This window comes from Colossoma macropomum, unplaced genomic scaffold (assembly GCF_904425465.1).
Source record: "Colossoma macropomum unplaced genomic scaffold, Colossoma_macropomum, whole genome shotgun sequence".
In the NCBI taxonomy this organism is placed as follows: Eukaryota; Metazoa; Chordata; class Actinopteri; order Characiformes; family Serrasalmidae; genus Colossoma; species Colossoma macropomum.
Window position 1 is genome coordinate 15,152,099 of NW_023494804.1, and position 255,701 is coordinate 15,407,799.

A 255,701-nucleotide genomic window follows, 5' to 3' on the forward strand; every position below is an offset into this window, starting at 1 on the left:
TATTAAAAGTTTGGTTAAGTGGACCTTGCTGGTGGTGAATAGATCTACTGTTATTCTAAAAGACAGGGGACAAACCGGAGTGTCTGTAAATGAGATCTACTGTTATTTTAACAGGCAGACAACAAATTGGAATGTCTGTAAATGGGATCTACTGTTATTCCAGCAGACATAGGACAAATTGGAATGTCTGTAAATGGGATCTACTGTTATTCCAGCAGACAGAGGACAAATTGGAGTGTCTGTAAATGGGATCTACTGTTATTCCAGCAGACAGAGGACAAATTGGAGTGTCTGTAAATGGGATCTACTGTTATTCCAACAGACAGAGGACAAATTGGAGCATCTGTTAACAGGATTTACAGTGTCTATAGTGTTTATAATTTCTAGTGTCTATAGGGTCTATAGGGTCTATAATGTGTATAGTATTTACAGTTTTTATAGTGTTCATAATTTTATAGTGTTTATAGTGTCTACAGTGTCTATAGTGTTTATAATTTTCTAGTACTTATAGTGTCTGTAGTATTTATAGTGTTTATAATGTCTGTAGTGTTTATAGGGTCTACAGTGTTTATGGTGTCTACAGTGTCTATAGTGCCTATAATGTCTATAGTGTTTACAATCTCTGTAGTATTTATAGTGTTTATAATGTCTAAAGTGTCTATAGTGTTTATAGTGTTTACAGTTTTTATAGTGTTTATAGTGTTTATAGTGTTTATGTTGGTTGAACTGCAGCTGAAACGCAGTTAGTGTGTTTGGTGATGCGACTGATGTGGTAGAGATGTGGTTTAACCGCTGTCCCATAGATTGTTTAGGGGGAGGTGGGTAGGAGTGCACATTAGGTTGCAGTGCATGCTGGGGATTGTAGTGCAGGACATTGTGAAAAACAGGCTAAAATGAATAAAAAAGTAATAATAATTTCCCGGGCTGGATAGGATTGTGTTGTGGGCCTGATGTGACCCACAGGCCTTGTGTTTGACATATGGGCTCTATTCCTTCTGGAGGTTCTAAATACATTACTGACTGTGAATATGAACTGTAGTCTAAGCAGGTTTGGTTAGTTGTTAGGAATCTAAAACAGCAGCAGCAGCTCTATGCCAGAACTCTTACATACAAGCTCAGATATATGATAATGTCTGTCACAAACTACATGGTTTACCAATAGTAATTATAATACCAAGAAATTTACTTATTGTGATTTATGATATTAGATATAATGCGTGCAATAATTCAGTTGGCATCTCTGTCTGTTTTAAATCATTTTTTCATTAAAAAAATTAAATCAGACAAATCAGGTATTTTGACATCTTCACCCTTGAATAAGTTTACTCACCGCAGTGGTCTGGTGATGGCCACGTATCGGTCCACAGCGATGGCACAGAGTGTCTGCGTGCTGGCGGTCACACAATGAACGTCCACTGAGGTCCAGAGTTTACAAGCCGTCTTATCCAGTGGCCAGTTTCCAGTCAGAAGCATGGCAAAACTCATGGGCTGGACCACACAGCCCACAATGAGGTCAGCGCAGGCCAGGGATGTGATGAAGATGCTGGTGGTGTTCTGGAGCTGGGGGGTCCGCACCACAGCCAAAATCACCAGGAGATTTCCAGCCACAGTCACAAAAATGACCACCAGCATAGGCAGGATAAGGAAAGGTGACATCGGAGCATGGTATGAGTCCCAGGTGGAGTTGTTCATTTTCTGCAAAAGCCAGGAGTGAAAAGAGTACTAAAAACTCCTACTCAGTAATGCTGCTGCTGTAGTGATAATTCACTGGATTACAAGTAAAAGTAGGCTGCTGCAACTTTTCTAGCAGAAATCTGTTATAATTCACAGCAGTGTTGTACTTTTATACCTATAACATGAACAGAACATGACACTAGCGTAGAATGCTGTGGGTGGCAGATGATTAAGAGACTCCATCAATAATATTTAAAAAAAATCCATCAGTAATATTTTAAAAAATACGTACGTTCAAATCTTTCCTGAAGAAACCACTGTAAATGTAACATGCAATATAAACACATGTTACCAGATTGCATGATATAAAGGTTAAATGTCCCTGTTTAAGCTAAATAACTGCTATAAAATGTTAATGTGCACTGCTGTTAGTTTGATACTAGCATAACTTCAAATTCAAATTCCACTGGGGCTAAAGCAAAGGCACAAAGGTAAAAGGTAAAAAAGGCCTATAAGGCCAATTCAAAGGTTTTTGCATTTGACATTGCTGTGTCACATTCATAGACTTTCAGTGTAAACAGTGTAAACTTAATATAAACTATAACTTAAATTTAAAAAATACTGTTAATGGTATGAGAAACCACTAAATTAGGTAATAACACTCTTAAAAATATGGTTCTTTAAAGGTTTCTGTAGTAAAGACAATGGTTCTATATAGAACAATTGACACTCAGTGAAACCTTTTACATGATTAAAGTAACTGTCCTTCAGACTGATGGAGAATGTGTTGTATTTTGTTGTAGGTAGAACCTTTTTTGAAAATAGTTATATATAGCACCAAAAAGGGTTCTTCTATTGTTACAATGTCAAGCTTGTTACAATAGAAGAACCATTTCTGGTGCTATATAGAACCATATACAACACATTCTCCATCATTTTGAAGAACTCTTTCACCGTGCAAAGATTCCTTTAAGCATGCAAATGGTTCTTTGAATGTTCACAGTTCTATATAGAACCATTGTCTTTACTTAAAACCCTTAAGGAACCATCTTTTTTAAGAGCTTATTGCTACTAAATGTTTTACCCTGCTAACGCTTAAGAAAGCATGGCTCTGTGTAGGCTGTAGGTTTGCTTTATTCTAGTGGTTTTATATTTACATTGCATTCGTCTGATGAAATTTGCACCCTTGGCTATTAATAAAGAAAAATACAAAAATAAAAGTAAGTACTGATAGAATTGGTGATTTTTTTTGTTTAAAATGGTTCAAACATGCATGCTAACATTGCTAAGAATAAACTGAAGCTTAAAATCATGCTAATTTGTGACTACTTGCTTTAATTTAGTGCATTAAGTAGCATTAGTATTATTGACTGAACAATTACTTTGGGCTATTTTCTATTTCTGTTTTCTGTGCCAGTGACCTGTTGTGTCTACCAGGGTTCAATTCTTAGGCTGCTCTTATTTAACCCCTTCAAATCCCAGGCTTATTACATACTAAGGCTTATTATTAAATAACTACAAGGACTTCAATACAAACTGGCTGAGCTGTTCTTAGGTTATAGAAGTGTGTTATAAAGCCTTGGGCCTGCTGGTGAACCTTGGCCTTTTAAGGGTTAATTTATACATGCTTCATCTTGCCAAATACCATAAGACTATTCAGATGATACTCAGATCTACTTGGCCCTCTTTCCAAACAACTATTGTCCCCTTGATTCACTTTGTGCCTTAACTGAATGGGACAAAACTTTCTGCAATTAAATCAAAATAAAACAGTTGGTTTTATTGGAGAGTAGACCATTCTCACACTTCTGTGTTTGTTAATGTGGAAGAGTAAATAGCAGCATAAAACGGCTTCTGGTTGTGCTGTAAACAGTGGCTGATGCCGCCCAGAATCATTGCTGTGTTCTAAATACACCAATAATTCAACCAAACAGCCTCACCTGAGTTTCCACTCAATCAAGTTTAAAAGTGATCAACATCAGCTGAAAAGTTCCACTCGTCATGTGTCACTTTTAACGAGGTAACCAATCAAAAAAGTGTAAAACTGAGAGGTTTGGTCACAGAGGTTTGATTAAAAACCCTGAGAAACAAACTTAGTTTACTGTAATGTAGAAATACGATGCTGTTTCTCTGAGCTGGTTGTGCTGTTCTTGCTAATGTTGCTAATGTTTTCCTGGGCTGAGTGGGAGGAATTAAACCTTGTGGACTTTTTCTCCTCCAAAATGAAGCACAATGAGTACAGATCTGTTTAGGGTTGTGAGATGTGGTGATGAGCATAAAGATCCGATCGCTTTGCAAAACTTCCTCACAAATCAGATGCGTGTTGGAGGAAGTACAGACACCCCAACTGCTCTCCTGTTAACTGCACTGAGGCCGAAGGAAGATTTTTGAGGGAGTCTAAAAACCGGTGACCCTTCATCGCTGCTCTGTTAAATGAGGCAGGCGGAAGTTCAATAATGCTACTGTTTACAGGCGGATGTGATGACGCAGTGACTGAGAGAAAGCGAGGCACAGACTAGCTGCCTATGAGAGCTGTAAAATCTAAAGAACTAGTATGTAACCTTGGTGTACAAATGAAATCCTTACACTGGCTACCAGTCTCTTCCAGAATAGACTTTAAGATGCTGTTACTGCTCTATAAATGTGTTAATGGTGCAGGACAGCATATTTATCCGATCTGCTGCAGCTATATGAACTGAGCAGTAGCCAGCCAACATGGGACCCCCTGAATACCAAGGGTATTTTGCACACTGATATTAGTTAAATTGGCAAACAGGCACTTGAACCCACCATGCAAAAGCCTGGGGGTCTTTACACACACTACACTACATTAGTAAAAGCATCTGCCAAATGTGTAAATGTTAACTTTTCATGTCTGGCAAACAGCCTGTGAAAAAAAAAACATTAATAATCAGTTATAACACACAAATAAAAAAGGACAACAGTAACCTGATGCTTGCCAAATAGTGAGTCCTTATTCTTCTTCACAGTTGAAGCTCAGATGTTGCCGGTTACCGATTTCATTATGTTTTCTCCATCAGTCAGCATTAAACCTGCCAGCTTCCTCATTTATTTATATTCATATTTATGTTCACTCTTTTTATTTATGTGTTATAACTGCCTAATTAATAACTGTTAATCAGCTGATTTTAAGCTTTTTCTGAGGGCAGTCTTGCTTTGAAGTCGTAGCCAAAATGAAGAATCAGATTAATTTTGTGTGATGTAATCTGGGTCACTGTGTCAGCAGAACTTCAGCTCAGTGCCGGGAGAGATATTGGGAGATATAATCTCTCAGCTGCTCAATCAGACAGCAGAGATGTTGTGGTTCCCTGGTTCTTAAAGCCTCTTTGATGTTCAGATGAGGAACTTCAGCGCTCTTCACCCGCAGCACTGCAGGCAGTCTGACCCACATTCACTGCAGACGACTGGAGCTTATCTGACCTCACAGGCGCTCCATCATCTCATCAATGGGAACAGAGCGAGTTAGACTAAAAGAGAGAGGGCAGACACCATCACTCAGCAGGAACCTACACTGTATCTCTCTCTCTCGCACACAGTTTCTCTGTCTCTATTGCTCCCCGTCTGTCTTTCTCTCTCTCTTCTCATTTGTATTGCACTCTCTCAATCTGACTCTCTCTGTTTCTGTTGCTCTCTCTCTCAATCTGACTCTCTGTTTCTATTGCTCTCTCTCAAGCTGACTCTCTGTTTATATTGCTCTCTCTCAAGCTGACTCTCTGTTTATATTGCTCTCTCTCTCTCATACTGACTCTGTTTCTTTTGCTCCTCCACCTCTCTCTCTCTCTCTCTCTCTCTCTCTCTCTCTCTCTTTCTCTCTCTCTCGCTCTCAATCTGACTCTGTTTCTGTTGCTCTCTCTCTCGGTGCGACTCTCTCTGTCTCTCTGTTTCTATTGCTCTTTCTCTCAATCTGACTCTCTCAGTCTGGCACTCTCTCTTTTACTCTCTGTTTCTATTGTTCTCTCTCTCTCTCTCAATCTGACCCCCTCCCCCTTCTTTATATAGTCTACCAGTTAAAACGTGTCTGCCCATAGAGGGTTCTTTTTACTACTTTCCTTATTTAAAATAATAGTGAAGATATCAAAACTATCAAATAACATGACAAAAAAGATTACCCCCCCCACCACCACCACACCCACTTTGCGTTGATGCAGTGTTAGACACACTCGGTCGCTTTATGAGGAGACACCAGAGTGTGAGCCATTGTGTGTTCACTCTGTGGAGATCATGTGAAATTGCGTTCACATGATCTCCACAGAGTGAACACACAATGGTGAATGCAGTTCACGATCTTCATCACCAACATCCAACGAGTGTCTGCATGTTCCAACCAAATGAGTGTATATGTCATATGTATCATGTATCATATATATGGTCAAAGGCTGTATATCATATACATCATATACAGTCAAGGAGTGTATTTATCATATATATCATATACACAGTCAATGAGTGTATAGCATGTTGCCCAATCAAACTACTCTAGAATGTTTTCCTTCCATTCACATCATTCAAAAATGTTCTCCCATACATACTGATCTAGAATGCACTCCCTATTCATACTGTTCTAGACTGTTCCCATTCACACTGTTTTAGAATGTTCTTCCTCATTTACACTCTTCTAGAATGTTTCCCATCCACGCTGTTCTAGAATATTTTCCCTTCATTCACATTGTTGAAGAATGTTTTCCACATTCACATCTGTTCTAGAATGTTCTCCTCAACACTATTCTAGAGCATCTGTCACATTCATGGTGTCCAAAAATGTTCTCTCTATTTACACTGTTCTAGACTGTTCCCATTCACACTGTTCTACAATCTTTCCCTTCCATTCACATCATTCAAAAATGTTCTCCCATTCACACTGTTCTAGAATGCTCTCCCTATTTAAGCTATTCTAGACTGTTCCCATTCACGCTGTTCTTGAATGTTTTCCTTCTATTCACATCATTCAAGAATGTTCTCCCAATCACAGGGTTTTAGAATGTTCAGCTCGACACTGTTCCAGAATGTACTCCTCATTATTGTTCTAGAGTGTTCTTCCTCATTTACATTCTTCTAGTATGTTCCCCATTCACACTGTTCTAGAATGTTTTCCCTTCATTCACATTGTTGAAGAATGTTCTCCACGTTTACATTGTTGAAGAATGTTCTCCACATTCACATCTGTTCTAGAATGTTCTCCTCATCACTCTTCTAGAGCATCTCTCACATTCACACTGTTCAAAAAAGTTCTCTCTGATAACACCGTTCTAGACTGTTTCCATTCGTGCTGCTCCAGAATGTTTCCCTTCCATTCACATTGACCAAGAATTTTCTTCTCCATTCACACTGTTCTAGAATGTTCTCCCTATTTACACTGTTCTAGACTGTTCCCATTCATGCTATTCTAGAGTGTTTTCCTTCCGTTCACATCATTCAAGAGTGTTCTCCTCCATTCACACTGTTCTAGAATGTTCTTCCTATTTACACTATGTTAGACTGTTCCCATTCATGCCGTTCTCGAATGATTTCCTTCCATTCATATTGTTTAAGAATGTTCTCTCATTCACACTGTTCTAAATGGTTCCCATTCATGCTGTTCTAGAATGTTTTCCTTCCATTCACATTGTTCAAGAATGTTCTCCCATTCACACTATTCTAGAATGTTCTCCTTCACACTGTTCTAGAAAGTTCTCCTCATTATTGTTCTAGTGTTCTATCTCATTTTCACTCTTTTGAAATGTTCCCCATTCACGCTGTTCTAGAATGTTTTCCTTCCATTCACATTGTTCTAGAATCCTCTCCCATTCACATTGTTCTAGAATCCTCTCCTCGACACTGTTCTAGAATGTTCTCCTCATTATTGTTCAAGTGTTCTCTCTCATTTACACTGGTCTAGAATGTTCCTCATTCACCCTGTTCAAAGATGTTCTCCCTATGTCCACTGTTCTCTGATGTTCCCCATTCAGACTGTTCAAGACTGTTCTTATTCCATTCAAACTGCTGTAAATGTTCTCCCTTTGCCTCCTTCACCAAAATTTTTTGAAAGTTCCCCATTTACACTATTCAAAACTGTTCTCCCTATTTACACTGTTCTAGACTGTTCTTCCTCATTTGTGCTGTTCAAGACATGTTTTCATCTCATTCAAACTGTTCTAAAATGCTATGCCTTCTTCACAAAAAAATGTAAAAATAATAATTAAATTTGTTTTATTTTTAGTTCTTCTTTCTGTACTGCAGATTTGCCTGGAAATTTGCATTTGAACACTGAACAGCTGTATGATGAGTCTCTTTGACAGTAACTTCTACTCTTTACCTTCACAGATAAACACCAGTTACAAAAATCAGCGCCACAAGACGTTCATCAGTGCTCAACCCTTCACTGCACTGGAGAACTCTAGAGTACATTAGCCTAATGCTATCATTGCACTTTAGAAATTAGCATGTTAGCATGAACCCTTACAGTGAAAACAGACTCACCGCCGCTCTGTCTCATTAGCGCTCGATCGTCACCGTGTTACTGTGTTGAGAAAACAGATGACTGAGATAGTTTCAGACCTTATCTGTCATGGTTATCCTGCAGAAGAGTGACTCCCGGGCGGTGTTGTGTGTTGCGAGACCATGACTGTGGTGTGTACGAGGTGTTCTAATTTCACATTTCTACATCCTGTGGTTTCTCTGTCAGAACAGAAGTACAGCTCAGTGAGTGGCACGAGCTGAAGTTCACAAAGTGAGAAAGGCTGTTCGTGCCAAACTGTTCAACGGAAAAAGTAAAGGGCAGGGTATACCGCAGACGCAATCACAAACACAAAACAACACAACACATACAAACAAAATCCAATAAACGCCAATGAACGCAGACACAAACAATGCACATACAAACACAAATAAACACCAAGAAATACCAGCAAACACCAGGGAACACAAACAAACAAATAGTAACAAACACAATTGAACACGAGCAAACTTAAATAAACACCAACAAACACTAAGAATACCAACAACATACAAACACAAATGCCAACAACACACATGCACAAATAAACACCAACAGATAACAACAAACACCAATGAACACAAATACATACAATGTACAAAGACAAATAAACACCAACAAACACTAATGAACACAAACGCCAACACACATGCACAAATAAACACCAACAAATAACAACACAAATGAACACAAATGCCAACAACATACAAACACAAATAAACACCAATGAAAACAAAATGCCAACATCATACAAACATAAAACCTACAAATACCAACAAACACAAATAAACAAGCCGTGTTTTGCCATATTTATGTTTGATTTTATGAGAAATGTACAATGATATCACTCTATTCACTGTTCTAGACTGTTCTCCCCATTCACACTGTTCTAGAGTATTTTCTGCCCATTCGCGCTGTTCTAGAATGTTCTCCTCTGTTCACACTATTCTTGTTTTTCTTCATTCACATTGTTCAAGAATGTTCTCCACATTTACACTGTTTTAGAAAATTTTCTGCCTATTAACACTGTTCTAGAATGTTCTCCCTATGCACACTGTTCTATATTCTAATGTTCTCCTTCATTCACATTGTTCTTGAATGTTCTCCTCCACTTACACTGTTCTAGAGTATTCTCCTTCATTCACTTTGTTCAGGAATGTTCTCATCACATTCAAACTGTTGAATGTTCTTCCTCATTTGTACTCTTCTAGATTGTTCTCACCCCATCCACGTTGTTCTAGAATGTTCACCACCATTTACACTGTTTTAGAATGTGCTCTCTTCATTCACATCGTTCAAGAATGTTCTCCCTATTCACACCGCTCTGGAAAGTTTTCCATCCATTCACATTGTTTAAGTACGTTCTCTTTATTTAACATGTTCTAGAATGTTCCTTTATACTGTGATATCAACCCATCAGGAAAACACAGAATACCATTAGTGGACACCACCAGGAACAGAAACTCTTAAGTAAGCGTTTCTATGATTTTTTCCATCAGGCTAACAAATTACCTTGTGGTTAGTGCGTTAGCCTGGAGCTAACAAATTACCTTGTGGTTAGTGCATTAGCCTGGGGCTAACAAATTACCTTGTGGTTAGTGCGTTAGCCTGGAGCTAACAAATTACCTTGTGGTCAGTGCATTAGTCTGGAGCTAACAAATTACCTTGTGGTTAGTGCGTTAGCCTGGAGCTAACAAATGACCTTGTGGTTAGTGCGTTAGCCTGGGGCTAACAAATTACCTTGTGGTTAGTGCGTTAGCCTGGAGCTAACAAATTACCTTGTGATTAGTGCGTTAGCCTGGGGCTAACAAATTACCTTGTGGTCAGTGCGTTAGCCTGGAGCTAACAAATTACCTTGTGGTTAGTGCGTTAGCCTGGGGCTAACAAATTACCTTGTGGTCAGTGCGTTAGCCTGGAGCTAACAAATTACCTTGTGGTTAGTGCGTTAGCCTGGGGCATTATTAAAGCGGAGCTCTGTTTAATATTTCTGTACTGCTAAAAAAACAGTCTGACTGAATCAGGCTAAACTCCACTGTGCCGTTCTAAAGTCTCCTGTACTGTACTTTTATAATGTGTAATAAACTGAAAATGAAAACATTAACATTAATGTAAATCACCACGGTATTGTAATGAACCAAATTAAGATTTTTGTGAAGTGCTAAGTGCTTTCTATCTAATGTAGTAACAGCATGTTTTTACTGCTGGAAGGCCTGTGCTAAGGGTGAAGTTGGGCAATATGACAATATATATATACTATTATTGCTAATCTTAGATCCTAAATTTTAAAACCTCCAGCAGCACTGCTGTGTCTGATCCACCACCCAAATATTACCTGTTCTGTGGGGGTCCTGACCATTCAAGGGGGAAACAGATGGACTACAAACTGTAATTGTAGAACTACAAAGTGCTCCTGTTTGGTCAGTGGAGCTGATAAAGTAAGTGTAGAAACAAGGAGATGGTTTAATGAAGTGGCTGGTTGGTGTGTATATATAGTTTTGCTGTATCACCCAGCTATAGCTAAGGGTGCGGTTTGAGACGCTGTCACATTATTTCCTCCAGAGCTGCAGGGGTTTCCCCTCTTCAGGCTCATACAAAGAGAACAGAAGTGCACAGTAACAAGTTTACATAAACATCAGTGCAATACTTCTCTGAGTATTTTCAAATTACACTTTTACTTTTGCTAAAGTATATTAGTGAGCACATTTACCTCAGTTTCATTTTAGTCATTAGCATTTAGTAACTAATTTTTTCTTTATCAATTTCATTCTGTTTTGTTGGTTCACAGGATGTGACAGCTGCACAATTTAATATAAGGTGGAATGGAAAATATAGGGAGCAGCAGTGGGATGAAGCAGGTGGTGAGAGACAAATGTTGAGAATTTTAGAACTTTAATTAATAAGTGAATTTTTCCTGAAACCTATTAACGGAAGAATTGCATGAAGAAAAATGCCGTCAAAGATTTTTCCCATGTGCCTCATCAATATGTATTCTGAATGTAACATACATACAAGTACACTTAGAATACATATTCTTCATATTCCTTCACAGATGTATGATAAAATATTATTTACACACCTATCAGGCATCTACGAGTGGAAAATTGGGAGAGTCAGGAGAATTTCTGGTGGGCTCTTAGCACTTTGGGGTGCTTACTGCAAGCTAATGTATTGAATGATAAACTCACATATTACGGCAACGCTCAGACAAACTATAAATGACTCATCCAAGTTTATATCTGTAGCAGGGCAACCGGAAACACAGGGGTGAGCTGGCACAAACAGCCAAACTCAGCAGCAGGACCAGTCAAACCCCCGTTTCAGCTGGGAGGCAGGACATTTCCCAAACAGTAAACCCTTCGTGTTATGTTGATACACTATGTAAATATTTCTTACTGCTAGCGTGCTAAACTAAGGGCTCTTTCACATCTACTTTGTTTGGTGTGGACTTATCAGGGCCATCAAAAGTAGCCCAGCCAGACATGCTGACAGCTTTTTTCCCAGAGCTGAAGCTCATCAACCACAGTGGACACCCCACACTTTAAACATAAACTGAACCATCAAACTTCCCTTACAGTATTACAGAAACTCCTTTGTAGCCTAATGCTATTTTCACAGCAAAAAAAAAAAAACATTTTTTTTTACAAATGTTCATATCATTCTGTAATATTCTATATATAATCGTTTTGTAGCATATTTTATAGTCTATGTCTATTTACACCTGCATATATCCAGACATTCACACATCTCTGTAGCTCCTTTCTCATGGCTCCTCTTAATTCTTAATTCTTTATTCTATTGAGTGTATTTTATTATATTTTCCCTTAGTTAAATACTTTTTAACAGTGTATGTGCTTGTCTAGTCTGTTCAGTGTGTTATGTAACGGAATATGTATTCAGAATACAGAAATTAAGTATCTGTATTCACTCCAAGTTATATTTAATAAAGGCAGTATTCAGAATACAGTTCTACATTTTTAGTAGAATATTTTCAGAATATGTACCCACTAAATTGAAAAAATATTTACCATCTTTAAAACAAATACCACAAATACTTGTTTATCAACTATTTCAAAATGAAAAAAACAGCATGTAAAGACAGACTGCAAAGAAAAACTCCAAAAAGGCTTCTTTACAAACACTGGAGTTCCTGCTAAAGACTGAGTAGACTGATAAACCAAACTGATGAGCCAGTTATTAACCCCAGTGTTAGTAAATCTTTTTAGAGATGATGGAACTGATCAGTCTCCTCAGTAATGAACATGTTCACCACTGATAAGCTTAGCGTCTGTGTTGTACTGGCGTTTTGTGGGAAGTTACCTAATTGACTGAATATCATGGATAGTCAAATTTGCAGGATTCTGTTATTCTTCTTTGCATCATAGAGCAAAATAATGTTGAGAATTTTGTAATGTCATTTAAATGACTGAATTTTTCAGGAAGAAAACTGCCAACCAGTAACATTGTGAGTCTTTTCCAGCTGCTTTATTGAGATGCATTCTAAATGTATTCTAAATATGTTGTCAATACTTTACCTTTTTATATATTATAATGGAATATATTACATACATGGTATTCAGTATTCCGCCATCACTGCTTTTTCAAAGTATTTTGCCCAGCCCTGGTTACATGTCATACATGTGTGACTCATGAAGACTAATTCCTTGTATATGCAACATACTTGGTGAAATGGAGTGATTATGATTCCATCAAACTCTTCCTTTAGTTTGGTCCGTTTTAGCGTGTAAATAATCCACTGTATTCAGGTCTGCACAAAAGAACTGTTTATGAGGAAATTCAACACTTCAGCGCTTTTCTCAGTGAACATCAGTGCCTGTTCAACATTTGACTCTTCACAGATGCTCATATCTTTCCTGCAGCTTGAGCTGCTGTTAATAACAAAAGACGAGCAATTAAATAATAGCGAAGATACTTTTGATTTGGCTCATGGATCACAGAGGGTATTTTTGGCAAAGCATCAGTGACCTGATTGGTTAGTTTTAAATTGGCAACCCAATCATAAAGAAGCAGATATCAATTAAAGTTTAAGGTTTATTACTGTTGCTATGAATGTGATACAAATACACACTTAAAAAAGTAAAAAAAAAAAGTAACTTTAATAAAGACAGTAGTTCTATATCGAACCATGAACACTCAAAGAATCCTTTGCATGATTAAAGAGTTATTCATATGGTAAAAACGTTCTTCAGACTGATGAAGAATGTGCTGCAAATGTGTGTTCTATATAGTAGGGTTTCTCCACCTATGGGCCGCGGACAACCAGCGGGCTGTGAAGCGCCCTCTACTGGTCAATGGGCCTGGGGAGGCAGTAATTCGTAGTGGGCCGGTAACATCTGTACTGTAAGTGATAGAAAACGTGGAAAAAAAATATGTAATAATTAAAAATCTAAGAATGAAACGTTTTCACAATATAACCAATGTAAATATTATTAGGCATGTGCAAATAAAAATGTCAAAAGCGGCTAAATAAACATCATCAATACAGTTGCCATACAGTCAGCATAAGGATCATGGAGAATATATCTGGCTGAGCATCAGCAACCTGAGTGGTTAAACTCAAACTGATAAACCAGTGACTTAGAAGCAGATATCAAGTAATATTTATCATTATTGTTGATTGTGACAAGGCTAATCCAAAAACCCAGTGAGTGAAGTAAGGTTTATTTCAAATGAATCACAAAAACCCTCAAAACTAGAGAGACATCTCAAGACCAAACAGTTAGTGCTTTAGGAAAACCAGTGGAGTATTTTCAGTGAAAACATGATGGACTGCAGCTCCACAGTCCACATCTACCTTGTACATTTCTATTCTTTTTTCCCTCCTTTTCAACATCACTAAAACCATGTGTGGTTTTTTACATTTTATGCTTTTTAACATACATAGAAATTTTGCGAATGTACTGTCAACTAAAATGGCCGATTTGATCTTTTTCAGGACCTAATTTTCAGGATTTAAGAAAAAAAAGTTTTTTAAAAGTATTTTAAAAAGCTGATTTTAGTTTTCCTGTGGGACGCTATGTGGCCAGCAAAGCAAGCAAATACTGTTTTTTGGCCTTGACCCTTGCATACAGAGATTTCTCCAGATTCTCTGAATCTTTTAATGTTATTGTGTACTGTAGATGATGAAAAGTAAAAGTTCTTTGCTATTTTATGGTGAGAAATGTTGTTCTTGAATTGTTGCACTATTTGCTTGTGCCGTCTTTCACAGAGTGGTGAACCCCTCCTCATCTTTACTTCTGAAAGACTCAGCCTCTCTGAGATGCTCATTTTATACCCAATCATGTTACTGACCTGTTGCCAATTAACCACCAGGTGTTTTTTTAGCATTTCACAACTTCACCAGCCTTTTGTTGCCCCTGTCCCAACTAGTTTGGAACATGTTGTTGGCATCAAATTCAAAATGGGCACATATCTATCAAAAACTATAAAAGTTCTCAGTTTCGACATGATATTTATTCGATGATATTTTGTCTTTGAAGCATTTTCAATGAAATATAGGGTTTAAATGATTTGCACATCATTGCATTTTGTTTTTATTTACATTTATCACAGCGTCCCAACTTTTTTGGAAATGGGGTTGTAGATTCAGATGCATTTTAATGCTATAGGACCTGGGTTTCTTTCTGTAATGCTGATTTTCTTGTAAAGCTGCTTTGTGACAACACCTGTTGTAAAAAGCGCAATATAAATAAACTTTACTTACTTACTATAGTGTGTGACTACCTCACTATTTAAGGAAATTCCAATAGGAAGCTACCATCAGCCTTGAAAGATTGTCAAATTAAGCAGGACAGTGTGGCACTGCTAACACAACAGACGGTTTATTAACTACAGAGTTTATTTTCTCATCATTTTCAAACGTGAATAATGTGAACATGGACAGCAGCAGCAGCAATACGTGCCATTCCCGGACAGCGGAGTGGCCACCTCTTCCTGCCAGATGCAAGTGAGGGACTTAACCCTTTACTAAAACCAAAATCTGAAAAAGCTACACTCTTAAAAAAGATGGTTATTCATGGGTTCTAGTAAGGACATGGTTCTGTATAGAACCATGAACACTCAAAGAACTCTTTGCATGCTTAAATGGTTCTTCACCTTGTGAAGTGTTTTTTTCAGATTGATAAGGAATGTGTTGTATATGGTTCTATATAGAAGCTTTTTGAAAAGGTTTCTATATAGCACCAAAATGTGTTTTTCTATTGTGGTGATGTCAAGCATGTAATGATAGCAGAACTCTTTTTGGTGCTACATAGAGCCCTTTCATAATGCAGAGGGCTTTTTATATAAAAAGCCCTCTGCATTATGAAAGGTTATATATAGTCCCATATTCTTTACTAAAGAACCGTTGAAGAACCATCGTTTTTAAGAGTGTAGTTAAGGAGGATGAGGAGATAGCCGAGCAGGTGAGCAGTGAGAAATGTTGACAGACAGTTAATTTATGTTATTCAGCTAACGTTAATATTGTTTGTAGCACATTGACTTTCAAGATTGTCACATTTAAGACAAAAAACTTTCATCAGTTTTCGTTTTGTCACTATTTAGCCACCATGTTTATCTCAGTATTGAATATAAATAATAAATAAGAGATGAGAGTAAGAAAAAAAGATGAAAATGTACAGATTTTAGAAAAAGTTGCACGAAGACAATGCTATGTGTGTGCATCTGTAGAAAAACAGTTAGAGTTTAAGGTGGGCTGGTCTGAATCATATAACCCCCACTGAAAAGAAGCCCTGTATTATGCACATATGTCTAATATTTGATACTTATATATATGTAAACAGTGTATGTGTACATGTTTTTTAAAAACATATGCCTGACCATTTATGAAAAATGTGCATATATGTCCATAAATGAGATTTCTGATTCAATCAGCCTTTTAATTCCAGTGCTGACAGAAGCTAGATGTTCTAAGAAGTTCCACTGCAGTTCATATGTCACTCAGCACCTAAATAATGCAATATGGCTTTAGGCTACTCTACACATGACCAACAGTAACTAACACATCCCTGCTGATTGCTTTGTTTACAGGGTGTCAAACTATAAAACTGAGGACTCTTAACAAATTTCTACTCACCTTGACTGGCCAGACAACCGAAACGCTCACAGAAACCTTAATGAGAGTCGTGTGTCTGAACGTCGTGTTTAGGGTAAATTTGGATACGTAAAAAAGAGCGCAGATGATTATCAGGGCTTTCATCTAAAGCTTTATTTTGCATCGCTCATCCACCACAATGACTGCTATTGATCACTGTCTCTGCTCAGTCTCTGCCTCTTATCACGCTCACCTGATCTCCAGCTGAAACTGAACATACTGTTCTACACTCTTAAAAAAGAGCCCTTGGTAAAGACTGGTTCTATACAGAACCCTGAACACTTAAAGAACCATTTGCATGCTTAAATAGTTCTTTGCATGGTGAAATCGTTCTTCAGATTGATGGAGAATGTGTTAGCAGCAAAAGGGGTTCTCCTATTGTATACAAACTTGACATCGTAACAATAGCAGAACGCTTTTGGTGCTATACAGAACCTTGAAAAAGTTTCTATCGACAACCCATTCTCCATCAATCTAAAGAACGATTTCACCATGCAAAGAACTATTTAATCATGCAAAGGGTTCTTTGAGTGTGCATGGTTCTATATGGAGTCATTTTCTTTACTAACCCTTGAAGAACCGTATGTTTTAAGAGTGATGCTTGACATCGTAACAATAGCAGAACGCTTTTTGGTGGTATGTAGAACCATGTACAACAAATCAATCTGAAGAACCATTTCACCATGCAGAAAACCCTTTAATCATGAAAATCGTTTTGTTAAGTATTTATGGTTCTATATAGAACCACTGTCATTACTAAAGAACCTTTGAAGAACCACCTTTTTTGAATATACCTAAAGGGCCCATATCAAGGAAAATGAATTTTCTTTGCTTTTTTCTTTTTAAATATGATGTAGTTTGTAAACATTGTTAAACAGTCAGATTCACTCCCCAGCACATATATGGTACTGATGCTGCTAAAACTGGTCATGGTTGTGATGTCACAATAGCCATCTCATTTACATACACGCTATATGGCCAGAAGTATGTGGACACCCGACCATCACACTGATTCATTGAAATTTGATGCATGTTTTTCAATTGGAAAGTGTCAGTTTGGTAGTGAATTTGGGGCAAAAGCACCAAATCAAGGTTTGTATGTCTTCCCAGCCATAAAATTATATGGCCAAAAATTTGTGGACATCACACCTGTATGAGCTTGTTGGACGTCCCGTTCCAAAACCATGGGCATTAATATGGAGTTGCCCCCCTTTGTGGATTGAAAGATTTTGGAGTGTGTCTGTGGGATTTTTTTGTCCATTCAGTCAAAACAGCATTTGTGAGGTCAGACACTGATGTTGGATGAGAGGGCCTGGCTCGCAATCGACGTTCCAGTTCATCCCAAAGGTGTCAGTGTGGTTGAGGTCAGGGCTCTGTACAGGCTACTGGAGTTCCTCCACACCAAACTCATCAAACCGTGTCTTTATGGAGCTCGCCCTGTGCACATCCATCCATCCTTCCACTGAGAAGACATCTCAGCTCTATGGCTCTGAAAGTATGTGTAGATGTCAAGAAGCCTCACTGAGAAAAGGAGACACACACATCAAATAAAGAAGCTGAACAATGGACTGACCACCCCAGGGTCCAGACCTCAGCATCACTGAATGTGTTTGGAATACTTCAGAAAATGATCAACCAACTTCTAAGACTGAACGTTGAAGGTGTGTCTGTAGATTTCTTTGAGGAACTGAAAGTGAGTCTGAAAAGAATGGAAGCTGTAATAAAGGTAAAGAGACACACTGAACTGCATGGATCTGGCAGTACAGAAGACTTAGACAAGGTCCCCTATGACTTCTACAACAAAACCATCCATTTCAAGGCCTAGACTGGAGATTGTGCCCTGATCTACACACTGCGTGAACTCCTTAGACATTCCAGTTCATCTCGCTCTGCAGAAATCAAAACCTCACAGAGGACTCACACAAAAGAGCCTATTATGACCTTTAGGAGGGCTCTGATAAGAAGAAGCCACCTTTCTCACTTCTCCTCACCCTGGAGACTGCACTATAGACATACAGGCTAGTGCAGTCGTGGAATATAAAGTCACTTTCAGATCAAAAGCCGTAAAAAAAGACATTTTTTTCTTTTTTTATTCCTTTCCACCATTTGAAAACATGCCCTTTATAATATGTGAACATTTCATGATAAATACTGTAATCTTGTTGCATTAACTTCCATTAAAACAATCAGAAAGATGAAGTTCCAAGTACAATCATATATACAGGAAGTTGTACAAGAAGAGATTATCCACTCTTTCTTCTCTCCTGAGTCAGGACTGAGACTTTGTAGCAGTCGAGCCCAAGTCAAGACCGAGACTCTGCAGCAGTCGAGTCCGAGTCAAGACTGAGACTTTGTAGTTGTCAAGTTTGAGTCAACTTTGTAGTAATCGAGTCCAAGCCAAGACTGAGACTTTGCAGTAAATGGGTCTGAGTCAAGACAGAGACCAGGACACATCGAATCCCAATCAAGACTAAGGCTTTGTTGTATTTGAGTCCAAGTCAAGACTGAGATCAGGACAAATAGAATCCGATTTAAAACTAAGACTTGTAGTAGTCGAGTGTGAGTCAAGACTCAGATCTGGACACATCAAATCTGATTCAAGACCAAAACTTAAAGTAGTCAAGTCCAAATTAATACCAAGACTACGTAGTAGTCGAGTCTGAGTCAAGACCAAAACTTAACGTGGTTGAGTCCGAGTTAATACTAAGTTCTATATGGGCCTTTTTGAAAAGGGTTCTTTTTAGCACCAAAAAGGGTTCTGCTATTGTTACAAGCTTGTTATCAACTGGATGTCAATCGAGAACCATTTTCTTGGGAAATATAGAAATTGTGTTGCGAATATTTGATTTTTTAGGAGAGAGTCATGGTTTTGTAGTCAGAGGTTAATTTTTCTAGCATTATGGGAGAATTTGTTAGATGAGTTAAATGTTAAGATTTCTGGGTTTCTGAACTGAAAACTGGGGACATTTCCAGTGCGGCGATCAATATATTATTAAAAAAATACTCCATGTCTCTGTACCCTGAAATCAAAGAGGGGGTCCGTTCCAGTTTTTGCATTTTAACCATGATAACTGCTGTACCGTAAAATAAACTATGGTAAAGGTCGACTGATAAAATCAGTACTTAACTGAGTAAACTGAGTCAGAAAATCATCATGATGAGTGAAGCTATGACGGACTAAACCACTAAACGGTTTAGAAATAAAGTCGCTTGGTAAAAAGGCTCACAAAAGTCAGTAAGTCTAGCGGCTCAGGCAGATTTCCACAAATGATTCAGTGGTTATATGACCCCAAAATTCATATTCATAATAAATATTTTGGCAGGAAAAAGAGACCTGTGGCCAGAGAATAAAGCCCCACGGGTCTCCAATGTCCAGACCCTGAACAACTCCCTGGGCAGCTCCAGTTCTGGACAGACAAAGATGCTGCTCTGTCTGAAAAAGTGACGCAGTTTAAAAATTGTGCACTGTTTGTAGATCCCATAGTAGCTACGTTCAAGTAGACTGTCTGCCTGTACGAATCAGAGTCACTGATCACCTGGTATAGTGATTCAGGTCCCGTAACTACACCCCTGCTTTAACCCCTGGGTCACCTTGTGTCCTGAAATGACGTTTGTGGTGATGCTGTGTTCTCGAAAACTAGGTGAGCGACTGGTAGAAGTGGTCAGTAGATAGCAGCAGCAGCGCCCTCTGCTAGACAAAACAACCACAACGAGAGACGTCCACCTGTCTGCTCTGCTGGCGGTCTTTCTTAGGACTTTAAGATGTGTTTTTAATTCACAGTTAAAAACAGGCACATTTCCAGGGGCGGGTCCAGCCAGGGACATTCCAACAAAAACGGGGAATGTCCCTAGAAAACAAAGGCGTCTGGACACCCTATTAGAGTCGCAAAAGCTAGTTCAAAGGATGTTGAAATAGAGTTTGTTCAAATAGTTAGATGTGTTTAAGCAGGTTCAAAGTTCAAAGTTCAAAGTACAGTTACATTAGAGTTATGTGCTAATGCTAGTTCAAATGGAGTTATGTGCTAATGCTAGATCAAATGGAGTTATGTGCTAATGCTATTGTGAATGGAGTTATGTGCTAATGCTAGTTCAAATGGAGTTATGTGCTAATGCTAGTGTGAGTGGAGTTATGTGCTAATGCTAGTTCAAATGGAGTTATGTGCTAATGCTAGTGTGAATGGAGTTATGTGCTAATGCTAATTTGAGTGGAGCTATGTGCTAATGCTATTGTGAGTGGAGTTATGTGCTGATGATAGTGTGAGTGGAGTTATGTGCTAATGCTAGTGTGAATGGAGTTATGTGCTAACACTAGTGTGAGTGGAGTTATGTGCTAATGCTAGTTCAAATGGAGTTATGTGCTAATGCTAGTGTGAGTGGAGTTATGTGCTAATGCTAGTTCAAATGGAGTTATGTGCTAATGCTAGTGTGAATGGAGTTATGTGCTAATGCTAGTTTGAGTGGAGCTATATGCTAATGCTAGTGTGAGTGGAGTTATGTGCTAATGATAGTGTGAGTGGAGTTATGTGCTAATGCTAGTTCAAATGGAGTTATGTGCTATTGCTAGTTCAAATGGAGTTATGTGCTAATGCTAGTGTGAGTGGAGTTATGTGCTATTGCTAGTTCAAATGGAGTTATGTGCTAATGCTAGTGTGAGTGGAGTTATGTGCTAATGCTAGTTCAAATGGAGTTATGTGCTAATGCTAGTGTGAATGGAGTTATGTGCTAATGCTAATTTGAGTGGAGCTATGTGCTAATGCTATTGTGAGTGGAGTTATGTGCTGATGATAGTGTGAGTGGAGTTATGTGCTAATGCTAGTGTGAATGGAGTTATGTGCTAATGCTAGTGTGAGTGGAGTTATGTGCTAATGCTAGTTCAAATGGAGTTATGTGCTAATGCTAGTGTGAATGGAGTTATGTGCTAATGCTAGTGTGAATGGAGTTATGTGCTAATGCTAGTTCAAATGGACTTATGTGCTAATGCTAGTGTGAATGGAGTTATGTGCTAATGCTAGTTTGAGTGGAGCTATATGCTAATGCTAGTGTGAGTGGAGTTATGTGCTAATGCTAGTGTGAGTGGAGTTATGTGCTAATGCTAGTTCAAATGGAGTTATGTGCTATTGCTAGTTCAAATGGAGTTATGTGCTAATGCTAGTGTGAGTGGAGTTATGTGCTATTGCTAGTTCAAATGGAGTTATGTGCTAATGCTAGTGTGAGTGGAGTTATGTGCTAATGCTAGATCAAATGGAGTTATGTGCTAATGCTAGTGTGAATGGAGTTATGTGCTAATGCTAGTTCAAATGGAGTTATGTGCTAATGCTAGTGCGAGTTATGTGCTAATGATAGTGTGAGTTGAGTTATGTGCTAATGCTAGTGTGAGTGGAGTTATGTGCTAATGCTAGTTCAAATGGAGTTATGTGCTAATGCTAGTGTGAATGGAGTTATGTGCTAATGCTAGTTCAAATGGAGTTATGTGCTAATGCTAGTGCGAGTTATCTGCTAATGCTATTGTGAGTGGAGTTATCTGCTAATGCTAGTGTGAGTGGAGTTATGTGCTAATGCTAGTTCAAATAGAGTTATGTGCTAATGCTAGTGTGAATGGAGTTATGTGCTAATGCTAGTGTGAGTGGAGTTATGTGCTAATGCTAGTGTGAATGGAGTTATGTGCTAATGCTATTTCAAATGGAGTTATGTGCTAATGCTAGTGTGAGTGGAGTTATGTGCTAATGCTAGTGTGAGTGGAGTTATGTGCTAATGCTAGTGTGAGTGGAGTTATGTGCTAATGCTACCTCAAATGGAGTCATGTGCTAATGCTAGTGTGAGTGGAGTTATATGATAATGCTAGTTCAAATGGAGTCATGTGCTAATGATAGTGTGAGTGGAGTTATGTGCTAATGCTAGTATGAATGGATTTATGTGCTAATGCTAGTGTGAGTGGAGTTATGTGCTGATGATAGTGTGAGTGGAGTTATGTGCTAATGCTAGTGTGAATGGAGTTATGTGCTAATGCTAGTTTGAGTGGAGTTATGTGCTAATGCTAGTGTGAGTGGAGTTATGTGCTAATGCTAGTGTGAATGGAGTTATGTGCTAATGCTAGTTCGAATGGAGTTATGTGCTAATGCTAGTGTGAATGGAGTTATGTGCTAATGGTATTGTGAGGGGAGTCATGTGCTAATGCTAGTGTGAATGGAGTTATGTGCTAATGCTAGTGTGAGTGGAGTTATGTGCTAATGCTAGATCAAATGGAGTTATGTGCTAATGCTAATTTGAGTGGAGTCATGTGCTAATGCTAGTTTGAATGGAGTTATGTGCTAATGCTAGTTCAAATGGAGTTATGTGCTAATGCTAGTTTGAATGGAGTTATGTACTAATGCTAGTTCAAATGGAGTTATGTGCTAATGCTAGTTCAAATAGAGTTATGTGCTAATGCTAGTGTAAATGGAGTTATGTGCTGATGCTAGTTCGAATGGAGTTATGTGCTAATGCTAATTTGAGTGGAGTTATGTGCTAACACTAGTGTGAGTGGAGTTATGTGCTAATGCTATTGTGAGTGGAGTTATGTGCTAATGTTAGTGTGAGTGGAGTTATGTGCTAATGCTAGTTCAAATGGAGTTATGAGCTAATGCTAGTTTGAGTGGAGTTATGTGCTAATGCTAGTGTGAGTGGAGTTATGTGCTAATGCTAGTGTGAATGGAGTTATGTGCTAATGCTAGTGTGAGTGGAGTTATGTGCTAATGCTAGTGTGAGTGGAGTTATGTGCTAATGCTATTGTGAGTTGAGTTATGTGCTAATGCTAGTTCAAATGGAGTTATGTGCTAATGCTAGTGTGAGTTGAGTTATGTGCTAATGCTAATTTGAGTGGAGTTATGTGCTAATGCTAGTGCGAGTTATGTGCTAATGCTAGTGTGAGTGGAGTTATGTGCTAATGCTAGTGTGAGTGGAGTTATGTGATAATGCTAGTATGAGTTGAGTCATGTGCTAATGCTAGTGTGAGTGGAGTTATGTGCTAATGCTAGTTCAAATGGAGTTATGTGCTAATGCTAGTGTGAGTGGAGTTATGTGCTAATGCTGTTGTGAGTGGAGTTATGTGCTAATGCTAGTTCAAATGGAGTTATGTGCTAATGCTAGTGTGAATGGAGTTATGTGCTAATGCTAGTGTGAGTGGAGTTATGTGCTAATGCTAGTTCAAATGGAGTTATGTGCTAATGCTAGTGTGAATGGAGTTATGTGCTAATGCTAGTTTGAGTGGAGCTATATGCTAATGCTAGTGTGAGTGGAGTTATGTGCTAATGATAGTGTGAGTGGAGTTATGTGCTAATGCTAGTTCAAATGGAGTTATGTGCTAATGCTAGTGTGAGTGGAGTTATGTGCTAATGCTAGTGTGAGTGGAGTTATGTGCTAATGCTATTGTGAGTGGAGTTATGTGCTAATGCTAGTGTGAGTGGAGTTATGTGCTAATGCTAGTTCAAATGGAGTTATGTGCTAACGCTAGTGTGAATGGAGTTATGTGCTAATGCTAGTTCAAATGGAGTTATGTGCTAATGCTAGTGTGAATGGAGTTATGTGCTAATGATAGTGTGAGTGGAGTTATGTGCTAATGCTAGTTCAAATGGAGTTATGTGCTAATGCTAGTGTGAGTGGAGTTATGTGCTAATGCTAGTGTGAGTGGAGTTATGTGCTAATGCTAGTTCAAATGGAGTTATGTGCTAATGCTAGTGTGAATGGAGTTATGTGCTAATGCTAGTGTGAGTGGAGTTATGTGCTAGTGCTAGTGTGAGTTATGTGCTAATGCTAGTGTGAGTGGAGTTATGTGCTAATGCTAGTGTGAGTGGAGTCATGTGATAATGCTAGTATGAGTTGAGTCATGTGCTAATGCTAGTGTGAGGAGTTATGTGCTAATGCTAGTTCAAATGGAGTTATGTGCTAATGCTATTGTGAGTGGAGTTATGTGCTAATGCTATTGTGAGTGGAGTTATGTGCTAATGCTATTGTGAGTGGAGTTATGTGCTAATGCTAGTGTGAGTGGAGTTATGTGCTAATGCTAGTTCAAATGGAGTTATGTGCTAATGCTAGTGTGAATGGAGTTATGTGCTAATGCTAGTTCAAATGGAGTTATGTGCTAATGCTAGTATGAATGGAGTTATGTGCTAATGATAGTGTGAATGGAGTTATGTGCTAATGCTAGTGTGAGTGGAGTTATGTGCTAATGCTAGTTCAAATGGAGTTATGTGCTAATGCTAGTGCGAGTTATGTGCTAATGCTAGTGTAAATGAAGTTATGTGCTAATGCTAGTGTGAGTGGAGTTATGTGCTAATGCTAGTATGAGTTGAGTCATGTGCTAATGCTAGTGTGAGTGGAGTTATGTGCTAATGCTAGTATGAGTTGGTTCATGTGCTAATGCTAGTGTGAGTGGAGTTATATGCTAATGCTAGTTCGAATGGAGTTATGTGCTAATGCTAGTGTGAATGGAGTTATGTGCTAATGCTAGTGTGAGTGGAGGTATGTACTAATGCTAGTGTGAGGAGTTATGTGCTAATGCTAGTTCAAATGGAGTTATGTGCTAATGCTAGTGTGAATGGAGTTATGTGCTAATGCTAGTTCAAATGGAGTTATGTGCTAATGCTAGTGTGAATGGAGTTATGTGCTAATGCTAGTTCAAATGGAGTTATGTGCTAATGCTAGTGTGAGTGGAGTTATGTGCTAATGCTAGTGTGAGTGGAGTTATGTGCTAATGCTATTGTTAGTGGAGTTATGTGCTAATGCTAGTGTGAATGGAGTTATGTGCTAATGCTAGTGTGAGTGGAGTTATGTGCTAATGCTAGTTCAAATGGAGTTATGAGCTAATGCTAGTGTGAGTGGAGTTATGTGCTAATGCTAGTGTGAGTGGAGTTATGTTCTAATGCTAGTGTGAATGGAGTTATGTGCTAATGCTAGTGTGAATGGAGTTATGTGCTAATGCTAGTGTGAGTGGAGTTATGTGCTAATGCTAGTGTGAGTGGAGTTATGTGCTAATGCTAGATCAAATGGAGTTATGTGCTAATGCTAGTGTGAATGGAGTTATGTGCTAATGCTAGTTCAAATGGAGTTATGTGCTAATGCTAGTGCGAGTTATGTGCTAATGATAGTGTGAGTTGAGTTATGTGCTAATGCTAGTGTGAGTGGAGTTATGTGCTAATGCTATTTCAAATGGAGTTATGTGCTAATGCTAGTGTGAATGGAGTTATGTGCTAATGCTAGTTCAAATGGAGTTATGTGCTAATGCTAGTGCGAGTTATCTGCTAATGCTACTGTGAGTGGAGTTATCTGCTAATGCTAGTGTGAGTGGAGTTATGTGCTAATGCTAGTTCAAATAGAGTTATGTGCTAATGCTAGTGTGAATGGAGTTATGTGCTAATGATAGTTTGAGTGGAGTTATGTGCTAATGCTAGTGTGAATGGAGTTATGTGCTAATGCTAGTGTGAGTGGAGTTATGTGCTAATGCTAGTGTGAATGGAGTTATGTGCTAATGCTAGTTCAAATGGAGTTATGTGCTAATGCTAGTGTGAATGGAGTTATGTGCTAATGCTAGTTCAAATGGAGTTATGTGCTAATGCTAGTGTGAATGGAGTTATGTGCTAATGATAGTTTGAGTGGAGTTATGTGCTAATGCTAGTGTGAATGGAGTTATGTGCTAATGCTATTGTGAGTGGAGTTATGTGCTAATGCTATTGTGAGTGGAGTTATGTGCTAATGCTATTGTGAGGAGTTATGTGCTAATGCTAGTGTGAGGAGTTATGTGCTAATGCTATTGTGAGTGGAGTTATGTGCTAATGCTAGTGTGAGGAGTTATGTGCTAATGCTATTGTGAGGAGTTATGTGCTAATGCTAGTGTGAGGAGTTATGTGCTAATGCTATTGTGAGTGGAGTTATGTGCTAATGCTAGTGTGAGGAGTTATGTGCTAATGCTAGTGTGAGGAGTTATGTGCTGATGCTAGTGTGAGGAGTTATGTGCTAATGCTAGTGTGAGGAGTTATGTGCTAATGCTAGTGTGAGGAGTTATGTGCTAATGCTATTGTGAGGAGTTATGTGCTGATGCCAGTTAGTTACAATTTACGATATACAGCTAAGAACTTCAAAGTGATGAAATTGCAACTGGGCATGTGATGTTATGGCTAACTAGACTGTTAAGCTGTCTGCAGAACTGTAGGCACAGTTCAGCAGCCGTCAGAAAACACTGCAGTTTAACGCTTTAATTACATGTAAACAGTTTAACCTATTCAATAACTTTATTTCTCTGCAACATTATTTACATTAGGCTATTTGTGATATGCTGCTGATAACCGATGACAGGGTAAGAATACAGTGCATGGTGTTAAAATACAGCACATAGTGTGAAGTGTAAGAGTTTAGACAGTTTAATACTGTAGTAGATAATTTATAGTGTAACAAGGATGTTTGGTGGATGTTGAAACGTTGGCGCTGAACATATCTTCCTGTAAGTGTGCGGCGTCCCCCGACACTGCAGCCTGCTGCATGAGCAAAAACAGTGATAAGCAGCTGTGCTGTGGCTTCATGTCTGTTAAATACAATCAGTTATTTTGTTTACACACAAAAGAAAATAATGGGCACAATTAAAACAAGAAAACACATTGTTAGTTGTCAGACCAAATTAAGAAATTGTAGCCACGAATAAAAGAAAACATACGTACAACTTGCAAAACATTCCCTCAAATTAATTTTTATTTTTATCCCCGTCCCCTATATACAGTATATAAGAATATAGTGTCTAGTGTAAGAATAGTGTGTAGTGTAGTGTAACAATATAGTGTGTAGTGTAACAATATAGTGTGTAGTGTGTAGTGTAAGAATATAGTGTGTAGTGTATAGTGTAACAATATAGTGTGTAGTGTATACTGTGAGAATATAGTGTGTAGTGTAGTGTAACACTATAGTGTGTAGTGTATAGTGTAACAATATAGTGTAACAATATAGTGTGTAGTGTATAGTGTAACACTATAGTGTGTAGTGTATAGTGTAACAATATAGTGTAACAATATAGTGTGTAGTGTATAGTGTAACAATATAGTGTGTAGTGTATAGTGTAACAATATAGTGTGTAGTGTAAGAATATAATGTGTAGTGTAAGAATACAGTGTAGTGCAAGAGTATAGTGTGTAGTGTAAGAATACAGTGTGTAGTGTGACAATATAGTGTGTAGTGTAACAATATAGTGTTTAGTGTATAGCGTGACAATATAGTGTGTAGTGTATAGTGTGACAATATAGTGTGTAGTATAAGAATATAGTGTGGTGTGAGAGTATAGTGTGTAGTGTGAGAGTATAGTGTGTAGTGTGTAGTGTGAGAGTATATTGTGTAGTGTGAGAGTATAGTGTGTAGTGTGAGAGTGTAGTGTGTAGTGTGAGTATAGTGTGTAGTGTGAGAGTATATTGTGTAGTGTGAGAGTATAGTGTGTAGTGTGAGAGTGTAGTGTGAGAGTATAGTGTGTAGTGTAAGAATATAGTGTGTAGTGTGAGAGTATAGTGTGTAGTTTATGAATATGTTGTAGAATGTAATGATATACTGTAGAGTGTACGGTGTAAGAATATGGTACGTAGTTGTGTGTAGTTAATGATAAAATGCTGCTTGTAATGCTGGACACTGAACAGCATCTGTATGTTAGTCCGCAGAAAAAGTCAGTTTTCGAGTTAAAACACATGGAGGAATATGTAATGCGTCTCATTCCTCCCCATCTGTGTGTCCCAAAAAATAAAAAAGCTCTGACTGGCATATTTACAGCTGAGCTCATTTATTATTGAGTGCTCAGGGGTTGACTGTACTGGGACATCCACAGTGAAACCTTCAGTCATTTACAAGAGGATGAAGATGCCACCCAGTGTCCACTCACTGCAAATACTGAAGCTGTCTTAAAGGGAAACTCCACTGCTTTTTCAAAACTCCTGCATAATTAAGTGGTTAAGATGTAAACAGAGTCGTTCAGAGTGGTTTGGTGTGAAACACTCTGTTCTAGAGTCAGAATTGTTCACAGTGGTGATGATAAGAACCAGACGTCCATCTCTAAAAGCTCCCTCACAGAAAGTTATTACAGGAAATGGTTATGAATTCATTGCCTGATGACTAAGACATTGTTTTATGATAGAATTGGAAATCCATTCATGGTGGAGGGATACATAATATGCAGGGCATAAATAAAACGTATTATTTCAGATTTTCCACTATTTTCCCATCATCAACATTCCATATAAAACTCAGAAGACGCATGTAGGTTCACTGGTGGTTTTGGATTGTAAATATAATGTCTATATTTGTGTTGTAGTCATGGTGACCCCTGGTTCCTATCAGCACCAATTGTAAAGAAATCTGAACCATTTTACACCTAACCACTCTGAATCACTCTGTTCATTTAACGAGCAGGGTTTTAAGTACACATCAATTTGTGTGTCTTCCGAAGGTCCTAAGGTTCAGTTCTATAAAGCTGAATTGGCAGCGTACGCTCATCGAACGGAGCGATGGAAAGTTTTATAGCTGGCCAGCAGGCAATTAGTATAATTAAACCGAGTCAATCAAGATGTCACAGATTAAACAGATTGTGTTCTCAGGAATTAGACAAATGCACTTCAGTCTGAGAGTGAGTCTATTATTGACCCTTACAGATCAGGCAGTAATGTAATTCTTTAACCTCAGGACATGAAAATGACTCCAGTTCGACCCCAAGGAGATAAAAATAATCACACTGTTCAAGTTTAAAGCTCCAGTTTTCTTTAATTGGCATTACAAACTGTGAAAAATAGAGACGCGTATTGAAATGTGTCCAAACGGACAAAAGGCCAGCGAGAGAAGACGTTAGCTACACACTAATAAACAGGGTAGAGTGTTAGCTACATGATAATAAAAGGTGTCTCCTCCACACAGCGGTTACTTCTCTGGTCCACACAACTCCAGCAGGATCTTACGGTAATCACCCGACGTGTCGCCCTAGAACGCCAAAAGAAAAATGTTTTACAGCAGGAGAAACTCTGGATGATACATTCACATTTTTCCTCAAATAAATCACAGAGGGCCTCATTTGCTGGAGCCTGGAAACTTCAGATTTTATCAAAGTGCATTTTTCCTCAAGGCTGCTAATGAACTAGCTGGTTTCTGTTAACCTCACAAACCCAACAAGCCCAGGCGCATGTTTAAATCTAATGTTGGCAGATGAGTCACATCACGTGTGCATCCCTGTCGGTGCAGTAAAAGCCACCAAACGTGATGCAAATTAACAAAACGAAAATGCGAAATATTCTGAAATATTAAAAAACAAATCAAACTCAGTGTGTAAAAGCCTTTAGTTTCGCCAGATAGACTGTCCAAAAGCAAAGCTTCTGTAGATGATCTATAGGGAAGTCTCCAAATAAAAAGTGACCTTTTTTGCTGCTGTATTTTTAATCATGTACCCTTTTTTACTAAACACTAAGGCTGAACAATTCTGGGGATTTTTCTGAGCAATATTGTGATAATTCATCGATATTGTGTAAATTTTGATTATTTTTCTATAAACTGAGGCCCAGGTCTATTATTTTGGCCCCAAGACCCCAAATCCACTTCTTCTGTCTGTCTTGAGGCATGAACTCTGACTATAGAGCTTCAGACTGCCGGTTAGTTATGGATGTCACAGCACTTGCTTGCTTTTGATTGGCCTAATTTATCTGCAGGTGGTTCACAGGCTTCACGCTGTTAGGTTTAATTTTCCCACTTAAAACAGAAGACAATGTCTTAATAGAATTAAAACTGCAGCGAATTTGAAAACTGCACTCTTTCAAACCACAATTTCAACATAAAATGACTGATCTGTCCTCTCACCTTTATAAAGGAGTACAGAGTTTTCCCATACATCTTCAGGAACTCATTTTTGATGTCCTCCATGTCGATCTCAGAGCGAGAGACCATCACTCTGATCAGGATGCTGTCTGTAGTCCCCAAACCCTGCAGCACAGCACAGTCAGTACAACACAAACAACCATCTAGTTCATTTAAATCGGTGATTCCTATGTTCTCTATTCCATTTATTCTATATATATTGTGATTCTTTTCAGAGTCGACTTCCAGTAGATAAACAGGCTGCAGTGATGAGATTACCTTCATAGATTTGTAAAGTCTCTCCGCAAAGAAGCCCGGCTTGCTTTTGATGCATCTCACTGCAGAACAACAGAGGTGAGACATGAAATCAACTGATACATGTTTAGTGTCCAGATTTAGCTCAATTTTGTAAGAAATGGGTTGAATTGATGCAGAAATGAAGTCACAGTCAGAGATGTCTTTGCCAGATTTATTTAAGTATTCATCAGACTAAACAGGTTTTATGAGGTTGAAGGAAAATGCTGAAAACTGGTTGATTAAATAATTAAATTTGTTAAAAATAAAAAAAAGAAACTAGATAGTCAAAGATTGCTGTTTTTTTGTACAGCTAATTACTCTTTAGGCACAGTGTGACCTGTAATTTATGACTGTAACTGCCATTTAGTCACAGAGAGAGAGAGAGAGAGAGAGAGAGAGAGAGAGAGAGAGAGAGAGAGAGAGAGAGGGGGAGAGGAAGAGAGAGAGAGAGAGAGAGAGAGAGAGAGAGAGAGAGAGGAGAGAGAGAGGAAGAGAGAGAGAGAGTGAGAGAAAGACTCTGGATCCATGAGTTCCCAGGCTATCCGTAAACACACTTAATTCTAAAATGATCAACCCTTGAGTATACACTTATTACAGTAAATCAATAGATATGTGTATATAGTATAACCTAATCTCAGCAAATCAATAGATATGTGTATACAATATAGAACCCCATTTCCAAAAAAGTTGGGACGCTGTGCAGAATGTAAATAAAAATAGAATGCAATGATATGCAAATCAGGCAAACCATATTTTTAAATGAAAACAGTACAAAGACAACAGATCTAATGTTGAAACTGAGAGATTTTATTGTTTTTTGACAAATATGTGCCCATTTTGAATTTGATGCCAACAATACGTTCCAAAAAAGTTGGGACAGGCCCATCTTTACCGCTGTGTTTAGAGTTTTAACTTGCATTTGTGGATGCAGTGATAAACTGTTTTCACAGACAGTGCTTTTCAGCAGTATTTCTGAAACCATGCAGTGATTTCCACTACAGAATCATGTCTGTTTTTAATGCAGCGCCGTTTGAGGACCCAAAGATCACGGCCAGCAAATACTGTTTTTCAGCCTTGTAACTTGCATACATCCATCATCCATCATCTAAACCGCTTATCCTTCTGGGTCGCGGTGGGGTGCTGGAGCCTATCCCAGCTGTCATTGGGCGGAAGGCAGGATACACCCTGGACAGGTCGCCAGTCCATCGCAGACAGACAGACATACACATTCACACACACACTCACACCTAGGGGCAATTTAGTGTGTCCAATCAGCCTGACTGCATGTTTTTGGACTGTGGGGGGAAACCGGAGTACCCGGAGGAAACCCACGCAGACACGGGGAGAACAGGCAAACTCCACACAGAAACGACCCTGGTCACCCAGCCGGGAATCGAACCCAGGCCCTACCGTAGATGATGAAAAGCAAAATTTCATTGCTATTTTATGCTGAGAAACGTTATTCTTGAATTGTTGCAATTTTTACCTTTGCAGTCTTTCACAGAGTGATGAACCCCTCCTCATCTTTACTTCTGAAAGACTCTGCCTCTCTGAGATGCTCTCTTTATACCCAATCATGTTACTGACCTGTTGCCAATTAACCACCAGGTGTTTTTTTTAGCATTACACAGCTTTACCAGCCTTTTGTTGCCCCTGTCCCAATTTTTTTGGAACACGTTGTTGGCATCAAATTCAAAATGGGCACATATTTTCAAAAAACAATAACATTTCTCAGTTTTAAAATTTGATATGTTGTGTTTGTACTATTTTCAATGAGATATAGGGTTTAAATGATTTGCACATTATTGCATTTTGTTTTTATTTACATTTTGCACAGTGTCCCAACTTTTTTGGAAATGATCTTGTAACCTAATCACAGCAAATCAATAGATATGTGTATACAGTATAATTTAATCAGAGTAAATCAATAGATATGTGTATAAAAGCTAGAAAAAAAGATGGTTCTTCAAGGGTTCTTTAGTAAAGAAAATGGTTCTATATAGAGCCAGATGGTACTTGGAGTGATCATGGTTCTATATAGAACCATTGTTTTCACTAAAGAATCTTTGAAGAACCACCTTTATTAAGAGTGTATGAAACATCACTTTTAATGAAGAAATCTCAAAGATAATTAAGAGCTCTGAGCCGCTGTGTTAGACTGATGTGTCTGTGTGTTGTGCTCAGTAAACAAAGTTACTCCATTTTCTTAATGAACCTTCGATCCTGAACTCCACCCACCGGATCAATCACCCATAAACCCCCCCAAAGTCCCCACCCACCTATAGCCAGGAACACGTCCTCCACACAGCCGGACATCTCCCTCTTAATGCTGTCCTCAATGTCACGGCCGGAGATCCGCTGATACTCCTCAAACACTGCCGCAGGCGGAGCAAAGAGAATACAAATCAGTTAATTAAAGTAAGACCGTGCTTACACCTTCACACCACATGCGGCAGTATACTGTACACTACTGAACACTTTCACACCACACGGGGGCAGTATACTGTGCACTACTGAACACTTTCACACCACACGGGGGCAGTATACTGTACACTACTGAGCACTTTCACACCACACGGGGGCAGTATACTGTACACTACTGAAGACTTTCACACCACACAGGGGCAGTATACTGTACACTACTGAGCACTTTCACACCACACGGGGGCAGTATACTGTACACTACTGAGCACTTTCACACCACATGGGGGCAGTATACTGTACACTACTGAACACTTTCACACCACATGGGGGCAGTATACTGTACACTACTGAACACTATCTATCTATCTATCTATCTATCTATCTATCTATCAGTTCTGTAATGAGTACCTTTCAGTAAATGGTTTCTGTTCCTCACACAGAGGACGGTGAGGAATTTGACCTCATCTGTTCCCCAGCGAGCTTCACCCGCCTCGTAAATCTCCTGTAAAACACACGTTACAGTCAACTCCACTACTCAGGTACATCAGTGAGTAAAGTATCTACTTTTTACTAACTTCCATTTTAATCATTAACTTTTAGTCCTGTTGTGTTTATTCATCTTGGAGCTTTAGCCTTTTATTTTAGACCAAAAGTTTCTGTTCCACCTTACATAGTGTAGCTGTAACACTGGTACTGTAGTGGAACGGAAAATTTGAATGAGAAGCCAGTTAATTGGGAGTAGTAAGTGGACTGTCTGCGCTCACCTTGGCATCCTGTTTGGCTAAAGCCTCGTCTACAGTAGTGCTCTCATCTCTACCTGCCTGTAAACAAACAAACAAACAAACATACATCAACACAGTTGGGCCTGATTCACTGACATGCAAAACTCACTGCCTATAAAGTTTGGGGACATCCAGTCTTCTTTTTGACTTTTTCTACTCTTATTCTCAAATAAAGTAATAACATCCCTGTAAGATTTAAAATATTATATTTTACACTAGCATTTAAAATTTTAATGAATATACATTTAGGCTGTTTTTCTCTCTGATTTACTTGGAAAGAGCTGGTATTTACTGTGCATTTTGATATTTTTATATATTCTTATTATGCATAGCACTTTTGTTTTAGATGTGCTTAATAAACAAAAATACTCACTGACTTATATTGGCACACATATTTACATGTGTGATATTGTTTTGTTCTGAATTAACATGATTTGGCTTTAATATGGACAGTAGAAGATTTGAAAATCTTTTTTTTGTTGCAGCTTAAAATTACAATGTCTTGTGGTGCCATCTACAGTCTCCTAAACATCTCTACAGCCAAACGTCAGAGAACCTGTCTGCAGTCAGAGCGTGTCGGTGAGTTCCTGTGGCATGTAAATTGTTCTACAGGTGCAATGGGGAGAGAATACACCTGTGCAGGTGTGCTGCTGTGGCTGGATTTACAATGCAAATAGACAGGAGCGCTCTGCAGACTCAGAGCAACCTACAGCTCGGCGACGGTGAAACCATGTGTTTAACCCTCTTTATTCTCCCTGATGAACAATTTGTGGCTGACCATCACAACCACATTCAAACACATGTATACAATGTATTGTTCTGTCCATTTTACACATACATACATACATCATCTTCTGTCCATTTTACACATACATACATACATCATCTAAACCACTTATCCTCCTGGGTCGCGGTGGGGTGCTGGAGCCTATCCCAGTGTATCCTGCGGAAGGCAGGATACACCCTGGACAGGTCGCCAGTCCATCGCAGACGGACATACACAGTCACACACACACTCACTCCCAGGGGCAATTCAGCATGTCTGCATGTTTTTGGACTGTGGGAGGAAACCAGAGTACCCGGAGGAAACCCACGCCGACACGGGGAGAACAGGCAAACTCCACACAAAAATGACCCTGGTCGCCCAGCCGGGAATCGAACCCAGGCCATTCTTGCTGTGAGGCATGTTACACATATTTCTTGCATGTTATTTTCTTCCCTGACATTGACTTATGACATCTATGTGGGTTTATGTGGTAAAAAACATATGTCACATTTACCCTACATGACCACTTTCCAAACTCTCTGTATCCCTCAGAATTAAACAGGGTGTTTTTGTCACTGTGTCTTTAAGACTGATATATGTAAATAAGCTCTGTTCTGATTGGCTGTGCCTCATTCAAAAGGCAATCCAGGCTAAAAACACTCCTTATAACTTCAGCATGAATGGGTGGGGCTAAACTGCTGTAGGCTGAGTAGGCAGATATATGTAAAATCTTCATTTTTGTGACATCACAAAAGCAGTGAATTCAAATTAGGCTGTTCAGAGTCCATATATGGGCTGTATTGACTAGAGAATTTGTTTTAAAACTCCTTTAAAAAGAGAAAAAATATTTTTTCATGCTAGTATGTTTTGCAAAACATTAATTTGCCAGGATACAATCCTCCTGGTTACCATAGCAACAGGTAGGCTTGTGCTAACTTAACACTAAAAACTTAAATATGACATCCTATAGGATCTCTTACAGCTCATTTAGTGGAAGACCATTTTCTTACAGAGCTCCTAATACTCTATATAAATAATACTGTTTTTAAAATCCAGATTATTTGTTTAGATTTGTATACACCAAGAGGTAGCGTGGCTCATTTCCTCCTGTTTGTGTCTTTTTTTATCTTTTTCTATTCCGGTCTAAAGTATTATGAAATTTTATAACCAAAAGTGCTATATAAATAAAAATTAATTGTTTATTACTTAAGTATGTTCTTCAAACGGGTTCACACAGCTCACTGAAGGTAACAGGATGTGTAGGGGAAAAATTAACGCCAAAATGAATTTAATTTTGTTGCTCTATAAAGAGCAGCAACATTACAGAAAGTGGTGAGCAGAAGGTGTGATGGTGTGTGTGATGGAGTGATGGAGTATTACCGTAAGCAGAGACACCAGAACCCTCTTAAACATCCCAGACGTGTCTCCACATATATCGTCCTCCAGGTTCTTCCCATACTCTGCCATTGTTATAAGAAAATAAAACCATTACAGTTTGCATACTCAAATGGTAACGCCACTATGCAAAAAAGGAACCATAACCTGAACAGACCAGCAGACAGTGAACAAATACTGCAGCAGGAGCATGCATTCATCAACCTGGGGAATCTGAATTGTTGAAACATATTTTAGTATATAATATTCGGCCACAGGCACTTCTTTGGTTCGTGTCCTCGGATTCTTTAAACTTTGCTTTCAAACTGTTCTTTGATGCAGCAGCCTCGTTCTCCTACTGCCGCATTCGGCCATTTCTTTCGAAATCTTTTCAAACACGGAGGTGTTTTGGATACGTCTCTTCTAATTTATGTACAGAAATATTATCCCAAATGTTCTTGAGGTATCAGCAGAGCGAAATTATGACGAATGAGTTGGACTGGCGTAAAAGCCACATGAATTCCAATCTGGCTGTTCAGACTGAGCCGCATTGCGGATACGTATCGGATTTCAGTACCACATATGAAAGCGTCTCAGTATGATCCACACAGTCATTCTGACAGACTGTAATACACTACAGGAAGTGTAGGGGGCGATATGGCTTCTATTGTTTCATTTAAAAAGTGCTCTATAATGTTTCATACAATCCACACAGTCATTCTGAGCCTGTAATAAAAGTAATGGCAAGGCAATGTGCTAAAATGTAAGGCTAAATGAATTGTTAGCCCTTAGTAGAAACAGTGACACCACCACTGCTAACATTACTAGCCTAGTTGCATCGTAACCTCCTTGGACCTTTTAGCTGAGTTGGATGCTTATCAGAGCTTTTCTCTGTGCTATTGCTGATCTCTGTTCTATCTGCTGCATGGTGTGGAGCTTCTCGTCCGGTGTGCGGTAGTCTTAGACGGTGAAATATTAACACAAACACATACAAACACACATCTGCAGTGTTTTTTTTGACGGTGTAAGGTGCTCTTTAGACAGCTACAGTGGTCTTTAGATGGTGTGAGGTAGTCTTTAGATGACTGAATATTAACATAAGCACATACAAACACACATCTGCAGTGGTCTTTACATGGCGTGTGGTAGCCTTTAGACGGCTGCAGTAGCCTTTAGAGGCCGAGCCGCAGCCCTTTGACGGCTGCAGTAGCCTAAAATTGTGTGCAGTAGCCTTTAGGCAGCTGTATCAGTCTTTATAAGGTGTGCGGTTGCCTTTCTGTTCCTGGACTAAACAGATTAGAACCTCTGACCAGAACGTAAGACGCAGCTCTACACTACCCTCTGGTAGAGGACAGAGTTCAGACAGCTCATGGCTCTTAAATATGAGAATGTATAACATTAGAAAGAAGCTATATTACATATTAAAAATCTAATTTACCATTTGATTTTTTATTAGAATATTCTCGAAAATTCTGACTCACGCCTACTACTTGACAAAAAAGTTTGTGCACCCCTTGTGTGAGTGTTTACCTTTACTGTAGGCTGCAGTGAGAGCTTTAATTTCCGAGTTGCTCCTGGAGGCCAGAATATCAATGAGACACGCTTCATCTGTTCCAGCACCCTGAATATTAACATACGCACATACAAACACATCTCAGTTATGGCTGTCAGTCCCGATCTGTCTAACACCTAACCACATCTAGGTGTGCTTTTAGAGGAAAAGCTATATCACTAAACTGTAAATCACGGGTTTGTGATTAAATGAACATGGCAGGTCTGCAAACATACTCAAATAATGTGTTAATTAATAACAGACTGTCTGTGTTCTCACTAAACACATCAGAGCTGTACTATAACCCTCATATAAAATCACATGAACTGATAATAAATAGAACTGAACTACTGAACTTATTAAGTTTGTCTAATTTTAAAAGCTTGTTTATGCTGCACTTTGGCCAAAATAACACATCATATCTGTGACATAGAGAGCGTAATTAGAACACATAAGAACCTGAGCGCTTTATCTGTGTTAAATAAGATAATCTATTATTTGAACACAAAATTTGTCATTCTTAACTGAAATAGATTTATAGATAAATAGATAGATAGATGGATAAACAGACAGACATATAGTTATTTTAATGGATATAGAAACGGACTGACAGATAGACAGACAGACAGACAGACAGACGTTAACAGTGACCTTAATGGCGTTTCTCAGCTCGTATGCATCATAAATTGGTGCCTGCATCAGCAGCCCGATCACCACTTTCTCAAAATTACCGGACAGCTCTGACATCAGATCATCAGCCAGTTCCTGCAGAGAAACCAGCCAGATCAGAGATTTATTTATTTATTATTAGTTATTATTAGCTTTTTATCAGTTACAATTAACTGCAGTATAAACTCACACAGTGAACAACATGAATGAGAGTGGCATATGAAAGCGAGAGTTAAAAAGGTATAAAGACATTTTAACAAAAACATTGTCATTACTTATTGTCATTATTCGTATCAAAGTGTTACAGTGGATTTTTTTGAATGTTTAAATGCTGAAACACTGATATTGACAATTTTTACAAACTGGTTTTGCCAAATGCGCAATTTTCTGCTCATGCTGCTCCAAATTATAAGTAAAGTTAAACTGTAAAATATGTATTTGCATTTAAAAAATACATATTCTGTGCATATATGGTGCAAAGTATGGTTTTTTATTTTGGTTCTTCTTTTACTTCATGTACATTTAAAAAATAAAAATATTTATAGGTCTGGAAAAAAATTTTAAATTCATTTTTTTCATATATAAATTTAGGGTAAAATTACTGTCTACTTAGATTACTTTAACAGCTGTTATGCAAATATACAGGATATTTCTGTATTTTAATGACAGTTTATTACTGTAAGTGAACAGCAGAATAACAGCTACATCGCTAATCTTGGTACAGCATAACGTTTCTATTTCACTGTTTAATATGGTTCAGTAAATTGCTGTAAAAGTAGAATAGAATAAACTTTATTGTCCATTTCTGGAAATGTGTCTTTGGCTTCACCAAGTTGCACAAAATAAAAATAATAAATAGAAAATAATGGAACCAGTGCCCAGTAATTCACGTTGGGAGTCAAACACCATGCCCATTTTATCCCCTTGTTGTGATGTCAGCACTCAAACCTCTTAACTTTGCAAAAGCGCTTCGGGAAGACCTTTTAACACCAGTTTTGAAAAGAAAATCATTGTTAAAACCTGCTCTTCGAACAGTCCTCAAACTTTTTATGGACAGAGTAAGAGAGAGAGAGAGAGAGAGAGAGAGAGAGATAGAGAGAGACAGAGGGCGAGAGAGCCCTGCACTCCATGCCGTTCCCACCCGTGTGACTCACTGTTTCTGACCAAACAGACACACACAGGGAATGCTGTTCTTTCCAGAAACTTCTGCAAACATCAGCAGAGCAGAGCAAAGACTCTCCGCTCAAACATTCAGCTTCAATCTGATCCTCAGCTTTCACACCCTGCACTCTGTCAGAGCTGGAGTTACTGTTTAACACACTGGAGCCATAGAAGCCGTCTCTAAAACAGATCAATACTGCCGTTTAACGTGTTAGCTGCTCTCTATCAGTCAATGATAAACATCTGGAGCCGCTCCCTTTGCAAAGCCATACACACGACCATAAATTCGAAAAAAGCACACATTAGTCTACCCTGATATCTCGTTACCTTGCAAACCAAATCGCTATGTAAATGCAGAAGGAATATTCCTCCATCACCTCCATCATAAACCTCGCAAAATGTGATTGATTAGCGTCTGCAGACGTTCTAATCTCTGATGACACAAACGTTAACAACCGTTCTGTTTTCTTTCTTTATAGCATCACTGATCTCCATGTACTGAAGCGCTTTCAGCCTTCACACTGTAAAAAAATCATAAATTACTTGCATTACTCTTAAAGTCATTTACTGAACCATATTAACAGTAAATAATAGTTAAATAGCAACATTATACACTGTGACATGATTGCTGTGATGTAGTTGTTATTCTGCCATACAATTAGTCTGTGTTCAGACTGCAGGTTAATTAGATTGGTTTCTCAGATCAGACCTTCTGAGCCTACTGTCCGCACTATTATTTGCAAGTGTTTTTGGAGCTCTTCTTGAATCCCAGCACTTCATCACACGGGATTTATCATTTTTGTTGTTTGTCGTGTATAATCCGATTTGAGCGTCCAGAGCGTCCAGACTGAGATGCATCTGTAAAAATCAGATTGGAGTTGCATTTCAAACCACCTGCAAATGTGATTTGGATCTGATTTGCAGGGTTTTTTTTGCTGTCCAGCCTATTAAAACATCAATCTGGATACAATCTGGATATGACTGAAATCAGATTTGGCTGGCAGTCTGAACATAGCCTTTGAGCCGGTTTACACATGGTCACTTGTGTCTTGAGTATCAGGATTATATCTGGATGAGGCCACATAAAAATGAAAGTGTAAACGCAGCCTAGATGCATTTAAAACAGATACAAATCTGATCACTCAAACCACTTCAGGAGGTGAACTGAGACGCATTTGAGCCACGTTATAGCAGCGTAAACACATCCGTCTCTCCAAGACACATTTGACACCCAAAACCCCTCCCAGCAGAACCAAAATCCCTCCCAGCACAACTGAAATTCCTCCTAGTAGAACCAAAACCCCTCCCGGACAACCAAAACTCCTCCCGCTCTTTGCATGCCATTTCACATGTGTCTCCGATGTGGACTGAATGAAGAATGAAGGGTTTCCTGTGTGATGGTCAGTCCTTAGTGAGTTCCTGAGTGTTTCACAATAAACTGATAAATACAGTGCTTTACTGTGGAAAAGTTGTGTTAAACATTGTGAAATCCTGGCAGTAATGAACAGTGTAGTGTATAGGGTGATGTTTACCTTCCCTACGGCCCGTTTGTAAGCCTCCTTTATCTGCTGTCTCTGTGCAATAGTGCGGTGAGGAAGGATGGTGATGATCGTTGCTTCATCAGTGCCTGAAAGAAAAAGCACCTCGTTAAAGAAAGAGTTTGGGGAAAAACATCATTTACATAAATGTAGTCGATCAGTCAAGACATGTTTGGTGTCTGAAGTTTGCTTCTTTAGTTTTAGCACTGGAGCTACAAGGCTAATGTAATTATTGTAAGCATGCATCTTTTGAACTATATTCAATATGGCTGCTACATACAGTTTGTGTCATACACTGTACAGCTGCAAAATCAATCAAACCTAATAGAGAATGCCAATTGGTGAGGTATTAGCTTCCATTACTTGATAGCTACATTAGCCTTATAGCTCTAGTGCTAAAACTAAAGCATACTTCAGACACCAAACACGTCACAAATGATGGACTACATTTGGAGTAAAGGGGCAAAATGTGCAAGTTTGTTTTTTTCCCACCAAACTATCGCTTTAAGGCTCTATTTGCTATTTCAGAAGAGAATAAACAATACATCCCACCGGCTGCATTGTTTAGAGTCCAGCTTAACAAAAGTGGGGGAGGAGAGGCTTTTCTCCACTGAGAACTTCTCACATACAGCGACAGCATTAGCAACATTTTCCTGTTTATCACCAGCTGACCCTGTTTTATGTAATTCACCTCACACTGCACTCAGCTGATACCAATTACACTCAATTTAACTTCATCAGTGTTTCCAGCACTGAGACACTCCTCTCCTTTACTTTTCTTCTCCTTTACTCCTCTCCTCCTCTCCTCAGAGCTCTAAAGCACTAAAGTCTTTTGCAGTCTGTCTTTTAGCTGATGCAGATTTTCCAAAACACTTTTTTGAATTTAGCCTTTCTGAACTGTAAGTTCTGCACTGAAATGCATGGATAGCTAGAGGGTGATCACAGAGGGTCAGTAGTTTGGTACAGTAAAAGGAGGGTCAGTGATTTGGTAGAGTAAAACAACGGTCATCAATTTGGCAGAGTGCAATTAAGGTCAGTAATTTGGTACAGTAAAAGGAGAGTCAGTGATTTGGTACAGTAATAGAAGGGTCAGTGATTTGGTGCAGTAAAAGGAGGGTCAGCGATTTGGTACAGTAAAAAGGGGGGTCAGTAATTTGGTAGAGTGAAAGGAGGGTCAGTAATTAGGTACAGTAAAAGTAGGGTCAGTAATTTGTATCAGTAAAAGGGAGGTCATTAATTTGTATTAGTAAACGGAGGGTCACTAAAACAGTACAGTTAAAGGAAGGTCAGTAATGTGGACAGCAAAAGGAGGGTCTGAAATTTGTATTAGTAAAACAAAGGTCAGTAATTTGGTACAGCAAAAGGAAGGTCAGTAATGTGGACAGTAAATCGAGAGTCAGTAATATGATAAAGTAAAACAAGTGTCAGTAATTTGCTTTAGTAAGAAGAAATCGTAAAATCGGGGCTCCTCACCTGCTCCTTTCATGGCTTTTCTTAGGTTTTCTATGTCCTGTTCAGGATTAAATCCTGGGGCCTCCTTCACTGTACCACGAGTGCCCAACTGCAGCACAGAAACGCGCTTCATTTTAATATTTGTGTGTTTTTATGAACCACAAACAGTCATAATTCAGTTTTACACAACCATTTTCAAACATCTCTTTATCTAGACTGTTTTTGTTACTGTACCTAAAGACTGATATTTAAATGTTTCCATATATGTTGTTCCCATATATGGACTGTAGTAGGGGCTTGTATAGTATAGTGTAGTACTAACTCATACTACAGTGTAGTGTAGAGTGGAGATTAAATGGTATGTTTGGAAACTTGTTTACAGTCTACACCAAACTCCATGATATGAGCTTTAGGATATGGGACTGTTCTATATGCTGCAAACCTTCTGTAAATGGAGCTGTATGTCTGTAATATTTCTGCAGAACATTTAAGAGGAATTAAGCTTTAGATAACATCACGTTTCACAACATACAGGCTGACTGTGCCAACAGATCTTAAATGCTAAATTTAACATCCAGTGCACCAACCAAAACTGCTCAACTGTGACTAAGCTGGTCTTAGCAACTAACGTCTGTTTGAAAACAACAATAACAGATGTTAGGTAATGACAACCGCTTAGCTTACTTGCTAAATCATGTTACCAGCATGACTACAAATAAATGAAATGGCATAATGACAAATAAAAAGAACAGTTAACGTTGAAAACAATAGCAGATGACATCAGGTACCGTTTGGATCGCGAAGACTTTGCACAGTAGACAGTGAGTGCGTTTACATGCATTTAATCCCTCAAAATCTTAGGCCTATTACATAAAGTTTATTATTCAGTAACTACAGGGACTTCAGTGCACTTTTTAGGGGGTTAATAACATGATAATTATTAAGTGGTTGTGTAAACAGCACAGAGATCAGATTAAGGTCTATACATCTGATTAAGAAATCTGATAAAGAGGCTGGATTTGAGCTCAGTAATGGTTTTTTTCAGTGCATGTGAACCTCTTACTCTGATTTCTTTCTTCTAGATGATGTATGTTCATATTTTCTGCTAAAGTGACTTGATGTTTTAAAAAAAGGCGCTCATGAAGTTTGGGTTTTACGGTACGCTTACGTCGCGTCTTATTCTGTGAGTTTATTGGCCGGTTGTAAAGCAGAAATCCAATTACTGCCTGACTCATGTAGACCCGGAGTTTCCCCAGTATCTGATTACTCAAGAGCATGAAAACACACTGAACCAGTTACTGACACAATCTGATTTTCTGCAGTTATTAGATTAAGTGTAAACACATGGAAATAGTTATTGACACAATCTGATTTTCTGCAGTTACCAGATTATTAAGTGCATGTAAATGCACTCAATGTAAGGATAATCATCTTTTCTAATTGTTACATCTTAATGTTTTAACAAACCTTGCCTACAAATCCTACTCGTGCATCCAGCCTCACTGTTATTGATATTATATACAGTTAATTACAAGTCAGAGTTGGCTTATTAGACTGGACAATGTGAAAATAACACAACATGCATTTTGTTCATTATAGATTTTTAAATGTAACTCACTGCTGCCATGGTGCTACAGGACTGAACTGGAAACACAGAGAAGATCTACAAGAGAAAATAAAACATTAATCAGATAAAGCAGTTCGACTGAGGTAAAAAGTGATTTAACTGGTTTTATTCACCTCAAACACAGTGATGGAAGCTGGATTTATGTAAATGTGTTGGTTTTCTGTGACATGACAAAAACAATCATTTCAAATCAGGCTGTTTTTGCATATCGCTGTTGTTGGAAGAAAACCTTGTATCTCCAAAATGGTAACTTTATATGAGAAGGAAAAACCTACTTTACTCTTAACATAAGCCAATGGAACCAGACTTTTTTCCAAGTTGTTTTGGGCCATTTCTTTTGGTCCACTCTTCATGAAATTTACACACAATATGAAGGACAACAGGCATTTTCAAAAATAGAGATATGAGGTTTTCTTCCGACAGCAGCAATATATGGACTATATTGACTGCAGAGTGATTAATACGTTCTGAAACTTTGACAAACAAACCAACTTATTCCAAATAAGTAAGGATAATTTGACTTTCACATTTAAAAAGTTGATATGGGCTCCTTAACTATTTATTTGAGGTGAATATAACCGCAATAATGCTTGTTACCATGTTAAATATTATTTTTAGGTTGAACTGACAAAGGATTTTTTTACAGTGAACTGTGTAAACAGTTCATAAAGTATTTATTTATTTTAATTTGATTTTTGTTAGATTTTCACAAGGTTGCAATAAAATCACTGTTCACCAAATCAATCCACACACAAGAACATGAACAGGTCCCTGAGGGAAAAATAATAAACAAACAGACAAATAAAGATATAAAGAGAGAGTGAAAAGGAGAAATGAAGGCTATGTTCACATTTCAAGTCTCATTGCTCAAATCCGATTTTTTGCTCAAATTCAATATCTCTGATACGATGGTTCACACTCATTTAGGTAAGTGATTCAAATCTGTTATTAATGTAAACGAACCAGCATCCTGAAATGACTCCATGCATACATCCTACTCAGTAACGTCACGTGAATGAATCATGTGCGTCCCGTTCATCATGAGCAAACAAACTAACGAGCTGAATGAATCTTTGCTGTGAAGATAATTAACTCTGATCAGCTCTCAGCTGTATTATTAGAGCGAGACAAAGGCGAATAAGGTGAGATGTGCTGCTTTTCCACCGTTTACAGGCTTTGACTTCTGTTCTGTGCTGCTGCCATGGTAATGCTGAATGACGGCACACACTCAGTGGAAAAAAAGCACATGAATTCAGATCTGAACGTTCACATTAAGGTCTCATGGCCACGAATTGGATACATATCCAATCTAGGACCACATACGAAAGTGGCTCAGGTCGGATTTGAAAAGATCAGATTTGTGTGTCCACACAGCTCTGAAAACATCAGATCTGAGTCACATTAGGGCAAAAAATCGGATTTGCGCTGCTTCAACCTGGTAATGTGAACGTACCCGAAGTGCATTTTTAAGGAAGACAAGTTTACTTATATACTGAACTGGAATACAGAAACTCTAAAGCTCCGCTCGCTGGTGTCACTTCACTATTTTAAAATGTTAATCTCTAACCTCCTCCACTCAGCCTGCAGCTGTTTTATTTGATGTTATTCTTATTTTTTCTATTTTGCTATTTTATTGAATAATAAAACCTTACTTCTAATATTTTTAGTTTTTCCCTATTGCTTACTATCTTAATTGCTTCTTTAACTTGTCACTCTTAAAAAAGACGGTTGTTTAGTAAAGGAAGTGTTTCTTTAAAGAACCATGAACACCTGAAGAGAACCCTTTGCATGCTTAAATTGTTCTCTGCATGGTGAAATGTTTTTTTCAGATTGGAGAATGTGTTGTAGATGGTTCTATATAGCACCAAAAAGGGTCCTGCTACTGTTATGATGTCAAGCTTGCAACAATAGAAGAACCTTTTTTGGTGCTGTATAGAACCCTTTTCACAAAGGCTCTAAATAGAACCAAATACAACACATTCTTCATCAATCTGAAAAACCATTTCATCATGCAAAGGGTTCTTTGAGTGTTCACGGTTCCATATAGACCCATTTTCTTTACTAAAGAACCCTTGAAGAACCATCTTTTTAAAGTGTGTACTTTATATTGTTTTATTACACATATTATTGCTCTAGTATGCCTATTTCTTGTTTGAGCTTTTGTTTTTATTTCTTATAAATCTTCTTGTTCTCGTGTTGCTGATTTTGATTTGTTTCAGTTAGTTTTCATTTTAATATTTTTTTCACTCCCTGTTTAACTTGCTCAGTTACACTGTTAACGAGGGTCACCATCAATGTAGTTCTGAGTGCAAATAAAGCCTAACTGACTGATTCTGTGATGCACTGAATCGTTTCCTGAAGAATCGTAACTGAATCGACGTCTCACTCTTTCTGAGGTGACCCTACTCTGTAATCTGAAAGTCTGAATGATGATGCGTGTAAAATAACCCTGATTAGCGCCGACAGTGTAAATAAATATATAGTGCTGCTCCACAAAATCATTAAGGAGGAGAAACAAACCTGTAATTATCATAGTCCTGCTCACCTTACAGACACAAAGGGGCTTCCCTGAAGGACAGAGGGGCAGCTGGTGGCCTGTTCTGGGTCACCAGCTTCTGAACGTGCATGAATAATTCATCACACGGACCTTACAGCTACTATACACTAACCGGCCAATTTATCAGAAACCCCTCCAGCTGTGTTTGAAACTGGAGCTCATCTGTTCAAGCAGCTACATTTCCATCCAGAGGATGTTTTTCACCAAAAAGCACTTTATGATATAGATACAGAAATGAAAATGATAAATAATAATTTATAAATGAAGATTTTTCTGTTGAAATATTGTTTGTTGATAGAAAAACCTACACTGTAAAGCTACAGCAAATATATGGTGAGACTTTTATGAACTCACACATTTCTGTGCATCATTTTTGTCATTTTAGGTGTAATTAAAAAGCACACATAAAAAATTAAATCAAGATCAAAGAAAACATTAAAAGCAAATATTACAGTAATCATAACTGTAATAATGACATTTAATGACAATAAGAACTGAATTTTGTAAATGAAATTTTAATGAATATTCAAATATTCAAGATCATATTCAATACGCCCTAAAAAAAAGATGGTTCTTCAAGGGTTCTTCAGTAAAGACAATGGTCCTATTTTGAACGACATACACTTAAAGAACCATTTACCTGCTTAAATGGTTCTTTGCATGGTGAAAAGGGCTCTTCTATAGTTACAAGCTTAACACTGACAACTGACAAGTTTGGTGCTATATAGAACCACTGCTTTAACTATCTTTTTCAAGAGTGTATATAGAGCCATGAACACTCACATACACAGAACGCTTTGCATGCTGAAAGGGTTCTCTGCATGGTGAAATGGTTCTTCAGATTTTTTTTTAAAAAAGGTTCTATGTAAACACCACAAAGGGTCCTGCTATTGTTACAGTGGGCCTACTAGAGGGGTGTTTCTGATAAACTATCTTTAAGTGCCATGTGTCAACTTTCAAATCCTCTTTGCTTGTTAGCTTGTCATCTTGCTCTGTTGAACTTAAAGCGCAGAGCTGAGTCAATAACAAACACAGACGTCTGTTCTGCTCTAACTTTTTAAAAAAATGGTTCTACATAGCACTAAAAAGGGTTCTTGTTATTGTAACAATGTCAAGCTTGTAACAATAGCACTGTTTTTGGTGCTATATAGAACCATTTCACCATGCAAAGAACCATTGAAGCATGAAATGGTTAATATAGAGCTCACAGTCCCAAACAGAACCACTGTCTTTACTAAAGAACCCTTGAAGAACCATCTTTTTTTAAGTGTGTGGATCACTAGTTGTACACTAATGATATACAGAGGAGAAAATATTACAGATTATTATATTATTATCACACAGCACTGTCTGTTTTGTGAGGGAACTCTCCTGCAGCCTGAAGGTGAACTTGTGGGCACATCTGCACAACACAAAGTCTAAATTTTACTATAAACAGTCTCACTAATTAAACGGTTGACAGATGTGCTCACGTGACCGAAGGGGAGTTAGCTTAGCATAACCGTTAGCTTGACATTAGCTAAGCTCTGTAACTCCTCTAACTTCGGTTTATGAGCGTTTTTATTAGTAAAACCCACTAAATTAGGTCGCTTTTTAGCAGCGAAACCCTTTAAACACAAGTATTTCATACTTTATTAATGATACTATTGCGATATTTCACTGTTTTAGTGCACAAGCAACAAGTGTTTTGAATCTCAAAATTTAGAGGAGAAACTCAGGCTGAATTCGCATAGATGAGTTCTGGACAGTCAACGGTAGCGCTTGATATCTGATATTTTTTTTTAATAATATCGTTATTTTTGTGATAAAGTTATATTTAGCTGTGGGGAATACAATGATACCCCGTCTTCTCTCTCTCTCTCTTTCTCTTTCTCTCTCTCTTAAAAAGGAACCAAAACAATCTCACTGATGGAACCATATCTAAGAGGACACTAAAAGAAGTGACATCTATGACAAATTAATTACAGAAAACTATCAACATTTTCATTTTAAGGCGTTAAGTCTGTTATTCGCTCACGTTTATGCTCAATGTGTCTAAACCAGACTTCTCAGCATAGTTATGTGAAGTTTGCAGTTGATGTCATGCAGAAAAAACACCAACTTTCTGGCAGAGGATTACAAAACTCCTCCAACTTTTTGCCCCATAAACATCTCTATTCTGTGTCATTCCACATAAACAAAGACGAAACGAGGAAGAAAGGTGTTCTTACATTAGAAGAATGACGAAATGTTGAGCTGTCGAGCTCTGCTGTGTCTTACCTTAGGAAAGTTTGTATGTTCAGGCAACCCCACCCGACAGAGAGCAGAAATGGAGCGAAGTTCTGACCGATGGCTGGATTTAATTATTTGTGGGTGGCGGCTCTGCTCCGTTGAATCCTATTTCATTTCCTCGTTGAATCTGACAGACTTTTTCCCCCCCCGTGCTCAGACAAGTCCCGCCTTCCTGCACTGTGATTGGCGCCAACTATCCTGCTGCCTGTGCTCTGATTGGTTCGCCCAATGAGTAGGCGGAGGGTGTATGAATACGGGTGGGAAAGAAAATAGATAGAATGAAACTAAATATCATAGATCATAGAGCTTTCACATGTTTTGGATTAACATTTGAGTTTTTTAATGTAGTTATTTTGTTTTACAATTTACTATCTATCTACTACTATCATTTATATGCACACTGTTGAAATTTGAAATGTGTTTAGAGTGATTTATTTTTAATACTGTAAGGTCACGAATGTCATAGATCAGTGAGGGGTGCTCAGTCCTACTCCTAGAGAGCTACCACCCTGATCCAACACACCTGATCCAGGTAATGGAGGTCTTTAGTTGCGTATGAACATTAGAGCCAGTTGCGTTGGATCTGAACTCTCCAGGGAGGTGGATCTCTAGGACCAGTGTTGAGCATAAAGTGCTTGTTTTTCTACTTATTCTCTAGTTTTATTTTTTACTTCTCAGTAAATTGTACGAATGTAACTTAAGACTAGTTATAATATGCATTTCTGCACATTTAGGACAAAATACGCGACTTTAGCATCAGCTGAACATAAAATAAGTATAATTGCTTTAGATGTTCCCTATAACTGATGCCCATTATCAAAGCCAGTCCACGTCTTTGCTGCAGCCAAGCTCCCAGCAGGTGTACCAGGTATTCAGTGTCTCCAAAGCTTGGTTCAGACGTTTTGGGGCTGGGAGAAATGGAGGGTTCCTGAGGACCGGTTTGCCCTGTAATATCTGAACCCACCCCACTGTAAAGCTGCGCTGAACATCTGGAGTGCATTAATACGTATTACACACAGCGGCTCACTTTCGCCGATCTGCAAGCGCTCCGCTGCGCAGAAAAGCGCATGAGCATGAGTTGTAGATCGGCGATGCTCCAGCGCCCCGCTGGACTCCGGCTTCACTCTCCATTCCGCAACACATCAGCCCAACAAGAAGATTCAGAAAGAAAAATCAGGGCACAAACTCTCCCTCACACCTCACTGATTTGTTCTGCATTGAAACTGCATTGACAAATGTTATCAGCAGATTGGACGTTAAATGGACGTTAGAAGTGTCTGATGTGAAGCGGGATCCGGTTTGCTGTGAAAGCCAGCTGCTGTTAGCCTCTGAGAGCGCTAACGAGCTGTCTGTGATTTCACCACTCGCTGCAGGTGGTTCCGCAGCGACGATAATCTCGAATAAGCAGCTAAAATCGTGTCTAACGGTTTAACAGAGCTACAAAGAACTCAGAGACATGCTTAAGGTCCCAAACAAACGGTAGTGTTGCCTCTCCTAGCTCCGAACAGCTGGCTGGGGACAGATGTTGGATGGCAGTGGTCAGAAATAACGTTACAGTGGCAGTCACATTTTTGCCTCTCTTATGTTTTGAGTTGTTTGCTGGACTCCAGTACAAACACAGGCCGCTGGTGATGCAGCAGTAGCTCCTGCTGATTCAGCTCAGAGGCTTTAGATCATCTGTTTACATTCACAACTCATAACAGCATCACTGGCAGGGCACAGAAACAGGGTTGTATTTTTACTTGTTTCCTGATAACACAACATTTTGCACAATGAAGAAGTTCTTTGACTCTCGGAGGGAGCTGGTCAGTTCCGGCCCGGGTTCCGGAGGGGCTGGTGGATCTGGAGGGTCCAGTGGCGCAGGAGGGAACTTCATCGGCCGCAATTTCACAGTGGGACGGCACCAGGTGACCGTGGAGGAAACGCTGGCAGAAGGTATGTAGGACATCGGGGTCAGCATGTGTCCATCTCAGGGGGTCACTGTGGCCTCCTGCCTGCAGAGCTCTTCTCCATGTGTGAGGAGGATGTTTCACAAAGCAGGAGTTCTCAGTAGGAGTATGGGGGGAGGGGCAATATTTGGTTGTATTGTGATAAATAATGCCACAAAACACTTTTCTTCAAGTATTGTGATGTATTTTTGCCATATTACCCACCCCTAATTCTCATTAAAGCCTGAAGTTGAGGATTCCAATAGGAATCCTGGAATAATGTTAAGAAAAATGGAACAATATTATTAATTGTTCTTAATAATAATAATAATAATAATAATAGTAATAATAATAATAATAATAAGGAGTAAAAGAAGAATTACAAAGAGAAGACGCTTTCACAGTGCATGATATGTCACAATATTTATTTTCTGAGACATCTGATCAGTTAGAACAGGACCAGTATTGCTACATAAAAAACTGTGAACAAAATGATTTAAATTTAATATTTGACTAATTGGACAAATTTTATAATGAAACATATAAAGCTATATATATATATATATATATAGCTAGATAGACAGATATTTTATTTTGTTATGGCAGCAGTATATATCTATCAATATATATTTATAAATAAGGACATCTGCAATCTTCCTTCATAAAAAAAACACACTGAGGCCCATATTTATCGACATCAGATCTTAGATCTCAGATATCAGATCAGCTCTCATCAGTTCATGTAACTCTATTTAGTGCTAAAATGCTAGATCAGCATTTTTACCCTGATAAATCTGATAAATACAGGTCCAGGTCTCTGGGATAGATCATTAGGATAAAGTGGAGAAGGTCTGTTCAAACTAAGCTCTGCAGAACGGCAGACACACTGTTATCTTAAATAGACAGACAGAAGTACGTAACAAAGCTAAAAGCAGCAGTGCCCATCCTGAAGGCTGGATTGTATCCGTGCTTCAGTCCATGTATATAGATCACAGTGTGTTATACAGTGACAGAATTCAGGTCATTAGTTCTGTTAGGCAGGTGTGATGATTCTGCCTGCAGTTTGCATACAGTTTGTACTATGATTAGGGCTCCTTTAACAAGTTATTATTTTTTTTATTTTTTTCACTGAGACCAACTTATAATGTTTGTGTAGTTTTACGGACCAAAAACAGTCATCATTGATTTTTACATGACTCTTTTTGTCCCTTAGAATTCAACAGGATGTTTTTGTTGCTGTACCTTTAAGACTGATGTATGTAAATGAGCTCTGTTCTGATTGACTGCCCTGTATTGCTGAAACACTCCTTATAACTTCATTGTGAGTGGGCAGGGCTAAACTGCTGTGGGCTGAGTAGTCGCAAATGTAATTGTGTGGGTTTTTGTGACACATAGGATGAATCATAAAGTGTCATGTGACGGCTCGGTGTGGTCAGAGCAGCTTTATTTCGGCAGCCTAAATCCTCTCTCTGAAATCCCTCCTCATCTGCTCCTCTGCTTAAATAGCTTGCTTTGAGGGATTGCATTAATTGTATTTCTAACAATTGTGAATGAATGTGAGCTGTGATACTGAGACAGTTTCTTTTCAGTGTATGTGCTCCATTATTCACTGTGTATTCATTTCACGTTTTTGTTAACATAACAGAAAGCAGTTTGCATTATTATCAGTTTCATGTAGGCCAAAATGTTAAAGCTGTATTAAATTCAAATAATGTAGATAAATAAATGAATAATAAGCGAGTCTCTTTTTAAAAATCCTCAGTTTAAATGTCAACTAACAAGACAATCAGCACGACACATGCATGTATTAGGCTTGTATATGTGTGTCTATTTGGTGTGAACACAGTGTATTCTGCACATATGCAGTTTATTTGCCGTATATACAGTCTTTTCTGCGTTTGTTTTTTTTTTAGCTGTATAGATAGGCTGTTCAGGCTGTATGTGGTACATAAAGTGTATATAAAAAAGCAGATAAGTTATATCTTTGGTGCTTCTTCTAAACATTTTCTAAAAAATTGTTCTTCTTTAGTAGAGACAATGGTTCTATATAGACCCATGAACACTCATTGAGCCATTAATGCTTAAAGGTATCCCCGCATGGTGAAATTGTTCTTCAGATTGGTGGAGAATGTGTTGTGAATGATTCTAGATAGAACCTTATTGAAAAGTGTTCTTCTATTGTGATTATCTCAGGCTTATTTACAATAGCACAACCGTGTTTTAGTGCTATACAGAATCATTTTCATATATCATATTCTCCATCAATCAGTTGAGCGGTTTCACCATGACGAAAACCCTTGAAGAGCTGTAGTGTTTATTAAAGAACGCTGGGAGTACCCTCTTTTCTTAAGAGTGTAGTCTTTCTGTTTTGTAATTTCATTTTTGTTCTGTGACAAAACATGCCTGTGCGTGATCAGATCTACACACAATCAAAGAGAATGCCATTGTTTCTGTGTGTGTGCGTGTGTTTGTGTGTGCGTGTGTGTGCACGTGTGTGTATGACACAGATTTTATCTCACCATCTGGTATACTCTGGTTGAACAGGTTCCCAGGTTCCACCTGCGTTACTGTTTCTTAACTTTTAATAGCAGTTTGACTGCAGCTTTACAGAACACGAGACCTCCTGCTGCAATTTAGTTTAGGTTACTTGGCATGAATGCAGTCTGTTCTGCATGTATACTGTCTACTTGACAAGCATGTGATCTAATCAGGCTTTATGTTGTCTATTTTGCTTGTATGCGATCTATGCAGCATAGATATTCAGCCTGTTCAGCGTGTATGCTGCCTGTTCAGTTTATTTGGCATGTATACAGTCTAATAGGTCTGAATGCAGTCTTTTTGGCATGTATGCATTCTATTTGGCGTGTGCGGTCTGTTCAGCATGCGTATGGTCTGTTTGCTGTATATGCAGTTTATTTGCTGTGTAAAAGGTCTGCCCGGCGTGCATACAGTCAAAAAAGCAAATAAATAACAACTGTATATGAACATCAGAAAATAATAAAAGAAGCAGAAGCATTAAAAAAGGAAGGAAATAAAAATATAAAACTGATAACAGTGATAACAGTAATAATAAAGGAATATATTTTAGCATAACAAAGTGCTGAAATACAATACTATGAACTAAATACTGAATGCAAAATGAAACAATACTGAATTCAGTAATTGAAAATAAATATGTAAAATATAATTTCAAAAACGGTCCTGTGTTTTATCTCCTGAGAAGTGAGAGGTCACTTAAGATCAACAGATTCTGCAGAGATATTCAGTGTAGAATTAAAATAAAGGCCTTTTCTTCTGAGGCAGATTACTGCAGGGGATGATGATGATGGCTCTGTGAGTTAAACTGTCTCTAACTTCACTAAGTGTCTGTCATTAATCACGTTTACATTAATCACTGTGCAGACACTCATCTTTTACCTGCGCTTCAGTGGATGTCCACCAGAGGGCAGCTTTGGGAAAGGACCCATTGTAAATAGGTTTTTTAAAGAACATTGGTCCTTATTCACCAACCATTTTAATAAGAAATTTCTTTTTCATCAGTGTTTTCTTATTTGGGATTTGTTCTTAGGTAAGAACAGAATCTACACACACTCAAGAGCACAAAGGTGAGAACAGTTCTGCGCTTTAAGAACACGTCATGAATCTGATGTAGACTTTTTCTTAGAACCTTTCTCAAGAAAGTTTAACAAAACACTGGCGAATGAGGCCCACTGTATCATAAAGGATATGTTCTTAAAAAATCCGGTATGATTGAGTGTTAGAAATGTAAAGAGAGTCATTCAGAGTGATGTGACTAAAACACAAATATAGACATTTTATTTACAATCCAAAACCCACCAGTGAACCTACACGTGTCTTCTGGGTTTTATATGGAATGTTGATGTTGGAAAAATAGTGGAAAATCTGAAATAATAAGTTTTCTTTGGGGAAAAAACTTTGCAACAGTCTGCATGTATCCCTCCTCCATGAATGCAAATTCTCAAAACTATCATAAAACAGTGTCTCAGACATCAGGTAGTGAATTCATAACCATTTCATGTAATAACTCTCTGTGAGGGAGCTTTTAGAGGTGGACGTCTGGTTTCTATCACCAACACTGTGAACAATTCTGACTCAGTTTCTCTAGAACAGAGCGTTTTACACCAAACCACTCTGAATAACTCTGTTTACACCCTGACCGTTTAGTTATGCTGGATTTTTATCTGTATATTTGAATCTCTGATGTTTGTTTGTGTCCTGCAGGTGGTTTTGCGATCGTGTTCCTGGTCCGGACTCATCAGGGTGTTCGCTGTGCGCTGAAGCGGATGTATGTTAATAATGAGCATGATCTGCAGGTGTGTCGCCGCGAGATACAGATCATGGTGAGTGTGTTTTTCCTCTTACCTGAACCTCAACTTTCACTTACTCTGAAATATAAAGCTGCCAAAAAGGTTCTCTCAGACAGTGCCATAACAGAACCACTTCTGTGTCTACCTGAAAAAAGGGAACCCTGACTGTAAGCCTCAATGTGGTGCACATGTCCAGTACTGTTAAGTATATTGTTTAAACATAGCAAAATATTTTATTTATTATTAAAAATTTACAGTATCATTAGGTAGTTTTGGGCACCTAGGTGCAATTTAGCATGTCCACTTAGCTTAACTGCATGTTTTTGGACTGTGGGGGGAAACCGGAGTACCCGGAGGAAACCCACGCAGACACGGGGAGAACAGGCAAACTCCACACAGAAAGGACCCTGGTTGCCCAGCCGGGAATCGAACCCAGGCCATTCTCACTGTGAGGCAACAGCGCTACCGACTGCGCCACCGTGCCGCCCTTTTTAAGATCATTTGAGACCTAAACATCTAGCCGGACCTTATTTTGGGTCTGAATATGACGTTAATATGTAAAGATGTATGATGTGGTGTGAAAATTTTGACGCCTCTGAGTTTTACAGATAAATGATTATTTCAGACTTTACGGGGCGACTCAGAGCAGCTCATGCTCACCATATTTTAGCCTGTTTTTATTCTCCTCACTGTGTAAAATTTTATACTGTGTAATTAAAAAACTTTTTTAAAAATGGTGCAAATAAATGTATAAAATGATTCTAAAATGATGCTGCTACATTGTTTCCTCTATATATTTTTCAATTATTGCTGCCACTACTTAAGAATTTTTTGAAAAGACACTCACGTGTGTAGGGAAGCTTTTTAATGAAATAAGTTTAAGGTACAGTCGAGTTTATGTACATCTAAAACTCTAAAAAAACGCTGCTTCTTTACTGTGTCAGTGCGAAAAGCTGTGTCTCCTATTAATGGGAGAACACGCAAGTTTGGTGAGTTCAGTTCCCTTCAGCAACAGCTTAAAAATTGGGTAGTTTGTGATCCCCAAAGTTTCAGTCGCCCCAAAAAATCCGCAAAAAACAGTTTGACAGAGCGAGACACCCAGTCTGTTATAATCTGTTCGTTATGTTGTGAATCCAAGGCTTAAGAAAGACAGAGTGAGAAGAGAGAAAGACAGATTAAACTAGCTAGCACTGTTAGATAGATTTTACACTTAAAAAGAACATTCGCAATGTGATGTTATTCTCTATTGATGCACATGGCCAACTGTTGTTATTATTGTTATTATTATAATTAATATTATTATTATTAGTGTTAATATATCATGAAACAATGATCCATTTAATCTAACATTAAAATTAGCAAAATCAGTGCATCATAGTACCAGTTACGTTACTTTAATAAACGTCAGTAAAAAAATTGTCGACAATGTTTATATTTGGGAGGTTATTTTCGAAATGTTAATTGGAGAGTGGAGTGTGTGGGCCTGAGGGGTAGAGCTGGGAAAAAAGTTTCATATCGGTCGATATTGATACATGTCGTGATTAATGTCAAATAATTATTTCTTGCAAGTTTGAAGGTTGATTTTTGCTCCTGAGTGGTCAGTTGCTGTTTTAAACTATCCATTATGGTCAGAACATGACAAACACTTGCCAAACAGTGGAACATCTCATAAATCTGTCATGGGACAGTGGGAGAAAGTTTCTGGTGAGCCGTTGTTTCTACCAGCTGGAAAAGCACGGCCACAATTTTTGTAATATTTATAATTTAAGAAAGAAAACAGATTATTTTAGCTGTCTGGTGATGAGTGCTCAGCTATCTGGTTACAAGTGCTAAACTGTTTAGTTTCTCAACAACGTCAGCTTAGTACGAACAGCAAACATTAGCTGGCTCGGTACGTGAATGATGGATCACACCGCCTTACTGCCATCACTCCTACCACATCCATGTCAGAGCACATCAGTATTCAGACACCAGCTAGCAGACGTCTGGATTTCTCTATTCTGTTATAGAAGTTGGAGAGTATGAGGGGTTAACCACAATATATCTGACGCTCGCTGTTTAAAAGCATTAACTGCAGTGTGAATCTCGCACCAGACAAACAGAGTCCTCCTTTTAGGTATGTTTAAACTGAAATCAGTGCTTTTTTTTTGTCTTGTTTGGTCTACAGTAACATCAATTCGCCGTGCTGTGTGAGTGACGGAGCGCTGCTTCAAGTTAGCCAGCTGCTAAAACAGCTAGTCTGGGAAGCTAGCGTTCTTCCACTTCCAATTCCAAACATACAACATCCTCAGTTTACTTTCGTTTAAATCAGGGCTGTAACTTGCATGAACCCACTTATTCTTTCCCCTTTTGTTGCCCGGGAATGCACTAATACTAAAATAAAACTGTCTGAATGCTGTAACAGCGCTTTAGTTGTGAGGAGCAGACATGATTTAACGCTGTTAAGATGTGAGGAAAGAGGTGAGTTCGCTCTAGGACAGTACAGTTATGCCACTTATCACATCACATGCACTTGGTCACAGGAGGACAGATCGAACTACGTTTCAGACATTGCTAAAGTATATTTGGCGACTCATTTTACTTAAATCCCCCAATTTATGGATCCTTTACTGGAGGGGTCTGGGGGCGTGCCCACCTAAGTCAAATAAAAAAAGTCCCCCAAATTCCCCCAGTCTGTTTGTCCTAAATGTTTAGAGTAGCAAACATCAAAATATGGCTATTCATCATTAAAATTAGACACAAATCCACCAAAGGTCCTGAGGTCCAGAAGGGACTGGGGGCTTGAGGCTTAGACCAGTCAGTTCACATTTTTCTTTCAAATGGAAAAACCTTCTCCCCTGTCTGACCTTGAGTGGAGTTGCCGCCTCTCATAAAGAAACCGTGCGTATGCATCTCCAGGTTGAGGAACTGGGGAACACAAAACTGCCTTATGATAAACACTGTGTGGCTTTTTACCCTGACATTTGTGTACTGAACAACAGGCAGTGAGTGCTGCTTATTTGATTGTTTCTGAATACTGAAGAGAGATAAGAAGACAAGGAATATAAAAAGCTGCCAAAAATGTTTAGCTCTTTGGCTTGTTCACACTCTCACTGTCTGTTAAAATAGCTAAAATAGCTAAAGTCAGCTTTAGCTAACAAGCAGATAAGAACAGGGTAAAAACTTGAGTTTGCTGTGCTGGCTATAATTTGGCCTCAGTTCATGTTATAAGCAGGTGTATCATCAGCCACTGCAGGCACAAACCACTGTTGCAGAAACATTTTGATATGTCTGCTCCTACACCGCTCTGCACCCTAATACCTACTTCATATTCTAACCTCTTTATTTATATGGCATTGTCTTATGGCCACAATGACTTTACTACAACCATATAAATGTTTGTTTTCCAACTGTTTTGGAAAGTGAAGTCTTTAGGTATAGAATGTTTCCTTTTTAATGATTTCATGTCTTCCTGTTGAAGTCTGTACTTTTTTTTTTGCACACACACTGCATGATGAGGTGAACATGACGGTCTTCCACACGACAACTTTTTTATATTCCAAGTTGATTTTAACAGAATACTTTGAATTACTTTTCTGTGTAGTGACAACTCTTTAATGCATGTGTTTTTATTCCATCCTGGATGGTGGAAGTGTCCAGTGGTCAGTGTATTGATTTACTTCCTCTGTGTGCACTTTTTCAATGAGAAAAATCATGAAGAGTTTGTGTGTGTAGGTAATCCAAGCACTAAAGGGTTACAGATTAGGGTTGCAATAAACCATCACTAGAAATGGTACAAGGAACGAAAACAAACAACAGAAATTAACAGTATTTTCGCTGAACGTTGTGGAACGACCTTTATTGCCAGCTTCTTATTCACATTTTTCACTCCACCTTAATTGGCACAGTAGTTACACCCTGGCATCTGCACACAAGTTAAGGTAACTACTGTACCATTTAACGTGGAGCGGAAAAGAGCCAAGAGGCCACCTTGAGCATCATAACAGGGGTAGCAAGATAACACCCAACTGACTTGGAATTAAAATTGTACTGTAGATGTGTTTAGCTGGTTAATAATGGTTCATCGATTCACTCCATCAGCAGGAGTCCAAAACACAGAGACGCTTCACAGCAGCTGAAACAGTGCTATGCAGCGAAATCAGGAGTGTTAAAATATCAGTGTTGGGGTTAAATCACTAGTGTTGGTGTTGTTTTAACATTTAAGTGCACTTTCTGTCTAATCAGACAGCAGAAACTCATTGCACTCTTCAGCCTTTGTTAATTGCTCTTTTTTAAATGTTGCTGAATATATAAGTATAAATTTTATTATACTGTATTTTTGGTTTTAAAAAATGTCTGAAGTAAAGTGAATGAAGTGTAAACTTCATTAAATAAAACTTCATTTTCTATTGTAGCAATAATTTGCAGCAAAAGCAAAAAATTCCAAGATGTCACAATACAATCTTTTTTTTTTTTAACTGTTGCAGAATAATCGTATAATGACTTAACTGATGTGATGGCATATAGCAGGGACTGCAGTTATTCCCCTGATTATTAGTCTTATGTAACAATCCATAGTATCTGTGTTACAGATTAAAAGATGGAAGCCTCCAAGGGCCAACTTTGAGCAGCCAACATGAGAATCCTCTGGAGATCTTCCGTTTAGAAATTTCATTATTAAGCTACATGAAAAGTAACTAACAAAAAACCCTTATTCCATTTTTTTTATTATTGATTCACATCTTTGCTTCACGTTGTGATACACTTTTCTGAGAAGGTAATGAATGTGCAATTAACTTGTAACTGTAATAAACTCTGCTTTTATTGTTTCATGTCTTATGTTTGTAATTTTTCCTTTACCTCTGTTAATGTTTTAAAGTACAGTTTTGTGTGTCCTCAGATGACAGAATCCTTTTCTGAAACGTCATTCTGCTCTGAGGATTCAGCTTCTTCATCAGGCTCAACTGTAGAGTCTACCAAAGCATGACAAAGGTTGTTGATGGAGCCCTGACCCTAACGCAGCAAGAGATGTGAGTTGTCATGTCAGTATTAGTCAAGGTTGGGATAGCTACTTTCCCAAAATTTGTAGCAGCTACAATTTAGCTACTTTTCCAGAAAAAGTAGTGGCTACTTCTTAAGCTACTTTCAAAGTGCAATTGTCAGAATGTTTGTGAATCTCCACCTGATACACCAAACAAGCCCAACTGATAGTGTGAACAAGACACTGCATTTAGTCATGTGCCAGAAAGAAACATACAATTCAAATGCTGCAAATATACAGAAAGATCACCAAAAAGTGAGTTTAAGTGTAACCAACAATCAAACTTACACAACGAAAGGCGTGATATCCAACAAAAATGTAGACTAAAGGCAAAGTCAATCATTCCAGGTTTTTCCTAATAAAAATCAACAAAAATAACCGGATACAAACCACACAACTTTGTGCAAAGCATTATTAACTGTTGAAATAAAACTGCTCCAATTTAAACATTTCAGCAAGATATACAGACACGGCATTCAGAGTCCTTTGTTAAACTTCAGCAACACCTCAGCCTCAGAATTCTCATCAGTGGCCCTGGCTCTGTTAGGGGTGAGAATCAGGCCTGAACAATCTCTCCACTGCTGCAGAGCTGTTGCGGCTCCACAGCAGAACTAGATTTTTAGGTAAAATAACATAATCCTCCTTTACTGTAAAATCATTATAACACACAGTTCTAACACAGTTTTCACAGTAAATGGTCTTAAACACTAGAGTTAACGCATAACTGCTAATTCACCAACCTGAAGACTGACGCACAGACTGCTCTTCACACAGTAACGCAGATAATGAAACGCAAAGAGAAAGATTTAAGACGAGCATCGATAATTTGGAGATGAATGGACCGATTTGCGTGTATAAGCACTCATTTGGTTTCCTCATATGTTTAATACGTAATATGTAATGTGCAACAAGTCACAAAGCTGAAGTCGCTTCTCATTCTCCTGCTTCTTGTTCAAATTGTCCCGTTCCACCTTAAATGGTGCAGCAGTACAATCTGGCGCCTCAGGCATCATTTAAGGTGGAACGGGAAAATTCAAACAAGAAGCTGGTGAATGAGAAGCGACTTCAGCCTTGTAAAAAGTCGAACATTGAGAGACATTTCACAAGAAACTCACAGAAAAGTTTCCCAAGATGCGAAAGAAGCGGCTATAGCTGAGCTAAAGCTTAAAGTAGAGCAAAGTAAGTCTGTGTTTTTGTTTATATTATATTTTTAGCCTGTACAAGTATATCACCACATACTGAGACATATTTACAGCCAGGATGGTAAAACAGACATAAATGCTGTGGCCTCATTGTTGAAAGGACAGAATGGCTCTTCTTCTCATTTCAGTTGCCGACCCCTAAGCTAAGCCTACTAGTAAGGGGTGATCAGCGCGTGGGACCCGCGGTTGACCGTTTGCTCGAACTGTCTGCGGCTCAGTTAGGATTGCACAATCGTCACTAGCCCAGTTAATGACCGCGTTCTGTGGTTCAGATTTTGCGTGAATTGCCTGAAGCCTGTAGCAAAATTGTAGCGACAATTATTGCTATAGCTACACAAAAATTTGTTGCCACTACAGCTATTAGCTACATTTCATAAAACTGTAGCAGTTACAGCTATTAGCTACAAAAAGCACGCTACTTAGCTACTCCCCCATCCCTGGTATTAGTACACTATCTTAAAAACTGAGCACTGTGATACAGATTTGGGCTTCTTTGGCTCATACAGTGAGGAGAAACGGCCAATCAGACACACTTGTTGTAATTTAATAGACTTCCAGCGCAGATATCCACTTAATATTCACACATAGAATGTTTTTTGACTTTGGACTTATAAATATGAACAAAAAAGTATGTATCCATAAGTATAAATAAAGAGGTTTAAAACACAAAAACTGATGGGAGGAAGTATTCAGACACCACAGTTGTGAAGATGCCATAGGCAGTAACAGCTTTTAGACATCCATTGTGAGAAGTAATTAGCTTTTGGAACAATTGTGGTTCAATTTTGGCTCATTCTTCTTGATAGACCATCTGACGTTCGCCAACGTTACAAAGGTTCCTCTGATGTACTCACAATGTCACAATTACACAATTTTTCAATGGGATTCAAGTAGAGAGGCTGGCTAGGCCGTCTTGCATCTCATCAATCAGCTGCGCTGATAGGGGGTATATAGTACAAAGTCAAAAGATGTTAGAATGTAAATTTGGATAAATGCACTGGAAGTATATTAAATAACAAAAACAAAAGTGTCAGAATCCCTTTTTCCCTGTCCTGTCCTGTCCTGTTACCCACAATGGCCCATACTTATCAAAGTTCTATGAACACTGATCTGGAATCAGTTCATGCCTTTTACTGTACTCTCTTTGGTCTAAACTAACTGATAAGACTTGACTTTAATATTTTTACTCTGACATATGGACCAATGTGTATGTTTCATTTTCTAAATGTTCCTATTTCTCTGGTTGTCTTTTTGCAGGGACATTTCTTTCTAAGCAATGTGAAGCACCATTTTTAAAGTACATGTAAATGGGATTGTTCCAAATGATCAAAGTAGCACTTCACTCAAAGCCAGATGGTGACGGCATATTTCAGGAGTATCACCAAACTAGTGGTCTTTCTGATGGCACCAGAAGAGTGATGGTGAACATCCTTGTGGCAGATACGGTGTAAAGCCATGGGTGAGTGAACAGAGAATAGTCACATTTCACCAAAGTATTTTGTATTGCTCTGCATTTAATTCTGGCCATGTTTCTTAATATTACTTTGGTTTTAATGAAGGAGGATCCTACCTTTAAATGTCCAGTGACACTTTCTCTTGCTTGAAGGATTCAGATTGGCTAGGTATTAAAGCCATGAGCTTCACAACTGATATTTGGACCTCAGGTGTGAGCCCAGTGTCTCTCATACGTCTCACTGTACACTAGGTTAACTTGGAAAGAGATGCACTACAGAGTGCAGTGTGTCAGGTGAAAAGTGCAGGGGGGTCTCACACCAGCAGTTCAGTTGCAGCCTCCATTACAGATATGCTTAGTGACTGGAAGATCAAACACCTTAAAATCATTACCAACAATAATGATGATAATGATAATATTGAAGTAAAAGGGTATCAGTATCGGCAGTTGTGAAAAAATGTGGATCGGCCCATCACTAGTAGGAAGTACTCATGTTTGTTAGATTTGGATTCCTTTTGGGGTTAAAAACAAACATTTTCTTGACAGGAGCTCTACACTGATCCTCGGAGTGGGACTAAGGACCTGCACAGAGACTGAAAACCATTCAAAAGTATGTCCAGTTATCAAGATAACCTGAAGACTTATCGTGAAACGCCTGTTTGTGGGGAGCAGTTATCTGGTGATGAATGAAAGAGAGACGATGTGCCTGATGAAGCTTTCAGCTGACGCTCACTGGACAAAATGAAAGCAGCGTTCAAACACAGGCAGAACAGAGTTCATGATCCAGGTCATCCTGGACCTCTTCCCTCAGATTCTTTATACATCTGGCTTGGTAAGAAAAACTGTAAACTGCGTCTTGAATTAAATCGTAGACTTTAAAATAGATTTTAAAAAAGATCCCGGTGGGGTTTTAGATTGATCAAGAATTCTCAGAGCTGTTTGGTTTTCTAAATGACCAACAATATTCAAACCCAAGATGTAAGATCTACTAATAAACATATTAATGACCTTCTTTTACCAGCACTGCAGGAATTAGATTATGGGAACATTCGTATTTATGTTCTCATTGTCCATAAATGTGTGTTGAACATGTGCTGTTTATAATTCTTTATTAGTCCCACAGCGGGGAAATTTACAATTATTGAAAGTCAATGTTGTGTTGTGTATTTTTAATACATTAGGATGGCATAGTGACCTGGCATCTGTCCTCTGTCCTCTTCATCTCTGACCCCCAACATCACAGGGCAGGAAAATGAGGAAGATCAGCACATCTGAAGCTGAGGCCCACCTGGTCAAGTTCCTGAGGGTGTGTTGTCGGATTAAACGTTCTGTTTGTGTTAGTGTTGCACAATGTATTGAAAGTTCAGTATTTTTTTATACTACAGTGTGAGGAGCAATCTTATACCAGAACATGATGAATGTATAACTGTAGTCATTTGTTTTTAGAGAGACGACATTTGAAAAACAGATGCTAAACTACATTGTTCTGCATTCAAGCAAAGAAGTACCAGCTTTTCAGACACATGCTGTAATTTTCCCCACAGTATCTTTTCGGTCTTGAGTATTAAAGTGAAGAATTTTCATGACCATAATTTTCATAATGGTATCATAACCCTAGCGTGCTTCTTCAACATTGCTTAGTTTTCCACTGATTAAAGTTTATTCTTCTTTTTTTCTGACTGTTAGTCTGCCTGCTTTTTCTCTTGTGCTGTCTTTCTGGTAGTCTTCCTTGAGAAAAGTAGATCAGCACAGCTCTAGCATTTTTCAAAAGAGTTAAGACAGTAAAGCTGGTTTTGCACTGTTTTAATTTGGTCCCAGTAAAAGCGTTTTATCCGTCTAGAAGGCAGTGTAATGTTAAGTGATGTACTAAATGTGTCTAATTGTCTGAAGACAATTGCAGTGCAGTGTTTTGATGACCATGTGGAGGCCTTCTGCATTCAGGACACAGCAGATGTCTTCACAGTGATCTGTGTTGATTTGAGAGACTGTTTTCATTGATGACAGAATGAATATTGTACCTACTGCAGCTTTGTCATGTGAAGAAAAAATTCACGTGATGTGAAGAGTTCAAATTGTCCTCCAGTAGAGTTGGATATCTAACACCAACAGCAGTGTAAATTCTATAGTATAGTAACACATATAATGTGTTGAATTTACTCAGGTTTAATGTTAAAAAGGTAACAGAACTATTTTAACACTGGAGAGTGAGGACACATACACACTTTTTTTAGGGTTAAATTTTAGCTCTACCAGTTCATTTAGGACCCGTGACTTTGCAGGGTAGTTTAGAGCAAATGACAACAGCGCCTCCCGCAGGTCCTAGTGCCCTGTGATCGCTGTAAATTTTGGGTTCTTAAAAGTCTTAAGTGCCGACAAGTAACGACAAGCTTTATGCACACAAACCTTAGTGTTAGTTGTTTTGTGTTTGTGCTCACATAAAACAAAAAATTGTTTAAATGGATGATTTGACCTGCAGTTGGTTTGGTCAGACTCTGAAGAAGAATGTGACTGCAGACATATTAAAGCACATTCAGTATGAAATTCAGAGCCACTCTGTCCACCCCTCCAACTTCCTTAACCCATTTAACTCTGTATGTTCTTCTTATGTTCATTAATCCTGTTTAACACTTGCATCAAAATGATCAAAAACGCTTTCCTTTATTACAGTATGTTTTGCTACTTTGGCAGGATGTTAGCTGATTATGGTACTTTTTCACTTTTAAACCATTTGGTTCAGTTTTATGCACCAGTTTTTCAGCAGCTTTTTCTCTCCTTCTGTTGGTCTAGCAGTCATGCAGATTTTGCAGCTCTGTCCATTGTAGAAAAAGAGACCTCATGAATCACGGACTACAGAACCAGGACCAACCGAGCCGAAGACGTTTAAAGACACCAAGCACACTTTAACACTGGTCATGACACCCCTGATGATTCTTTGACCCCAGAGAAGCTTCACTAGTCTAGAAACTGCTGACTGTGTTTTTAACCAGTGTGATTTAAAAAAAAACTAAAAATGTGTGTAAAATGTTTGTGGGCAAAAATAGAGAAGCACAGTTAAAAACAACTTTAAAATACTTAAAATGTCAGAGTATTACAAATACATTAAGTGTATTACATACAAGTTTAAGAAATATTATTTGTTGTTAATACAGTAATTGCATTACTGTTAATACATAAGTACAGTATTTATAGGCGTTTTGACCATCATGACCATCTTGTATGACAAATTACAAAGTCTAAAATAAATGGTCATTTATATTTAGTGGTTGTACACTTGACCTATATTGTCCAGTACACTTAAGTAGTTTGGAAGGTTACACATAAAATACAGTAAATATGGTGATTGTGTACTCCAGGTAAAACACTTGTATAGTAGAGGTTTATGGCGTCGACTGCTAAGCATGTATTTGAGTACATCTTAGTAAATAATTGAAGTACATACTTTACTGAACCAGCACTGCAAGAGAACCGTATTCTTATATATATACTAATTATATATTGGGACTGTATAACTTCATATACTAATCATGTGATTATAGAGCACAGTTAGTATTACAAACATACTTTAGCAACTCAGACCTTAAGAGTGGTGACAATAACACATGACTAGTATAGCTAGTTCAGATAAAACATGACAAACATGTATCAAGTACACATTAGTGATTAGTGATTTAGTACAAATTAGAGGTTCCAAAATATCATAACTTCAGGATAGAACTTTATTAGCATTTCAAGTCAGATCATCTTATGTGTTGTCCAGCTACACACACAACACACAGCAGCAGCAACTTAACGAAAAATATAATAATATAATGTCTCTCTAATGCCAACACTTAATAAATAAAAATCCATAAATTAACTGCTTTCACAGTATAACCAATATAAATATTAATACAGACGACAAATAAAAACGTCACAGTAGTGGCTAATTAAACGTCATCATTCTAAACAAGTTTTGCAAAGTTACTGACAGCCAGAATGGTGGATCTGATCTTCTTCAAGACCTAATTTTCAGGTTTTCAGTGTCAGCATTTAAGAAAACAAAAATAAAATAGCATTTTCATCAGTGACAGTCACTGCTTGAAAAAAAAAGATGCACGACAATCTTTCATCTGGGTAAAATTGTCAAAAACTTTGTTTTTATCTTGAACCTCTCTGGACTGAAGGGTGCAGTTTTTGTCCTTTCCAGACTGAATGATGTTGAAATCCTCTGGCTGGTGTGTCCCAAACGTTTAATCTCTAATTTCTGCTCTAATGGATGGTACCAAATTTAACATTTTTACGTTTTCGACTTGACTCATTATATTGCCTTGCTATTAGGAGTGGAAACCACAACTGATGAGGAACAATGGCTAGCTGCGTAGCAACGCCCACACCGTGAACAAAGTTACTAAACATCTGGAGGTATGTAAATTTATTATTTATTATTGGCTGCTCTCAGCATGGGGCCAATGTGATTGGGCCCCGCAGCTGGTTATTGAAAGCACGTTGAACATGCGCAGAGTGTTCTATAAATGCTCACTTGGTTGGATGAGCACTGACGGGCCCCACGCTCACCAAACGAAGACTGATAGGAGAAATAGGTCGGCTACTGGCATTTACACAACAGGTACATTAAGATATCTGGAATGTATCGGACAGACCTACCACTGTTATATGTAATAAATGCGCAACAATATTAGTTACAAAAAAAACAAAATATATATTAGTTGATATCCTGAATTATTGATCATGTCGTGATCATTTACTGCTCCACAGCAACATCTGGTGGGGCCAGGCCTCACCTGCCCCTAAGGCCCCTGTATACATGAAAAAATGTTTAAACCCTCCAGTTTTTCTTCTCAGCTGCACAATCATCACCACTAACCCCACAATCACAGCTCCAAGTACAATCACCTCCTTCATCTGTGTCCAGAGCCAATGGGTCATCTGCAAAACAAAAACATACTTCATATTCACTCTCCGCTGTAGAGGAGACGCGCTCTGATGGAGCGGAGCGGAAAGTGGCGAACTTGTTCACGGAGAACTACCTCCTTAAACTCTCGGCGAGTGGAGGCCAATTTTAGCAGAGATCAGAAATCGAAATTTTCGAAATAGAAAATGTTACAGCTCAGCTCACAGCATGAAGTAGGACGGAATTTAACACTAACTTTAGCGAACTAGCTCGCTAGCACAACTATCGCCGCGTCCCAAACCACACACTTCTGTACTTCACACACTACACTAATGAGTGCACTTCTAATGATATATGCGCAATTTTTACACACTATTTAGTGTGCTCCAGCATGGAGGATGTGCTCCTGTGCCAGGTCGGCTTTACAAATAGCACAACTGACAACCTTTTTTTCTGAGTTTAGCTCCTACACTTTGAGGATCTTGTTCTTGAGGCTGCCATCGTGCTGTTGTTAACTCTCCAGTGAGCGGTAATGTCAAAACGTTCCTAGTGAACGCGAGAAAGACGCGTAATGACGTCACCAACTAATCGACGGTCATCGATTTTAGTCAAATAATCGTTGCACCCCGTCAAACAGAAGATTTAAAATCCAGCATGTTTGAAAAAATCTAGGTCAAAGTGAAGATAAAATACTGACAATATATACTGCATATAATAATAATATAATATTACTTATAATAACCTATTTACCAAACTCAAGGTCAAACAGAGTAAAATCTTTATGCAGATGATAAAGGAGTGATAGTGCAGCACTGACCAGTAGTGAACACAATGATCAGTAAGATCAGGACACTGTGAGCACAGCTGCAGCTGTTTGTGTGGGGCTGTGTGGGCGGAGCTGTGTGTGCGGGGCTCAGTGTGGGGCTGTGTGTGGAGCTGTGTGTGTGACACTGAAACGTCGCGCCTTCCAGCGCTCTGATAGGCTAGTCCTTGGTGGGCGGGGCTTGTTTGAATGCGGGTGAAAAAATAAATAATCATGATGAGCATCATAAGCATGATAATAAATAATAGAATGGACTGAAATATAAATAGTACAGCTTTCAAATATTTTAGATCAGCTATTTGCATTTTAAAAGTGTGTGATAAAATATGTGTGAGTCTGCAGGTTCTGCGCTGTTTCCCATCTGTTTACAAAACAGCATCAGAGTTTCTCCTCTTGGGCTTCTATACTCTAGGAAGCCGATTCAGCCTCGTCTTTTTAGCGTCGTTACCTTAAGTTTGTAGTTGAAATCATGCAGAAGAACACGAACTTTTCATGGATTATAAAATCCCCTCGGACTGACGGCACTTTCGACTTGTGCCCTCAACACGTCTAATCCGTGTCAGTTCACACAAGCGAACGCGGAGTGAGGAGGAAAAGTCTTCTTTCAACAGAAAAATTACGAAACATCGAGCTCACAACGTCTTACCTGAAGGAAAGCTCGGACTGTGAAGTTAGCCCACCCGACAGAGAGCAGAAATGGACCGAACGCTGTGAGCTGGATGTTTCGTTTTTCTGTTGAAAGAAGACTTTTCCTCCTCACTCCGCGTTCGCTTGTGTGAACTGACACGGATTAGACGTGCTGAGGGCACAAATCGAAAGTGCCGTCAGTCGGAGGAGTTTTATAATCCATGAAAAGTTCGTGTTCTGCATGATTTCAACTACAAACTTAATGTAACGGCTAAAAAGACGAGGTTGAATCGGCTTCCTGTTCGCCAGCTTCTTCTCTCTCTGTCAACGTAAACATCATTAAGCCAACCAATCGATAACTTGATTTGTTGCAAATTTTTTTGTCACCATTCTTATCAGTAATGCCGATTAGTTGTTGCAGCCTTGATTAACACTGTAAAGTTTATAGAAACCCAAGAGGAGAAACTCTGGTGCTGTTTTGTAAACCGCCGCTAGATGGTGCTGCTCCCACCCCAGATGGGAAACAGCACAGAACCTTCAGACTTTCCACAACGCGGTTTCATTTGGAAGAACAGAAGACGTTTATTCTCTACAAACTGGTGCAGGGCAATATTTTATTGTTAAGTCAGCTGCTAAATGATAGTGGTCACTTCTACTCACACATTTTCTACTTAGATATAATATTGAAATTAGCACAGAACTAGTACAGTAACAGAAGCTACTCCTAAGGGTGTCCTGACTCTCTCAAGAGACACCCCAATGGAAAAAAACACTGTTAAACTGTGATGACCGTAACACGGCTTCAGTCAATGGAATTAACATAAGGAGAGAACGATTTAATAACATATTTATTAGACTTGTAGATCCCAGTATGTTTACCTGCAGTACCATCTCGACGGGCTTTGAAATTTGTTATTGACTGAACGAGGTATAGACCCTGTCTAAGAAATACGTACTAAGGAACAAGGTCAAAGAAATCATTCTTAAATTTTACCCTGAAACAATATTGTCACAAAATAAAACACAGGTGGAGGATAAACGTAACTTTCGTGGTGAAAATGATGAATGTACTGAACACATGTTCTCCAACTGTAAGGAGGCCTGCTATTTAATTAATTAAAGAATTTAATCTAATGTCATTAATTAAAGAATCCCAAATTACAACTTATTTAAAGATGATTTTTACAACTGTGTCTCCTCGGTTGAACAAATGTGCTGTTTATAAACAGCTAAACTTATGAATATATTGACAAAATTCAAATTCATTTGAAGATACTTTGTATTTACCTCATGTAAGTTGTGATGTTTGTGTTTTTATATGTGTTTTTTCATATTTGTGTACTTGAAAGGAAAATTCCTCTGGCAACACTTATGTTCTGCGCTCTAAAAGCACTGAATGAAACGAAAATGCATCAATAAGAAAAAGAACCAGTATGGTAGAGAAGAAAGAAGACAGGATGGTAGAGAAGAAAGAGAAGTGGACATAAAAAAAAACACTGTTCGGCAGTAAACTGTAAGAATGAGCAGTGAAACAGTAAAACCTGACTGTGAGTGTGACAGAGTGCAGGGGAGCGGTGTTTGACGAGAACTGCAAAACGTCACTCGTCTACATGGTCAAACTGTTTATCTGGATCAGACATCATCAGATCTTACGCAACCAAAATCGGCCAGTCTCACAGCCTTTCTAAAATAGGTCATATAAGTCATCAGTAAATTATATGAGCAGCACTAATATTTCTATGTCATTTTTTGTAAGACAATGTTAACGTTAAGGTAACGCTAGCATTGTAGCATCACTGGACTAGTAAAAGAAAGTCAACATTTGGTGTTCATCCAAACACCATCATTTTAGTTATTATAGTCATAAATTATTGTAATTGTAATTATACTTTATTCATTTATATTTCATTGTTCAACACAGGTGGTTTTGGAAGAGGCATTAAATATATGACAATAGAACAGAAAGAATTGAGTTTTACAGTTTTGTTTTGTTGTATTTCACTGTGTGGCACGATTTACTGGCGCTGAGAGTCGTCTTCATTCCAAAATGGCGGCACATAGCTAGGCTGCTGCGCGCTGTTGCAGTGGAACGACCAATAAGCTTTGTACTCAGTGCTCCACCTCAAACTCCGCCTACGAGCACAGCCATTGGCTCATGAGTCTCTGAATGCTGTCGTTTTATTGGTTCCCTACAGAAACATCTGCCTGAATTAGGGCGTGTTATATGTAAATGAGATGCTGGTAGGCCGGCGCTTGATTTCACACACCAAAGCTGATTCATTAGTTGCTCTCAAATCTCTGCTCGTTACCGTGTCGTATGAAAGTTTCAATGCGTGTCATTATTTTTGTATGTTTGTATTGTTTAAATGAGCACAGCTCTACACAGAAAAAAATCACTGGCCACTGCTGACCCCTCGGACAGCTCAGTGGCATTTCTCTTGTTTCCTTTATAGGGCACTGCATGAACTTGTGTGTTCTGTTCCTCTCTATTTGTAGTGACTGAGTACTGGTTATGTTTTTATTTCTTTATTTACGTCTCTGTAGGTCAGTCATGGAGTCCTGCAGCTGTGCTCACAGTGTCCTGATCTTACTGATCATTGTGTTCACTACTGGTCAGTGCTGCACTATTACTTCTTTATCATCTGCTTAAAGATTTTACTCTATTTTACCTTGAGTTTGGTAAATAGGTTATTATAAGTAATGTTATCATATTATTATTATATGCAGTATACACTGATCAGGCATAACATTATGACCATAATGTTATGACCATAGTGTTACAGCACTGCAGTAACACTGACGTGGTGGTGGGGTGTTAGTGTGTGTTGTGCTGGTACAAGTGGATCAGACACAGCAGTGCTGCTGGAGTTTTTAAACACCTTAGTGTCACTGCTGGACTGAGAATAGTCCACCAACCAAAAATATCCAGCCAGCAGCATCCTGTGGGCAGCGTCATGTGACCACTGATGAAGGACTAGAGGATGATTAGCTTATACTGTACAGCAAGAGATGAGCTATTGTCTCTGGCTTCACATCTACAGGGTGGACCAACAACGCATGTGTGTCTAATAGAGTGGACAGTGAGTGGACACAGTGTTTAAAAACTCCAGCAGCACTGCTGTGTCTGATCCACCCGTACCAGCACAACGTACACTAACACACCACCACCACATCAGTGTTAATGCAGTGCTGAGAATGATCCACCACCCAAATAGCACCTGCCCTGTGAGGGTCCATGGCGGCCCTGACCACTGAAGAACAGGGTGAAAGGGGGCTAACAAAGTATGCAGAGAAACAGATGGACTACAGTCTGTAATTGCAGAACTACAAAGTGCACCTATATAGTAAGTGGAGCTGATAAAAAAAACAATGAGCGTAGAAACAAGGAGGTGGTCAGAATGTGATCCCTGATCGGTGTATATTGTCAGTATTTTATCTTCACTTTGACCTAGATTTATTCAAACATGCTGGATTTTAAATCTTCTGTTTAACAGTGACATTTAAATTCTGCTCTTCCAGCAACACTTGTGTTGAAGTGGCTCAGTTATTGTTATACCTTCCTTTTCATCCCTTCGTCTGATTCTCTCTTTCAGTGTCTGCAGCAGCTTTTCCTTCAGTGAAGGTTAAGCGTCATCGTCCTGCTACTCTGCCCTGCTCTGAGAGATGTTCTGGGTTGGTCAGATGGACGGTGCACTTTAACCCCTGAGACGTTCTGGCTCAGTGTGATCAGACTTCAGTACCTGAAAGGAGATCTTTCTCTGACCATCACTGACGCTGACTTCAGTAGAAGAGCCCTGTACACGTGTGACTGCGAGGGCAAGGACGTTTGTTGCGTGCAGCTTCTGATTGAGCGCAAGTTTCTTCACTCTGGGTTACTGAGCAAACCCCAGTGATGTAGACACAGTGCTTCAGATTTGTACAGATCTGATGAAGTTCTGGTTTTCAAGCCAGACTTCTGTCCATCTCTAGAGAGTCTGGCCTGTTTGGTCCCTTAATGTGGCAAAGAGATCTGCCTACTTTAACAGGGAAGGACTGTTTGCACAACATGCAGAATAACCAACCACAGGCTGTTGTCCTGTGTGACGTGGAGATACAGGCCGTCTCTAGAAAGGTGCTACAACAAAAACACACCGACATGAAACCAACTGGTATGCATGCAGATTTCTCAGGCAGTAGCAACTACATACTTTAAAGAAAACTCTTGGATAACTTTAAAAATTGTGTTTGAGTAACTTTTTTCAATCCAGCCACTGTATCTGTAGTAAACACTTAAAGGATGTTTTGGCACCCAGAGCAGCTGCTAACAGCAGAGTGCCCCTCAGACTGACCGAAACACACACACACAGTGGTACAAATACACACACACACACACACACATAGTGGTACACACGCACACAGTGGTACACACAGTGCCCAGGACTGCGACTAATGGAATTCCTTTTTGTTTTTTCCTCAGCACTGAAGAATTCACTTGTAATACAGCAAGGTGAATTTCTGATCCTGGATTTGGACATACCAAAGTGGAGGTGCTTCATAACATTGTAGGTGCAGCTGGACCATCCAGTGGTCAGATCTGCACAGTAGCTGGATGGTCACTACAGTGTAAACCTGGATATAAACAGAGAGTGTCTGCTGTTCTTAAGCTGAGCACAGTGACTCCATCTGATAGTGGAGTTTATACTGTAATGGACAAAAGGAATAAAGAGGTCATCCACACCTACACAGTGACCGTGGGGTCAGCAGGTGGACATGATGAAGTGAAGGGTACGTTACGTGCTTCTTTAGCTCCGTCAGAGTTGCCTGAGCAGGAATCTGCTGCTGGCTTTAATGGTGGTGTTTAGTTAAAAGTATGTTTTTGTATTGCAGATGACCCATTGGCTCTGGACACAGATAAAGGAGCTGCGGGACCCGTGTGGATTTTTGTGGTGGTGGTGATTGTACTTGGAGCTGTGATTGTGGGGTTAGTGGTGCTGGTTGTGCAGCTGAGAAGATAAACTAGAGAGTCAAAAATTTTATCATGTATGACCAGACTTGTTTAGGTTTTACATCAGCAAAATACTGCAATTTCAGGCACGTAAACGTTGAGCTGTACATAAAACTATTGTTTATATCAGGGGTTCTCAACCTTTTCCACCCCAAGGCCCACCTGTGTATAACTACATAGCATAGCCTCCCACAGGAAAACTAAAATCTACTTTTTGAATTTTGTTTTTCTTTTCTTAAATCCTGAAAAAGATCAGATTGGCCATTCTGTCTGTCAGTAGGTTTGCAAAATTTGCAGGGATGTTAAAAACCATGAAACGTTAAAAAAACAACATGGTTGTGGATTTTTTAAGGGGGAAAAAGAATAGAAATGTATGAGGTAGATGAGGTGATTTGGAGCTGCAGTCTGTCGTGTTTTCACTCAAAATACTCCACTGGCTTTCCCAAAAGAGTAACTGTTTGGTCTCGAGAGTCTCCAGTTTTGAGCGTTTTTGTAATCTCACTTCACCCACTGGGCTTTTGGGTTAGCATTGTCACGGTTAACAATAATGATAAATTTTACCTGTTATCTGCTTCTTTGTCATCAGTTTATCAGTTTGAGTTTAACCACTCAGGTCGACCAAATATATGCTCCGGGATCCATGAGTTGAAATCAAATGCGTCTCTTCTCTATTATTTTATGGCTCGTCTATTGATTTTAACAGCAGCTCGTGCTGAGAGTCTAAAGAGTCAGTCATTAAAACAGTTGTTATGCATCTAAAAGAGAAGTAAAGCCGAATTCCCTTGTTTGATTCCCTTGTTTTCCATCAGCACTGAACTGGAGAGGGTTCGGTTTGAAGCGGACTGAGACCTGCTGGTTTCTGCCAGACCGGTTCAGCTGTTTGTGGCAGACCTGTATACAGGTGGAGGGTTCACACACGTCAAAACGCAGTGAACTAAAGAAAAAGGTGAAATAAGTCCTCACCAAACAAAATGCCCTGAGCAATATCATGTTGCTCTACTTCAAGATGTGTGTGTTGTGCTGTTCCGCGCTGGACTAGCTGGACAACACATAAGAAGATCTCACTTTTCTTAAAATATAATTCTTTGCAGTACAGCTGCTGCTGAGCTTTGTGTAATAAAGTATGCTAAAGAAGGGCTAATAAAGTTCTATCCTGAAGTTATGATATTTTGGAACCTCTAATTTGTACTAAATCACTAATCACTAATGTGTACTTGATACATGTTTGTCATATTTTATCTGAACTAGCTATACTAGTCGTGTGTTATTGTCACCACTCTTAAGGTCTGAGTTGCTAAAGTATGTTTGTAATACTAACTGTGCTCTATAATCACATGATTAGTATATGAGGTTATACAGTCCCAATACATAATTAGTGTATTTAAGAATACGGTTCTCTTGCAGTTCTGGTTCAGTAAAGTATGTACTTTAAGTATTTACTAAGATGTACTCAAATACATGTTTATGTATTTATGTATGTAAATTTTATACCTGTAACCTTCCAAACTACTTAAGTGTACTGGACAATATAGGTCAAGTGACAACCACTAAATATAAATGACCATTTATTTTAGACTTTGTAATTTGTAATACAAGATGGTCATGATGGTCAAAACGCCTATAAATACTGTACTTATGTATTAACAGTAATGCAATTACTGTATTAACAACAAATAATATTTCTTAAACTTGTGTGTAATACACTTAATGTATTCGCTGACATTTTAAGTATTTTAAAGTTGTTTTTAACAGTGCTTCTCTATTTTCCCTTAAAGTTAAATTTTACACACATTTTTAGTTTTTTAAATTACACTTCTTAAAAACACAGTCAGCAGTTTCTAGACCAGTGAAACACCTCTGGGGTCAGAGCATCATCAGGGGTGTCATGACAAGTGTTAAAGTGTGCTCAGTGTCTTTAAACATCTTTAGCTCGGTTGGCCCTGGTTCTGTAGTCTGTGATTCATGAGGTCCCCTTTTTTTTTTACAAAGGACAGAGCTGCAAAAACTGCATGACTGCTAGACCAACAGAAGGAGAGAGAGAAAGAACTTTTTCATCTGTATTCAGGTTCACAAACAAGTGATGAAATCAAAACCACAGAGTGGAAAAGACCTACACAGTAAGAAGTGAATACACTGCAGGATGATTGCCTCCAGTACTGCACCCAGGAGCCACGTGTTCACTTAAACTGTTTAATAACATCACCCAAACTGTCTAATCACATCAATCAAACTGTTTAATCACATCACTCAAACTGTTTAATCACATCATGCAAACACTCTACTCACATCACTCAAACTGTCTAATCACATCACTCAAACTGTCTAATCACATCACCCAAACTGTCTAATCACATCACCCAAAGTATATGAACCGCTGCCATTTATCATGTCTGAACAGCACAAAACAGTTATAACAGTCATGAAACTGCAATTCATGGTGCTGGAGTGGTGGCTAAGCACCTAGCTAATGCTAACGCTAATGACTTAACATTAGCTAGAAAGGTGCATTGAGCACAAGTCAGCTAAGCTGGATTTGGGTGTAGAGCTCAAAGCAAACTAAGTAGTTAACTTACTCGGTACCTTTTAAATATAAAGTTTGACCCATGAGGCAGGTCCCATTCCACTTGCAGTTTGCTCGTCGGAGAAAAGTCTTCAGTTTTGTAGTCTTTAGGCTCATGACACTAGTATCTCACAAATTAACGTAATCCACACATTTGACGAAATTTTACTATAAACACAACAAAAAAACTTGGAGAACAAATAGTGAAAACACTTTTAAATGCGTAAACAGTGCAACAGAGTCAGATTGCTCCAGCTCCTCCAGGGGACTGACGTTTGATCAGTTTAACTTAGAATGAAGGTCATTTTTCCATCATCAACGTTCCATCCATCCACCCATCCATCATCTAAACTGCTTATCATTCTGGGTCGCGGTGATCATCAACATTAAACAAGAAAATGCAACTGTAATTCAACACTGATTCAGTGTTCTTCCACTATCTGGGTGGAGTCTAAAGTAGGATGGCTATGTGCACTCAGAGACTAAAGCTTTTTCTCCAACGCGAGGCGACGTCTGCCTGGAAGAACACAGATGAGACTAAAATGATCAGAGCAGCACAGAGTTCATTGAAAAACAGCAGGTAATCCAGTCTGTAGTTTTCTTAGAGGAGGGGCAGAAAAACACAGACAGGGCCGATTCAGATGGAAATAAAATCACAGAGGAGCACCTGTGAAAGAAGAATATCACCCCATGACCACATGGAAATGTAATCCGTGCGGAATAGGGCTTACGTTGTGAATGGAATTCCATGGAATTTTGCTGAGTTGCCAATTGATAGTATTCTGATGATGTCACAGTTGTACTGCCGCCATTTTGGTAGGCAGCTTGCAGTGCTGTGTCTGTTTGTAATGAGATAACAAATCCATAAAGAATCCAGCAAAGGTAGTAAAACACGTTTTGTGTAACACTTTAATCTCAATTTTAAGGCGTATTAACTGATATATTTGAGTGTATTGACTTGATTTTATTTTATTTGTTGCTGTAGTGATAAAAACAAAAGCTGAAAAGTTAAACGACTGAGAGTTCCGTTATTATTTCGCGTCCCAAACTGCATACTAGCTCACTAAATAGCGTGCAAAAATGGCGCATATCCCATTAGAAGTTCACTCATTAGTGTAGTAGGTGAAGTAGAGAAGTGTGTGCTTTGGGATGCTGCGTTAGATCAGCTGGTGCGACGCGTTCAACAGCTGCTCTGTTAATCTTAAGATCTGACCGAAGGCTGGATTTAATTAAATGTGGGTTGAATCGTATTTCATGTCCTCATTGAAACGGACAGACATTTTTCTCTACCAGTAGTCAGACAAGTCCCGCCCTCCTGCGCTGTGATTAGCTTCAACCACACCGCTGCGTGCGATCTGAACTCTCCAGCAGTCCGCCCAATAAATTGGCAGGAGCTGTCTGAATACGGGTGGGGAAAAAAAATGAGAAAGACATAATGCAATAAAACAAAAATAATAGAGCTTTTATATGTTTTAGATCAACATTTGAGTTTTTTATAATGTAGTTATTTTGTTTATAGTTTACTACATCATTTATATGCACACTGTTCGTGTTGAAATTTGTTTAGAGTGATTTATTTTTAATACAGTAAGGTCACGAATGTCGTTGATCAGTGAGGGGTGATCAGTCCTACTCCTGGAGAGCTACCACCCTGATCCAACACACCTGATCTAGGTAATGGAGGTCTTTAGGGGCTTATGAACATTAGAGCCAATTGTGTTGTATCTGAACGTTTCAGGTAGTACATCTCCAGGACCTGGATCGAGCATAAAGTCTTTATTTTTTTTCTATTCATTCTTTAGTTTGTTCTTTTCTTTCCCAGTAAATTGTACGTATGTAACTTGAGACTGGTTATAATATTTCTTTCTGTACATTTAGGACAAAATACACTACTTTAGCATCAGCTGAACATAAAATAAGTATAATTGCTTTAGATGTTCCCTATAACCGATGCCCATTACCAAAGCCAGTCCACATCTTTGCTGCAGCCCAGCTCCCAGCACACCTGTACCAGGTATTCAGTGTCTCCAAAAGCTTGGTTCAGACGTTTTGGGGCTGGGAGAAATGGAGGGTTCCTGAGGACCGGTTTGCCCTGTAATATCTGAACCCACCCCACTGTAAAGCTGCGCTGAACATCTGGAGTGCATTAATACGTATTACACACAGCGGCTCACTTTCGCCGATCTGCAAGCGCTCCGCTGCGCAGAAAGTCTCATGGGAATGAGTTGTAGATCGGCGATGCTCCAGCGCCCCGCTGGACTCCGGCTTCACTCTCCATTCCGCAACACATCAGCCCAACAAGAAGATTCAGAAAGAAAAATCAGGGCACAAACTCTCCCTCACACCTCACTGATTTGTTCTGCATTGAAACAGAGAGAAGTTATCAGCAGGTTGGACGTTGCATTGACGTTATAAGTGTCTGATGTGAAGCGGGAGCCGGTTTGCTGTGAAGGCTAGCTGCTGTTAGCCTCTGAGAATGCTAACGAGCTAGCTGCGATTTCTCGCTTCGGTTTTTGGCCACGCTGTCACTTTACAAACCGGTGAAATGTCTTAATTTGAAGGTTAACGTTTAGTTAACAGTTTTGGGTACCTGTGAGAACCGGTCGTTGTGCATATCATTTTAATTTTGAGTGATTTTCATGGGGTAGTTGGCTAGCTAACTAGCTCAGTAAATCCCGTCCTTTAGCTGGTTAGCTAGCGGATTTGGGGTCATTAACGTTAGCTGGCTTGTTAGCTGCACGTTCGCTTAGATTAGTATAAAGTGTATGTCTTTTTTGTGATTATTTACCCTGTAATGTTGTATATACCATGTTAAATGTTGCCTGCAGCCTGAGCTGTATCTGTATCAAACACCGCTAGCATTAGCATCAGCGATGCTGAATGGCTGAGTTTACAGACCTTTATCTCAGATTGGAGTTGGAATAAGCAGCTAAAATCGTGTCTAACGGTTTAACAGAGCTACACAGAGCCCAGAGACATGCTTAAGGTCCCAAACAAACGGTTTATTTATTTTGTGTTTTGTTGAAATGCGCCAGTGTTGCCTCTCCTAGCTCAGAACAGCTGGCTGGGGACAGATGTTGGATGGCAGTGGTCAGAAATAACGTTACAGTGGCAGTCTCATTTTTGCCTCTCTTATGTTTTGAGTTGTTTGCTGGACTCCAGTACAAACACAGGCCGCTGGTGATGCAGCAGTAGCTCCTGCTGATTCAGCTCAGAGGCTTTAGATCATCTGTTTACATTCACAACCCATAACAGCATCACTGGCAGGGCACAGAAACAGGGTTGTATTTTTACTTGTTTCCTGATAACACAACATTTTGCACAATGAAGAAGTTCTTTGACTCTCGGAGGGAGCTGGTCAGTTCCGGCCCGGGTTCCGGAGGCGCTGGTGGATCTGGAGGGTCCAGTGGCGCAGGAGGGAACTTCATCGGCCGCAATTTCACAGTGGGACGGCACCAGGTGACCGTGGAGGAAACGCTGGCAGAAGGTATGTAGGACATCAGGGTCAGCATGTGTCCATCTCAGGGGGTCACTGTGGCCTCCTGCCTGCAGAGCTCTTCTCCATGTGTGAGGAGGATGTTTCACAAAGCAGGAGTTCTCGGTAGGAGCAGAGGGCAAATATGACAATATTTGGTTGTATCGTGATAAATAATGCCACAATACACTTTTCTGAGCATATTGTGGACATCGTCAGCATTTAAAGAGCTCTGACCAGCTGCACGTTTCATTATAGAAGCCTAATCAGTCCTGCCATTGGCGTTAGTGCAGTGTGATGGGTGAAACGCTGTATAAACGTCACTGTATGTGTAGTTTTGGTAGTAAATGTGGGACTGCTGGTTCGTTTCGTCTGTTCCTTGGTATCAAATCTAAAAAAAAATATTGTGATTTATAGTGTGTATCTTGAAAATGTATCTTGAAGTATCATGATGTATATTTCTCAGTAAAGCCTAAAGCTGAGGATTCCAGTAGGAATCCTGAAATAATATTAAGAATAATGGGACAATATTAATAATTGTTCTTAATAATAATATAATAATAAGAATAAGAAGAAGGAGTAAAAGAAGAATTACAAAGAGAAGACGCTTTCACAGTGCATGATCTGTCACATTTATTTTCTGAGACATCTGATCAGAACAGAACCAGTATTGCTACATAAAAAAACTGTGAACAAAATGATTTTAATGTAATATTTGGCACTAAAACCACTTAAACTGGACCAATTTTACTCTCTTTATAAGGAAACATATTATATTGTCATATTACCCAGCCCTATCTATCTGTCTGTCTGTCCACACACACACACACACACACATATATATATATATATATATATATATATATGTATGTATGTATATTACACACGCATAAATAGGGACGTCTCTAATCTTGCTTCAGGAAAAAAAACACACTGAGGCCCATATTTATTGATATTAGATATCAGATATCAGATCAGCTCTCATCAGTTCATGTAACTCTATTTAGTGCTAAAATGCTAGATCAGCGTTTTTACTCTGAGAAATCTGATAAATACAGGTCCAGGTCTCTGGGATAGATCATCAGGATAAAGTGGAGAAGGTCTTTTCAAACTAAGCTCTGCAGAACGGCAGACACACTGTTATCTTAAATAGACAGACAGAAGTACGTAACAAAGCTAAAAGCAGCAGTGCTGTATCCGTGCTTCAGTCCATGTATATAGATCAGTGTGTTATACAGTGTCACGGTTAGGCAGGTGTGATGATTCAGGCCTGCATGATGCTACTTGATGTGGTAGAGGCTTAGCCCTCTCTCTTAACTATGATCAAGGCTTCTTTAATGTGTTATAATTTTTACATTTTTTAGATATTATTTTTCCACTAAGACCAATTTATAATGTCTGTGTAGTTTTATGAACCAAAAACAGTTATGGTTCATTTTTACATGACTCTCTTTATCCCTTAGATTTCAATAGGCTGTTTCTGTTTCTGTGCCTTTAAGACTGATGTATGTAAGTGAGCTCTGTTCTGATTGGCTGCCCTGTATTGGTCCTTATTCAAGAAACAGTCTGGGCTGAAACACTCCTTATGACAGTGTGAGTAGGTGGGGCTAAACTGCTGTGGGCTAAGTAGTTGGAAATGTAAATGTGTGGGTTTTTGTGACATCACAAAAACACTGATTTCAGAGCTGAGTAGTAAATGATACGTTTTGGAACTTAACCAGTATTTACATGCTATGACAAATTCTTTAATTTTAAAAAAGGTGAGGAAAGTTAGCTCTTTAAAACTGATGCTGCTGGACTAACAGAAATGGCTTTTAAATTTTTTCCGTCCTCTGTAAAGTTACCATTTCTGGGATAAAAGGGTTTGTTGTGACTGTGATGAAAGGGAACTTAAATTTATTTTACACGTGGAAGGTTTTTGTTATTGTATTATTGTTATGATGGTTTATTGGGATGAATCATAAAGTGTCATGTGACGGCTTTTTGTCCCTTAGAATTCAACAGGCTGTTTTTGTTGCTGTACCTTTAAGACTGATTTATGTAAATGATCTCTGTTCTGATTGGCTGCCCTGCATTTTTCCAAGAAGCAGTCTGGGCTCAAACACTCCTTATGACTTCATTGTGAGTGGGCAGGGCTAAACTGCTGTGGGCTGAGTAGTCGCAAATGTAGTTGTGTGGGTTTTTGTGACAGGATGAATCATAAAGTGTCATGTGATGGCTCGGTGTGGTCAGAGCAGCTTTATTTCGGCAGCCTAAATCCTCTCTCTGAAATCCCTCCTCATCTGCTCCTCTGATTAAATAGCCTGCTTTGAGGGATTGCATTAATTGCATTTCTAACAATTGTGAATGAATGTGAGCTGTGATACTGAGACAGTTTCTTTTCAGTGTATGTGCTTCCATCTGTTATTCACTGTGTATATGGGATTTTATTATATATGAAAGATCAGCACAGATACTGATCTTATTAAAGAAGGCCTGTTATTCTCATTTTCAGTTGATAATTGTATTTTTGGTCTAATAGAACAGATTTACAGCTTCAACTGTTCATCACACTGTTCATCTCTATTCACCTGCTGTCTGAAACACTCTGTTAGAGCTCCTGTGTCTTTAAGCCCCGCCTCCTGATGAGCCCAGCATGCTCTGATTGGTCAGCTCACTCACTCTGTTCTGATTGGTCAGCTTCCGGAGCGGTTCCGCCCCTCCATGTTCCGCCCTTGTTCTTCAGTCTGCAGACAGACCCTTCTCTCTTGAGCAGCTGTAAACTCCGCTTGCCTGTTTCTCCAGCGACGACGGTTCTGCCGTATCAGTTTGATCCAGAGTGGATTCTGAAAGTTGGGTCAGCATCTTCTCCACAAGCTACAACACTGACCACACTTGTCTTCCTCCAGGAGCTGCTGTGCGCTGTGTGAGGGGCTGTGTGTCGAGCTCGCCGATAGGCGGGCAGTAAGGACTGTGTTACGAGATTGAGTCACCTTTTAACAAAAGAAAAGGGCTGGAATTCCAACTAAGTGTTTCAGGCAGCTGAGAAAAGTGGTTTCTGTGGGAGAGAGTTTCTTCCTCTGGAGGGAACGCTGAGCTTTGTGATTTTGCAGAATGTTTACATGCACAAAAAGATACAACCCACCTTAAAGGAAAGAGAAAATCTGGAAAAGTAGAATAAGTCCCCTTTAGTCAAATCAGGTATTGGCCAGACGTGTCCAACACACATTCAGCGCTGTCCCTCAGCCGCGGTAGCTCTTCGCTTGAAGTGCATTATTCCAAACGTGATAGACACTTTCTGTTTTTATTCATAGAACAGATCACATTATGATGAATGATCACATTATAGGCAAACTTTTGTTTAAGTAAATTAAATTAGCAAGCATTAAATCTGCCATGGTTGTTTCTATGTGCTGTGGTGCGTCAGAATAACTGCCCCTGTGCTGTATTTCATTCGTTTGAATTATTGTCACTTTCATGTAGGCCAAAAAGTTAAGCTATATTAAATTCAGTTAATGTAGTTAAATATGAAAAGAATAATGTTTGGTGCGTGCTCGGCCTGTTCGGGCTGAATGAGACCTGTTTGGTGTACGCTGCCTGTTTGTGGTGTCTGCTGCCTGTTCGGGCTGAATTCGGCCTGTTTGTGGTGTACGCTGCCTGTTTGTGGTGTACGCTGCCTGTTTGTGGTGTACGCTGCCTGTTTGTCGTGTGCGCTGCCTGTTCGGGCTGAATGTGGCCTGTTTGTGGTGTACGCTGCCTGTTCGGGCTGAATGTGGCCTGTTTGTGGTGTACACTGCCTGTTCGGGCTGAATGTGGCCTGTTTGTGGTGTACGCTGCCTGTTCGGGCTGAATGTGGCCTGTTTGTGGTGTACACTGCCTGTTCGGGCTGAATGTGGCCTGTTTGTGGTGTACGCTGCCTGTTCGGGCTGAATGTGGCCTGTTTGTGGTGTACGCTGCCTGTTCGGGCTGAATGTGGCCTGTTTGTGGTGTACGCTGCCTGTTCGGGCTGAATGTGGCCTGTTTGTGGTGTACGCTGCCTGTTCGGGCTGAATGTGGCCTGTTTGTGGTGTACGCTGCCTGTTCGGGCTGAATGTGGCCTGTTTGTGGTGTACACGGCCTGTTTGTGGTGTACGCTGCCTGTTCGAACTGAATGCGGCCTGTTTGTGGTGTACATGGCCTGTTTGCCGTGTGTGCAACCTGTATGTGGTCCATTCAGCACGCATATGGTCTGTTTGCCACGTATGCAGTCTGTTTACTGTGTATATGGTCTATTTGGCATGTATGCAATCTGTTCTGAGTGTGTATGGTCGATTCGGTATGTGTGCGGCCTTTTTGGTGTATATGCAATCTGTTCAGCATGTATGTAGCCTGTTAGGGGTGTATGGGGCCTGTGTGTGGTGTTTGCGGTCTGTGTGTGGTGTTAGCGGCGTGTGTGTGGTGTACGCGGCCTGTGTGTGGTGTACGCGGCCTGTGTGGTGTTAGCGGCGTGTGTGTGGTGTACGCGGCCTGTGTGTGGTGTACGCGGCCTGTGTGTGGTGTACGCAATCTGTTTGGGCTGAACGCGGCCTGTGTGAGGCGTGCGCTGCCTGTTCGGTGCGTGCTCGGACTGTTTGGTGCGTGCTCGGCCTGTTCGGGCTGAATGAGACCTGTTTGGTGTACGCTGCCTGTTGGTGGTGTACGCTGCCTGTTCGGGCTGAATGCGGCCTGTTTGTGGTGTACACTGCCTGTTTGTGGTGTGCGCTGCCTGTTTGGGCTGAATGTGGCCTGTTTGTGGTGTACGCTGCCTGTTTGTGGTGTACGCTGCCTGTTTGTGGTGTACGCTGCCTGTTTGTGGTGTCTGCTGCCTGTTCGGGCTGAATTCGGCCTGTTTGTGGTGTATGCTGCCTGTTTGTGGTGTACACTGCCTGTTCGGACTGAATGCGGCCTGTTTGTGGTGTACACGGCCTGTTTGTGGTGTACACGGCCTGATTGTGGTGTACACGGCCTGTTTGTGGTGTACACGGCCTGATTGTGGTGTATGCTGCCTGATTGTGGTGTACGCTGCCTGTTCGGGCTGAATTCGGCCTGTTTGTGGTGTACACGGCCTGTTTGTGGTGTACACGGCCTGATTGTGGTGTACACGGCCTGTTTGTGGTGTACGCTGCCTGTTTGCGCTGAATTCGGCCTGATTGCGGTGTACACGGCCTGATTGTGGTGTACACGGCCTGTTTGTGGTGTACGCTGCCTGTTCGAGCTGAATGTGGCCTGTTTGTGGTGTATGCTGCAAGCGCGGGCTGAATGCGGCCTGTTCGGTGTATATGCGGCCTGTTGGGGTGTCTGCGGCCTGTTTGTGGTGTACGTGGCCTGTTCGGGGAGTCTGTTCGAGGTGTCTGCGGCCTGTTCGTGTGTATGCACAGCCGGTTCAGGGTGAATGCGGCCTGTTTGGTGCATATACGGCCTGTTCGGTGTGTGCATGGCCTGGTCGGGGTGAAGAAGGAAATAAAAATATAATACAGATAACAATGAGAAGTAATACTGAGTTAAATACAGGAATACATTTGAGGAAAACAAATGTGCTGAAATACTAAACTAAATGCTGAATGCAAAATTAAACAATACTGCATACATTAATTGCATATACTCCCGAGTAATGAGGTCACTCAAGGTCAAGAGATTCTGCAGATATTCAGTGTAGAATTACAATAAAGGCCTTTTCTCCTGAGGCAGATTACTGCAGGGGATGGTTATGATGATGATGATGCCTCTGTGAGTTAATTAAACTGTCTCTAACTTCACTAAGTGTCTGCAATTAATCACATTTACGTCACTGTGCAGTCACTCACCTTTTACTTGCACTTCTGTGGATGTCCATTAGATGTTCATTCACCAACCGTTCTTAAGATGAAATTTCTTCTTAAACCCACTTACGCAGTTTTTACAAAGATTCTGACATTCATCAGTGTTTTCTTATTTGAGGTTTGTTCTTAGTTAAGACCAGAATCTAAACACACTCAAGAGCACAAAGGTGAGAACAGTTCTGTGCTTTAAGAACACGTCATGAATCTGACGTAGACTTTTTCTTAGGATCTTTCTCAAGAATACTTAAAACACTGGTGAACGAGGCCCACTGTATCATAAATGATATTTTCTTACAAATTCCCCCATAATTGAGTGTGTGAGATGTAAACAGAGTGATTCAGAGTAGTAAAATGGTTCAGATTTCTTTACAGTGATGGTGATAGGAACCAGGGGTCGCCATGACTACAACACAAATATAGACGTTTCATTTACAATCCAAAACCACCAGTGAACCCATATGTGTCTTTTAAGTTTTATATGGAACGTTGATGATGGGAAAAACTGAAATAATAGGTTTTCTTTGACTATTTTGCCTCACAACACCCTGCATGTATCCCTCCACCTTGAATGAATTTCAAGGCCAAAATCTTCTCAAACTTTAGCAAAACAGTGTCTCAGACATCAGACAGTGTATTCATAACCATTTCATGTAATACCCTTCTGTAAGTTTCTCTAGAACGGAGCATTTCACACCAAACCGCTCTGAACGACTCTGTTTACATCCTGACTGTTTAGTTATGCTGGATTTTTATCTGTATATTTGAATCTCTGATGTTTGTTTGTGTCCTGCAGGTGGTTTTGCGATCGTGTTCCTGGTCCGGACTCATCAGGGTGTTCGCTGTGCCCTGAAGCGGATGTATGTTAATAATGAGCATGATCTGCAGGTGTGTCGCCGCGAGATACAGATCATGGTGAGTGCGTTTTTCCTCTTACCTGAACCTCAACTTTCACTTACTCTGAAATATAAAGCTGCCAAAAAGGTTCTCTCAGACAGTGCCATAACAGAACCACTTCTGTGTCTACCTGAAAAAAAGGGAACCCTGACTGTAAGCCTCAATGTGGTGCACATGTTCAGTACTGTTAAATACAGTGGTGTGAAAAAGTGTTTGCCCCCTTCTTGATTTCTTATTCTTTTGCATGTTTGTCACACTTAAATGTTTCAGATCACCAAACTAATTTAAATATTAGACAAAAATGACACAAGTAAACACAACATGCAGTTTATAAATGAAGATCTTTATTATTAAGGGAAAAAGAAATCCAAACCTACAGGACCCTGTGTGAAAAAGTGATTGCCCCCTAAACCTAATAACTGGTTGGGCCACCCTTAGCAGCAGCAACTGCAATCAAGTGTTTGTGATAACTGGCAATGAGTCTTTTACAGCACTGTGGAGGAATTTTGGCCCACTCATCTTTGCAGAATTGTTGTAATTCAGCCACATTGGAGGGTTTCCGAGCATGAACCGTCTTTTTAAGGTCATGCCACAGCATCTCAATCGGATTCAGGTCAATACTTTGACTAGGCCTCTCCAAAGTCTTAATTTTGTTTTTCTTAAGCCATTCAGAGGTGGGCTTGCTGGTGTGTTTTGGATCATTGTCCTGCTGCAGAACCCAAGTGCTCTTCAGCTTGAGGTCACGAACAGATGGCCGGACATTCTCCTTCAGGATTTTTTGGTAGACAGCAGAATTCATGGTTCCATTTACCACAGCAAGTCTTTCAGGTCCTGAAGCAGCAAAACAGCCCCAGACCATCACACTACCACCACCACATTTTACCGTTGGTATGATGTTCCTTTTCTGAAATGCTGTGTTACTTCTACACCAGATATAATGGGACATACACCTTCCAAAAAGTTCAACTTTTGTCTCATCAGTCCACAGAGTATTCTCCCAAAAGTCTTGGGGATCATCAAGATGTTTTCTGGCAAAACTGAGACGAGCCTTTATGTTCTTTTAGCTCAGACTGATATATCTCAATTACTTTGTTTCTCATTTGTTCCTGAATTTCTTTGGATCGCAGCATGGTGTGTAGCTTTTGAGGATTTTTGGCCTGATTTCTTGATTGAGAACATGACCTTTTCACACAGGGCCCTGTAGGTTTGGATTTCTTTTTCCCTTAATAATAAAGATCTTCATTTATAAACTGTATTTTGTGTTTACTTGTGTTATCTTTGTCTAATATTTAAATTTGTTTGGTGATCTGAAACATTTAAGTGTGACAAACATGCAAAAGAATAAGAAATCAGAAAGGGGGCACTTTTTCACACCACTGTATATTGTTTAAACATAGCAAAATATTTTTTATATATATATATATATATACACACATACACACATACACATACATACATATGTATTAACGTCTGTGATATTAATACGTAAAGACATATGATGTGGTTTGAAAAACTCTCTCTGACTTTTAGATTATTTCAGGCTTGACTTGACTGTTTGCTTGTTCTCTTTACTTGTACTCTTACCTGATTCAACACCTAACAAATTTGATAATTAGGTGGCAATCTGAGCATAAATTACAGCTGTGTCTGAAATACCCATCCTTTGTTTACGTGTGTTTAGAGGGATCTGTCCGGCCATAAGAACATTGTGGGTTTCCTGGACTCGAGTGTGACAGCGGTGGGCAGTGGAGACGTGTGGGAGGTCCTCATCCTCATGGACTTCTGTAGAGGTTAGTGTTCATCCAATTAGCCGATAACATTGATTAGAAAGAATCTCAGCATGTATTTTTGCATCCAGCAAAAACAAGATAGAAATATAATAAAAACACAGCTTAAAAAACAGTGACTGATCTGAGAGCTGTATGGGTGTTGCCTGTTATTCTAAGTCCAGCAATCCCAGCCTGCTACAGCACTGAAACAGAACTAAACACAGTGAAGCAGCGAAATGAGTGAAAGAAGATCTAACAGGATCACTGTCCAAAAATAAACATCCATCACCAATTTTTTTTTTTTTGATCATTATTCCAGCATGGCCAACGATGGTGCTGTGTCCACTCACTAAAACCATCATCCAGCTTTTATATGCAGAACCTTGAAGAAGGTTCTTATTCACTTTTCTGCTGCGTACAGGGAACGCTGGCATGGCTGATTGAACAAACGTATGAACAGATGAACTAATGAACAGACAGCAGACAGACAGATGAGCTTGATAGCTCCGTTGTTTGATTGTTAGCTCTTGCTTGGTGGTTAGCTCTCGCTTGGTGGGTAGCTCTCGCTTGGTGGTTAGCTCTCGCTTGGTGGTTAGCTTTCTTGTGGTGTTTGGCTTTCTTGTGGTGTTTAGCTTTCTCTTGGTGATTAGCTTTCAGCTGGTGATTAGCTTTCTTGTGGTGGTTTGTTTCTCTTGGTGGTCAGATTTATCTTGGTGATTAACTTTCAGCTGGTGATTTGCTTTCTCTTGGTGGTTAGCTTTCTTGTGGTGGTTATCTTTCTTGTGGTGTTTTGTTTCTCTTGGTGGTTAGCTTTCTTGTGGTGGTTAGCTTTCTCTTGGTAATTAACTTTCTCTTGGTGCTTATCACCTTTTACACATTGCCAGTGGGTTGCTTGTCCATCATGGATGATATCCGATTACATTGCCCTGTCGCCCAGGCTCACGGCCCACAAGAGGAAGACCAACCAGTTTAGGAAGAAACTATGTATTGAGGTTTTCTGGGCCTTTAACCTAGATAAAATAAGGTACAGAGGTCTGGAAGATTCCTGTTGGACTAGCCAGACTTTGAGCTCAGATCCAGTGTCTACTTTACAGGAGAAATCCTGTTTTGAGAAACATATCCAAGGTCATCTCAGTGTTATTGTTATGATGCTGATTTTTGCTGCACATGCACAAATGAGCCACAAGAGGGCAGTAACTCCTCATACACGGTTTCTTTTATTGTTACATCACGTTTTTCTCCCCACATATTTCTTGTTACCCTCAGTGCGTGCTTATAAGTGATATAAACCTCTCAGCTCCTCCCACGCCAAACCATCCACATGCATTTGTGCCGGTTCTCGCTAACAGATGTTGTCTTCACCAGCAGAGTTTAAACAGAAGAATTCTCTTCCCTTCTGTTAGTGCTCTGATCCCCTGCCCCGACCGTGTTAGCCTTTCCAGAAGTTTCCACTGCGGGAACAGGGTTGGATTTTCTGTTCAAAGCACAGTCACATGTTCAAAAACAACAAGAGCAAGAGAGCACAAGGTGAAAGTGATTAAGAGAGACTGTACGCTTGTCTGTTATCCTGTTCTACAAAGCTTCTGACTGTTTTACAGTAGCAGAACAAACACATTCCTGAGGAATTCTGTTTTGGTTCAGGTTTTTTCATCTGAAACAGTTCAGTTTCAGTTTTGAAATGTGCTACAGAAATGTTATGTGGCATTTAGTGAAAGAAACATAAGGGTATTTGTGTGGGTCCTGCTGGGGTTGTTTTCTCTATCGCTGTACTGAAAAATCACTGGGCCTCATTCTCCAGTATCTTTCTAAGTTTGTTCTTTTAATTTGTTTTTGAGAAAGGTCCTAAGAAAAAGTCTACGTCAGATTCATGACGTGTTCTTAAAGTGCACAACTGTTCTCACCTTTGTGCTCTTGAGTGTGTGTAGATTCTGTTCTTACCTAAGAACAAATCCTAAATAAGAAAACGTTGGTGGATGTCAGAATCTTCGTGAAAACTGAGGTGGGTTTTAAGAAGATTTTTTTTCTTAAGAACGGTTGGAGAATGAGGACAGTAGATCCCAAAAATAGTAAGTTTATAGGAGAAGGAAAAATCTTTTTAACTTCCATTGTAAATTAATGTAATAAGATTTTCTTCCAAGTGATTTGGAAGCAGTTCTGTTGGATGATTCATCATGAAATTTTCACACAATGCAAGGGGGAGCGGCTGTTTTTGAATGAAGTAGATCCAAATTTCAGATCAGTTCAGATGTGATGCAGTGTTGCTACTTGATCAATGAGGTTAAACCTGAATTATTAATGCATTGGTTCCATGAATTAGATATTATATCACATTAGACTGATAAACTTCAGTAGTCTGTTTTAATAGTACATCTGTATTAGTTTGTAAGTTTCTTACGTCTGTTTCTCTAATAACTAACTAAGGCTAACACCTGGGCTAACACTACAGGTGAATGGCTAAAAAGTTAATTAGCTAAAATTGTCACTACCGAAACAGTCACTACGGAAACATTTGGTAAAGTTTCGGTAGTGACAGAATTGAAAGTTCAATCATTAGTTTTAATAAAATAAAAAATTATAGAACTAAGTAATATAACTTATATGTAATATAACTTTGGGCCTGCTGGTGGGCCCAAACTATGTAAGGGGTTAAGGTATAGGGTCACTTAAAGCAAAAGGATTTTAGTCTAAAGTCCAAGATCAGGTAAAAGTCTAAATGTGTTTTCAACTGTGATTTTGAACCACTTCAGTAGAATAATCTGTGTACACCAACCGTCCACTTCATTAAGTCAGCCTCCTTGTTTCTACACTCACTGTCCATTTTATCAGCTCCACTGACCTTATAGGAGCACTTTGTAGTTCTACAGTTACAGACTGTAGTCCATCTGTTTCTCTGCATACTTTGTTACCCTGTTCTTCAATGGTTAGGACCCCCACAGGACCCCCACAAGGAGAGTTTTAATGAAGAGGCTGGTCGGTGTATACGTTGTAAATGTCCGAGGTTTTAATTAAAACATGATATACGTTTTTGGCCGTACATCTCAGTACTATGTGAGCGTGAACAGACTATTTACAGAATGTCACAGATTCAAGTAAGACTGTCAGAGTCTACAGCCCTGCTGACTGTGTTTCTGCATGTCTGTTTTTTTAGGAGGTCAGGTGGTGAACCTGATGAACCAACGTTTGCAGACCGGGTTCTCCGAGGCGGAGGTTCTGCAGATCTTCTGTGATACCTGTGAAGCTGTGGCCCAACTTCATCAGTGCAAAACACCTATAATCCATAGAGACCTAAAGGTACAATAACAGACTCAGCTAAACCAGCACAGAACCTCTTAAAGGAACCCTGGCTGTTAAGACATATAGACCCCAATCCTTTTACTAGTAGGCTGCCATTTTTGTTGCCACATCAAATGGTCACTCTTTCTCATCCACTGAGCGAGGAACAGTGAGCTAAAGCTCTTGTTTAACTCTAACTCTATTATTGAGCCTTTCGTCTCTAGCTAATGTGTGATGTTAACCAAGAGAAAAACTTTTTGGAGTGGCTTATTTTCTGTAGGGCCGACTCCATTACAACCATTGGTGGCATACATATAGAGGAATTTTGCCTATTTGTCATGTTTTTTTTAATAATAAATAAAACATTTCTATTTGGGACAAAAGACAGAATCACTAAAAACAAAATTGGGTTTAATTTTTTTTTTTTACTATAAAAACCACAAACATTCTCAATGAAGCATTTTAATGATTGAAAATGTAAACACAGGTCACAAATGTAAACATATAGTGGTAAAATTGTTTTTACAGCTATTTACAACAAAAAGCAGGTGTGGCCATTGGCACTTTTTCCTCTTTAGCTGCTGCTATTCAAAACTGTTTATGTCAGCTGTGACACGGTGGGCCTACATTACAGGACTGCATTTGGTGTGAGGTTCCTTTTGTGTCCACTTGGTGGCAGCGTGGCAGGTCCTGCAGCCTTGTATGACTTTCTTGCTGGCGTCTGTAACTGTGGCCGTGATGCCAGCACCGTCTCATTTACTTTACACACGATTAAATATGATTTTCATAAAAAAATTTAAATGATCTGGTCTGTTTTCACCTGCTCTATCAACACCAAACAAAAGCTATTGTAGTGAATCAAGCCAGCACTTTCGACAGAAGTTGACGGCAGTGCTGAACGAGAATTTCCTTTTATGCTGTGACGTCTTGAACCAGCCATGTGTTCTGATCAAGCCAGCATGATTGGCAACTTAAGATGTTAATACAGAAAAACACTCAATGAAAGTTCAGTACTGTACCTTCACCTTCAAGCCACATGTAGCACATTCAATCACTCCACTTGTTAGCGAGACTAGTAAGTCACACAAAGCACCATGGGCTGCAGGAATAAGGAGAGTAAGAAAATTATTCTGCTTATTCCTGCAGCCCATGGTGCTTTGTGTGACTTACGGGCAGAAGTTCCAGTGAAGCATAAACAGATATACACATCGACCGCCTGTTTAATTAAGTCCACCTCCTTGTTTCTACACTGGTTGTTCATTTTATAAGCTCCACTGACCATATAGGAGCACTTTGTAGCTCTACAGTTACAGACTGTAGTCCATCTGTTTCTCTGCATTCTTTGTTACCCTGTTCTTCAATGGTCAGGACCCCCACAGAGCAGGTACAATTTGGGTGATGGATCATTCTCAGCACTGCAGTGACACTGACGTGGTGGTGGTGTGTTAGTGTGTGTTGCGCTGGTGCAAGTGGATCAGAAACAGCAGTGCTGCTGGAGTTTTTAAACACCTCAGTGTCACTGCTGGACTGAGAACCAAAAAATATTCAGCCAACAGCGTCCTGTGGGCAGCGTCCTGTGGCCACTGATGAAGGACTAGAGGTTGACCAACACAAACTGTGCAGCAGCAGATGAGCTGTCGTCTCTGACTTTACATCTACAAGGTAGGCTAACAAGGTAGGAGTGTCTAATAGAGTGGACAGTGAGTGGACATAATGTTTAAAACTCCAGCAGCACTGCTATGTCAGATTCACTCGCACCAGCGCAACACACACTAACACACCACCACCACGTCAGTGTTACTACAGAATGAAGAACAGGGTAACAAAGTATACAGAGAAACAGATGGACTACAGTCTGTAACAGTAGAACTACAAAGTGCTCCTATATGGTCAGTGGAGCTGATAAAATGGACAATGTGTGTAGAAACAAGGAGGTGGACTTAACAAAGTGGCCGATTAGTGTGTATGAAATGTGGGATTAACTAAAAATGTAAATAATCTTTATTGTTGATTGATGATCTGTCAACAGAAACCTGAACATGCGAGTGAAACCCTTAAGGTAGACGATTCTATTCATAGCTGACACCGACTGTTCACACTAATAAAGTCTTTTCATTTCACCTATTTAAGTTTGTTCACACTCTCAGGTCCCATGAAACTACTAAATAAACATGACATTAGACATGGCAATGTCTAATGTGGAAACGTGTTCATTCACTCAAGTGTCTTTTATTTTTTATTTTTTAAAAAGGTAAAATTATGCTCCTCATTCAGCGCCAACCCCTCAGGGTTAGCTCAGCATGATTTTAGATTTAAATGTCAGCTCTAGTTTAAATACAGACATTTAAGCTCTACAGGCATTCAAGTAACATATTGTTTAGTTTATATGTCTCAGTTTTAAGTAACTCCTTCTGTGAAGGCCTGTGCTTGGCAGGATGGTAGTGGCCCCTAATGAATCTGTCTTTTCCATTTTTCTAGCAAGTTCATCAAGGACAGAATCTCCTGTAAAAAACATTTATTTAGCAAGTCTCTAAGGAACTTCCATTCAGTATAAAAATTAGAACAATTATTAACCAAAAATCAGAAAAATTTGATATTCTAGCCATGTATATTGTGATAAACAGCAGGCTAACAGAGCAGTTCAGACAGCTGCAGGCTTTATAAACTCTGTAGGATCTGTGTTAATGTGGATTCTGCTGTTTGAGATGTTTATGATGTTTCAGGTGGAGAATATCCTGCTGCACGAGCGAGGGCACTACGTACTGTGTGATTTCGGCAGTGCGACCAAGAAGTTCCAGAACCCACAGAGTGAGGGAGTGACTGTTGTGGAGGAGGAAATAAAGAAGTACAGTCACCTTTACCTGCTTATTCCTTTATTTTCCTTTCTTCTTCTCTGTTTCCTTCCTCTTTCTTTCCTTTCCTTTGCTTTTTCTCCTCTCTTTCTCTTTTTCTCTCCCTTTCCCTGTCTTTCTGGTGCTGTGCATCTACAGCTAAACAGCTTTATATTAACCCTCCTGTTACGTTCAGCTGTAAGTAACAGCAGTAATGTTCTGGGGTCACATTGACCTGATGCATGTTTAACTATCCGAAAGTAGGTTTTCTCCATAAGTATTATCTTTTGCTGAATCAATATAAATGTCATCAATATTTAGTGTAATCAAGTTTTTCACCCATTACAGATAAGTGTTTACTTATAATAGTTCATTTGTCATTAAAAATAGTTTTTTTTAGTGTGCAAATCACACTAAATGAGCTATAAGTCAAGCAGAAAGGTTTCATACTCAAAAAATTATTAAAAATATTTTTCAACATTTTTAAATGTTGAAACGGGTTGGTTTCACCTGCAACATAACAGGAGGGTTAAACAAATTAAAGTAGATTTAATAGTATGGGTGTAACAGTGCATCCTGATGATGTGCTATTACAGTGCAGAACTGTGACAGTATGCACTGTGAAGCATGAATTATATTCTGTAAAGGCACTGAATGCAGTTGCATTGTTGGAACAAAAAAATTTGCAGACGGCACTACATATGGGTGTTTAATTTGATATTCAAACTCCAGATTTGTAAGGCATTATTAAAAAAAAAAATTGACCCACCACCAGAGACAATGACTTCACTCACCATGTCACTAATCTGTACTATATTAAACCCAGACCACAAATCCACAGTAGGTGACGTGGCTGAAATTTACCCTGAGGAAAAACGACATAAATTTCTAAAGTTTTTAAAAGGCTAATTCTAATCGTGTCTTCACTTCAGCTAACATTACCAGCCTAGTCTCATAGTATTTCACCTCATACCTTTTAGCTGGAAAATAGTGAGTATGAGAAGAGTTGGTTTTATTCAGTTACAACCCCATTTCCAAAAAAAGTTGGGACACTGTGCAGAATGTAAAAAAAAAAGTGTGATGCAATGATGTGGAAATCATGTAAACCACATTTTCAAAGGAAAATACTAAAAAGACAGCATATCAAAAGTTGAAACTAAAATTTTGTTTTTTGAAAAATATATGCCCATTTGTAATTTGATGCCAACAACACATTCCAAAAAAGTTGGGACAGGGGCATGTTTACTACTGTATTTCATCACCTCTACTTTTGACAACACTTTAAGTGTTTGGGAACTGAGGAGACACTGCTGTAGTTTGGAAAGTGAAATGTTTTCCCATTCGTGTTTGATACACGATTTCAGCTGCTTAACAGTTCGGGGTGTCCTTTGTCGTATTTTTCATTTCATATATGTTTATATATGATTTCTTCTTTGCATTTTAGAGTTTTAACTTGCATTTGTGGTTGCAGTGATGAACTGTTTTCACAGACAATGGTTTTCAGATGTTCCTGAGCCCATGCAGTGATTTCCACTACAGAGTCATGTAAATTTTTAATGCAGTGCTGCCTGAGGACCCAAAGATCACAGTCAGCAAATACTGGTTTTTGGTCTTGTCCCTTGCATACAGAGATTTCTCCAGATTCTCTGAATCATTTAATTTTATTATGTACCATAGATGATAAAAAGCAGAAGTTCTTTGCTGTTTTACATTAAGAAATGTTATTCTTGAATTGTTGCACTATTTTCCCGTGCAGTCTTTCGCAGAGTGGTGAACCCCTCATCTGTACTTCTGAAAGCCTCTCTGGGATGGTCTTTTTATACACAATCATGTTACTGACCTGTTGTCAATTAACCACCAGATGTTGTTGTTTTGTTTTTTTTTTTAGCATGACACAACTTTACCAGTCTTTTGTTGCCCCATCCCAACTTTTTTGGAACATGTTGTTGGCATCAAATTCAAAATGGGCAAATAATTTTCAAAATTTCTCAGTTTCTAGATTTGATATGTTGTCTTTGTACTATTTTCAATCAAATGTAGGGTTTAAATGATTTGCACATCATTGCATTTTGTTTTTATTTACATTTTGCACAGCGTCCCAACTTTTTTTGGAAATGAGGTTGTAAATCTATATAGCAGAAAGTGAAGTGATGTTGAATTTGTTGTTTGTGGGAGCTTTTCCATGTGCTATAGCTGAGTACTGTACTGTCTGCTTTGTGGTGCAGAGCTGCTCATCAGGTGTGCTGTAGCTTTAGGCTGCAGAAGTAGTCTTTAGATGATGTGTGGTAGTCTTTAGACAATGTGTGGTTGTCTTTAGATGATGTGTTGTTGTCTTTAGACAGCTGCAGTAGACTTTAGATGGTGTGGTAGTCTTTAGACAACTGCAGTAGTCTTTAGATGGTGTGTGTTTGTGTGTGGCAGTCTTTCGACGATGTGTAGTAGAATTTAGATGGATGCAGTAGACTTTGAACAGCCGCAGTAGCCTTTACGGCTGTAGTAGTCTTTAGACAGTGTGTAGAATCCACTAGGTGGCTGCAGTAGTTTTTAAACCGTGTGCAGTAGTCTAGATGACTGCACTAGTCTTTAGACAGTCTTTAGACTGCTGCACTAGTCTTTAGATGTGTGCAATTTACTTTAGATGACTGCAGTAGTCTTTAGATGGTGTGCGGTTTCCTTCAGACAACTGCAGTAGTCTTTGTGTAGAGCTGGGTGATATGGCCAACAATCTTATCACGATAAAAATTTTCATATCGTTCGATATCGATACATATCGCGATAAATGTCTAATTATTATTTCTTGCAAGTTTGAAGGCTGAATTTTGCTCCTGAGTGGTCAGTTGCTGTTTTAAACTATCATTTATGGTCAGAACATGACAAACACTTGCCAAACAGAAGAAAATTTGACAAATCTGTCTTGGGAGAGTGGGAGAAAGTGTCTGGTTGGCTGTTTTTACCAGCTGGAAAAGCGTGGGCGCAATTTTTGTAATAGTCATAATTTAAGAAAGAAGTCGGATTATTTTTAGCTGTCTGGTGACGAGTGCTAGGCTACCTGGTTACAAGTGCTAAACTGTTTAGTTTCTCAACAACATCAGCTTAGTACGAACAGCAAACATTAACTGGCTCGGTACGTCAGTGATGGATCACATCGCCACAGTATTCAAACACCAGCTAGCAGACGACTGGATTTCTCTGTTTTATTCTATAGTAGTTTGAGGGGTGAACCACAAAATATCTGACGCTCGCTGTGTAAAAGCATTAACTGCAGCATGAATCTCGCACCAGACAAACAGAGTCCTCCTTTTAGGTATATTTAAACTGAAAACAGGGCTTTTTTTTTGTCCTGTTTGATCTACAGTATCATTAATTCGCTGTGTTGTGCGAGTGGCGGAGCACTGCTTCAAGTTAGCCAGCTGCTAAAAACAGCTAGCCTAGAAAAATAGCGCTCTCCCGCTTTCCAATGCCTCACAGCTTCCTCAGTTTGCTTTATGCACTGACACTAAAATATGACTGAGTGCTGTAGTTAACTGCGCTGTCGTTGTGAAGAGCAGATGTGATTTAACATTGCCAAAGCTTGTTAGGATGTATGGAAAGAGGTGAGTTCACTGTAGGACAGTACAGTTCAGTACACCACTTATCTCGTCACTCACACTTGGTCAACAGGAGAACAGATCGCCGATCACTCCACTCAAACGGGGAATATATATAATATAAAATATAGTTTTAGACGTTGGTAAAGTATATTTGCCGACTTCTTTTACTCGTCGCCCCCCAATCATGTCGAAAAACTCGGAAGTGCGCCCTCTCGTGGCGAAAGCAGAGTATTGTCACTTTCCTTGCAGTAGAACAACGCCACGGCTGTCGCTAGAACGTGGAAGTGTGAGAATGGTGTATTATATCGAAAATGTATCGAACATTTCTTGTAGTTCTATCGAGGAAAAGTTATATTGTGATAATTATCGTTATCGTTTTATCACCCAGCCCTATCTTTAGGTGGTGTGCAGGAGCCCTTAGACGGCTGTAGTAGTCTTTCTCTTTCATTTACTTTAATGAGAAGCTGATTTACATATTAACAAACCTAATTTTTGCTATTTGAATTTTAAAAACTTTTATGACCATTCAAATATTCAAACATTTTGACTCATTCTTAACCATCATCAATCAACACCTCACTCCAGTACATTCGTTAGGAAGCTGTGCAGCAATAGTCATCATGTTTCTTCATTAAAATTCTGTTCAAAATATTGCGAGAATATTGAACCCCTGTTTGGAGAACTGGATTGAATGGTGAGCTGAATGTATCGTTACACCCTTAGTGATTAAGCTTGTGTTTAGATGTACTGCTTTCGGAGATGTGATAAGAATTGTGTCTGTGTGTGTTTAGGTATACCACTCTCTCCTATCGTGCTCCGGAGATGGTGAATCTATATAACGGAAAACTCATCACCACCAAAGCAGATATCTGGGTCAGTATCATCACACCTGCACATTCATCTTTTTCATCATCATTTTGAATGATAATAACTGACTCTAAATGTAGATATTGTGACATAAACTGAGTCTGATCTACAGTTTCTAATTAGGTTGAATGAATAACTGACTCTAAATGTAGGTATTGTGACATAAACTGAGTCTTGTTCTACACTTTACAGCAGTAGCTATGAAGGAACATGTTAGTGGTTGGAGCCTGGATGCCAAAATTGCTATTCTTCTTTTATAAGGCATTAATTATTTACAATATCTAAATAAATCTTCACAATGTCTAATAAAACCTATATGCCAATATTAACAACGCAGATTGGTATTGATGAACGATCAGTCATTTGCAACTTCTTGGTTACAGCATCGATTGAAACCAAAACCACAAAGAATTACGGGTAGTCCCGCCCCAGTAACGCACTCGTAAAAAAGATGGTTCTTCAAGGGTTCTATAGTAAAGAAAATGATTCTACGTAGAACCATGAACACTCTTTACATGGTGAAATGGTTCTTCACATTGATGGGAACAAATGTGCAGTAAATTGTTTTATATAGAAGCTTTTTGAAAAGGGTTCTATACAGCACCAAATAGGGTCCTTCTTTTGTGATGATGTCAAGCTTGTAATGATAGAAGGTCCCTTTTTGGTGCTATAAAGAGCCATTTTCAAAAAGGTTCTAAGTAGAACTATATACAGCACTTTCTCCGTCAATCTGAAGACGCTTTCATGATGTAAAGAACAATTTAAGCATGCACAGGGTTTTTTGAGTGTTCATAATTCTATAAAGAACCATTTACTTTACTAAACTTTACAAAAATCTCTCGAATAACCATGTATAATAGTTACATTGATTAATTGTTATAATTATGACTGATATTCATGTCAGTCAGTAAAGCACATTCACACTAAAACTATTGAAGAATAAAAATAATACAAAATACAAATCTATACAATTTAAAACAGAATTTTTGGCCATTAAAATTAGTATCATATTGGTCACCAAAGGAAGGCGCATCAGTTACGCTGTTAGTAAAAACTAACAGAATTTCCAGTTCAATATATAATAATTCCAATTAAATATATAATAAATTCTCTGTGTGGAGAAAGTTCTCTCAGTCAGTTTGAGTGGAAGTGGAGAGAGAGTAAATGGTGATTGTGTCGTGTCTGTGTTTCTCTCCAGGCTCTGGGCTGCCTGCTATATAAGCTGTGTTATTTCTCGCTGCCGTTCGGAGAGAGTCAGGTGGCGATCTGTGACGGAAACTTCACCATCCCAGACAACTCGCGCTACTCACACGACATGCACTGCCTGATCCGTGAGTTCAAACCAGAAACAGAGCTTAATCCTACACGGTCCTCATCTTCAAACAACCTCACTCATGCCTGACATACACCTGCACTCTCTGACCTAAGGCCAATTTATGCTCCTGCGTCAAGTCTGTGCTGTAGGTACAGCGTGGGTACAGAATAGCCGTGTGCCCAGTGCCATAGCAGAGACGTTGTAACCGTCGATATATGCAGTCACTGGTTAAAATATGAATGGGAACGCTTGTAGCTCTCAACATGACGTCTGTTTGCAGAGAAAGCCCCACGCTTTGATTAAAAAGAATCCGTCAGCTTGCTGGTTGTGCCATGAGTGGAGAAGGGCCAATGATATTGTGGCCCAAACAGGGAAAGCCCCCCTGGTTGTGGATATCTGTGCTAGTGCAGTAGCCAGAAGAACCAAATAAATCACATTTTTGTGTGTTACTAAGCCAAATGTTACAAACTATTTATGAGGCTTTTGTCAGATTTTATCAGTGATTTCAAATGTCTTTTTTTTGTTTGTTTGTTTTTTTTGTTTGTTTTTGTTTTTGGATTTTTCCCAATTTTCTCTCCAGTGTAGTCATATTCAATTCCACCCACTAGTTCTGACTCCCCTAAACACACGATACCACCAGTGCAAGAAGGGTGAAGGCAAACACAGGCTTCCCCCGAGTCAGGGTGAGATGGGGGGCCATCCTGCCCACCAGAGAGGACAGCTGTACTTACTTGGACTCCCGGCCACGGACGGCTGTAGCATTACTGGAGATCGAACTCATGATCTCCTGATGATAGGGCCAACGCTTTGATGGTTCAAGTATTTTGGTCTCTCACCATTTAAAGAGAGGAGTCTGGTCTTGTATGGCTGGAAATAACTGCCCAGCAGCATTGCAAAAATGACTGCAGAGTGAACAGACTTTTCGTTAAGGACTTTGGACGCAGACCGCAACAGCTGTGATTGGTCTGCTTGGTATCTTTGCATTTCTTCCTGCGCATTTCTAGCTTTTCCTTCTACCTAACTGGTGCTTTCCTATCACAAGTGTAGACAATAAAAACTTATGATAGTGAGAGCAAAGTGAGCTAATTGGTGTTGAAGTGGCAGAAAACTAAAGTCTAACTACCTTCTGCAGTGCTTTAAGCTGTAACCTGCTAGGCTAAGCTAACGTAAGTGTTATTTCACCTCAGTACAGGCTCGTTTCCAGCTAACTGATGCTTAAAAAAACAACCATTTAGAAGATAAAGACTCATATATGAGAGCACAAAAGTGACACAAATAGAATCGGTGTAATTGCAGAGTGACACAGACACACCAACACACATATAAACCCTCACAACAGTGTAGAATCTGCTGTGATTCAACACAAAAGCATAAATCGGCCTTAAGTGTGTAAAATACATCAATGAATTGTAATCCATTCATTCTGAAAGCACTCTCTTAATAAAGATGGTTCTTCAGGGGTTCTTTGATAAAGACAATGGTTCTTTATAGAACCGTGAACACTCAAGGAACCATTTGCGTGCATAAATTGTTCTTTTCGTGGTGAAATAGTTCTTCAGACTGATGTAGAATGTGTTGTATATGGTTCTATATAGCACCAAAATGGATTCTGCTGTTGTTACAAACTTGTCATTGTTACAATAACAAAACCCTTTTTGCTGCTAAATAGAACCATCTACAACACATTCCTCATCAATCTGAAGTATCATTTCACCATGCAAAGATCCCTTTAAGCATGCAAAGGGTTCGATGACTGTTCATGGTTCTGTAAAGAACCATTCTCTACTAAAGAACCCTTGAATAACCATCATTTTTAAAAGGGTAGACTCTGTTCACTGATAACAGTTTCTGATCTCTGGTTGTGGGTGTGGTTGATTCTCTCCCTGTTTCTATTCCCCTTTCTCTTCCTCTCTCCCTGCTCATGTCTGTGGTGGTGATGGTGAATCAGGTTATATGTTGGAGCCGGATCCTGATAAAAGGCCGGATATCTATCAGGTGTCCCACTTTGCTTTCAGACTGGCCAGACGCGACTGTCCAGTCCAGAACGTGAAGGTCAGTCTCTCTCCTCCAACCCTGCTGGTTCTGGTCATCTGGTTCATTTGGGTGCTTTGCGGGTTTCTCTGTGTGGTAGTAATATGCCCAAAATTCAGTTTTACACAGTTGTCTCCCCCCTTTACCGCAAATATAGACGATTAGCTGTGCACTGTATGACTGTTAGAGTCATACAGTGCTAAATCCAGTATCAGTGATGCACTGAACTGAGGATACATGGCTAAAAGCGGAGCCAATTTCAGGACAGAGAGAGTCGAAAAACTGAAACCAAAAGGGAGGGAACTCTGTGGAATGTTTTTTTGCCTTTAATCTGTCACTTTAAGACTGGTTAAGTGCCTGTTTTTATTTATCTCCTAGAACTCCCCACTCCCTGCTAAGCTTCCTGAGCCAGTGAGAGCAAGCGAGGCAGCAGCGAAGAAGAGCCAAATGCAAACAAAGGCCAGGTAGCTACTTTCAGCTTCTATAACAGCCATAAAATACAGTACTGTGCGAGAGTCAGAGACCCCCTATCAGTTTAATTTCCAGTCAAAACAGCCATTAAGTAAAAGTAATTGATTTTTCTGGAGATATTTGGGAGGACATTACATGTAAGATAAGAACACTTTCATAAGGAAGGAGAAAGTCAAAGGACAGAGTGGAGTTCAAAACCTGATTAAAAGCTGCAGAGAAAATGTGGCTCCTAACAACCACCTGCAAGACCTGGTAGACACCGAAACTGTCTTCATCGGATAAACAGCACTTAAAGCTTTCATCTTTGAGAGAGAGGAGAAAATCAAGCTGTTTAGATCCAAAAACATCAACAGGTGTTACTGTTCATCCTTCCACTGTGAGAAGACAACTCAGCGCTATGGGTCTGAAAGGATGTGTAGCTGTCAAGAAGCCTCACTGAGAAAAGGAGGCAGACACATCAAACAAAGAAGATCTCAACATCACTGAATGTGTTTGATTACTTCAGAAAATGATCAACCAACTTCTAAGACTGAACTTCGGAGGTGTGTCTGCAGATTTCTTTGTTGAACTGAAAGTGAGTCTCCTGAAAAGAATGGAAGCTGTAAGAAAGGTAAAGAGTGACACACTGAACACTCACACAGCTGAGATTAGATTTAGCTGTTGAGGCTTCTGTGTGAGTTTCTGTTAAATATGGTCATTTTCACTGGAAATGAAATAAAGAGTCTCTGACTTTTGCACAGTGCTGTAGATAAATCGTCACTGCTGGCCACTGACACTATATATGTGTATTTTTGTCCTCTGCAGGCTAACAGACCCCATTCCCACCACTGAGACCTCCATCACCCCCCGACAGCGCCCCAAAGCCGGCCAGTCCCAGCCTCAGCCTATAGGGGGCGTTCTGCCTATACAGCCTGCTGCACTAACGCCCCGCAGGAGAGCCAATCAGCCGGCGCAGAGCGCCACACAGCCCCTAGGTACCAACTCAGACACCTCACAGACACGCACATCTCTCACACCTCCTACAACCCACAGGTACCAACACGCACCTCCCACGCCACCCTCACTCTCACCTCCCTCATCTCACCTCACACCTCTAACACACCACTCAGAACACAGGCAGCCAACAAGGACTATTAAAGGGCGCATATTTGTATTTGTATTTGTATTTTATTCCCCCCCTCCAAGTCTACTAGTATTGTATGTTTATTGTATGTTTAAATACTTTAAATTAATTAACATCACTCAATTAATGAACACATCACATCAGTGGAACTCTCACTTCCTACATATTTTCTATTTTAAAATTCCACTCTTTCCAGATTCAATTTTCAATGAATTATCTATCTGTCCTGCGTAAGGAAACCATGTGGCTGTATTCATCGAATTTTGGTCTCTCCCCATTCAAAGAGAGAGGAGTCTGGACTTGACTGGAAATAACTGCCCGGCGGCGTTGCAAAGATGACCACCGAGTGGAAAGACTTTTCTTTAAGGACTTTGGCTTTAGGCTGGGTCCACACTAAATGATTTCTTGCCTGATTTGACCCTGATTTCCCCCTTGCAACAAATTTTCACAATCTGAAACGATTTTCTAGGTCGGAAGCTTGATCGGAAGTGACTGACGGTGCGGATGATCTGTATTATGAGAGGGGAAACGAGTGAATCTTTAGCCCTCCGATTGAGCTCTGGAGTGATCAGAAACCCTCCGATATTATCAAAAATGTTTGATATTTACAATTCAAAATGTTCATGAGTCCTGCGGTGTGAGACATTCAGAAATGAACTCAGTGAGTGATTCAAACAGAAGAGCAGAAAGGGGAAGAGATGTGCATCTACACCACCTGGACAGAGGAGCTGTGTGTAAAACAGGCAGATAAGAGCCAATATCATGTTTATAATGTTGGATCCAGACGTCAGGTCACTCTCTTTACATCTTCAGCTCAGCTGTTAGTTTGTAATGAAATATTTCTCCAGCTCTCACTCTATCAGCGATTGTCAAGCCCATATTAATCCCCAGTTTACACTTACGCTACACATAAAAGCAAAACCAGGTCCACTAAGTTCAGTTCTGTTTGTGTCTTGTGATCTGAGGAGATCTGGGAGTTCGCGTTCTTATTCGTAGTTAAAACTCATGTGTGTTATACTCTCTCTTTGCCCTGTCGTCTAGTGTGAGCGCCCTCACGACAAAAAGACAAGAAATTCTTTGACAAACTGATGTTAAGTTTGTGATGTGCTCTATTTTAGAAATGTTAAGATTTTAAAAGTCGTGTAGTGTATGCCCAGCCCTAGTCAGAGGATCTTGTTTACAGCCTAACATTACACCAAATATTCATGCTGACAAAGTCATTTCATTTAAACTTTTTAATTGTGTTTCCACTGAGAGTCACAGACAGAGAGCCATAAAGTGTTTCCTTTTCACAGCAGTGTTTTAAAAACAGATCTCTATGTTAAACAGCGCTACGATAATGCGCCTCATGTAATCACTATGGTAGCTAGCTATGTTAGCATCAAGCTAGCGGGGTTAGCTTGGTGCTATTTGGTATTTTGACGTCAGCTCCAGTTTAAATATGGACATTTTTAGCTCACAACAATCATGCAACATTCTTTACTTTGTATGTCTCAGTTTTTAAGCAATACTTTAAAGGCTTAAACTTGAAGTCTGTCTTTTATTATTGTAGCATTAGCCTATTAGCCAGCAGGTAGCTTCCTGCTACCTTTCCAGCCTGCTTGAGAGGACCGAATCCAGTTATAAAGAGAATATAATGTGTAAAAAAAAAAATGAAACCGAGTCTGTTAAGAGCAAACGGTCATGTTAAACTGGCAGTTCTTTATCTGATTGTGTTTAATAGACACAGGTTTAAACTCTAACAGCTGGACCTTTTCACTGAGTCATTATGAAGCCACAGTCTCGTGTCTGCTGAAGCTCTGTGCTGTGCTGTTTGTAGCCTCGCTGTTCTTGCTATAATTTCATCTTCACTCGACTGTACTGATAGATGCAAACAGCATAGTGTCCCAGAAACACCAGAGTCATTAAATTAGAGAAACATAACCTAAAAATTAAGCACACATTCTCTGGCTTCACTAAAACAAAGAGTGACACTTCTGTTCCCAAACTGAATATTTCGGCCATAATCTCCAAACACAGTAGTCACATGAAGAATATAGAAAACGTTAGATACAGAGGAAAATGCTCCTCCAGTGTCATAATCCATCACAATGTTTTGCAGTAGACATTGTCATATCCCGGTTAGGTAGACATCGCCTAACCCTAGTTGTGACATCGTAACTATGATGACTTAAGAACTAGACCAACATGGTGAACATAGTTTTAGTATATGTACTCTAGGTATTGTAAGGGAGAGGGTGTTTGGAAATGTAAGCAATGTTCACAATGACAAAGCTACATAGGAATTTGTTTGTGATATGGGTCCTTTAAATGTTTGTCTAGGGTTAAAAAGAGAAATGTCTCTTTCTCTTTCTCTATCTATAGCTGTAAGTGTGAATTTGGCTCAGCCGGCCGCAGCGCTGCAGTCTCAGCTTGCACAGCCCGCCCCAAGCCAGCCCCCGCACAAACAGGTGAGCCACCCGTTCGTGGTTTAATCCCACGCTTCATTAGTAGGTGCTTCGTGGGGTCAGGAGAAACGTGTCTGAGCCCCGGTCTTATTGTATTTCTTCTACAGGTAATAGTTATTCAGTCTCCAGTTATTTATTTGACAGACACAAGCACGTACATCCTTCAGATCCTGACAGGAATTAAGTGTTCTGCTCTGTGTTTGTTATTTTGATTGGAACTTTATTCCGAATCCTGAAAGGCTCTGCTGCAGAGCTTGAATATGAATTAAGCCAGAAGCAGTCTTTTTTTTATTTGCCAGGCACAAGATGTACAAGATGTTCAAGAAGAATTTCTCTTGGTGCAGGAGTGAGCAGCAATTTTACTATAATAATCTACAAATAATTTAGACAGTTTATAAGAGAGAACAATTAGAAAACTCCATACTTATCCCCCATATACATTCACAACAGCTCATTTTTTATTCAGATCCATCAAAAAATTGTCAGTGACATGGTCTCTTTTAAGTAATTATATTGAGTTTGATGTATATTTTTAATATTTAAGTTGAAAGCTCATCTGGTTTAAACAATATAGAACTGTACTTAATTAATAGTGAGTATTATAGACTGAAACTAGCCTTTGTGAGAATGAATGTACAGTGGCTGTTCATCAAAGTTGTGTACAGTCAAATCTGATTGTCACAAATTTTACATGCAAATAAATAACGGTTTTGTTATTCATCAATTTCATCTTTGGTAAATCTGTACGATCAAACACATCTGGTAGGACTACGAATAAATTTGAGCTTAAAACTTTAACACTCACCCATTTGTTACACTGTGCTTTTGTTTTATATTAGTGACACCACTCAAAAAATAAAAAGCAACTAGTGCAGAAGCATCTCATATGCCGCCATAATACAGTGTTTAAACAGGGTATTTAGGAAAATAATCACACTAATAATAACATCATTCCACAGTTAAAAACATTTTGTTTATTTCACATTTTATTCTTTCCAGTAGTTGTAATTTTAACATTATAAAGTTTGGTCGTTAGGGTGAGCAGTGCGCTCCCTGCTTGACCTCAGACTCCACGTACGAGCACCGACATTGGCTCAGAAGCTGCAGAATGCTGTCTTTTTATTGGCTCCCTACAGAAAACCTGCATAAATTAGGGTGTGCTTATGTAAATGACATGTAAATTAGGTGCAGGTAGGCTGGTTTCACCCACTGAAGCTGATTGAGCTCAAATCTCTGCTCATGTATAAATAGTTGCTTTATCCTCCTGCTGCCTGTCTGTCTTTCAGCCTGTGCAGCCAGTCACTGCTTCAGCAGCTGTGTCAGGAGGCGGAGCTCCAGCAGTGACTAGCCCTGCCCCTCAGAAAGCTGTCTGTCTGTCTGTCTTTCAGCCTATGCAGCCAGTCACTGCTTCAGCAGCCTTGTCAGGAGGTGGAGCTCCAGCAGTGACTAGCCCTGCCCCTCAGAAAGCTGCAGTAGCCCCGTCAAGCCCAGCTCCTCCCACTGCTCCTGCACGCACCGCCCGGCGTAAACAAACAGCACAACAACAACAGCAGCAACAACAACAACAACAACAGCAGCAGCAACAGCAGCCGACTCCAGCTGTGTCCACTCCAGCCGTCCAGCCGTCGGCTGTCCAGCCACCGCCCGGCACTGAGGACACGGTAAACTCACATACACACACTAGCTGTGTCATTTCCAATCTGAGCTGAAAGACTGATATCAAAGGCAATCAACTCGTAATTTTATTGATCAGTGTTAGCTGTACTAAGCCATATCTAACAGTCATCCTTTCTGAAAGTGAGAAATCAAATTCCCCTGGAGCTACGAGGCTAATGTTTCTAACAAGTAGTGTAAGCTAAAAACATGGCGCAAACTGCATTGACAAATTGATCTCCAGCGAAGTTATCATTTGTTGGTTATTTTGTGTTGTTTTTAGGCTGTATATGTTTATATACCTAAAATCTTACACTCCACCGGTTAGGATCATGCAGGCCTTTCACTTATTTTGATCTTACACGGTATTAATTTTGTTCCCAAAAAACATAACGCTATTTGTGGATGTGTTTTAATAATTAATTAACACTTTTAATTGGATTGATTTGGTTTGTTACCCATATCTGCATTCTCGCTTATTCTGTGTCTGGCATTAACCCTGTTTGACATTTGTTTCTTTCTTTTTTTACTTTCTTCACCTCCCTGCCTTCAGCCTGCGACCCTGGGCCTCTCTCAGACTCCGCCCTCCTCCCCCAGGACGGCCCAGAAGGCGGGGCACAGGCGGATCCAGAGTGATGTCACACACAGCTCTATGTTTGGAGTTCCTGTGAGCCAGTCGACACAGCAGCTGCAGGCCGCCACCGCCGAGGCTAACCTCAACAAATCCAAGTAAGAAACGCTTTAATACTAAATGGATTTTATTTTATTATTGCGATACAACTACACTGTGAATATTGTCAGTACTTAAAAGAGAAATTCCACCAATTTTTTTTTTTAATTCTGTGTTATTAACTGGTTAAGATATAAACAGAGTCGTTCAGAGTGGTTTGGTGTGAAATGCTCCATTCTAGTGAAACTTGCCACGTCTGAATTGTTCACAGTGGTTCTGTTATTCGATAAAATAGTTATAAATTTGCTGCCTGTCCATCTTTATATACTGATACCTGCACTCCTGTTTCAGTTGCTGAGTTTTGGTTTTGGAGAAGAGCTCCATGCAGACTGCACTGAGGGTTCTGTAAAGCACAGAGGTGGAACCCTCAAATTCTGGAGCTGTTTTTATTTTAGTGCTGTCGCTGAGCTTGTGCTGCTGTTGTTGCAGGTCAGCGAGCGCCACCCCGTCTAACTCACCACAGTCCTCCCAGCAAAGCGTGTATGAACCTGGCCAGCAGGGAGGTGCTGTAGCCCCCACTGCCCCGTCAGCACCCCAGCCTACCCCAGCAGCCGCGAGCCTGAGCAGTCCCCCCGACCAGCCGAGCTGGAACCCCTTCGGAGACGACAACTTCTCCAAACTAACCGCTGAGGAGCTTCTGAACAAAGACTTCGCCAAACTGGCCGACGGTAAAGACCCTGACAGTAGGACTATAAATATACAGGGAGATTCACTCAAAAGAGGCCCAGAATATTCTGTTGTAACCCCCGTTAGGATGAAGCAATCTGAACCAAAAAAATACGCTACATACCTTGATGTGTGTGTAATCGATTGCATTACATGTGATGCTGGATAATCTCCGTTTTCTGCCAGATACATAAAGGGGTAGGGGGTATGCACCCGGAAGTTGCAAGCGGAGGTTAAACGTCGCGCCTTTTGTCCGGCGCCTACCTCATCGCTCTGATGCAGGGGCATCCCAGCTTGTTCAATGCTCCATATACGGGGGAGCACATTGCAAGTTGTTTCGTTCAGATTGCTTCGTCCTAGCGAGAGTTATATTAATAATATTAGGTGCCTCTTTCGAGTGAATCTCCCTGTACAACATAGTGATTCATCTGCTCAGATTTTTGAAAGTTCATTCATCATAGGTTGCAGTAGTACAACAGGTATCATGCAGTGATGTGCCAATCATTTAAATCCTGTCTTTAATTGACACCCAGTTTCCCAAGAGTTTGGTGTAAAGAGTGACTGTTCCTCATTTCTCAAACTAAAGATGATGAGTAAGATCTCAGTTAATGTGAGGAAGAGCGCATTACCGAACTAAAACAGAGCATTTACAGAAGAACAGTTGCTAAACCAGTCAATTTGCTGCTGTTGAAGGATCAGCGCCGCTTTGGTGAGTAAGTTAGCAGCCAGACAACAAAGGCCCCCCCAAATATCAGGGGGCCAGGCCTAACTCACTCTTAAGTGCTTTCTCCTGTAGAATTAGGACAGTTACACAGATTTATGACAATGTTCTTTTCTTCTTCCTTTTCTTTTTTTAAGATTCACATCCATTTATTTTTCATTATCTGTTAAGTGAACAGGTTGGTGAGGGCTTTAACTCACTCACTGAATTCTGTATGTGTGTGTGTGTGTGTGTGTGTAGAACCTGCGGAGCCTCTGAGTTCCTCCACAGAGGAGCTTCTCCCTGGTCTGGACGCTGTAGAACCCGTCTCTCAGTCTACAGGTACTCACTCACTCACACTGTAAACCCTGTTCCAGCTTAAACTAAATCAGATGTTCTCCATGAATAAGTTCACACCACAGCAGCAGTTCATTCTGCAGGACTGTTCTGTTATGTTACATTCCTGTTACTCTGTTCTATTTTTTCTGTGCTGCTGTTTTGTTCTGTTAATTTCCATTCTGTTTAGTTTTGGTCAGTTTCGTTCGGTTCCACTCCATTCTGCTTTGTTCTGTTCTCTTTTTTTTTGGTCTTGTTTTGTTCTTTTCTGTTCTATTCCTTTTTATTTCATTTTTTGTTTTGTTTTGTTCTGTTGCTTTTTTTTTCCCCTTTGTCTTGTCCAGCTGTTCCGTTCCTTTTTGTTAAAATTTTTTCTTTTCTGTTTTCTTCGGTTCCGTTCTGTTCCTTTCTGATCTGTTCTGTTCCTTTTTGTTTTGTTCCGTTCCTTTCTTTTTTGTTTTAATTTGTTCTGTTTAGCTTTTTTCCGCTTTCCGCTTTGTTTGCTTTTTATTTCGTTCTGTTTTGTTACATTTCTTTTAGTTTTGTTCCGTTCAGTTCAGTTCAGTTCAGTTCAGTTCAGATCAGTTCAGTTCCATTCTCTTCGTTCCATTGTATTCTTCCATTTAAGGAAATTACTCATTTCCACTGTGCGTTCTCTCTCTCTCTCTCTCTCTCTCTCTCTCTCTCTCTCTCTCTCTCTCTCTCTCTCTCTCTCTCTCTTCTAGCTGAGAGACCTTCTGATATTTTGGGTTTGGATGGAGGTTCTGGTTCCGGTTTGTTGGCAGTTCCAGGTGAGTCTACACTGTTAGATCAATGCCAAAATTAGTGCTGTGGCGCTGATATCAGTACTTCAATAATGAGGCTCAATCAGTGCGGACTTATTTGTAGCCTTAAGTAATATTTATTAATAGATCTCCATAAACTGTTGCAGTTAGTAAAATGTGCCATATTTCTCAGTAATCTGAGGGAATGCATTTTTTTGATGAAGTTAGTACAGAGCACATTTTCATCTGTGAAATGATGGTGTTTCTCATATTTGTTTGTGTACAGAAAAGCTGATAGAGGGGCTGAAATCTCCGGAAGCTTCTCTGATGCTGCCGGACCTGCTGTCCATGGCCGACCCCTTCGGCAGCTCTGTGGAGGACACGAGAGACGGTAAAGGAGAAGAATGCTCGCCACTTACTCACTACAGTATGGTTACAGCACAGATACAGCCTGGATACAGCTGGCCAAATTACACAGCTGTTAAAAACAAACAGCAAACTGTTAAAAAGTAACATTTTCCTTAAATGTCAAAAAATGAAAAAACGCAAAAAAAAAAAAAAAAATAGTAATTGTGGGTTGTGCAAACGTTTGGGCACCTTACGGGCATAAAAGTCTCAGAACAGAATTTCCTTGTTATGGCTTAATTAACTCATTAGGACTGGTTAGGTAGGTCAAGAACTGTCATTAGGAATGGTCAGCTGATGGCAGTTCCTCTGAGTCTTCAAACCTACTTACATTTAGTAACCATGAGCTCCTCTAAGCAGCTGGCTGAGGATCTGAACATGAAGCTGACTGCAGGAGAAGCAGGAGAAGGCTATAAAAGGCACAAAGGCCTATTCATTTGTATCTTTGAGAAGAACTTTGACATAAAAGCCCTACACGGGTAACGTCACGCTGTTATTATGAGCTAAAGAGAGCGTCTGAGCTGGAAGCGTGACTATAGTGAAAGATACTGGCGCAGGCGGCTGATGTAGCTGTGAAGCAACAACAAAAATGCAATAATGAATGAACAGCCTGGAAATAACACAAAATATAGTTAAAAGACTGTAAAAGCAAAAAGTAAAACAATAAAATCGCATAAAATTTTGTTATTTTTTAGAACAATGTTAATAAAACAAAATACAAAGAAAGAATAATTAAATGAATATGTAAATAATGAAAAATGTCTTACTCTAATAGATGGTCAGTTTAATGTACGGTGAATGTGAAAGCTGTGTGGAGCCAGTTTCACACCATTAAAGACTTCTCTAATCTATGATGGGTGAGAGGGAGGTAGAGCAGATTTCCATGTAATTAATATACATCGCCCAGCGAGAAGAGAGACTGAAGATACAAAATCTGCTTTCAAAGATGAAAAGAATGCTAACAGAGGAATCACACCAAGCAGGGCTGTCATGACACTGAACTCAGTGGGTTTTCCTTTTATGTCTGTTAATGATTTGATGTCTAGGCCCAAAATGTGCACATGGTTTGCTGGAGCTTGGTGAAATTCATCACGTGTAGGGTCTGTATTCTTGTAGATATTGGATATTCTGACTTTACTAAAGTGAAGTCAATGTACTGTAGCACCTTTTAGAACAGAACAACTTAATTTCCTTATAAATATGAGGTGATTATTAGCTTACTGCGATATAGAGTTTCTACATTCTGAGCACTGGCTTCTTAGATACAGTCTGAAGCAGATCATTCACACAAGAATGTATTTCTGCATGTTAATATTATTCATCTCACCGTATCGCCTTGTTCTGAGTGACTGAGCTGAATGACTGTCAGATATTTTTAAATATCCCCACAGTATGTAAAGTCCCATTAAATTCTAAAATACTGATATACCCAATACTGATATTGGGCCAATATTGTGCTCATTTACTCATAAAAATGTATCGATACCAGCTGATACTGTGTGACGTAAGCAGAGTGTAGCTACTGCGCTAATGAACAAACATGGAGAAAGAGAATCTGCTCACACAGAGAAGAGTTACTGACTCCGTCACAGTCGGACGCAAAGTTGTTGATCACTTTAACTCTTTAAATGGCCCAATGTTTTGTTACACACTTCTATAATCCAAGAAGAACTCAGCCAGTTTTCACTGAAGTCCCTGTAGTTACTGAATAAACTTTAAGCTGGGCCCACACTACACCATTTTTTGCCTGAGTTTAACCCCGACTTGCCCCTAGCCATAAATTTTGGAGCGATTCTCCAGGTCGGAAGCTCGATCGGAAGCGTTTGATGGTGTGGATGTTCTTGTAGTGTGAGACAGCTCTGGTCCAGTAAGTTTAGCTTAGGAGATCTGGGACGCTTAGTTCTTATTCATAGCCCAAATTCATTATTCTTTCTCTCCGCTTTGTCGTCTAGTGTGAGCGCCCTCACAACAAAAACACAAGAAACTCAGTGACAAAGTAACATTAAGTTTGTGATGCTCCTCGTTTTAAAAATCTGTTAAGATTTTAAAAGTTGTATAGTGAACGCCCAACCTTAGCATGTAATAAGCCTGGGATTATAAGGGGTTAAACATTCTGCCTTGGCAGATTCCTACCAGGAGTACAATGTGTGATTTTAGCCCCTTTTTAAACACACACAAACACAACAACAACAACCACTTCCCCAATACAGGTGGAGACATGCAGGCTAACAAAACTGAGGTGAAAACATTTGCTACCAGAGTCAATCTGTGTGACTGTGTTTAACTGAGCAGAATAGCGAGATATAAACATCAGTACAGTGATTTTCAGGTAAGTCAGACGGAACGTTTTTGTACCGTGTGAGTATATAAATCATAGCTTTGTCCAAACACGATGGTCTATTCAAACATCCAGTGTGAGTCACCAAAGAACAAAATTTCTAAAATCACACAGTGTCTTTGTGGTTTTAGACGACATTCAGCTACATCTCAACCAGCCAATCAGAAGACTACAACAAGACTGCTTGATTCCTGCTGTCACTGTGCTGCTGCTGAAAGAGACAGATGAAGATCAAAACTACTTTACTTACAGCTGTACAGAAGAAAACAAAATGATCCAAGATAACCAATGTAGCATAGCTAGCTAATGCAGTTAATCTAAAATCAGCTAAATTTAATGATTTAGCTGTTGAGGTACATTACACTCATTTACACTAACAGCTGCTTTATTTTAAGTAGGTATCAGACACATTATCGGCGAGTACTAAAAACTTACCCATACTCATAAATGGACTCATGGATGTTTCCTGAATTCAGATGCACATTTTTTTTCATTGGATGAACATTCTCTCTCTTTCTCTCTCTCTCTCTCTCTTTTTCTCTCTCTCTCTCTCTCTCTCTCTCTCTCTCTCTCTCTCAGGTGTTGCTGAAGTATGTGTGGACTCGTTGATTCCTGGGCTGGAGGCTCCTCAGGTTCACCCATTGCAGATGGACACAGCTGCAGCAGTGATGGCAGGTAAAGCTCAAGGACCTGAAAGAGAGCAGTGCTTACAGTTACTACTGTTCCCTGTTCCCTGAACAAGCAGTCCTAGTACTGTTGGGACGGGATTAGTTAATAATAATAATAATAATAATAATAATTTTTATTTATATAGCACTTTTCATGCCGGTGGCAGCTCAAAATGCTTTACAGACAGGTGATAAAAATAGTTCTACAAGAAATCATTAGTATTTATTTAGAATCAGAAGAAAATGAAACAGATAAAATTAGAAGATAAATACCACGAGATGTAGAGTTTTAATTAAATGCTAAGTTAAAGAGATACGTTTTTAGATGCTTCTTAAAAATGAGCACTGAGCTTGACTGTCTAATAAAAGGTGGAATTGAGCTCCACAGTTTAGAAGCGTAATAACCGAAAGAAGCCTCTCCATGTTTTCTGTATTTTACAGAGGGTATTTGTAGAAGGCCACTATCTGCATATCTTAGATTACGTGCAGGAACATAAACAGACAGACACTTTGTGATGTAAGCAAGTGCTAGGTCATTTTGAGGTTTAAAAAATAGTAGCAGAACTTAAAAATCTATCCTAAATGATACAGGTAGCCAGTGCAGTTCTTTTAAAACGGGAGTGATGTGATCTCTCTTTTTTGTTTTTGTTAGGATGCGCGCTGCTGCATTTTGTACAAGTTGTAAGGGATGTATAGTTTTCTTAGGAAGTCCAGTACGAAGAGAATTACAGTAGTCTGCTTGTAACAAATGGATGAACAAGTTTTTCTGCATCACTCTGAGAGAGAAAAGGCCGAACTTTAGCAATATTTCTCAAATGCTAAAAAGCTATTTTAGTGACTGTGTTTACATGCGGGATAATACCGAGCTCAGAGTCTAAGATCACACCCAGGTTTCGTACTTCAGGTTTAGTATATGAAGCTAAAGAACCAAGTTTCTTAAATATTTTTTCTCTGAGTTTCTGTACCAACGATCAGTACAATCAGTATCATGATGTAATTGTAGAAAATTTTGCAACATCCACTGAGAAATATCAGACATACAGCTGGTTACTCTGTCTGCAGAGTATTGATCTTCAGAAGGAGAATAGAAATGTATAACTGGGTGTCATCAGCATAGCTATGAAAATTTATGTTTCCTAATGACATCACCTAGAAGTAGCATGTACTAAGAGAAAAGCAAAGGCCCTAAGACTGAACCTTGAGGAACTCCACAAGATGAATGATTTCCAAGTGAAATCATGAGCTGCCTATTACTTAAATATGATTTAAACTATTCTAAAACTGTGCCTAAGAGGCTGACCCAGCATTCAAGATGCTGGGCTAAAATCTTGTGGTCAACAGTATCGAAAGCTGCACTAAGATCTAATAAAACCAAAATAGAAGGATTTCTGTGCATCAGCGCTGAGTCTGAGGTCATTCATAATGCGAGTCAGTGCTGTCTCAGTACTTTGGTTAGAACGAAAACCTGACTGAAAGTTCCCATGTAAATTGTTTGATATTAGATATCAGATTTAGTTGCTTGAAAACAACTTTCTCTAAGACTTTACTTAAAAAAGGTAGGTTTGAAATTGCTCTAAAATTATTTAGTATGGAAGGATCCATGCTACTCTTTTTAAGCAGAGGCTTCACCAAGGCTGTTTTAAAAGCGTCTGGAAAAACACCTGTTGACAGAGAACAATTTACAATAGTTAACACATCATTGAGAACACAATCAAAAACCATCTTAAGGAATAAAGTAGGAACAGGGACAAGATCACATGTGGACGAACCTAGTTTGTTTAAAATAGTTGTAAGCTCCTGATAGTTAATAACAGAGAAAGATGTCATTGTCTGTTTTATTTTGAAAATGAATTGCGAACTCTTCACAGACTTTAGAAGATAAATCATCATGATGGTTTTAGTGGAAAAAAGGATTTTGGTATTATCTTTGTGTCTATTAATTACACTGGAGAGGTTTGACTGTCTGGAAATTTTCATAGGATTATTATAGATTGAGATCTGATCTTTAAGAGTATCATAATGTACCTGCAGTTTAGTTGTCCTCCATAAGCGCTCTGATTTACGACAATTTCTCTTAAGCTGGCGTATTTCTGCATTTATCCATGAATTTTTAAGAGTACGCAAGTTTTTCTTCCTTTTTACTGGAGCAAGAATGTCAAGGGTAACACTTAGATCGGAGGCTAGATCATTACAGGATGGAGTCAGATCTGAGATCAGCTACTTTAAGGTCATCAGATTGGTGATACAGTTTGTATAATCTTTATAGAAAAGCACTGACTAATAGAACAGCTATGGAACAGCTCCAGAATATCTCTGGAGCAGCACATGATCCTAAGGTCACCATGCTCAATGCCAAACATCGCCTAGAGAGGTATAAAGTCCCCAGCATTGAGCTGTGGAGCAGTGGAACTGTGTTCTCTGGAGTGATGGAGCTCCATCCAATACCTTTGGGATGAGGTGGAGTGATCCAGAACTGACCATCAAACATCAGTACCTGACCTCACGAATGCTCAATCAAATCTTCACAGCAATGTTCCAACATCTAGTTTAAAGCCTTCCCAGAACAGTAGAGATTTCACAGAATCTAGCTGCATTGATGCTTTCATCTCTAGCAGGTCTGCGTTCAGAGCAAAATCATTTCAAGTGCCTGTGTTATTTTTCTCTTCGTGTGAGTGGAAGCACTGTGGAGAGTTTCAGAGCTTTCTTCTGCAGTCGGTCACTGAAGCTCACTGCTCGTTTAGAAGCACTCGAAGTGAGAGGAAAACATCTTCACCTTTTTGTTTCCTCCACAAATTGACGTTCCAGTGATTTGTGTTTGAAGTTGAATAGATCTTTCTGATGACGGTGATTTGCCTTCGGTCTATTAAACCTCTTTGTGATTTGAAATGAAGGAAGGATGTTCCAGCTGCAATCCCTGCACAATCAGGTTCTCCTGTTTTTGTTGGATATAACATCTCTTTTCTCTTGGTGGCTCTTGACAGCCACAGCTCTCACAGAAAAGCGTTACTCAAACATGAACATGAACAACTATGAAGAGGTTTTTCTGCATCGCTCTGAGAGAGAAAAGGCCGAACTTTAGCAATATTTCTCAAATGCTAAAAAGCAGATTAAAACAGACTGGGCATCTCACACTATTTGACTGGTTTTGCAGATCTTTTTGAGTGACTAGAGCAACCCCAGCTTAATGCGCATCACATGATGGAGATGGTCACCATTATTGGGACCCCTGAATTTTAAGTACATAATGTACAATATCTACAAAACTGAAATGTGTGGTGAAACATCTTTGGTCAATATATGTTCATGTCATGTTCAGCACAGGGTTAAGGGTTTAAAAAAAAAAAAAATTAAAAAAGCTACAGGGGGGAAAATTCAGATTAGACTAGATTAGTCTTAGATTAAAATTAGAGCCACCTGTGATAAATGAGGGCTCACATGACTTGAATTAACCAATGAATGATGGTTTAGCATCAGAAATTCTATTATCTCCAAACACAAGAGCAGTTAAGGGAACAAGGCTGTGTCTAAAGACTTGCCATCACTGTTTTCAACAGTGTGTAATGTAATTAGGAAGTTCATTGCTCATCGAACTATCAAGAACCTCCTAGGACGTGGGTCAAAGAGGAGAATCACTGAGAAAAGTCTTTATAGGTTGGTGTGAACTGCGGAAAAAACACCGTGTGAAGCATCCAAAGAGCGAAAGGCAGACCTGGAGCAATCTGGAGTGATGTTTCAACCCATACCAAATGCCACTCACTAAACCAAGAAGGACTTCATGGACGAAGGCTAAGAAAGACTCCATTGCTAAAAGAAAGACATAAGAAGGCATGACTGATCTTTACCAAAACATACCCAGACAAACCACAGTCCTTTTGGGCAAATGTTTTGTGGACTGACAAAACAAAAATTAAGCTTTTTGGCAATGCAGACTAGCGGTTTGTTTATATGAAATGAAATGAAGCTTAAAGCAAAAGGACAACTTATCTACAGTCAAACATGGTGGTGGATCTGTAATGTTGTGGGGCTGCTTTGCTGCCTCAGGTATTGGAGGCCTCAAATGGATTGAAGGATCAATGAAATCGTAAACTTGTGAAGGCAATTCACAGCGAAATGTGCTGCCTAGTGTAAGGAAGCCAGGTTTGGGTCGAGGATCATGAGTCCCCCAGCATGATAAAGACCAAACGCACACATCAAAAAGCACAACAGAATGGTTGCATAAGAAGAAGTGGACTGTTTTAATGAATCCTGATCTCTACCCCAGTGAGAATCTTTGCAGACTGCTGAAATCTGTCATAGGGAAGAGACACCCTGCAAACATCCAAGAATTGAAGGTTTGCAAGGGAGGAGTGGGAAAGCTACCAGCAAACAGATTCATAATTTAGCGAAGATGAAAGCTGTACATCAGCTCAGAAAGCTGTATACCAGCACACCATTCCTGATTAGACCAAACATTCTGGAGTTGCAATATTGTCGACATCATAAAAAATGAAGAAGAAGAATAGACCATTGTATTACAGTAGTTGTCTTGTAATAACAGCTGTAGAAAGAAAGGAATAGAAAAAAATGGAGCTGCAGACTTTTGATAGGAATGTGATATGTAGAGGCTTTGTAGATTAGTACTTTTTAATTGTTACCCTGCTGTCATTAAATGGTGCATTGAAAAATGGATGATGGTGATGATGATGATGATGAAGATTGATCATTATTTGGCCATTCTACTCTGACTGCTCCCCCTCTCAGATGCTCTGAGTGGTGAAGACTCTCTTCTGGGTGGGCCCCTCCCCTCTGGCTCCGCCCCCTGCCTAGATGAGTTTGCACCTGTCTCAGGAGGCTCCGCCCAGAGCATGGCAGGTAAGAGGGAGGGGCTGAGGCTGCTTACCTTTTGCATATTCTGCTCTACTCACCAGGTGAAACCAGTGGTGGGCTGTGTACAGGTTGGAAATTCCTCCTCAGTTTCGGCATAACCATTATACCACAAATAAGCACAGATAATCCAACATGTAAATGACTTGACATAGGTTGACATGAGTTTATCTATATATTGTTCAGTTTAGGTTTTACTGCTTTGCAAAATAAAAAATATTTCAGGTTTAGTTTGGTTGTTAAAAATGTGTAGAGACGTCCCAGAATAATAAGCCACTGTGAAAGAAACAATATGTAATACAGACAGCAACTGTGTAAAATACAGACTAAATTAAAAATATTGAATAGTCTTGCCTGGCCCCACCCCCTCCTTCCCAGACTTGAAGCTCAGGTTGAGGACACTGAACCTACACAAACAAGCACATTAGCAAGCGACAATAGCAGTTAGCCAGCACTAGTCGAGATCACTTCACCAGCTGTGTCTCAAATACTTGCTGCCTTAATAACCCACCTGTGCACAGGACACAGAGTATGAGTACTCTAAGGTTGAAATGACTTAAAATGCCCATCCCTGCACTCTTAAAAAAAAAAAAGATGGTTCTTCAAGGGTTCTTTAGTAAAGAAAATAGTTCTATATAGAACCATGAACACTTATTGATGCGATCAAAACATGATTAAAGTGTTCTTCAGATTGATGGAGGATGTGTTGTAAATGGTTCTGTATAGAACCTTGTCTTTACTGTTTCGATGGAACAATGGAAAAACCCTTTTTGGTGATCTGATCTCAGATCTGACTCCATCCTGTAATGATCTAGTCTCCGATCTAAGTGCTAGATTACAGGAAACCCTTGACATTCTTGCTCCAGTAAAAAGGAACCCTTTTCAAAAAGGTACATCTACAGCACATTCTCTATCATATTTGTACATGGTTCTACCGTAGAACATTTTTGAAAATGTTTCCATGTAGCACCAAAAAGGGTTCTTCTGTTATTACAAGCTGGACATCATAAAAATTGCAAAACCCTTTATAATGCTATATATAGAATTTGTACATGGGTTTATATAGAGAATCTTTTTGAAAATGGTTTTAAAAAATGTTCTATTGTTACAAGATTGCATCTAAAAAAAATTGCAGAACACTTTTTGGTGCTACATAGAACCGCATACAACACATTCTCCATCAATCTGAAAAATGATTTCACCATGGAAAGAACCCTTTAATCAAGGTTAGCTAACCTTACGTAAACCTAAACATTTGCTTGCTTCAGTGTCTGCAGCATGCTGTGTTTGCCAATTTTTGTCCTATCTGGCAACCCGGGGTGTTGAAACAGAACTGGGAAATGGACAGTGGGCAGGACCACAGACCAAAACACAAACAGACTTTCCGCCCCGGAACAGAAGTTTCAAATGAGAACCTCCTGACTGTACCGCCGCTGTCAGAGAAGCTAGTATTTCAACTTAGCGTGTTTCCTTAATCTCTGATCACACATCATGGTTATTTTATGATTTAGTACAGTAAATATATTACAAATTGTACCTTTAACCTAAAAACTAGGTTGCATCTAAAAGCATCTAAAACTGTGATATAAAATGTTACTTAGTCTGTTAAACCGTGTGATTTGATAAATTGTGCTTAATATGACGAGGAATAACAAGGTAAAAAAATGATTAGTTTTAATATCAGGCTAAGTTGAAGTAATCTCTAGACTTAGACGTGATTTCTGACACTGTCAAATATTGTTCTAAAGTACATCACATAACTAAAGAAACATCTTGAAGCTTCTTTTTTCTCCTTTTTCCAACTTCAGACACCAGACATTTCTTGGCTTACCAATTACATTCACTGTAAGGAGTGGAGGGGTTCTATAAATATTATATTTTTGTCAAATTATTGCTTTAAAGGTGCAGTATACGATTTTGGGGAACAATTGTTGATATTTGAACTCAATAGCAAAACAAATACACCCTTCCTTTCAGGGATCTTTCAGAAGCTCCGCCCCCAAATTCATGGACAAATGACACTGCACTAGCAAACTTCTTAGCCATAAAACTCTTGTACATTGTACAAACACCATGATATAATGTTACAGCAAACAACCACATAGCAAGTAATGTAGCTAACGTTAGCTATGCTGTGGGTTAGCACACTGTTGCTAGTTGCTGCTGTGAAGCTGACCAGCTGTTATCACAAACATTGGCAAACATGACTAATCAATACTGACCTATTGGTTCTAAAACAGCAACAATAAGTTGATGTTGTCCACCTGTCAAGCAGAGAGAGCAACCTCCTCATCCCTTTTCATGCCTTTCAACTCAACTCGGCCATCTTCTTGACGATGTGTGGAGTTCAGCATGTAGCCCCTCCCCCCTGTCCTGTGCACCAGTACGAGTGCACCAGCAACGAGTATTGCTGATTGGCTGGAATAGTGTTGTGTCTTTCGGTCTGAGATGCTTTGTTTCCTGTTTGCAGAGCCAGGGCTGTGTACCAACACCAGATTCTTTTCAGAGAGCTCTTAGAACGGAGAGCTTGAGGACTGTGAGGAGACATTTGCTGAATTTGACAAAAAGTATATTGGATTATAATCGTATACTGCACCTTTGAGTACTGAATGATTACTGAATTAACTCTCAGTCCTGTGTCTGCAGTTTTTTGTGTAGATGTGGATGATTCCTGCTAACCACACCCTTTTTCTCCCCTCCCAATTTTCCGTGCCTTTCACCAACATCTCTGTTTGTTCACCTCAAACACTTCGTCCTCTGCTTTCTTATTTTGCGTGTCCAGACTCGTCTTGTTTGATCTCCGGCTTCGATCCCGCAAGCTCCGAGAAGAGTGCTGATGATGAGTTTGATCCGATTCCAGTGCTGGTCTCCAAAACCTCCCAAGGTAAACACATCTGACGCACATGCTAAAGATGCTTCATCTCCCTCACTAGCTAACGTTAGCTTTGCGAACTCTACGCAAGGTCATTCTAAAAATAGCCATCAACACAAGTCACTCACCACCGCCCTCTAAAGGTGTGATTGCTTGTTGTTCGGTGAAACTCTATTTTCATAAGGCCGTTGATATTTCGGAATTAATGTGTTTTCCTTTTTTTTTCAGTTTTGTTATACTTTTGCGTTATGATGGGGTGGGGCAGGGGGGCTGAAAGTGCTTCTTAGATTACCCCCCTCCCAGAGGCCTCCACCCTTATTCAATTTAATAGTCATTGAGTTCCTGGTTGTTCAATTAGCAGGATATAAAAATTAAATTCTTTCTTCATAAGATAACACAGCAGTGATTACAGGCCTGTTCTCTTATGTTTACTAGGGCTGTGCAATATATCTGGCCAATTTTATGTCAGTGTCTATAAATAATTAAATGCATTTCTAAGCAGTATTTTGAATCTTGAAATTAAAGCTGCACTATATGAGATCTTTCAGTGTTACAACTGAAAGTGTAGCTACTGAGTGAGGAGAAAGAGTGTGCGCTGCTGTGAGTCACCCTCTAAAGTCTGAAATAATCATTTAAAAGCCAGAGGCATCAAGTTTTTTACACCATGTCAAACATCTTTACATGTCAACGTCACACACAGACTCAAAAAGAAAGTCTGGCTTGATGTTAAGGCCTCAAATGATCTCAAAATCAACATTTATACTGATAAAGATATGATGACAATAGTAGATAATTCACTCACATCCTCAGAAGATGCATTCTTCTCCAAGTTTAGACTGAGTTCTCTTCAAATTCTCTTTTAACTTGCTTGCAAAAGTCAAATTCATCTGCTTGTGGGGGTCCGAAGCACAACCAACGTTGCAATATGCTCACGTTCCGCGCAATTACATATGTCCACCAGAGAGGTTGCCAAATCCCCAAATTCTATATAGTGTTGTTTTAAAGGTGCTGTTTTAAGAAAACTGAATTTCTGCATTTTTCCTTTTGTTCATATTTGCCTTTTGTTCTGGGAATTTGTCCTGAAAATTACTTTTTTAAAATAGCCAGCTAACTCTGCTAGCGGCCCCACTGATTTTTATTGTTGTGAGTGAACAACTAGACTTCTTCCCCATCTAGAGAGTAAAATACAGTGTGTACTGAAGACACAAGTTCAAGCCTTTGCGGCTGATTCCGTATTAATCACTTTAGGAATAAAATATAAGGTGTGTTATCAATATAGAAAAAATGTTTAATTTCGGTAATTATCATTATTCCTTTATCAAAATACTGCTTACTTTCTTTTCTGTCTTCCTTTCTACCTTCACTTCTCTCTATCTCTTCCCCGCCCTCCTGAATCTCCCTGTGCTCTTGCGCCCCCTGGTGCCCGCTTTATGGTTCTCCATCTTAGGAGGCTCCTCCCACAGCTCCAGCGGCGGTTCTGAGTCCAGTTTGCCGAGCCTGGCCCGTTCACTGCTGCTGGTGGACCAGCTCATCGACCTGTAGAGCCGCGCAGTCTGCAAAACTCTGCTTTCACTCTCCTCTCTTTTACTGTTCGTCCATCCTTCCATCCAAACGTCCATTCATTCTTCCATCTGCTTGGCTTTCCTCTGCTATCCATCCTCTGCTCTTTTCCTCTCCTCCATAAACGTATTCCACTTCTATTCTGTATCATGTCTCTCCCTTTCGGACTTTTCTTCATTAGTTCGCTTTTTTAAATTTTCATCTGTTCGTGTTTTTCCACAAGCATCATTTTATTTGCGCCTTTCGTTGCTCATCCCTGAATGGCGCCCCTTGCTGGATGGTCACACATGCAATTGGTGGTTTAGTTTCTCTAGACCTGTCTGAGTTGTTTTGGTGTAAAGTGATGAGTTTTTTTTGGTGGAGAGCAAAACGTGCCAACAAATGATTCTGTTTTTGAAAGGTTTAAGGTGTTTTTGTTTACAATGTAGAGGTGAGCGCAATCTGAGCCAAAAACGTCTACAGAAACAGGGTCCACTGTTAGCTTCAGGCTTTAACAGCTTAAAAACCCAAACAGAAGACAGGATATTCTGGAGAAACACTATTCGTATGGTTGCCAGATGTTAGATCTAACTTTAGTTTAGCCCCGCCCATTTCACCCTACAGCAGTTTAGCCCCACCCATTCAGCTTCCAGCAGTTTAGCTCCACCCATTCAGCCTACAGCAGTGTAGCTTCACCCATTCAGCCTACAGCAGTTCAGCCCTGCCCATTCATACTGATGTTATAACAACCCCAGTTGTTATAAAGTCTTAAAGGCGCAGTAAAAACAGCTTGTTTAATTCTAAGGCATAAAGAGAGCTCTGAAAATGGTAATAAAATGCTGTTGCTACATAAAACAAGGAAAAAAACGATGAAATAATAGAAAAATGGGCCCTTTAATGTAATAAAGGATAAACAGGTTTATTTAGAAGAAAATATCACGTGTAAATGTTTCTAATCATAATTAAGAATTATTCAGCTCTATGTTCTACATTCTTTCTTATTTTTGAACGTTATTGTCAAATATTTACACGTGATATTATAAAACCTGCTTAAGCATTAATATTTATCCAAAGCTGACAAAGAAAACACAGCCATTTGTTTTTAAAACATTTTGAAAATCCATGTCCACAAACATCTGAGAGCAGAATGAATTTAATAATCACAATAATTGTAGGAATAACAGTGCAGTTAGTCTAGAGTCTTTAATCTTTACGAGTGAGTCCCAAGGACTTGGAATCATTGTGATTTCTGAATGAAAGCGTTTTCCACGCAGTCATTTCATCAGCGTTTATCACCATCATGCCTTCCATCACCTCCTCCATCCATCCCTCCATCCATCTCTCTGTAAATAAACTCTATTGATGTTGTACGTTGGTCCAGAATTGTAAATGTAAATTGATGTATATCTGCAATATCTGATTCCCCTGAAGTGATCTGTACTCCCTGTGTAAAAAAAACAAAAAAAAACAAACAGTCTTAATGTCTTGCATTCCCGCCCTCGTAGTAAACATGATGACAAATTGCTTTAAAGACATATTTCATATATGGTTAAGATAATATGTGAATATGAATAGAGTGTTAGAGAATGAATGTATGAAATGAGTATCCATATATATAAATACAGATATATGTATATCAGTCATATAACTATTAAGAAGAAATCTTTATTATCTTTGTCTTTCATGTGTTGAGCCGTGTTTGCGAATGTAAAAATCCATCCTTTAATTTCTTTTCTTTTAAATATCCTCTATATTACTGGTCTGCTCAAATGAATGGAAAAAGGACAATCTGTATCTGACCGGTCATTTGCGCTGAGCGTGATTTTTGTTTTTGTTTGTTTCTTTTATTTTAGTTCATGATATGTGTCTGTAGTCTAGAGGATGCTGTGTAAAGTCTTGGTTCATGAAAAGGAACAATTTCAGTACAGTAAACATGCGCCGTCCTGTAGTTGGTGATGCGCCCCTGTAGGGAGTTCCTGCTCTAAGATAATTATCTCAAAAAAAATCACCGCAAACACATTCTAAACTAGATACATTTCATCGTACGCACCGTTATCGCTGCATTCTCTGAATTATGAGGGGCATCAAAGAATCAGAATGTGAACAGTTGTTCAAGGAGCCTTTTTCCTGTTGATTTTCAAGGGAGATGCTTTTGTTTTGCCGTCTCCTGTTATCGGTGTCGGTATGATTTCACTGATCAAAATAAGCATGACTTAAAAACATTCCTGTTTTTTCGTTTGTTTTTTTACCATGTTTGTAGTAGAGGTGGGTGATATGGCAAAAAAAAATAATATTGCGATACTTTTAAGAAATGTTCACGATTTCAGACATCTGATCAGCTGGAAGAGAGAAGTTTTTTTTTTTTTAAAAATACTATCAAAAACGTATTTTTATTCAGCTTTTGGCACTAAATCCAGGTAAACTGGACTAATTTTGCTCTCTTTATAATGAAACATGCAGTTGATTAGTGTCTACAAGTGCTGACGATGTACACAATATGTTCAGAAGAGCATACTGTATTGTATTGTGACATAATTTATCACAATAATGATATATATTGTCACATTGCCCAGCCCTAGTTTGTAGCACCATAGCACCATGCTTGCTAGTTAATAATAAATCGCGAGCTCTCTGCCTCCACGTATTGAAACGATAGCTATCTAGCATAGCTGATTTCTATTGTTTGCAACGGGGAGATGTAAGCCCCCCTTAACTGGCAAGCTCACCAAAAGACCCCACAGAAACCAGCAAGCTTTGTCCAGTGTGATAGTTTAGAGGCTTTGGCAGTTTCATGCTGCAGTTTGAGTAGCTAGTGTTGGAATATAACAGTGTTGGAGAGTAATTGTTGATTAAAGATACATATTTCACACAAGGAGAAGAACACAGACGTTTTGAGTTACACAGAAATGCTTTTGCATGTTGTTCTGTTCAAAAATGCCATAACGCAGTTCGTAACGCAGTGCATCACAAGCGCAAGCTGCATTCCGAGCTTTACAGCAGGGGGCGCTATAGTGAAATCCAAATCTGGCCAGACTGACTACCGGTCAACTGTCAAAGCAGACAAGCGTCTCATGCAAAATTGATTAATTTACATAAACACACACACGTCGCTGTTATCGGAACAAAACCTTATATCTCTATAATTTTGTCGTTTTGTTCTTTTATACAGTATTTTAAAAAGCTGGCTGCCTTTTACAGCATGCCAAGATTTCATGATAATGGATCAATAGAAAAGCTCAAAAATTGCTTGAAAAATTTCCAGTTACATTGACTTCCATTCAAAGTCAAGAAATTTTTTTTCTACTGTAAAGTAACCATTTTGGACTTGGTGACCTCGTAATTCAGAGGATCCGGTGATATTTAGAGGCCTCTCACTGAAACTCTGTTGATGATCCAAACAGGGCACAGCCTATCAGAGTAAAGTGGGCAGGTCGTAATCTATAGACACACCCACACTCAAACGTACGGGCTTTTGTTCTGAAGGATTTGTAAACTGTTGAGTTTGTGACGTTTGGGGTTGAAACAGTTCTACTGGAGAACCTTTATTTATCTGAGCCAAACCAACCAGGGTACAACAGAATTACAGCTCTGTAGAGCTAAGAACATTTTAACACAAAATATTAGAATCTAAATATTGATCTCAGATTGGAAAAGGAGTTGAGTTTAAAAATATATGTTAGCAAGTATATAAGTATAAAAATTCTAAGTTAGCAAGCCATGGTGGATACACAGTATCAGTGCTAGTAGTAGCCAGTGCCATTGCTAGTATCAGTGCTAGTACCCATGCTAGTGCCAATTCTAGTACTAGTACTGGTATCAGTGCCAGTACCGGTATCTGTGCTAGTGCTGTTATCTATGCTGGTGTCAGTGCTAGTACTTGTGCTAGTGCTGGTGCTAGTAGTAGCCAGTAGTAACAGCTCTCTGCTAACCGACACATATCAGAACAGTGTTTTGTTTATTGAGTTTTAAGTGAAGATTTGTTCATGAACGATGTTTTAATCAGTACTGTATGTGCCATAAACGCATTCAGACAGACAGTTTGGTACAGGCAACTCTACTATAAGCACAGCCTCTCTCTGTCCTACTGTTTTCTCTTCTTTTCTCTTCTCTTCTCTTGTTTTCCTCTCTTCATTTCTCTTCTGCCCTCATCTCTCCTATTTTCTCTTCTTCTTCCATCTCCTTTCACTTTCTCTCTTCTTTTCTCCTCGTCTTCTTATTTTCTTCTCTTCTGTTTTGTCATCTTCTCTCCTCTCCTCTCTTTTTGTTAATAGTGTGTCTGAGTGAGTGAAATGGGAGATAATCTCAGTGGTGCTGAACTGTATAACTTTAGCCAATCATGGACTGAGCCGCTAACCGAGCTGCTGATCCTGATGGATGTTAAACGCCGTTGAGGGGGTTGGCAGCTTAAAATGATAGTTTGGTAAAAAATCTACACCAGTTATCCCAAATGTTTTGGTTTGGTAATGTAGCTAACAAGTAATGGAAGCTTATACCCCACCAGTTGTCATGGACAGGAATATGTTGCATAGCTAAAAACGGTAGCAACAGCCATCCTGAACACTTTTCCATAGATAACAGTACAACATACATCATCAGAGACCCTATAAACCAGCAGGCACGCAGTTCGTACAAAGTGCACAGTGTTAACTTGTTAGCTACATTAGCTTCATAGCTCCAGCGCTGAAACCAAACATGTCTCATCTACATTTGGTGAAAGGGAGGAAACCGGTTACATTTGATTTTTTTTTACCAAACTATTCCTTTAAACTGGCACTGTGTTGAAGTTAGAAGAGATAAATATAAACGCAGAACGCTGAGAACTCCTGCTGACTGCGTTATTGCCATTCTCTGTTGGTGATGAAGAGATTGAGCTTGCGTTTCCCTCGGCCTCTGTACAGCTCTCGCTAACCCTATGCAATCCCTCTCATCTGCTCGTAGAAAACAGCGCTGTAGTTCAGTAGAGGTCTTGCCTTGCCGGTAGAGTTTTGACTCGTGTAGTTGTGCAAAAATCCCCCAGATTTCCTTTCATGTGCTCGAGCTGTTTTTGTTGGGAGAAAAAGGAAAAAAATGCTATTTATGACGATGTTGATCGTTGGGGTTCAAATAATCTCTGGGCTCTGTAGCAAAAATCCCCCCGTGTTAGAGCAGAGACGACTCCATGTGCACCTTCTATTTTTGTGAAAAAAAAATAAACAAAGCAAAGAGGTGTTCAATAAACATGTAAATGTGAACCAATGGCTGAATAGTGTTCATTAGCACACTTTCCTCACTCTGAATAACAGTGTTGATTGTTCTCCATAATTGAGTGTGTGAGATGTAAACAGTGATTCAGAGTGGTTTGGTGTGAAATGGTTCAGATCTCTTTACAGTGGTGGTGATAGGAACCAGGGGTCGCCATGACAACAACACAAATATAGACAATATATTTACAAAACCACCAGTAAACCTACACGTGTCTTCTGAGTTTTATATGGAATGTTGTTGATGGTAAAATAGTGGAAAATCTGAAATTTTTTTTTGGTCTCACAACACCCTGCATGTATCCCTCCACCATGAATGGATTTTGAATTCTGAAAACTGTCATAAAACAACATCATCAGGCAGTGTATTCATAACCAGGGAGCTTTTAGATGTAGACGTCTGGTTCCTATCACCACCATTGTGAACAATTCTGACTCAGTAAGTCTCTCTAGAACGGAGCGTTTCACACCAAACCACTCTGAGCGACTCTGTTTACATCTTAACTGTTTAATTATGTAGAGACTGTTGAAAAATGGGTGGAATTGCCCTGTAAGAGACGTCTCAATGTTTTGAGCTGGATTTGTTTGTTTTGCTGTTTGATTTCTGTAACCGAAGCCTGAAGGGAGTGAAAAGTAGATTTCTTTGACAGTGTCTCTTTTGATCATTTTTATGTCACATTATGTTATTTGGTATGTAGATGTAACATAATATTGTAACCGTTATCTCGCAGGAACTCTGACTGGAGTTAGGTCCTTCATAGCGTTGCACATCTAGGCAGTAGCCAAACAGTCCTTCTGAAAGAAACAATGTAAAAAAGTAAGTCACACTAGGGATGCAGCAGTACAGTGGACATACGGTTTGGTGTATATCACAGTTATAGGGCCATGGTAATGGTATGCCTTAAGTCTTATGTCTTTATATGGCAAAAATCTATGATTGCGATATTTGAAGAAATTTCCATGATACATGATATGTGAAAACAGTGATTTTTATTCAATATTTGGCACTAAATCCATTTAAATTGAACTAATTTTACTCTTTATAATGAAACATGCGATATGTTCAAAAAACCATACTGTATTGTGATTATTCATAACAATTATGATATCTATGTTGTGATATTGCCCAGCCATAAGTGAAATTTTCTCACTAAATTGACAATTTTGTTGATTTCAAGCATATTTCTTACAACAAGCACATTATCTGCCAATATAGTGAGAGGTTTCCCTTCACTAAAATCTTTTTAAATCAAGTAATAAGTCTATCATACAGTACTGATATATACTGTCGATTAGATGTTGCTCTGAATGTTTCAAGATGATGTGAGATAATTGTGGCTGTTTCCATGAGGGCTGTTGAAAAACGTACATTGCTGATATTACTGATTTCCTTAAAATCTCCCACACCCATGAGATCACGCTGGGACTGCAATGCTAAAGACACATTTATACTGCTGGGAAGATGTAGAGAAGGGATTTATGGGTATGTGTAGAGGGCAGAGGGCAGAAGCTGTAGAGCTGGGTGAGTATGTTTAATTTAACATTTAATATACTACACTAAATCCAATTAAACCGATTATGCACTCTCTGTATTGACCCAAACTGTCCTCAGCCAGAACCAGAACGAGCACAAAGCCTTTATATCTTCAACTTATTACAGACACAGTAAAGTAGACTAGAGAAAATCACCAGACTTTCTTCTTTGCTTTACATATAGTCTGGTTTGGATGCTGCCCCTTAATGGACAGGCTTGTCTTACATGAAAGTGTGCCTGCAGACCCTCACATAAACTGCCCACATGTTCACAGATAAACAGAGGTATAAATCAGGGGCCGATTTAGGGGTCGATGACACCTTTTGAAGCCCACTTCTGTTCATAGTTGTTGGTGGAGAGCCACACACCGCCACGGAAAGCTTTCCTCCAGTCTGCAGCGTGCTCTCTGGGGTTTTAAACTGAGCATTTAAGTAGAAAAACCACCAGCTTTTCCACTCTGTGCCACAAAAAAGGGTCATATGTCACCACAGCTGACCAATAAAGTTTGGCATTTTGTCCTGAAGTGACCCGAACTGGTTCATCACCCAAAGTATTGAGTAAAACCTGACATTTATTCTGGTTAATCCTATGTAGCAACACTTACTGCATTCAGTAGATCTTGGATAAATTAAATTTAAAAATCATATAAACTAATAGAGTTGCTGGGGCTAAAGTTTTATGGCCAGCTCTGATTTCTTGACGGCCAAATTGGCAGATGACTATTTTTTTGGCGGGTTTTTAGTAGCCTTTTTTTCCAATCCAAAGCTCATAGCTCCAAAGCTGTGTGGACTAAACAAACACATGAAGCACATTTCCAGCACTTTTTATTACCTTAACTTGCCATATAAACAGCAGCATTTGCTCGTTAATGGGCCAAACTGGCACTTAAAGCAGACCTCTGGTGCTTATTGTGTATGTAAACCTTCTGCAAAGTCCCAAAGCTCAGCGTTCCCTCCAGAGAGAGAAACTCTCTCCCACAGAAACCACTTTTCTCAGCTGCCTGAAACACCTCGTTGAAATTCCAGCCCTTTTCTTTTGTTACAAGATGACTCAATCTCGTAACACAGTACTTACTGCCCACCTACTGGTGAGCTTGGCCCACCCTCACACAGTGCACAGCAGCTACTGGAGGAGGAGGAGTGTGGTCAGTGTTGTAGCGTGTGGAAAAGACGCTGACTGGACTTTCAGGATCCACTCTGGATCAAACTCATACGGCAGAACCGACACCGCTAGAAAAACAGCCACAATGGAGTTTACAGCTGCTCAGGAGAGAAGGGTCTGTCTGCAGACTGCAGGAACGTGCAGAACGTGGAGGGGCGGAACCGCTCTGGAGGCTGAGTGATCAGAATAGAGTGGATGAGATGACCAATCAGAGCATGCTGAATATAGAGATGTAGATTATGAGAGAAATAATGTGTTTTTGGAACATTGAAGCTGTAAATCTGTTCTAGTAAATAAAAAATAAAATCATAAACATTGACAATGAGAACAATAATCGGTCCCCTTTAAATAACACACATCAAATTAAGTGCTTAATGCAGAGTGAATAAACCATTTAGACGTGTCTAATTGGGGTTTTAATGAAAAAAGAACCAGATGTTAATAAAATCCCAGTATGTGTTCCTCAATATAAACTTGTTACCTTTATGTTTATTGGCTCTTGCCTCCTGATGTTGGTTCCTCCCCAGACCAAATAGGCCCCCCTGACCTCTCCACACGTCCTGTTCATTAGATCTCTCTCTCACTCCCTCTCTCTCTCTGTTTATTTGTGTCTGTAAGATGTGCTCAGTGCATCATAACTGATAATTTAGCTTCAATCTGAGTGCAAGAACTTCACTTTTATAACTAACAGTTTCTAATTAGGCGTTCTCCTTCAACACCGAGTCAATAAAAAAGCTGAGAAAAACACCTAAAATAAAACAGTTAAAATATGCAGTGTGAGCTCATTCACTCAGACGGATATGTTCAAGAATGCTAATGATAAAACAGCTGCACTCTGTGTTCTTTCAGCGCAGAACCTGAATAAAATAAAACGTTCAATACAGCAGCTCTTTATATCAGCAGCCTGGAAATGATTGAACACAGAGCAGCCAGACAACTTTATGATCTTTAAGAGAATAGATTCATTAGAGAGTCATTTTTAAATTTGTCCAAAGATCATTTCTTCCACATAAACTGAAATAACCCACTGCAGCAAATTAATATTGCGTGAAATCATCTTAAGTCTAGTCAGTACATCTTCGTATTTCTCAATTGCTGTAGAAATGTTTCTTATAAAATTATTCAACCCATTTCTACATGTTGTTACTCGCATACAATGAATTGAACACCATACGTTAGATTCTGTACAGGATGTGTTTAACAGGAGAGCATCTTTAAGGCCTGTTCACACCAAGGAACATTTTTCAGGCAACAAAACTCTGCCTACCGGAAAACTTGGCACGCTCTCACACAGCGCACAGCAGCTACTGAAGGAGGAACAGTGTGTTCAGTGTTGCAAAGTGTAAAGAAGACGCTGACCTGACGTTCCGGATCCACTCTGGATCAAACTGATCTGACTAGGATGCACCTTTGTAAACTAAAAAACGGCTTTGCACAGTTGCTCTTATGTTACTCATTGTCATTCTCGGCCTTTCAGCTCTGCTGTGCCACATTTACTTCAGCCTCATTTATAGTAAGCATGTTGCTTGTTGTATAAGCTTTTGTGTTCTGCTGCCACAGTCGCTGCCATCTTGAAGTGCAGTTGTTTGGGCTGCAGCCATGACAATGGAGCTCTGATTGATCAGCCTGATTTTTAACCCAGGAAATGGAGCAGACTCTGATTACAAAATGTGCACAGTGTCACAGTTTTGCGGTTTCAAAATCAGTGTGACACCTGATCAGTTGGAACAGAGTATAGAGAACCTCTACTGCTACATTTTAAAAAAATACTATCAGAAACTGTGAACACAATGATTTTTATTCAGTATCTGGCACTAAATCCAGATAAACAGGACTAAATTTGCTCTCTTTATAATGGACCATGCAGTAGGTCAGTGTCTACAGGTATTGATGATATACAACCCCAATTCCAAAATATGCATTGCCTGTTTTCGGTGCAGTGTTGCCTGAGAGCCCGAAGATCACAAGCATCCATTATTGACCATCGGCCTTGTTCCTTGTGTACAGGGATTTCTCTTTGACGATATAACTCACTGTAGATGGTGGGATGTCCAAAGTCTTCGCAATTTTATGTTGAGGAACATTTTTCTGAAATTGTTCCACAATTTTTAGACCCAATTCTCCCAGATTGGTGAACTTCTGCCCATCTTTGCTTCTGAGAGACTCTGCCTCTCTAAAATGCTCTTTTTATACCCAGTCATATGAGTTAGTTGCACATTGCTCCTCCAGCTGGTTTTGGTGATATTAGTATCACTTACTTTTCCAGCCTTTTGTTGCCCCTGTCCCAACTTTTTTGGGATGCGTTACTTTTTCATGAAATGGTAAAATGTCTCACTTTCAACATCTGATGTGTTCTATGTTCTACTGTGAATAAAGTATGGGTCTATGAGATTTGCAAATCATTGCATTCTGTTTTTATTTACATGTATTTACATTTTACACAGCGTCCCAACTTTTTTTGGAATTGGGGTTGTACATGATAAGTTCAGAAAAGCAGATTGTATTGTATTATGACAATTTATCACGATGATACGTTGTCATACTGTTCATCCTTAAATAGGCCCTCACAGCGCTCAACAGTAGTCCTGGGACAGACTCTGAATACAATTTTTATCTTGTTTAGTTATTACATTTCAAGTGAACATTATTTATTCATTTGTATCCACCAGAAAATAACAACCAGGTTTATTACTGAAATTCAGAAAGAACTGAAAACTAAAGTAAGGCAGTAAAAGTGCTGAAACATTAGTGGGACATACATTAAAGTGTCTGTCCTTTATGTAGGTCAGTGTGTAGTATTTTATTTAGCTCAGTATTTCGTTGTGTATCTCTTCTTTTGCATGACAGATGACATCATCTAGTCATGGAGTGCAGTTTGTACAGCTTGGTTTGTTGGACGTTCCTACTAGAATGCACAGTGCCAACAGAAAAGTTTGGTGGAGGAGGGATAATGAGCTGGGGCTCTTTTTCAGACCCCTTAGTTCCAGTGAAGGGTGATGTTAATGCTACAGCGCACAAAGATGTTTTACACAGTTATATGCTTCCAGCTTTGTGTCAGCAGTTTGGGGAAGACCCTTTTCTGTTCCAGCATGACTGAGCCGCTGTGCACAAAGCAAACTCAATAATGACATGGTTTGACCAGTTTGGTGTGGAGGAATTTGAGTAGCCTGTACAGAGCCCTGACCTTAACCCCACTGAACACCTTTGGGATGAACTGTAACGTTGATTGTGATTCAGGCCTTCTTGTCCAACATCAGTGTCTGACCTCACAAATGCTCTTTTGACTGGAGGAGCACAAATCCCCACAAACACACTGCAAAATGTTCTGGAAAGCTTCCCAGAAGAGTGGAAGCTGTTATAGCCGCAAAGGAGGGCAACTCTATATTAATGCCCATGCTTTTGAAATGGGATATCCAGCAAGCTCCAAAAGGTGTGATGGTCAGGTGTCCACACATTTTTGGTAATATAGTGTACATGAAGACCTGAAACCATAGAAAACTCCCTACATTAGAAGGCAGTTTTGTTTAACTACTTGGTAGACTAATAAGCCGGCTAAAAAGCTAACTTACTCAACTAATATTCATTTTCTTATGAGTGTGGTCCTCTGTGCTGAGTAAGTTATTCCAGTGTGCCAGATTAAAAAGTGATTTAAGGCAGTAGAAGTAGTGAAAATAAAGTAATGCAGGTTAAAAGGAAAAGTGGGAGGTGGGCTGTGAGAACTCCAAAAGGAAATTAGAACCCAACAAAACCCGACACATACTTAAGAAATGACGTCCAGATCAAAAGAAAGTTCACACACATATTTCAAGCTGTACAGCATCCAGATATTGAATTTGGGTTAAACAATCTGTATATTCTTTTACATTCAGAGGGGGAATTAAAGGAGAATTCCACCAATTTTGGCAAAATTCTGTACAATTTAGTGTAAATTGATTCAGATTTCTTTACACTGGTGGTGATAGGAACCAGGGGTTGCCATGACTACAACACAAATATAGACGTTTTATTTACTATCCAAAACCACCCGTGAACCTACAAGTGTCTTCTTAGTTTTATATGAAATGTTGATGATGGAAAAATAGTGGAAATTCTGAAATAAGTTTTCTTTGGGGACTATTTTGTCTCTGCATGTGTCCCTCCACCATGAATGGATTTTAAATTCTCATTATCATAAAACAGTGTCTCAGTCATCAGGCAGTGAATTCATAACCATTTCATGTAATAACTTCCTGTGAGGGAGTTTTTAGAGGTGGACGTCTGGTTCCTATCATCACCACTGTGAACAATTCTGACTGTAAGTCTATTTAGAACTGAGTGTTTCACACCAAACCACTTTGAACGACTCTGTTTACATTTTAACCATTTAATTATGCAGAATTTTTGAAAAATCTGTAAAATTCCCCTTTAACTGATCAGGTCTTTACTTGCTGTTCTTTTTCTCTCTACAGGTGAGCTGGTCGGGGTGAATGGGTTTGTATCTGATGGCTCCAGCTCTCAGGGTTTGGAGGCAGCTGATTGGACGAGCTGGAGAGTTCATGAGACAGAGGAGGCGACTCTGACCGCCTGCAGCGACTCCAATCTGCTTCTGGACATAGAGTCGCCCTCTTCAGGCCTGGAGCAGTGCTGCACCCCGATGGATGTCTTCTCTAGTGCCCCTTTCCCTCGCGGGGGATGGGATGTATTCACTAGCGCCCCCTTCCCCCAGCCCCAGAGAAACGCAGCCCAGGACGTTTTCCTCCAGGCGCCGTTTGGACCCTGTAAAGACTCGTCCGTGCAGTTTCAGACACATCCTGCGGTCAGAGAGCCAGGTTTGGTGGCCCATCCCCCGGTCTGGAGTCACATTCGTCCTCCCCGCTGCCCTGAGGCAGCGGTCTTGCAGCAGCCAGTCGCGGCACATCGCGTGGTGTCCAGCGTGGGTCAGCAGGCCGCGGTCGGCTCCGTCCCAGTTGGCCCACTCCACTCATGGACCATTGGACTCCGAGCTGTGACGGACCCATTTCTAGCTGCACCTTTCCAGCCCAGGGGCACACAGGGGAAGCCTTAAAGAGATAGTTGGGTGAAATGTTTTTCGTAATTGTCCCCTTATTCTAAAGGTAGATCAGCCAAGACACGTTTGGTATCTTCAGTTTTAGCATTGGAGCTATGAGGCTGAAGTAGATAAGTGATGGAAGCTTATGTGGTGCAACTGTCTAAGTGTTGGCCTTATCATCAGGAGATCGCAAGTTCTATCCCCCCAGTTGTCCTCTCTCTCTCTGGGTGGGCAGGATGCCCCCCCATCTCTTCCCATCATTCAGCGCAATGCTAGCAAGAGCAGGCGTCTGTCCTCTGAGTGCGTTCAGCTGTCCAATGACGTTGCGTTAGCAGCAGTTTGAGAAGATGTGGTGGAGCTTCACAGGTCTCGGAGGAAGCTTGTGTTTGCTTTCACTCTCCTAGCACTAGTGGTATCGTGTGACTGAGGGAGGCTATTGAGTGGAATTGAATATGACTAAATTGGGGAGAAAAAATACCAAAAAATTTCAGGGCTGCTGTTTTTAGCTAGTGCTTGCCGATTTGTACTTTAGTCCATGTTTATAGATAACAGTGAGTCCTACAGTGTCAAAAACCACATAATCAAGTATATTAGAAATTACTTAAAGGGGAATTCCACCAATCTTTCCAAATCTTTCTGCATAATTCAGGTTTCAGATGTAATACTGGGTTTGTGATGTTTGTGGCAGATGGACGATGGCAAACTGGATATTCCGTTGTTTTCAATGGATCCACAGTGGAAAAGTATGCCATCGCCAGCAGAACGATCCATTGAGTTCAATTTTCCTAACTTTCGTCGCGGACTGCAGCGGTGGAATAAACCAGATCTTTTTAAATCAGTATTATACACCTCAAATAAGAGTGCAGAGCGCCTCCTGCCTCTCTCCACCTTAAATATACAGTCTACATTGATAAAGCTCTCCTCTAATAATCATCCATTTTACTGCCACTACAGTCACCATGGCAGTGATTGCTTGGCTTCATGCCACCATTAACTTTCTGTGAGGGAGCTTTTAGAGGTGGACGTCTGGTTCCTCTCACCACTACTGTGAACAATTCTTATCCGTTTAATTATGCAGAAATTTGGGACACTCTTTGGGGCGATTGAGTAATGATTTAGGCTTTAGGTTGGTGGGTATAACTTTTCATTGGTTGATAGCCTCATAGCTCCAGTGCTAAAACTGAAGAAACAAACTTCAGACACCGAACACGTCTCAGCTGATTGACTACATTTGGATTAAAGTGGGGGAAACTGGGGGGATTTGTCTACCTCGGTGCTTTGCTTTGTTTGCTCCTCTGCAGCACTTTACTTCTGCTTCTGCCAAAATAAACACACACAACGCTTCTCATAAACAGCCTTCATAGAGAAACCAGTAGTGTAATAACTGACCAGTAATATAATAACTGACCAATGATGTAAAAACAGCATTAGTGGTTATTATTTTAATATCGCTGTTATGCTATAAATTACTAGCATCATTAATTTCTTCAAAGCCATTAACTCATTTTCCTAATTTGAGCCGTCTGCAGCAGTGCAGGCTGAAGCCCAGCTGTAGCGCTGTGTGTCGCTCTGATAGAATCCGTGATTGTAGCTCCCGTTCAGATAGAGCTTCAAATGTCTTTTAAAGTAAAACCTTCAGCACCTTTAACAGACAGGGAATTTTATTTAACGTTAGGTAAAAAACATAAGCTGATACTAGAACAGTGTTATTACTCCAAAAACTTTGATAAATGTGGGCCATTGACTGTATGTGTGTGTATATATATATATATATATATATATATATATATATATATATATATATATATGATATATACACTTGGTGGTTGAACATGCAGGCGCTGTTGCTCTCACTGGACGTTGATGATGAAAATTGAAAACTGTGAAAATTGTGTGCATTTATATTAAAGTTCTGCGTTCAGAATAATAGTGAATTATTGAAGGTAATAAACAGAAGCTTATTTTGTCCACTTGTAAAGCTGTAACAGTGCACTGCTTTATAAATGGAAACGTATCTTTCATTAGTCATTTAAATATAAATGACTAATGCAATTAATAATGATCCATTATTTTAATTTTTTGACAGCATTAATTATTGCTTATTGTAATACTGAGTATGTAATAGACTTACTAAGTTTAAAATGTTAATAATGTACTAAAATTAAATGCTCTTTTCTGATCAGTATTAAAGTAGTAAAGTATGGCTGTATACGACAACGTTACATAGGACTTATATCGTCACTGCAGGTGACATGGAAACTTAACAGGAGAAGGAAAAACTTTAAATGTATGTTACTGTAAAGAGGCTTTGATCTGAGCAATTTTGGAGCGTTTATATTGATCCGTTCATCATGAAACAAAAAATACAGCTGGATCATTCTCATAAAACTGCTTCAAAACATCTCCATAAATATTTGAGTGTCATGAGTCATGCTAATCATCAGTATTCATACTTAGATTAGTTGGAGCCTTTTTACCCTAATTCTCACCACCACATGTTCTCGTGTGTTCATAATATTTTCTCATTAATAATATTATTTATAAATGAGCCTTGTATTACTTTTAAATTTCATTACTTTTCTGTTTCCTTGTAAACTGTAACCAAAACAGCAAAATGTGATCATAAAACTAAAAATCTAAATGGCTGTCAGTGTGTTGCGGTAATGAGATGAAACTGTAAAACACCATATTTTGCTAAATATATGTATTTGATTTTTTTTTTTCATTTTATTCCACTTTATTCTGACGCCATTGTACAGAAAAAAAATATTTACAGATTATCTTCAAATTTTGTGTTGTGGTGATGAGAATTTGAAAAATTCATTTAAAATTTTCTTTTAAATCAACTTTAAATTATTTAAATCGTTCATGTTTTTTTATTTATTCAACCAGACATCATTGTTTGCCAAAATAAGTTGTAGTTTTACAAACTTAATTTAAGTAAAAAAAATAAAACATGGAAAGAAAAATGTAGGTTTTGGTCTGATACTGTATATTATAAGCCTATTAACAAAAAATCATTAATTTAGAAATCTAGTCACTCTATAATGTAATGATTTATAGGTTAAAATGCACAAAAGGTCAGAAAGACATACTACATTATTGATCGTTTTACATTTTCAGCCTGTTTTGAGGAATTATTACATTATACATGATCAGTCAGTTATTATATTATTGATTATTGTACTGTAGGCCTGCCACTCTTTTTCTTATGACAATATATGCAGTTTGTAACCTTTTTATATACTGTATATCATATTAGTAAATTATTCCTGAAGCATATATCAAGAGCAGTATTGACGCATAAACCCAAACGGAGGAAAATGTGAATGTGAAGAAATGCTGGAAATACTGTGGTTTTTTTTTATTGTTATTGTTTGCTTGATGGTTGTTCCTCTTTGTTTTTGTGTGTGAAAGCTCATGTTCCCACTGACTGTGGAGCTGATGTTAAGCTGAAGGAACCCTGGAGATCTGATTGGTCTCTGAAGATCAGCCGCTTTGATGTAAGCCTGGTTCTGTAAGCAGCTGTCGTGCTGTTCATGTGGAACACTGTGGCTTCACTGACTGGCTGATATTTGTAGATATTTCTCAGTAATGTGGGGCCTTACAGAGAGAGATCACGCTGCTGTTCATCTCTGTTTTTCTCTTATATTAAGGTGCTGTAGACTGAGGTTTACTGGATCCAGTCCTGCAGAAACTTCCTCACTTTAGGCCTCAGTTAAGATCCCACAAGATCAAGACCAGATCTTTCACCAATTCGGATGACAGAAGTAAATCTTACCTTCATTTAGGAAACCCTGATCCACTCAGTCAAGATCAGTAATCAACTACTGATGTAAAAAACAAGTTAATGAGTTAAGAATATTATGACAGCGTACCCTATCACTGCTCCACAGATTCTGTTTACATTCACTAAAGCCGTTAGCCGTCCTCATTATTCACCTTTTACATCCACATAAACATGTACGGCCGTATGAACACCCCCAGCTAAATTCCATGTTTTGTTGGTTTCTAACTAAAGTTACAGAGAACACACATTTTTCTGCATATTTTTTGCACATATTTTGAAGATATTGGGAGAAAAAAATAAATAAATGAGGCGCACAGGCCACAAACACAACACAAAAACACAATAACAGCAGGAAATGAGACAGAGTACTTCTAGCCCAAACAAACATGTTTTAAATCTGGACTTAAAAACAGCTATCAAGCTTGCATTCCCCAAATTCTCTGGAATACTACTCAAGATTTTCATATATATATATATATATATATATATATATATATCTTGCTGCTGTCTGAACAAAATTTCATATGTCCAAAGTGATAACTTTACAGGAGAAAGAAAAAACATAGTTTACTTTTCATGTCAAGCTGTGCCAAAAACTGAAAAATTTTCACTTTGATTTCTTTAAATGTTGAAGTTTTGTGTGTAAATGTGCAGACAGTCTTTTACAGAAAGAAGAGTGAGTATTGATCCACTCAGCATTGACGGCTTTAAACAGCTGAAAAACACTGCTGAGCTAGTTTGTGTTTAATGCGAGACCAAATGTTCTCTACAGGGTTTAAATCTGGACTCTGGCCAGCCAGAAACGACAGTGAAAAGTCAGTATACAGGGTGATGTAAAAAGATTCATCCAATTTCAAAATGATTTATTTCACTTGAGCAATGCAGTAAATTGTAAATTGTTTAAGTGAGCATAAAGGTTATTATGTAATTTTACAAGTGCTCAATATGGCCTCGTCCAGCTGTACGGACAACATCAACGCCATAGTCAAATTCATCCCAAACTCGATTGAGCAAGTGGGGTGTCACTGTATTCACGACTCTTGCAGTGCGATTTCGGAGATCATCCAATGTTGTGGAACCAATGATGAATGCTCTAAACTGTTGGAGGTTCACTGCCGACGAAAATCACGGTGCACAGTTATGACAGATTCACTCTGATTGAAGTGGAGAACGCAAAACACTTTCAATTGGTATGTGAATGGTTCCTAGGCACCTCACGGTTGTAAAAACATGGCACTTTGAAATCGGGTTAATCTTTTTGAATCACCCTGTATTTTAGGATTGGAACCTTTTTTATTTTTGCACAGGAGTGTGTGTACATACACTCACCGGCCACTTACACCTCATTTCTACACTCACTGTCCATTTTATCGGATCCACTGACCATATAGGAGCACCTCATAGTTCTACAGTTACAGACTGTAGTCCATCTGTTTCTCTGCATACTTTGTTACCCTGTTCTTCATGGGTCAGGACCCCCACAGAGCAGGTACTATTTGGGTGGTGGGTCATTCTCAGCACTGCAGCGACACTGACGTGGTGGTGGCGTGTTAGTGTGTGTATGCCATCATTGTTGGAATGTGTATCTTGACACAATCTAAAGGGTGTGTATACACACACACACACACACACACACACAAATATATATTAAACTTTGTTAAACTTAACATTGATTTTCTAAAAACAGTTTGTTTCAAAGTGAACTCTGCAGTGAAGTTTACTGTTATGATCTACAGTGTGATGAGAGCTACAGGACTGGACCTGCTGTAAGTCAGTTTATCTGTTGAATTGCTGTATAATGATCTCTCAGAACTGCAGTGGCCCTTCTGTACACTTTAATTAGGAGATATTACTGTATCTGTCTGTGTCAGAACTGTCCATCAGGCTTTATGAAGTCCTCACAGTGAAGTGAAGATCCAGTTGTGGGCAGATGTTCTTCTCGTTGCTGTATGATGCTGCGTTCCTCTCAGATAAAGGCTTTTCAATTTAATGTTCTGTGTGTTTTTTCTTATAACAAACCATGAATGTTCTACAGAGCACAGGGGGGAACAATCTGACACATTTAGCTCAATTTATGCTGTTATAGTACTTTTACATTTAAGTATTCGAGCAAAAATGATTACTTTTAATAAACAGCAGAACTGAACTAGCAGTGCTATCAATGCTTAATGTTGTCACATCTACATACTTCATAAAATGCATCAGGCCTCTGTTACAGAAACAGTTCCAGCTCAAAGCACTGAGACGTCTTACAAGGCAATAAAATTCCTGCATGATTAAACAGTTAAGATGTAAACAGCCCGTTCAGAGTGGTTTGGTGTGAAACGCTCTGTTCTACAGAAACTTGCAGAGTCAGAACTGTCCACGGTGGTGGTGATAGGAAACAGAGTCCACCTCTAAAAGCTCCCTCACAGAAATGGTTATGAATTCACTGCCTGATGTCTGAAATCCATTCATGGTGGAGGTTTATGTAGGGCATAAACAAAACTTATTTCAGATTTTCCATTATTTTCCCATCTTCAACATTCCATTTAAAACTCAGAAGACGTGTAGGTTCACTGGTGGTTTTGGATTGTAAATAAAATGGCTATATTTGTGTTGTAGTAATAGTGACGCCTGGTTCCTATCACCACCACTGTAAAGAGATCTGAACCATTTTACACCAAACCACTCTGAATCACTCTTTACATCTCACACACTAAATAATGGAAGAAATATGGAAAATTGGTGGAATTTCTCTGTAATTGTCTTCTTGTGTGTTGGGATGTAGCTTCTTAAGTCTGGCTGAAATCAGGCTTATGTAAGAGCAGGCGCATGATTTCTCTGAAGCTGTGGAGATCTTTCTGCTCTCCCCTGTTGGTGGTTTGGCTCTGGAGCGTCTGGCTGAGTCTGACGGCCGGTCGGGTTTTATTGGCAGATGTCTGCGTGGTGCAGTAATGCTCGGCCTTCGACTGCAGTCACAGTTTGGTGGTTTCTAAAAGTTTCCATCTTTCCTTGCGCACTTTTTAAACCAACGCCTGCGTGGGCCGAACAGGACCTGCCCTTTCCACACTCTTACAAAGATGGTTCTTCAAGGGTTCTATAGTAAAGACAATAGTCCTATCTACAACCACAAACACTCAAAGAACCGTTTGCATGATTAAATGGTTCTCTGCATGATGAAATGGTTCTTCAGATTGATGGAGTGTGTTGTACATGGTTCTATATACCAATGCATCAAACAAATGGGTAGTGGTAGAAAAGCAAATATCAAAACTAATATCAATACACAAGTAGTTGCCCCCACCCAATTATTCATTATCACCCACCCCTAATTCTTCAGTGATATGAAGCATAAGTCAGATATTCGCCCACTTCTCATTTGAATTTTCCATTCCACCTTTAAATGGTGCAGCAGTTCTGACGCCTGAGGTGCCAGAATGTAACTGTGGCATCGTTTAAGGTGGAATGGGAAATTTAACTAGTTAGCTACTTGGACATCAGCTACTACTAGTGATTTTTTATGCTTGTTATGAAGAAAAGGTCCATAATACATTAAAACGACATTAAAAAGATAATACAATGTTTATCGTATTTATTAAGAGAAAATACTCACATTTTTGGGGTTTTTTGGTCTCATGTGCAGCCATCTTGCCAGTGTTATATCTGAATCAGAGAACTTGTAGAGAGAATTACTACCACTCTGCAATGTCTTCCAGGTTTCTCAAACGCTAGAGGGCGCTCCCGAGCGTGCTGCCGTGCCTATATACACTGGTGCTAATCGTACTGATAAATACCTTTTGTACTGTTCGTCGCTGATTGGGTGAATATTGCTGCCGTACAAACCTGTTATGAACCTTTTCCCTTTCCGTAGTTCCAGTGTTACTTGGCGTTGTTGTCGGTTCAGCGAATGCGCGTGCCCGAGGACCCGATACGTCAAAAGGAGTGTGAATTTGAGGGGCAACTGAATCGAAATAACACCGGTTTTCCTTTTTTCTGCTAACACTGTTTCTGTCTCTGAAAAACGTCTGGTCATTTTTTAAAAGGTTTTGGATCAAAACAAGCAGTGAATGCACGTAACTTATGTTCACACTCACAAACTGCATGTATACGAAGTAAAATGTCTGAATAAGTTACATCAATATCTTACAAGATTCAGATGTCCTCATTTATGTAGAGCTGAGTTAACATAAATCTCGTTTAGCTTGATGCTAACGTTATATAGTAACAATAGAGATGCTAGCAAAAAAATTAGCATTTTTATAATTGAAGAAATTTAATTAAAACAAACACTTTTCCCAGTTTACAGCATGCTGTTGACAAATATGAGATGTTGTGCTCTGCAGAAGACAAAAATGCATTCAAGTCTGTTGCCTATTCTAAAGAAAAACACGTTTAAATCAGTGTGTCAAACCCCCCTGTTATTCAGGAGTCCCATGTTGTTTGACTGCTACTCCCTCACCATAGCGGTGCTGATACTTCAGTGCTGGCAAATGTTTGTTTATCATTTATTCTTCTGGAGACGCTCTGTTCTAGTTTGGTCATATGCTCTTCCTCACATTAACAGAGATCTTACTCATCTCCTCTTCTGTCTTCACTGTGAGAAATGAGGAACAGTCACTCTTTACACCAAACTCTTGGGAAACTGGGCGAGTTTTCAGATTTACAGATCTGCTGCAGCACATTGTAAAGTTTTTCAGAGGAATCCAGGCAGAGTTACAGTTTCTAGACTATGAGGACCAACTGGGTGAACCAGACTGCTACAGCGCCACCCTGAGGCAGAGCAGTGCAGCAGCTCTAGTTAGTTAAGGTACCAAAGACAGAAGCTGATTGTGGGTGAAGCAGCTTCACTGAATCTGTATTTGAGTGTCTATTTTTCACACAGCATAACATCATAATAAGTTTCTTTTCAGGCACCCCCGGAATTCTGATTTTGAAACATTCGGGGGGTCCCAGAGGTAATTTGGGTGTTCCTTTACCGGACAAAAATCAATGCAAGTCTGTAGAGAACAATTGCTTCTGAGGATGCGGCGCCGGAGCGGTGGCTTCAGTAGAGCGCCCTCTGTTGGCAGTCTCATATTCATGTGGTTTAAAGGGCCCATATCATAGAAATCTAGATATTCCAAATAAGGTTTTACTGCATGCTGGTCTTCTCCATTAGATCTCTAATTGGGAGGGCATTACAGCGCAGAGTATTTCAATTTTTTGACCTTCAGGGCATTAAATACATGGACAGATCGCAATGTCCATCTGTTTTTTTAAATAGCCTGAAATGTCAATTATTTAAATGGGCTTTGATCCAAGTTTGATCCACAGTGTAGTCGAATGTAGCTCCTTCCTCTTAAGAGTCCATGTTGCATCTGTGTGAATATTGAAATGAGCTCTTATCCTCTCAGTGGTTTTGCTCTTTTATATTGACTGAAGACAATCTGCGCAGATTCACATTTTCATTCATCAAAAACAAACAGTTGTTTTTATATGATTTAATAAAAATTATTCATTTAGCCTCAGTCAACAGAGGGCCCTTCAGACCATAACATTTTTTTAGCTTAATTGCTCCATGCTGCCTCTCACTCAGACGTGTTTTTAATTTTGTTGTTTGCAAGGTCACGTTAAAGATGGAGAAGACTGGACACAACATGTTTCAGATTTTATAGCAGAGGAAATACTGCAGCTTCAAGAATGATGTTGTACATAAAACACATATATATTTACAACCCCAATTCCAAAAAAGTTGGGACACTGTGTAAAATGTAAATAAAAACAGAATGCAATGATTTGCAATTCTCATTCACACCATATTTTATTCATAAGAGAACATAGAACACATATCAGATGTTGAAAGTGAGACATTTTACCATTCAATGAAAAATATTACCTCTATTAGAACTTGATGGCAGCAACGAATCTCAAAAAATTTGGCCACAAAAGGCTGGAAAAGTAAGTGGTACTAATAAAAAACAGCTGGAGGAGCAATTTGCAACTAACTCACATGACTGGGTATAAAAAAGAGCATTTCAGAGAGGCAGAGTCTCTCAGAAGCAAAGATGGGCAGAGGTTCACCAATCTATGAAAAACTTTTCAGAAAAATGTTCCTCATCGTAAAATTGATATCATCAAAATATTCAGAGAATCTGGAGAAATTCCTGTACGTAAAGGAATAAGGCAGATGGTCAATATTGAATGCTTGTGATCTTGGGGCCCTCAGGCATGATTCTATACTGGAAATCACTGCATGGGATCAGGAACACTTCCAGAAATCATTGTCTGTCAACACAGTTCACCGTGCATTCCACAAATGCAAGTTAAAGCTGTATCATGCAAAGAAGAAGCCATATGTCAACACAATCCAGAAACGCCGCCGTCTTCTCTGGGCCAAAGTCAGGAAACCAAAGACGCCGTGTCCTGCGGACTCAAGGGGAGAGGGACCATCTTGTTATTAGCGCCCAGTTCAAAAGCCTGCATCTATGATGGTATGGGGTCACATTAGTGCCTATGGCATGGGCAGCTTACACATCTGGAAAGGCTTTATCAATGCTGAACAGTATATAGGTTTTAGAACAACATAAGCTTCCATCCAGACAACGTCTCTTTCAGGGAAGGCCTTGCATATTTCAGCAAGACGATGCTAAACCAAATACTGCATCCATCACAACAGCATGGCTTCGCAGAAGAAGAGTCCAGGTGCTGAACTGGCCTGCCTGTAGTCCAGACCTTTCACCAGTAGAAAACACTTGGCGCATCATGAAATGAAAAATATGGCAAGGAAGACCCAGGACTGTTGAGCAGCTAGAATCCTGCATCGGAGAAGAATGGGACAACATTCCTCTCCCAAAACTCCAGCAATTGGTCTCCTCACTTCCCAGACGTTTACAGACTGTTGAAAGAAGAGGTGATGCTACACAGTGGTAGACGTGGCCCTGTCCCAACTTTTTTAAGATGCGTTGCTGCCATCAAGTTCTAAATGAGTTAATGTGTTTCATGAAATGGTAAAATGTCTCACCATCAACATCTGATATGTGTTCTATGTTCTACTGTGAATAAAATATGGGTCTATGAGATTTGCCAATCATTGTATTTTGTTTTTATTTACATTTATTTACACAGCGTCCCAACTTTTTTGGAATTGGTGTCGTATATTAAAAGGCCACTATTTCATAGCATTTCATGGGTTTTTGACACAAAAAAGAAACAAAAAGAATTTAAAAAGAGAAAAGAGTTCACATGAAGCCAGTTAGCATACATTTATTTTAGACCAATAACAAACAGATCGCAAACCCATTCAGACTCTCCTATTGGAGTCCATATCCACATTTTCTGAGATTTTTGGAATTAGAGTTTGATACGCTATTTAAACATGAAACAAATTTTAAACGTACTGTTCTCTCTCCATACAGTCCATAAAAGGAAACTAAACCTCACAAACAGCCCGTTTTAAATTAAAAAACGAATAGTTTACATATATCCTATTCGGCCTACAGCGGTTTAGCCCCGCCTACTCACACTGAAGTTATAAGGAGTGTTTCAGCCTGGACTGCTTTTTGAATGAGAACTGTTCTCTTTTACATATATCAGTCTTAAAGGCACAGTTTGTTTAATGTTAATACTAAAAGACTGGATAATGATCATGCAGAAATGAATTATGACTGTTTTTGGTACATAAAACCATGTCATAAGCAGAGGAGAAAAAACAATAAAATGCAAGATAAGAGCCTCTTAAACCAGCACTTCTCAAACTGGCAGTGGTGAGTTACTGGGTGGCTGTGTTATTTTGAAAGTGTCAGTAATATGACACAAATTTTTACACGTGTTATGTTGTTTTCCTCTGAATAAACCTAGGTTTAATATGGTCAGCAAAAAACCCCCCCAAAAAACAAAAAAAAAGATACTTTATATATAAAGACACGTTGGGAGCTCTGAATTTTCACTGGCCGTGTTTTCACTCCGCAATCTGAAACCTGTTATTTCACTAACTCGGTGTTAGGCTACATCCATTCATTCTGAAAGTGAGGAATGTTGCACAATCCCGAATCAGTGACCCGACATGGAGAGAGCTTTCAAAGCCACGTGCTGTAAAAGATGAATCTGTTTATATTGACTTTGTTCAACATTTATTTTTTGCTCATGAAACTCTCCCATGTTTGGCTGATTTTACCCAGCAGGATCTTTTTGTATCTGAAAAATAAGGCAGCAGTGAATTAGTGGTCATAGTGGTCACTTACAGCGCTCAGCTGGGGGAGTGAAAAAGTCCCGCAATAAAATGCTGGGGTGGATCATAAAAAGGATTTGAAGGAACAAAAATAAGGGTTAAAATTGAAAACCTGCTGAAATGACCTGAGGTTTGAGGACGTAACCCTGTTTAATTTCACCAAACCTCTGAAAACTGCTGCAGTGGTTTGTGAATCTGAGTCACATGATTAATCCTTCAGTCCAGCGTCAGACTGTCTGTTCCCTGAAATGCACTGTGCTCCGTATGACCAACACCTCAGCACGGTTCTGTGATGATGCTTACGTTGTTGTGTTTTTTATGACAGATTATACAATAAAGATTATCTGACCCTCCAATTTGGAGGATTTTCAGCCTCTCTGTTCTCGTATTGGTGGATTTTTAGCAATGCCGTTCTTCTAATTGAGGATTTTTAGCAATGCCGTTCTCCTATTGGTGGATTTTTAGCAATGCTCTTCTCCTAATGGAGGATTTTTAGCAATGCTCTTCTCCTAATGGAGGATTTTTAGCAATGCTGTTCTCCTGTTGGTGGATTTATTTTAGCAGTGCTGTTCTCCTATTAGTGGATCACTAGCAGTGCTGTTCTCCTCTTGGTGGATTTTTAGCAATGCCGTTCTTCTAATTGAGGATTTTTAGCAATGCCGTTCTCCTATTGGTGGATTTTTAGCAATGCTCTTCTCCTAATGGAGGATTTTTAGCAATGCTGTTCTCCTGTTGGTGGATTTATTTTAGCAGTGCTGTTCTCCTATTAGTGGATCACTAGCAGTGCTGTTCTCCTCTTGGTGGATTTTTAGCAATGCCATTCTCCTATTGGAGGACTTTTAGCAATATTGTTCTCTTATTGTTCTCTAATTCAAATTAATCAATCACCCATTGTAGAACTGACTGTGTGTTTTTTCCTCTCTTTCCTTTGCCGAGTTGAACAGCTGCCCATCCTGATGCTGCTGCTGCTGCTGCATGAACTTAACTATTCAAATTAATTGTTTGCTCCTCCTTTTACCCTGTTTTTGTACTATAATACTTTATACTAACAATGTTTTACTATCTGGTGTCGACCAGAGGAGGATGGGTTCCCCTTCTGAGTCTTGGTTCCTCTCAAGGTTTCTTCCTGTTTATCTTTGGGAGTTTTTCCTTGCCACTGTCACCACTGGCTTGCTCATGGGGGCTCGGACCCGGATTTCTTTTCGTAATGCTCATTTCCTTGTAAAGCTGCTTTGTGACAACACCTGTTGTAAAAAGCACTATATAAATAAACTTTACTTACTTTACTTACTTACTTATTGGAGGATTTTTAGCAGTGCTGTTCTCCTGTTGGTGGATTTTTAACAATGATGTTCTCCTGTTGGAGGACTTTTAGCAGTGTTGTTCTCCTATTGGTGGATTTTTGGCATTGCTTTTCTCTTATTGGAGGATTTTGAGCAATGTTGTTCTTCTGTTAGAGGACTTTTTGAAGTGCTGTTCTCCCAGTAGTGGATTTTTAGCAATGGTGTTCTCCTATTGGATGATTTTTAGCAATGGTGTTCTACTATTGGATGATTTTTAGCAATGCTGTTTTCTTATTAGTGGATGATTTTTAGCCACTCCATTCTCCTATTGGAGATTTTTTTGCAGTGTTGTTCTCCTATTGGATGATTTTTAGCAATGCTGTTTTCTTATTAGTGGATTTTTAGCCACTCCATTCTTCTATTGGAGAATTTTTAGCCACTCTATTCTCCTATTATTGGATTTTTAGCAGTGTTGTTCTCCTATTAGTGGAATTTTGATAGTGTTGTTCTCATATTAGTGGATTTTTAGCAGTGTTGTTCTGCTATTGGTGAACTCTTAGCTATACTGCTCTCCTATTTGTGGTTTTCCAGCCATGCCATTGTCCTATTAGTGGATCTTTAGCCATATTGTTCTGTTATTGGGCTATTTTTAGATATGTTTTCTACTAATGGTGGATTTTTAGCCATGGGTGGAGCTTCACATTTACAAATTTTGCTCTGCAATTTCTAACTCTGGAGCAAACTTTGGACCAAAGGACTAATTACCTGTACCTAACCTCACAAATGCTCTTGTGGCTGAATGCAATCAAATCCTCAGAGCAAATGTTCCAACATCTAGTGTAAAGCCTTCGCCAAACAGTAGAGGCTGTTATTGCTGCATAAACTCCCTAAGAACCATTTAGGAACCTATTTTTGAGTGTAGACCGCTGCTGGTCCTTTAACCTCTGAGACCCGGCAGGCCTCATCACAGCTGTGCGCTCAGGATAAAGAGTGAGAGCAGACATGAGGAGCATCATAATCACCCTCTGCTGGATGATAAATGTCAGCAGACAAAGGATTAATATGATGACAACTGCCATATGACTGAAGATGTTTCTGCAGATGGAGAGTCGTACTGTCAGGGGGTTCACTCTGATTGACTGATTAAATCAGTGTGAAGGACAGAATCACTCAGAACAACTCTAAAGGGAAAAGAGAGAGGGAGGAATAATGGGTAAGCAAGTGCTGGTTAAATCACTCAAAAGGATGTTCATTGTCTTCCTGTGTTTTGGTTTCTGTTTTTGTGCAGAGATACAAACAAACAGGCTCTCTGGAAAAGATCAGAGGTTGTGGTTCAACTCTGTCTTCCTTCCATGCAGTGAGTGAGCCATTCGTTATTTGTGTGTGTCTCACCTGAGTAAGTAGTTTACAGTAGTTTGTAAGCATTCGTGTCCACGTTGATCAGCTATATATACATATATGTTGTTAGCCACAGACATGCTGTACCTAAGCAGAGTTTTCTCTAACAGCTCATATATATATATATATATATATATATATATATATATATATATATACACACACATACACATATATACAATTTATATACATTTTATATACATTTTCTTCTATGTTTATTAGATTTATTTTTATATTGACATCTGTATCAAGAGAAATTCTAACGTACATCTGATACTTGGCACATAAAGATTCTGATTCTGGACGCAACTCGCATCACTATGGAAATGTTTATTATTGATCTGTTTGAGGGCCTTTGTGCACAATTAATTCAGACATCATTATTCAAACGTGTATAACTGATAATATCTTGCATACTAGATGAAGAAAACATGACATTTTGAAATTTGTCCTCAGTTCAATTTTTGCGAACTTTCTCAGGCAACATGAACTCACTCCATCAATCACTGAGGCCTCTGCAGTTGGTACAGTAACAAGAAGATGGATCGGCAGTGTTCCAACTAGAGCTGTTTGACACGCATTAAAGACATCAGTTTGTCTTCCGCTTCGTCTCATGTGGAGCCGGGACAGTTTCATATTGTTTATTTGTGTCATGTTCAACCTTACCAACAAAAGGCCACAAAATACGTATTTCTGTTTTCTTGTTTAAAATTGAACTTTGTGGCACAAACTGAATAAAAATCTATGGCGTTTTGGCTTTGTTAGATTACATTCTTTACAAAAAAGTAAAAGCTGTTTAGTCTGCTCTTCTCCTGTAATTTCTGAATGCTGTTGTTGCATTTATTTTTATTTTGAACTAACAGAGCTGAAAATTTGTAGATTTTTATTTAGTTTATTTCACAAACTTCCTTTTTGGAAAAGAAAACACATGAATAGGAATATCAGTCACATCAGTAGTGTTTTATCATGGCTCTGATTAAGAGGCATAGCCGAGGGGTGTCCAGTGCCACCTTCCTGTGAAGTGTGGCCACCATTCTGACAACCCCAGCTAAACAAAGTTAATAGTCAGCCATCATCAATGAAGCACCACAGAAAAGGTCTGCTACATCATGTGAACAGTTTTACACTGAAAATCTCCCATCCAGGTGGTTAACAATAAGTTATGAGTTGATGCTGTTCAAAACCTTCACGCTAATTTGGTTCATTTTGCTTAAAATGTAATATGTAAGATGACACAACCTGCTGAATTCACACTTCACATAGTCTCTCCTCCTTCCTCTGTTTACTTACCAGTCTAGAAGAGTTTAGCATCAAACTTCATCACGTTACTCTCTGAGAGCTCCAGTGGTGGAAAGCAGCACCAATGCTAACTCTCGTTCTGCTTCTATTTATGTCACTTCTTTTCTTTGTGGTTTCTTGCAGAGAACTTGTAGAGAGGAGAATTACAGTCTGTAATGTGTTCTGGGTTTCTCAAACGCTAGAGGGCATTCCTGAGTGAACCCAAAATGAATAGTTTAAGATGGAACATTTGCACTTAGTAGCAGTAATGCTAACCTATCAGCACTCAGTAGCAGTAATGCTAATCAATCAGCACTCAGTAGCAGTAATGTTAGCGTCCGGCTGCCCAAAACCCGTTTGCTGTAGAAAAAAGGAAACACACTTGTAAGTTTTCTTTGCTTTTTGAAAGAAATACATCCTTCTACTTTCTAAAAATTAAAGGAAAGTTCTGGGTAAGTGATTAGAAATGATTTTTACTTTTCGTTTTTAGCCGTTGAGCTCCATTTACTCCCATTCATTGAGGACTCGCTTGCAGGCGCCCCCTGCTGTTTTGCAGGCATGTTTTTGCTATAACAGGGTAAACAGGAGGAAACCAGACTCCTCATAAACCAGCTCTGGTTTCTTGCCAGGAGCAGCTACTTCTTTATCCTCTCATGTCAGACTGATGGCAGACTTAACGCTACAGTGACTCACTGTCGCCTCTAAAGGTACAAAGTGGTATGGTGAGACAGGACAGGCCGGGGCTAGCTGGTTAGTATCCTAACTTCATTAGACATCTCTGCAACACAAAGACATCTTTGACATAACGTCAAACATTCTCCACATTCTGTTGATCATTTTAGTTAATTTCGGAATGTTTTAAATAAAAAAAAAATGTAGTACAGTTGTTTTTGTTGTGCTTTATACAACAGTTAGTTCCGGCCATGCAAGCTGATTGGCTGAAACGCATTCTAACAGTGGCAAAATAACAGCACGTTTTTTCACAAACACCGTGTCACTCCGCTGAGACGCTGTTGCTAAGCAATGACTTTGACAGCTGTAGGAGATGCTCAAGCCATTTGAACGTTTTTACTTCTTACTTTGCGAACAAACAGAAAATGGATACTTTTAAGACCACATTTGACCGACAGCTGATTTGATCAGACAATTTACAAATGTCACAAATGTCAAAAATTGATTTTCTAAATTTTAATTGATAACGTAATGTTGACGGAACGCGAAAGGCAGAACTTTGCAAAGTGCGGAAGTGCAGCTCCTGGACAGTCTGTGGCGTGCACACTACATTAAAAGTTAGTGCAGGAGTTGACAACCCAAATGTTAATAAGAGTCATTTTGTATTTTCAACAAAAATCAAACCACCTTGGGAGCCACAACATTGAGTCCATTTTACCATCTTGGCTGTAAATATGTCTCAGTACATGCTACTAAAAAGCTAATGCTAATGCTCAGCTGTAGCCGCTTTTCTTGCATCACCAGCTGGAAACTTTTCCACAAAAGTAGAACAGTTTCTTGTAAAATGTCTCTCAATGTTCTACCGTTCTACTACTGAAGTCGCTTCTCATTCACCAGCTTCTCATTCGAATTTTCCCGTTCCATCTTAAATGGTGCCTGAGGTGCCAGAATGTAACTGCTGCACCATTTAAGGTGGAATGGGTAAATTCAAACAAGAAGCTGGTGAATGAGAAGCGACTTCGGCTTTACGTTTTTTTTAGTGTTTAACAGTTTCTTGTTGCAGAGTGAACATATCAGGAAACCAGCTGGAGTGATTATAAACATCTATTTGTCTCCAAATTATCGATGTTCGCCTCAAATCTTTCTCTTTGCCTTTTTGTTAGCTACTAGCTAGGTGAACTAGCAGTTATAGGCTACATTAACTCCAGCATTTAAGATCATTTATTCTTAAATCTGTGTTGAACGATCAGCAGAGCTTTATTTTACTGCAAAGGAGGATTATTTTATTTTTACCTACAAATCTAACTCTGCTGTGGAGCTGCGACCGGCCAGTAAAAGAGTTGCAGGTTGCCGACCCCTGAGTTAGCATATGGAAGCACTTTGGCTTCTATGGGGCTGAAGGGGAAAACCATATTACGTTTCCACCCATTTTCCGTCCGGTTGTACTTGCTGCCAACCAGAGGACTATCAAGCGATGTCAAAGCTTCCACCCAACTCGGAAAGGACGAAGAGAATTACAAACTCTATCGCAACTTTTATTGCCAAGAATTTGCGTCTGTTCTCATCGTTGAGAACCAGGGCTTTCGCGCTATGTTGCACACTCTGGAGCCGAGATACAGCATCTCGTCTCGAAGATATTTTACCGACACAGCAACTCCCCCCCCAACACTCTCTACAACAACATCAAGAGCTAAGTTATGAAATCACTGCAGAAAATGGGTAGTATAACTGTAACGTGATTCGTGGACACCCACTGCCACAGGATCTTATTTCACCATAACTGCACATTTTATCGCAGATGAGTGGCAGCCTGCATCTCATGTACTCCAAACAAGAGCAGTGAATGAGAGTCTTCCAGTTCACTTGCCAAACCACTTCCATTTAGTTTATTAATAAAAGATATAGGAAGTAAATTCTTTATGGATCATTATAAATACTTTGCTTTAAAAGTACCAAGTCCTCACACAGTGAGAAAATAGAAATCCTGTATAGCAAAAAAAAATGTATCAAGATGCATCGATAATTATTTTATAATCGCATCCAAGCCCTCTGAATCGTAACTGAATCGAATCGTGAAGTGCATAGAGATTCCCACCCCTACTAAATTCCCAAACTGTCATCACCACTGAGCAAACTTTTTAGTTGGCAGCTGTGTCAGAAGAACACCTATACAACCTGGAATTAGCCAGAAATGAACCGAATACCATTCGGCAAACAAAATGGGCTGTAAGATGATTCACAGACTGGCTGGAACAAAACAACATTAATACTGATCTAGCAAAATATGACAAAACTGAGCTAAACTTGATATTGCGGCAGTTTTATGGCTCAGTCTGATGTGGTCAGACTCTGAAGATGAGACACTTTTGGCAATTGGTATTCGGTTCATTTCTGGCTAATTCCAGGGTGTTTAGGGGTTCTTCTGTCACAGCTGCCAACTGAAAAGCTTGCTCAGTGGTGATGACAGTTTCGGAATTTAGTGTAAGGAGCTGGAGAACGAACTGCTGGCTGTGCAGCAACTGAGCGGAGCTCGTTACTCTGATGTAGCAACAAGCTGCTCATTAAGGAACTATAATTTGGCGGAAGGAACTGCGAACATTAAAACATATTAAATGCCACGTTCACAGACCAGTTTATTAATTTCTCACATTATTTATTTAACTGTTGTATAAAAGCAACAGAACACTCGAGGTTGTGTGATGTCCCGAATAACATCACAGCCGTGATGTTATTTCACGATAACACACTCCCTCTCGTGTTCTATTGCTTAAGTATGTGTCACTGCTAACAATGTTTACTGTTTACAACGTTAAGCACAGCAGAAAAAGCACAGGCAACAAAATGTACAATATTTTCAATATAACGTAATGGTTTAAATCATTTTGAGTTTTCAGTTTTCAAGAGTGAAACTGTGTTTAACTGGCCAACAATGCTTTATTTTTAATTATCTTTAATTATTTTGTTAATATATATCCACGTTAATAGTTTGCTCAGTACATTTCAGCAGTGTTACTACATTATATGAAGTAGACCAGGGGGTCCAATCCTGCTCCTGGAGCCGTGTTACAGAAACTTCCTCTCTTTAGTCCTTAAAGTTATGATCTGACAGGTCAAGATAAGATATTTCACAAATTCACATTACAGATGTAAATCTGATCTTAATTTGGGAATTTTATCTTATTTTACAGCATCTTATCTCCAGTTAGAAAATCTTAACCTACTCGATCAAAGTCAACAATCAACTGTCATGTCTGTTAACTGGCAACCAACCATACACACAAAGCTGAAAAGTAAACACAATCAAAATAATGTTAAAAATTTTAGTTAGCTAGACAGCTAACGTTACCAATATAAAGGTCAAAACTAAACTAAAGTGTGATAAACTGTAAGTGAATACTATAAGAGCGCCCCCTGCTGTTTATCAGGGCGTCACCGCTCACTGGTTAAAAGTCTCCATTTCCCAAACACTTTAGCGGAACGTGCTAATGTTATTCCTCCTAATAAACAGACACACATTCAGCTCTGTCTCCTCATTATTCACCACCGTCACTAAAATGATCACAATCACTAAAGCCTTTGCCTTGTCCTCTACTGAAACAGCAATAAAGAATCTTCACATTTAAATTAAATTTTAATTAAAAATAAAAAAAAACATTTTATTGAAAAAAAAACATGTACATTCACTTTCTGATTCATAACGAGAAGCATGGTTGACAGGGGTCAGAAAAGCTTCAAGAGGATTGTGTAAAACATGCTCTTCGCTAGGTTAATGCCCCAGAAACATATTGCACCGAGACACAGATACACACAGACAGAATAAGATAACTCCTCAAAGGGAAAAATAAAACAGTCTGTTTTAAGCAGTAAAACATCACTGCAGTCGTGTTTCGCAGCAGAACAGAGTCGCTAAAAAAACAGCATCAGAAATAACTCATTATAAAAGCCTCATTTTACTCGTCGCGCTGTGGATCTGCAAGCGTTTATTGCATTTCTATAACAGAGATACTTACTGCCATATATACATATTAAAAGCCTACAAGCTGTACAAAAGTAACTCTTCCAATCCTCTCAACCATTTCGGCTTTCCCTGTTTGCCACTGTTCCAATAAATCATCACACCTTTAAAAACAAATTTGTATTAAACAGCAATGCTCTTCTGGCAAAAAGGCAGTAAAAAAGCTGAGTGTCTGATCTCTCAAGTAAAATAGGATTTGCGTATTGCAGGGCTGGCCTGAATGGCACTTTACAGGCTTCAGAAACTTGTTGATATTTCCGAATTAGTACTCAATTACATGTTTTCAGTACTTCCCCTAAAGAAGTCCATAAATAACCACTTTATGTGTGTTAAATTGTGTACAACCTCAAGCATGTTCATTCATTTTTAGATACTTTAAAGCAACATATCATACATTTATGCGTCCTTTTTCTCAAAGATGCCGAGAGACAGATGTGGAGAAAAATGTGTTTACCAGCGATGAAGACGTTCAAGACAGTTTCAGTCAGTTTAGCTGCTTTATATTGAATCGCCAACTTTTGCTTCGAGTTTAGTTCCATTGTAAGTGGAATAACTCAGGACTGGGCAATATGACAATATATGTACCATTATCATAATGATAAATTATGTCACAATACAATACAGTATTCTTTTCTGAACATAGCATGTATATTGTCAGTACTTGTAGACACTAACCAACTGCATGTTTCACTATAAGGAGAGTAAAATTAGTGCTGTTTAAGTGGATTTGGTGCCAAATACTGAATAAAAATAATTGTGTTCACAGTTTTTGACAGTATTTTTAAAATGTAGCACTACTGGCTCTTTTTTATCTGTTCCAACTGATCAGTCGTCTGAAAAAATACATGTAATGACATATTGTGTATCGTGAACATTTCTTGAAGTATCGTAATAGTATATTTTTGCCATATTGTCCACCTCTATAATAACTTAGACAGAAAATAAATCTTGTTCAGTGAGTTTTTTCAGTGTTTTATGCTAAATTTGCACAGTTAACTGATTGGCTAGCCTACTATCTTTGTGTCATCTCTCAGCTCGGCAGCAGCTAAATGCTCAGCTTCTTCACCCAAATGACAAATTAGCATGTATTAGATTTAAACATTGTTTGCCAGCCTAATGTTTAGCTAAATGTTTATGCCTCTAGCTAATCTCACATGAGTAAGAAATCATGATTTCATAATCATGTCTGATCATCAAGTAATTGCAATTTTCTCTTGGTTTTATGATAAACTCAAAAATTGGAGTGTCACGAATCCACAACAGTGTTCAAGAATTCTTTTGGTGTCTAAAGGGTTAACAAGAGGTTAGGCTTCCGAATACTAAACAAGGACACAGATATCAACACATCAAATGAGTGCTTGAGTATTCTAACTATTCAGGCCAGCCCTTAGCGTATTGCTGTTGCCCACGATACAATACATTAGTTTTGTATTTGCATAGCTATTTAACATACAGGACCATCATTTACACAGTTATCCTTTATACTTGTGTCACCAGAAGATATTGACATTGTGCATGATGTACCAGCATGATGTCAAAGCCAATAACAATGAATTGTCATTTATAATAAAGCCACCACTCCTGCAGGCCTCGGTCAGGGTTGGTCAGGGTTCTGGTTCCACTAGTTTTACAGGTCATGTAGAGAGGAACATCATCTTGTTGTAATGTCCAGGGCATAATCTCACTTACGAAGTCCACTTCTTTCAATCCCCACTTTCAGAAAAAGTGGTATTATTGTGGTGTTATTCCACATCAGGGGTGTCCAGCTCTGGTCCTGCAGGGCCTTAATCTAGCCATATACTTAAAATGAATGAGATGCTGCACAGCAAAAAGGCATCTTTTGACAATGTGGTTTGAGTTTGTATGGTGGAGAACTTCTAAACAGACCCAATCAGCCGCATTCTGCTTAGTTAGCAGCAAGACGGACACATGAGCCTCAAACACAACATAAAAGAATATTTACCATCAGAATAACTGCGTATACTCTTGGGATCAGACATACATGTGAGAAGAGGCAGCACAAATTGTGTCATGATGTGGCCAAAGTTGTTTCGTTTCCTTTTTAGTTTCCTTTTCAAGCTTTCAGTTAGTAGTCAGTCTTAGTTCAGATGCTGTGTTGCTCATATTGCGGCCACATGAAGGCACTTCATGCAGTGCCTGCACTTCTATGTACATCTGGCCCAGAGTCATTTGTTCTCACTTATCATAAAAGAAGAAGTGAGTCACTTTTAAGTTATATCAACAAACTACAAACAGTTCTGTTATTGATCTCACTCTTCAGAGTCCTTCAATTGGGAAACCTTCTCTCAGTTTAAATAACCACGTTCATATGCGGCTTGATAATGTGTGAATAGTTCGACTAATAGCTCAATTGGAATAGAATACGTCCATGTATACACCTGAACTGGAATAGACTAGTCTGACTTAAGCCATTTGGAAAACAAATTCTATTCATTTTAACGAGGTGGGTAATCCGGTAAATAATCCGTTAAGTAGAAGAAGAATAACTGTGTAAACGCCTGTATCTGATTACATTCCCAATGGGAAAGGTTAAGTATGTTCTGCGCATGTTCGTTCGCATCATAGTGTAAGTTTATAACGTTCAGCATGGCGGGAGCAGAAACTGGTCTACAGAGGAGACGAAGTTTATGCTTTGAGCTTTAAGCATAAACGGCGTCCAGCTGATGTGTCTCAGAACATGATGTCTCTTCCTCTCGCCCTTCTTTAATAAGTACATGTGAAGTACGTTTTACTGCATCTGGAATCATTTTAAAGTAATTAAAAACAAAGCGCTGCTCACTGCTGCTCATCTCACTCTGACTGGACTCGCGTGATGCTGGTTGTCATGGCAACGGCTACATTAAATGGTTCTGTACACATGTACATCATTTTGGATTTCTTGTAGTGTGCATGTAAGCTGAGATTTTCATTAGATTGTTGAGTAGAGTGAGCACATAAACACCTCCGTCTTAATCTGTATTCTGAATGAATTTAATCACATTGGCAAAAATGTTTTCATGTAAACAGCCTGTGTTGTTTTGATAATTGGAGCTACATGTTGTGCTTGTGACGTCTGCAGGCAAATGTATTGTTTCTGTGAGGCTTATGCCATGGAGACACCAACATGGTCTCTGTTTCTGTCTGTAGAAAAATTTGTTTTCCTTTTTTTCATTTATATATTCATCCTTTCAAATCTCACATCTAGAAGAAACCAACTTGAGGAGAAAGCAAACACTGGAATATGGTGATGAAGCTACACAACCCGGCACTGCCAAATGCTGACGAGTAAAAAAAGCGGAACAAGTAGAAAGAACACTGGACCCAAACCATTAATCACTAAGACTCATCCATTTTTTTTGCTTTGATATAAATATACGCTTTGTGCACTCAATACAAGTTTGTGGTTTCATCTGTACAGAGTTAAAGGGGACCTATTATGCTCATTTTCTATGTTCATAGTTGTATTTTTGCTCTAATAGTACAGATTTACAGCTTTAATGTTCCAAAAACATTTTTCTGATCATGTCAATCTCTAGTGGCGTCGGTTCTGCTGTATCAGTTTGATCCAAAGTGGATCCTGAAAGTCAGGTCAGTGTCTTCTCCACAAGCTACAACCCTGAACACACTCTTCCTCCTGCAGTAGCTGCTGTGTGCTGTGTGAGGGTATGTCGAGCTCACCGGTAGGTGAGCTCGCCATTGGACTGTCACCATTGGACAGAAGAGCATTTGTCAGTTTCCAAACGCAAATTTGACACATGCAGTGCAGCACGTTCTCTTTGAGCATACTCAGAACTGACTGTTTAGTGGTGGCTCGGTTTCGTTTCATCAAGTAAACGCTAGCGTTTAATTTAGCACAGTTTGTTAGTTTCCCTGATTCAACCCATCAGTTAAGTTACCTGCAACATCTCGAAACTTGGACTAAGGCTCTCCAGGACCGGTGCTGGACTCCCTTGTTCTATGTGACTTTTTTGGAACAAGTGACTGGACTACTTTAAAAAAGCGTTTGGCAAAACTTTTGGATTTGGAGTAAGCGTCCACTGGAGAACTGAACTTGTCCAGACTCTTGTCCAAATATTACCTTGGGGTTGCACGAGATTCCTCTGATGGAGTGAACTGAATGGAGGGGGAGCATGAGAAGCTTTCAAATTCATGCTGATTTTTAAGACAAATCTGTTTACATCAGCTTTCCTAATTAGACATGTTTGATCATGTTTCTTTGTAGTTGCCTCCTTCGCAAAGAAAAACTTCCATTCTTCCAGAACATTCTCTGAAGAGAAAAAAATCCTAGTTATTTGTTGAGGCTTTTGGCGGTCACCTGGGTAAAGGTTCAGATTGGACAGGAAGACTTCAGAAATCTTCAACGTTTGGCAAAGCTTTTAGATCTGGACTGGAGTCATCCAAACAGGATGCAAGAGATTCCTCCAAGGTAGAGAACTGAGTGGAGTGAGGAGCTTCAGACTAAGACTGACCTTGAGACCTGATCAGTCCTGGAAATCATCAAGGGAGGGACGGGGCGGAGGGCGGGTTGGAGGAGGAGCTCGGCCAGGTGGGGCAGAATGAGGGGGTGGGGGCAGTGAGCCAGTCACTGATAGAGACAGACAGGCAGTTGGTGCTGGAGTCGGAGGCAGGAATGTTGATGGAGAGGGACCAGGGGGTGGAGAGGGAGGAGGAGCCAAAGTGAGAGTGAAGGAGGCTGGGGGTAAAGCTCTGGTGGGTGGGGGAGTGTAAGGGGGTGGTGTAATGGTAGAAGGGGGTGGGGTTGAAGGAAGAGGGGGCAGGGAGGACACTGGAGAAGGTGAGGGATAGGAAGGGTAGATAGGGTAACTGCAGTGTGGGTCTGTGGAGTGGGAGGGGTAACTGCAGTGTGGGTTTGGGGGCAGGTTGCTCTTTGGGGCCGGTGGGGTGGGGCTGTGGGGAAGACTGTAGATGTGCCTAGAGGCGTTGTTGTTGCTGTTGTTCCGTGGGTACCGAGGAGCTGGGTACGATTTGACCTGAGTGAAGTTCATACAGCGACCCTGCACAATAAAACGAGACAATGATAGCAAACATGAGCTTATGCATACAGGAACTTTTCCCCAAATGTGAGAAACAAGATACAACAGATGTAGCATGAGATATGCTGGTCAAGTGTAGTGGGTAACAACTCTGCCTTCTATGCTGAAGACTAAGGGGTCAATCCCCTGTCTGGGCAAGCACCCTACACTCTACCAATAAGAGTCCTTGGGCAAGACTCCAAACACTACCTTCGCCTACCTGTATAAAATGATCAAATTGTAATTTGCTCTGGATAAGAGTGTCTGCCAAATGCCATAAATATAGATACCACACCCTTGCATGCCTGGCTGAAGACATGACTTTTATTCAAGACTTTTATTCAAACAGCTGCAATATTTGTAGCCCAATTTTACCACCAATTTGCTTCTTCTGACAGAGTTTTTAGAAGGAGTCTCAAAAAGGCCTTCCCATATTTTCAAATATTTGATGTTTACGGCACAAAATGTTCATGAGTCCTGTTGTGTGAGATGATGAATGATGTAACTAAATGAGACAAGGAATAGCCAATGAAAAAGCTACTAGAGAAAAAGGTAGAAGAGACATGTATGCAGATGGAGCAATGACCCTCTGAATGTTGGCAAATGCTTGAGTGTCTTTATAATTTGTGAACCAGAACTTCATGGCACTCAACTGCCAGTTCATCACAAAAATGATGTTCCAGTTCTTGCTACAGAATAGACTGATATACACATTCCTCTACCATATTTTCATCCACGGATTGTGTCTAGTGTGTGTAAAAGCTTAAACAGGTACGCTCCCGTCCAAGATTTGTTTGTATCCTGTGATGACAGCAAATTTGGATTTTTTAGTGCTGTGTCCTAGCAGCAAATCATTGTGTAGGCAATACCTTCCTTTTGTTTAATCATCTAGGGTGCATAACCTTAGGACAAAAAGTGTAAACAGCTCAGTCTAAAAGGAAAAACAGCTCAGTGTTTTGTAAATCTGTATTTTGTAACTCATGTAGGCAGATGATGTGATGACATGTAGTGTGGGTGCCCTTATTATGTCCTGAGGAACATCTGTATCTTTATTAAGGCACAACCCAAATAAAGTTTCATTTTTAACATGCCCAAACTGAGGACTTGAGCAGACTTTCTTACATCTGAAACAGGATTTCGAATGGTCTCCTATCCCCAAATCCTGTGACTGGACTGGACAAAGGATGGTGTCTCCAGGCTGTAGATGCCTGCCTTCAACTACATCCTAACGTAGGCAGAGTTAAACCTCTTCTTCCTCACTCTGTGGTTGTTTTGGAGATCAAGGAGCAGGTCTTTGCGGCAACAGGTTTGCAAGCACTTTGGCAGAATAGATTGAAAGGATTTGTGCTTGCAAACAACTGTCCAAACAAGCTCGCTGGGGAGAGTGGATCATCCAAATAGGTCATCCAATCTCTGGTGTCTGACAGCATTAGCTACAAGTATCACTGAGCCACCACTGTTGCCGCCAGTTCTCAGTCTAGCAAAAGCAGTGCAAAGAATGTAACCTGACGCAACACTGATCTTGTTGATGACAACTGTTAGCAGGCTCCCTGCTAGTAACATATCTCAAAATTTGTCTTGATGCATCTCCTGCTATGTTTGAAGGAGGGTGACTGAACTCAGTCCTGGCCTCAGCACAGTCTCCAGTTGAAGGAAGAGTATCAGTGCTTGGAAGAGAGCACGGCTGGTCCTTTATTGATGGAGAACGTGATGTGTATGGTTCTATATAGGAGCTTTTCGAAAATGGTTCTATACAGCACCAAAAAGGGTAAGCTGATAGCTGTTAGCATGTAAGCAGTAGTGGCCGCGTAGTAACTTCTGACCCCTGATCAGCTGTGAGGCTGAGTTTGAGGTGTCTAGACAGGAGTGAGAAGTGAGGACAGCAGCTATCAAGGTAAATATACAGATACAAGCTGAAATTAAACGAATGAAGCGAGACTCATCCCTCTCATGTTTTCTGCTCCAAAATCACAACTGAAGTTGAAGCATCACTGCGCAGATTAGTTAGTGTTAATGATTTTCGAGTGCAAATGACCGATATAGCAACTTCCGGGGGGGCGCTATATGACACGCAGTGGAACAAACTGGAACTTACACTACTGTCTGTTCAAAATAAATGAAAAGAAACCTAGCCTTATAAATTTGGGGGGTTTTGTTGTTTTTTTCGTCGTTGTACTGAATCGTCATTTCCAAACTGCGGTGTGAACTGAACTGTGCCGCCTGTGTATCATTACCCTCCTAGGAGCTCTCTGTCTGAGATGTGAGGTGTTCTTAGAGAAGTGAAGAGCATAAGAATTGAGGGGAAATGCTGCAAGTTTGCAGGTGTGGGATGGGGCAAGCGACGAGACAAGCGAGGGTGTTATACTGTATGCATGTTGTACTTACTGAAAGCTCATTGTAATCTCGTCCTTTGCTTTAATTCTGATAACATATAATGTCCGAGATATTGGACAGAACCATTTGCACGTTGCTTATTTATATAATTTGTGTCTGTGAAAACTTTTCAGGTTTATAAAGGTGATTGCTTCTCCGTTACATCAGTGTACGTTCATTGATTGGTTGAGGTTTATTAAATTAAAAAAGGAAAAAATCAATCGAAAAAAAGAGAGAGGTCTGTTAAATGTGTTTGTGTGTTATAAATAAAATATTAAGAAAGAACTCATTTGTGCCTTTGACTTTAATTTATGTACACTCACACCTTTGAAAATAAAGTTGCCAAACAGAGTTCTTTGGAGCGATCTCAAAGAAGCACTGTTAAATCCCTAAAGAATCTTTTGGTGAACGGATGTTTAAAAATCACACAATTTAAAGGTTCTTTAGGGAACCAAAAGTGATTCTTCTATGTCCTAAGTCGAACACAAGGTCTGTGGGCCAGATCAGGCCTGCAACACAAGCCTATCTGGCATGCAAAATTATTTTAATAATTTTACAATAAATTTATAATAATTTTATGTATTACAGTTTGCAGCACTACAATCCCCAGCATGCACTGCAATGTAATGTCTACTCCCAACCCTCTCCCCAACAACAGTCTATGGGACAGTGGTTATATCACCAACACACTAGCTGCATCTCAGATGCAGTTCAACCAACATAAACACTATAAATACTATAAAAACTATAAACACTATAAACATTATGAAAACTACACATTCTATAAACACTATAGGCACTAAAAACTATTAAAACTATAGACACTATAAACACTGTAGACACTATAATTACTGTATAAACTATAAACACTATAAACATCTTAAACAATATAAAAACAAAAACACTATAAACACTGTAGACACTATAATTACTGTATAAACTATAAACATCTTAAACAATATAAAAACAAAAACACTATAAACACTGTAGACACTATGAACACTACAAACAGTATAAACACTATAAACACTAAACACTACACACGGCATTATAAACACCATAAACACTACAGACGCTATAAATACTGTTGACACTATAGAAAGTAGAAACACTACAACCATTATAAACACTATAAACAGTATGAACACTATAAACACCCTAAACACCACAAACATTATAAACACTAGATGCTATAAACACTATAGACTCTATAGACACCATAAACACTATAAACAGTTTAGACACTATAAACACTATAAACACTCAGCAGCTCAGAAACTGATCCCAAGAATGAATGAACAGCAAAGAAGAGATCGCAGGTGTTTGGATCAACTGCATAGGCAGGCTTAAAAGACCTACTTCCTGGGGACATTTTTTGTTATTATTTCAAATACTGTAAAACTTTGGTGAAAATACTATGATATTACTCGTGTCATATTTTAAGATCTACTACAACTGCCTACATTTGCTGTTGTCATTTTTCCGGTTTTTGAATAAACAATGGCAAAATGTTAATTAAAAATGAAATAAAAACGCAGGAGTTCTTTGAAACACTGGTCTGTTGAGATTTTTAATATGGCCCTTTAAGTGGTTGAGTTTGACACCTCTCCTCTACAGCATTAGAATACTTTAACAGGACCACATTGCCCACACTGAAATCGATATATTACATTAGTAACATTGTGACAATTTGGAGTTTATAATATTGTGATATAACCTCAAATCTTATGCTTTTTACATCTTATAAAAACAAACGTTTTTCTGCTCCACTGAAAATTATTCCTTTGTTCATTTTTTTTTCATTTTATTTTAGTTTTTGTTTGTTTTTTTTTATTCTGTATACTATTGTAACAGTATATAACTTCTTATGTTTAGCTTCGTTTTGGCCACATCACCCTTTTCAAAAAGATATCCCTAAAATCTTCCTATATTGAGGCAGGATTGTGCATTCACACCGCAGGCATCTGAAGAAGTTTACCAGACCGCTTAGGATTCAATTAAACAGAAAAGAAGGTCACCTCAGTTCATGTTGAATCTTCCTGCTGGAGTTTTTTTACTGAAAGCAAGATCTTGTCAATAAAGCACTGGTTAAATGTTTCTCCTGCAATCTCCCCAGTCTTTCATCTCTCTAACCTCCTCTTTAAGGGTCTTACAGCCTTTGTTCGTTTATCTTTCTCTGCTCTTCAAAGACCAAAAGCATTCACCGTGCTTTTGATTTCTCTCCAGTTTCCTGCATAATCCTCTTCATCTCTGACTGAGGCTGGCAGTATGGATGGGGTGTTTTTTTCATCTGGCCTTAATGCATTGAGCAGACGGGACTGCATTCCTTTAAGTAGGAGCGTTGTTTGCAGTCTGCTCCATCTCTGCGGTTCTTTCTACCTTCCTCAGAACCCTTTATTACTAACAGCTGGAACTCTTTTCTCCTCCAATCATCCTCCAAAGTCTCCTCTTGCGATTCATGCAGCCTCAGCTGGAGCAATTCAGTAAATTCGGGAGAGGCGCACTCTAAAATAACCAAATGGAGTTCCAGTTGGGTTTGATTTCCTGAGCGCTGTTTCAACAGCTATTTATAAGAATAACACCCAGCAGGAGACCAATAGGTTTAAAAATCAATAAAAAGAAATGGCTAAACTTATAGACGTTGAGCAAATATATCTGTATTCAAGAGAGTAGATTGGCTAAAAGACAGAACACTGTACTTTAGAAGAAGGTGCTGGAGAAATATGGATGTAGAGCACTGTATGATACTGTACAAAAGTGCTACACACTATATGTAGTAGTTATAGTGGGACGCAAGCCAATAAGGCATTTTTTCTGAGGCTGAACAGACCATGAGGGCCACAGTGTTGAAGAATTATGACTCAACAGACTGTATTACAGAAATAACAAACGTGTTTATCAGACAGTATTAATATAACAGCTCTATCACAGCGTTAAATCACAGCGTTAAATGACCCCATGATCACGTACAGCTGTATCACATCATTCCATCACAGCGCTACGTCACACTGTCAGGACACCATCATTTTACACTGCTCTGTTGAACCACTGTATCACACCACTCTATCATCACTCTCACACCTCTGTATCTCACAGCTGTATCACCCCATTCTATCACACCTCTGTATTGCACCACTGTAGTGCACCATTGTATCACACCATATACAGGTGAAATGCTGAGCTACATTTTAAAAGTATGAAGGGTGATGTTTAAATAAAATTCTATATTATAATTATTACTAAAATTAATATTATTATTGTTATTATTATTAAAATATGACTGTATCACACTGCTGTATCACTTCACTGAATTGCACCCTTCTATCACACTGCTGTAGGTCATACGCTGTAAGTCATCTGTGCAGGAGTGTTTTTTCAGTTCTGCTCCTGCAGAAAACCGTAATCATTTCTCCCAATCCCGCCCGCAACTGAAACAATTTGTCCTGCTCCCACCCGCATAGAAAGATATACAGACATTCCTTTTTACAGACAGACAAATGGTCACATCAGTCACTCTGCTCAAAAGAATTATCATTTGTAAATGTACAAGGTATATTTGTTTATCTTGGACAGCATTCTGACTTGTGATTAGGCAAAAGTTTCAAGCCTGGTCTGTCTGCAGCACGGAATGTTTACTTAGTATTTCATCATCATGAATCATTTTTAAATTTTTTTAAGCGGCCTTCTTTTTAATTTTCATTGATTTTGTGGCTTATTTCAGTGTATTTTGCTGCATGAGGCATGCAGGCGCAGAAAGAAATGACTCCGGGTCTATTCTCTAAACACTGTGCTGCTTCAGTGTGGCGTCTGGGACTCTTTGCATGCGCAGCCAGTGTGAAAGCGCTGACCACTTAACATGGGCACCAAAATGAAAAGCAAGGCCTCCCACTCCACGCAGAAGCAGTATGTGTGAATCAGGTCTATGAGAATTTGTGTGTTGTTCACATGATCGGCTGCTTGAGAATGACTTTATTCATTTTGAATGTTCTACTGTTATCATTTTATATTGTTTGCTTATGTGATTTAGTTATCATTCTACTTTATTTAGGCTGTTCCTTAATTTGTGGGATTTCTCTTCATGCCTTCTTCTGCCCGCACCCACCTGAAGGGGTCTGATTTCCCACCCGGTCCTGCGAGCAACACTGAAAATTAGTCCCGCGCCACAAGATATTGTGTGTATCACACAGTTCTATTGGCATCACAGTATTGCACCACTCACACTGCTGTATCGTACCATTGTATCAACAGCTCTAACACACAGCTCTGTCACACCGCTCTATCACACAGCACTAACACACCATTGTATCTCACCATTGTATCATATCACTGTATTGCACCTCTGTATCGCACCACTCTATTACATTGCTGTATCACACCCCTTTATCACAACGCTGTATCACCACGACATCACACCATATCACACAGCTCTATCGCAGCACTGTAGCACACCACTGTATTACATCGCTGTATCACACTGCTGGATCACACCCCTTTATCACAACACTGTATCACCACGATATCACACCTCTGTATTACACCACCCTATCACACTGCAGTATTACCCTGCTGTATCATACAGCTGTACGGCACCACTCTATCAGAGTGCTGTATCACACCACTCTATCACACCACTCTATCACACCACTGTATCACACTGCTGTATCACACCACTGTATCATACTGCTGCATCACACTGCTGTATCATATATATGGACAAAAGTATATCAGAGAGCTAAAAACAGTAGCAGTCAGTATCAAACCTGAATTTTGTCCACACTTTCATCCCTGTTTATAGATCAGCTTGTCATACAGTGTCAGAAACCACACAACCAAGTCGAACACCAAACATCACACCACAAAGAACTGATTTTTTACAAACTATTTTCCTTTAATGTTCTCTGCTGCTGAAAATTCCAGGGTTGAAATTCACTGGACCTGATTAAAGGTTTCAAATGATCCTCCTGCAGGCAATTTCAAACAGCAGCGCTGTCTTTAATAACAGATGTAGAGAGGAGAGCACAGAAGAGACGGCTCATCCTCAGGTCTCAGAATAGGCCTTAATTGACCGGGAATTGGGCCTAATGTCCTTCCTTATCCGTGCATCGTAATTTATCAGTCAATAGAGAAAATGAGAGGCTGGACACAGAGAAAGGGCCACTGGACTCCTGTTTCTGCACTCATCCACTCGTCTAGGACCAGTTTTCAGAACAATCAGTGGCTCCTTCAAACAGCTGGACTTTGCTCCCTCTCAGTCCATCTGTCTGTAATGAGACTCAGTTGTTGTGTTATGTAACGCTGGCAGTGCTGTTTGTGTTTGTGAGTGCAAAATGTAGACGTGGATGTTTGGAGTGTTCATTAGCGCTGGCGGTAAAACACACTCACACTGCTATCTGCAAAAATGGACAAAAGCATACCGCACAGATAAAAAACAGTTGTAGCAGCCGTATTGAAGCCTGGATTTTGTCCATGTTTGTAGGTATTAGTGTCAGAAACCACGTCTGGGGACAACTCTGAGAAGTCTTTCTAAATGTGAGGGAATGTTATTGGAATGGGAACAAACAGAGAGTAAAATTTCTAAGCCAGTTCATTGTGAAGACAAAGCTCGCAGTAGGGGGCGCTGGTGTGCTTGACCACATTGCCCAATGGACAACAAGCCTGTCACTAGCACATGGATGGTACATTCAGGAGCTTTAAGGTCATTTAGAGCTTTAAAAACCAGCAGCAGAGCTTTAAAATGTCTCCTAAAAGATCCAGGCGGTCAGTGCAGTGTGTAAACGGGGGTGATCTGAGCTCTGTGTGTTGGTGTGAGGATCAGTGCTGCTGCGTTCTGTACGAGTTGTAGAGGATGGACTGTTTCCTCCAGTAAGAAGATCATTACAGTGATCAACTCTGCTGAAGAAATGCAGCAACAAGTTTCTCTACGTCTCTCTGAGAGAGAAAAGGCTGAACTTTAGTGATATTTCTCAAATGATGAAAAGCAGTTTTTGTGACTGTGTTTACATGCGGGATTAAACAGAACTCAGCATCTAAAGCTACATTCACACAGTAGGTGTAAGTGGCCCAAATCCAATTTTCACACCAAATCCGATTTTTTTTTGTTTGGCTGTTCACAAAATCTTTTAAATGTGACCTATATGCAACATCAGTCTGAACAGATCAGCTCCTAAACTGACCCGCATGTGCAGAAAAACAATGCTTCACATGGTGCGTTTATACTGAGGTAAACAATCATGACTGCCAATGATTGCAGTTTAGTTTCGTCTTCGCCAGCATAACCAGAGTGATCATGAAGCTTCATTGACTGACAGCTGGGCTCATCACCCAGAATGTGTTCAGCGCCAAAGTTTGTGTCTATGGATTCTTTAACCTTTGCTTTCAGATTTTTAACCGTTCTTTGATGCCGCAGCCTTGTTCTCCTACAACGGAGTTCGGTCATTCTTCGAACACAAAGGGGTTTGGAAAAGTCTGTTTTAATTTTTGTACAGAAACATCAGACGTTTATGAGGTCTCGGCAGCATGAAATTATGATGAGTGGGTGGCAGGTGGGTAACCAGCCCCCTGCAAGCGGGAGAGAGACTAAGCACACACGAAGAGAAATCCCTCAAATTAATGAACAGCTTGAATAAAGTAGAGCAATCACTAAATCATATATAAACAATATGAAATCATACCAGTAAAATAGTTAAAATGAATGAAGTCATTCTAATGAGCTGTGAAGCAGCCAATCAACATGCAGATTCTCGTAGCTTACAGAGAGAGCGGAGCCTTCAATCTAACAGCCACAGCTGACCAGCAAAACAGCAAAAATAACCGCTCTGTGGTTTAATTCCTGCTTTGTGTTTACTGGGATCAAATGGCGTTATGACCATGACTGCTGTGTTACTTCAGCAGAGAATGTGTTTGTGAATAGATTGTGTCAGATTTTGGATGTCAGGTCGCTTTGACGGAGCTGTGTGGGTGGGACAAAACGTTTTGGTTGCGGACAGGGGCGGGACAAATTATTCAGATTTTCTGCTGAAGCAGGACTGAAAAACAGTCCAGTGCAACCTTTGTTACAGTTGAAAGAAGTGTCATTACTGAGGAGAATAAAAACAGGCTGAAATATGGCGCGTGTGCACTGCTGAGTCGTCCTGAAATAATCAAAGAAAAGTTCTGATGTACTGACCCCTCCCCTGTGTCCTGTCCACAGGATCAGTGTGTAACTAATGTAACTAATATGAAACTAACGTCTTCATATTATTTCGCTGTTCATATTTACACAGACAGCTACTGTACATTCTTTTACTCTGCATAGTTATCATTTTACATATGCTGCTGTGACAGTACATACTACCTACACTTGCATTCTCTCCACTCACTCTGTATATATGTGTATTATATTTATATTTGCAACATCTATTTTTTACCACTCTACCATCCTTACCTGTACATATTGTACGTGTCAATTGTCAGCTCCTGCACTTTATATGTAAATAATACTGTATTTTGCACTTCTGGTTAGATACTAACTGCATTTCATTTGTTCTGTACCTGAACTCTGCACACTGACAATAAAGTTGAATCTAGTCTAATCTAACTAATAAATTTTGGACTAAAGTGTGATTTAGAGAGATGCTCAATGCTGACTGGCTGATCGGCTCACCTTCTCTCCCGGCTGTGGCCTCATCACAGAGACACGGTCGTATCCTCTTCTCAGCCAAACGACCAGAGCGTCAAGCTTCCCCTAAAAGACAACACAGCACAACACATTAAACACATGACAGAAAACAAACAGGCGTCACTGTAAACTAGGGGTCGACGATATCAAGTTAAATCTATATCACCGGTTTTTCTACTGTGAAAATGTTTCACAGCATAAAACTGATGTAATGCTATCTAACTAATAGTGCATTAAATGCTATGTAGTTGATTTTCTAAGTGAAAATAAGTGAACTTATGCAAAGTCTTCTACAGAAAACACAATTTTGCACACTTTAATGTACATTTTGGGGTTTAAAAAGTTTGGCTTGTGCAAAAGTTACAGCACATTTTATGTTTTATGTTTTCCAATATGTTCAGCAAATAAATAGAAATTTGTGCACTAAGATTTGCTTATTTTTACTGAGAAAATCAACAAAACATGTCATTTGTCCAGGAATGTTCATACTTTTCCATACAACTGTATGTTTAATACAGTTCCACATTGTATACTGTAAATATAGTATCAGAACTGCGTTCCACAGTCCATATGAGGAACATCATTTAATGTTAATACAGAATTCAGTTGTGCACTTATAAGTTTGTGTATATTAAGCAATAAGCCATGAGAGGCTGTGCACTACTGTGATTACAGGCACGATGTAAAGCTGAGTAAAACTTCCTTCCCCATGATAAAATTACTGTAACGCACAGCCTCAAGAGGCTTATTGCTTTTAATAGCAACTCAAAATAAAATATGATAAAATTGACAATTTTCAATGAATAGTTTAAGTCATTGTTAATATTAGTTGATATAAACAAGTATTCCGCCAAGAAATGTAGTTCCTTTAGAGTACGGTATTGTTGCCAAGCAACCATAGACCACTGAATAAGAGGAGAATATGCGGTTGGCCATTGCTGCACGCTGTATACTGTCATTTCATTTTAAACTTTTTCTCATATAATCATGAGCATTTCATAACATATTAATGCAAACATCTGTGCTTTATAAGTGCTTTTTGGTCACTAAATCACCACCGCAAGTCTTAATTAGCACGAATCCAGCGGCGCCCCTCTTCTCGTGATGGGGTGAATCTCAAACGACTGCCTGCTCCCTACATAGTGCACTATGTAGAAATTTAAATACTGGATCTTGCAGCCCAACAGTGCAAAATATAGCTAAAGAGTAGTCATTTGTAGACACATCCGTATTTTGAGAAATAGTGCACTGTTTGGCTGTAGAAGCTAGAATTTCAAAACTTCCCTAGCATTCTATTTAGGGAGTACGGAACCATTTGGAATTCAGCCTGGGCTTGATGCTACTTCTGACTGAAGCATGGACATTTGAAGCAAGTAAGACAATCAAGTGACAATTTTTAGTCTTTTATATTGCAGTTTTACAGTGAATCATATCATAAGTGCTTTAATTCAAGCCTGTGATACTAAAGATGGAGCTGTTTAGCATGTTTCCTATCTTTTAGCCTGTTAGCAAGCTGACCAGCCTGTTTCTAGATAAGAAAATACACTCAGCCTCTCAGTTTAAACAGAACCGGGTTCTTACTTCATCAGTACACTCAGTGCTCTATGCGAGCAACATTAAAGTCAAAGATTATTCCTTTAACAGCACAAGAATTTGTTGATATGGCGCAGTAATACAGAGTTGAGCTGCTGTGATGCTTTGAACTTAGCTTAGCCAATCAGATTTCATAACCAGAACTATCCATTTTCTTTTTGATATTTTGATGAGTTGTGTCCTTAACTTTAGGTTGGCAGTTAACAATAAATCTCTGTCCTATGACAATCAGCTATGATCAAGTGAAATTTTGCATTACTAATTAGCATGATTATTGGTTTATATAGGCTTCCATTACTTGTTAGTATCACTAGTCTCATAGCTCCAGCACAAAAACTAATGAAGCAAACAGACACTAAACTTGTCCTGGCTGATCAACTATATTTGGATTAGGGAGGGGAAAACTGGATAAATTAGCAGAATCATCCATTTTAAAACTTCAGATATTAAGCGAGTGGCACAACACTGGACACACGCAACACCACATGCTTTATAAGGACAGCAGAGTTGCGCAGTGTACCGCGGTGACCCCTGAAGCTGTGGCCCTGTTTCAAACAGAGCCGAGACAAACAGTGCAGTCCAAACAAAGAGAACTGGTTCATGTGTGGAATGTGTTTTAATGTGTTTTGCAGGGCGCGCTTGCACTGAATAAACGCTTCCATATTGTGCACGCTTTCATCTGGACTGATGCATATCAGAACGTTTCCTGCGCTATCCTGAAGGACAGTATGGAAAAAAGACAAACAAACACAGTAGTTTAAATACAGCTCAGCTTAACTTTCTTTCTTTCTTCCTGAAGGGTGTCTGCAGGTACACTCTCGGAAATAAGGGGCACTGGAGTAGTACCCCTCTTGTCACTGGGGTGGGACCCTCAAAGGTACATCTCAGTACCTTTAGTCAGGGAACATAACTGTATCATTTCTAAATTCTATTGACTCCACACACCCCGTCTCGTCTCCAGGCTTTTTATTTTATTGTTCTGTTTTAAAACATTAGCTTATGAAAAGGCACAAATATGTACTTTTCCACTGGAAAAAAACTTATTAAGGTTCACAGTTGGACCTTAAAACCACTGTTGTACGTAAGAAAGAACATTTACATTGTTTGTACCTTTATGAACAAGAAATGTACCTGCACAGAACATTTATTTCCAACAGTGTATAATAATTAAAAGCTCTACTTTGAGACATTTTAAATGCCAATTTAAATGTAGTTTTAGAACACATTAGCAGCCTCAGTGGGAGATGGTGGAGGATTAAAGTATTCTGAAAAACAGGTCCATGTTCTGTAATGCTTGGAATGGAAGTCACGTCGCGTCGCATTGCGCTGTGGGATCATTCTGGCAGAGTTTATTCTTTGTTTACGTGCTGCACATACACTGTGAGAGCTTAAAGAGATTGCTGTTTTATTGTGTTTCTTTCAGGCCTAACCCTCTGTGGTCTGAGGTCATTCTCTCTCTATTTGTGCATATCTTCTTAGACTCTCCTTTAAAGTCTCTTCATATAACATGATACTCACATGTTTCATATCAAAATGCTACATTATCTTCATCACTACTTTCCAAAACCGCTGCAGCAACTTCAGCAGCTGTAAACTCTCTGCACGCCATGTCACATGAGTCTCTGATGTGGACTGAATGAAGAATGATGATGGGGATGAGGGGTCAGTCCTGAGTGTCCATTGGTCAGTTTCACACAGAATGTAGATGGACACACGAATCCACCAGTTCCACATGGGTGAGAGGCAGATGACGTGCATCTCAGCCCCTCTTCATAGCCTCATATCTCCGTATATGACCTTAGGATAAGATGGAATGGAAAGGGCGACTCTGCAGATCCAGGAAATGTTTGAACTGGATTTCTGTGCTGGATTGTACAGCGGGCAAGGAAGGAGACTTTAGATCTCATTTCAGTGTGGGGTCACTCCTGTATAATTAAACAGCAATTATAAACTAGTAAAGTGCATTTCCTGAAGAAAAGTTATTGCACAGCCTAAACTTGTTGTTAGCCAGTCACTAATTTGTTGCCAGGACGTTGCCATGGTGTACAGGGTGTTTACTGAGTGGTTGCTCAAGGGTTGCCAAGTGCTTGCCAGGTGATGCTGCAAATGAATGTGAGAATAAGGGATGAAAAAATGACACAGAGAGAAGTGTGGGTCAGTATGGCTGTGGATTAGAGCTCGGGGGCCTGCCCTGTGTGAGTACATGCAAAACAATGTCTTTGGGTCAAGCAGAAGTGCAATACATGGTCATGCATCTTTGCACCCTCTTCATTCCTATGGGAAAAAAAATTCTTCATTTAAAGAAGGTAGTATAAAAAACGTTCACTCCTGGGCAAAAAAATTGGCCAAGCCCAAAATCTAATCATGTTTACTTATGGTTTTGACTGGTCAAAGTCCAGATTTAAACCCTGTAGAGAATATTTAGTCTCACATTAAACACAAACTATTTCTGCAATGTTTTTCAGCAGTTTGAAGCGTCAATGCTGAGTGGATCAATACTCACTCTTCTTTGTGTGTATTTACACACAAAACGTTTACATTTAAAGAAATCAAAGTGAAAATCAAAGTGACTCACTGCAGTTGTTTGTTTAATGATTTGTTGTTAAGACCATTAAAAGCTTAATGTCTTGCCATTTTGGGCTTGGCCGATTTTTTAATCAGACCAAGCATTCAGGGGTTGATGTTTCAAAAACTGCAGGAAAATCTGGCAGCAAAAGAAGAAGAAGAATATACCACTGGATAGCAACAGTCTTGATAATATTGTTATTATTAAAGCAACGCACAATCCCTAATGATGGTGCATAATCATAGCATATGGGAGGGAATATACACTGAATTACATACATACATACATCATCTAAACCGCTTATCCTTCTGAAATGTGGTATATAAAACTTAAACTTAAGGATTAATGAACTGGGTCAAATTAAACTCCAATTCAGCTGTTAGCTCTGTTAGCCGTGACCTCTGATCACAAAAAAGAAAATAAATGGAGGCAGCGTTTTTTATTGCCTGGTTTTGTTATCGTGTTACTGTGATGTTGATTCGAGTTCAGCCAATTATAGAAGGTAATTAACTGTGGAATTATTACTAAGCAGACTTGTAAAAACTACGAATATTGCAGATTCGTACTGGATTAAAATCCCGGATCCCATCAGTAATGACTCAAATTACAGCAGCTCCCAAGATTAAACTAATCCAGCTCCAACAGGGCTTAAGGTGTGCGTGTAAACGCACCCAGTGAGCTTCTAAACGTGGCACCACTAGAGCGTCAAAATATAGTAATATGTATCATGATACGATTGTTCTGCCGCATCGCCTGCCCCAATCTCAACCCCTCATCTTTAATACTCAGCACATTTCTAAACTGTAAACAGCGAGTTCAGATGAATTAAGACACGGCGTTCCTGCATGTACCTGTCCGCCGTCTCAGTCGGAACAGTCCGCCACTCAGCGAAGCCCCGAGAAGGCAGTAAAGCGCTCGGCACACAAAGCCAGAGGTATTTGTTTTGTTGGGAAAAGAACCAGCTCTGCAAATCCCATTCCCTGAGGTTAGCCCGGTTCAGCGTCTGCTTCGAATTACGCCGCTCTCCTCCCCTCCCTCCAGCTGACAGAGGCATTATGAAACAATGCCTGAACCTCAGCCCAAACCCTGAGCTCTCTGCCGGCTCCCGAACTCCAGCAGGCCCTTACCGACCCGCTCACGTCCAGATAATTACCGCACCGCAAACCTCGCCAAACTTTGCGTCATCAGTGCAGATGAGCTGATGCTCAATTCATTGCATATAAGACCAAAACTGTGCTGGTCACGGTTTCCTCATCAGCTCCAGTCAGGAAACCTTGAAGGAAAGTAAGTCTGAAGCTTTTCTACACTTCAAATCAATTACAGTCCACTTTACAAATAACGAGATAGACTTAAATTACTAATGCAGTTTTGAGGTTTTCGTTTTTTTCTTTACATCATAAAACAATACCATTTTTTTTCTTATATTCTGTGATGGTTGCATATAAAGCTGCAAATAAAGTTTCCCTCTTAGAAGTTTCGTAGCAACAGCAAGGAGACATACATACATACATATTGCAGGGGTTGTTAGCCAAATATAAAGAAGAGCCATTTTGTCCTTTCAGCAAAAATCAAACCACCTTGAGTGCCACAACATTTAATGTCCATTTTACCATCTTGGCTGTAAATATGTCTCAGTGCTGATGTGCTTGTATAGACTAAAAAATATAAACGAAAACATACTTACTTTGCTCTGCTTTAAGTTTTAGCTCAGCTACAGACACTTTTCTTACATCTCCAGCAGGAAACTTTTCCACAAAAGTTGAATAGTTTCTTGTAAAATGTCTTTCACAGTTCGACTTTTTACGAGGCTGAAGTTGCTTCTCATTCGCAGCTTCATTTTACTGTTTCACCTTAAATGGTGCCTGAGATGCCAGAATGTAACTGCTGCACCATTGAAGGTAGAACGGAAAAAATCCAACAAGAAGCAGACTAGCGAGAAACTGACTTCAGCCTCGTGACTTATTAGTGATTGACAGTTTCCCGTTGCAGATTAAACGTATCAGGAAACCAGCTGGAGTGATTATAAATGCAAATAAGCCCATTCATCTCCAAACTATCAATGTTTATATTAAATCTTTCTCTTTGCCGTTTCATTAGCTACTAGCTGGGCGAGATTGTTGCCTGTGATGCTATGGAGAGCAGCAGTCTGCGCACTGATCTTCAAAGGGTGAAAAGGGTTAAAGAGTGAATTAGCAGTTCTACATTAACTCCAGTGTTTAAGACCATTTATTGTTAAAACTGTGTTAAAATGATCAGGAGAGCTTTATTTTACTGCAAAGGAGGATTTTATTTTATTTTTATCTAAAAGTCTAATTTCTGCTGTGGAGCCATAACAGGGCAGTAAAAGAGCTGCATATGGCTCCGGAGCCGCAAGTTGCCGACCCCTGTGTTATTGTAATGAGGGGGGTTCTCACAAGGAACTTCAGACAGCTCAAAGTTCAACCCATCAGTTTCGAGGAGCTGTTAGCTTACTTGTACGCAGGACAAATAAAATGGCCCCTATCTACTACATTTATTTTGTTTGTGCATGAATATAGGAAAATGTACCCACAAATTAAAGCATATGTGCGCATGATTAAAAGAAAACGAGAGAACAAATTGTTAATCATGGGAATGAAGTAAGAAATCAAGGCCGCAAATAAAAGAAAACGTGTACAAATTGCAAAACGTTCCTTCAAAATAATTCTTATTTTACCCCCATCCGCACTGGAGCTCCGTATGCATGTCTTCGCTATCACACAAAAAGTTTTTTTATATTTTTGCCTAAATTAAAAAGTATATTGCCTTGTGTTAAAATTTCATGACAAACGAGTTAACAGAAAAGCTCCAAAATGACTTTGTAAGTGTTGTTACATTAACTTCTATTACAAGTTGAGAACATTTTTTCGATTTTTATCTTCAATGCTCAGCTTCATCTGGGTCGTCTGGGATTCTCTGCTCTCCCAACTGCTACCACAGCCCTATCTGAACTAATCGGTTAATGATGATGATGATGATGCTCAGCTTCATGTTCCTATGAAGAGGTTTTGTCTGAATAATACTAATAATATTCCTAATAATGATAAAAAAAACAATAAGAATAATAATTATATAATTAATAAATACATACAATAATCATATATAATCAATGGTTATAATTAATTATATTTAATATACACACACACACACACACACATCTTCTAAGCCACTTATCCTTCTGGGTCCCGGATGGAGCTGGAGCCTATCCCAGCTGTCATCGGCCGGAAGGCAGGATACACCCTGGAGGTCGCCAGTCCATCACAGTATTTAATATATACTTATTGTATTTTTAATATCTATATATTTATATATAATTATATTGTATATATAAATGATATTTATATATATTTAATTATTTATAATAATAATAAATAGTTTTCTTTTCCAAACTGATGTTAAATGCTTATACTGAAACTCTTTTAGCCCAAAGGCACTTAAAACGCCTGAAAGGTTTGAGTGCTGACATCACAACAAGTGCTTAAAGTGGGCGTGGCCTATGGCTTTATTCCCATCTTAGTACTGTGGCACAAATATTTCACTGTTTTTCTACAAATGGACCTGATTAGGCTTTAATATTGTCAGTTATTCAAAGAACAGCAAATTATTAAAATATTAAAGTACTAAAACATGGTAGATGCGCAGAGAATATACATACAGGAGAGCTATAGTAGAAAACAGCACTGCTAGGAATAGATGAACTATTGTGTTTGAATAGGCCTTGTGGGTTAAAAGGGTGAAGAACTGATTGATCAGACCGTTTAAAAGCTGATGGAGGGTTCAGGGCTGGAGCTCAGTGCAGCTGATTAGAGGTGCTATTTTATTCTCCTGCAGGTCATTTCCAAACAGCAGCATGATCATTAATATTGTGTTTCTGGATGAAAATGCATGAAAGTGCAGATGAGCTGGTGTTGAGGAGATTGTGTTTGTTTAGAGGTGAAAGGATGCAGCATCCCCGTGGCTCAGAATAGACCTCAGATGAAGGAAAATTGAGCTCACAATCAGCCTTGTCCGCGCTTCGCAATTTATCAGTCAATACGTGTAAATGAGGGAATGGGCTATTCAGCACGTGCAGCTCATTAAAGTGGAAACCATGTGTTCTGCCCATGTCAGAAAGCTTCGATTGCTGCAGTTCATTCTTCATGCCACTTCTTAGACTGTGTGACACTGTTCATATGCTAACTCTAATATTCACATATGCAGTTTCTACCAGCAAGGCTTAAAATAGCCCTTTTCAGTACAAACATGCTGCTTTTTCATTCAACTGAAGGGGAATTTCACCAAATATTTAAAAATGTCTCTATAATTTAGTGTTTGAGATGTAAACAAGTTACTTCTGAGTTTTATATAGAATGTTGATGATGGGAAAATAGTGGAAGATCTGAAATAATAAGTTTTCTTTGGGGATTTTACCTCACAGCTCCCTGCATGTATCCCTCTACCATGAATAGAGTTTCTCAAGTTCTCAAAACTATCATAAAACAGTGTCTCTGACATCAGGCAGTGAATTCATAACCATTTCATGTAATAACTTTCTGTAAGGGAGCTTTTAGAGGTGGACGTCTGGTTCCTATCACCACCACTGTGATCTGTGTTTCTGTAGAACAAAGCGTTTCACACCAAACCACTCTGAACGACTCTGTTTACATAGTAACCACTTAATTATGCAGGAATTTAGAAAAATCATTTCTCCTTTAAAACAAATGCAGAAATACATGGAGACACCACACACAGATTACTGACAGTTTCCTGTGATGTTACCTTAATAGGTGAGTACCACTTCTGAGAACTGATGGGTTTGCGCATGCCGTTATTCAGCGTTCGTGTAGGAATGAACTCAAACTCTTGCTCCGGCATCTTCACCCGAGCATTCTTGGCTTTCTCCAGCTTCGCTCCCTCCTCTGTGGACCCCTTATCTCCCCACCGCACCTGGAGAACCCACATCAACATGCAGGTCAGTTTTCTGTAGCCCTCACACACGCCAGACAACGTGCACACATCACCACTACACCACTCTTCAAATGTTTAGAATCACTTGCCAGTTTTGTTATGTTGGATACAATAATAACTTATTAAGATTAACCCTTATTAGTCCCACAACAGGGAGATTTCACTTCCGCATTTAACCCATCTGTGCAGTGAAACACCAAATACTCACAAGTGAACACACACACTAGGGGGCAGTGAGCATACTTGTCCAGAGTGGTGGGAAGCCCTATCTGCAGCGCCCAGGAACAGTTGGGGGTTAGGTGCCTTGCTCAAGAGCACTTAGGGGTTAGGGGATTGAAACCTATTTACCAAAAGGCATTTTAGATGTTTCACTCAGTATTTCAATAATTCTGTGAACAAGACTGTAACAAATTATAAATATTATATTGTAAATGTCTATTTATATTAATTTCGTCAAGTTATCTACCTTAAAATTTGATTTCCAAGTTTTGAATATGATGAACTCTGTAATGTTATTAGAACTTCATTTTTGATGTTCTACAGCTTTCTTAATCATTTTGGAGTCTTTGTTAGCCCTGTTCATCATACCAGACACATTTAATATTTTTTAATTTATTAACAGCCCGGGCAGCACGGTGGCGCAGTGGGTAGCGCTGTTGCCTCATAGCGAGAATGGCCTGGGTCCGATTCCCGGCCGGGCGGCCAGGGTCATTTCTGTGTGGAGTTTGCCTGTTCTCCCCGTGTCTGTGTGGGTTTCCTCCGGGTACTCCAGTTTCCTCCCACAGTCCAAAGACATGCAGTCAGGCTGATTGGACATGCTGAATTGCCCCTAGGTGTGAGTGTGTGTGTGTATGTCTGTCTGTCTGCCCTGCGATGGACTGGCGACCTGTCCAGGGTATATCCTGCCTTCCGCCCAATGACAGCTGGGATAGGCTCCAGCACCCCACCGCAACCCAGAAGGATAAGCGGTTTAGATGATGTATGTATGTATTTACAGCCCTCTACTGATTTAAAGTTTTAGCTTTAAAGTTGTTCAGGAAGAACAGATTACAATTGTTTCATAGATTCATCTACAGTTAAATTGGTTTGATATAATTGAAAATATTAATTTCTAACTTTTAAACAGTAGTGTATGTATAAAGTGAAAAATGTAACATACATGTTCAAAAAAAATCAACATTTGTCTGAGCTTGTCTATCCAAACACCAACATCTGTCTGAGCTCCTCCATCCAAACACCAACATCTGTCTGAGCTTCTCTATCCATACACCGACATCTGTCTGAGCTTCTACATCTTTACATCAACATCTGTCTGAGCTTCTCCATCCTTAGCCCAACATCTGTCTGAGCTTCTCACAGGACCGCCCCCCCCCTTACCTCCATGCGTTTAATGCCACCGACTCCTCTTCCACCATAATACGAGGCGTCCACTGTTGGCCACTTCTTTTTGGGATATCCATCTTCCTCTTCATCCTTCAGAGAGACGATCCTCAGTGTTAAAAGCTCAGTAAATAAGGTTCATCATTCTGAGTAATACTTGTAAAGTGTGCACATTTTCTCTGTTCTCTTCCATCCTCATCTTAACAGCATGCAGTCAAAAGACAAGACGATTGAGACGCTACTGAGGAGAACATGCTGTACCAGTCAAAGGTTCAGACACAGGTACCATAGAACAGTTTTTACTGTGTTTATTGTTATGACAACAGTGAAGACATCAGACTGAGAAATAACGTGTAGAATAAAGATGAGCATGAGTGCTCGTAACCTAAGTGTGTATTCGACTAGTAAATTACTACTCACAAATTGTAAATTGATTGAGTGGCCTCGGAATAGAAACAAATTCCAACTTGGTTGGCAAAGCAGTGTTGCTAGGCTAGTTTTTCAGCTCAGTGTGGCCATGAACTGTGTTCAAAATTGTGCATACACTCCTAAAAATAAAGGTTCCTAAAAGATTCTTGGCTTGGCTTTTATACAGACACATCTCATCTACTACAGTGTAGAAAGAATAATATATTAAAAGGTTGTCTGTCGGAACCAATAGTGGTTCTTTAATGGCATCGCTGCAGAGAACCCTTTTATACATTTTCACTACTGATACAGAAAAACTATTTAGTCTTTAAGTAAAATGTCTCTAACTTGTTAACTGTCACCCGATTTTAGTCAGAAATGGTGTACCCAAAGTAAAGGGGGTGCTGTTCCCACATACTTTGGGCTACAGTCATGATCTTTGTCTCTTTGTCCTTGAAAGGAGAACATTCTCAACCTCAATCTGACACAGAGTAACAGAGACTAGAATGGAGGAGTTTATGTCCCCCTGACTCTAAACTGATCTCTGACTCTTGCTGTGTTACCAGACCACATGTTTTGGCTTATGATGTCTGTGTGGAGAGCGGTGGGCTCTGAAGGTGAGGACACACAGATTTGCTAGTGTTTGCTCATTTGGTGCTTATGATGCAAATGAGACGATTGTAACTGCTGTGAATAACGGATCATAAAATGGTTTGTGGGAATCAAATCCTGAGATTTCAAACTTTCTAACTGTGTACTGCATCACCATATCACTGAACAATTTGATGCATAAAAAAAGAAACAAATACTTCAAGGGGAGTGGTACCACAACAGTGATTTAGAAAAGGCTAAAACTGTGAAAACCATTCAAACAGTTTATAGTGTCCTTCTACTGGAACTCTCAGTTTTCAGCCACATGCTCTACTCCTTGGTCCCTACAGTCATTACCAGTGACAGAAGCTCTGTAGAAGGTCATTTTGGTTCAAAACAGGCCTCAAATGAAGAGAAATTGAACCTCATAATGATCCTCATCCATCCACACTTTGTGATTTAATAGTCAGTAAGTGAAAAAAGGTGATGGAAACTCATCTTGTGCTGCTGAGCTCAGCACGTGCGGATGGATAGAGTGGTAAAAGTGTAAAAGGGTGCTGAAAATTGCCCTCAAGAAAAGATTAGAGCTAAAAGCCTGAGTAAATTGATCTCTGAGGCTAATGCTCTGGTCTCCTCTCTGATTTTTTTTCCTTCTTCTTTTCTTTCTTTTTCTCCTCCATTCCTTGCTCCGAGCCTGTAGCCTCAGGAGTTTCCTGTTTGTGAAAACCTGGTGACCTGTCCACTGTTTAAAAGAGTCTGCGGATTTTTAAATCAAAATTCCAAACTCCAGCAACGACCCTAAATCGCCTCATACGCAACAGTTGTTTCCTCAAACCTTTTATTTCATCATCGTTATCTCTGCCAAAAAATGACAGAGAGGAGAAAAATGCTACATCTGGATCTCTTCTTGGCAGATATTAAACGAATATGACCTTCTATTGGTCGTAATGCTGGGTGTGATTTAAAAGAATAAATAAATAAAATAAGAAAACATCTTCTCGCTGTTTTTCGTTCCCCTCTCTCAGCACTACTGCCACAGCGACAGTGACCTCACCTGAGAAAACTGCAGACTGGGTGAGCTGGGGCTAATCGTAAGGTAATGAATCCGACATGAGACCAAGATAATGAAAAAAAATGAAACCCCATCAGCAGAAACACCATTTTAGGAGAAGAGAAGATAAAAAAAACATTTCAGACTGTCTTAAAGTGCAAAATTGCAAAAATTTCAGGAATTTGAGTCTTGGAGTTCTAAAGTTTCAGGAATTTTAGTTTTGGAGTTCTAAACTTTTAGGATTTTCCGTTTTGGAGTTCCAAAGTTTCAGCATTCCGAGTTTTGGAGTGACAAAGTTTCTGAATTTTGAGTTTTAAAATTTCAGGGTTTTAAGGTTTGGAGGCTTGGCGTTCCAAGCTTCAGGAGTTTGAGGTTTGGGGTCCCAGAGCTTTAGGATTTTGAGGTTTGGAGTGCCAAAGTTTCTGAATTTTCGAGTCTTGGAGTTTCAAAATTTCAGGGTTTTAAGATTCAGAGGCTTGGAATTCCAGAGCTTCAGGATTTTGAGGTTTGGAGTGCCAACGTTTCTGAATTTTTGAGGTTTGGAGTGCTAACGTTTCTGAATTTTTAAGTCTTGGGGTTTCAGAATTTCAGGTTTTGAGGTTTGGAGTTCCAGAGTTTCAGGATTTCGAGCTATGGAATTCCAAAGTTTTGAGATTTGGTGTTTCAGGGTTTTGCGTTTTAGAGTTTCAGGGCTGTGACTTTCACTCACATAGTTTCAGAATTTTGAGCTCTGGAGTTTGAAGGTTGTGACTTTTACTTTGAGTTTTGGGATTTCAGGGCTTTGAGCTGGCTGCAGGCTGAGCCGTGATGTTTGTGTGAACTTAGCAGGATCTTACCGAGCTCTCCTCTGGCACAGGCGGTGGTGGCTCATGGATGACCTGTTGGGAGAAGAACCGTTTTTTGAAAGTCTGCTTTCATGTGCTTCTGCTAAGAGAGAATACAAAAGATAGTCTGACAAAATAACCACATCATCTAAACTAGTTAAAAAAACATCTGTGCTGCTTTCATAGTTTGAAAAAGTATGATGAAATTTCAAAGAAGATATTTCTCATAGTATTTCTTTTTTCAGTGGGGAACGAAGTGTCTTTCAGTGTAGCATCTAAAACAGGCCTGCTGAAACTCCAACATACGAACATCACATCAGTTCAATCTGTACTGAGTACAACTTTAAGTATTTCAGCTGCTTAACAAACCAATATCTAAAATGTACAGACATGGTGGACATCGCCCAGAGTTAGATATCCAAGCTGAAAGTTCTTAAGGGGTGTTTTTCGTTTTCTAACAAATCACAGAAACAAATGATGTGTTCAAAAAATTAATTCAGCTACTTTAAGGTCACAGATTATTGATGTAGCTTGTATAATGTCCATGGAAAAGCACTGACCAATAGAATGGGACATACTGTAGCAGCTCAACATGAGCCTAAGGTCACCATGTCCATTGTCAAGTGTGGGCTAGAGGGGTATAAAGCATTAGGCTGTGCAGCAGTAGAACTGCGTTCTCTGGAGTGATGGAGCTCCATCCAATACCTTTGGGTGGAGTTGGAGTGATCCAGAACTGACCATCCAACAACAGTACCTGACCTCACTAATGCTCAAACAAATCTTCACAGCAATGTTCCAACATCTAGAAGCCTCACCAGAGAAGTAGAGGCTGTTATTGCACCACAAACTCACTATTAACATCCTTCATTTCAGAAGAAATACTGAGGGTCTGCAGACTCCTGGACATACAGTGTATATCATACATTAACATTTAGGTTCTGACCACAGTAATTCAGAGAGTTGATATGACTGACCACTGTACAGCAGAGAGGCCAGAACCACCAGAGCAGAGCCATAGCCAGCAGCAGCAGCAGGATGAGCAGAGCAATGGCCAGAACCGTCCCGTCCACCTGGAGAATGGAGAACACACACAGATACACTCTGCAAAAAAACACACACTCGAGAACATTTCTACTGACCGTTCTGGAGAGAAAAACCATCAGACTGATATTTCAGCAAAAAAATCAAAGTGACAGTTTCTCCTTAAACCCAAATGTAGTCAACAGACTAAAGTAAGGACGAAATCAGGCTTCGAGACAGCCGCTGCTGTTTTTAGTTATGTGACTTACTTTTTGTAATGATAACAGTGGGGGCTTTACAGTTAAGCTAAATCATATCATGTCTAAAAAGGCTTTGCAATGGACATCTAACCCTGTTATGGGAACAAGAAGCCCTCCTACCAGGTGTAAGAAGCCTAAGACTGCCTACCTTGGGTAAGAAGCACATCCACCTGAGGTAAGAAGCCCTTTTACCTAGGATAAGAAAGCTCTTTCACCTGGTGTGAGCAGTCCTTTTACCTGGGATAAGAAAGCTCTTTCGTCTGGTGTAAGAAGCCTTTTTACCTGGGATAAGAAACGCTTTCACCTGTGTTAGAAGCCCTTTTACCTGGAGCAAGACACCATTTTACCTAGTGTTAGAAGCCCTTTTACCTGGGGTAAGAAAGCTCTTTCACCTGGTGTAAGAAGCCGTTTTAGCCAGGATAAGAAACTCTTTTACCTAGTGTTAGAAGCCCTTTTACCTGGGGATAAGAAGCCCTTTTACCTAGGGCAAGAAACCATTTTACCTAGTGCTAGAAGCCCTTTTACCTTGGAAAAGAAGCTCTTTTATCTGGCGTTAGAAGCCCTTTTATCTGAGGTAAAAAGCCCTTTTACCTGGTGTTCGAAGTTCTTTTTACCTGGGGTAAGAAGCTCTTTTACCTGAGGTAAGAAACTCTTTTACCTGGTTTTAGAAGTCCTTTTACCTGGAGTATGAAGCCCTTTTACCTTATGTTATAGAAGCCCTTTTCCCTTTGTGTTAGAAGCCCTTTTAACTTGGGCAAGAAGCTCTTTTACCTGGCGTTGGAAGCCCTTTTACCTGGTTTTAGAAGTTCTTTTTATCTGGTGTAACAAGCTCTTTTACCTGAGGTAAGAAGCCCTTTTACCTGGTTTTAGAAGTCTTAAGTGCTAAAACTAAAGAAGCAAACTTCACCAAACATGTTTTGGCTGATCGACTACATTTGGGGGTAAGGGAGGAAAATTGATGTAAATTTGATTGTTTTTTTTATTTTTAAAAAAAAACAATCATAAACTATTTATGATTACAAACTATTGCTTTAATTCATCATATTTTGGTGGTTTCTTCAAAAAGAAATCATTGCAAAACTACATCTGCGCTGAGAAGGCTGGAGTGGATCACGTGAAGAGCTATAAAGCTGCTCAAATGACTTATACACTTATACATCCATACTGTTTTCTTTGATGTTTTCTCTTTAATCTTCACCATCTGCAACTCACCAGCATGCACTCAGAGAAAAGCACACATAAACACCCCCACCCCCACCCCCCTGCACAGTTCAGTGTTTTCCCTGCTGAGGGGTCTAAAAAGCAACCCATGGGACGAATAATTGCACATTAGTTTGAGTGTCCCTGTAAGAGCTTTTGTCCAGCTTCTGGACCACACATGCTGAACTTCCTTCTTTTCTTCAATCAGTTCTCATGTTCATCACTCTGCATAAGTCCATTGGTTACAGTCTGCACATTGTTCCACACATGACCTAGGAATTGCACAGCCTAGTAGACTTTACTGCTCGGCGATAACTCTTTAATCTTGATGTCGACAGTAATTATGATCAGTCTGATCACAAGATTATGAACAACATGGACGCCTCAGTGAAGATAGCAGGTGAGGAGGCTGGTTGTTTCAGGCTCCGTGTCTCCGGATTCCATTGGAAAGGGCGTATCATGCTATACTGACCTTTGGAGTTTGGCTATGTTCTATCATCTCTCCACCGATCTACAGAGCTTCAAAGATCAGATATTGGTTTCTTGACGACTACAATAAAAAGCCCTTTGTGGTTGGAGAGGGAGCATAACGCAATGTAATCATGTACAGTTTGAAGTAAGTTACTCTGATTTTCACCAAGTTACAGTGCTCTAGAATTCTCTGTCTCTATGGACCCCCGCTGCGGATGAGCGTCTTGGCAAGGCTGCCTAGGGTGCACCTAAGTTGAATACAATTTTGTGAGATTCCAGGGCCTGTATCTCTGGTTCCGTGAAGGCCAGCAATGTGATCCAGGGCTCGTTGGAAAGAGTTCATCACTCTCTACTGACCAGTAGATTTGGCTTCAACACAGATATTTAAAGTGGCTTGTTGCAAAGTGTTCTCTTGTCTTGTGGTTTTATTCATGACGTCATGAGCGATTAGTCGACTGACTTTCATCACATAACTGTTGACTTTAAAAAATCTGAAGTCGTGCAACCCCTAACATGAGCCAGCACACGAGGAGCTTGTTAGCTAGTGAGCTAAATTATCTGTGCTAAGGATTAGCTAGAGATGCACTGATGTAGAATTTCTGAGCCCGATACTATAACTGATAAGTTGCACCTCATTTGCCAATAGAGATATCATAAACCGCTAATTGTACTTCTAGTTAATTTAATTATTCAAGACTTTATGTACATATTTTACAATATGTGACGCTCTTCTAAAAGCCATCCACAAATATTCACATATTAATCATGCCTTCCCTTCATCACTGTCCAGAGGAGTCTTGGTTCCTCCAGTGGTTCTTCTCATGCTCTTAGGGAGTTTCTCCTTTCTAATCTTGATTCCTCCCAGTGGTTCTTCTCATGCTCTTAAGAAATTTTAAGTCTTGGTTCCTCTCAGTGGTTTTTCTTATGCTCTTGCTTCATCTTTGTGCTCTTTTAGATGTTGCTCTGACTTCTTGAACTACACTTATTAGGAGGCTTCATCATTTCTGGATGAGCCACTTTTGGATAATTTGTACCTTTTACTGAACTGCACAGTTAAAGCTTTCAGGTAACCACAGAACACCCAGTACAGAACCCAGTATGCGAGTTTGTGAACTCACATTCCTGATATTTCTAAATGTAGATTTATTGGTAGAATAAAAAAAAACATTTTGTTTGATGCCCATCTTTAACAGCTGCCTTAAAGAAGTCAAATAGAAGTTTTTAATACAGTTTCAACCTACGTTTTCTACTTAGGTAAAATTAGGGGGATGTACTTGTCTTTCTGGGAACCATGTTGTTATAAAAAGCACCATACAAACATAAAACTGAAGTGAACTGAATATTACAGCAGGGAAAACACTAAAGAGTGCAGGGGTTCTCCAGGGGTGGAGTCTAAGTCCCATGGAGTTTTAGAAAGCTCAGAGACGACGGCGTATACTGACTGTTAGCAGCGGGCAGACTGACGTTGGAGCTGAACTAGTGGCCAGTAGGGCGGCAGTGCTGCGCTCTGTACTGCTACTGGTACTGGTAGTAGTACTTGTAGTGGTACTTGTAGTGGTACTTGTAGTGGTGCTTGTAGTGGTAGTGCCCAGAGACGATACTGTACTCACACAGCGGAGTGTGGTGATGGTGATAGAGCTGGAGATAAAGCTCAAACCGTTGTTCATACTGACATGGAGAGAGGCAGATCTGGGAATGGGGAGAAAGAAAGGAAAAGAGAGAGGTAAGAAACTCATTTACAGGGGTGGTCTTTAAAGTAGGTAGCTGCCTAAGGCCCCCATGAGCCAAGGGCCCGTGAAAATACAAATTAGGATTACTGTACATGTTGAAGTTAAATGATCTATCCTGAAATGTATTTTAAACTTCATTTGCAAAAGCAGATATCTCCATTTTAATGAATTTTCATAAATCATGTTTTTTTATTGTGCATTCCAGGTAATAACAATCAAACTACAGTTAGGTCATTTTAAGTAAGGCGAAAGCAGATAACTCAGGTCCTTTCATGTCTCAGACTTAAACAAAGCCATTTAATGGACACAAGTTTCATTTAAGGTCAATATTTAACATTCTTTATCATAAACCAAGCAGGCAAAGAGCTGAAAACTGCAACACAAACAGCCCATTAATGGTCAATATTGAACATCTATAAGATCAGAGCTCGGAAAATCCTAAGGCTGAATATATGTGAGTTATGAAATTTTGGCTTTTTCACCCAAATATTGCGCTTTATGTCCAGTATGAATTGTGCTCACATGGCTGAATCCAAAATGGCTCACTGTAAGACACACTGTGCTCTGTTTAGATGCAGTAGCCGTTATTTTAAGACCTGGATGCTGCTCTTTGTAGGGAGAAGGAAGCCTTTTGAGATTCTGCCTGAAACAGTCATTTTAGCTTTATTAAACTGCTTCCTTGGGTCAAGACTTATCAGAGAAGTAATATCATAAGGCATGAGAAGGAAAGTCCACACTTCTCACTATATTTGATTAATTTATTAATGATTTTGTTTATCAGGCAGCACATAGCATCTATGTGTCACTTGTGTTATGTGCTTTAATAGCTGGCTAATTAAATTTTTTTCAAAATAAGGATCTATATAATTTTTATTACTGATTTTAAATGGTTATACAAGATCCCCTGACTGCCAATGAGTCACCCAATTTACAAAATCCTCAGTTTTACCCAGAATGTCACGGGAGTCACAGTCACTGGTGTTACACCATACTCACATAACAACAGTGACGTCATGAAGTTTGAACGGACACATCCTACACCAGCGGAGCAGATTACAGCAAACACAGGTGGGAGTTGACGAGAACCACCAGCACAGCCCAAAGTAGGCGGGCACAGGGGGCATGATGTGGTTGAATTGGGCAAACAAAAATGGTGCTAGATTTTGTGGGCAGGCGCGAGCAAGTATCATGGTACATTTTGCAGGCGCTGGCTGGCGTGATTAGTGGTTGAATCAGGCAAATGCGGGCATGAATAAAGACAGTTCTTCGAGGGTTCTTAAGTAAAAAAAATACAACCCCAATTGCAAAAATGTTGGGACGCTGTGAAAAATGTAAATAAATGTAAATAAAACAGAATGCAATCATTTACAAATCTGATAGACCCATCGTGAAATGGCTCTTCAGCCTGATGGAGAATGTGTTGAATATGGTTCTTTATAGAACCTTTTTGAAAATGGTTCTAAATAGCATCAAAAACTATTCTTCTATTGCATACAAGCTTGACATCGTAACAATAGCAGAACTCCTTTTGATGCTATGTAGAACCATATACAACACATTCTCCAGCAATCAGAAGAACCATTTAAGTATGCAGATGGTTCCTTGAGTGTTATTAGTTCTACACAGAACCACTGTCTTTACTAAAGAACCCCTGAAGAACCAACTTTTTTAAGAGCGTAAATGTAAAAAATTGTTAAATAGCTCTCAGTAATTGGTTTTATGTCATTGCTATTTTAATAGTCTTATATAAGCCCAGTTTGCTCCATCAGAAGAACTTGAAGACGGTAGTTAACAGTTCATCAGCACATTTATTTTGTTCCCCTTACCAACTGGAAAAGTGGAAAATGCAGTTTCTGCTCAGAAAAAATTTAACTGAAAATATTTCCTTTCTAATCCCTGTAGACGCTGCTCAGAAACAACTTATCTAACTTCTATCATCCTCAAGTAGAAGATTGACTGGAAGATTGATTGGATTCCAGTGTCTGTGAAAACAGGAACACGTTGCAAAACAAAGAGAAGGCAGACTGTAAATCAAGAGGATTTCTTCAATGGTTTCACGCACACACACACACACACACACACACACACACACACACACAGAGAGAGAGAGAGAGAGAGAGGGAGAGAGAATGAAGGAATGGTGTTTAATCATGGAAATCTGGAGTGTTGGTTGGAGAGGGTGTGCTTTGGACAGGGAAATGCAAGAGTCCCATAATTCTGAGTGCTGTCCCTCTCTGGCTCTTCCAAGATACTTTCCACTGGAGCGTAATTTGTGTGGGTTATGGTGAGCTACACTTAGCTATAGTAAACTGCAGTGAGTTATAGTGCAGTACAGTGAGCTACAGGAAGGTAGAGTGAGGTACAGTGAGACACAATGAGGTATTGTGGACTACAATGTGCTATAAAGAGTTAAGGTAAACTACCAACTAACCAAACTATAAGGAATTAGCAATGATGATTGCCCTTTAAGCCAGCGGTCAGCAAAATGCAGCTCTTTTACTGCCCTGTTGCAGCTCTACAGCACAGTTCGATTTTTAGGTAAAAATAAAATAATCCTCCTTTGCAGTAAAATAAAGCTCTGCTGATTGTTCTAACATAGTTTAACAATAAATGGTCTTAAACGCTGGAGTTAAGGTAGAACTGCTAATTCAGCCTTTAACTCTGAAGATCAGTGCACAGACTGCAGTCAGTCAGTTTCTCATTCACCAGCTTCAGTTTGAATTTTCCCGTTCCACCTTTAAAGGTGCCCCGAACGTTGAGAGACATTTTACTAAAAACTATTTTACTTTTGGAAAAGTTTCTTGCTGGAGATGTGAGAAAGGCGGCTATAGCTGAGCTAAAGCAAAAAGCAGAGCAAAGTAAGTCTGTGTTTTTGTTTATATTTTTTATCCTATACTAGTACATTAGCATATAGCTATAGTCAACTACAGAGAACTTCAATGTAGTACAGTGAGCTACAAGAAGGTAGCTCTGAGGTACTGTGAACTACAGTGCAGTATAAAGAGTTATGGTGAACTGCTTTAAACTATAGTGAGTGAGAGAAAGAGAGAGAGAGAGAGAAAGAGAGAGAGAGAGAGAGAGGTTTGTTAAGAAGTCTATTAGTTCTGTCTGCTGTGTTCTGTAATGCTAGCTCTTCCCATTCTACTTCTTTTACTTTACATTAAGGTAAGCTTAAGAATATTGGAACCAAAAATACCGAACTTCAGTTTGCTTCTGTGTGACTCCCTGCAGTAAAGCAACCGAGCTAAAACGTCTAGGTTTTGCCCTAGAGCAGTTAGCTCTAACCTTGAGAGAAAGTAATAAATAACATTAAATAATATGTACACATACATCATGTACACAGTGATAAAGTCAATAATCACTTTTAACTAGCAAAGATCATGCTAATTATTTTTAAATAGGCCTAGTAGTGACTACAGTGAGTTGTAGTAAGTTGCAGTGACCTATAGTGAATTATAGTAAACTGCAGCAAAGTAAAATGAGTTATGCTCAGATACTTTGAGTTATATACAGCTACAGCGAGCTATAGTGACTACCGTGACTTCCAGTAAGTTACAGTGAGCTGCAGTGATTTATAGTGAACTACAGCAAGCTACAGCAAGGTATACTCAGCCACAATGAGATAAAGTGAACTACACTGGGTCATAGTGGGGTACAGTAACCCATAGTAAGTATACAGTGAGCTATAGTGAACTAACTAGTGAGTTATAGTAAGCTACACTGAGTTATCAGTGAAAGTCAGCTAGACCCACTTATAGTGAGCAACAATGAGCTATAGTGAGCTTTCGTGAAAAGTGAGACATACTGAGCTTCAAGGAGTTATAGTGAATTAGTGATTCAGAGCAACCTATAAGCTGTAGCTACAGTGAGCCTTTTTGAGCCATAGTGAGCTACAGTGAATTATATTAAGCTACAGTGATTTAAACTGAGCTAAAATGAGGTACAGTGAGCTACAGTGATCTACACTGAGCTCTATTTGAGATATGCTAAGCTACAGTGAGCTATATTGAGCTCTAAATGAGAAATGCTAAGATATAGTGAGCTATACTGAGCTCTATTTAAGATATGCTAAGCTACAGTGGGCTATATTGAGCTCTAATTGAGAAATGCTAAGCTACAGTGAGCTATACTGAGCTCTATTTAAGATATGCTAAGCTACCATGAGCTATATTGAGCTCTAATAGAGACATGCTAAGCTACAGTGATCTATACCGAGCTATAATAAGGTACAGTGAGCTACAGTGATCTATACTGAGCTCTATTTGAGATATGATAAGCTACAGTGAGCTATATTGAGCTCTAATTGAGAAATACTAAGCTACAATGAGCTATACTGAGCTCTAATTGAGATGTGCTAAGCTACAGTGAGCTATACTGAGCTACACTGAGCTATATTCAGCTATAATGAGCTACAGTGAGATTCAGGGAGCTATATTAAGGAACACATACCAATTGTGAGTTATACTGAGCTATATGGAGATGCAGGGGCTTCTGGGGCTTTAGCCCTGAATATTTTTTAACTAACCCCGAACCTTATACATGAACACTCCACAAGTTTCAGCCCGACTAGATTATGCATCATTTTTATCATCCATGCTTTCATTCAGGGGTGCATTCACTTACTCCTCTAACTCAGAGAGAGGGAGAATAAGAGAGAGAGAGAGAAAAATGTGTGAGTGCCTGAAATCTCTGTAAAAAAAAACATAAATCTGCTCCACTGCAAAACAATAATCATTTTAATTTATGAGTGTAAGAGAACTGGCTATTTTAAAATGTGATGTTCGCTGAAAATGTGAAAGTAAGTTAACAGAAGTGTTACTTTCAGTAAACTCATTATTTGAAGTACAACAACATTTTTAATGATTTTGCTTATAAGACCCAATAAAATTGCTGTATCATTGCATGTTTTGTTGTTTTAAAATAAAAAAAGTAGCAACTGCACATTTTACAGGTTAATTAAACAAATTGTTGAGGACGATATCCAAAAACAATTCTACGCAGAACTGGGCTGAGCCCCGGACATTTACAGGCCCAGCCAGCGCCCCTAAGCAACAGTGAGCCAGAGTAAGCTTTAGTGAGCTACACTGAGCTATGGTGAGTTATACCAAGACACACTCAGCAATAGCCAGCTGTTAAACACTTACGTCCCCTCCTCCTTCAGCACAGGAGCTGGGCAGAGCAGGTATGTGTCCTCCACAAGCAGAGGCCTCTTCACTACAAAGACACAAACACACACAGAAATTTGTCTATTAATATTGAGTAAGTGTCCACTTCAAAGCCTGCAATTCAGACCTGCTTCCTTTGTATCTGTATGGAGTCAAGAGACCTGATTCAGCGTAAAGTCAACTTGACAGACTCAATGGGAATAAAAGCTGCCAGCTTGATTTTAATTTTTCTTATTTAAGTATTTAAGAGTAGGTTTGCAGCTCAGGGTTTAGAGTGAAAAACAGATGATCAGATAATTATGAATCCTCTCACATTCCACAAGAAACAGAAGAAGAATCCTAGCTTCAAAAAAAGCCTGTTGACTCTGGCTTAGAGCCACACATTCCCTTCTGCAAGCCGATATTCTCTAATTGCTTTAGCAGCTGGGTGTGTTGGGTTGGGGTGGGGGGAAAGGGGCAAATTCAAAAATCATTAGGGACAGTATGAACACTGCAGTAGGCCAAACTTTTTTCCACTCACTTCCAAGACAAACCAAGCATTCCCCACTTTACCCAGAGAAAAAACACCATCCAGCCACTTCATTCGCTAATATATAACTATCCTGACCCAACAGCCTGACTGGAATTTGTACCATTATACGAGAAGTATAATTTAGTGGTTTAAGCCAAACGACCTGAAATAGTTCGCCCATGTGTGAGAGAAGAGTTGGAGAAGTGGTGGGTTTCTAAACAGCAGAATCAATATGGGTGTTTTCTTACTTACTATCCTTCTAATGAGTGAATTGCACTCATTGCTGACACAGCTTGTAAAATCACAGAAAAGCACTGACCAGTAAAAAGGGACACTCTGGAGCAGCTGCACATGAGCCTAAGGTCACATCTACCTTGTACTTCCACTAACTGTCCACTTTATTCAAAACATCTACACTGTTCTTCCACTAACTGGCCACTTTATTAGAAACACCTACCTTGTGCTTCTACTCACTGGCCACTTTATTAGAAACACCCACCTTGTGCTTCCGCTCACTGGCCACTTTATTAGAGACACCTTTCCTTGTGCCTCTGCTAACTGGCTACTTTGTTAGAAACACCTACCTTGTGCTTCCACTAACTCACCACTTTATTAGAAGCACCCACCTTGAGCTTTGACTAATTGGTCACTTTATTAGGAACACCTACCTTGTGCTTCCACTCACTGGTCACTTTATTAGAAACGCCTACCTTATAAGTGACCAGTGAGTGGAAGCGCAGGGTTGGTGTTTCTAATACACAGGTTACTCAGTGTAAGTGTGGCTATGTGTGTGTATGTTTGTTTGTTTATTTATTTGCACACTCCAGATAAAGCTAATCTTGACAAAACACAATTGCAGACACTCAGCCTCCCATATGGACTCAGAACACTGGTCACTCCAAAAACCCCTCAGCCATTGTGTTCTCAATGAGCTAATATGCACTCGTTCTTTGTGCTCTGTTTAGTCTCCAGGCAGAACTGAAACAATGCGATATCATTCTGCTCGAAAACAGCAGGTCACTTTGGAAATGTTGTGTCTTGATTACAGCAGTGACGCCGCCTGGCCGATTCTGACGCATAACACCATCTCCACTGGATGTTTTTCACCACTGGCCCAAAGTTTACTGGAACTATTCTTCTTCTCTGTTTTTTTAAAAAAGCAATGCCGCTGACCTCGTTATCCTTCAGCGTTCTGAGTTAACGGACTTTGTGTAGGTTATACATAGATCAACCATGGAAAATGGATCTTTATTTGTGATTTACGGCTCTATTACTATTTTTCTTTTAGTTTCCAAACTAAAATGGCATTGTGATTTTGAGGACACTGCAGTGTCTCACAGTGCACTTGTAATTTCTAGTGAACAGACACCAGAGATGGCTGCTGAGTCACTGCAAACCACTTTGTTTCCAGTGGGTTTGTTTTTATTGTGGCACCCTTTTGATAATCACCTGCCCCTAAATGTCATTAAAAATAAGCGTGACCATATGTCCACTTTTTCTAAGACATGCCCTCTTTTTGGGACCTAAAAATGAGTCCAGTTAGGATTTCTAAATTTCCTAAAATGTCCAGGCTATTTTTTTAATAACTGAACCAAAAGAAATAGCCCAAAAAATTCTGGTTACATTGATTACGTTAAAATTAAATTTTTAAATAAAGTTTTTTTTCTTTTCCTGTAAGGTTATCATTTTGGTGAGATGACATTTTGTTCCGACAGCAGTGATATACAATTTATTTTGAATAGTTCATCAAGTATTCATGTGCCTGTATTTTGCTGTTAACATTCTGCCACGTTTTGAATAAACAAAGATCAGTTCAGATAATAGCATAATGTTAATTAAAAATGAAATAAAATCAGAGGTGTTCTCTGGCCCACATATCTGTTGAGATTTTTTAATATGTGCAGCTGATCTGTTTATCATTACTCAGTTCAGCTGCAGTGACCCCCGAGTGAGGAAGAGTAGCAGATGATGAAGAGAAGCGATGTGCTTACTGACGGTGATGGTGTCGTTGATGCGGAAGCTGCAGAGCACTCGGCTCGCATCCCGCGCGGAGAGAAAACCATTTCCCCTGACCACCACCTCAAAGGATTCTGGGAATAGAGGGAAACAGCACAGAGAAAAAACAGTGTTATTCCTGACTCTGTTTACATCTTGTCCATTTATTAAGCAGAAAATTTTGGAAAATTGGTGGAATTCCCCTTTGAGGACCCACAGGCACCCTGCTTGCGCTCAGACTGTGTGAAAATCTGCTCACCTCCAGCACATATAGTCGACGGCTCGACGGCTAGGATCTCTATGCACGACCTCTTCAGGATCTGAAAGAAAGAGAATTCTTAAATTCTTAATTATGTAGAATTTTTGAAAAATTGCTGGAGTTTCCCTTTAAGCAGAGGCAACAGAAGCATCTAATTCTGCCTTTTAATCTACGCTTCTCTTTAAATAATGTGCTTTGTCCATGCTGCTTTCAAAAAATGTCATCTTAACAAAGCCAGAAACTTGTATATTCTACAAACTACCATTTTAACCAATCAGATGAATCAGAATTTACTTCAGTGTCCTTTTGTTGTTACTCTGATGAAACAAACCAACAATAAGCGTTTCCATAGCGATGTGAATTTAGGGTTCCCACCCGTACAGTTTTCACCCAGATAGTCCAGTTTTGACCGCTGGGGTTTTGCAATGTTTTCCCAAATTGTGCAGGGAAAAAGAAAACAAGCCATTAATTCACGCTGGTCAGTTTGTTTGTCACTCCTCACTTCCCACCTCCCTCTGTCAATTTAGGCCAACAGGGTCATTTAAGGATAACTGACCTTTTGAAACGCAATGACCAGCAGAAATCACGGTGTCTGTCCAAAATAAAGAAGATGTGCAAAAATGGCCAAGGAATAAATCCTCAAAAGGACGCACTGCTGTCCTTTCCAAGAAGAATGCCTTCTCTAGGCGTGGATCACCAATGAGCCAAACACTTCAACATCTGTGAAATACAGACTGTCATTCCTCTTCACCATTACACACAACTGTTTCTTCCGTGAGAACTCTAGATCGACATAAATGGTGCTGGTCTTCTCAACAAACCACTCAATGTCTGTCCAAATTCTTACTAAAGACACTCAGCACTAGAGCTGCAACAATTAATCGATTAATTGCCCACTATTAAATTAATTACCAACTATTTTGGTAATTGATGAATCAGTTTAAGTAATTTTTTTTGACATCTGAGGATGGAAGTCGAAATTCGTAATTTAACAAAGATTGTATGAAAACCGTGTGTTGGATCAAAAAGCTGTATACAGACACACCATCCCCGATCAAGACTGGACATTCTGAGTCAGAACAGCGTCAAAATCACATAAACTGCAGGACGAGTTGGTAGACCAAAAAAGTGTGTACCAAGAAGAGAATACTATACTGTCAGATAACAGTAGTGTTACGCATTGCTTTGTAATGCACAATCACTAATATATGTGAGTCGCCCTGTAAAGCCTGAAATAATTACTTAAAAGTCAGAGGTGTCGAGTTTTTCACACCACGTCATACGTCTTTACGTATTAAAGTCTCACACAGACTCAAAAAGAAGGTCCAGCTCAATGTTTTAGTCTCAAATGATCACAAAATCAACAATATACTGATGAAGATGTGATGACAATGTTTCTTCTGCACATTGCATGCAATTACACACTTCCACCAGAGAGGTCTCCAAATCCCCATATCCTACATAGTGCTGCTTTAAGCAGCATATCAGCTACTTATCTCAGGCGTGACGTTTGATTTTTTTAATTCACTGAAACTTTGCATTCACTCAGGTTTGTTAACGGTGGAGCAGAGGGGTACTGACATCTCAGAGAACCCTTATGTCTCTGTTACCTTCTGGCTCTCCCTTTTAGTGAGGCTGTAATAGCTCGACCTGCTGGAGTCTCTGCTGCATTCTGTTAACACTGTACACTGTAATCACTCTTTACAGTACTAACTTCCTGTGTGTTTCTTTGCCGAGCTGAACAACTGCCCATCCTGTGAGATCTGATGCTGTTGCATCATCTGCTTTGATCGGGTGCCCACTGCTCAGCTGCCTTCTGGACTGGTTTGACCACCATGGAGCTTCCTGCTGTACAACGCTGTGCAAACCTCACCTGCATGAACTGACCCTTCTAATGATACTGCTGCTGCTGCACAGACTCAGACTATTTAATTATAACCATTGCTTCACCTGTTTTTTCCCATTTCTGTATTTTAATATTTTATACTAATGTTAGAACCTTATGCTCTGTTCATCTTGCTCCCGTGCTACTGTTTGCTATCCGGTGTTGATCAGAGAAGGATGGATTACTCTTTTGAGTCTTGTTTCCTCTCAAAGTTTCTTCCTCTTGCTTTTTTTGTCGCCACTGGAGACGTTCATGGGGGCTTGGACCCAGATTTTTCTGTAAAGCTGCTTTGTGACAAGTTGTAAAAAATGCCATATAAATAAACTTTGACTTGACTTTGACTTCTACAAGTCTGTTTTGAAGAACAAACCAGTGCAGAAAGCAGCAAGGTCAAAGACAAAGCGCAGCTGGAAAGAACATTAGGGGTGAGTCTAGTGGTATTCTGACTTTTAATGCGTGTCTTGGGGCAGAGGGGGTCCGGTTGTAGCTTGTTGAAAAGGTGGCGACCCTTTGTGATCTCAGAAACTACTGCTCAGAAACTGTCGCAGTGCATGCAGCAGTAAAGGCAGCAGCTTCTTTTATACAGTGATAGGAAACACAGTAGCTCCATTTCCACACGCTGATCCATTTTACTGACCAACGTGGACACGAACGCTCTCCAACTTCTCCGGAGGACAGATTTCAATCAGGTGAAGGAGACACACAAACACCATGAATGGACCACCTACTGTACTTTAGGGAAGACAGGGTTAATGAGTCTGGTTACTGCTGCTGGGTTGTTATTCTACCCAAGCGCAGGGTTGAGCCTGTTGGGCTGTTTCCACAGTGCTGGGCAGTTTCTGGGGAGTTCACCTGCTGGGTTAGGGACTGTGTCACAATAATAACCCAGACAAAGGGTTCTTTCACAAACCAGAACAGCGCCGGTTAGAACAGAGTCGGCTAATCGGCTCTTTATCAGGCAGCGAACTTACCAATAACTGCAACTAATAAAGATAAGTGTTCAATTACAAGAAAACTCTACACTCTATTTGGAGTCATGAGTTCTGTACAGAACAATTTCATGCTTACATGGTTCTTTGCATGGTGAAATGGTTCTTTAGATAGATTGCAAATGTGTGGTATATATTCTATATTCTATGTAGAACCCTTTTGAAAAGGATTCTATGTAGCACCAAAAAGCTTGACATCAGACCAATACAAGAACCCTTTTTGGTGCTATATAGAAACATTTTCAAAAAGGCTCTACATAGAACCATATGCAACACATTCTCCATCAATCTGAGACCCTTTACCATGCAAAGAACCATTTTAGCATGAAATGGTTTTATATAGAAATAGGAACAATATAATTCCCTTTACTACAGAACCATCTTTTTGAGGATTGTACATGATAAACTGTATTTCTCTGGTTGTGATGTGAGACTGGTCGAATTAACACAGCTAATGTACTTAGCTTAGCCCCTTGTGTTACTGGAGTGGCTCTGGCAGCCCATGATAAGACACCTGAACTATTGTCTTTACTAAAGAACCCTTGTAGAACCATCTCTTTAAAGTGTGTAGTTGGCTACCGCTCTTCTGTTAATGCATGATACAACATTTCTAGATGAATCTTAGGTCATTTTCAAATATACATTAACTGTTAAATTCAGATTGATGGAGAATGAGTTGTAAATGGTTCTATATAGCACCAAAAAGGGTTCTTATGTTGTTAAAGTGCTTGCTACAACAGGAGAACCCTTTTTAGTGCTACAGTACATAGAGCCATTTTCAAAAAGGTTTTATATAGAACCATATACATCAACATGAACATTATGTAACAAACGTGGTTAGACTAGGCTGTATATCACCACTCCTCTATTAATGTACGGTGCATTATTTTTGATAAGGTGCAAAATGTTTCTAATTTTTGTCATCTTCTCTTGCAGTTTGAAACAAATGACAAAATATCTGCAGCAAACTGAGAAAAAACAAATATCAATAAATATTTTATTTTAAATGGATAGTTTGTCATTATTGAGATTACTCTGAAGATTTTACATTGGATTTGTTAAGAAAAAGAAATTAATATTTGATGTGAACAATGAAGTGAGAGTAGAAGCTACACTGTTTATAAAGAAAAACTGTGCAGCTCCTTGACCTGGACTGCCGTAAAGTAATTATTAATGACGTGAAAGTGTGTCTCTCACCGAGTCAATGATCCCCTGCAGCGCCTCGAAGCCGTCGTTCACAGGGAAGACGTGTTCTTTACTGTCCGCTATCATGGCCAGCTGTGAGAAGTAGAGAGAAAACACTGTGAAATCACAGCCATAACACTGCACAGATCTACAATACACCTACAACAACACCAGTGCTGCAAAGTACTGTACACTCCCTTTATCTTACTGTTTGTTGTTCGGTGCTGTTGTTTGCAGTGTATTATTTAGTGTCCTGTATTTACTGTATTTATTTAAGAGTTGGTGATTTGACAATATGTCATTGTGACAAAATCACATCAAAATATTGTTCTCTGTGTATTTGATGACCTCTAGAAACAGTGTTTGATCATAAAACATACAGATTTGGACCAATTATAGAGAGCCTGTAAACAAAAACAACCAGCATACAGTAACTGCATAAACAACATAGTAAGAAGTAGCTGATTGGACATCACCACCTTATTTTATTAATTTATTTTTACCAACTTGTACCGCTCTGTGAATTTACTTTGTCTACTGTGTTCTGGCTGAGCTGTTGTTGCTTTTGGACACTTTGGCCATTTCAAAATAATAGCACTAACAGTTGTCAGGAACAGATCTAGCATGGTAGAAATTTCACTGACTTATATCAGAGGTGGCACCCTATGACAGTGCCATGTTTAAAGTCACTGAGCTCTTCAGTACAACCCTTTCTACTGCCAGTGTGTGTCTATCAAGACTGCAAGGCTATGTGGTTGATTTTATTCACCTGTTAGCAATGGGCATGGCTAAAACAACCAAAACTCAATAATTAGGAAGGGTGTCCACATACTTTGGGACACATAGTGTAAATGACATACACTGTTGTTCTCACTGGTTTCACTGTTTTGTCCATTTTTACAGCCATAATGCAAAACAGTGCTTTATAAATGGGAATAAATCCTTCTTTATTTTCAAAGGGACTAACAGTAAAGCTTCTGTTTTGGTCAGTTCTGACCGCAGTGAGAGTAGCTCACCTGAGTTTCGTTGAAGTCCTTCACTCCCACACAGTATATGGTGGCTCCTAGCTGACGCGACCGAGCGGCCTGCAGTTCAAACACAAAGCAAGATCAGTGCAGTCTTCTCAGTGACTCAGTGGCTTATTATTCAGTAATTACAGTGAAGTCAATGCAAAGTGGCTGAGCTATTCTTATAGAAGTATGTAATACAACTTTGGGCCTGCTGGCAGACCCTGGCCAGTTAAGGGGTTAACTAGAGATGGACCGAAGAACAAATCCCAAATGAGAGACATTGGTGAATGTCAGAATCTTTGTCAAAACTTTCTTAAGAATTTCTCAGTGTTTGACTCAAGATTCTTCGTAAGTTTTTTCTTAATAAAGCTTCAATTAATCTGGCACCTGAATCTGATTGTTATCTCACCATAAGACTTTTTCAACAACCTACTTACAAAGTTATTGTTGAGACCCTGGCAGGGAAACACGGTTGTGAGGCTATATGTGTGTCTTTGCATCTTCAGTGACAAAAACAGACTGCCTGTAGATTTTTGTGTCAGTCAGCGTTGACAGTTGGAGAGAGAATGGATTCGTGAATGAAGGGGCACAGACTCAGATTTTTGGTCTCCCAACTGCATTTCATACCAGTCAGAGTTTTTTAACCCAACTCTAAGTGTAATCTAGGGTAAACTGATCAACGACTCAATCTGAATGGATTCCTGCAACAGCCAATGAAAACTGAGAGTTCAAAAGAAGAAAATACAGCAAGTAAACAGAGAAAAATGGCGAAAAGTCTTTCAGGTCTGGAGTGAAACTTTTAATGAGCTGAGTTTAAAGCACGAGCACAATTGAGTTTATGTACATTTAAAACTCTAAAAAACACACTGATCACATTTTTAAATCCATGATCCTCACTTAAACATGTTTACTGTTTTAATGCTGCTTCTTTACTGTGTCAGCGCAAACGGCAGAGAAAAGAGAAGCAGCGGCTCCACATTTGTTTATTTGCGTCTCCTAGTAACGGGTGAATGTGAGTGTTTGCAAGAGTTTAGTGAGTTGTGTGAGCTCTGTTTGGTTCAGCAACACATTAATAGTTGAGTAGTGTGTAATCCCTAATTGTTTAGTGTGTGATCCCCAATATTTCAGTCACCCAAAAATATGCAAAAACCTGTGGGATAGTGCGGGATAGTGTGTCTGTTTAGAATTTGTTAAGACTTTGAAAGTCGTGTACTGAACCCAAGGCTTAACTGTAAATTTACAGCTATTGAACTCTTATGTGATGCACACTAAACGATTAGGGATCACACACTGCACAACTTTAAATGTGTTGCTGAACCAAAATGAACGCACATAAACTCACGTGAACTCCTGTGTTGTGTTACGTGTGATGTTTAGGTACATCACATGTAAATATAAACCTTTTTTTTGCATTTTATTGACAAATTCTTGTACAAATATAGCATCATGTTGATGCTACACAGACTTATAATAGTGAGAATGGCATCTCTGTCGTTGCCACTCCTGGTTGGAATGCCTGCTATAGCGCTATGTAACTTTGGAGGAGCGACACAAGACCTGCATAGCACTTTACAACACCACGTCACACACTAACAACTCAGTTAGCTATAAGAAGCAGCAGCTTGGTATTCCCAGCATGGACATTGTGACATAGGCTGTGAGGAGAACAAGAAGACGCTGTTGGAGGAAGAGGAAAAGACAGAGTGATCAAGCAAGAGACCAGACAAGAGTAAATCTTAGACTGGCTTTTACTCACTGGTGAGAGCTAAAAGAGATAAATGGGTTCAGGACAGTCTTATGGCTAACAGGGGGAACAATGTAAATCTGACAGCAGTGTTCAACCCTGCCAGTGTTATTTATGAAAGACTGTGCCGTCGGCTGTAACCTTATCTGTGTCATTCCATTCTCATGAAGTTTTGTAGTTTTTCTAGATGCCAAAAGTCATCCTGTTTCAGGCTAACATGCAAAAAATAAAATTCCTCTCACGCCATTAACTCCTGAAATAAAACCCGGTAATGCTACTTTACCTTATAAGTCAACATGATTCTGTTATCTTTGCCGGTGTTGTGCTGAATTCTGATGCCTGGGCAGTGTGTGCATGCGTGTCATATGGATACTACAGATTAGCAAGACACTCGTGATTTCGATTGTTTACACATAGAAACCTTTGAAATCACAAGTGTAGTTTGCAGCATCTGAATGCCTGCGTGATGCGCGTGCATGTAAAGTGGATTCTGTGTCCTTCAGCTCGTTAACAAATGCACATGTACAGCTGACCATGAGGGGCGCTCAAAGCGCAATTTGTATTTACGACAGTGCTGTAAAAGTGAAATACGCAACTGTAGGGGGAGCCTAACAGCAAAAAATACCAATTCATGCTGCTTTAAATGTGATGCAAAAAAGGCTTACTTTTTTCTTCAACAAGGAGAACTGCAAAACTACAAAATTATGGACAAAGCTTAAGTATTTATCACTGACCACAAATTTACAGCACTGTTATTTTTGAAAAACATGAAATGCATGTTTATAGTACATATAAATATATATCTTTTCACAGTGCATGCAAGTGTATGCCCTGCGTACCCAGACGCTACGCCACTGCTTTAGATATGCAATGTACTTTATCCATAACTAAACTGCTAGAGATATTCAGGTTCATGTTGAGGTCACCAAGCCACACTTTTATTTTGTAGAGGGAATAAAAAGCATGGTGGGGAGTCATGAAGAAGCATTAATTATAAAGCTGAGAGTCCTTTTTTGTTCTCAGCACAGCAGTATAGCTTTGGAAGAATGGTTTTGAATGAGTGCCATCGCTTTGAGAGCAGGTTGTCGGTATTATGAAAGCACTGTTTCAGTGATGAAACGGCAGGATGCTTTGATAAAGCTGCCAAAGTGCTGCAGTGGGAACCAGAGCTGCTTCCTGACTGCGATGTGTATTCAGAATATGTTTCTGTAGCAATATTAATTGATATAGAAACCAATAAGTTGATCATAAATACTGCAGCTGTGTCGGTTTGCATAATAAAGGAGAAAGTCAGGAATAGGAGCTGTCTTTAAAAAGCCTCCACCCACGCCGGAGAGGGCGAATGGAAAAACGTGTCTGTAACTCGACCTGTTTTTTCTCTCTCACCTCTCTCGCCGCCAAGTCAAACTGAGTGTCGCGCAGTTCTCCGTCTGTCAGAGCGATGATGACGCTGGCTGTGCGGTAACCTGTGAAGGAGCAAAGCACGTAGTGCATAAAAGATCAAGTTTGAGTGATTCCACAACTTGTATTTCATATTATAGAGCCCATTAAAGAGCCTGAATTTCACTTATACTTTATGTTTTTGCCCTCTGAGATCATCTTATAGTTATGTTTTTCATGCACCAGTCTGGTACGTATATAAGCTCTCTCCTGATTGGCTGTGCTGTGCACTTTTAAAAAAGATGGTTCTACAAGGAATTTTTTGTAAAAATAAAACACTCAAAAAATCATTTGTATGCTTAAATGGTTCTTAAGACTGATGAAGAATGGTTCTATATAGCACGTTCTGCTATTGTTACAAGTTTGATATCATAACAATAGAAGATCCCTTTTTGGTGCTACACAGAACCATTTATATAGTTCTATATAGAACCATATACAACACACTCTCCATCAATCTAAAGAACCATTTCACCTTGGAGAGAACCATTTAAGCATGCAAATGGTTCTTTGGGTGTTCATGGTTCTATAAAGAACTATTGTCTTTACTGAAGAACCTTGAAGAACCATCTTTTCTAAAGACTGTATTCTGCCCTTATTCTGGCTGAAACAATTCAATGTGAATGAGCGGAGCTAATACATCTAAATGTGGCATCACAAAAACCTTGAATTAAACCGGGCTGTTTGTGCGGCTTAGTTTCCGTACTTGAACTGTATGAATTGGGGAGTGAATGTTACTTTTTTGTAGGCAGCATCATTAAGCAAATTATTCTAAAATTTAGAAGCCTAGCAAGTTTCATGTTTGACCCCAACTCTTGCTCTCTATGTAGCCATTTATTTGAGGACACCTGAAAGTGGCATCTATAAAACTTTTACAAAAGAAAAAATATAAATGGAGTACCGCAGGGATCTGTCCTGGGGCCTATATATATGTACACGCTGATCGGAAGTCCGTCTGTTTCTCTGCATACTTTATTAGCCCCCTTTTACCTTGTTCTTCAGTGGTCAGGACCCCCATGGACCCTCACAGAGCAGATACTATTTGGGCGGTGGATTATTCTCAGCTCTATAGTAACACTGACGTGGTGGTGGTGGTGTGTTAGTGTATGTTGCGCTGGTCTGAGTGGATCAGACACAGCAGTGCTGCTGGAGTTTTTTCACAGTGTACACATACGCTGATTTAACATTTTAAACACAATAAAACATTTAAATCCAAAGTTATCACGTTGCACATGTGAGCATGAGCCTCACTTTAGTTTGGCCTAAAATACAAACACTTACAAACACACACTTGATGTGTTTGGTGTGTTTTACATGATTGCATTTGGTGTATGTAGTCATTGTTATAAGAGAAATCTTCTGTTTTTTTGGATATGCTTGTCTAAAAAATAAAGGCCCTCATTTTTATCTGGCTACACTTTACAGGAAAAACATCTCCTTTATGTGGCTTTTTATATAAATGCTGCTGCATTCACTTTTAAACCATGTGATTGTTTCCTCCACAGCATCTCTGATTATTTCCACACTTAGATTTGTGAAACAGATTCATAAGCACGAAGAAAGCAGCACAGTTTGTTATTGTGTGGAAATCACAGGCTTTAGTCTGGCTTGGGCCAGAAATCTCATTTCATTCCGCAGAATTTGCAGTCAGTTCTAACACAACACCTTTAGAATGACAGATGTGCTAGATGTAGCGTTTGATGGACAGTATCTCCAAGTTTAGGTCCATTTTTCAAAGACCACTGAGTCTCATTTATCCTTACATGCTGTATTTTTTACTCTTTTGCTTCAGCAGAGGACAAGTTGCATGCGCAGCTCTGTCCTTTTCACTGCATCTTGTTTATGATATTTTGGAGTAATTAAAGTCAGATATATTTCATTAGAAGCAGAATCAACTCACCATCCCCAGTTGCGTAGTAGATCTGCTCACTTGCCTAAAAACAGAGAACAAACCATGTTAAAGATATTAGCTGAGGTCAGTACCCACAGAGCTTTGCAGTGATCTGAAATCAAAATGAGTTAAGACATCTATTTACCCATAAGGAAAAAATTATATTCCAAATGTATTTACCAAATACATTTTTGTAATGTATGAAAATGGGCAAAACATGTATTTGTTAAATATATGTTTAAAATGCATTCATTAGTATTTGTTATGATCTTTGTTCAGCTGTATGTAATAAAGGTTACAGATGTAACTAAACTGTACTGACTTCTGTGATCTGCATTGTACTTTACATTAACCATGTACGTATGCAGCAAGTCACTCACACACAATGTATTTCAAATAAACAAGATATCAAATCATAACTGCATTTTCACAGAGTATCAATACCTACAACACTCGCTTTTGTCTTGTTAAAGGTTCATTTGCTAATATTTAAAATGAAGATACTGGAATACAAATTCATTTCAAAAGGTATCAAACAGTACATTAGACAGGATTTGGGCTGTTTTCATATATTTTTCAAATGGATTTAATAAACACATTTACATACATTTATTTTTGTATAGTACATTTCTATGTGTAATATTTCACCACACATTTTGAAATAGATGTATTTTAAAATATATTTGGTTAATATGGCAAAATATTCTGAATACATTTTAGTGTTTAGTGCATGTATTTCAGCATTGACTGCAATGTGTTTGAAATGTATTTTAAATATATAGAAAAATATATGTCCATATATTTTTTTCCATATGGGTTTTCTGCTTTTTTTCCTTATCCTGAAAAATGTGTCCTAGTCCACTTTCACTGGATATTAAATAAATGATGCGCTTTAAAGGAAACTGTCTTTAAGATTATGAAGAAGGTCCAAACCTTAGACTTGTATCAAATGTGCAGAAGTAAATCTCTCACCCGCTCGAAGCCCTTGTGCATGAAGGTATCTCCTCCTGGTAACACTTGCATGAGCTGCTCCAGTCCAGCTCGGATCTGATCCCTAAAGCAAACGCACACCCACATGGTAGATATACAAAATATATAAGAAGATACAACATTTTCACACCACATTAACAGAAACAACAGTAAACATCGCTGCTGTCGGAACAAAACCTTTCAACTCAGAAGTCTGATTACACTGACTTACATTAATAGTAAATTATGTTATTCCTTCTCTTGTAAATGTATAATTTTTGAGATACGTGTTTGTTCCAAGAGCAGCGACATACTTTGTGTATAGATTTCTCTCAATTCCTATACAGAATATTCCTTAAATTTGATTAAAAATCATGAATATTTCTTTTAACTTAAAACTAATAAAACTCTGCATTATGACAAGCTATCTTTTATACTCTTCACAGAAAAAAAATGTGTTTTATTAATAAAGCATCATCCCATAAGTGGTTCCTCAAGGGTTCTTTAGAAAAGGGAATGGTTCTGTTTAAAACTAAGCATTCTATATAGAACCATTTGCATGCTTAAATGGTTCTTTGCATGGTGAAATCGTTCTTCAGATTGATGGAGAATGTGTTATATAAGGTTCTATATAGGACCTTTTTGAAAAGCGAAGAGGGTTCTTCTATTGCTACAAGCTTGACTGTGTAATAATAGCGGAACCCTTTTTGGTGCTATATGGAACCATTTACCACACATTCTCCAGAACCAAGAGCTATTTCAGCATGCAAAGAACCAGTCAAGCATGCAAATGGTTCTAAACAGAACCATTCCCTTTACTAAAGAACCTTTTGAACACCTGAAGAACCAAAACATCTTTTTGAAAGTAAAAGCAACACAGATTAAGAAAGGGTAAAGAACAGGGTGAAAATATAGGACGTCAGCTCAGTAAGTGGCAGAATAAAGTTATGACAACAGAAGAGACGCTAACTTTTCCATTGATAGAGAGGATGTGGAAATGGTGGACAGCTTTGCTTTTGCCTACTTGGATCAATTATTAACAACAGAGTATTCAGCACTCAAAATATGACTCATTCTGGCACTTGGCAGAACAAGAATGAAGGAGCTTGAAAAGATCTTCAAATGGAAAGATTTGTCCTTGCAAACAAAGACCAGAGTTGTCCAGGCTGTGGTCTTCTCTGCGGTTCATTATGGGTGTGAACGCCGGACAGTAAACAAGCAAGAAAGGAAAAATATAGATGCCTTTGAACTGAAGATTTTGAGAGAACCTTGGACAGCAAAGAAAACATAAAACAAAAGAATGTTTTCTCGAACAAATCAAGCCTGACCTCTTACTGAAGAAACTGAAGATCTTTCTTTGGACAGATTCTGAGAAGAACTGATTCATTGGAAAAGACAATTATCCTTGGAAGAGTTGAGGGTAAAACAGGAAGAGGATGACCAGCTACAAGATAGATGAAGATGGTCAGAGGAATCATGATCCAGCCATTTAGAAGCTTAAAGACCGAAACCGAAGACAGGACATTCTGGAAAAACCCTTGATAAAAAAACAGCATAACAAGCATATGTTGTGTTTTCGATGCTGGTATGCTGGTCAAGCAACATGACCATGCTGGATGACCAGCATAATAAAGCAATAAGCCACTTGAAAACTCCCTAACTCCCATTCCCGTGATGAAATCACAGTAATGCACGGCCTCAAGTGGCGGCATAAACAAGTATTCCGCCAAGAAATGTAGTTCCTTTAGGGTACAGTATAGTTGCCAAGCAACTATAGACTTGAATGAGGAGAATTGTCAGTCATCCATCGCTGTATACTGTGGTCATTTCATGAACTTTTTAACTTTTTGTCGTATAACACAGCACTGTTTAATGCAAAACCTGATTACCACCTTGATTCTTATTTAGCACCAATCTAGCGGTGCCCATCTTCTCAAGCTGGGGCTGAACCTCAAACGGCTCCCTGCTCCCTACATAGTGCACTACGTAGGAATTTGAATACTGGATCCTGCAGCCCAACAGTGCCAAATACAGCTAAGAAATAGTCATTTGGGACTCAGCCACATCCATACTTGATAAATGGTGCCATATTTGGCTGTAGAGGCTAGAATTTCTAAACTTTCATAGCTAGTACACTATTTAGGGAATACAGAGCCGTTTGGGATTCAGTCTGTGTTTGACGCAACTTCTGACTGAAACACAGACATTTAAAGCACGTAATCCATTCAAGTGACATTTTTTGGACTTTTATACTGCTGTGTTACAGTTAATCAAACCATAAGAACTTTAAATCAAGTCTGTGATATTAATGATGGAGGTATTTAGGCTGTTTGCTATCCTTTAGCCTGTTAGCTAGCTGACCAGCCTAGTTCTAGTTAAGAAAATAAGTTGCCAGCCCTTCAAGTTTGGACAAAAAATGGGTTCTTACTTCATTAGTACACTTGGTGGTCCATGTGAGCAGCATTAGAGTCAAACATTATTCCATTAACAGCAGAAGGGTTTTTGGTGCCATGGCAAAGTAATACACAATTCAGTTGTTGTGAGGTGGTCGGTGGGCATGTATTATGGATTTTACAATGGCATCGAAAGTTGCTCAGCTAGATATGGTATGTACAGGTATGACAACAGATTCATTAAAACTGAACATTAGTTTCTTGACATTCTCAGTTTTAAGTATCTTGTTTTTTAATGTTGTAAGTGCCCAACATTAGCTAACATTATCTGCACTTGTATTCCAGCCATGTTTATCAGCAAAACATTAACATTTCTGAGTAGCAGAGCTTACAAACATTTAGTTGTCATCAAATTAGCGTCAGTTAAACTCTATAAAAAGAGAATGCCAAAGACAAAATCTCCAAACACCAGCTAACACAAAGCTAACTTGGTGGCTAATTTAATAGCTAGTGATAATGCTAACTTTGGCTAACGTTTACAGTACATGAGCAGTTTAGGTACATGTTTACATGAATACTGTCTAACATTATTATATAATTCCCAACACATCTGATCTTACCACAAACAGCAAGTCCCCTACTCTGACACAACGGTGCAGATTTCTCTCACAAACTGTGAGGTGAAGGTTAAAATGCCCAGCATGCTTAAAAATTCAAATAAACGACAGTGGAATTTAAATAGAAATTAGAAGTTAGAAATCACTGCAGAAGTATATCCTATTTACAGACTGAAGTTAGCTTATTTGCCAGCTTCTGACTCCAATTTTTTGGTCTACCTTAAATGTTTAAGGTGGTACGGAAAATCAGAATACGAAGCTGATGAGCAGGAATTTGACTTTTTTGAAGTTTTTTGCACATATAATTTTACTGCTGTGTTCATCCTTCTGTTCTTAGGAAGTTTCTCCATTTGCATTGTAGTTCCTCTCAGTAGTTCTTCCTTTTGTTCTTAGGGAGTTTCTTTGCATCTTGGTTCCTCTCAGTGGTTCTTCTCATGCTCTTAGGGAGGTTCTTCTGTTGGTACATGGTTCTTATTAGTGGTTCTTCCTCATGTTCTTAGAAACTCTCTCCTTTTAAGTCTTGGTTCCTCTCAGTGGTTCCTCCTTATGCTCTTAGGAAGGTACTGGACAGCTGCTTTTGTACAATGACTCTTGTAGAAAGTGCCATACAATGAAACTGAATTGAATTAAATAGTGCTGCACAGCCGAGGTTTTCAGATAACCACAGTGCTCCCAGTAAAAGAACCAACGGTGTATAAATAAACTCACTGTGATTTTGACACACTCTAAATTGGGATTTAACAGTGGAATTATAAAAACTATTGGTTGGATGTCTATAATAAACAGTCACACTGAAGAAGAAGTCAAATTGATGTTTTTGAGGTGGTTCAAGCCTCAACTTTCATTAATTTTAGATGGCTTATTACTCTGGAATAGTGAGAGTAGTGCTTTTTGGAAATAAAGAAGATCAGAAATGTTTGGCAGGTTAGAACTGATGAATTCAGTTATGAATTCATGTATTTGAGAGTGTTTTAGAGTCTTGCCTGTCTTCTGTCAGCTTCATCAGAGTCCGACCCTCCGTAGAGAAGACAATGAAGGACATCCGGAGCTGAGGACTGAACAGAGAGAGAGTTAATAAAGACAGTGAGAGCTGTCTTTCTCCTGTAACTACAGACACTATTCAATATTTAGTTCTGCACATGTACATTTTTCCTTCATCAAGGTACAAACAATGTAAATGTGCCCTCAAGGGTACAGAAGTGGTTTTGTACCTTAAATAAGTTTATCCATGTGAAAAGTACATATTTGTACCTTTTCACTACTGAATGTTTTAAAACAGAACAATGACATAAAAAGCCTGGAGACGGGATGGGGTGTGTGGAGTCAATACAACTTAGAAAATATAATTCCAATGGATTATGGTACAATAATGTCCCCTGACTAAAGGTACTGAGAAGTGCCCTTGAGGGCACTGCCCAAGTGACAGCTGACTACCTTTATTTCTGAGACTGTACAGACCCTTAGAGTTTAAGAGATTAAAGGAGAGAGTAATATTCGACTAGATTGTGGCTGCCAAAAACGCTGAGCAGGCTACGTTCACATTACCAGGCACAAATCAGATTTTTTGCCTTAATGTGACTCAGATCTGATGTTTTCAGAACTGTGTGGACACACAAATCTGATCTTTTCAAATCCAACCTCAGCCACTTTCATATGTGGTCCTAGATTGGATATGTATCCGATTCGTGGCCATGAGACCTTAACGTGAACGCTCAGATCGGAATTCATGTGCTTTTTTTCCACTGCGCATGCGCCATCATTCAGCGTTACCATAGCAGCAGCTGTGAACAGACGTTAAAGCCCGTGGCAGCAGCACAGAACAGAAGTTAAGACCTCTAAATGGTGGAAAAGCAACACATCTGACCTTTTTTGCCTTCATCTCACTCTAATAATGAACAGCTGAGAGCTGTTCGGATTTCAACCTGGTAATGTGAATGTAGCCTTTCATATGTGGTCCTACATTGGATATGTATCTAATTCGTAGCCATGCGACCTTAATGAGAACGCTCAGGTCGGAATTTGAGTGCTGAATTCAAGTGCTTTTTCCATTGCGCATGCACCATCATTCAGCGTTACCATAGCAGCAGCTGTGAACAGACGTTAAAGCCTGTAAACGATGATAAAGCAGTTGAGAGCTGATCAGAGCAAATTATCTTCACAGCTCTGCCTGCTGGTCAGTTTATTTGCTGTTTATGATGCACATGATTCATTCATGTGACTTTAGTGATTAGGACGTGCACATGCGGGTCATTTCAGAGCGCCAATTCATTCACATTAATGACAGCCATGTAGCTCCACATAGGTGAGTCCATACCTGATGAACTTGTGCGTCAGGTGATCCACAAAGTAATAAATCTCATTCCAGTGGTGCTTAACGCTGCCAGATCTGAAAAAAGAGCAGAGCATGTGAAGACTGCGTTGTATTCAGGACAGAGAGAACCCACACTGGATATCCTGGAGATAATCCTCACTACAATACTACAGTACCGCTACTATTACTATTACTATTACTGATAATAATACAAGAATTATTGTTTTAATTTCAATTTAATTTAAAAGAATTAAATGTTTATAGACAACAGTGAATCATACAATGTCAGAAACCACATAATCAAGTCATAGCAGCCATACATACAGAGCTGAGAGGAGATTAGTCTGACTGTTCTGGAAAATGTGTGATTAGGCCAAACTGATGCGAAAAGCAGGAGATCCACTTATATATATTGCTCATATTTCCCTTTTGTTTTTTTGTTTTTTAACACATTTCATGAATTTTCTCCTCTGTATGTTGTATTTTACTAATTTTCTAAATCCTACACTCTTAAAAAAGTTCTTCAAGGGTTCTTTATTATTATTAATAATAATCATTATTATTATTATTAATAATAATAATATAGCACCTTATAGTACACAGTAAAAATGGTTCTTCAAGGGTTCTATATAAAACCATGAACACTCAAAGAACCCTTTGCATTATTAATAGGTCCCCTCATGGTGAAGTGGTTCAGATTGATGGAGAATGTGCTGTATATGGTTCTACACAGCACCTTTTTGTAAAAGCGTTCTTTTATTGTATACAAACTTGACATCATGACAAAGCAGAACCCTTTTTGTTGCTATATAGAACTATACACAACATATTCTCTGTCAACCTGAAGAACCATTTTTAGTATGCACTGTAAGGTGCTATACTATTATTATTATTATTATTATTATTATTATTATTATTATTATTATTATTATTATTATTATAACCTTAAGCTAAGCTATAATAAACATTTTTATTATTTCTGCATGTGTTTATTTATTTTTTATTGCTATTACTGCTACTAAGATAACCACAAAAGAGTAATAAAATAAAAACTTTCTTCACTCAAGCATCTTCTAACATAAACTTTATTTACTCCAAGTTTCCACAATAAATACAGAGAAGTGTCTGTAATGTTTGAAATTAATGCTGTAAATGTTTAGATTTTACTCTCAGTAAGTGTCTGCTGCGAGACAGTGTGATATTCCCCTTGCGCTTAAAGTCTTTAGACAAGAATAACTCTAAATTTAACTGTGGGGATCTAAATTAAAGCTGGTCTGTTTTGGTCCTCTATTAGAGATACTGAACAACAATGGTTTAAAACAAGTGAGTTTTAAACCATTAGACACACAGTTGGCACCATGCTAATTGGTGGGGTGTAAGCTTACATTACTTGTTAGCTACATTAGCCTCATAACTCCAGCCAAATATGTCTGATTTGCTATATCTGGAGTAAGAGGGGCTAAATGTGTAGGTCTAATTTTGGACTGTCACTTCAATCTCATCTGATTTTAAAGAGCCCATATCATGCAAAACCGGATTTTACTTGATTTTGTCGAAATAAAAGAGTTTGATGTAGTAAGTTTCAACATGTGCTGTTCACTCCCCAGTACATACAGTCCATATATGGAAAGTAAATTGCAAAAACAGCCCATTTTTTAATTGTGATGTCATAAAAACATATTCATCTATCCGCATATTCGGCCTACAGCAGTTTAGCCCCACCCACTCACACAGAAGTTATAAGGAGTGTTTCAGCCTGGATTGCTTTTTGATCGAGTCACAGCCAATCAGAACAAAAATGATAATGTAGAAATGAAATATGACTGGTTTTGGTACATAGACATAAAATGTTATGAGTGGACCTCAGTGAAAAAAGTACAATATGGGCCCAGGCTTATTACACACTAAGGCTGATTATTCAGTAACTACAGGGACTTCAGTGCAAATTGGCAGAGCTATTCTTAGATCATAGATGTGTGTAATAAAACTTTGGCTGCCGGTGGACCCTGGCCATTAAAAGGGTTAAGAGGAGTGGCAGCCACTGTAATCTAGGCTTGAAGACTAAGTGCACTAATGGCAGCAGTTTTTTTATACTGGTGTCAATGTCCATCAACAGAGATCAGATCCACAGCATGGTGGGTTTTTGCAATATAATACTGGGCCTCATCCTCCAACATCTTTCTGAGTTCTTAAATATGTTCTTGAGAAAGGTTCTAAGAAAAAGTCTATGTCAGATTCATGACGTGTTCTTAAAGTGCAGAACTGTTCTCACCTTTGTGCTCTTGAGTGTGTGTAGATTCTGTTCTTACCTAAGTACAAATCTCAAATAAGAAAACTTTGGTGAATGTCGGAATCTTGGTGAAAACTGTGTAAGTGGGTTTTAAGAAGAGATTTCTTCTTAAGAATGGTTGGTGACTGAGGCCCAGTGTTTATAAGAAAGCTTAGAACACTTTAAAGGGTTATGATAAAGGTCATATTCTACATTTTTATTGCCTTGGTATATATGTGCGTGTTTTTAAACAAGCAAGTTCTACATAATTGTTTTCCAGCCTCTCTTTATTCTTTACTGTCACATATCCCTCCGGCTCCGACTCATCCAGGGACTTTGTTTCCCAGAACCCCCTTGGAGATCACGTGACTGTAGAACCTCTTTAAATCACCAATCACTATTCTCAATCACTTGAATACTGTAAATGAGCTCTGTTCTGATTGGCTTGGCATCATTCAAAAGACAGTGGCTTGAAACACTCCTTATAACTTCAGTGTGAGTGGGCAGGGCTAAACTGCTGTAGACTGAACAGGCAGATATGTGTAAATGAGTTGTGACATTACAAAAACAGTGGATCTATAACAGGCTGTTTCTGCAGGTTAGTTTCTATATGTGAACTGCATGGAGTGAACAGTATGTTTTGAAACTTTAATCATGTTTTCATACTATGTCACATTTTTAATTACAGAAAGTGAGGAAAGTTCAGTTTTTCTCTGATATGGGCCCTTTAATGCAGTGAGGAAAGTGAGCTCTGCCGGTGATTACAGCCTTCTGCTGCACAGACAACGCAACACATTCACATGATTCGTGATTAGGCCTGACGATCACTTGACCTGTTGAAATCGAAGGGCCATTTCAGTGGAAGGGAGCGTTATGAAGGTCAGAGGTGTCTGTAAAGGGTTCAGGTGATTATTTTTTTTAAACAAAAAATGGCAGCCATACATACAGAGCTGAGAGGAGATTAGTCTGACTGTTCTGGAAAATGTGTGATTAGGCCAAACTGATGTGAAAAGCAGGAGATCCACTTATATATATTGCTCATATTTCCCTTTTGTTTTTTTGTTTTTTAACACATTTCATGAATTTTCTCCTCTTTATGTTGTATTTTACTAATTTTCTAAATCCTACACTCTTAAAAAAGTTCTTCAAGGGTCTTTATCTTATAATAATAATTATTATTATTATTATTAATAATAATATAGCACCTTATAGTGCACAGTAAAAAATGGTTCTTCAAGGGTTCTATATAAAACCATGAACACTCAAAGAACCCTTTGCATTATTAATAGGTCCCCTCATGGTGAAATGGTTCTTCAGATTGATGGAGAATGTGCTGTATATGGTTCTATACAGCACCTTCCTATAAAAGCGTTCTTTTATTGTATACAAACTTGACATCATGACAAAGCAGAACCCTTTTTGTTGCTATATAGAACTATACACAACATATTCTCTGTCAATCTGAAGAACCATTTTTAGTATGCACTGTAAGGTGCTATACTGTTATTATTGTTATTATTATTATTATTATTATTATTATTATTATAACCTTAAGCTAAGCTATAATAAACATTTTTATCATTTCTGCATGTTTATTTAATTTTTATTGCTATTACTGCTACTAAGATAACCACAAAAGAGTAATAAAATAAAAACTTTCTTCACTCAAGCATCTTCTAACATAAACTTTAAGCTTTATTTACTCCACATTTCAATAAATACAGAGAAGTGTCTGTAATGTTTGAAATGAATGCTGTAAATGTTTAGATTTTACTCTCAGTAAGTGTCTGCTGCGAGACAGTGTGATATTCCCCTTGCGCTTAAAGTCTTTAGACAAGAATAACTCTAAATTTAACTGTGGGGATCTAAAATAAAGCTGGTCTGTTTTGGTCCTCTGCTCTGCTCGCTCGTCTGGCGGAGTTTCTGCGGCGCAGACGGGACACAGAAGAATGTGTGCTTACGTAAGAACGTTCAGACTGAATCAACACCAAAAAAACTCCTTTCATTCTCACTAACTGGTCCGCAGGGAATCAGCTCTGAGCTATTATTACCGCTAACAGCTTCAGCAGCTGCAAATACAGAAATGAGTGACACAACAGCTTTTACAGACAGAGCTAAAGCAAAATCCCTCTCCATACGGTCTATATACGGAATATATATATACACATATATATCGACTACAGCAGTTTAGCCCCACCCATTTAGCCTACAGCAGTTTAGCCTCGTCCATTTAGCCTACAGCAGCTTAGCTCCACCCATTCAGTGTACAGCAGTTTAGCCCCGTCCATTTAGCCTACAGCAGTTTAGCTCTGCTCATTCAACCTACAGCAGTCTAACCCCCCATTCAGCCTACAGCAGTTTAGCCCCACCCATTCCGCCTACAGCAGTCTAACTCCCCCATTTAGCCTACAGCAGTTTCGCCACACCCATTTAGCCTACAGCAGTCTAGCCCCGCCCATTCAGCCTACAGCAGTTTAGCCCCACCCATTAAGCCTACAGCAGTTTATACCCACCTATTTAAACTGAAGTCATAAGGAATGTTTCAGCATGGACTGCTTTTTGAATGAGTCATGATGCAGGACAGCCAATCCAAACAGAGCTCATTTACATATATTAGACATAGCTGTTTAATTCTCAGGGATAAAGAGAGGTTGGAAAATGGTTGTATTAAAATTAATTACGACTGTTTTGGGTACAGAAACAAATGTTCTAAATAAATTTCTAGGGAAAAATAAAATATAAGCAAAAATTGTGGGGTATGGGCCCTTTAATGCGTCTTTGTGTTTTATCCTCGAGGGCCAAATACAAAGAGGACATTTTTTTAATACATTATATAAAGCAACTATGAGCATGAAACCGTATCCTGTGAAACATGTCAGAGCTCAGTAACTCTCTACTTCAGATGCAGCAGTGGTGAAATATTGAACATTTAATTTCAGTTGTGGTTGTTTTTCTACTATAATGGCGAACTAATATTCACTAATATAACAGATTCAGTCACTGTGTAAAGTGAAATTGGATGATGATTGAATTTTGAAGGAAGCTGAGGACGAGAGGCCACAGAGGGTCAATGTTATAAGTGGACTTTGACTTTAATTTAATCCTGCATCGATTTCTTCCTTTTTCAAGGACACACAGACGTCAACATAAACAAGATCAAACTGTATTTGCTAAGACAGAGTCTTTGAGTCTTAAAGCCATCATGATCTGAAGGCTTTTACTTAAAGCCCCTATCAGCATGGCTTCAAATGTTTACATTTCTGTTCTAATAGTAAAGACAGGCCTTGGAAAAAGCATTTACCAATGCAACATTAAAGAAATATATCGCTGCTGTCAGAAGAAAACCTTGTATCTACATTTTTTGTCATTTTTCAGTTTTTGACATAATTTGAAAATGTGTTAAATATATTTTAAAATGCATGTATTTGTATTTATTATTGTATTTGTTCAGTTGTGTGTAGCTGTAATAAAGGTTACAGATGTAACTAAACAGTATTGACTTCTGTGATCCGCATTGTACTTTACATTAACCATGTACGTATGCAGTAAGACACTCACACACAATGTATTTCAAATAAACAAGATATCAAATCATAACTGCACTTTAACAGAGTATCAATGCCTACAACACTCACTTTTGTCATGTTAAAGGTTCATTTGCTAATATTTAAAATTAAGATACTGGAATAAAAATTAATTTCAAAAGGTATCAAACAGTAAAAGTGCATTAGACAGGATTTTCAAATGTATCTGATAAACACATTTATTTATTTTAGTATGGTACATTTCTATGTGTAATATTTCCCCATATATTTTAAAATAAACATATTTTAAAATATTTTGGTTAATGGCGAATATATATATATTATATCTCCATAAATAGGTGCATCCAAATGTTTGACTGGAACTGTGTGTAGAGAACTGTGGTGAGAACAGCAGGACCCCAAAGTTTTGGTGAGATCCAGGCTCAGGATTACATACAGCTAAATACAAGCTGAACAAAGCCAGGTAAAGCTAAACACAGCTAAATAAAGCTAAACAAAGCTAAAGAAAGCTAAATAAAGCTAAACACAGCTAAATAAAGCCAACAAAAGCTACATAAAGCTTAACAAAGCTAAAGGTAACAAAAGCTAAATAAAGCTAAATAAAGCTAAACAAAAGTAAGTAAGGTACATAAATCTATTTCTGAATAAAGCCAAATAAAGATGAGTAAAGCTAAATGAAGCTCAAAAAAACAGCACAGACAGCATATGCTAATTTTGCTAGTGACCAGCCATGTTAGTCTATGTTTTCTAGCAAGGAAAGCTAAAGCTAAACAATGCTGGTCTAAGATGGTTTATGCTGGTTTGTGCTGGTCAGCTGTTGGTTTAACTGGTTGACCAGCATATCAGCATCCAAAACACAATTATTACAGTTGACACTGAAATTTTAACACAATGCAAAAGGTAAGTGGAGTTTGCAAAAAAGTAAAAAATGACCTACGCTGGTCTACACTGATTTTTCTAGCAGGGTCAAACTAGACAATGCTAAAAGACACTAAATAAATGTAAATAAAGCCAAATAAATCTAAGGTAAGTAAAGGTAGGTAAAGCTAAGTAAGCTAAGTGAAGCTAAATAAAGCCAAAGATATGCAATTTAAGGCCAAGTAAATCTAACTAAAGCTAACTATAGATTAGCTAGGTGGTTTGTCCAGACTGAATTCTGAATTCTGCCTGATTTGGTCCAGTTTAGACTGAATGAGCAAAGCAGAGATCTTCTACACATGGAAATGAGCTTATTAGGATAAAAACCCTCTAAACCAGCTAGGAATGGATGGCAGGTACTGCAGCTTATGATCCAAAACAGTTTGGACAGCACTGAGGAAAGAAAACAGCAAAACAATTATGCGCTCGCTGGGACTATAAGCCTGGACTGCAGCGCCGGCTTCAGAAAATGATGTCAATATTTCCAAACGGCTGCTTAAGTAAGATTTGTGCGTCAGATTCTTCTTGTGCAAAGACACTGCAGAGGGTTAACAAGTCAACAGCTCTGTTGAGTGGGACAGAAAAATGGAAAGGTCACTCCGTGCTGTCATTACGCACGCTGAGCAGCGAGAGCTCAGCCTCAACACACAGCAGAGGCTCTGTTAAAGTGAATTAGACAGGAACTCTGGGAACCATAAGACGTGATTAATGGGGCAGATGGGATTTTGACTCCAGAGCACCTAATCAGCATCATTACAGCACATGCCAACGCAGTGATGGCTGTGATGGATGGAGAGGAGGGCTGTGCTGTGATCCAGTTTTTCACTATGATCTCATCGGTGGTCTATGACTGTCACTCTGAACACTTTCACTGCAGCATCTCTGGACGTTTATGCAATCTGAGGAATTCTCCCAAACAGTGAGGTCACTGTTTTGTTCGTCAAGTTCTGGACACTATTCCCAAACTGGGAACCTTGGAATGTTATTTTTTGAACGGAATGAAATTGACTTATGCTGAAATCTTGGAAATTTCTGAGGTTTCAGCATCAATTGAGAAAATAACATTCCAAAAGTTCCACTTTTTTTCCACTGCCAGAATAACCCAATGCATCCTCTAATGCACAAGCAGTGAAATGATAAAGTCAAAAAAGGTCAGATAATTGACATCCAATCAAACTCACTCTGTAGAACCTTTACATTTCTTAAATCAGCAACTCAGAAAAAACAAAGGCTGTTTGCAGCCACGACATACACCAACAAATCTGCTTTTGTCAGAGAAGCTTTTTATTTTAGGCTGTTTGAGATCAACAATCATTCTTGTCTATGGCATCATACGATGTCAATCTTAATCATAATGAGGTTTTACTTCAATTTTAATAGGTCTGAGGTCTACAAACCCACCCATGCATCTCTGTTTCTATATCTGTTTCTGTATATTTGTTATAATCCAGCACAGAAATACAGTTCAAACATCTCCTGAATCTGTAGAGTCGCCCTTTCTATTCCATCTTATCACGAGATCATACGTGACTCACATCTGGAGTTATGAGGCTATGAAGCGGGGCTGAAATACACGTCATCTGCCTCTCACCGTGTGGAACTGGTGGATTCGTGTGTCCGTCTACATTCTGTGAGAAACTGACCAATGGACACTCAGGACATCACTAAGGACTGACCTGTCATGCCGGAAACCCTTCATTCTTCATTCAGTTCACATGTGAAATGGCGTGCAAAGAGATTACTGCTGCTAAAGTTGCTGCAGCGGTTTTGGAAAGTAGTGATGAAGATAACAGAGCATTTTGATATGAAACATATGAGTATCATGTTATACGAAGAGCATTTAAAGTAGGATTTAAGAAGATATGACCAAATTGAGAGAATAAAGGGTGAGAGGGTTAAGTGAGTAAAGTTGGGATTATTAGACTTACCTGCTGTGTCATCTTACCAGCCAATATGTTTCAAAACTACAGAGAATCTTAAATATAAGGTAATTTGGGTTTGTTTAACACTAAAAACCAGGAAGATGTTAAGAATTTGAGTGAAACCCTTAATGACGTGTTTGTCACGCTGCAGCAGTGTTTCTGGTTTAAAGCGGTGGCTCTTTTCATCGTTCATGTGTCTGACATCTGGACTTAAACTGGCTTTTCACCACAGCAAGCGGAGAGTGACCCTGAGCCTGTCTGTCTTTCACACAGTCTCTCTCTCTCTCTCTCTCTCTGTCTCTCTCCCTCTTTCCATTCTCTCTCCCTCTTTCTCCCAACCGTCTCTCACCACTCTCTCTCACTTTCCCCACTCTTTCTCGTTCTTTCTTTCTCTCTCTCTCTCCCGAACCTTTGCCCCATTCTCTCTTTCTCTCTCTTTCTTTCTCTCACACTCTCTTTCTCCCAACCCTCTCTCTCTCCCCACTCTCTGTCCTTCTCTCTCCCACTCTCTTTCTCCCAACCCTCTCTCTCTCCCCACTCTCTCTACCCACTCTCGCTCTCTCTTTCTTTCTTTATCGCTCTTTTTTCTCTCTCCTCACTCTTTCTTTCTTTCTCTCTCTTTCTCCCAACCCTCTTTTACACTCCACACTCTCTTGTTCTCTCTCTTTCTTCTCTTCTCTTTCTCACTCTCTCTCTCACTCTCTTTCCATTCTCTCTCTTTCTCTCTCCCAAACCTCTGTCCCATTCTCTCTTTTTCTTTCTCCCAACTCTCTCTTTCTCCATTTCTTTTTCCCTCCTCTCCCACTCTCCCCATACCAACTCTCTCTCCCTCTCTCTCTCGCTCTCTCTCTCTCTCTTTGTTCCACTCTCACCCTACTCTCTCTCCCTCTCTCTCTCTCCCTCTGTCTCCTTCTCTCTTTTTCTTCATCATCTCTGTGAGATCAGAGTGCCGGCACTCTGCTGGAGCAGCTGGTGCTGCTGGTGAAAGGGTTCAGAGGCGCCACTCTCCTCTCAGTTTCATCCCAACCTGTATTCGTCTCTCTGTAAGCTGCTCTGTGAACTTGTTTTAAAGATGTGCTGTGTGAATATAAGTCACAGCAGGTTTGAGCTGTATTTCAGTAATGACTAAATAACCGCTGGATGTAAAAATGATGAAGGTATTTCAAAATCATGACAAGTTTTTATTCCAGGCCAAGTAAACACCGCCCACCCATTGGAATTGTAGTGAGTCATTGATTAGTAGCTCACCAATAGATGGCGCTGACTGAAAAAGAGGAAAAATCAGAAGCGGGAAAAACCTCAGAAAAACAGAGTGTGATAGCGGCTTAGTGATGGCTAAGAGCTCCGTTCACCACAGAGCACGCTCAGCTTTCACTCTAACACTGCAGTCACTCCACTCTGCGCTCTCAGAGATCCTCTAAATGGGCCTCATTTTAGCTTCAGTTAGCTGGAACCGAGACTGTGCTGTGCTGTGTGGCATGTTTGGTGTGCTAACTAAGCTATCATTAGCTTAGCTAAAACACTACAGACCCAAACACCACAGTACAGGTTCCATTTCAGCCTTCTGTTACTCAGCTTGTGCTCTCTGAATCAGTTGTTTCTCTTATCTATCTAGAACCATGATCACTAAAAGAACCATTTGCGTGATTAAAGAGTTCTTTGCATCATGAAAAGGTTCTTCATATTGATGGAGAATGTGCTGTAGATGGTTCTATTCAAACAATTAAATGTTACACCTTATATTTCTAATATGACCAAATTACACCGTACAACTTTTACCCCGATTTAACCCTGATTCTCGGTCTGAGTCTGAGCTTGTCGGCTCTAGTCTGCAGATGTTTTGGTCAGTCAGAGTCAACAGTTGGAGAGAGAGTCGAGTAGTGTGTGAGCAGTGCAGACTCAGAACTACTGCCTCCTGATCGCATTTCAGACCAGTCGGAGTTTATCAAACATGTCTGGTTGTTTTTAACCTGACTCTGAGTGTAATCTAGAGTAAACTGATCAACGACTCAATCTGAATGGATTCCTGCAACAGCCAATGAAAACTGAGAGTGCAAAAGAAGAAAATACAGCAAGTAAAGACAGAAAAATGGTGAAAAGTCTCGTGTGGAGCGAAGCTTTTTAATTAGCTGAGTTTAAGGCACAAACCAGTTTATGATCATCTAAAACTCTACAAAAAAAACACACTGATCACATTTTTTAATCCATGATCCTTACTTAAACATGTTTACCTGGCGCTTCTTTACTGTGTCAGCACAAACGACAGAGAATTAGAATTAGAATTAGAATTAGAATTAGAATTCAGAACCATTAGCCTACTGTGTTTGCACACAGAGGAATTAGACCTCTGCATTTAACCCAGCCGTGCAGTGAAACACCCACATACATGCAGCTCCATGTTTGTTTATTTGCAACGTTTGGTTTAAAGGTATACCGCCCAACTCACATTGTTAAAGTGTTAAAGTTAATATATTAATAGCACATTGACGTGATCAGTTATTTATCACTTTTTTAAGCACATTTTCCTAGATTAACTGCTCAATAACAGTGCAGGCTGAAGCCCATGCAGCACTGACAGCATCCATGATTGTAGTGCTTTCATCCAAATACAGCTTTGTTCTACAGTTTCTCATTAGGTTGATTGAAAAACTGTCAATAAATGTAGGTATTGTGATATAAACTGAGTCTGTTCTACAGTTTCTCTTTAGGTTGAATGAATAACTGACTCTAAATGTAGGTATTGTGATATAAACTGAGTCTGTTCTACAGTTTGAATGGGTTTAAATTAGGTTGAATGGGATTTTTACCAGTGTTCTGCAAAGCTCTATCAACCTCGCAATAGGAGCTACAAAAGAATTCATGTGTGGCTGGATTGCGGATATGGCAACTAAGGTCAGCACAAACCAACCAGACCTAAAAAAGAAAACTGACCTCCTCGTCCTGTTAGCTGATACTTTCTGCTGTTGAATTTGCTATAATGAGATGAATGGCTTTACTCTTTCACAGTGACAGATATACTCAATATATTGTCACTCTCCCACAGCCTTTTCCATAAATCCAATCAGTTATTCATTATGAAGTAAATAGGTAAAAGGTCACCTTCATTCAGGCATCAATCCATAAACCCATAATCAATGCTGCACAGTGTTTGGGGACACAAAAGAATGAACATTGTTCTGTTTTCTGTTCTAACTTATAATAATGACACATGTGGACAGAATAGCATAAGGTGTGTTAGTGCTAAAACTGTCATTAACAAACATTAAAAAAACATTTCAAAAATTAATTAAATTAAATAAATCACTCGCTGCCGCTCTCTAAAGGCGTCATTAACAAAACATCAAACAAACAAACGTTGCTCACCGCCGGCCTCTAAAGGCGTCTTTAACAAAACATCAAGTAAACAAACATTACTCACCACCGCCCTCTAAAGGCATCATTACCAAAACATCAAATAAACAAACATTACTCACCGCCGCCCTCTAAAGGCGTCATTAACAAAACATCAAATAAACAAACGTTACTCACCGCCGCCCTCTAAAGGCGTCATTAACAAAACATCAAACAAACAAACGTTACTCACCGCCGCCCTCTAAAGGCGTCATTAACAAAACATCAAACAAACAAACAACGCTCGCCGCCGCCCTCTAAAGTCGTCATTAACAAAACATCAAATAAACAAACAACGCTCGCCGCCATCCTCTAAAGGTGTCATTAACAAAATATCCAAACAAGCAAACGTCGCTCACCACCGCCTTCTAAAGGCGTCATTAGCAAACATCAAATAAACAAACGTACAAACGTCGCTCACTGCCACCCTCTAAAGGCATCATTAGCAAACATCAAATAAACAAATGTACAAACGACGCTCACCGCCGGCCTGTAAAGGCGTCATTAACAAACATCAAATAAATAAACGTTGCTCACTGCCGCCCTCTAAAGGCATCATTAAAACCCATCATGTTTTTTCTAAATTCTTGAGTTAAAGCTTTATGTTTTACTCTGATCTCTTTTTCAGTGTTTCTGGACTCTTCTTAAGTCAGGCTCTTTTTATTAAGCTGTTTTCTCAGTTGTTGTTTTTATGATAAATGGTTCCATATGTATCCATGCAGCCAGAAACAGATGAAAAACTTAAAAATGTTCTTCAGCAGGGTTCTGTGGTGGATCTGCTTTATTCCACAGGTTCACAACAGTCTTGTTTTCTTTATGTGTCTGTCTCTGAGCGTGCTGCTTTCACAGAGCTGAGTTCTTTCTGGTACATACTTTTTACACTAAAATTTGAAAATACCAGCTGCTGTTTACACTGTGACAAAATTTCATGACCAGTAGACCAACAGAAATGTTTCAAAACCACTAAAATAAAATAAAATCTCTTAATATTAACTTTCATTCAAAGTTAAGAAAGATCTTCTGCTGTACACCATTTTGGAGATCTGCTCTCTCTCTCTCTCTCTCTCTCTCTCTCTCTCTCTCTCTCTCTCTCTCTCTCTCTCTCTCTCTCTCTCTCTATATATATATATATATATATATATATATAATATCTTTCTTGTGAGTTCTTCTTTCTCATTTTCACTTTGTATTCTTGTGTTTATTAAACTGTAAGACCAGCATACACTGACCGGCCACTTCATTAAGTCCACCTCCTTGTTTCTACCCTCACTGTCCATTTTATCAGATCCACTGACCATACAGGTGCACTTTGTAGTTCTACAGATGAGCTATCGTCTCTGACTTTACATCTACAAGGTGGACCAACAAGGTAGGAGTGTCTAATATAGTCGACAGTGAGTGGAAACTCCAGCAGCACTGCTGTGTCTGATCCACTCGCACCAGTGCAACACACACTAACATGCCACCACTACGTCAGTGTCACTGCAGTGCTGAGAATGACCCCCCACCCAAATAATATCTGCTCTGTGGGGGTCCTGTGGGGGGTCTTGACCATTGAAGAACCAGGTAACAAAGTATGCAGAGAAACAGATGCACTACAGTCAATGCAGCTGATAAAATGGACAGTGAGTGTAGATACAAGGAAGTGGCCGGTTTGTGTATCTTATACTGTGTGACAAAAATGATCTTCATTAATCCTGCAGCTATAATTACTTCATGTTCCCGCTGAGGTGGAATTAATTTGCCACATTTGCTGCATACATTTAAATTAATTCCCCCAAGCAATCGGTCAACGGACATATTTATAACGTATATCACCCATCCAGGACCAAATACCTGCAGTCTGTTTATCCTTATCTTATTCAGTTTCATTAAAGCAACTTCTTGACAGTGTGTGAAATACCTCCTGGTATTCGGGGGGGTCCCATGTTGTCTGGCTACTCCAGTGTTGACTGGCTACTAACTCACTCACCATAGTGGCGCTGATGCTTTAATGGCAAAAAATTTTTGTTTTAACAGTCATTCTTCTGGAAATGCTCTGTTTTATGCACTTTTCCTCACATTAACAGAGATCTTACTCATCTCCTCTTCTGTCTCACTGTGAGAAATGAGGAACAGTCACTCTTTACACCAAACTCTTGGGAAACTGAGGGAGTTTTCAGATTTACAGATATGCTGCAGCACATTGTAAAGTTTTTCAGAGGAATCCAGGCAGAGTTACAGTTTATAGACTATGAAGGACCAACTGGGTGAACCAGTCTGCTACAGCGCCACCCTGAGGCAGAGCAGTGCAGCAGCTCTATTTAGTTAAGATACCAAAGACAGAAGCTGATTGTGGGTGAAGCAGATAAACAATGAGTTTCACTGAATCTGGATTTGAGCGTCTGTTTTTCTCCTAACAAACAACTTAACTTTATAATAAGTTTATTTTCAGGGACCCCCCCCCCTAAATTTCGATTTTAAGACATTCCAGGAGGTTATTTAGGGGGTCCCGGATCCCCTCAGCACCCCCTGTATTTTGCACCTTGCTTCTTGGTGTGAAGAGCAGGTTTTTTCTAAATAATGTTGTGATAGTTTTCTTTTACAGACTACTGTTTAAGGCACATACGGAAACTCTTAAACAGTGAATCATCTCTGGTTTTAAAGGAGGCACAAACTGTTGACAGGCAGTCTGAGTCTCCAAAACAGCCGTCTGTGGAGGTTTTTCTGGCCGCTCTGTCAACCGCTGAATCATCCTAAAAACCTACTGGCCCACATTCACAACTCAGCTAGAAGTACTGCGGTCTGACTGACCTTTGACCTCTTTAAAAGGAATGGCCTTTGTTAATGCTCAAAAAGCGAAGATGACATCACAACCTTTCATTTGATTACAATTCCTTAAGTCTTCTGATTTGATTCAGAATAATTTGTACTAATTTTTGTCAGTTATTTTCATTTTGATCAATTTAACTACACTTAAAAATGATAGTTCTTCAAGGATTCTTTAGTAACATGAACACTCATAGAACCCTTTGCTTGATTAAAGCGTTCTTTGCATGGTGAAATGGTTCTTCAGATTGATGGAGAATCTTCTGTATATGGTTCTACAAAGCACCCAAAAGGGTTCTTCTATTGTATACAAGCTTGACATTAAAACAATAGCAGAAGCCTTTGTGGTACTATATAGAACCCTTTTTCAAAACCATCTGCAGCACATTCTCCATCAATATGAAGAACCATTTCACCATGCAAATGTTTTTTTTAATGGTGTTCATGGTTCTATATAGAACCATTTTCTTTACTAAAGAACCCTTGAAGAACCATCATTTTTAAGTGGGTACTTTAACTACTAGTTAACTACTTTTAACTATTTAATTCAGACTCTGTTAGGGTCTGTCTGTCTGTCTATCTGTCTATATAACCAAACCACAGGTTCGTTTATGGAGCTATGTGCACATATGGACATTTCAACCTGACAACTTTGTTTGGTAAATTAGCTACAATTAACGCAGCTATTACTCTAATTTAGCGTTAGTTAAACCTGCCTCTGTGGATTCATTCAGGACACAGCAAGAGATACAACACATCAGAATTAAAAATGAATGGAGTTATCAAATTAATTCACAGATATGGCAGATTTAATAACAACTTATCTCACAATAACTTCACTTATATTCAGCAGGAATGGCAATCCTATATTGTTCTACTTAGTTTAATTAAATGATTTCGATGTTTATCCATGTATTTAAACTACTCTACTACTAGTAATAATAAAAATAATGATAATAAAAACTATAATACTATTACTAATATAATATAATATCATTATATTAGTAGTAGTAGTTATAGTTTGTGATCAAAGCAGAATTCATTAAGCTGCACCTAAATGAGTGTATATATTATGTAGTTAAAATTTATGCTTGGAAAAACCACAAGACACATTTTCCCTTGCATTCCTTGGGGCGCTCCAACTTCCAGCACCAACACGCCTCCCACCAACACCCCCCCACCCCCAACCCACAAGACCGCTTGGGACCCCTGATTTACACATTAGCAGCATATATACCAAAACACAGTACACTGAACTGCTGTTTTTTTTTGGACATTTACGTTTGAAAATAAAGTATTTGCTCTTTTTTTGGCAGCATGTCTGATACTTATGTGAAATTAAATTGAACGAGCACTTTTATCATGACTTGGATACTTTACAACCAAAACACAGCTTCGGTATTAATAATGAATATTTTTGCCATTCCATCTATGATTCACTGATGTCTAGAAAACACACAATAAAGGGTAGAAATGTAGAGGGTGAAAATAAAATAGAACGAATGATCAATATATATATTCCAGCTGAATCACCACCTTCAGATCAATATCCAAACAAAAAAAAAAACCCACTAAAAAAAACAAAAACACACATTGTTGTTGTAATAGCGTCTGTGTGCCATTGGGGGCGCTGTTCTAAACTTTAAGCTTCCACATATTGCGCATGTATTGAATCTCACCTGTCTCACCTGGCTTAACGCTGCCAGCACACCTGAACTCTCACCTGCCTGAATGTTTCTCTTTACAGAAAAAGGTAACAACGCTAAACTCACTTGTCCAGAACAAAGTAGAGGTCAAATCCGCCGTAGCAGGAGGATCCGGCCTCCCAGCGCTCGTAAGCCTGTCCATCAGCACCACTGGCCAGCAGGACCACCACCGCACACACGCTGGTCAGCCTGGTCCAGCACACCCACACCATCCCAACAGGCCGTCCAGCAGAGCAAGGAGGAGGAAAAAGTACAGAGAGAGAGCTCAGCTGCTCTCTAAAGCACGAGGGAGGAAAGAGAGAGAAAGAGAGAGAGAGAGAGAAGAGAGAGAGAGAAAGACCTCCTTCAACACAACACAACACCAGGACGTCCCAGGTCACTCCTCCATCCACAAAAACTTTATTAATTCATTCTGGCAGTACAGATATTAAAATAGAACTGTGCAGAAGTCAGAATATGATCTGTAAAGCTAATTATCAGCACAGTAAACATTTAAACACTAACATTATCAGAATAAATACAAACAAATAAACAATCTGCTGTGATTAATCCATATCACCCTCCTAATCAATATTTCATTACATTAACTCAGCTGAGCTATGAGCCAGTGTTCCTCTAATCTCCATATTCCTAACTTCACTGAGAAACACATTCTGACCACTGAGTACTGTATTTTTGTTTGTTTGTGTATTATAATGTTGTGCAGTGTTTTTACTGATAAACTAAAAAAAAGGTTTCTAAAAGTTTCATAAGTAAATAATTAAAATGAGCTATAATAAAAAAGGCTTTCAGTACTATGTGAGAGACTCAGATCATTAAATGAAATTAACTAAGTTTATGGTCTCTCTAAGTTTATGTTGTCTCTCTACAAGAATACTATTCATTCTCTCTCTCTCTCTCTCTCTGGTTGCTCTGCACTAGCGCCACACAGTGGTAAAGAGCAGCACACAGTGCAGATGAACTGAGGGCAGATTATTCTGTCCTTCACTTTAGATAGATAGATAGATAGATAGATAGATAGATAGATAGTTAGTTCAGAGTTTAGTTTGTGCTGCAGCTGTTTAATTCTCTCTGTTTAATGAGCTACAGTGGGAGAAAATGGCCAAAAATATATATGTTAAATATATTTTTAAAGGCATTTATCTGTATTTGTTATTATATTCATTCAGCTGTATGTAATAAAGGTTACAGATGTAACTAAACTGTACTGACTTCTGTGATCTGCATTGTACATTACATTAACCATGTCTGTATGCAGTAAGACACTCACACACAATGTATTTAAATAAACAAGATATCAAATCATAACTGCATTTTCACAGAGTATCAATACCTACAACACTCGCTTTTGCCATGTTAAAGGTTCATTTGGTAATATTTAAAATGAAAATACTAGAATACTAGAAATCTGTGTTCTATCTATCTATAATTCATTTCAAAAGGTATAAAACAGTGAAGTAAATTAGACAGGATTCTGGCTGTTTTCATACATTTTTAATTGCATTTGATAAATACATTTACATACATTTATTTTTGTATGATACATTTCTATGTGTAATATTTCCACACACATTTTAAAATGAATGTATTTTAAAAGATGTTTGATTCAAATGGAAAAATATTCTGAAATACATTTTAGTGTTTGGAATGTATTTCAGCATCGACTGTAATGCATTTGAAATGTATTTCAAATATATAAAAGTGCACGTCTATATTTTTTGTCATATGAGGGATCCTGCTTGATATTCAGCAGGTGAGCGTTTCTGTTCGAGCACTCAGGTGGAGGCTCGTCTCCAGCTGACCCAGTAATGTCTGGAGAAAGATCTGCAACCTGCACAACTGGATCAATAAACCTTCACAGAAAAGAACAAGAAAAATAGGAGAGTTGTGGAGTGGACACACACACACACACACACACACAGAGAACTCAGTGTTGTTCTGCAGGGAGCCTGTCTGAGATTCACTCTGCTGCAGGCAGAGTCCTTACAGCCTCAGTCTTTAAGTCTAGGCTAAAACCTACTTGTTTAGTCGAGCCTTTGGTTTTTCCTGTTAGATAAAAGGTGCAGATCTGGGGGTCCATGGTCATAGAGTATTATGGTAAACTAGGAGTGTTGGTGCTGTCGTCCCACTGCTCTAACGCGCTCGCTCAGGTTTGTTGACGGTGGAGTGGAAGGGCGCTGATGTCTCAGGAAGCCCTCCTGTCTCTGTTACCTTCTGTAATAGTTCGACCTGTCGGAGTCTCTGCTGCACTCTGCTAAACTGTAACCACTCTTTACAGAAGTAACTCTCTGTGTGTTCCTTTGTCGAGCTGAACAACTGCCCATCCTGTGTGATCTGATGCTGTTGCTTCATCTGCCTTGATCGGATGTCCGCTCATAGATATCCATACCTAGATGCCGCGTTGTCTGTTGTTCTCTATCTGAGGCGATACGTCTGCGCATCCACCATGTTAGAACAGTCAAGATCCGCTTGTGAACAAAGTGCTCTTGGCACTTTTATCCAGTTAAGTTGGAAAAGGAAAATTCGAACAAGAAGTTGGCAAATAAGAAGCTAACTTTAGGTTTGTGTAAGAAGGTTGTAATGTTAATCTATTATGAATATCTACAAGGATTAAGGGAAGCTATAACTTAGATAGTTACAAAGCATTAACCATCATTGTAAATAAACAACTACCACATAATGCTAACATTCCCTGAATAGACTATTAAATGAAATAAGCTTAATATAAAACCAGAGGAAAAACAATCACATCAACAGGTTCTCCGTGCATCACCAACCACACGGCCATATCTACACATAAACATCACATAAACAATACGCATCACACAAACATGAGCGTGGATCACTGCATTATATAATCATATCCCACTTTCTAAGTGCAATATTCTTGAAATAGTATTATTTTGGACAATATCTTTTTTAAACTGCTGCTCTGTAATGGTACTGAATGCTGTCCAGCAGTGATTTTGACTTGCTTGGCTGGACCCAACATGGCATTTAGCTATGTATATCTATGTGCCCACTGCTCGCCAACCTTCTGGACCAGTTTGACCACCATGGAACTTCCTGCTGTACAACGCTGAACAAAACTCACCTGCATGAACTGACCCTCTTGATGATGCTGCTGCATTTTTAATCATAGACTTCTCCTGCTTTTCCCCTTTTCTGTGTCTTATACTGATAGTCAAATCTCATTCTGTGCTACTGTTCGCTATCTGGTGTCAACCGGAGGAGGATGGGTTCCCCTTTTGAGTCTTGGTTCCACTCAAGGTTTCTTCCTCTCGCTCTTAGGAAGTTTTTCCTTGCCACTGTCGCCATTGGCAACGCTCACGGGGGCTCAAACGTGGATTTTTTTCTGTACAGCTGCTTTGTGACAACACCTGTTGTAAAAAGCTCTATATAAATAAACTTTGACTAGACTTCACTCCATCAGCAGCTTCTGAACTGTTCAGATTCACATAGGATTCTGACTGGACAGCGGGATGTTTACAAACAACAGTCTTTTCATCAGTGATATAAACACCAAACAGTAAATAACAATAGATTTCAGTAGCAAAAAGTAAATAAGTGTACGGCAACAAACCATCCACAGCTTTGCCTTAATGATGATAGTCTCATAGTCTGTCTTCGTCCATCTGTCTCTGTCCATCTGTCCTGTTCTTTCTTTATCTGTCCTTCGGTGTCCCTCTCCTTCTGTCCTGTTCTTTCTCTATCTGTCCTTGTGTCCCTCTACATCTGTCCTGTTCTATCTCTATCTGTCCTTCTGTGTCCCTCTCCTTCTGTCCTGTTCTGTCCCTGTCCATCTGTCCTTGTGTGTCCCTGTCCTTCTGTCTGTCTGTTTCTATCTATCTATCTATCTATCTATCTATCTATCTATCTATCTATCTGTTTATCTGTCTGTCTGTCTATCTATCTATCTATCTATCTATCTATCTATCTATCTATTCATCTGTCCTTATCCACCTGTCCCCTTCTATCTAACCCTGTTCATCTGCCTAGGTCCATGAAATAGCGGGGACTACAAATATGAAGATGACACATTACAACTTATTCTGTCAAAAAGCTGCACTATGACTACTTACAGACCCACACACCTGGCATCAGGTCAGTTAGTGTGGTAAGTCTGAAGCTCAGTGAGACCACTTTGTCTTTTTCTAACATTTTGACAGTGTTTTCTAGATGCAGCAAAAATAATTCTGGTTGTTATAGAGAGATGGAGCTGAAACTGTAAAGTAAAATACAGTTAAACATCTGGGGACAGTCATGAGAAGTTGCAAGCTGAATGTTGGGGGAATGTAGACTTGCATTAAGGTGCAAACAAACAGATTCTGAAATTTGTAAGCAAGTCCAACATTTCAGGAACTTTCAAAAGTGAAAATGAGGTTCACCACTCTGTGAAAGACTGCACAAGCAAAGAGTGCAATAATTCAAGAATAATATTTCTCAGCGTAAAATAGCAAAGAACTTTTCATCAACTACGGTACATAATATCATTAAAAGGTTCAGAGAATCTGGAGAAATCTGTATATATAAGGGACGAGGCCAAAAACCAGTATTTGCTGACTGTGATCTTTGGGCCCTCAGGTGGCACTGCATTAAAAACAGACAGAGAGGGGCAGCCATCCCAAAGACAGCAGAAACAGAACCCTTGTTTTGCAAGGGTTCTATTTCAGTAGGGTTCTGTTTCTGCTGTCTCTGCTCTTCTCTTTCTTACTGGATCAATGTCATGCAAATGAACTGTCAACCAATCAGATTGTTCACCTGAGATGGCGAGAAACGCTTGTGCCACGCCCTTTGTCAAACTACACTTACACATCTAGCAAAAGAGTGTTACAGTTGTTTAAAATTGGATGGGAGTGGGAGATAACGATGCTGGCTGAAGACCCCACACGACACCACCACTAACAACAGACCACCACCACTTCCCTTGGCCCTGATTGTAAAGTTTGATTTTTGATTTCTGAAGGACACTGTAGGCCTTCATGAGATTGTGTGATTGCTGTGTTCAAACTGGGTGCTCTGAGTGGACTCATCTTGTGTGGAGTGGTCAGCGTAATGGCGGACACAGGACAGGCCACATAGCATCCACAAATTGGAGTCCGTTTCTCAGAGCACCACAGCTGGTCTCTCAGCATGTTCCTGTTACTGCATTAAATTAAACCCAGAGCAAGAGCACAAACACTGACACAACGTTTGAAATTTACGCTGATAAAGGCATCAGTCTAAAGTCTCTAAGACAAACAGACAAATGCTAATGCTGTTAGCTCAGCTAAAGTTTCCAGCCTCGTCTTTTCCGCTTGTGAGAAAACAGTGAGTTTGTGCAGTGATGGTTACCTGGTGCCCAACCATAAATATACTAAATGATTAAACTTTTATTCCATTAAATCTACAAGAGTAGAGAGTAAAATGAGCTTGAGTTGGACTGTCATATGCTCTATGAGAGACATGCTAACCCTACAAGATGCTGAGAAATGAGCTTATGCTTTAATAACAATTAAACAGTAACGTGTTACTGGCTGGTTGTCCTGCTGTCCTTTAAATCCACTCCAACTAGTTCAGAATTCAGCTTATGTGCTCACCAAAAAAAGAAAGTATTACTTCACTCTTATTCAGTTTACACTGGCTTCCTGGTGAGTTTTGCTTTGTCTAAGGACAACGATGTTGTATGCGACATCAAAGGATATCGTACATGAAAGAATAAATATCTTGTGAGCATTGCACACTAAGGACTTACTTTTATTTTTTCTGGAAGAGTAGCATTGTTCCTTTAACAAGAACAAGACAAGAACACGGCCGCTGATTGGTCGACAAGTTGAGAACACAGCCGCCAATTGGTCGAGAAGCCTGGAACATGGCCTCTGACCAGTCGACAAGTCGGGAACACGGCCACTGAGTAGTCGACAAGTTGGGAATACGGTCACCGATTGGTCGACATGTTGAGAACATGGCCTCTGATTGGTTGACAAGTTGGGAACACGGCCGCCAATTGGCCGTCAAGTTGGGAACACAGCCACTGATTGGTCGATAAGCACGGCCACTAATGAGTCGACAAGTCGGGAACACAGCCGCTCATTGGTCAAGAAGCCTGAAACACAGCCTCTGACTGCTCAACAAGTCGGGAACACTGGTCGACAATTCAGGAACACAGACGCTGAATGGTCGACAAGTCGGGAACACAGCCGCCGACTGGTTGGCAAGTCGGGAACACGGCTGCAGAATGGTTGACAAGTTGGGAACACAGCCGCCGATCAGGCGACAAGTCAGGAACACAGATGCTGAATGGTCGATAAGTTGGGAACATGGCTGCCGATTGGTTGACAATTCAGGAACACAGATGCTGAATGGTCGATAAGTCGGGAACCATTAGTGGATGGCTAACAGTCATGCTCACAGAAAATGTTCAGTGTTGGATTTGTTATTATGAATTTACTTTACAAAGTCTCTAAAAAGGCAGTGTAGTTCAAGCCTGGATTTCAAAGCTTCTGAAAGTGATATGACCGCTTACTGTAAGCCACTAGGATGTCCTACAGCTTAGTTAGTGGAACATCATTTTTTCTATAGAGTTCCTACTATAGAGTTCCTAAACTCTGAGTACTGCAACTCAGTTTTTTCTGTTTGCACAAAAATAAGAAGCAAAATATGAGAAAATATTTATTATTATTAAGAGTGCACATTTCAGAATCTGCTAGTGAAATTATCTTGTATTGTTATGGAGAAGATATATGTTAGTTAGTACACCTGTAGGTACTTATCTTGTCACCTGCAACACAACATTACTGTAACGTAGCTGCATTCTGTTATTAAACAAGCTGTAATTACAATACTCTTGTAACAATCAACTCCACAGTAGATTTTAGACATCAGGTGCAGGTTTATTAGACAAACAGAAGTATCAACTATAACAGGCAGAGTCAAAACCGTCAGAACATCAAAGAACAGCAGACAAGCGATCCAAAACCAGGATCTAATACTCACAAAAGAAACACGAAGGCAAAGGGTCACAACCAGCGAAGTCAGACAGATAATACAAGGCTCAGAATTGTAGGATATAATAAAAAAGGACATCACAAATAACATAGTCTAAATGCCCCTTAAATAACCTACAAAATAGCATCTGATGAAACACAGGTGGCTACTAGGGGCTCAGTACTCTGGAGAGTGAGACCTCTGCTGGTGATGAGGGGAACTGGTGGCAGCAGATGTGATAAATCTAGTAATGTACTTTATTTTTACATTTCAAATGTAAATGTAATGCAACTTAGACCTACCTAATTCAACCAGAGCTATGATTATATTTACAGACAGATTAACTTTGCCTTTAATTTGTAAAATTTTATGAAATGTTTATACCTTTTTAACTCTCTGCTGCTGTCATGTCCCATAATGCTGTGCAATACAGCTCAATATCAACCACACAGTAATCTAATTTACACAGTAAAATGTAATGATTATTGCAGAAAAATGGATGTTAAATTCAGTGAAGTCCCAGTAATAATTTACAGTTTAGGACATATAAAGTAATATAAAATAATATATACACACACTAACCAGCCACTTTGTTAAGTTCACCTCCTTGTTTCTACACTCATTGTCCATTTTATCAGCTCCACTGACCTTATAGGAGCATGTTGTAGTTCTACAGTTACAGACTGTAGTCCATCTGTTTCTCTGCATACATTGTTACCCTGTTCTTCAATGGTCAGGACCCCAACAGAGCAAGTATTATTTGGATGGTGGGTCATTCTCAGCACATCAGTGACACTGAAGTGGTGGTGGTGTGTTCGTGTGTGTTGCGTTGGTGCGAGTGGATCAGACATCAACAAGGAGGTGTGCTTAAAGGGGAATTCCACCAATTTTTCAAAATTCCAGCATAATTAAGTGGTTAATATGTACACAGAGTAGTTCTGAGTGGTTTGGTGTGAAACACTTCATTCTAGAGAAATTACCAAGTAAGAATTGTTCACAGTGGTGGTGATAGGAACCAGATGGCCACCTCTAAAAGTTCCCTCACAGAAAGTTATTACATGAAATGGTTATGAATTCACTGCCTGATGTCTGAGACAATGTTTTATGATAGTTTTGAGAATTTAAACTCCATTCGTGGTGGAGGGATACATGCAGGGCGCTGTGAGGTAAAATAGTCACCAAAGATAACTTAAATTTTTCCATTATTTTCCCATCATCGGCATTCCATATAAAACCCAGAAGGTTTACTGGAGGTTTTGAATAGTAAATAAAATATTTGTATATTTAGTCTATATTTGTGTTGTAGTCATGGCGACCCCTGGTTCCTATCACCACCACTGTAAAGAAATCTGAACCGTTTCACACCAAACCACTCTGAATCACTCTGTTTGCATCTCACACACTCAATTATAAAGAACTAAAAAAAATCAGTGGGATTCCCCTTTAATGAAGGGTATATGGGAAATGTCTCACAGGGATTCGTAGTGATTCTTTTCCCTCCAAAAAACGGCAGCTATAATAAGGATGAAGAAAAATTGGCGCGCGTACCTGCGTGTGTGATTGTGTGACGTACTCAGCGGAGTGGAGAGTCTCGTGCTCCGAATGGGAAAACAGAACGTGGCTCGCGCTCCGGTGAGCAGCACGCGCTGGACTTCTGCAGCAGGTAAGCCTCGCACTGCGTGTGTATTTGTATCTGTGGGTTGTTTACTAGAGTTTATCTGTGATTTGTGTTTGCTGTGATTGTAGCTGCTGTATGTTAGTGAAGGAGTTTTATTTGCTTCTGTCTAATGAGGACAGGAAAGAGACCCAAATGGAAAACAATATATGGACATTTTTATGTATTTGAAATACGTTTCAAACACATTGCAGTCGAGGCTGAAATATATTACAAACACTAAAATGTATTTCAGAATATATTGCCATATTAACCAAATGTATTTTAAAATGCATTTATTTTAAAATTGTATGGGGAAATATTTCACATAGAAATGTATCATACAAAAATAAATGTATGTAAATGTGTTTATCAGATAGATTTGAAAATGTCTGAAAACAGCCAAAATCCTGTCTAATGCACTTTTACTGTTTGATACCTTTTAAAATAATTTTTTATTCCAGTATCTGAATTTTAAATATTAGCAAATGAACCTTTAACATGACAAAAGCGAGTGTTGTAGGCATTGATACTCTGTTAAAATGCAGTTATGATTTGATGTTTTGTTTATTTGGAATACATTGTGTGTGAGTCTTACTGCATACAGACATGGTTAATGTAAAGTACAATGCACATCACAGAAGTCAGTACTGGCAGTAACTGAACAATATAATAACTAATTTGAATTATGAATTTGAAACATATTTAACAAATACATTTTTTGGACATTTTCATACATTGAAAAAAATACATTTGATAAATACATTTGTAATATATTTTTTCCATATAGGGAGCGAAGTTGGAAAAAAAATCATAGCAACTATTAAAAGTTTCTGTTGGTTCCTGATGAAGTCAAATAGTCAGTAATAGTGTTTTAATGGTTGATATCACAGTGTAAAGGACTCTAATGGTTTAACAGGTGTTCTGATTCTAGATGCATTTGATTTCCTAATGGGATCTAAAGGTGTCCTACAGGAAACTAGTGGTCTCTAAGTGTAACCATTAAGCCAGTTCCCATTAGAAAAGTTTTAATCCTAATGGCTTTAATGGTGTTTTTCAGTAGGGCAGATTTTGGGAGTTTATTACAGGTGAGCTGATAGCAATGATCTGATCTGCTGAGCTCTGCGCTGGGTCAGTGATGAGGAGGAGACGCTCGCATGTCTGTGTGTCTGGGATGTCACTCAGATGAACACTGACACTAACAGCTTTTAGCAAAACACATTTGAGTTACCTTTAATTAGGAAGTCGTTTATGAGAGTTTAATGACAATAATTTAGAAAAAAGAGTTGAAACTTCACTCTGTCTCATCATCTCTCTCTCTCTCTTTATCTCTCTCTCTCTCTTTATCTCTCTCTCTCTCTCTTTCTCTCTCTCTGTATGTTTTTCTGGCTTTCTTCTCATCTTTCTCTCTCTCACAATGTTTTTCTCTTGTCTTGCTCTTTTTCTTTCTCCCGCGCTCCCTTCTCTCTCTCTCTTACTCTCTCCTTCTCTCTCTGTTTGTATTCTTTCTTGCTTTCTTCTCTCTTTTTCTCGCTTTCTCTCTCTCTCTTTGTACATCTTGCTCTCTTCTCTCTCACTCTCATCCTCTCTCTGTATCTCTCTGTACATCATTCTTGCTTTCTTGTCTCTCTCTCGCTCTTTCTCTCTGTACGTCTTTCTTGGTTTCTTCTCTCTCTCTTGCTCTCTTTCTCTCTCTATCTCTCTGTACATCTTTCTTGCTTTCTTCTGTGTCTCATTCTCCCTCTCTGCTTTTTTCTTTCTTTTTGATGTTATCGTCTTTCTCTCTCTCTTCTCTCACACTGTTTTTCTGTCTGCCTGTCTTGCTCTTTTTCTTTCTCCCCTCTCCTTTCTCTCTCCCCCACTCTTCCCTCTCGCTCTCTCTTTCCTCCCTCTCTCTGTTTGTATCAAACATGCTGTATTATGTATGTGTTATATATAATGTAAAACATTTCTCTCTGTCTCTCTCTGTATGTCTTTCTTGTTTTCTACTCTCCCTCTCTCACCCTCTTTCTCTCTTTCTGTGTCTCTCTGTACATCTTTCTTGCTTTCTTCTCTTTGTCTCTGCGTTTTCTCTTTCTTTTTGATGCTATCGTCTTTCTCTATCTCTTCTCTCAGTTTTTCTGTCTACCTGTCTTGCTCTTTTTCTTTCTCCCCCTCCTTTCTCTCTCCCCCACTCTTCTCTCTCGCTCTCTCTCCCTCTTCTCTCTCTCTATTTGTGTGAAAAAAATGCTGTATTATGTATATATGTGTTAAATTTCTCTCTCTCTCTCTCTCTCTCTCTCTCTCTCTCTCTCTCTCTCTCTGTAGTGATGAACGTGTCCGATGTGAACTGGACGTTAGACTTGGGGTCTAATGTAACCCTGCTGCCATATTACCTGCACTCCTCTGCGATGGCCATGAGCTACATCCTGTCTTACCTGCTGGTGCTGCTGCTGTGTGTGTGTGGTAACGGTCTGGTGTGTGTGGTGGTGCTGCGGAACCGCAACATGCGCTCCGTCACCAACCTATTCATCCTCAACCTGGCAGTCAGCGACCTGCTGGTGGGGGTGGTCTGTGTGCCCACCACGCTGATCGACAGCCTCATATCAGGTTTGTCCACAAACCGACTGTGGAAGACTGTAGATTATATATCACAATACCTACATTTAGAGCCAGTTATTCATTCAGTCTAATAGGAAACTATAGAACAGATTCCAATTTCTTCCTCTAAATTGCATAGACAATCAGGCACCTTAATTTAAACATTACGTTCACCACATCTAATATTTTCTTGCAATATTTGTAACCATATAATATTTAAACTGATCACTAGGTGGTGCTATAATAGTAGTTACAGCTTGAGTTTTCAAACGGTGCTTGGACCCCTGTGATTGCCACTTGCTGTGTTTTTCAGACATTTCACCCTTTTTTAAAATTTGGAATGGCTGTAAGTTTTTATCACATTTGTCACTTTTTTCATCTTTCTAATAAATCCTAGGTTCAGACTGCTCTCATGAACATGATATTTTAGTCATTTTTTTCCTCTTGTAAAGCAGCTTCTGTGACTGACACACCTGCAATTTGAGCACCAATTATCAACCTCTTTCACACCCGTTAGATACTTGAGGCATCAACTTTGACAGCCATCCTTCACACTCTCATTACACAACATTTTCAGATTTGTAGATTGTGTAAGTATGTATGTTCTTGAGATCTTTCATTGTAATGCAGTGTGAAATCTGAAGAAGGAAGCCTCACTGCTTTCTTGAGTATAAATCTATGTTATTATTATTATTACTTTTTTTTTTTTGCAGGTTGGCCCTTCAGTCAGACTACCTGCACCCTCAGTAATCTCATCCAGGGCATGTCTGTGTCTGCATCGGTCTTTACACTCGTCGCCATAGCAGTGGACAGGTAAGGATTTATTACTGATCACATAGGACACATATAACCTACTGGCCACTTTATTAGAAACACCCACACTGTGCTTGCACTAACTGGCCACTTTATTAGAAACACCCACCTTTTGCTTCCACTAACTGGCCACTTTATTAGAAACACCCACCTTTTGCTTCCACTAACAGGCCACTTTATTTGAAACACCCACATTTGATAACTGTGCCAAATAAAAGGAAAACATATAGCTTATATGACAGCTTATAGAAAATATTCTCGCAGTTATGAACACCTTGCGCACCTGTGTGAACGACATAGTGCAACTGTTGAAACAAACTTATAGGCAGTGTTGGGGGTAAGGTTAGGGAAAGTGAAGTGATCTGAACTTTTTACCTATAATGAAATCGTGAAATACATTACAGTTTAAATTCCTGTAATCACATTACACGCACTGACTTAATAAAAGTCTCATTACTTTCGTTACTCATGTGTAAATAAACTTCAAGTTGTCTTGACAAAGCTAGCTAATGGATTAGAAAAGCGAAAGCTGTTGTAGATTAGAGTTGATTGTTTTTGTTGTTTTAAATAGAGTTGACTGTTTTTGGGATACCATAGCAAAGGCCTAGCAACATTTTGGCAACCACCTGGCATAACATAGCAACCGCCTAGCAACACCTTTGCAACCACCTGGCATGACATTGCAATGGCCTAGCAACACCTTAGCCACCACTTCAGATAACATGCCAATGGCCTAGCAACATCTTAGCAACCACCTGAAATACCATAGCAATGGCCTAGCGACACCTTAGCAACCACCTCAGATAACATGCCAATGGCCTAGCAGCATCTTAGCAACCACCTGGAACTTGATGGTTGCTATGGTGTAGCTATAGTATTGACAGGTGGTTGCTGTGGTATTTTCAGTGGTTGCTAGAGTGTTGCTAAGTGGTTGCTAGTATGTTACAAAGTGGTTACTATGTCATGCCGGATGGTTTCTAAGGTGTTGCTAGGCCTTTGCTATATTATCCCAGGTGGTTGCCAAAGTGTTGCTAGGCCATTGCTATGGTATCCCAGGTGGTTGCTAAGGTGTAACCAGCCCATTGCTGTGTTATCCTAGGTGGTTACTATGTTATCCCGAATGGTTTCTAAGGTGTTGCAAGGCCATGGCTACGGTATTCCATTTGGTTGCTAAGGTGTTGCTAGGCCGTTGCTATGTTGTGCCAGCTGGTTGCCAAGGTGTTGCTAGGCCATTGCTACAGTATTTCAGGTGGTTGCTAAGATGTTGCTAGGCCATTGGCATGTTATTTGAAGTGGTTGCTAATGTGTTGCTAGGCTGTTGCTATGTCATGCCAGATGGCTGCCAAGGTGTTGCTAGGCCGTTGCTATTTCATGCCACGTGGCTGCAAAGGTACTGCTAGGCCATTGCTACGGTATTCCAGGTGGTTGCTAAGGTGTTGCTAGGCCGTTGCTATGGTTTCCCAAGTGGTTGCTAGTATGTTTGTGTGTATGTGTGCTAGTAAGTTCTATGTCCTTTGAATTTTCTGATCATCCCATTGTGTTAGATTATTGTTTTTGAGTAACTACACCAACATTGACTATATAAAACACTAAGAATAGCTATAAAACACCTAAAAAGAAAGGCAATTTAAAGTTGCATGTTGGATTTACTGTGTAAAGATATCCTAAGGGATGAGGACCGGGCTGGAGAATGAATTAGGACTGTTTTTTAGTATATAAATCTTATAAAACCTTATGACGATATAAATAAAATACAACAAAAATGTATCAGGGCCCTTTAAAAATGATCTGTTCTGTCCATCCTTTCTGTGTTTTTTCTCCACGTTATTTTATCCTTATATCTGTATAATAACATGTGCTCTGTTTGCATAAATAAATCACGATGCACAGCTGTGAGTACTGAGAGCTTTTGTGTTTTTTTTTGTGTTTAATGTATGAACATCTATAATTACATATGCACACAATTTACTGGAGCTGTTGACTTCAATGAGTGTCAAATTGAAATGTGCTCTAAATCTGCCATTCACACAGCTGGCAGTTCAGTGGGGCAGTGTGGATAATTAAACATATCACATGTAAATAAATAAATAAAAAGTAGTTTTTCCCATATCTATTCCATATTTAAAGCCACTCACTCTCACTTGTTTGTTTTTCTGATTTGGCCTATAGTTCTATCATTGTTAATTCATGCGGTGTCTTTAGTGGCATTGTAAACAGTAAGATAGCATAATTTTGAGAAACTTTACCTTTTAAAATTTCAGGAATGTTTGTTTTTTACTGTTAGTCAGTAGCAGTAATGCTAACCAATCAGCACATAGTAGCAGTAATGCCAACCTATCAGTGCTCAGTAGCAGTAATGTTAACCAATAAACACTACGTAGCAGTAATGCCCACCAATCAGCACATAGTAGCAGTAATGCCAACCAGTCAGAACTCAGTAGCAGTAATGCTAACCAATCAGCGCTCGGTAGCAGTAATGCTAATGAATGAGCACTCTGTGGCAGTAATGCTAACCAATCAGCAAAGCTATGCTAACCAACAAAGAAAACATGCTCATTTATTTTTAACAAAACACTATCTAAGTTTTTTAAACTTAAGGAAGTGATGATGGTTTATTTTAATGTCTTATTTTTATCTCCATGCAGATATACAGGCATTGTGCACCCGTTTCGTCACCGTCTGCGGCCAATCACAGCTCTCTTTGCCATCTTCTTCATTTGGCTGCTAGCTTTCGCCATCATCTTCCCCTCGGCCGCCACACTGACCGTCATCCACCTGGACGACACCTACATGGTTCAGGACAACCAGACATACCCGCTGTTTGTTTGTTACGAGGATTGGCCCCAAGCTGACATGAGACGGATCTACACCACTGTGATCTTCGTCCATGTCTACCTAGCACCACTAGCACTAATTAGCATCATGTACGGCTGCATCGCCGCTAAGCTATCAGGAAACCTGCGGCACAACGGAGGTTCCGAGGCTCGGAGGGGGCGCTCCAGGCGCAGGGTGAAGGTCATCAAGATGCTAATCATGGTGGCCACGTTGTTCATGGTGTCGTGGCTGCCACTGTGGACGCTAATGCTGCTAACAGACTACCAGGATCTGAACCGACAGCAGATTGACTTCCTCAGCAGCTACCTGTTTCCCGTGGCCCACTGGTTAGCCTTCTTCAACAGCGGTGTCAATCCCATCATCTACAGCTTCTTCAACGAAAATTTCCGACGAGGTTTCCAGGCTGCAGTGGCCTGCCGGTCCTGCAACTTGCCACCAGTTGCCATGTGTGCCAGACGGTTTGCGGTGCTACCAGCTAACAAGGTGTCTGTCGGGAATAGAGAAGCGAACAGCGGAAAGAAAGAGCTGAGAGGAACTCAGGTTCAGGGCATTCTTCTGGAGGACTTGGACAGGCTAACTGCAGTCAAACAGATGAACGGAGCCTGGACAGAGTGAATTCTGAATATTCATAACTCCTTTTTTTCACAAACAAAGAAATTTATGCTATTTATACAGTTGTCACCCTTACCACAAATGTATTTAATCATCCAAGACGTGTCCAGAACATGCGTCTTCAGTTTTGTACTGGAATTACGAAAGCTTATGTGCACCAAACTAGCATTGTGCTATCTGTGGCTACATTATTACAACCGTGTGGAGTTGTTAAGTAGTTTCTGTTTGCTTATGTGGTTTCTGACACTGTATGGCATCATGTGATGTAAGTATTGGCAAAAATGTGTTACATAGCCAAAAACAGTGGTAGCAACCATCGCTGTTGTATACATATGGATAACAGTACGTTTTTCAGTGTGGTACCAATTTACAGCGAAATTAGCTAATATATTGTCTTGCTAGGTATGTCATCATTTTTGTTGATTTTCTAGCTTATGTGGATGATCAGCATTAAACCATTGAGAATTTACAATGGAATTAATGTAGTGAAGTAGTTTAAACGTTAGCCCAATAACGTAAGCTAATACGTAAGCTAATGTAAGCTAATGGATGATAGCTAGATAGATAATGTTAGTGTGTGTATAGTAATCTATATTTTACACTGAATCAAATCCATTATGCTTGTGCTGTGGCTAGCTAATTCCATCAGAAGTAGCTGCGTCATTCTCTATTTGGAGCGGGAATTCAGGTGGATACATTTTTGAAAAATCAGTTTCTTTCATCCCAAACATAACTGGACTTAATTTGTCCATTAATATCTCCTATTATCATATATGCAAAAAGAAGAGCTTAATTCCAAACGTATTTTACACGTCACTGGTGTTGACTGTGACTCCAGTGACATTCTGATTAAAACTGAGAATCCTCTAAATTGGCTGACTCATTGGTGGTCAGGTGATCTTGTTCAACTGTTTAAAATTAGTAATAAAAATAATATATGGCATTATTTTGACTTTATTGGACTCCTTCCTCTTTGATGACCCTTGACCCAAGGAAGCAGTTTAATAGAGCTGAAAATACTGTGTTAAAATGTAATATAAGAGTCCTGATAACACCAGAGACCAAAATCTCTGTGACAAATGATTTTTAAAAATAAGTACATATTTTTAGATATAGTATAATGTAATAATATAAAAACTAAACATGAATCTATTTTATACAAATTCCTAAGTTAAACCTCTTCAAATATTATTTTACATTAAAAATAGTTTCTCAAGTGTTGAAAATTGGTTTTGTGATGAGCTGTTTTACATATGCAGAGCAACAATGAAACAGGATTAAAAAATAAAAATCATAAGGGAAAAATATTATTTAATCTTAGCTCAACTGTGTAAATGTACATACCAACATTTGGAGCTGTGCCTAATATTTTAAGCATCTTTTTAGACCCTGCAACTTTAGTGGCACGGTTTTCCACTCCAAATGGAGCGCAGCTGCACAGGTTCATAGTTCCAGACTAGCAGGCTAGCAGGTTTAACTAGAACCATTAGCTTGGGTTCTGTGGTTGTAGCTCAGGAGCAGAAGCCCAACACTGGAGATTATAGGCATACGTACATTATGTACTAAGTACATTATTCCCCACAAATATCATTGTCTTGAATTAAGTTTGTTAAATAGTCCAAATAGAATCATACTAAATGTAAACTAACACTGCTGCACACTGAGTTGACATCATAAGACTCACCCGCATCAAAATACCCAGTTTGTCCAGTGTGGTAGTTTAGCCTCATCCAGATCACTGTACTGCTACCACACTTCCATCAAAGCATTCAGTTTGTTACGGTGATGCAATGCACCATTAGAAAGCTTGAAATCTCAGGATTCAATTCAGCAAACCATTTTATGATCCGTTATTCACAGCAGTTGCAATCGTCTCATTTGGATCACAAGCACAGAATGAGCAGAATGGTTCTATATAAAACCATGAACATTCAAAGAACCATTTGCATGATTAAAGGGTTCTTCAGATTGATAGAGAATGTGCTGTATATGATTCTATACAGAAACTTTTTTGAAAAGTGTACTACATAGCACCAAAAAGGGTTCTTCTATTGTTGAAGAACACTTTTTGGGTGCTATATACAACCCTTTTCGAAAAGGTTCTATATAGAACCATTTACAGCATGCTACACTCTTAAAAAAAGTTAATTCTTCAAGGGTTCTTTTGTAAAGTTTTAGTATAGGAATGTTTTTGAGAAGTGTTCTATATAGCACCAAAAAGGGTTCTTCTATTGTTATGACATGAAGCTTGTAATAATAGAAGAGCCCTTTAATCATGCAAAGGGTTCTTTGATTGTTCATGGTTCTACATAGAACCATTTTCTTTACTAAAGAAGCCTTGAAGAACCATCATTTTTAAACATGTAGCAAATCTGTGTGTCCTCATCTTCAAAGCCTCGCCACTCTCCACAGAGACATCATAACACAAAACATATGGTCTGATAACACAGCTAGAGTCAGGGATCAGTTTAGAGATCTGAGTCAAGAGGAAATAAACTCCTCCATTCTAGCCTCTGTAACTCTGTGACAGTCAGTCAGACAGTAATTATGACAGTTTCCTTTCAAATGAGACCGAGATCATAACTGCAGCCCAAAGTTCATTTTAACTTCACGTAATTAAGAATGTTGATTAAAAGTACAGGAGTGTTCGTTTTTTGGCAGCACGTTTGTAACAATTTCTGTATTTTGACTATTTATTTGCGTCATAATTCAGAGGAGCCAGAAGCCAGGCCTCCATCCACATATTTGTATGTGCACTTTGACTAATTGATGAAAAAAGACTTGTTGGGAAATTTGCATAAAAGTTTGTATGCTCATTTGAGGTGGATACATTTTTTTGCTGATAAAAATGAATGTGATAAATAATGAAAACGCATTTGCCAATATGCCGTAATGTAAATGTGAATAGAAGAAACTCATTTGGCTGATCAGGTCATTCCGTTTAAGTGGCCATCGCTGCAAAACATGACGGCATGAAGGCAGCAGCTTCCAGTAAGCTGATGAAGAAATGAAAACCTACCTTTATCTTATAGTTAGAGGGTAAACAGGCAGACGGGGCAGCTGATAAATGATCGTTGTGTTAGTTAGTGCGATCTGTGTCTGCTCTCTTATGACGTAACATACAGCCATAAAATGAAACACGACAGAAACAGTAGCTATGTTTCTATTGATTTTCTGTGCAAACTGCAAGTACAATGAAAACACACAAAAAATTTTTTGCCACCTTATAGGTTGCTGCCATCAAACTGACTTGTAGTGATAAAAATGCTTTACATTAAAAAGTCTGTTTCATTCTCTAATTTCATGCTTGTGCAGCTTGTGTACCTTTGACTTTTACTTCTACCTTTTGTATGATTATTATTATAGTTATTATTATTTTCATCTACATTGTTCCATGCGTTCCTGTTGTGTAAATGCATCAATTTTCCTGAAAATGTTTCCAGTATAGGTTTTTACAACATTTTAGGTATTCATAAACAATGCTAAATGTTACAGGACAAAACATATCAGCTTGAAACAGTTTTGTTTACGGCAGAGTGAGATAAGAGTGACTTTCGAAAACATTCATTTTTCCCTTACAGATAAACCTCATTCCTTTTATGGGCATGACAGAAAAACCACAATCCTTTTATGGGCAGGACAGAAAAACCTTATTCCTAATATGGGCATGATGGAAAAACCTCATTCCTCATATGAGCATGACAGAAGCCTCATTCCTTATATGGGCATGACGGGAAGACTTCATTCCTCATATGGGCATGATGGGAAAACATCATTTCTTATACGGGCATGATGGAAAAACCTCATTCCTTATACGGGCATGATGGGAAAACCTCATTTCTTATACGGGCATGATGGAAAAACCTTACTCTTTATGTGGGCATGATGGGAAAACCTCATTTCTTATACAGGCATGATGGAAAAACCTTACTCTTTAAATGGGCATGATGGGAAAACCTCATTTCTTATACGGGCATGATGGAAAAACCTTACTCTTTATGTGGGCATGATGGGAAAACCTCATTTCTTATACAGGCATGATGGAAAAACCTCATTCTTTAAATGGGCATGATGGGAAAACCTCATTTCTTATACGGGCATGACAGGAAAACCTAATTTCTTACATAGGCATACCAGGAGAACCTCATTCCTTATATGGGCATGATGGCAGAACCTCATTCCTTATATGCGCATGATGGAAAAACCTCATTTCTTATATGGGTATAACAGGAAAACCTCACTCCCCATATGGGCATGACAGGAAAACCTCATACCGTATATGGGCATGACGGAAAAACCTCATTCCTTATGTGGGCATGAAACTTTATTCCTCATACAAGCATGATGGGAAAACCTCATTTCTTGTACAGGTGTGATGGAAGAACCTCATTCCTTATTTGAGCATGACAGAAAAACCTAATTTCTTATATGGGCGTGATGCGAAAACCTTATTCCTTATATGTTATGATGGAAGAACTTCATTCCATTCCCATGGGCATGTTGCTGGTTACAGAACGATGCGCAACCTCACAGATTCGTGTTTGTGATATAAAGCAGAGTAACAGCCAGCTAAGAGCAGCTATAGCTGCGGGCCCTCGGTGTGGGGTGAGTGGCATCAGAGATCCTAAGGGGCCTCAGAGAAACCACAGGAGCCTGGAGTAGCCTGGAGGCTGCGAGCCCTTCTCATCAACCATCTGCCATTCAGCCAATCTAAGTAGGCGATTCTCCACTGAGCTGCAGAATGAGCTCCTGCTGCACGTCTCAATGCGCTGTTCTTTTCCGCAGGCCTCCACTGCAGTGCACTGCACGCAGTCAGAACCGCACAGAAACCTCACACGCTCACAGAAGCACAGCTTCCTCCATCACTCACAGGCCACCGCAGGGCCTTGGAGGAATGATGTATAAAGGTTTTGTAACTGCTTCTGGAGCTCAGAGACTGCAGCTAGATCTCCATCTGCATATTCTTATGTGTATTTTGATGTATTAGATAAAAAGAGCTTGGAAATAGTAAATATTGAATACTTGCTAAAATTCACGTCAAAGCAGGCCTTTAATTTGGGTGCATAAATGTAAAAACATGGTCAAAAAATCTCTGGTATAATGCTAAATTCTGCTAGTTTCCCTATATGATTTTATAGTTTGTTAGTGCTAAGCTAATGGCAAGTTGCATAAACATTTTTTGCCTGTCCTGGAGTAAACAGACATTTGGAGCTTGTAAAGTCATTATCATATATCTCAGCTTGATGTATCGGTTTTACACTGACTCTTTCAGTAAAGGGTCTTGACATAAAGCTGCCACCGCTGTTTAACATTCCTAACAACTAACCTGAACCTGCTTAGACTACAACTCGTATTCACAGTCATATCTGGAGCTTCCAGAAGGACTAGAGTGAAGTTTTTACTAAATCGGTCCTAGTGCAAATCAAAGTGTGACTGGTGGATTCTCTTTCTAATATATTGTTTGCAGTCATGTGATTCTGATGACGCATAAAATCCAGATGGAGATCAGAAAGTGAAGAGCAGAATGGAGAGACGGAGACGAGCCTGTACTGCGCTAAGACTGTGAATGTTAGCCCATTCACAAAACAACACTGAGTAAGCCTTACAAAAGCGAAGATAAAAGACCCCAAAATCAAAGATTGTTGTATAGAAAACATGGACAATCATAACACCATAAATAGAGACACTGAATTACTCAAACACAGTTTATTTCAGCACTACTTTGCAAAGTGTTCCGGCTAAGTCCTCAAAACCAGTTTCCCAAATTCTGTAAAAAACATGCAGCAGCTGAACCGTGAGCCAATAGAAGCAGCTGACCACTGAGGACCTTATAAATAAGTATAAAACAATGTCTAATTATTAGAGAACGCCATCCCACTATTGCGTCTAAAACACAGTGAGGGAGTATTGTAATTATCCCCAGAGATAACACAAACGGTGGAGTAATAAAGTGAGTCAAACTGATTTAACATTGCTTCAAAAGTGTTTTGCATCTCATGGCAATTTTGCTTGCTTATTTCCAGTACAGCAGTCTGTTTTCACACATGCGCAGACTGAGAAGTCTGAAAGAAATCAGAATAAAAGTTTACATGCACTGAGAAATCTGATTACTGAGCTAAAATCCAGCCTCTTTATCAGATTTCTTAATCGGATTTCTTGACCTAATTCTCCGAAGAAATCAGAGTTTGCTGTTTACATGACCATTTAAATAATCAGATAACCACAGAAATCCAATTATGATCAGATTATTGAGTGCATGTAAACACACTCACTGTGGTGAAATCCTCAAGGGTGTGTCTTTACTACTGTTAGTTAGGGAACATGACTATGCCATTACATTTTAAGTGGTATTGGCTCCACACACCTCGTCTTCTCTTCAGCATTTTTATTTTCAGGCTTTAGTTTTAAACATTAGGTTATGAGAAGGTACAAATATGCAGCTTTCCTCTGGAAAAAAAAAATTATTTAAGCTACACAGTTGGATCTTTGAGGGCACATTTACATTGTTTGTACCTTGAACAAAAAGGGTACCTTTTTTTCTGACATTGAGGTAGCTTCCACAGTCGTCTCTACACTGTGCATTGGGAGACATGATTTATTTCTGTATAGAAAAACAATTTCATAGTAAGTAGGTTTGTATTAAATTCTTACATTCTGTGACTCTTTCAGTGGAGAAACCATTCAGAGTGTTAATGCTCAGGTTAGCAAGTTATGAAAACTAAAAAAACTAAAAAATGGAGACATGTTTGGGTTTTTTGGACAGCTACAAAATGTGGACAGTCTGGGGTTCCCTGAGGACCGGACTAAGAACCACTGCTCTGAGAACCCCTTTTCTGTATTTTTGTCATTACCTGATTTTATTGGGCACTTTGCGTGATGATGGGCTGGCTTGGGTCAATTGTGGACAGTATTTTAATAGACTCTTGTTAATTTTGGACTCAAAACATGATTCTATGGCTCAGTCTGGGTTAGGTTTGGGTCTGATTGGACTTAAACAGAAAGGTTCTAACAAGTGTTTTCACACATGGCAGTGTCACTGCTGGGCTGAGAGTGGACCATCACCCAAAATATCACAAACTGACCACTGGTGAATGGCTAACACAAACTTTGATGTTTCTGATAAAGTGTCTGAGTTCATCACAAGATGAATATATCAGTGAAGTATATGAAAATATTTAATATTCAAATGCACAACAAGGTTTTTTGATTATGTATATACAAATATGTATGTAATGGATTTTTGGTGAACTGTGTCACTTTTATCTTTTCATACTGTATCAATATTTGTCTGATATATTGAATTGCAAGCAACACTGGAATTATTTATTTATGATACAGTCGTTCCATTCAGGGTAAATGTTTCTGTCTAAATGGACTCTGTGTGTTCACTTTATGTACATTATGTCTTTTCTACTGCTGTTTAATGCACAGTTTGTTCAGTGTCAGAGGTATTAAAATGTTGGCATTGCTAACTGTTAAAGTCTCTTATCTCTCATTATTCTGTAGCACCACAGTACAGTCAATACAGAGACATTGCACAGAAAAAGTGAAAATGTGACAACATTTTAACAACTGAAGAAAGAAAGAAAGAAAGAAAGAAAGAAAGAAAGAAAGAAATGAAGTAAGAAAACAGCAAAATTTCTTTTTTTTAGTATCAACCAGGGCTAGAGTGAGCCTTGTTTTCAACCTCTGGGGTCCATGAACTCGCTTGCTTGTCAAATTCTCTGTTTCTGTATCTGTTTCTGTGTCTGTGATAATCCAGCACAGAAATACAGTTTAAATAGAGTCGCCCTTTCCATTCCATCTTATCACGAGATCATACGTGACTCACATATAGAGTTATGAGGCTATGAAGATGGGCTGAGATACACGTCATCTGCCTCTCACCACATGGAACTGGTGGATTTGTGTGTCCGTCTACATTCTGTGTGAATCTGACCAATGGACACTCAGGAAATCACTAAGGACTGATCTGTCACGCCAGAAACCCTTCATTCTTCATTCAGTTCACATCTGAGACACATGTGAAATGGCGTGCAAAGAAATTACAGCTGCTAAAGTTGCTGCAGCGGTTTTGGAAAGTAGTGATGAAGATAATGAAGCATTGTGATATGAAACATATGAGTATCATGTTATATGAAGAGCCTTTAAAGTAGAATTTGAGAAGATATGAACAAATCCAGAGAATGACCTCAGACCACATAGGGTTAACAGAGGAATTACTTGAAGAAAACTGCCAAAAAGTAGGGACGGGGACATGTTTACCACTGTGCTGTATCACCTCTTCTTTTAACAGCACTCTGTAAGCATTTGGAAACTGAGGAGACCAACTGCTGTAGTTTTGAGAGTTAAATGTTTCCCTGTTCTTGTTTGATACAGGATTTCAGCTGCTCAGCAGTTCAGGGTCTCCTTTGTGCCAAATGTTTTCAGTGGTGACAGGTCTGGACTGCAGGACCCCCAGACCATCACGGATGCTGGCTTTTAATTTGCGCCGATAACAAGCCAGATGGTCGTTCTCCTCTTTAGCCCAGAGAATACGGCGTCCATGATTTAAAAAAAAAATCAAATTTTGATTTGTCGGACCACAGCACACTTCACCTCAGTCCATTTTAAATGAGCTCAGGCCCAGAGAAGGCGGCAGCGTGTCTGGATCCTGTTTATATATAGTTTCCCCTTCGCATGGTAGTGTGTTCACAGACAGTGGTTTTCAGTGTTTCTGAGCCCATGCAGTGATTTCCACTACAGAATCATGTCTGTTTTTAATGCAGTGCTGCCTG

At 39.3% G+C, this 255,701-nt stretch overlaps 6 protein-coding genes across 8 annotated transcripts in view; 3 read left to right on the forward strand and 3 right to left on the reverse strand.

Annotated features, from left to right (window-relative positions):
* Positions 1–8,742, reverse strand: part of adrb3b (adrenoceptor beta 3b) — a 15,840-nt gene extending 7,098 nt beyond the window's left edge. Inside the window, exons 1-2 of one of the 2 annotated variants that reach the window (XM_036595871.1) lie at positions 8,230–8,742; positions 1,331–1,695 (exon numbers count right to left, since the gene is read on the reverse strand). In XM_036595871.1, the coding sequence (XP_036451764.1) occupies positions 1,331–1,695; positions 8,230–8,241 (377 nt within the window). In that variant the 5' untranslated portion in view covers positions 8,242–8,742. Of the gene's footprint in view, positions 1–1,330; positions 1,696–8,151 lie in introns of both variants that reach the window. The other variant, XM_036595872.1, reaches the window with a different exon arrangement.
* A 20,265-nt stretch (positions 8,743–29,007) lies between these two features.
* Positions 29,008–48,714, reverse strand: anxa4 (annexin A4). Its single transcript, XM_036595084.1, has 13 exons — positions 48,569–48,714; positions 43,744–43,788; positions 42,147–42,234; positions 40,668–40,762; positions 37,957–38,070; positions 37,284–37,374; positions 35,760–35,839; positions 33,596–33,652; positions 33,240–33,333; positions 32,687–32,782; positions 30,390–30,448; positions 30,114–30,236; positions 29,008–29,246 (listed from the first exon to the last, which is right to left on the reverse strand). The coding sequence occupies exons 2-13, from the start codon at positions 43,750–43,752 to the stop codon at positions 29,187–29,189; spliced, it is 966 nt and encodes a 321-aa protein (XP_036450977.1). The 5' UTR covers positions 43,753–43,788; positions 48,569–48,714; the 3' UTR covers positions 29,008–29,186.
* Positions 48,715–50,352: 1,638 nt separating this feature from the next.
* LOC118825104 (AP2-associated protein kinase 1-like) lies at positions 50,353–55,001 on the forward strand. Its single transcript, XM_036595639.1, has 2 exons — positions 50,353–50,515; positions 54,751–55,001. Exons 1-2 carry the CDS (start codon positions 50,353–50,355, stop codon positions 54,999–55,001), a joined length of 414 nt encoding a protein of 137 aa, XP_036451532.1.
* A 23,484-nt stretch (positions 55,002–78,485) lies between these two features.
* On the forward strand, positions 78,486–138,537 carry aak1b (AP2 associated kinase 1b). The gene is made up of 21 exons (XM_036594845.1): positions 78,486–79,883; positions 86,481–86,599; positions 88,263–88,371; positions 91,499–91,641; positions 94,347–94,468; positions 98,836–98,917; positions 100,110–100,242; positions 102,175–102,278; positions 102,636–102,721; positions 103,533–103,702; positions 106,216–106,301; positions 107,585–107,959; positions 108,505–108,680; positions 109,111–109,349; positions 110,309–110,389; positions 111,109–111,174; positions 111,434–111,538; positions 114,470–114,565; positions 119,299–119,409; positions 122,204–122,305; positions 136,216–138,537. The coding sequence occupies exons 1-21, from the start codon at positions 79,721–79,723 to the stop codon at positions 136,809–136,811; spliced, it is 3,264 nt and encodes a 1,087-aa protein (XP_036450738.1). The 5' UTR covers positions 78,486–79,720; the 3' UTR covers positions 136,812–138,537.
* A 20,769-nt stretch (positions 138,538–159,306) lies between these two features.
* On the reverse strand, positions 159,307–231,812 carry antxr1b (ANTXR cell adhesion molecule 1b). 2 transcript variants are annotated; one of them, XM_036594723.1, is made up of 18 exons: positions 231,531–231,812; positions 214,910–214,981; positions 213,579–213,650; positions 209,589–209,670; positions 208,626–208,659; positions 206,672–206,751; positions 203,548–203,616; positions 202,544–202,624; positions 198,473–198,533; positions 198,210–198,308; positions 195,687–195,756; positions 190,255–190,501; positions 186,836–186,931; positions 185,874–185,915; positions 182,985–183,080; positions 181,419–181,586; positions 172,469–172,549; positions 159,307–162,435 (listed from the first exon to the last, which is right to left on the reverse strand). In XM_036594723.1, the coding sequence occupies exons 1-18, from the start codon at positions 231,674–231,676 to the stop codon at positions 161,902–161,904; spliced, it is 2,130 nt and encodes a 709-aa protein (XP_036450616.1). In that variant the 5' UTR covers positions 231,677–231,812; the 3' UTR covers positions 159,307–161,901. The 2 variants fall into 2 exon arrangements, with proteins under 2 accessions (XP_036450616.1, XP_036450617.1); XM_036594724.1 differs by having other exon boundaries at positions 159,308–162,435; positions 190,423–190,501; positions 231,531–231,811.
* An 8,192-nt stretch (positions 231,813–240,004) lies between these two features.
* npffr1l1 (neuropeptide FF receptor 1 like 1) lies at positions 240,005–246,927 on the forward strand. The gene is made up of 4 exons (XM_036595180.1): positions 240,005–240,093; positions 242,392–242,673; positions 243,378–243,477; positions 246,123–246,927. The coding sequence occupies exons 1-4, from the start codon at positions 240,033–240,035 to the stop codon at positions 246,925–246,927; spliced, it is 1,248 nt and encodes a 415-aa protein (XP_036451073.1). The 5' UTR covers positions 240,005–240,032.
* The last annotated feature ends 8,774 nt before the right edge of the window (positions 246,928–255,701 follow it).

Coding starts and splice junctions, on each gene's coding strand:
- anxa4 (XM_036595084.1), bottom strand. Junction 37,375..37,956: donor AGCTGAGAAACGCCATTAAG/GTCACTGTTAAC, acceptor GTTAATATTCAG/GGTGCTGGAACAGATGAAGC. Junction 29,247..30,113: donor CTCTGTACTCCTTTATAAAG/GTGAGAGGACAG, acceptor TTGGCGTTCTAG/GGCGACACGTCGGGTGATTA.
- LOC118825104 (XM_036595639.1), top strand. CDS start 50,353: ATGAAGAAGTTCTTTGACTCTCGGAGGGAGCTGGTCAGTTCCGGCCCG. Junction 50,516..54,750: donor GGAGGAAACGCTGGCAGAAG/GTATGTAGGACA, acceptor TGTGTCCTGCAG/GTGGTTTTGCGATCGTGTTC.
- aak1b (XM_036594845.1), top strand. CDS start 79,721: ATGAAGAAGTTCTTTGACTCTCGGAGGGAGCTGGTCAGTTCCGGCCCG. Junction 102,722..103,532: donor CAAATGCAAACAAAGGCCAG/GTAGCTACTTTC, acceptor TGTCCTCTGCAG/GCTAACAGACCCCATTCCCA. Junction 119,410..122,203: donor CTCCGCCCAGAGCATGGCAG/GTAAGAGGGAGG, acceptor TTGCGTGTCCAG/ACTCGTCTTGTTTGATCTCC.
- antxr1b (XM_036594723.1), bottom strand. CDS start 231,676: ATGGTGTGGGTGTGCTGGACCAGGCTGACCAGCGTGTGTGCGGTGGTG. Junction 198,309..198,472: donor GTCGACTATATGTGCTGGAG/GTGAGCAGATTT, acceptor CTCTATTCCCAG/AATCCTTTGAGGTGGTGGTC. Junction 190,502..195,686: donor GTGCTGAAGGAGGAGGGGAC/GTAAGTGTTTAA, acceptor CCCCATTCCCAG/ATCTGCCTCTCTCCATGTCA.
- npffr1l1 (XM_036595180.1), top strand. CDS start 240,033: ATGGGAAAACAGAACGTGGCTCGCGCTCCGGTGAGCAGCACGCGCTGG. Junction 242,674..243,377: donor GATCGACAGCCTCATATCAG/GTTTGTCCACAA, acceptor TTTTTTTTGCAG/GTTGGCCCTTCAGTCAGACT. Junction 243,478..246,122: donor GTCGCCATAGCAGTGGACAG/GTAAGGATTTAT, acceptor ATCTCCATGCAG/ATATACAGGCATTGTGCACC.